General features: G+C 41.5%; 4 protein-coding genes and 2 pseudogenes across 7 annotated transcripts; 3 read left to right on the top strand and 3 right to left on the bottom strand.

Moving 5' to 3' along the window:
• Positions 1-1,259: 1,259 nt before the first annotated feature.
• CRCP (CGRP receptor component) lies at positions 1,260-60,559 on the bottom strand. Of its 2 annotated transcripts, XM_058569498.1 has the most exons (6): positions 60,459-60,559; positions 50,736-50,772; positions 48,746-48,844; positions 44,963-45,057; positions 10,454-10,511; positions 1,260-5,320 (listed from the first exon to the last, which is right to left on the bottom strand). In XM_058569498.1, exons 1-6 carry the CDS (start codon positions 60,464-60,466, stop codon positions 5,171-5,173), a joined length of 447 nt encoding a protein of 148 aa, XP_058425481.1. In that variant the 5' UTR covers positions 60,467-60,559; the 3' UTR covers positions 1,260-5,170. The 2 variants fall into 2 exon arrangements, with proteins under 2 accessions (XP_058425481.1, XP_058425482.1); XM_058569499.1 differs by lacking the exons at positions 50,736-50,772; positions 60,459-60,559 and adding an exon at positions 50,566-50,703.
• Positions 14,170-19,372, bottom strand: LOC131422343 (DAZ-associated protein 2-like; annotated as a pseudogene).
• Positions 60,560-84,605: 24,046 nt separating the features above from the next.
• ASL (argininosuccinate lyase) lies at positions 84,606-94,286 on the top strand. Of its 2 annotated transcripts, XM_058569501.1 has the most exons (17): positions 84,606-84,635; positions 84,836-84,890; positions 87,959-88,153; positions 88,551-88,634; positions 88,880-88,936; positions 89,080-89,177; positions 90,394-90,471; positions 90,554-90,631; positions 91,065-91,117; positions 91,467-91,529; positions 91,717-91,831; positions 92,006-92,090; positions 92,203-92,262; positions 92,519-92,602; positions 93,440-93,520; positions 93,638-93,744; positions 93,848-94,286. In XM_058569501.1, exons 2-17 carry the CDS (start codon positions 84,879-84,881, stop codon positions 93,990-93,992), a joined length of 1,395 nt encoding a protein of 464 aa, XP_058425484.1. In that variant the 5' UTR covers positions 84,606-84,635; positions 84,836-84,878; the 3' UTR covers positions 93,993-94,286. The 2 variants fall into 2 exon arrangements, with proteins under 2 accessions (XP_058425484.1, XP_058425483.1); XM_058569500.1 differs by lacking the exon at positions 84,606-84,635 and having other exon boundaries at positions 84,691-84,890.
• Positions 94,287-105,665: 11,379 nt separating this feature from the next.
• Positions 105,666-106,340, top strand: LOC131422943 (large ribosomal subunit protein uL6-like; annotated as a pseudogene).
• A 13,503-nt stretch (positions 106,341-119,843) lies between these two features.
• GUSB (glucuronidase beta) lies at positions 119,844-133,550 on the top strand. 2 transcript variants are annotated; one of them, XM_058569503.1, is made up of 12 exons: positions 119,844-120,068; positions 121,614-121,799; positions 122,142-122,323; positions 122,462-122,604; positions 123,083-123,270; positions 123,649-123,801; positions 124,320-124,498; positions 124,581-124,727; positions 126,946-127,030; positions 128,749-128,925; positions 131,456-131,591; positions 133,165-133,550. In XM_058569503.1, the coding sequence occupies exons 1-12, from the start codon at positions 119,859-119,861 to the stop codon at positions 133,332-133,334; spliced, it is 1,956 nt and encodes a 651-aa protein (XP_058425486.1). In that variant the 5' UTR covers positions 119,844-119,858; the 3' UTR covers positions 133,335-133,550. The 2 variants fall into 2 exon arrangements, with proteins under 2 accessions (XP_058425486.1, XP_058425487.1); XM_058569504.1 differs by lacking the exons at positions 119,844-120,068; positions 122,142-122,323; positions 122,462-122,604 and having other exon boundaries at positions 121,733-121,799.
• A 4,729-nt stretch (positions 133,551-138,279) lies between these two features.
• VKORC1L1 (vitamin K epoxide reductase complex subunit 1 like 1) lies at positions 138,280-204,175 on the bottom strand. The gene is made up of 3 exons (XM_058569505.1): positions 203,928-204,175; positions 143,402-143,511; positions 138,280-139,015 (listed from the first exon to the last, which is right to left on the bottom strand). The coding sequence occupies exons 1-3, from the start codon at positions 204,119-204,121 to the stop codon at positions 138,789-138,791; spliced, it is 531 nt and encodes a 176-aa protein (XP_058425488.1). The 5' UTR covers positions 204,122-204,175; the 3' UTR covers positions 138,280-138,788.
• Between the last annotated feature and the right edge of the window lie 9,653 nt (positions 204,176-213,828).

Consider the following 213,828-nt stretch of genomic DNA (forward strand, 5'->3'; position numbering starts at 1 on the left):
CATTAAAATTAAAAACTTCTGCACTACAAAAGACACTGCTAAGATAATGAAAAGACAAGCCACAGACTGGGAAGAAATATTTGCAAAACACATACCTGATAAAGGACTGGTATCCAAAATATACTTTAAAAACCTCTTAACTCCCAACAAAAAAGAAAACAAACAACCTAATTAAAAAATGGGCAAGAGATCTGGACACCTCATCAAAAAACATACAGAGATGGAAAATAAGCATATGAAGCAAGATACTGAAAATCGTATAGCCTTAGGGAATTAAAACAACAGTGTAATACCACTACCTACCTATTAGAGTACCAAAACAATGACACCACCAAATTCCGGTGAGGATATAGAATAAAAGGAATTCTCATTGACTGTTGCAAAATGGTACAGCCACTTTGGAAGACAGTTTGGCAGTTTCTTACAAAACTAAACATACTCTTACCATATGATCAAGCTATCACACTCCTTGGTATTTACCCAAATGAGCTGAAAACTTCTGTCCACACAAACCTGCACATAAATGTTTATGGCAACTTTTTTTGATAACTGCCAAAACTTGGAAGTAACTAAAATGTCCTTCAATAAGTGAATGGATAAACAAACTGGTACATCCAGACAATGGAATATTATTCAATACTAAAAAGAAATGAGCTATCATGCCAGGAATGACATGGAGTAACCTTAAACGCATACAGCTAAGTGAAAAATCCAATTTGAAAAGGCTACCTACTGTATGATTCCAACTATACGACATTCTGAAAAAGGCAAAACTATGCAAACAGTAAAAAGATGAGTGGTTGCCAGGAATTTGGAGGAAGGAAGGGAAAGAGGAATAGGTGAAGCACAGGGTATTTTTAGGGCGTTGAAAATATTCTGATGATAACGCAAAGGTGGACACATCCCAGTCTCTGTATGTATCACTGCACTTTCTAATGTACAACACAAAGAATGAACCCTAACATAAACTATGGACTTTAAGTAGTAATAATGTATCAATATTGGCTTATCAATTGTAACCAATGTACCACACCAATGCAAGATGTTAATAATAGGAGAAACTATGTATGTGTGCCGGCAAGGGGGTTGGGGGGAGATGAAAAAGGGCTATATATGTCTGTACTTTCTGCTCAATTCTCTGTAAACTTAAAACTCTGAAAAAATAAAGTCTACTAATTTTTTTTAAATGTGCCAAGGATTTCAATAGAAATTTCTCCAAAGAAGATATACAAATGGCCAATAAACACACGAAAAGATGCTCAACATCAGTAGCTATTAGAGAAATACAAATCAATACCACAATAGCACTTCACAACCACTAGGATGGCTATAATCAACAAGAGGGACAATAACAAGACAGACTGGATTCCATCATGCATTGCTGGTGGAAACACGAAATGGTACAGGTACTATGGAAAACAGTTTGGTAGTTCATCAAAAAGTTAAAACAGAGTTATCATATGATTCAACAATTCTATTTCTGAGTATATGCAAGAGAAAACATATGGTCACAAAAAATTTGTACATGAATGTTCACAAGGAACATACTCATAAGAGCCAAAGAGTAGAAACAATCCAAATGTCCACCAACTGATGAACAAACAAAACGTGGTATATCCATTCAATGAAATATTATTCATCCCTAACAGGGAATGGTACAACATATTTGAACCTTGAAAATATTTATGCTAAGTGAAAGAAGTCAGATACGAAAGGTCACATATTATATGATTCAATTTATATGAAAAGTCCAGAATAGGCAAATACACAGTGAAAGTAGAAAGTAGATTATGGGCAATCTACTTAGATACGATAGCAAGGGCTTTGGTTGGCAAGAGCTATGGGGAAACGGGAATGGAGAAATGACTGCTAATGGGTATGGGGCTTTTTTCTGGGGTGATGAAAATATTCTAGAATTAGCTAATGGTGATGGTTGTACAACTTTGTGACTATAGTCAAAACTACTGAATGGTATATTTTAAAAGGGTAAATTTTACGGTATGTGAATTATATCCTAATTTAAAAAATATATAAAAGGATCTCTAGGCAGTTTTGCTTCCTTTTATCCCCTTTGTTCATTGTGTAATTAAATAAGGTTGATGATTCTTTTCAGGGTATGTGATCTATTTTTTATAATTTTATTTATTTATTTCCCCCAAAGCCCCAGTAGATAGTTGTATGTCATAGCTGCACATCCTTCTAGTTGTTGTATGTGGGACACGGCCTTAGCGTGGCTGGAGAAGCAGTGCGTTGGTGCACATCCGGGATCCGAACCCAGGCCGCCAGCAGCGGAGCGCACGCACCTAACTGCTAAGCCACGCGGCCAGCCCTGTGTGATCTGTTTTAAATTTTACTGAGAAATGATTCATTTGCATGAGTGGTGTTAAGTTGGTTTCAAGAAGAGAAAATGATTTTACAAAGAATATACTGGAGCATTAATTTACGCACCTCTCACTAGGGTACAAAGATCTTTTGAGAGCTGGTGTGGTTACACAATGACTGATTAGGGAAATGGTACCCACTATTTTATGAACAAGCCCTGAATAAAAGGGAAGTCTTCTGAAGGAAGTAGGTCATACTGTAACTTTTAAGCAAAAAGAGGCAAGGAAAATATTTGGGTAAACCTCTAACTGGGAGTCAACTTAATTTTTCAAGAGCTCAATAGTACCTTCCCTACAGATAACTAAAAAGTGTCCCCATGTTAAAAACCAGAGCTTTCCCCTAAAAAAAAGTGAACTGAGAGCCTACAAAAGTCTGGAATAACAAAGGAAGGCTGGAGGACCCAAAAAATAGCTACAGTCACTGGGCCAGATGCTGGAATTAGTTCTCAAAGTTCTGCCTTCCTCATATGCTACAACGCCTGCCCCAGCTCTTCTTAGAGCTGCCTCTCCTGGAGTGACTGGGCTGGACATCAGCCTCCACGTTTGGGACATAATTTAACTGTCAACTACACATTCAGTAACTCTCACAGAGGCCAAAGACAACATGCAAATGGACAGGCTTTTTTTCTTTCTAAAGAATGAAACAGGGGCCGGCCTGGTGGTATAGCAGTTAAGTTCGTGTGCTCCGCTTCGGTAGCCCGAGGTTCACAGGTTTGGATCCCGGGTGCAGACCTATGCACCACTTGTCAAGCCATGCTGTGGCGGTGTCCCACATAAAGTAGAGGAAGATGGGCAGGGATGTTAGCCCAGGGCCAATCTTTGCAGCAAAAAGAGGAGGACTGGCATTGGATGTTAGCTCAGGGCTAATCTTCCTCACCAAAAAAAAAAAAAAAAAAAGAATAAAACAGTCACATGGTCAAAAACTGAAACCATAGAGAAGGATATAAAATGAAAAGCAATTTTCCCAGCCTCTCCAGCTCTCCTTCCTAGATGTGATCCTCGTTAAGTTTCTTAGGTAAATTAGTTTTTATTTCTGAAATGATTATTAATGCGACAGGAATATTACACAGAACATGTTTCTTATAAAGGTTAAGCCTCCCAGAGCCTGCCTGGCTTAATCAGAAACTGAGGCTAAATTCAAGTCCCAAATACAGAAACTTAAAACTTTCTTGAAATCTAACACAGAATTTAGATCTAAATAGATTCAATTTTTTTTTAAATCACATATTTTAGCTTTTAAGTCAGTCACTTTATTTCTTTCTATACGTGGCAAAACAAACTCTTCAAAGATTTATAAAAATATCAAAAGTTGGCAGTCACCTGGAAACAATTTATTATTAACTAGATTAAGCTCTATATCCATCAAGAAAAAGCATCTAACACATTCAAGGTTAAAATGAAACAACAATGACATAAGCACATGTATGCCTTGACAAATAAATCAACAGCTCCTGTAAAATTCCCAGTACTCAAGAGAGACTTAAAAATAAATGCCTTGTTAATTTCAATGTTGCCTATAAGCAGATCTCAGTTGATCCTTAGATAATAAGGTTACGATTGACATAACTGCAACTGGCAGGGGTGGTAGGGAGGCTGAAATAACCTGGGAATTGCAAGGGGGTAGAAAGTAATCCAATTAACAGCAACACGGAAACTATGTAATCTTACAACAAAATGAGTACCAATTTGGAAAATTAACGTCTATGGGCATTTTCTTCCCCAAATAGGGTAGAGAGCAAATGTGGGAAATTAATTTTTAGCAGTATTCCTAGGACCTAAGGCAACCACATGTCTGGAGCTACTAAACTCTCCAAAGCCTGAATATTACAAGTTCTTCACATGGTAATTATCCTAATATTTTAAATTCAGAAACTGATGCAACCCTGCAACAGCCAACAAATTCAAATTCTTATTAACCAACCTCTAGTTCTTCATATGCTGTCCCTGAAAAGAGCTACGTATTTGCGCCTTTTCAAAATGCAAACCATTTGCCCATTGTGCAAACGACCTGGCCTCAATAGAAGGTGCCTACCCAGGGCTCCTGTCTCAGGTCAGGAACTGAAGATGGTCCAAAAGGCAGCCAACACTGTATTTTTGCTGCCACTGTCATTCATTCTGGAGTCTCTTTTCAACTGGAATGAGCTGGTACCCTAACCTTTATGACTAAATAGTGAGCCGGTACACAAAGCCCATGTCAACAGAAGAAAGGGGCCTTCAGACCTGATGGCCGGGCTCTTATCTCTGCTGTTCTCAAGGAAAAGATTCCTGTAAGGTGAGCCAAGTTCGGTGGCTCATTTTAACCTAAAGCAACGATCTGCTGCTCTGGGCGGTTTTAGACGTCTAACCAAATTCTCATAACTCAGCTCTCACCCCAGTAGCACTCTGTGCCCCGGCTTGGGAAGTTCCTAGGGAAGCAGATGAAACTAATTAGGACACAGCCCATCAAAGACAACACAAGTATTCTACTAGCTGTGTACAGGGACCTTCCCACAACTGTGGCAAAGGCCACAGAAGAAACATTTTACCACAGAGGTTCCACAGTCACTGTCCTCTTCGACTCTGTCCTCTTCTCTTTCTGCCCCGACAACCTCAGCCTATCTTCACCCATGTTTCTTGTCCCAGAGACACAAGAATTTCTTTTTAGCTTATATTTGAGATTTACCCAACTAAACCATGAAATCAGGCCTGTTGGGGTAGAGGGTAAAACCAAATAAACAATCCTCTGAACATCCGGGAAATGACTGCTAGGCCTTTCAACTTCATGAGACACTTGGGCTAGCTGTGCTCTTCTATGCTGGGTCCTCTTCATCCATTGTCACGTCATCGTTGGTATTTTTCTTCTGCTCAGCCTCTGGCCCTGCAGGCAGAATGCTTGTGACGGTGTGGAGGAGTGCTTCGATCTGCTCTTCCGTGAGCCGTTCTTCACTCTCTTCCACCATCTGCAGGAGGAAAGAAAACCCTCCAGGGGTTACAAATGAGCCTCACAAGCCAGATCCACCCCTGCCCTCCCCTGCCTATGTTGTTTTCGGTCTCGGCACAGCCTCTTGGCACACATAGCTCAGGGCTTAGCTCCTGAGTCACCTCAGGTCTCTAGATCCTCTCCATCTTGGCTCCACGGGAGGGAGAAGCCAGCTCAAATGCCGGGGTAAGCCAATGCGACTGCTCAAAATGGGTCAGTGAAAAAAGCAAGTTATAGGTTAGCATTTTTCTTTAAAGAAAAAGAACACCTTAACAGTTCTATACCCATCCACATACAAACACAAACATGTTGTATACACAAAGAAAACTAACCTCTGGGGAGTGAAATGGCACCTTATATACTTTCGTATTTCACAAGCACATCTGTAACTTATGAAGCATATCAACAACTCATTGGATGACTGCCCACTATGTGCCAAATAGTTTATATATTTTTTCTAACCCTCACTGCCACCACCACTAACAACAGCCCTTTAGGGAGCTCATGGGCCTGGTGTTGCCCCTTGCACTTCACATCCATTATTTCTGTTGACCCTCACAACAATCCTAATAAAGGGCAGAATTAGAATCCCAAGCCAGGCCTGCCCAACTCTTAACACCTGCAATCTAACACACACCATGTGGCCTTGGTCATCTCCTGGGAATGCAGAACAGGAGTCTGATGAACGGCAGCTGGGAAACAATCCCCCACTGCCCCATCAAAGGTCCACTTAAAGCCCGGTTTCCGACAAGGTCCTACAAATCTGAACACACAGATGATAGCCATAATCATGAGCCAGTTTTCCTAGCCTCACCTCTAGTGCTCAATATATTAGTGAACACAAACATAATGTAGCCACCTTTTAAAAAGCACTACACAGGCAGTCAAGTTACTTAACCACGTTCACTTGGCAGCATTAGCCATCTATTACAAACAGCTTTCTCAGCTAAAGGTGTCCAGGGTCCTGTTCTATGGCATTTCCCACAGCAATCTCTGAAATCTGGCAACTAAGACCAAAAAGAGTTCCAGAAAGAAATCCTTGCAAATTTAAGTAAAGTAAGATGACAGGCCAGGCTTGCGATCCTGAAAAAGACTTCAGTCTGATTGCCTTGCTTTATAGATAACAGTACAGAAGCTAAAGCAGTCAGGTGACATGTCCAAGATCATACTGCAAACTCCTGGCAAAACATCAGTCTCTTCATTCATCTCAGTCCAAAAATGTTCCCACAAATAGAGAATAATCCTGGGTGTTCTAGGGTGGAGAAGATCCTGAGTGAACCAAAGGGGCTACTTCCCATCATGCTGTGAAATAAATCGACCATTTTCTAAAGATTCAAAGGCTCTGTAAAATGTAACTTCTCTACTGAAAAAAGAAACAATCCTCAAAAACCTATTTTTTAAAATCAGACATGCAAAATTAGGGTCTGTAAAAGGAAGTAATCTAACACAGACTGCCTCCAAAGAATGAAGGAAGAGAAAGACGGGATATATCCAATTTGATTATTTAATCTTGAGAAAAGATGGTCTCCACTTGAGAGAAGAATGTCTGCAAGTTATGAATAACTGGCATATGGAGTTGATGATGAACTGCTTCCTGCCTCAGGGGAAGAGGGTGCAGGAGATTGAGGCTGTTGTTAGAGCAATGACCACCGCCCACCAGTATCTGTACAATGCTCCACAGTTCATGAGGGCCTTTCCCGGAATCACTGCCACCAGAGCTTCTCAAGAACGCTGTACTTAAAGTCAGGACAATTTACAGACTAGTAAGTGAAGGCTCAGGGTTATAAGGAAAACTTGATCTGGGTCTCCTAGCAAGTAGTGCAAGGTCTTTTGACTTTGAATCCCAGCTCCTTCTAAAACACCACGCCCTCCAGTAGGAGGTTTCTATCATTTCCTCTCTCAGATATGCTTTATGGCCCAGACTAGAGTTCACTAGTTTGAAAGAGTTTGGTTATATGACCTCTGAGAGGCCTTGCTTTTTAGAAAACCAAACAGAGAGGACTTGAACAGGCTGCCTTCTTGCATCTGAAATTCTGGGTTTGACAGATGCAGCACCGATCAGATGTCAGCTAGGTGTGTTCTTGGCAATAGGCCTAAAGAGCTTTCTAATTTTGCCAAATTCGCCAAAAGCAGAGGCTTTTATCAGCACACAAGCCTCAGGGACAATTATAGTCAGCAACTTTTCTTTTTAACCCAATTTTCAGTCACAGGAAGAAAACTTAAGCTGCATTACGCAAAATGAAATATACACAAAAAGGAAACTTTCAGAAACCAAAAATTTACTAATCCCTCTTGGATCACTAGGGTAAATGATAATAACTATATTATTCCTCACCTTTTCTTCTTAACACAGAATAAACAGAGCCCAAATAAAGAAATACAAAGCACCATCTCAACATTCTCAAACACCAAAGGTTTCAAGTTGTTCAGAATATAAGGGCAAATGAAATGTAAAAATCCAAGTATTTGCAGATGGGTCAAGATAAATGATAAATTTTTATCATATACAAAGATTGTATCAATTCCCAGGGGCTGTCAAACTGGGCTGTTGTACTCCAAAAATGGTTGTTTCTCATTCTAAGTTGCCAAGCCTAACCACCTACTTTCCTCAAAAAAACTCAAAATCTAATAGCAACAGACACTTCTAGGTATTTGACCCAAAACAGTTTACTTAACCTCTGTAAATTTCAATTTTGTCTAATATAAAATGAAAGTAATGCCTATAGTAAGGACCAAATGAGAATATACATTATAGTGTTTTGTAAGTCATAAAACTCTATATAATTTAAGGCTTTTTATAATCACTAAATTATAACAGGCATAGATGGTAGTACTGTTCAGGACAGTGTCCTGTAAGGTCATGGGGTTAACTGTCCTGTCTGCAGGCCAGAGAGCTCACACACTGTCCCAAATGAATACACAACAGGGCATGGCAGAAGTCACAGAAGCTGGGTGGCTTCCTCATTTCCTCACAGACAGCAGGCAGTCAACTGTGTATCTGAGGATCACAGCAAAGCATGGCTGAGATATAACCACAAAAGAGAAGTTTCAGCCTCTGAACTGAACACTAACAAATGTAGGATGCTGGGATTACTTCTGGACCCAGAGAGAATAAATGGCCGTAAGGGTAACACAGGGAAATTCTCAAGTCCTTTGCCCTTTCCACTCTATGTAAAAACTTCATTTCTTACCCCTCTCTGGTGAGAAGAGATACTGCTACAAGCTTTCGTAAATGATTTGATACCCTTTGTAGCCAAATACCAGGCTGGGAGAAGTCTGGCTACAAAATGGTCCAACTGCTGGAAACAACATACAATTTTTAGCAAGGCCCACCTACCTGTGGAAAGGAGAAGAGAATAAACAGTCTGAGGGGATGCCACACACACCTCTCTTTTCACCATGCAAAAGCACATGGCTTGGAGGAACAAGGTAAGGCTTTTGAATCAGACAGACCAAATCAGCCACTCACTAGCCAAGACTATGGTGAGGGCATTAAAGGTGACATATAGAAAGCCCCTAGCTCCAAGACTGGCATGTAGTAGGCACTCTTAGTAGCAGCTAATCTTACCAAGTAATGATAGGGCTTTCTACACGCTCTGGGATGAGGTCATGCTAATCTTCCTCATCTCTTCTCTCCATCTGTTATTAAGCCATGAATAACATATGTTGCTGATTAAAGCTGGAGGAGACAGGACATGTGATCTTTAACCCAGAGGGACAGGGATTAGTTTCTTGCTGTTTTGTTTGTTTTTTCTCTTTTCTAAGTTGAATCTCCAACACAGTCAAAAGGATCAGAATAATGAGGGTACAAAAAAGTATCTCTGTTTAGCCTAAAGGCCAGTTCCCCAGAAAGGCATCCTCTATGGAAGGAATTTTTCTAATTTTGGGTGCATTTTGAAGGGCAAAAACAATGCTGGGAAGATAATAAAAGTTTTAATCAAAAATTAAATACCCCATAACCCTTTTAAAAAAGGTGTTTTTTTTTTAAGAAACTCTAAACATTATAGGTATTTTTGGCCATTTTTCTTCACACTTTTCTGAAGGAAATTTGACAAAGAGCTAAATATTTCTAAAACTGACTTTGGAAACTGCTTTATTCTCATCTCATTTATTCTCCAGCCAAAGTTTTTTTACTGGCAGTTAAACAGCCTACCTAATATCTGTAGCTTAATGATGCTCTCTGCCCTGTACCACAGAAGAAAACTGCCACAACATGCCAGCATAGCAACCACTCCGTATCACTGGACCTCATTTTCACATTCCCCTATACCATCTCCAGCTTCTCTTCCGGCTGCTTTCCACAATTCTAAAGCTGTATGCTATGACTGCTATGTAGACTTTACAAGTGATGAGGCTCCACTGAATGGTTTTATGCAGGGAAACAAGATAGTCAATCTGTGGTTTTAGAAAGGGAACTATGATAGTGGTGTAGAAGATGGACTCAGGAGGCCAGACTGAGGGGGGCCAGGAGAATGGTGAGAGGACAACTGTAAGAGCCAAGCTGAGAAATGATGACAGAAATCAATGCACTGCAGTAGGGAGAGAAGAAAAAATAAGAGGAAATAGAAGCAACAGAACCTGGGGACTAACTGAATATGAGACGAAAGGAAGAGAATCACTTCCAGGTTTCTGCCCTGGGAGACTGGGCCAGGAGGGTGAGGGAGAAAGAGAGCATGTGGGAAAGTGCACATATGCTCCATTAACCTAGAAAACAAACACAGGAAGAGTGGGGTTGAAGGGTGGGAGTGGGGGGAGATAAATTTCACCAGTCATGTTGAATCTTATGTTTTTATGCAACATCTGGTTGGCAATAACCCCTACAGGGAAGCAATGGCCAGAAAGGCTTAGGACATCAGGGGAGACAAAGAGCTGCCAAAACCCTAGGCCCAAACCCTATAGAAGGAATTAAATTTCTTCCAGTCTTCTACTTTCCCTAAGTCCCTATTAACTAGGATAAAATTGGTGAGGTCTCCTTTCACTTATAAAATGGGGTGGTCGTGTAGTCTTTTCAAGAAATGGCAGTTCCTAGCTTGTCTGTTCTCAGCCTTTATCACCCTTTCTGCATCGCAGACCCAGAAATCAACCTCCCCAAGTTCAGGCCTCCTTCACTCACCAGCTGGATCTCAACAGCAGTCATAGGCCTATGATTCAGCAGCTGAAGCTTCTCAGCTCTGTCAGAAGAAAAGTACACAGCATTTAAAACTCTTATACCCCTCAGAATCTTGAGTCTTGACCAAGCTGTTTAGAGAACACATTGCCAGAAACAAATGGGAGAACCACTTGGAATGTGGCCCTCAAGGTTCTTCAACCATAAAATGAGAGACTGAGAACAGGAGAGGCCTATATCAGCGACTCTTACTCAAGGGTACAAATGTGTATTAGAATCTTAAAGGGTATAGAGGCATGGATTGCAAGAAATGTAGCAAATAGTAAAGGTGCAGTTTTAATAAATTTTATTTGGAAAATGTGAAGAAAATAACATTTTCTTAATTCAAAGTATAGAAAGTAAACATTAATAAAATCATCTTGGTTAGTTGGTTATCACTTAGAAATGGCTGAGAATTCCTTTTTGAGACTAATATTAAATGTTACTCAGATTTGACTGGTTATTTTAGTAAACATAAACAAGGACTATAAGGGGCAGGAGTTAATTCACAGTAGTATAAGGTACAGTCCTCTTCCCTCAAGAAGCTTACAATCCAGTTGGGGAAAGAAGATAAATACAAGCAAATTTTAACAAGAGATTTAAGTAACAGCTGAAGATAATTACCATCTGTTACAAGGCAATATATATAGCTCATCGCTGAAGGGGTGGTTGAAATGTGTGGACTCTCAAAGATAACAGGACTTGAAAGGAAAGAGAACGGCTTCAATTACTACCCCTATGCAAGCGACAATTTCTAAATTTCTCTTTCAATCTGATCCTGGAGCTCCAGACTTATCTTTCAACTCAATTCAATAAATATTTATTAGGTTTAAAGACATTCTGGAATAAAAACATGAATAAGCCACAGTACCCATGCATTCGGGGAAGGAGTGCAAGTTACCCAATTTCTCTAAGCCTCAGTTTCATCATCTTTAAAACAGGAATGATAATAGTACTTAATATCTCATGAGGGGGTTCTGAGGAGGAAAATCTTTCCACTTATAGTGGCAGTAGCTACCATTTATTGCTTACTTTCCACATGCCAAGCACATTTAATTCTCAGACTTAATCGATGCTGAGATGGTCAATAACTTGTCCAAGGTTACACAGCTAGTAAACGGCAGAGCCGGGACTCTGCCATCAAAGCTCGTGTTCTTAGCCATCTGCTTCTAGTATTCTGTGTCAAGATGATGACTGTCACACAGTAATTTCTCCATAAATGGTAGTCATTATTAGGCAGTTGTAGTTAAGTTCTACTCCTCATAATCACCAAACATTTACTCTAGACTCAAAGAGGAAGACTTCATGGAGGAGAAGACCCTTGCTGAGCCCTGAAGGATTTTCCAGGCAAAAGAATGGGAGGAATGGGCAGTCAGGGCAGGAACAGCACAAGTAAATGTCCATAAGAACAAAAATTCAGAATTTTAGGAAATGGCTGCTTGAGAGGCTGTGGGACACGAGGCTGAATGAGTTATCTGGGACAAGATCACAAAGGGCCCTGACTGCCAAGAGGGTGGATGTTAGTTTGTAGACACTAGAGAGCAACCAAGGAAAGGAGTGACATACTCCTAGGTGAGAGAAAATGAAGTCGTGAAGTTGGGCAGCAGCAGCAGCAGCAGGGATGACAATGGGACATTTGAAATGCTCCTGGTCACCCTCAGGTACAGTCAACAGGACCTGACAACTGCCCAGTTTGGGTGGGAGGTGGGGTGACGGAAATGGAAGAGTCAAGATTTACAGCCTGTTTGGGAAAAGTATGTTAATCGAAACTTGAATTTGAATTTGAGTTTGTGGTACTTTCAGAACAACAATGATGAGGTCTCCGTTGAGCAGTTTGCCTAGTTTTCGTTCTAGTTTGGTCTAGCACTAAGAAAAAGACCAGAGCTGGATTTATTAGCAAGGAGTTATGTGACACCATGAGAGTAGATATCATAGTCCAGAGATCAACTACAGAGTAAGTGAAGACCCAGGACGGAACACCATAAAGCACCTCCATTTAAGGGGCCAGGAGAGAAGACGCCAAAAGAGAAGAAGGGGCAAAGAGAGAAAAAAGAAAACCTAGGAGAGTGGTGTTAGGGAGACCAAGAGAGCAAAGTTTCAGGACCGAGGGTATTATCAACAATGTCAAATGCTGAAGAGAGGAAAGTAGATTGAGAGTATAGAAGTCACTGGATTTGCCAAAAAAGAGGGCACTGGTGGCCTGTGCAAGTAGTTCAGTTGTGGTGATAACTGGATTGTGGAAATTGAGGAATAATTGTAGAGGAAATAAGCTCTTTTTTTTTTTCTTGTAATGCAATGTCATCACTTTATTCAAATCTTCAAAACAGTCTTTATTCTACATGTTTTGTATAAAAAATCCACAAGTTAAGTGCACCACAGTGTAGAGACATACAATGATGAACTTCTACAACAGTCAATGGTACAGTAAAAGACCAGATGTATAGGACAGCAAACAGAGATGAACTGAAATTATAAGATAAAATAAAATCCAATTTCAGAAAAAAAATCAAAATATTAAGGATTCCAAAATATTCTTAACCCTAATGAGATTTTACTGGACTTAAGTCATTTTGTAGTGAGGCATTCACAATATGACCCCATTAACCCAGCTTAGAAATTCTTGGGAGCCACGAGTGGCTGCATCAAGCACTCTGACATAATAAATGGTAACCGATTCTTGATCTGAAAATTCCCCTTAATTTCGCTCTAAAGTCATCAGGCTTTTGAAAGACATCCTCCTCATTGCCTCTCATATTTTAAACAAACCTGTTTCCAGTACAGCTTGTGTTGATATTCTTTGTTCAAACAAACCTCCGTTTTTCTGGCACCAAAGCAAATTTGGGTTTCATTCATGAATGAAGCGACAACCTATAAAGAGGATCCAAAAGGCACCCTCTACTTTTGCCTGAGAAGATGCAAAAGCAGAAGTAATGGCGTCTGTGCTTGGGGCACAGAGAGGGTTTCAGAGGATCCTCGTGAAAGACTAGTTAAAGATGACAAGTAGGAGGCCTGGCCCCGTTTCCAAGTGGTTAAAGTTCTGCATGCTCTGCTTCGGTGGCCCGGGTTTGTGGGTTCAGATCCCGGGCATGGACCTACTCCACTCACCAGCCATGTTGTGGTGGTGTCCCACGTACAAAATAGAGGAAGACTCGCACAGATGTTAGCTCAAGGCCAATCTTCCTCAAGCAATAAAAGAGGAGTGGCAACCTTAGCTCAGGGTGAATCTTCCTCAGGAAAAAAAAAGATGACAAGTGGGGAGAAGTGCGAGGAGAGAAGGAAATTAGTCTGAAATTAGGTTTTCTGTCCTACACCACTGATTCAATGGAGACTGGTGGGAGGGAATGAAAGATTAGGGTTGAAGGTGGGATGTGGGGCAAAGGATGGAAAGGGAAAAGCAGACAACTAATACACTTCATTTACGACAGGTAATATAAATCAGAGACTTACAGGAGATTAAAGACCAATCACAATAATTTGGCAACTTTACTGTTTAGGAAGATCAAAGTTCCCTCCAAAACTAATTTGATGTTTTATTACTAAAAGCCAATAATGGTATGGTACCGTATTACTCTGGAGGAATCAAAGGAAGAGCCTCAAGTCTACTTTACCCATGTTCATTTTATGAATGGCTATCTCCTCTACCTCAAAATGCTTTGGGGAGGTACTGCTATCATTACATGGTTCCTTATTAAGTTTGAAAAATGCCTGAAAGTTTGGGCAACAGAAAGACATCCCAACAAGTCTAAACTGCAATTTCAGGTTAATACGACTAAAGGAGGTACATTGTGAGAAGTGCTGAAGATATGTGATGTCTTTCCTGGCACACAGGTAGCCTTGGTTCCTCACCAGGTGGTGTAGCGACCATCTGAGCCACCCATGAAGAAGTTTCCCTTCCACTGAGTTACGAAGACACTGTCTCCCTGCATGACTGCAAGCTGAGCAGCATGGGGAGGGCATCCTGGGAGTGAAGGAAAAACATTGCCAGCAGTAGACCCAGCTCCAAATCTAGCACCTGCATCATATACTCCTTCCACCAGCACTACTGAAGCAGATGGATAGATGGGACCAACTGGATAATAAGCCATGGGGATTGTGGAACCTAAAGGACCAATAGCCACTGACTGGGCCAGGGGAAGATACAGCGAGGTGCAAGGAAAAGCGGCTAACATGGTGGAGACTGTGGCAGCCCCTGGGTGCACAAAGCTCAGACGACAGATCTCTGAATTGGCAGATGGAGCATCAGCATAGGGCAGACCCTGAGAAAGGTGCAAGGTCTGAGAGTACACTGGATTCCCAGGAGGCTCACAGGGTAGGTTGGCGGTGTTGGATATTGACCTTTGCTGTTCATGGTGGCTATGGGTCCAGTTCTGCTCAGTGTCACAGACTGAAATAACCTCTTGACAGGATAGAAGTAAAAAGCAATTATAGCCTGAGGAGGGCAAATTCTGGAGGGAGAATGAAGCATGTTTGCTGGCTAAGGAGACACGCATGTGGAGAGATTGAAACTATATGAGAGTAGGGGAAAGACCCTCAGAAAAACAAAAGTCCAAAGTTTCAGTGAAGTGGCTCATGTTCCACCGAGACCACAGCAATGTGGAAAGAAAAAGCAAATTTGAGGGGATCTGAAGGGAAGTGAGTTCATTTTGGATAATTTTCTCAGTGAAGCAGAAGTGAAGTTACCATCTAAGAGGTCTGGATATGAAGAGGGTTAACAGGACTAAAAGCTGCAGAGAATCAGGCAAGGAGGGGACTAGGAATAAGACCAGCAAGCAGTTTAGAAGGCCCAATTGAGTTGGAAAATATGAACCCTCACTCAAAACAAAATTATTTACTTTAACCATTAACACCAAACAGCATGAATAAAGAACAGAGGAAGGGCAGGAATAGAGAAAAGATATAGCTGAATAAATGAGCATCTTAGTTACAAATCAATCAAAGCAATGGAACTCAGTTCATCGAACAGTCATTATTCTGCCAGGCTCTGAACTGCTGGAAATGTTCCTACAGTTATAAAAAGGATCTTGTAAGTCTTCTAGCAACAAACACATTCACACCTCCTCCCTGAAAAACCCACCAACTCAGAGTCAAACCAACCAAGCAACTTCTCTGCTCTTCCACCCAAGGAGCTGCCCACTGCAGGACTAAACCACAGAACTGCATGTGCTGCTGGCTCCAGGTTTGGGGGAGCAGGTGTTACAAACATGGCCCCTGACTTTATAAGCAAGACTACTTTTACTGTCTCTACTTTCTCCCCTTCACTTCTCAACAGTCTGTACTTTAGTTCCTGCCCCAAAAGATCACCAAAACCGTTCTTGCTAAAGGGCCAGTGACCTGCATATTGACAACTCTAGTGGATGCTTCTCTGTCCTGCTCTACCCTGTCTCTGTAACACCTGACATCACTGAACACTCCTTCCTTAAAACTATCTACCTTGTGGCTTCCATAACACCATTCTTCCCCAATTCTCTTATCTTTCTGACTATTCCTTCTTCATCTCTTTCTAGGTTTTCTCTTCTTCTGCTTGCCTCTGTAGCAGTCCCACAGTGCCTTCTTTCACTCTCTGACCCCTTTACTGAGTTCCTCATCCAAATCTTACAATCTCATCTGCTACTATAGGTTTTAACCAAGAAATTCATGTTTTCATGCTATGTGAGCTGAGCTCCACACCTTTGTAACCAACTGCCACCTAGACATTCTCCACCTAAACATCTCAGACACATTTCAAATGCAACACATCCTAAAGTGATCTGACTATCCTTCCCAACAAACCTCTCTCTGTACTTCCCATCTTGGTGAAGAGCCAAACCCCTAGGCCAGAAACCTGCAGGTCATCCTTGACTCCTTCCTCTCTGCCCATATTAAGTCACAAAGAATTACTGATTATATTTCTTTCAAGATATCTGCCCCTGCCTCACCATTTCTATAAGCTACTTCAATTCTTCTTGGTTAGAAGACAATGGCCTCTATCTTCAGAGGTCTGCCACTTTTCAATCTATCTTCACTCTTACAAATAAAGTATCTTAAAAGTTGAAAATCTGGTCATCTCATTATCCTCCTTATAATCCTCCCACTGTTCCCACAGGTTTTGATATGAACTTAAATTTCCTTAGTTCAGCCTCCAGAACCCAGTGAAATCTGGTCTTTGTCAGTCTCTATTAGGTTCATATGGCTTCATCTCCCCTTAGCACTCACATCCCAATTAAATGAAACTGCAAACACTACATAGAAAAGCATCAGGCTACTTCCTGACTCCATGCCTTAGCACGTCATGTTCCCTCTGCTTAGAAAGCACTAACTCACCTGCATCTGGCTGACTCTTCCTTTATATTAAAATCCAGTGTCACTTCCTATAGATAAAATGATATACTCAAATTCTGATACTTCAGTGTCTCTCTACTATGTCGCCACTACCATAGCACTTATATTGTATCCATCTTTGTATCCCCAACAACTGAGACAAAGCTGGCATGAGATAAATGTAATCAGCAGGATAAACTAAAGAAAGAGCTAGGGCAATACTGACTTCCAGAAGTTCAAGGGAGAGACAACTGTTGAACACTGGGGAGACATGGCGCAGGGTTCCATGCTCTGAAAGCAGGGTAACCACACTCCAGACACTAGGGAAACTGACAACTCACCATCTACTCTGAGTTTTGCTGGTCCCAGAAGCCCATGTCCTAAATATGGTGCCAAACCCCAAGTAATCTGTACACAGAAGAGTCCCTTTTAGGGACCCAAGTTATTTACATATCTACCTAAGCTGGATCTTAAAGGCAAATCCTTCCTTTATTCCTGGCAGACATAGCTTTACACCTTAGAAAGGAGATCTCAGAATGAGAGCTGAGACTGCAGGCCAGGCTGCAATTCTTAAGAACTAAATGGCTCAAGACAAAAATTAAAATTATTAAAGAACCAAGTGCTTTGGGGAATTAACATGCTATAGAAAAAATAACATGGGACTTAGTGTCAAAATGTCTTCAAGTTGAGTCTCAACACTACCATTTTTGCTGAATAAGGCTATGAAATCAAATAAAACATGGTTCCTACCATACCCTCAAGGACTCTAGTAGTGGAGGTATTTAAGCAAATTAATGGAACTCCAGTTTGCACTACTAGAACTGACCAGTTAAGGGCTATTATCTTGAATCTCCTCTCCCTGAGAGAACGGTAGAGAAAAACTCTAACAGGTGATATTTAGATATAAGGGTTAAAGACCACTTCAGCACTTTCTACTATAAAGGTGATTCCTGTCTTAAACTGCACTGCCTAGCACAAGATGGTCCAGGTTTTGAAGGTATATAGCAGGTAGCACCCTGGGTCACCAGGCACTGAGGCCAAATGAATTCAATGGGCTACAATGGTCAGCAACCTAGCAGAGGAGAAGCCAGGCCCATCACAGTGAAAGAAGCCTGCCAGCCCCCTCTACTGGTTGTAGAACAACACTGCCTGCAGAGACATGATAACCTTTGTAAAAACCCTGGCATAGTAATCTGCCCCAGGAATCAACCATTTAATGAAAAGTAGACACTAAAAGATCACAAAGGACTTTACAAATCCTCGAATTTAGGATCAAAAATGGAAAAAGCGAACTGAAAATAATCTTTCTCTGAATATTACAGTCTGTTTTAAATTTATATAGATTATGGCTAATCATGAATCAGCTCACAAGGCAATTCCTATTTGTGAGTTTCTTGAATGGAAGCCTAGTACCTATCTGTAGCAGAAAAGATGTAGGGATTGGGAAGCAAATCACCAGACCAGACAAATAACTTAGAAAAGGTCTTAAACATCAACCATTAGGACTTTTGTTGTAGACAAGATGTTACAAGCCCACTAAAGCCTATCTTTCCACTGATTAAAACAAAAAAAACTAAGGACAAAATACAAAAGCAATAACCTGATGACTCTGAAAAGAAAACAAAAGTAGGCGGACTGGAGAGAGAAACAAAACTTGAAGAAAGGACTAGGTAGTGTGGGGATAGATGTGAGGTTTTTTTTCCCCCTTTTCTCTCATAGCCTTGATCCTCAGGCCTGCCCTTAGCAGAGCTATAGCAGTAGCTCCACAGGCAATTAACATTCCAAGAGAAATTCCATCTTTCTGGCCAGAAGAAGGGCAAAAAGGGCCCCTGAGATCCAGAGATTTGGGTGAAGCTCACAACTTGAGGGTAGCTCCCCTGGGAGCCCTGGCAGTAGGTGTCAACAGGAAGGGAGCCCCTGTGGTCCAGAGTGCCAAAGAACATCTTTTTTCTCCCCTTCTCTCTTTTTATTCTCTCCCTGCTTTGGCCCAAGGGTGGTACCAGTAACACGTGCACATGTGGGCAGCTAAAACTTGGAGAGAAACCGAGCACTTGGAGCCAGAAGACCAATAAAGGGGGCCCATGTGGGCCAGAGAATATGGGAGCAATCCCAGAGAGGAGAGCTAGAAATGAGGATTCCCCTAAATTTGAGTATCAGCCTGCACAAATCCTAGGTTCAGCCTGAGCTTCATGTGCAGAACAGCCCCAAAACAGCATGGAGCAAACAGACTCAGCACAGCAAAGACACTGAGAAGTTAACAAGTTACACCACCACTCTAGTCTCATGCAAAAAAGATCCAAAGCTACAAAGGTTTTAAAAACTAAACTGACATTGAAATCCTTGCGCATGGAAGGCAAGACAGACTTCAGGTGTGAACTTAACTAACTTGACTACCCGCTAAAAGAAATTTTAAAAGAATATTAACCAGAGGCTTTTAAGAGGATCCAGAAATCTAAACAATATAATATTCAAAATGTCCAGGATATAATCTAATATTACCTCAATGAGGAAACTATGACTCATTCTCAAGGGAAAAGATAATCAACAGATGCCAAACCTGTGACAACCCAGATGTTGGAATTATCAAAGACTTTAAAGTAGCTATTATAACAACATGAGGTAAAAGTAAACATTCTGGAAATGAATAGAATAATATAAGTTCTCAGCAAAGGGACAGAGATTATAAGTAATAAGCAAATGGAAATTTTAGAACTGAAAAATATAATACACAAACTGAAAAATTCACTGAGTGGGCTTAATTTTAAAAAAATAGAGATGACAGAAGAAAGAGTCTGTGAACTTATAGATAGATCAATAGAAATTATCCTATTTGAACAACAAGGATGGGGGGAAAAGGGGAAAAATGAACAGACAGGACTCAGGGAAGATGGCAGAGCAGGAAGAACCAGGAATCTGACTCTACCACCTAGACAACAACTGTCTAGACAACTAGACCTAAATGTAAAATGCAAAATTATACAACTCCTAGAAGATAACATAGGAGAAAATCTAGATGACCTTGGGCATGGTGATGACTTTTTAGATACAACACCAAAGGCACCATCCATGAAAAAAATAATCGATAAACTGGACTTCATTAAAATTAAAAACATCTGCTCCATGAAACACAACATCAAGAAAAGAAGACGACAAACCACAGACTGGGAGAAAATATTTGCAAAAGATACATCTGATAAAGGACTGTTATCCAAAATACACAAATTCTTAAAACTCAATAATAAGAAAACAACCCAATTAAAAAATGGGCAAAACATCCGAATAGACACCTCACCAAAGATGATATACAGATGGCAAATAAGCATATGAAAAGATGCTCCACATCATATGTCATCAAGGAAATGCAAATGAAAACAACGAGATACCACTACACATCTCTTAGAATGGTCAAAATCCAGAACACTAACACCACCCAATGCTGGCAAGAATGCAGAGCAACAGGAACTTTTATTCATTGATGGTGGGGATGCAAAATGGTACAGCTATTTTGGAAGACAGTCTGGCAGTTTCTTACAAAACTAAACATGCTCTTACCACATGATACAGCAATTACACTCCTTGGAATTTACCTAAAGGAGCTGAAAACTTACGCTGACAAAAAAACCTAGACACAAATGTTTATAGTAGCTTTTTTGATAACTGCCGAAACTTGGAAGCAACCAAGATGTCCTTCAGTAGGTAATGGATAAATAAAATACGGCACATTCAGACAATGGAATATTATTCAGCACTAAGAAGAAATGAGCTATGAAACCATGAAAAGACATAGAGGAACTTTAAATGCATATTACTAAGTGAAAGAAGCCAATCTGAAAAGACTACATATTGTATGATTCCAACTACATGACATTCTGAAAAAGGCAAAACTATGGAGACAGTAAAAAAATCAGTGGTTGCCAGGGATTATGGGTGGAGAGGAAGAAATGAATAGGTGGAGCAAAGAGGATTTCTAGGTCAGTGAACATAGTCTGTATGATACCATAATGGTAGATACACGTCATTACACATTTGTCCAAATCCACAGAATGCACAACACCAAAAGCGAACCCTAATGGAAACCATAGACTTTGGGTGATAATGATGTATCAATGTAGGTTCATTGATTGTAACAAATTTACCACTCTGACGGGAGATGTTGATAATAGGGGAGGTTACACATGTGTGGGGGAGGGAGCATACAGGAAATCTCTGTATCTTTCCCTTAATTTTGCTGTGAACCTAAAACTGATCTAAAAACATAAAGTCTTAATTAAAAAAAAAAAAAGAACAGAGATGATTCTGGGAAGGTGGCAGAATAGGAAGTACCAGAAATCTATCTTCCCATCTAGACAAGAACTGCACTAGGAGAATCTGGAGTCTACTGAAGACGTGGAATTTCCAGGGGAAAGCCTGGAAGGTATATTTCAGTTAATTTTGCTCAGTTTTAGATCTTAGCACAGTGGCACCTACCCATCCTCCAACTCCAGTGGCAGGCAGCTGTGCATCTGTTCCTGAAGTAGCTTGCACACAGCTTGTGGAAGCCAGAGAGGGCAAAAAGGACCCTGTCCTCCAAATATCAGGATCTTTGCTGTAATCACTGATTGCTGTCTCTGATTGCAGGCAAAGGGTCAGTGGCCATTGTTGTTGCACTTCCCTCATCACTGAAAGCCCCTCCACCTCCAGCTGAAGTGACTTCTAGGAGATTTAAAGGGCTCTTTTCTCCACCCTTCATTTTTTCCTTTTCCCTAAAGCTCAGACACTAAAGGCTAGGACATTCAAAAACAACTGCATATACACGGAAAATTAGAAAGTGAGTGCACATGTCTAGGGAAAGGGGTAAGCTCAGGGAAGACTTTGAGTTTATACTATAGGCTGATCCTTGGTACAGAGCCAGCCTACAATAATAAAAAAACAGTATCAAAAACTAGCAGGCCCTGCGGAAGAAAGAGAATCTAATTTCCAGAGTTACCACATTATTAGATGAAATGTCCAGCTTTCAACAAAAAATCACAACACATAGAAAGAAACAGGAAAGTACAGCCCATTCAAAGGAAAAAAATAAAGCAACAGAAGATGTCCCTGAAAAAGACCTGATGGCAGATCTACTAGACAAAGGCTTTAAAACAATGGTCTTTAAGATGCCTAAAGAACTAAAGAAAGATGTGGAGAAAGTCAAGAAAACAATGTATGAACAAAATGGAAATATCAATAAGGGATAGAAATAAAGGGCCGGCCCGGTGACATAGTGGTTAAGTGCACGGACTCTGCTGTGGTGGCCTGGGGTTTGGATCCCGGTCGCACACCAACGCATTGCTTGTCAAGCCATGCTGTGGCGATCTCCCATATAAAGTGGAGGAAGATGGGCAGGGATGTTAGCCCAGGGCCAGTCTTCCTCAGCAAAAAGGGGAGGATTGGCCACAGATGTTAGCTCAGGGCTGGTCTTCCTCACACAAAAAAAAAAAAAAAAAAGAAAAAGAAAGAAATAAAAAAGAAACCAAAAAGAAATTCTGGAGCTGAAAAGTATAATAATTGAAATGAAAAACTCATTAGAGGGATTCGAAGGCAGATCTGAGCAGGCAGAAGAAAGAATCAGCAAACTTAAAGACAGGACAATGGAAATTACTGAATCTGAGGAAGAGAAAGAAAAAAGATTCAAGAAAAGTGAACAGAGCCTAAGGGATCTATGGAACACCATAAAGCAGACCAACATATGCATTTTGGGAGTCCCAGAAAGAAAAGAGAGAGAGAAAGGGGCAGAGAGAATATTTGAAGAAAATAATGGCTGAAAACTTCCCAAACTGATGAAACACATGAATATAAACATTCAAGAAGCTCAATGAACTCCAAGTGAGATGAACTCAAAGAGACTCACACAGAGACACATTATAATCAGACTTTCAAAAGACAAAGAATCTTGAAAGCAAGAGAGAAATGAATTGTCATATATAAGGGATCCTCATTAACATTATCAGGAGATTTCTCATCAGAAACTATGGAGACCAGAAGACACTGGGCCAATAAATTCAAAGTGCTAAAAGAAAAACTTTCAAGCAAGAATCCTATATTCAGCAAAACTGTCCCTCAAAAGTGAGAGAGAAATTAAGGCATTCCCAGATAAACAAAAGCTGAGGGAGTTCATTATCACTAGACCTGCCCTGGAAGAAATGCTCAACAGAGTCCTGCAATATGAAATGAAAGAATACTAGACAGTAACTTGAAGCTGTATGAACAATTAAAGATCTTCATAAAGGTAAACACCTGGGCACTTATAAAAGCTAGTATTATTGTAACAACAGTTTGTAACTCCACTTTTTGTTTTCTACATAATTTAAAATAATTATCAGTTTATGTTTTGGGGCACACAATGTATAAAGATGTAATTCTGTTATATCACCAACTGCAAGGGATGGGGATGGAGCTGTAAAGAAGCAGAGTTTTTGCATGTTATTGACGCTAAGCTAATATAAATTCAAATTAGAGTGTTATAATTTTAGGATGTTAAACCAGGGGCTGGAAGGAGAGGGGAATGGGGAGTTATTGCTTAATGGGTATAGCATTTCAGTTTTGCAAGATGAAAAGAGTTATGAAGATGGATGGTAGTGATGGCTGTCCAATATTATGAATGTATTTAGTATCACTGAACTGTACATTTAAAGATGGTTAAGATGGTGAATTTTATGTTATATATATTTTACCACAATTAAAAAAATTGAAAAGAAAAGTAATCCACTTTCCCCATGCCATTTCCCGACTGTGCCACTGAGTAGATATGGGCAGTATCACAAAAGACAAAGGAAATAGAAAATGATATACCATGCAAATATTAACTCAATAGGACACATTAAAATAAGTTTAACTAATGAAATTAAAATAAAATAGCACATCAAAGTACATTATTGTACCACCTAAAATCATCTCATATACCATGGCATTTCCTGCACCACACTTGGAAAACACTGGGTCTCATGATTTCTAAAGGCTTTTGGCTCCAAATTCTGACTCTCTCACCTCTCAATAAGAATCCAGCCAATGGAGTCATTCAGGTAGAATGGCTGTTCTGATTTGACAGAAATTTCTAAGAATCTAGCTAACCAGATACTCTGTTCTGGGGTTTCAAAGACAAGGCTTGATGATGCAAGAGCTGAAATGCCTTTGGAAGCACTCAGCCACCATAGGGGGTGGGGAGTACACAGGAGGCCATAGAAGAGATATCAAATTTGAGGATGGCCTTTTCACTTTTCCCTCAAGAAAAGATCAGTGATTCAAGCTTTAGAATCATTCAGCAAAGGACATAAAAGGCCACCTGAATTCTGTATATAGCTGTGAAATGAAGTCAATCAAAAGGAGGTACAGTCATGTGCCACATAACAATGTTTTGGTCCGTGACGGACCGCATATACAATGAGAGTCCCATAAGATTAGTACCATATAGCCTAGGTGTGTAGTAGGATATACCATCTAGGTTTATGTAAGCACACTCTACGATGTTTACATGACATTGCCTAATGACACATTTCTCGGAACTTATCCCCAGCAATAAGCAATGCATGACTATATTATAAAATGGCACTGTCCAACATGCCTGCCACCGACTACACGTGGCTATTAACACTTAAACTTAATTAAAATTAAATAAAACTAAAAATGCAGTTCCTCTGTTGCACTAGCCATATTTCAAATGATAAATAGATGCATGTGGCTAGAAGCTACTGTGTAGGACAGAGCAGAGGAATATTTCCATTACTGCAGAAAGTTCTACTAGACAGGACTGCTCTGTAGACTCTATTGATAAATAGTCTACAGAGGAGCCACTGATGGGGACAGTCACGTGGGAAGGTACAGTCTAGCTGAAATTGCAAGCATAAAGACATATAACCTCTATAGTCTGAGATCTCTATCTTTATAAGAATCAAAGTAGATCTAGAAGAAAAGTGATGCATCATTTTCTTCTCTTCCCCAAGTCCTGATCCCCTACTTGTGTTTCTATTATCCAAAGTTTTTTGTGTCAATAGGGTCAGACATGGGGCCAGCCCCGTGGCTTAGTGGTTAAGTGCACACACTCTGCTACTGGAGGCCCAGGTTCGGATCCCGGGTGCACACCGACGTACCGTTTGTCCGGCCATGCTGAGGCGGCATCCCACATACAGCAACTAGAAGGATGTGCAACTGTGATGTACAACTATCTACTGGGGCTTTGGGGAGAAAAAGGGAAAAAAAGGAGGAGGATTGGCAATAGATGTTAGCTCAGGGCCGGTCTTCCTCAGCAAAAAGAGGAGGATTGGCATGGATGTTACCTGAGGGCTGATCTTCTTCACAAAAAAAAAAAAAAAAAATTAGGGTCAGACATGCTCCAATAAAGGAGCTGAGGGAGATGAACATATAGATTGTTTGGAAAATGTTAATAAAAAGTTTCCTTGTCAAAAAAAAAAAAAAGAACAGAGCGCTGAGGACTTGTAGGACAATTATCAAAGTTCTAACTGTTGTGTTTTTGGAGTTCTGGAAAGAAAGGAGGAAGAGATTGTGGTAGAAAAAAATATTTCAAGAAATAATGGTCCAAAACTTCACAAATCTGGTAAGAAACAAAAATGTATGTAATCAAGCAGCTCAGCAAAGACAGACTAAAAAAAAAAGAAAATCAAATTTTCGAAGCCAAAGATAAGAAAAAATATTGAAAGCAGAGGAAAATAACACATTATATATTTGTATGACCACAGATTTCTCATCAGAAACCACAGCAGTCAGAGGAGACTGAAATAACATCTTTAAAGTAATGAAAAGAAAAGACCACTCCACCCAGTGAAACTATCCTTCACTGGGTTGAAAGAAAATAATGAAATGAAAGAAAATAATGAAATTATTGAATGAAAGAAAATAATGACATTCTCAGTTGAAAGAAAACTAAGAAAATTTGTAGCCAGCAGACCGGTTCTAAAAGAAGTGCTAAAGAAGTTCTTCAGGCTGCAGTAAATGATAAGAAGAAAACATGGAACTTAAGGAATGAATGAAGAGCAAAAGAAATAGTAAAATTCTGGGTAAACATAAAAGACTATTTTTGTCCTTTTAAGCTCTTTAAAATATGTAGAGTACAGAAAGTATACGTTAAGACACTGCTAAATACTATTTTCAATGTATGTAGATGTAATAAATATGACAACTATAATATAAAAGGGAGAAGATAAAGGGATCTACATACATTCTACCCAAAGTGGTAAAATATTAACTCTATCTGGACCATAAATGGCTAGATATGCATATTGCTGTCTTTACAGCAACCACTAAAAACTAAAAATATACAAAAAGATACAGCCTAAAAGCAAAAAGATAAATTTTTAAAGACTAAAGAACAAGAACCACATGAACATCTTAATAGACAGAGAAAAAACAATTGACAAAATTCAACATCCAGTCATGATAAAAATCTCAGCAAACTAAACTTCCTACCCTGATAAAGAGCATCCATGAAAAACCTAAGTTAACATTATATTTAATGGTGAACAACTGAAAGCCTTCCCCTAAGAACAGACACAAGGTAAGAATGTCTGCTCTTACCACTACTATTCAACATCATACATCAACATTATGGTCCTAGCCAGTGCATGAGGCAAGGAAAAGAAATAAAAGGCATAAAGATTAGAAAGAAATAAAACTCCCTGTATTCACAAATATCATGATTGTCTACATAGAAAAATCCAAAGGAATATACTAAAAAAGCTCCTAGAACTAGTAAGTGGATTTAGTAAGGTTGTATGGCATGAGATCAACACAGAAAACTCAGTTGCATTTCTCTATATTAGCAATGAACATCTGGAAATCAATAATATTTATGATAGCACCAAAAGTTATGAAATACATAGGTATAAATCTAAAAAAAATTGTGCAGAATCTGTATGCTTAAAACTACAAAACAGTGATGAAAGAAATTCAAGTCTTAAATAAATGGAGAGATACACTGTTTTCATGGATTGTAAGACTCAATATTGATAAGATATCAATTCTCCCCCAAAACTTACCTAAAGATGTAACACAATCCTAACCAGAATCCCAGTCAGATCTGTTCTAGACATCAACAAGTTGATTCAAAAATTTATATATGTGCACTGTTGGTGGGGATGTAAATTGGTGCAGCCACTATGGAAAACAGTATGGAGGTTCCTCAAAAAATTAAAAATAGAACTACCATATGATCTAGCAATTCCACTTCTGGGTATTTATCTGAAGAAAACAAAAATACTAACTCGAAAAAATACACCCCATGTTCACTGTAGCATTATTTACAAAAGTCAAGATAAGGAAACAACCTAAGTGTCCATCGATGGATGAATGGATGAAGAGATTGTGGCATATATACATAATGGAATATCATTCAGCCATAAAAAAGAATGAAATCTTGCCATCTGTGACAACACGGATGGACCTCATGGGCATTACACTTAGTGAAATAAGGCAGACAAAAAAAGACAAATACTGTATTATCTCTCATATATGGAATCTAAAAAATAAAAACAAACCAACAAAAACCAAGCTCACAGATACAGAGAACAGATAAGTGGTTCATCTGCAGAGGCAGGAGGTGAGGGTGAGAGAAACTGGTGAAGGGGGTCAACAACAAAAACAAAAAGCAAAAAAGCAATTAAAAGTTGAATAAAAAAATTTATATAAAAGGCAAAGGGGGCCGACCCCGTGGCTTAGCGGTTAAGTGCATGCACTCCGCTACTGGCGGCCCGGGTTCGGATCCCGGGCACGCACCAATGCACCGCTTTTCTGGCCATGATGAGGCCGTGTCCCACGTACAGCAACTAGAAGGATGTGCAGCTGTGACATACAACTATCTACTGGGGCTTTGGGGGAAAAAATAAATAAAAGGCAAAGGAACTAGAAAAGCCAAAACAATTTTGGAAAAGAAGAACAAAGTTGAAGAACTCATTATTTGATCTCAACACTTATAAAGATGCAATGATCAAGACAGTGTGGTACTGGCAAAAGAACAGATACATAGATCAATGGAACAGAATATAGAATGAAGAGAGACTCCACAGATTTCTCACAAAACTAAAGGCAATTCAATGGAGAAAGGATGGTCTTTTCAACAAGTGGTACTGAAACAGTCTGAAATCTATACACACACAAAAAATGAATCTCTACCCATATCTCACACCATGCCCTCAAAATGGATCATTTCTATAAGAAAATATAAGAGAAAATCTTTGTGACCTTGGGAGTGGCAGAGTTTTTACATACAACATCACAAGTAAGATGAATAAGAGAAAAAAGAAAAGACAAATTTGACTACTTCAAAATTAAAACCTTCTGCTCTGAGAACGTGTTAAGAGAATGAACAAACAAACCATAGATTGGAGAAAACATCTTCAAATTACATACTGAACAAAGGACTTACATCCAGAATATAAAAAGAACTCTCAAAACTAAAAAACAAAACAAAACAAATAAATAACGGGCAAAATATTTGAATAGACACTTCATCAAAGAAGATAAGCGAAATAAGAACAAGAAAGATGCTCAACATTACTCATTATTAAGGAAATGCAAATTAAAACCACAATGAGATACCATTTCAAACCAATATGAACAACTAAAATAAAAAATACTAAAAACACCAAGTACTAGCAAAGATATGGAGTAAGTGGAACTCTCTTACATTGCTAAGGCAAATGCGAAACGGTGCAGTCACTTTAGAAGAGAGTCTGGCAGTTTCTTATACAGTTAAACTTATTCTTACTATATGACCCAACAATTCCTCTCCTAGGTGTTTACCCAGAATGAAAACTTATGTTCATACAGAAACCCATATGAGATATTTATAGTAGCCTTATTCATAATTGCCCAAAACTGGAAATATCTTAAATGTCTTTCAACTGGTGACTGAATAAACAAATTGCAGTACATCCACACAGTAGAACACTACTCAGCAATAAAAAGGGACAAACTACTGATACTTGCAACAACCTGGATAAATCTCAAACGCATTATGCTAAGTGAAGGAAGGCACAATCTGAAGACTACATACTGTATGATTCCATTTATATGACTTTCTGGAAAGGGCAAAACTACAGGAAAAGAAAACAGATCAGTTGCCAGGCACTGGATGTGGGGAAGGAATTAGTTACAAAAGGATAGAATGTGGTAATTTCTGGGAGTGATGGAACTGTTCTGTAATATACATGAATTGCTTGCATATTATTGACATGATAAATCATTTTAAAAGGAATATTTATATAAGTCCAGAGTTAATTCTAAGATTTCAAGGGTGAAAAATTCCCTTGCCTGGCTGTTGGAAAGGAGTAGCTCTATTATTTTTCCCTAGAAGAGAAAGCTCCTTCTCAATGCCCAAGCAAGGACACCCAAAGGGCCCACTGGGTCTACTATACATATATATTTTTTTCTTTGAGGAAGATTAGCCCTGAGCTAACATCCGATGTCAATCCTCCTCTTTTTGCTGAGGAAGATTGGCCCTCGGCTAACATCCGTGCCCATCTTCCTCTACTTTATATGGGACGCCGCCACAGCACGGCTTAACAAGCCATGCGTTGGTGCGCGCCCAGGATCCGAACATGCGAAACCTGGGCCGCCGAAGTGGTGTGGGTGCACTTAACCCACACCGGGGTTGGCCGGTGGCCCCTGGGTCTACTATCTTGATACACACACTTACTAGCTTTCTCAGAAAAACTATGTGAAACTGTAGTTATGCTGGAAGAATTCACCACTGGGTTACTGCTTACTAGGTGCCTGATTTGGGGGCACATATGTAACTAATCTAAGGCTCAGTTCACTCATCTGTAAAACACTGAGTTGGTTGTCAGGATTAAGTGAGGCACTATATATAAAACAGTCAAAACCTTAATTCTCCTAAACTTACATGCTCTCTTCTCACCTTTCCTTTCCTTCATATTCTATAGAAACATTCCCATTGAAAGTTAGCCTATTCTCTGAGCTAACCTCCAATTTCTGAACCATCTGATTATATGCACTTCTTAAAATGGTTTTCAGCTACAAGAAAAGGCCAGGCACACTCAACAACTTCAAACACCACAATTATTAGCTATAAGGGTTGTACCTAAGGCAGGCAACAAAGCCACAACACCAGTGAGGATTCAGTTACTGCTCTCGTCATTGTAAATACAACCTACTTCAAGTCTGTTTTATCAACATTAAAGGTTGCAATGGTCAAAAAACATTCAGACTGAGTGACGTCAGCATCATGGCGGAGTGAACTTCTCCCACTGAACTCTCCCCCTCTAAGACACAACAAAAAGGACACTGACATTCCAACAGAAGCTATTCACACAACACAGGGGACATCTGAGGCACCCAGGCAGCTGTATACCCGAGGACTGAGGTGCTGGAATCCCAAGAGTAAGTGGAAGGAGGTAAGAGGAGCTCCTTTCCTTCCCCAAGGACTGCGACCCAGAGACTGAGACCACGCGGCTCTCAAAGGAGGGGGAGGGGCGGCTCGCCATGTAAAAAACAGCATTCTCCAAGACCCCTCACAGACCCTAGGTGTACCCCTATGGAGGGAGCGGAACTGTTGCTAGCGTAGTTTCAACAAGCTAGCCCCTCAGGAGAGCAGACAGCGACAGCAAGGCGACAAACCTCTGAGATGGGGGAGGCGAAAGTAAGCGCCCCTCTCCCACCTGGCCTGCCCAACTGGCGCTTCAGTACAGCGGCACTTCGGCTCAGCCCCATCCCCAGAGGCAGCGGCACTCAGGCGCCCGGGCCCCACCAGCAGGGGCAGCATGCGTGACCACACCCCACCCCCGCAGGCAGCAGCCCACAGGTGCCCGGGCCCGATCAGCAGCGGGGCAAGCCCGCGCCCCCTGCACCAGAGGCAGGGGCAGCTCAGGCTCCACCACGCCACGGCCCCAGCTTCCCCAGCTCCACCGTGCCACGGCCCCAGCTCCTTCGGCTTGACTGCCCTCCCACCCCCTGGCTCCAGCTACTTCAGCTTGGCCTGTGCTCAGGCTCCAGCTGACTTGGTGCCAGCAACTTCAGCCCACTGCACTCCAGTTCCAGCTTCTTTGGCCCAGCGGCCCTCTAGCTCCTCCTTCTTTGGCCCAGCGCACGCGTTCCAGCTTCTTTGGCCCAGCACACTCTGGTTCCAGCTTCTTTGGCCCTGCAGCGCTCCAGCTCTTCCTTCTTTGACCCACCGCACTGCAGTTCCAGCTTCCTCAGCCCAGCGGCATTCCAGCTCCTCCTTCTTCAGCACAGCGCACTCTAGTTCCAGCTTCCTTGGCCCAGCACACTCCAGTTCCAGCTTCTTTGGCCCAGCGGACACCAGTTCCAGCTTCTTTGGCCCAGCGGCGCTCCAGCTCTTCCTTCTTCAGCCCAGCGCACTCCAGTTCCAGCTTCTTCGGCCCAGTGGCACTCCAACTTCTGCTTCTTTGGCCCAGTGGCACTTCAGCTGCAGCTGCTTCAACCCACCTGCACCAGAACCCCAGCTGCTTCAGCCTACCTGCCCTCCAGTCCCAGCTGTTCCCACGCTCCAGCTCCAGTTGTTCCCATGCTTCCCTCCCAGCAGCCTCCACTCACCCACGCCTCAGATCAGCCAGGGGCCAACGAGAGTGCCCGTGGATTGAGGTGGGCCAGAATACACAGCCCTTGACCCCCACCCAGCGGCAGCAAGAGGAAACTGTGACCATATATTTTCACTATGAGGAAAAGTAAGCCAACACCAACAGGCACCATGCAAAAATATATTAAATCTCCAGACCAAAAGCAAAATGACAAGCACCCAGAAGTCAACCCAGAAAGCACAGAAATGTATAACCTTAACGACAGAGAATTCAAAATAGCCATCATAAAAAAGCTTAATGAAATACAAGAAAACACAGACAGACAATTCAATGAAATCAGGAGTTTCTTCACAAAAGTGATTGAAACTATAAAAAAAACCAATCAGAAATCTTAGAGATGAAAAACACAATAGAGGAGATAAAGACAAATCTGGAAGCCTTAAGCATCAGAGCTGACAATATGGAGGTAAGAATTAGCAATATCGAGGACAGCAATGCAGAAATGCTCCAGATGGAGGAGGAAAGAGAACTAAGACTAAAAAGAAATGAAGAAACTCTCCGAGAAACATCCGACTCAATTAGGAAATCCAACAGGATTATAGGTATTCCAGAGGCAGAAGACAGGGAAAAAGGAGCAGAAAACTTGTTCAAAGAAATAATATCTGAGAACTTCCCAAATCTGGGGAAGGAGCTCGAAATACCATTGAATGAAATAAATAGATCTCCTAAATATATCAACAGGAAAAGACCCTCCCCAAGGCATATAGTAGTAAAGCTGGCAAAAATCAATGATAAAGAAAAAATATCAAGGGCAGCTAGCAAAAAAAATAACATACAAAGGATTTCCTATCAGGCTCTCAACAAATTTCTCGACAGAAACTTTACAGGCTAGGAGAGAGTGGAACGATATATTCAAAATTCTGAAGGACAAAAACTTTCAGCCAAGAATACTGTATCCAGCAAAAATATCCTTCAGATAAGATGGAGAAATAATAACTACGCCAGATAAACAAAAGCTAAGGGAGGTCATTGCCACAAGACCCCCACTACAAGAAGTGCTCAAGAGGGCCCTCATCCCTGAGGAAAAAAAGAGAAAGGGATTCAAAGTTGTGAACAAGGAGGAAAACGGGTCGACAAAACCAGAAAAATTGCAGTCCTCTATTAAAACAGATTAGGTAAACAATATAAAACCAAAGATCAAGGGAAGGTAAGCAACAAGCATAAATATAACCTCATCATGTTAAACATGAACTCACCACACAAGAAGGAATAAGATGTGACAACAATAATGTAGAAGGGGAAAAAGAAAGGGATCGAATCAACTTAGTCTAAGGGAATAAGAGGCCATCAAAAAATGGACTATCACATCCACGAGATTTTTTTATACAAACCTCATAGTAACCACTAACCAAATAATCAGAACAGAATCACACACAATAAAGAAAGAGAAAACTAAGAGAATCTCCATACAGAACTACCAAACTAAAGTGGTAGTCTGAAACACACGGGATGAGAAACAAAAGAACTGCAAAAGAACTTGAAAAAGAACGATAAAATAACAACAACAAGCCCTAAATGTAAATGGACTGAACTCTCCAATCAAAAGACACAGATGGTGGGATGAATTAAAAAACAAGACCCAACAATATGCTGCCTCCAGGAAACATCTTAGCTCTAAAGACAAACACAGGCTCAGAGTGAAAGGATGGAAGACAATACTCCAAGCCAATGGCAAACAAAAGAAAGCAGGTGTTGCCATACTTATATCAGACAAAGTTGACTTCAAGATAAAACAGGCAATGAGAGACAAAGAGGGGCCATATATAATGATAAAAGGGACACTCCACCAAGAAGACATATCACTTTTAAATATATATGCATCCAATACAGGAGAACCAAGGTACATAAAGCAACTATTAACAAACCTAAAAGGAGATCTTAACAACAACACAACAATAGTAGGGGATCTCAACACCCCACTCTCATCAATGGGCAGATCATCCAGACAGAAAATAAATAAGGAAATAATGGATCTAAACGAAAAACTAGATGAGATGGACTTAATAGACATATACAGAGCACTCCATCCAAACAAAGCAGATTACACATTCTTCTTAAGCACACATGGAACACTCTCAAGAATAGACCATGTGGGGCCGGCCCGGTGCCTTAGCAGTTAAGTGCGTGCGCTTGGCTGCTGGCGGCCGGGTTCGGACCCTGGGCGCGCACTGACACACCGCTTCTCCGGCCATGCTGAGGCCGCGTCCCACATACAGCAACTAGAAGGATGTGCAACTATGACATACAACTATCTACTGGGGCTTTGGGGGAAAAATAAATAAACAAATAAAATTATAAAAAAAAAAGAATAGACCATGTGTTGGGAAACACGGCATGCTTATATTAACTTAAGAAGATTGAAATCATAACAAACATCTTTTCAGATCATAATGCCATGAAGCTAGAAATCAACTACAAGGAAAAAACTGGGAAAGTGACAAAGCTGTGGAGACTCAACAACATGCTACTAAACAACCAATGGATCACTGATGAAATTAAAGGAGAAATCAAAGCATATCTGGAGACAAATGAAAATGAAAATACACCATACCAACTCATATGGGATGCAGCTAAAGCAGTCCTGAGAGGGAAACTCATAGCAATACAGGCCCACCTTAACAAACAAGAAAAAGCCCAAATAAGCAACCTCAAACTGCCTAACAGAATCAGAAAAATAAGAACAAACAAAGCCTAAAGTCAGCAGAAGGAGAGAAATAATAAAAATCAGAGCAGAAATAAATGAAATTGAAATTAAAAAAACAGTAGAAAGGATCAATGAAGGAAAAGAGCTGGTTCTTTGAGAAGATAAACAAAATTGACAAACCCTTAGCCAGACTCACCAAGAAAAAAAGAGAGAAGTCTCAAATAAATAAAATTAGAAATGAAAGAGGAGAAATTACAACAGATACCACAGAAATACAAAAGACTATAAGAGAATACTATGAAAAACTATATGCCAACAAATTGGACAATCTAGAAGAAATGGATAAATTCCTAGACTCATACAACCTCCCAAAACTGAATCAAGAATAGAGAACCTGAATAGACCAATCATAAGTAAAGAGATTGAAACAGTAATCAAAAACCTCCCAAAAAATAAAAGTCCAGGACCAGACGGCTTCTCTGGAGAATTTTACCAAACATTCAAAGAAGACTTAATACCTATCCTTCTCAAACTATTCCAAAAAATAGAGGAAGATGGAACACTTCCCAACACATTCTACGAGGCCAGCATCACCCTGATACCAAAGCCAGACAAAGACAGTACTAAGAAGGAAAACTACAGACCAATATCCCTGATAAGCATAGATGCAAAAATCCTCAAGAAAATATTGGCCAACTGAATCCAGTAATACATTAAAAAGATCATACACCATGATCAAGTAGGATTTACACCAGGAACACAGGAATGGTTCAACGTCCGCAAATCAATCAATGTGATACACACATTAACAAAACAAGGAATAAGAACCATATGATCACCTCAGTAGATGCAGAGGCTTCTGACAAGATCCAACATCCATTTATGACAAAAACTTTCAACAAAATGGGTATAGAAAGTCCCTTTAACATAATAAAGGCCATATATGACAAACCCACAGCCAACATCATACTCAATGGGGAAAAACTGAAAGCCATCCCTCTGAAAACAGGGACAAGACAAGGGTGCCCACTCTCACCACTCTTATTCAATACAGTACTGGAGGTTCTGGACAGAGCAATTAGGCAAGAAAAAGGAATGAAAGGAATCCAAATAGGCAACAAAGAAGTGAAACTCTGTTTGCAGATGACATGATCTTATATATAGAAAACTCTAAGGAATCCAACAACTACAGCCAAGTGGCAGGGTACAAAATCAATGTACAGAAATCAGTTGCGTTTCTATACACCAACAACGAACTAACAGAAAGAGAACTCAAGAAGACCATCCCATTTACAATTGCAACAAAAAGAGTTTCTAGGAGTAAATTTAACCAAGGAAGTGAAAGACCTATACAATGAAAACTATAAGACATTATTGAGTGAAATCAATGATGATATAAAGAAATGGAAAAATATTCCATGCATTTGGATTGGAAGATTAAACATAGTTAAAATGTCCATACTACCTAAAGCAATCTACAGATTCAATGCAATCCCCATCAGAACCCCAAGGACCTTCTTCACAGAAATAGAACAAAGAATACTAACGTTCATATGGGGCAACAAAAGACCACGAATAGCTAAAGCAATCCTGAAAAAGAAGAACAAGGCTGGAGGAATCACAATCCCTGACTTCAAAACATACTACAAAGCAACAGTAATTAAAACAGCATGGTACTGGTACAAAAACAGACACATAGATCAATGGAACAGAAATGAAAGTCCAGAAATAAAACTTCATATGTATGGGCAGCTAATCTTTGACAAAGGAGCTAAGGACATGCAGTGGAGAAAGCAAAGTTTCTTCAATAAATGGTGCTGGGAAACTGGATAGCCACTTGCAAAAGAATGAAAATAGACCATCTTCTTTCACCATACACAAAAATTAACTCAAAATGGATCAAAGAACTGAAGGTGAGACCTGAAACTATAAAACTCCTGGAGAAAAATATAGGTAGTACACTACTCGCCATCAGTCATAGAGGGATCTTTGTGAATTCCATGTCTACTCAGACAAGGGAAACAAAAGAAAGAATAAACAAGTGGGACTTCATCAGATTAAAGAGCTTCTACAAGGCAAATGAAACAAGGAGCAAAATGAATAGGGAACCCACCAGCTGGGAAAAAATATCTGCAAACCATATATCTGACAAGGGATTAATCTCCATAATATATAAAGAACTCACACAACTGAATAACAAAAAAACAAACAACCCCATCAAAAAATGGGCAGAGGAAATGAACAGACACTTCTCCAAAGAAGATATACAGATGGCCACTAGGCACATGAAAAGATGCTCAACATCACTAATCATCAGGGAAATGCAAATCAAAACCACACTAAGATATCACCTTACACCTGTTAGAATGGCTATAATCACCAAGACAAAAAGCAACGAATACTGGAGAGGCTGTGGAGAAATGGGAACCCTAATCCACTGTTGGTGGGAATGCAAACTGGTGCAGCCTCTATGGAAAACAGTGTGGAGATTCCTCAAAAAATTAAAAATAGAAATACCTTATGACCCAGCTATCCCACTACTGGGTATCTACCCAACAAATCTGAAATCAACAATCCAAAGAGGCTTATGCACCCCTATGTTCATCGCAGCATTATTCACTATAGCTAAGACATGGAAGCAAGCCAAGTGTCCCTTGACTGATTACTGGATAAAGAAGATGTAGTACATATATACCATGGCATACTACTCAGCCATAAAAGAAGACAAAATCATCCCATTTGCAACAACATGGATGCACCTGGAGGGTATTATGTTAAGTGAAATAAGCGAGAAAGAGAAAGACAAACAGTGCATGATTTCACTCATATGTGGAAGATAAACCAACACAGAGACAGATAGAACTGTTTGGTGGTTACCAGGGGCTAGAGGGGTGGGGGGTGGACACAAGGAGTGGAGGGATGCACTTATATGGTGACTGATAAACAATAATGTACAACAAAAATTTCACAATAAAAAAAATAAAATTCAGACTAAACTAATGATTTGCATTGACTACACCTTTAGGCACTCTCACAAAGTGACCTTTCATGCATCTTGTTCTACCCCATTAAAAGTGTTTGGAGAAAAAATAACTCAAAGAGGTGACAGATTGATTGACTTACGTTAGCTGGAATGAAATGATTTCATCACAACGGGTAGAATAACAGTGCTTTATCATTCAGGAGTCAAAAGCAAAGAGAGCCAAAAAGCGAAAAGTTAAGCTAGAAACCTAAAGTAATGAACTCAAAACAGATATCCTCATTTGCAGTAGAGTCTATATAGCAGCAGCAGTCCACTAGGTTGTTGTGAAAATTAAAATTAAATGAGAATGTTAAATGCATGGAACACTAAATGGGCTCAATAAATGGAAGTTATTGTCATTGTAAGGTGGAGATATGAAACTTCCCTGGTTCAATTTGGTATAATTTTTACTGGCTTCCAATAAGGAAGATTTTCTGTGATCCACCCACCTTTTCAAGTGAATCCTCCTTAAAGCTTTTAACATACCAAAGAACAAGAATGACTTTGGGTAACAAGTCCAAATAATCTTCCCTCAGAAATATGTACATATGATCCTAGAAACACACAACTTACCAAGACTGAATGATGAAGAAATAGAAAATCTGATCAGACCTATAACCAGTAAGGAGACTGAATCAGTAGTCCAAAACCTCAGAGTAAAGAAACGTCCAGGACCAGATGGTTTCACAGGTGAATTCTAGCAAACATTTAAAGAAGAATTAACACCAATCCTTCTCAAACTCATCCAAAATATTGAAGAGGAGGGAATACTTCCTAACTCATTCTATGAGGCCAAGATACAAAAGCCAGACACAGACACTACAAGAAAACTATACACCAACATACCTTATGAATATTGGTGCAAAATCCTCAACAAAATACTAGCATATTAAAGGATTATACATGATAACCAAGTGGGATTTATTCATGGAATGCAAGGATGGTCCAACATACAAAAACTGATCAACATAATACACCACATCAACAAAATGAAGGGAAAAAAATCCCACATAAATCATCTCAATTGCAGAAAAAGCATGTGGCATAATTCAACCCCTTTCATGATAAAAATATGCAACAAACTAGAAATAGAAGCAAACCACCTCAACCATATATGAAAAACCCACAGCTAACATCATACTCAATGGTGAAACGTTGAAAGCTTTTCCTCTAAGGTCAGTAACAAGACAAAGATGCCTGATTTCACGAGTTTTATTCAACATAGTAATGAAAGTCCTAGCCAGAGCAATTAGACAAGAAAAAGAAATAAAAGGCATCCAATTTGGAAAGGAAGCAGTAAAATTACCTCTGTTCAAGACAGCATGATATGTATGTAGAAAAAATCTTAAAATTCCACAGAAAAAACTGTCAGGACGAACAAACAATTTTAGCAAAGTTACAGGACACAAAATTAACACACAAGAGTTGTGTTTCTATACACTAACAATGAATAATCTAAAAAAGAAATTAAGAAAGCAATTCCATTTACAATAGCATTGAAAAGAATAAAATACTTAAGGACTAAACTTAACCAAGGAGGTGAAAGACTCATATATTGAAAACTACAAAACATTGTGAAAGAAATTAAAGACACAAATAAATAGAAATTATCCAGTTTTCATGGATTGGAAGATCTAACATTGTTAAGATGTCAGTACTATCCAAAATAATCTAAAGATTCAATGCAATCCCCATCAAAATCCCAATAGCATTTTTTGCAGAAATTGAAAAATCCATCCTATGGACAGCTAATCTTTGACAAAGGAGCCAAGAACCTACAATGGAGAAAGGAAAGTCTCTTCAACAAATGATGCTGGGAAAACTGGACAGCCACATGCGAAAAAGTGAGAGTAGACCATCACCTTATACCATACACAAAAATTAACTCAAAATGGATTAAAGACTTGAATGTAAGACCTGAAACTGAAACTTCTAGAAGAAAACACAGGCAGTATGCTCTTCCACATCAGTCTTAGCAACATATTTTCAAGCACCATGTCTGACTGGGCAAGAAAAACAATAGAAAAAATAAACAAAGGGGACTACATCAAACTAAAAAGCTTCTGCACAGCAAAGGAAAACCGCCAACGAAATGAAAAGACAAGCTAACAATTGGGAGAAGATATTTGCAAACAATATATCTGATAAGGGTTAATCTCCAAAATATATATATAAAGAACTCATACATCTCAACAACAAAAAAACTAACAACCCAATTAAAAAATGGGCAAAAGACCTGAACAGACATTTCTCCAAAGAAGATATACAGATGGCCAACAGGCACATGAAAAGATGTTCAACTTCATTAACTATCAGGGAAATGCAAATCAAAACTACAATGAGATATACCTCACGGCCGTCAGAATGGCTATAATTAACAAGACAGGAAACAACATGTGTTGGAGAGGATGTGGAGAGAAGGGAACTCGCATACAATGCTGGTGGGAGCGCAAACTGGTGCAGCCACTATGGAAAACAGTATGGAGATTCCTCAAAAACTGAGGATAGAACTACCACACGATCCAGCTATTCCACTGCTGGGTATTTATCCAAACAACGTGAAAACACCAGTACGCAAAGATACATGCACCCCTGTGTTCACTGCAGCGTTATTCACAATGGCCAAGACTTGGAAGCAACTTAAGTGCCCATCAAGGGACGACTGGATAAAGAAGATGTGGTATATATACACGATGGAATACTACTCAGCCATAAGAAACGATGAAATCCAGCCATTTGTGACAACATGGATGGACACTGAGGGTATTATGCAAAGTGAAATAAGTCAGAGGGAGAAGGTCAAATACCATATGATCTCACTCATTAAGTAGCAGATAATAACAACAACAAACAAACACATAGAGACAGAGATTGATTGGTGGTTACCACAGGGGAAGCGGGGAGGGAGGATGGCAAAAGGGATGATTAGGCACATGTGTGTGGTGATGGACTGTAATTAGTATTTGGGTGGTGAACATGAGAACATGATGTAATCCATGCAGAAACAGAAGTACAATGATGTACACCTGAAATTTATACAATGTTATAAACCAATGTTACTGCCATAAACAAACAAAAAATAAAATAAAATAAATAAATGTAAAAAAAGAAAAAGAAAAATCTATCCTAAAATTCATATGGAATCCCAAGAGACCCTAAATGGCCTAAACAACCTTGAAGAACAAAGTTGGAGGTCTCACACTTCCTGATTTCAAAACTTACTACAAAGCTACAGTAATCAAAACAGTGTAATACTGGCATAAACAAAGACACATAGACCCATGGGAATAGAGAACCCAGAAATAAACCCTCGAGTATGTGGTCAAATGATTTTCAACAAGAGGGCCAAGACTGTTCAATGGGTAAGGACAACCTTTTCAACAATTGGTGCCAGGAAAACTGGATATCCACAAAAAAAAAATAAAGGTGGATCCTTACTTTCCACCACACACAAAAATTAATTCAAAATGGATCTAACACCTAAACATAAGAGATAAAAGTATAAAACTCTTAGAAGAAAACATAAGGAAAAAGCTTCGTGACATTGGATTTGACAGCGATTTCTTGGATATGACACCAAAGGCACAGGGAACAAAAGGAAAATAGACAAACTGGACTTCAAAATTAAAAATTTTTGTGCGTCAAAGGACACTATCAAGAGAGTGAAAAGGCAACTTACAGAATGGGAGAAAATATTTGCAAATTATATAGCTGATAATGGGTTAAGATCCAGAACATACAGAAGACTCCTAAAACTCAACATGAAAAAAGAAACAACCCAATTCAAAAATGGGGAAAGAATTTTGAATTGATATTTCTCCAATTAAGATTACAAATGGCCAATAAGCACATGAAAAGATGCTCAACATCACCCATCATTAGGGAAATGCAAAACAAAACCACAATGAGATACCATTTCACATCTATTAAGATGGCTATCATCAAAAAACCAGAAAATAACAAGTGTTGACGAAGATGTGGAGAAACTGGAACCCTCACAAAGTGCTTGTGGGAATGTAAAATGGTGCAGCTATTATGGAAAACAGTATGGCAGTTATTTAAAATATTAAAAATAGAATTATTGTATAATCCAGCAGTTTGACTTCTAGGTATACACTCAAAAAAACTGAACACAAGTCTCATAGAGATATTTGTATACTCATGTTCATAGCAGCATCTATTCACAATAGCCAAAGGGTGCAAGCAATCCAAGTATACATCGACAAATAAATGGATAAACAAAATGTGGTATAAAATAAAATGGAATACTGTGCAGCCTTCAAAAGGAAGGAAAATCTGACACATGCTACAACATGGATCAACCTTGAAGACATTATGCTAAATGAAATAAGACAGTCACAAAAAGACAAATACTATATGATTTCCTCATATGAGGTATTTAGAGTTGTCAAATTCATGAAACAGAAAGCAGACCGGTGGTTGCCAGGGGCTAGAGGGTGAAAAGTATGCAGAGCCATTGTTTAATGGGTACAGAGTTTCAGTTTTGCAAGATGGAAAATATTCTGTGGATGGATAGCAGTGATGGCTGTACTACAACAATGTGAATGTACCTAATGTCACTGAATTGCACACTTAAAATTGGTTAAAATGGTGAAACAAAAAATCATTAAGCAACAATCAGATATTTTAAAAAACACAAATACTCTATGATTCCACTTTTATGAGGTATCTAGAGTAGTCAATTTCATAGAAACAGAAAATAGAATGATAGTTGTCAGGGCTAGAGTGAGGGGGACATGGGGAGTTGTTTAATTGGTACAGAGTTTCAGTTTCACAAGATTAAAAAGTTCTGGATATCGGCTGCACAACAATGTGAATATATTTAACACTAATGAACTGTACACTTAGAAATTTAAGATGGTATATTTTATGTTCTGTGTATTTTACCACAATTAAAAATAAAACAAGGGCAAAGAAGTGAAACTCTCACTATTTGCAGATGACATGATTGTATATATAGAAAACCCTAAAGAATCTGTTGGAAAACTGTTAGAAACAATCAACAACTACAGCAAAGTTGCAGGGTACAAAATCAATCTACAAAAATCAGTTGCATTTCTATATGCTAAAAATGAACTAACAGAAAGAGAGCTCAAAAAGATAATACCATTTACAATTCCATCAAAAAGAATAAAATACCTAGGAATAAATCTTACCAAGGAGGTGAAGGACCTATACAATGAGAACTACAAGACATTATTGAGGGAAATCCACGATGACATAAAGAAATGGAAAGATATCCCATGCATGTGGATTGGAAGAATAAACATAGTTAAAATGTCTATATTACCTAAAGCAATCTACAGATTCAATGCAATCCCAATCAGAATCCCAATGACATTCTTCACAGAAATAGAAAAAAGAATACTAAAATTTATATGGGGCAACAAAAGACCCCGAATAGCTAAAGAAATCCTAAAGAAAAAGAACAAAGCAGGAGGCATCACAGTTCCTGACTTCAAAACATACTACAAAGCAATAGTAATCAAAACAGCATGGTACTGGTACAAAAACAGACACACAGATCAATGGAACAGAATTGAAAGCCCAGAAATAAAACCACACATATATGGACAGCTAATTTTCGACAAAGGTGCTAAGAACATGCAATGGAGAAAGGAAAGTCTCTTCAATAAATGGTGTTGGGAAAACTGGACAGCCACATGCAAAAGAATGAAAGTGGACCATGTGCTATCGCCATTCACAAAAATTAACTCAAAATGGATCAAAGACCTGAAGGTGAGACCTGAAACTATAAAACTCATAGAAGAAAATATAGGCAACACACTATTTGACATTGGTTTTAAAGGAATCTTTTCGGATGACATGCCTACCCAGACTAGGGAAACTAAAGAAAAAATAAACAAGTGGGACTTTATCAGATTAAAGAGCTTTTATAAGACAAATGAAACCAGAATCAAGATGAACAACCAACCAACCAGCTGGGAGAGAATATTTGCAAAACATACATCTGACAAGGGGTTGATCTCCATAATATATAAAGAACTCACACAATTGAACAACAAAAAAACAAACAACCCGATCAAAAAATGGGCAGAGGAAATGAACAGACACTTCTCCAAGGAAGATATACAGATGGCCAATAGGCACATGAAAAGATGCTCAACATCACTAATCATCAGGGAAATGCAAATCAAAACAACACTAAGATACCACCTCACGCCTGTTAGAATGGCTATAATCACCAAGACAAAAAACAACAAATGTTGGAGAGGATGTGGAGAAACAGGAACCCTCATACACAGCTGGTGGGAATGCAAATTGGTGCAGCCTCTATGGAAAATGGTATGGAGATTCCTCAAAGAATTAAAAATAGAGATGCCCTATGATCCAGCCATCCCACTACTGGGAATCTATCCAACGCACCTGAAATCAACAATCCAAAGAGGCTTATGCACCTCTATGTTCATTGCAGCATTATTCACCATAGCCAAGAAGTGGAAGCAACCTAAGTGTCCCTCGACTGACGATTGGATTAAGAAAATGTGGTATATATATACAATGGAATACTACTCAGCCATAAAAAAAGACAAAATCGTCCCATTTGCAACAACATGGATGGGCCTGGAGCGTATTATGTTAAGTGAAATAAGCCAGAAAGAGAAAGACAAACACTGTATGATCTCACTCATATGTGGAATATAAACCAACACATGGACAGAGAAAACTGGACTGTGGTTACCCGGGCAGTGGGGGTGGGGGGTGGGCACAAGGGGTGAAGGGAGTCATATATGGGGTGATGGACAAACAAAAATGTACAACCCAAAATTTCACAATGTTAGAAACCATTAAAACATCAATAAAAAAAAATAAATAAAAAATAAAAAAAATTTAAAAAAAAAATAAATAAATAAAACAAGGGCTGGCTCGGTGGCACAATGGTTAAGTTTGTGCACTCCACTTCGGTGGCCCGGGGTTTGCAGGTTCAGATCCCGGGCGCAATGTATGCACTGCTTCTCAAGCCATGCTATGGCAGGGGTCCCACATATAAAGTAGAGGGAGATGGGCACAGATGTTAGCCCAGGGCCAATCTTTCTCAGCAAAAAGAGGAGGATTGGCAACAGATGTTAGCTTAGGGCTCATCTTCCTCACCAAAGATAAATAAATAAATTTTAAAAATAATACTAAAACAAAATATATACATACACACACACACACACACACACAGATAACACATTTGAAAGATGTTTGTCTTCAGAGTTCATTTGGAGAAGAGAGGCAAGGGGAGAAGTGCACTTAGTTTACTGATAGTGTATCAACTGGGTGCCTGAAATAACACCAAATGGTTCCTCCAAAAGAAAATTATTGATTATCCTGAATGAAATGACAAAAGCTTTTGGGATTTATCAGCTCTGGAATTAATTCTAAAAGACCAGGGCTAGTTTTCTTCTCATGTAAACTCCTGATCTAATTCTTAATGATGTTTTTAATTCTACAAGCTTAACTTATTCAAGAAAGTCATCAGGCACTAGAAGAGCAGATAGAATATTATCAAGCCATTTTCGCCCCAAGCAAACACAAATGTCAAATGACTTAAGTGATCAACTTTATAAAAAGCACTTTAATTTGTGAACCTCATTTTTCAACTAATTTGGTCTGAATGCTGCAAGGGGGTGATGGGACAGGTCATAGAACTGGGACTCAAAAAAATATTTTGAGATTTAAAAAACCCACTAAGTTCTGTTCCTGGCTCTAGAAGGATCCCTATGTCTAAGTCTCAACTGTCTCATCTACAATATCATGATCCTACTTTAAAAGAGCATTGTGTGTTAATTATAATTCAAACTCCAACTAAATATAAATACACAGTTGCTGAGGATGGTTTTTATAAGCTATCATTTTCATTATGTGTCATTCTTTTCCTACTTAAGATAATTTTTACTTACTTGGTCAATTTGTGGCTTTTCATTGCTGTGAGAAATTCTCTAACAATCTCAGGGCTCTGGTGCCTGCATGGTGTTTTTGATATGTATTTTAATGTCTACAAAAAGAAAAAAAAAAAAGAAAAAAGCAAACATAAGATAAAGAACACTGAATGAGAAAAAGAGAAGGCAATGGCTATAATTTAATATTCTAAAAATTTGTTTCAAAAATCTTCTATGAAACAAATGCCTTCAGGAGAATCAATCTTCATATAATACGAGTTCCTCAAAAAGAAAACCAATAGCTAAAACAGGAAAAATAATGAAATTTTAGAAGAAAACTTTTCTGATCTTAAAAAAGCAAGAAAAAATCCAATCTGACAATTGTGTTAACATATTTCAGATAATTTTTTTAAAGACAGGGAACCCCAAGAATAAAATAACTAGCCATGAGTCCATATGGATATAAACGACTGAATAAATAAATAAATGGATGAGAAGGAACAACCCTTTCTTACAGAAGAATTCTAATTATTAAAGTAGAAGGAATGAGGGAAATAAATCACCATTAGGCAATTGCACCATAGTAATAATTACTGCAGGAATGACTTACCAATGAATGCTAAAATGGGCACAGGCTTAAGGAGAAGTACGATATTTGCAGAGCCTCAAAGCATCATCCCCAAAATATTGATTAATTACTATGGTGGTTTTAACATATGTCCTCAAATTCTTTGCTATCCTTCTCTTCAAGAGGTGAACCCTAATCCTCTTCCCCTTGAATGTGGGCAGGACTTGGTGACTCCTTTCTAACTAGTCATGCTCGCTTAACAACGGGGATACATTCTGAGAAACACATCGTTAGGTGATTTTGTCACTGTGCAAACATCATAGAGTGTATTTACACAAACCTAGATGGTTTAGCTTACTACACACCTAGGCTATATGGTACTAATCTTATGGGACCAGTATCATATACGCGGTCCATAGTTGACCAAAACATCATTATGAGGAGCATGATTGTAAGAATATGGAAATGGAAAAGCAGTAGTTACTTTAGAGTGGAGAAACCAGGCAGATACCTTAACCAAGTGATCAAAGTTAATGGCATCAGTAATAAGACACTGATATCATGTACCCTATATCATGCACTGAGAAGGGCACATCATCTCTGTGGTATTCTTCCCCAAAAGCCCCATAACTTCAGTCTAGTCATGAGAAAACATCAGACAAACCAAAATCGAGGGACATTCTACAAACTATCTGACCAGTACTCTTCAGAAGGTTCAAGGTCATGGAAGAGAAGGAAAGATTAAGGACCTATTACAGATTGGAAGACATTAAGGATACATATTAACTAAATACAAAATGGTGTCCTGAACTGGATCCTTGAACAGAAAAAGGGCATTACTGGAAAAACTGGGGAAATTCAAATAAAATCTTCAGTTTAGTTTAATAATATGTACCAATGTTAATTTCTTAGTTTTGATAATTGTACCAGTTAGGTAAGATGTTAACATTAGGGAAAACTAGGAAAAGGGTACACGGGAACTCTTAGCACTATTTTTATAACTCTTTTGTAAGAGTAAAATTATTTCAAAATAAAAGGTTTTTATTTTTTTTAAAAGAGAGAATCCCACCTAGACATAATTTGAGAGGAATTTCAAACCTGAAAAATAAACAGTAGCCTGAAGCATCTAAGTAAAGAGTCTCTCAAAAATTCAAAAATCAGGCTGGCTTCAGACTCCTCCATATCAACAAATACTAATAGACCAAGTAATGCCTATAGAGCCCTGAAGAATAAAAGTTGAACCCAAGAACTCCATATTCAGATGAGTTCTCATTCACATTAAGAACACTAGCGGGACCAGCTGGTGGCACAGTGGTTAAGTCTGGTGTGCTCCACTTCTGTGGCCCAGGTTCACAGGTTCGGATGCTGAGCGCAGACCTACACCACTCATCAAGCCATGCTGTGGTGGCAACCCACATGTAAAGTGTAGGAAGACTGGCACAGATGTTAGCTCAGGGCCAATCTTCCTCAAGCAAAAAAGAAAAAAAAAAAGAGGAAGATTGGCAACAGATGGCAGCTTAGGGCCAATCTTCCTCACCAAAAAAAAAAAAAAAACACTAGAAATATATTATGAGGTATAAAAAGTCTCAAAACAGGGGCCGTCCCGGTGGTGCAAGAGGTTAAGTGCGCACATTCCGCTGCAGCAGCCCGGGGTTTGCAGGTTCGGATCCCAGGTGCGCACCGTCACGCTGCTTAGCAAGCCATGCTGTGGCGGCATCCTATATAAAATAGAGGAAGATATGCACGGATGTTAGCCCAGGGCCAGTCTTCCTCAGCAAAAAATGGAGGATTGGGAGATGTTAGCACATGGCTGATCTCCTCACAAAAAAGTAAAATAAGAGGTCTCAAAACATTTACCACCACAATAACTCTCCTTAAGGCACTATGAATTGAAAGCAAGAGCTTAAGGACTGGCAGTGAGCTTAAACTGATTGTGTAGTTAAAAGCACTTGATAGTTTGAAATTTGGTTATAAAACTAATTACCAACAAATGTTTTTTTCTTCTTTGAAAGAGATGAACTATATAATGTAAAAGAACATGAATGAATAAACGAATGATAGAGTTTTAAACACATGATTACATGAACAGACTTGGATGGGGAGGAATGGTGACAAAAAGCTAAACCTCTCATTTTCCTTAAAAGGGATTATGATAAGTTAATTCAAGTTTAATAGTATCTTCAAAAGATAAACATGATTAAAACCAAATCCTCTTAGAGACAAAACTGGACTTGGAAGAATATAGCAAGAAAATATAAATTAAAATGACAGAGACAAAATCATACATCACATATAATGGCTTAAATTTTCCTCTTTTAGGACAAAGCATAAGGTTGGGAGAGAACGCAGCAAAATGTCAACTAGATACCAACATTATGAACTACTTTCATAAATTTGCATGAATTTGCTTTCTTCTTTATGCTTTTTGGTACTAAGTTTTCTACAATAAAAAGTATCACTTTTTGTATAATGAATAATTTGGCTTTGCCCAAAAAGAAGGTGTGGCCTTTGCCCTCAGTTTCTGGGAGGTAATCTCCAGACTTTTAGAATGTTATATCTAATAGGAGTATCTTTTTCTGGGACCTTAGATCATACTGGATAGTCTTAACAATGTGACTTAGGGTAGGGGCTTTGGGTTATACTGTATCAGCTGACCTGGAGGCTGAGATGAACTACATGGGCGATCAATCGTTCAATCATGCCTATGTAATAGAGCCCCAATAAAAACTCTGGACACCGAAGCTCATCTGAGCTTCCTTGGCTGGCAATATTTTACGCATATTGTCACACAACAATTTTGAGAGAGAACTGTGTCCTGACTCCACATTAAGAGGACAATGGAAGCTCTGCCTCTGGTATTTCTCCTGGAATCTGCTGTATTTGACTCTTCCCTTGGCCAATTTTAATCTGTATTCTTCCCTTGTAATAAACCATAACTGTGAATATAATAGCTTTCAGTGAGTTCTGTGAGTACTTCTAGTGCATTATTGAACCTGAGGGTGGTCTTGGGGATCCCTGACTTGCAAGTGGTGTTAACAACTATTAATTTTGTAGTTGGCTGATCCCCGTGGTTGGCCGAAGGCTTTCCACTTTTATAAACAGAATAAAAACTGGGTTATAGTAAAAATATTCAAATCAGATAATAGGCAATCTTGATTCGATGGCCAGTCATCAGCAGAATAAACCAACCCTCCTCAAGGGTAGTTCAGGTAAACCCTCCAGAAGCCTAGGCTTACTTCATAGGTAATAGTATTCAAGTTCTGTTGCCCAGAACTGTGTTTATTCTTTCCACTTTCTTTACGTTGCTCTTTCAGATCAGTCAGCAACTGGAACACCTAGGAAGAGATATACAAAGCACTTGTATAAATAAATTTGAGAAATATATCTATGCCAAGGTCAATGATTTTGAAGGAAAAATAGTATTTCTATTCTTCCCACAAACCCTCTCCCTAACTCTTGAATTAGAGCAAATATGAGCATGAGATGCATCTGATATTTTTAAAATGCTCTTTTATCTAAGTCAAATAATCCAAATTCATTAGTTTACTTAAAATATTTCATGGGCTGGCCCGGTGGCTTAGTGGTTAAGTGCGCGCGCTCCGCTACTGGCGGCCGGGGTTCGGATCCCGGGCGCGCACCGACGCACCGCTTCTCCGGCCATGCTGAGGCTGCCCCACATACAGCAACTAGAAGGATGTGCAACTATGACATACAACTATCTACTGGGGCTTTGGGTGGGGGGGGAAGGAGGAGGATTGGCAATAGATGTTAGCTCAGAGCCAGTCTTCCTCAGCAAAAAGAGGAGGATTAGCGCGGATGTTAGCTCAGGGCTGATCTCCCTCACAAAAAAAAAAAAAAAAATATTTCAAATGTTTCCTATCAATATACACAATATTGCTGATCTCCTCTGATCTCAAAAGTAATACACTGAGTTTCTGAAAGTAAATTTTCCTAAAATAAATATTTTTTTTTAAAAAAGGATTCTGCTTCTCTAATATGAAAATATAGTATAATTTATTTCTGTAAAAGAGAAATTAAGAGGCAAGTGATAAAATATGGTTCACAAAAAAAAGGGAAAGAATGCTGTAGAACTTTAGAAGTAAATTTTCCCCACAAAGGAGACACTTACGTGTAGTAGTACTAAGGAAGAATGGGGAGGATAGCTCTTTCCTGTTTTAGAGATTATACCAGAGAATTGAGGGAAGTATAGGCTCATAGACCTTACTAGACACAATGCAACCCCTCCTCTGCCTGTCATTCCTTTCAGAAATAGTGGCATGAGACCCAATTAATGCAACGTTTCCACAGTGGACATAACACCCAAACACCTAGCAGATTCCGAACTAGACAAAGAGGTTCCTAAAAGCCAATGGCTTGACCAGCAACCATTTCTTTCCTGTTATGGGCAGCAACCATTTAAGATGAACCTTTAGGAAGAAACAAATATAGCTAACTATGTTAATTCCACTACCTTCTATATACATCACACAGTGGAGACCCAAATCTCCTATAAGTCTTCATGAGTTTAGACTTTGGCATATGAAAAGACAACAGTGAAGGTATGAATGGTTCTCTCTACACCTGGAGTTAACCTATCAGATGGTTTCGCTAGTACCAAACAAGATTCAGGCAATTTAAAAGGTAGGCAAAAATAATGTTATAGCTCCCCTCTCACTAACCTCTTTCCTTCTTTCCTCCCTTTCCCCAGCAACCTAACCCTCAAGCCCCAAAATTCCAAATCTGTTAGTTCCTACTAAATTATTCATAATAGTGAGTCAACTAACCTCTCATTTTCAAAATGAAAGTGTTAATACTTATAAGACTATTGAGAGGATCAAAATAAATATAAAAGCATTTTATAGGTAAAGAATGGTAATTAGAAAAAGGCATAAGTACTTTAATAGAAAACTTCTGCAGAGAGAAACAGTTCCAAAATAGATGCTTCCATCTCATGAAGGCATCCCAAATGAAGATCTAAAATCTTTGGGATTTGGGGAAGGCTGCCTACTGTAAATTAAAGTTTTTCAGCTTCCCTGAATTCTTGTGTATAATTTACCAAGCACAGAATATTCCAAGGTCCACCAGATGGTGCCATTTGTCCTATTTTAAAGTGGAAAATCCAAATGAATTCAGTCACTTGTAACCAAAACTAATTCAATAATCTTCAGAAGCAAAGGGCAAACTATCAGAGAGGAAAAGACAATAGTCCACTTCAAAGCTATTTACCTCGTAGTTACTGAGCAGTGCAGAATTGGCATCCTTCCTGCAAAAGAAAAGCAAATTATCATTAGTGTGAGCCCACATCCCTTTGAGTGAATTAAATATCTGTAAAATAATTCCTCTGTCAAGATTCAGTAATCCAGTTCAGGAATTTAGGGACTACAACCTAAAACTGAGAAATGTCCTAAGTCTTACTGGTTTAGCTGGCAATGGACGATTTCAGAGGAAACTTTCCTTTTTACGGCCATTGCATATCACACATCCATCATCAGATAGGTGATTAAAATACTATACTTACCAGTAATCTATGAAGACAGAAGAGAAGTCAGACATCACTGGGGCAAAACCACAGGGGATGGGGGGTGTCAATAAACAGAGTGAGGGTGCTAGAATTAACTGGAGAAACAGAGTGGTCTCACCCCACAACCATGTCCTCTCCCCAGCACCATCTGCCTCCCACTAGCTACTGACATGGACAGCCAAGTCTGCCTGCTAAATCACCAGAAATGGGATCCTTAACACTAACATCATCACTGGGAATTACAGCAACGTCAGGAATCCTGCCAGATATCCACCAAATGACAAAGGTGTTCATCTTCTATATCAATTCAACAGGGAGAGTTCATGTGTCAAGCAGTGCTCAAAAGCCTGGTACCCTATGTAAAAGCCAATCAAGGCAAAATGTCATCTTTCATCTATGAATGAGTACAGTAATGTGACTTCTGATCCATTCTACAATATCACAGCAGAAAGGATCTATTGCTTTTAGTAGTTTGGAGGCAGTATAGTGTGGTAATTAAGAACACAGTTTTGAAATCAGACAAATCTGGGTTCATATTCCAGCTCTGCCACTTACAAGGTGTGTGAGTTTTAGTGAGTTAATTACCCGCCCTCCCCGCAAGCTTCCCCATCTAAAACAAAAAATGGGGCTAAACTAGTACCTAGAAGTGTAGCCTGGATTCTAAACCCAGCTCCACCGTACATACATTAGCTATGTGAATTTGGGCAAGTTATTTAATGTCTCTATGCTTACATTTCCTTCTCTATAAAATGGCAATTACAGTACCCACCTTGTAAGATTGTTTACAGGATTAAACTAAACATGTCAAGTACCTGGAACACAGTAAGTGCTCAATAAATGCCATCTATTATCACCACCACCTGTGCTACTACCACCACCACAACCTCTTCCTACCTCATACAACTGTTATGAGGATGAAATGAGACAACACATTTTAAAAGTGTAGCACAGTTCTCAGTACTTATTAAGATTTCCCTAAATAGAGGCTATTATTTTTAAAAGATATCGTCTCTCTTAATTCTTATTAAAAACACTGTAATATAGGAGCTATTATGATTCCTTCTTTATAGATGATGAAACTGAAGCTCAGAGATTAAAAAAACTTGCTTTAGATCACACAGTAAGAAGCCTAACTGAAGTGGAAGATAACTATGGAATTGTGAAAAATGAGATTGGATTGGACAAGTGGAAACTGGTAATGCAGAATCCTAAAAATTCAGGCAGAAGTTTGGACTTGACATAATGTACAACAAAGACTACTGTATGTTCTTAGACCAGGAGTAGGGCTATATAATGAAAATGCTAACACAAAATTTCAAAAACGTGGGCCAAATAGATGGATGATTTCCCCAGTCAGTAAATAAAGCAAAACTAGCAGGTGGTTAACACAAGGATCCGACCTAGGTCCTAGGTCATCAGCACAGTGACGTCAGCACTGCAATCAAATCATCATGTGAAGATTGCCAAATGCTACTAGTTATTCAACAAACAGCTAGGATTTCACAAAAGCGCTGCTTTGCCCAAATGACCACAGCTGCACTCAGGTTACAAAGGATATCACATTTAAAAGCAACCTAACACAGGAAGGATAATGCATAATTAGTGTATGTGATATGGTTCATTTAAAATTGAAAATGACAAATCAAACCACACGTCATCTTTGCCTACTTAATCAGGAAGTCAGCCTACAAGGCTTCCTCCTGTCTTTGCTTGACACTGAGTTACAACTCCCTGTGTGCCCTAAAACACAAGGCAACAAAGACATCTCTTCCTGAAACAGACTAGGGAAAAATACCAATGTTATTTTTCCTCAAGACCAATGGAGCCATCCCAGGCGCCATTGCTACAAGTTCATTTCCAAATCATCCTCCCTCCTCTGTCATGCAGAATATTCCATGCCCTGGGAAATCTGTCCTTGGCTCTTCCAAGTTATTGCCCCACTGCCCAAGCCAATATTCTTAATGCAAGAATCCAAAGAACATCATCTGCCTTTTCTAGACTCAATATACAAAAAAGGAGGGAAACTCTCTTTCATGGGTATTTTAATGAACCTGTTTTGTGACCAGGAGAACAATGGATGTTTAAACAGGTACTGCATCTTGCAGACTCTGACTGGCAGAAGCTGATTTATTCACTGATTCTTTTATTAGGAAGATAAATAATTTCTATTACCCAGCCAAATACTAACGGAGTAAATGCCAATATATGCTAGGCCTTCCTTTACCCAGTAAAATGTCAATGAGTATAGTATCCACCTTTTACGAAGTCCTAAATGAACTGCGTATTGGGAAATTTTTTTTTTTTAAAGGCAGTTTTTATCCTGAAGAACTTACTGTAACCACCACTAAGTGGCAGGTCGTTGGGAAGAGGATATGGCGAGATCTGACAGACATCAAACTTAATCAAGTTACCCAATTTAACAGCACCAATAATGACGTGATGCACTGAGAAAGACATATCCCTTACAGCAATCCTGTCAAAAAATGTTTAATTGGAAGCTAGTCATGAGGACATAATCAGACAAATCCAAATTGAGAAACATACTTCATAACAACCAGTCTAGATTCTTCAAATATCAATGTTATTTGTTACAATGCCAACGTCACAAAAAGAGGCTAGGAAACTGTTCCTAGAGTAAAAGAGATTTAAAGAAACATGACAACTAAACACAACGTGTGATTCTTTTTTTGTGTGTGAGGAAAATCAGCCCTGAGCTAACATCCATGCCAATCCTCCTCTTTTTGTTGAGTAAGACTGGCCCTGGGCTAACATCTGTGCCTATCTTCCTCTACTTTATATGGGACGCCACCACAGTATGGCTTGACAAGTGGTGCGTCAGTGCGCGCCCGGGATCCAAACCGGGGCTGGCAACAGTGGAGCGCGCGCACTTAACCGCTATGCCACGGGGCTGGCCCCAATGTGTGATTCTTGACTAGATCCCCAATCAGGAAAAGAAAAATCTAGCTAGAATGACATTATTGGGACAACTGGGGAAATTTGAATGTAAGTTGTATTTTAATAATAGTGATTATATCAGCACTAAATTCCCTGGGTGTGATATAGTTACATAAGAGAATGAGTTTTTGGGATTGGGTAAATGACATGATATCTACAACTCTCAAATGGTTCAGTGAAGAGTGTGTGTGTGTCTGTGTGTGTGTGTGTGTGTGTCTGTGTGTGTGTGTGGAGAGAGAACACGCACACATGTAAAAGAGATAAGGCAAATACATCAAAATGTTAACAAATAGTGACTCTAGGTAAAGGGTATAAAGGTACTTGTGGTGTTCTTTTTGCAACTGTTCCATGGGTTTGAAATTTTTCAAGCTAAAAAGTTGAGAAAAATGGAAATATAAAACTAAAGAATTCCATAAAGTTAAAAAAAAGACATTTAACATTTGAGGACATAAGATGCATTTTCTTCCAATTTTTTTTACGGTTACTAGAATCCGTCAGTTGACACATCTGTCAATTATATATTTACAAGCTGTTGATAGCTACTGAGCAGGAACTGTCTGCTCTACAGCTAACACTTTAGTATTACGTAATATACTCACAAGCATTCAGACTTCTAGAAACTGCCTACCTACACAAAACTGCACATTCTCCTGGAGGACTTCGAATAGTACTGATTTTATTCACAGGTGTTTAAAGCAAGTATTTCAAGTGAATTTTAAAGACTGCCTGAATCTACTTATAGGCAGGTAATCACCTAATTTCCTTAAGCAATGAATTAGTTGACTGAAGTTGACTTGCTATTTGAAATTTAATCTGTAAAATTTGCTTAACTTGCTAAGTCAACTTAATGGATGTAAGCAACTACTTTGGAAAACTGAATTCTGAATAAACAGAACAAAATGATCTATTGACAGACTTTCCTTAGAAGTACACACATACACAAAAAAGCCCATGCAAACAGTGTCTACTAATTGCCACACAGTTAACTCTTACAAATGCACTAACGGACAGGATTGCTCAAATTCTTCTATGTTCAACCTACGTTATTGATTCAAGTCATGTTCTGAAAAACTAAACTCTGGTACAAGAAAACTGAGTAGCTTTCAAAGTCAACAAACAATTTAACCTACAGCCTTCTCTTGGGAGAGAGTAAGCAAGTATTCTCTTTCTAGTCCTGTTACTGAATTGTTGGAAGACCTATTAGCTAACTTCTCTAAATCTCAGTATTTCCAGCTGTAAAATGAAGGAAATTCTGACCCTAGCTCAAAAAGATGATACAGAAGATAAATAGAGTTCATTTTCGCTAACGATGTATATTAAGTTCAAGAATAAAAGAGTGGGGGCCAGCCTGGTGGCATAGTAGTTAAGTTTGCATGCTCTGCTTCAGCAGCCCAGGGTTCGTGGGTTCGGATCCCAGGCACGGACATACACACCGCTCATCAAGTCATGCTGTGGCGGCATCCCACATACAAAATAGAGGAAGAGTGCCACAGATGTCAGCTCAGGGACAATCTTCCTCAAGCAAAAAAGAGGAAGATTGGCAACAGATGTTAGCTCAGGGCCAGTCTTCCTCACACACACACAAAAAAAATAAAAGAGTGAACACAAAGCTTTCTAGAAATATAAATAATCCCAAGGCATTAGACAAAGTTAGCCAAATAGCAAATACCTTATATATAGAAATATTTAATTTTGCTATGAATGTTTTGTATCCTTTTACCTGAGGAAAATAAGTTCCCAAATGATGGTCAAAAAGTTTTTAAGTTCTATCATCCAACCAAATAAAGCATAAATATTCCTCACCTTTAAAAAATCTCTAGTGTATGTCTATATGTATTATTCATTCAGTAGGTATTTACTCAGTGATTGAAGAAAACGTAGTGAAAACTCAGGGGAATTTTCCATCCAATCCTTGTCACTCCAGGTCCTAGGAGTGCCTGATGGAGGTACAATATATTTGCCCTCGCACAGACTCAGGATTCTGATAAAAATCCTAAGCACCACACTGCCAGAGAAGTCACCACTCATGCTGGAGGCCAGGCGGGAACTAGAAGTTAGGCCTGGGCCGGCCCCACAGCATAGCAGTTAAGTGCGCACACTCCACTGCTGGTGGCCCAGGTTCGGATCCTGGACATGCACCAACACACTGCTTGTCAGGCCATGCTGTGGCGGTGTCCCACACAGTGGAGGAAGATGGGCACGGATGTTAGCTCAGGGCCAGTCTTCCTCAGCAAAAAGAGGAGGATGGGCATGGATGCTAGCTCAGGGGATCTTCCTCACACACACAAAAAAAGAAGTTAGGCCTTGGACCTTTCCATTTCAGGGGCCCTTCCACTCCCAAACCACGTGCCTACCTCAGAAAACCTCCTTTTCCCATAAACTGCTGGCTGACAAATTCTTTTTTTAAAATTATTATTTATTTTTCTATGGAGCACTAGTTTTTGGTGGTTTTGTTTTTTTGTTTGTTTGTTTTTTGTGAGAAAGATTAGCCCTGAGCTAACATCTATTGCTAATCTTCCTCTTTTTTTTTCCTCCCCAAAGCCCTAGGGCATGGTTGTGTATCCTAGTTGTAAGTCCTTCTAGTTCTCCTATGTGAGCCACCACTACAGGATGGCAACTGACAGGTGGTGTGGTTCCGAGACCGGGAAATGAACCTGGGCCGCCAAAGCGGTGAGAGCGCTGAACTTTAACCACTAGGCCATCAGGGCTGGCTCTGCAAAATTCTTGATTGGTTTCAATAAGTCATTGACCCCTTGGGAGAAGTGAACAGGCTGCTACAGAGGAAAAAACTCTTGAAAAAACTCTTGATTCAAACTATTTCAAACTATTCAAACTATTAGGAAAATCAGAAAGTCTATATGCCCAGCAATTAGGAAGCTAGTGAATTAATTTATATTCACTAAATTAATGAAGTATTGTTACATTACTTCATTGAGCAAGTATTTGCTGAATGCCTACTATGTGCCAGATGCAGTGCTAAGCACTAGGTGAAGACACTGATCCCTGCCTTCATGTAACTTACACTCCCATGAGGGAGACAAGGCTCTAAAAAAGTACACAAATACCTATTATTACAACTTGTGATTACTCAAGGGAAAAGTAAACCAAGGTGCTATGAGAGACAAAAAGGAGGATTATTTTGGATTGACTGAAAACGAAAAGCAACTTCATGAAAAGGGGCACTCAACCTGAGCTATCAAAAGGATAAGAGAGGTGCACGACAGGGGGAAACGTCTACCAGGCAGAAGGAATAGCAATGCAAAGGTCCTGAGGCAGGAAAGGGCTTGGAAGGTTACAAACACTACCTGACTGCCAGTGGAAAGTGTGTGTGTTTGGGGGATGGGGACAGTGGCAAGAGTTAAGACTGGTGAGTAGGTGAGGTTATACGGAATCTTAAAGGGCCCAGTAAGGAATATGGATTTCCTCTAAGTACAGCAGAAAGCCAATGAAGTGTTTTACACATGGAGTACCTTGATCTAATTAATATTTTAAGCTCACTCTGGCTGCTGTGTGGAGAATAGAAGGGGGGTGGGGAATGGAAGCCAAAGGCTATTGCTTAACTCACACCAGAGAAGATGGACTACAAAGTCAGCAGTGGAGATGGTGAAAAGTAACTACATTCAAAATATATTCTGAAGGTGGAGATGACAGGACTGGCTGATGGACTGGATCTAGGCGTGAGGAAAGAGGGCTAGATTTTTGGTATAAACAACTGGATGGATGATGAGAGAAAAGGGCTAGAAATATACTTTTGAGAATCATCAGCAGATAGATGGGTAAAATGACCAAGGGAGAGAGTGTGGAGAGAAAGGGTCCCAGGACCAAGCCCTAAGATGCCACGAGATTTAGAAGCCAAGCAAGAGAGGAAGGAGGAGCCAGGACAGGAGACTGAAAAGTAGTCTTTGATGTAGGAGGAAATCCAGGAGAGCATGTCACAAAGCCAAGAGTCTCTAGAGCTTCTGTATCAATTGCTGCTAAGAGATCAAGAAAGTTGAGGCCAGCCATAAAAAAAGACAAAATCGTCCCATTTGCAACAACACAGATGGACCTTGAGCGTACTATGTTAACTGAAATAAACCACACAGAGAAAGACAAAAATCACATGATTTCACTCATATGTGGAAGATAAATAAACACATGGATAAAGAGAAGAGATCAGTGGTTACCAAAGGGGAAGGGAGTGAGGGTGGAGGGGTGGGCGAAAGGAGTAAAGGGGCATATATGTATGATGACAGATAAAAACTAGACTATTGGTGGTGAGCACGATGCAGTCTATAAAGAAACTGATATATAATAATGTACACCTGAAATTACACAATGTTATAAACCAATATGACCTGAATAAAATAAAAATTAAATAAAAATTACAAAAAAAAAACATTTTCATAGCAAAAAACCATTTTTACCTATAGTCATTGTTGTAGGTATGGTAGGATACAAGTGGCAAATTTGGAAATTCAAAAAAATCACAAACCATAAGATCTTTAGGCTTGTCTTTTTGAACTTTTATTTTAGTTCCACTGTTGAGACTCTATCACCCCATGCCATAAGAAAGCAGACAATATGCTATGGAATCTTGAGCTTCCAATACCCCATTGCTTGATACAATGACTTTGAGGTCCTTGGATAAAATGTGATATATGCAAATTCAATATGTTGCTGTTACTACTGCAGGAGTATAAGTAATAAAAGACTGTTATTAGTACTTAACGAGTGTTCACCTACGAATGTTCCTGAACTGATGGATTCCAAGAAAGAAACTTAGGTTTTACTGAATTGTTCCTTTGAAGGAAGTCAAAATTTATATTTAATGCACTTTATAATCAATGGTGTCTAAATGCCTCCGTCAGTGCCTAACTGCATACACAAAAATTAAACCTTCTTTCTATAATCTACCATAATAAATACTGATGGTATTTCTGTTATTTAAACACGTCTTTAGTTTTCTTGTTCATTTTCTGCTCTGGTTTCCAGCCAGTGTTCTATGTAAAGACATATTAAGTTACAGGAAAATGTAATCTCAAAATATTGTTTTTTAACCAACTTGCAGTGGTACTAAAAGCATTATATTTAAGTCAGTAAACAATGGAATATAATTTTTGAAATTAGAAGGTATTCTCTTAAAGTTTATTATAATCAATAAAACAACCAATCAATCAACAACAACAAAAGAAAGTTGGTGCCAGAAAATCAACTTTTGGATTTGACAAGATGCAGGATTCAGGCGATCCTCACAAGCCCGATTTCTGCAGACTGGTGAGGATGAAAGCCCAACAGAACGACTGGGAGAATCAGAGGATAAACAACACTTCTAAGAAGTTTTCTTGTGATGGAAAGCAGAAATGGAGCAATAGGCAGGCATGAATGCGGGAACAAGGGATTTTTTAAGATGGATAACTAAAGCAGGTTTGAATGCTGACAGGAAATGCTCTAGTAAAGAGGGAAAAATTGATAATGATGGCTTGGGCTAGAGTAATACAAACAAATGTTTTTCAAGTTGCAGATTAAACCCCATTAGTGGATTGCAAAATCAATTTAGTGGGTCAACATTCACCTTTAATAAAAGAGGAAAGACAATATCAGAGTGTACTGCCTACAGCAAAGGTAAGTGTTTTTTCATGAAGCTTTCATTTCAATTACATATATATACTGTGTTCTTAAAAAGTATGAAAAAACAGTACACATAACCATTAAAACACGAGGCAAAAGAACATAAAGCAAAATGTGAGTATTAAATAATCAGTGCCAAAGAGAACACAAAATAGGTATGCCTACAAGTCCATGTCAACCACGTAAAAACCCACATGCAGAGCAGCTGCAAAAACTTCCACTGGCACGCGGTACAATGAGCAAATATGGAACAGACGATGTGGAGTTAAATTGTTAGAACGGCTTTTACTCCCTCTACACACGCGTACACACCGCGCTGTTTCTGCGGTCCCAGTCCTGGCTCAAGCCTTCTCCCCACAAAACCCGCCCCTCCCCTCGCAGGGCTCGCTGCTGCTCATCAAACTCAGATACCACCCCTTCTGAGTCAGGGCTCCCCGGGAGCCCACTGCCCCGGGTAAAGCTTCTCCGTCTCTCCTCCAGATACTTCCAGGGTGGACTCGGCCTTTATACCTTCTAAGTCCCCCCCTCGGCTACCGGCCTGGGCTCCCCACTGTGACCCCGAAAACGCTAATCAATGAATGAAGGAGGGAGCAAGCACAATGAAAGGCAGCCGGGCCTAGCAGCACTCGGCCCATGTCCCAAGCACAGGGGGTGTAATGGAGCCGAAGGTTCAGAGGGGCAGAGCGAGAGTCCCTTTCTTCCCCGCCGCCCCGACCCACAGATCCTTCCAGACTGGGCCGGCGCCCTCCCCTCACGCCCCTAGGAGGGATCGCCCCAAGCCCACGTCTCTGGCTCCCAGGGGTTCTAGCCGTCCCCAGCTGTAAGCGTCAGACAAAGCTGGGAACGCGCCCCGGTCTGCTTACACTTCCATGTCGAGCCCGTCTCGTCGCCTCCAACCGCCAGCAGGGAACGAGCCCCACACCGCACCGCCACCTCTCAGCGCCGAGCTCCCAGTCGCCGGCTTCGCGCGCCGCGCTGCACGCCGGGAGCCTGGCGCGGGGACCGCCGCGGTGCACGCCGGGATCGCCGCGCGGCACGCCGGGAGCCTGGCGCGGGGGTCCCTCCGCGCTACCCGGCTCTGCTCGTGGGCTGGCGTCTGTGCCCTTCGCCCAGCCGGGCCTCAGACTGTTAGGCGTTTGCAGACAGAATTTATTTCATGTGTCGTTGATTTCGTATATTAGGGTATTAATAAATGAAGCTTCCAAAGACGTAATCTGGTTAGCAGACCTTTGCAGCGTTAAAATCCCGGCCCTGAGAGAGAAGTGACGGAGGAGGTGGGGTGGAGTGGAGGCGGCTCTAGGCTGCTGGAAATGTTCTATTTCATGATCTGGGTGTTGGGTACGCGGGTATGTTCAGTTTCTGAAAATTCAGTGAGCTGTACACTTAATGTGTACCTTTCTGTATGTATGTTATAATTGAATAAAATGTTTTAAAAGGTGAGAAAAAATCTCAGCCTCCCTTCTCTCTGTTCCCACTCTTTCTTGAGAGCTATTTGGCAAAAAAAGGATAAAAAGCCTGAACGACAAGCACACGGTCTCTGACCTTCCGGCCTTTTGGGACTTTACCCAAAGGGAATTGTCACATGGTTGAAGAACGACGCATGTGTAATGACGTTGTTCCTCAGAGAGCGCCTAAATGCAGAAGAATGGGGAATTGATAAATCATGTTTCAGCCGTACCGTATAATATTCAGCCGTGAGAAATCAGGTAGCATATTTGGTATGCTGGGGAAATGCTCAAGATAGGATTTTTAAATGATAGAAAATGATGTGGTGTGACCCTAATAATCTAAGAAAAAATAATGCATAGGAAAAAAAAATACCTAAGGGTATGGAAGATAGAACCACCTAATCTACTACATTTTGTCTTTTCAAAACCATAGGGGTGGGAGGTTGATGCCTATTATCTTCTGGACTTTTTGGTATGTTTGAAATATTTCTTTCTTATTTTTTTTTTTTTGTGAGGAAGATAGGCCCTGAGCTAACATCTGCCAATCCTCCTCTTTTTTTGCTGAGGAAGACTGGCCCTGGGCTAACATCCATGCCCATGTTCCTCTACTTTATATGGGACGCTGCTACAGCATGACTTGACAAGCCGTGTGTCGGTGAATGCCAGGATCCCAACCAACGAACCCGGGCTGCCGTAGCGAAGTGCGCACATTTAACCGCTTGCACCACCTGGCCAGGCCCAGTTTGAAATATTTCTTAAAGCCTGGGGGAAAATATGCCAAAATATTAACAGTGGCAGATGTCTTTAGATGATGAATCAATTGCTAATTTTTTTCTGCTTTTTTATACTTTTGTGTTCTATTGGTTATCATTTACTAAACTCATTCTCTTTGCAAGGTCCTTGCTAAGCACTTTGTTATTCCATGGTATTGACAGTTAATGGTGCAGGCTTTGCAGTCAGACAGCCTGTGATCCTGTTTACCTCAATCACTTTCCTAGAGGCTGTTTGACCTTGGGAGACTACTTAACCTTTCCTAACCTCAATTCCTTAATCTGAAAATTATAAATCTGTTAGATAATCCTTATAAATGCCTGGCACATAGTAAGTGCTCAACAAATATTAATTACTGTGACAGTACATCCGTGTCACTCTATGAGATAGATTCCATTGTTATTCAAATTTTGCTATTGAGGAAACTGAGGCGGACTTGGAGAGATTATGATTTGCCCAAGGTCACTCATCTAGGAACTTGTGCAGTAGGGATTCAAACCCAGGCAATCTGAACAAATACAGGAGGTGTATTAAATTGTTGATAGTGACCGATAATTGGATAAAGAAAATGTGCCATGTTAATACAATGGAATACTATTTAGCAATAAAAAGGAATGGAGTACTGACACATGCTATAACATGGATGACCCTCAAAAACATGCTAAGTGAAAGAAGCCAGACACAAAAGACCATATATTGTATGATTGCATTTATATGAAATGTCCAAGAATACACAAACCTATAGAGACAAGCAGTACATTAGTGGTTGCTTAGGGCTGGGAGAGGAGCATGGGAGGTGATGGGAATTGACAACTAATGGATACCAAGTTTTCTTTTGGGGGAAACAAAAATGCCCTAAAATTAGATTGTGATAATGGTTGCACATCCCTGTGAATATGCTACAAAACATTGAATTGTACACTTTAAATGGGTGAATTGTATGGTATCTGAATTATATATCAATAAAGCTGTTAGAATTTTTTTAACTGGTGTTTGCCTGTGGGGATTGAATTGGAAGAGAAGGGGAATTTTTAACATTTAACTTCACACATTCAGAATTTTAAAAAGATTTTTCAATGCACATGTTGTTATTAAATTACAAAAATATTTTTTTAAAAACAATGAATTTACTTAAAAATCAACAAGTAAATAAAAAGCCACCCCAGACTCAAGGGCTTGATTCATATGGAGAGTCCCCTGTACCTCCCTGGAGGAGAGCGGGCCCCACGAAGCGCTGAAGATGCTCATCGTGTTAGTCACTCAGCAAACATGTAGTGATGGCCCATTCAGTGCCAATGATACAACTGTGAATAATACACGCCTTCTGCCCTGGCCAGCTCACAGCCTAGTTGGGGAACCAGCTCTGGATATCAATAACTACAATACACTGTGTTTAAACTTGATGGAGCAGGTGAGGGAATGACTAATGAGGTGGAGAGGCGTCCCAAAGCCAGGGGAGTTTGAGCTGGGTTGGGGGAGGAGCATGCAAAGTCAAGGCTTCAGGGATGGGCTTCCAAGGAAGAGAGGCTAGTGCGTTTCGGGGCCCCGCAATAAAATGGCTAAGCTGCGGGTTCTCCAAGGGAGGACACCCTAGGACTTTGGGGACCATATGCAGTCACCTAACCTATCCTGTAGGGGCAGCCGGGTAGTCAGGAGTGGGGCCCTCTCCCAAGGGAAGGCTGCCCAGAAGGAGCCTGCACAATGAGATATCCCGGCCAACAAAGCTGGGCCGGTCAATGGCTGAAACTCCTGTTGACCCGTCCCCACTCAGCGCCTGCCTGCAGCTTTCCTAACTTGAAGCTGCCAGTATTAGGGATGCCTGCCTGTTCTGCACTAGACTCTTCCTTAGTTATTTTGATGCACCAAGGTGGAAATTTCAGGGGAGAGAGGCCAGGCAAGGTTTTCACTCTTCTGAGGCAGATAAGTCCTGTACAGCACTCAGCTCTCAGCTGAAAATGGGTGTCATCCATTGTCTGAACAACTCTGGCCCCCCAAGCTGGTAATGAGGATGGACACAGAAGCTTTGCCTATGGTCAAGATTCTGAAGGAAACACTAGCAAAATAGAGTGGGGTTGTGATCCCTTCCTTACTATGCCAGGAGCAGGAATTGTACACTCTTGGTGACATCCAATCATGGGTTGTGTTCCTGGTGACACATAGGAATGAGGCAATCAAGTGTGGTGGTTACAGATGTGGGCTCTGTAGCCAGACAGGCTGAGTTAAATCCAGGCTCTATCACTCACTAGCTGTGTGGCCTTAAACAAGTTTCTTAACCTTTCTGTACGTTGGTTAACTCATCTGTAAAACAATAATACCAGTGTTCTCTACCTTACAGAGTTGTTGTGCTTAGAATACCACCTGGCAAGTGGGAAGCATGGGGGTGGGGGGGAATGTTAACTATTATCCTACATTTCCAAAGCAAGGAAATAAGATTTGAATGAAGAAAGCTTTAAGTATAAGATAATATGTGGATGTCATCTAGTTCTCCTCATTGCAGATATGCTGTCCATCTTCTTGGGAAAACCATGAAGCCCTTCATTACCTATCTTGTCTTGGAACAGTTGACATGTATTGAGTTAGAGGCTTCGAGTAATAGAAATTGTTACATGGCAGTGCAGAGCTGAGGAAGGGACGTGGGGGCGGGAACAAGTGGTCAGCCCTATAGGGGCATTTTCCTGGAGTCTCTGTGTATAGTACACAGAATAATGGCTCCCTAAAGATGTCCACACTCTAATGCCCCAGAACCTGTGGATATGTTACCATACATGGCCAAAGGGACTTTGCAGATGTGATTACGGTTATGGACCTTGAGATGGGGAAATTGTCCTAGATCATTTGGATGGACCCAATCTAATCACATGAGTCCCTGAAAGAGGAGATTCTTTCCCAGCTGATGTCAGAGTCAGAAGAAGATGTGACTATGGAAGAATGGTCAGAAAGATGTAATGTTGCTGGCTCTGAAGATGGAAGAGGGGAGGGCTGGCCCTGTGGCTTAGCGGTTAAGTGCCCGCACTCCACTACTGGCGGCCCGGGTTCGGATCCCCGGCGCGCACAGACGCACCATTTCTCCGGCCATGCTGAGGCCGCGTCCCACATACAGCAGCTAGAAGGATGTGCAACTATGACATATAACTATCTACTGGGGTTTTGGGGAAAAAAAGGAGGAGGATTGGCAATAGATATTAGTTCAGAGCTGGTCTTCCTCAGCAAAAAGAGGAGGATTAACATGGATGTTAGCTCAGGGCTGATCTTCCTCACAAAAAAAAAAAAAAAGATGGAAGAGGGGAGCCATGAGCCAAGGAATGTTGGCAGCCTCTAGAAACTGGAAAAGGCAAGGAAATAGATTCTCCACTGGAGCCTCCAGAAAGGACTACAGCCTTAATTTTAGCCCAGTAAGGCCTTCTAACCTACAGAATTGTGAGATAGTGAATCTGTGGGGTTGTGTGTGGTCATTTGTTACAGCAGCAATAGAAAACTAGTACACTCCCATACAAATCCTTTGTTCCGTGTAGACTGTCCTCCTGCTTATTCACTGTCCACAGTCAAGAAAGGCTGCTCTCCAGCTCTGCCCCCATCTTTTCTGCAGGAGGCTGAGTAGCCATCAAACGGCTCCTAGACAGATTCAAGTGTCTCAAGGCATTGTGTGCACACACATGCCTGAGCACACCCAGAGCTCTGGGCCCCTCTATGGTGGCCGCCTCTGACTTCTTTGCAGTGATGGCTGCTGTCTTGCTGCAGCAGGGTAGGCTGCTGTTGTTCCCAGGCTCTGAGGCTTGCCTCCTGCCTGACACCATTGCTTCAAATACCTCGGGCTTCTTTAGTTTATTTTCATTCTCTGGCTGAGTCTGTGGGGCCAGGTGAGAGTGATACCAAACCTCTTAATCTCAGGTTCCTGTGCCCAATGATCAGTAAGCCAATTACTGAGACATCAGTGCTTAGAGATGAAAAAAGTTTATTCAAATTGGCCAAAACAAAAGGGAGGAGGATAGGTTCTCCCAAATCTCCATAACAAGAGAAGAAAGCAGGGGATTTTATAGAGCTAAGGGGCTTGGCAGGAGGAGTTTCAGAGAAATAAAGGGGTAATCCATGTTTCCTTCACTCCAAATAAGCCCTGGGGCAATCTGACTTCTGGGCGTCAATGGCAGCTAGGGGCTGGTCATCTGGTGATTGTAACTCCCTTGAAGGCATTCTTTTTCTTCTGCAAAACAAGCTCATAAATTCTTGTGACCCTTGAGTTACCCATCAGGTTAAAAAAGAAAATAGCTAATTGACAAGATTAACTTCTTTTCATCTACATCTGTGTTGGGAACAAGGTCGAAAGATAATCATGTTCTAGTACTGGAGGTTCTGGCCAGAGAAATTAGGCAAGAAAGAGAAATAAAAGGAATACAAATAGGGGCCAGCCCCATGGCTTAGCGGTTAAGCGCACGTGCTCCGCTACTGGCGGCCCAGTTGGGATCCTGGGCGCACACTGACACACCGCTTCTCCAGCCATGCTGAGGCCTCATCCCACATACAGCAACTAGAAGGATGTGCAACTATGACATACAACTATCTACTGGGGCTTTGGGGAGAAAAAGGAAAAAAAAAAAAAGGCGGAGGATTGGCAATAGATGTTAGCTCAGAGCTGGTGTTCCTCAACAAAAAGAGGAGGATTAGCATGGATGTTAGCTCAGGGCTGATCTTCCTCACAAAAAAAAAAAAAAGGAATACAAATAGGCAACAAAGAAGTGAAACTCTCACTGTTTGCAGATGACATGATCTTATATATAGAAAACCCTAAAGAATCCATTGGAAAACTATTAGAAATAATCAACAACTACAGAAAAGTTGCAGGGTACAAAATCAACTTACAGAAATCAGTTGCATTTCTACATGCCAACAATGAACTGACAAAAAGAGAACTCAAGAAGACAATCTCATTCACAATTGCAACAAAAAGAATAAAATATCTAGGAATAAATTTAACCAAGGAAGCGAAAGACCTATACAATGAAAACTATAAGACATTGTCAAGGGCCAGCCCAGTGGTAACAATATGTAACAACATTATTGAGGGCCAGCCTGGTGGTAACAATATGGGGCAACAAAAGACCCTAAATAGATAAAGCAATCCTGAGAAAAAAGAACAAAGCTGGAGGCATCACAATCCCTGACTTCAAAACATACTACAAAGCGATAGTAATCAAAACAGCATGGTAATGGTACAAAAACAGACACACAGATCAATGGAATAGAATTGAAAGCCCAGAAATAAAACCTCACATCTATGAGCAGCTGATCTTTGAGAAAGGAGCAGAGAACATACAATGGAGAAAGGAAAGTCTCTTCAACAAATGGTGCTGGGAAAACTGGACAGCCACTTGCAAAAGAATGAAAGTAGACCACCTTCTTTCACCATACACAAAAATCAACTCAAAATGGCTCAAAGACCTGAAGGTGACACCTGAAACTATAAAACTCCTGGAAGAAAATATAGGCAGTACACTATTCGTCATTGGTCATAAAGGGAGCTTCTGGAATTCCATGTCTACTCAATAATGGAAACAAAAGAAAGAGTAAACAAGTGGGACTTCATCAGATTAAAGAGCTTCTACAAGGCAAATGAAACAAGGAGCAAAATGAATAGGCAACCCACCAGTTGGGAAAAATATTTGCAAACCATATATCTGACAAGGGCCTAATCTCCATAATATATAAAGAACTCACACAACTGAACAAGAAAAAAACAAACAATCCAATCAAAAAATGGGCAGAGGAAATGAACAGACACTTCTCCAAAGAAGATATACAGATGGCCAATAGGCACATGAAAAGATGCTCAACATCACTCATTATCAGGGAAATGCAAATCAAAACCACACTAAGATATCATCTTATACCCATTAGAATGGCTATAATCACCAAGACAAAAAACAACAAATGCTGGAGAGGCTGTGGAGAAACGGGAACCCTAATCCACTGCTGGTGGGAATGAAAACTGGTACAGCCTCTATGGAAAACAGTGTGGAGATTCCTCAAAAAATTAAAAATAGAAATACCTTATGATCCAGCTATCCCACTACTGGGTATCTACCCAACGAACCTGAAATCAACAATCCAAAGAGGCTTATGCACCCCTGTGTCCATCGCAGCATTGTTCACTATAGCCAAGACATGGAAGCAACCCAAATGTCCCATGACTGACGACTGGATAAAGAAGATGTGCTATATATACACAATGGAATACTATTCAGCCACTAAAAAAGACAAAATTGTCCCATTTGCAACAACATGGATGGACCTGGAGGGTCTTATGTTAAGCGAAATAAGCCAGAAAGAGAAAGACAAACACCACATGATTTCACTTATAAGTGGAAGATAAACCAACACACAGACAAGAGAGAATTGTTTGGTGGTTACCAGGGGTAAGGGGGGTGGGGAGTGGGCACAAGTGGTGAAGGGAGGCATTTATATGATGACTGACAAACAATAATGTACAACAAAAATTTCACACACAGAAAAAAAGAAAGGTAATCATGTTCTTATTGAATATTTATGGTAACCCTCAGGTATCTGGCTTCAAGAGGACAATTAGAATGACAGGCACAGTCTCCTGCCTTCCAACCAAGCAGGAGTATTTACTCTGCACTCTTGGGAGGGAGCTTTTTTCTGGAGGGTCCTTGGTCCTTGGTGGGCCTGCTCCCCCACTCCAGCCCAGTCAGCCCAGGCCTGAATTCTGGAGCCCCTACCATGTGCTTCTCCCAGGAAACTTACGTAGTTCCCTAAAAAGAGCTTACAACTGGCACACAGTAGGCACTACATAAAAGAGCTCATAAAAAAATGCTACATATTTTATGTCTTTCGTCTAGTATTATTTGTATAGCATAGGGATTAAGAATACAGAAGTTCTAGGGTTGGACTGCTGGCCTTCGTTTGGATCCTGGCTCCACAACCTACTAACTTTATGTCCTTGGGCAAGTCATTTAATCTTCTAAGCATCTCATCTTCTAAATTTCCTCATCTGTAAAATCATGATAATTGCGTCTGCCTCTTAAGAAGATTAAATGTGACAATAAATACGCAGTGGTTTTAAAACCTGTCTGCGGGGACCGGCCCAGTGGCCTAGTGGTTAAGTTCAGCACACTCTGCTTTGGTGGCCCAGGTTTGGTTCCCACCATTCACTCAGGGCAAATCTTCCTCAGCAAAAAATAAATAAATAAATCCTCATCTAGAATTGTTTAAAAAAAAAAACACCTGTCTGCAAATTCTTTAACATTCCTTCCTCACGGGGTGGAGACTAATTCCCCCACACTTTGAATATGAGCTGGCCTTGGTGACTCACTTCTAATGAATAGAAGGTGGCAGAAGTGACACTGCATGGCTACTGAGGCTGGGGCAGGAAAGCTGATACAGCTCCCACCTGGTGCTGTCTCTTAGGACATGGGTCTTTTTTTTTTTTTTTTAATGAGGAAGATCAGCCCTGAACTAACATCCATGCCAATCCTCCTCTTTTTGCTGAGGAAGACTGGCCCTAGGCTAACATCTGTGCCCATCTTCCTCCACTTTACATGGGACACTGCCACAGCATGGCCTGACAAGCGGTGCATTGGTGCGCGCCCGGGATCCAAACCCGGGCCGCCAACAGTGGAGCACGCACAGTTAAGTGCTACGCCATGGGGCCAGCCCAGGACATGGGTCTTTAGAGTCCTGAGTCAACCTGAAAGAAGCCCATCTACCTTCAAACTGCCATTCTGGAAGTACCACATAGAGAGACCACACAGTTATACACACTGTTGTAGCCCCCAGCCACTTGACTCTTCCCACCAAAGCATCAGACGTGCGACTGTGGAAGCCTTTGAAATGACCCTAGCTCCAGCCAGTGTCCGACTGCAACTGCCTGAGAAACCCTAAGCCAGAACCTCCTAGCTGAGCCCATGCAACTTCCAGAATGACCCAAGGTAATAATAATTATGACAGTTGTTGTTTCACAATTTGGGATGCTTTGTTACACAGCAATAGATAATTGATTTACATGTAAAACACCGCACATAAAAGCACTGAATAAATAGCAGTCCAAACCAGCATCATCCTGGCCCATGAGGGCTTCATTCATTAATAATGACAACTACCATTTATTGAGAACTTAGTATAAGTCAGACATAATACATATATAGTTTCTGCCTCACTCAATGCCCAGTGCTTGGGTGTCATTATCTCCTTTTTACTGAACCTCCGAGGGGTTAAGTCGTTTACCAGGCCACACCCAAGGAGTGATGTGGCTTAGATTCAACCCCTGGCTCCTCTGACTCTCAGAGCCTGTCATAGAGCATCCTCCAGTATGGTGACTGCTGCTTGAGCCCTCCAAAATGCCACTGGTAAGCCCTCTGCCCAAGCTGGGTCAGCAACTACTGTCTCCATTACGAGCTAACAGGATTGGGGCTCTTGCCATCCCTTGCAGCGTTCTTTCAGGCTGGCTTCTGCACACTCAGCCCACATATGTCTAGGTAATCTTAATTCAGCAAATGGAGAGTACGGCAATCCATAGGCCTTGAGACTCCTCGTCCAACTTTTGTTTTCACAAGCCCTGGAAAAACAGTTGATTGTCGTGTGAGATTTAGTAAGGATCCTATTAGCCAGTTGTTCTTAACTTGACCCATCAGGTAATTAACTTCTGATAAATCAACCTCTTGGCATGCTCCCCCAATGGATGTTATTGCTGCCCTGCGCAGAAGACAAGCTTTGTGGCCAGACTGCTGGGGTTCAATTCCCAGCTCGGCCACTTCCCAGCTGGGTGGTGTTGGGCAAGTCACTTAATCTCTCCCAGACTCGGTATCCTAATCAGTAGAATGGGAGTAATTATAACGTTGACCACAAGGGGTGGTTGTGAGGAGTTAAGGAAATAATTAATATATAAGATGTTTAGCATAATGCCTTCTAGCACATGGTTAGAGCTCGAGAAATATAAGCTATCACTGTTATTTTGTTTATTGCTGTATCTATATACTGAAAATGTCACTTGCTAGTGCCCCGAGGAACTCAAGGGTGGGTTTGGAAACATTTAACTCTTTTTCCAAGTGGTTTTTTTATGTTAAGGAGTCACAACCAGCAACCACCCTGAAGCTAACCAAGCCTCCCTACGAGAGCTACGCCCATGACCTTGCCTTATTTTTAATGCGAAGATCTCTTCAGGAGAAGATTAAGCCTCATGACCACAATCTGCAGTGTACCCGCCTCTCCGTTTTGAATATTCATTCCCCAACTGAAATAAAAGTTCCTGCTTCCCTTTGTTCGGGACGCCAAGACTTTGGAAATGATTCCTCATAGCCTCCTATTTGCTGCAAATACACTTTACTTTGTGAGACAACTTCCATTGGTGTAGAGTCTCATTTAACTCGCCAGAAGGTGAACCCACTTGATTTCGTATCCAAGACACCTCAGTCTACCTCTAAATTTCCTCCTTAACTTTTCTCCTTTCCTCAGGCAGGAGCCAGAGCTTGAGATTTCCTAGGATGATGCTCAGGAGGTGTGATGAAGTAAGAACCTCTCCCTTTCCTCCTTGTCTCCCCCTTTTCCTGGGAGCACAGTTGTTATTATTGATAATAGCAATGACAACACACTTACTGAGTGCTGATTATGTAGGTGCCAGATATAGTCTTGAGGTTTTAGATATATTATTAACTCAGATTTGCACAACAGATCATACAAGTTAGGTATTTATACTCATTTATTCATTTTTTTCATTTAATAAATACTTATTGTGTTCCTTCAATGTTCTAGGTGCTTAGAATATATTAAAGAACAAAGACAGAATTCCTTGCTCACATTCTAGCATGCAGGGATGATTGCAAATAAGCAAGTAGATGACAAATATAGTGTGTCAGAGAATGGTAAATGCTATGGAGGAATATAAAGGTGAGAAAGCAGATAGAGGAGGAAGAACAAATTGCTCCTTTAAACAAGGTAGTCAAGGAAAGTGCTCACTTTGTGAGAAGGTGACATGTGAGCGGAGGACACAAAGAAGGTGAGGGAGTGAGACCTGGGGCAACGTTCCAGACAAAGGGAACAGCAAAAAGTATGAAGACCTCAAGGCAGGAACACGTCTGGATGTTTGAAGAACACAAGGTGTCAGAGTGGCTGGAGTAGAGGGTGACTGAGTGACAGAAGAGTCACAGGAGAAGAGGACAGAGAGATAAGGAAGGAGGGAGCAGGGCAGGTCACTGAGTTCCAACCAGATGCTGGCTTTCACTCTGAATGAAATGGGGAACCACAAGAGAGTTTTGAGCAGAGATGTGGCATGATCTAACTTAAATTTTAAAAGGATCCCTCTGGCTCCTGTGTTGAGAAGAGACTCTAGAAGGGCAAGGATGGAACACCAATGAAGGCTGTTGTAATTAAATAGCCTGGGCAAAAGATGATGGTGATTCGGTCTGGGATGAAGCAATGGAGGTGGGAGAAAGATTCTGAATAGAATTTCATGTAGATCCAATAGGCCTATACGTCTGATTGGATTTGGGTGTGTGGAAAAACGGGTCAAGGATGACTCCAAGGTCTTTGGCCTAAGCAACTAGATGGATGGAGTTGCCATTTACTGTCATGGGAAGGACAAAATGAGACCATGCTTGGGGAAAAGATCAGGGGTTCAGTTTGGACATGTTGAGTTTTAGATATCTTTTAAACATCCAAGGAAAAAGATCAAATAGGCATTTGGATATAGAAGTTTTCCCCTCATTTTACACTAAGTGACAGAGTTGGGATTTAAACCAAGGTAAGTTCAACTCCACCACTCTTACTTTTTCTTTGTTAAATATCTGCCACCAGACTTTTGCTTCTGGCCAAGACTGAGTAAGCTGGACCTGATTTACCATCCCACATGAAACAACCAAAAATAAAAAAGACAAAATAGGGCCGGCCCCATGGCTTAGCGGTTAAGTGCACACGCTCCGCTGCTGGCGGCCCGGGTTCGGATCCTGGGCGCGCACCGACGCACCGCTTCTCCAGCCATGCTGAGGCCTCGTCCCACATACAGCAACTAGAAGGATGTGCAACTACGACATACAACTATCTACTGGGGCTTTGGGGGGAAAATAAATAAATTTAAAAAATCTAAAAAAAAAAAAAAAAGACAAAATACATGGAACAGGTTTTCAGTGAAGGATAGTGATTACTGAGGAACAGGAAACAAAAGAGGTGAGTCCTATAATAATCCAGTTTACTACTTTGAGAAAGTTCCCAGGACGTGATGAAGGGAAGGAGAATTGACATAAAGTCTGACAGACTCCTTGAATTCCGAAGACAAAATGGAGAGCCTCAAGCAACACAGGCCTCTAGAGTTCATAAAACAGAGTAACAGAGAGAAGAGAACTATACAGAGAGAGGACTCAGACAATCTACAGAGGGTCCCCCTCAAGTATTCAACGAATTACTGATCAATGCATGCATATGAGGAAAGTATCTGAGTATGGGGAAAGAACCATCCAAGAGGATTCAAGGGAATAGTGCCTATTTTTACCAGCCAGACTGGGAAAACTCATAATTCATTGGGTAGAGTATTCAGGAAGATCTTCCTAAATTAATGAGGAATAATTAGCACTAGATTGAGCATTGCTCCTGACCTGCCTAAGAAATAATGAAAGAAAAACCCAAAAGAATCAAACTATTTCCAAGTAATGTAACTGCATCTGAGAGTAAAGCTCAAGAAGATTTATAGGCATACAAAAATATCCAACACGTAACAAGATAAAGATCTAATGTCTAGCATCAAATCAAAGATTACTAGGGATATAAAGAGGCAAGAAAATATGACCTGTAATAAGGAAATTAATAAATCAGAGGACATTAAAATAATTATTATAACTGTGTTCCATATGTTCAAAAAGTTAAGTAAAGGACTTGAATAGACATTTCTCCAAAGATGGTATAGAAATGGCCAACAAGCATATGAAAAGATGTTCAACATTACTAATCATCAGAGCAATGCAAATCAAAACCGCAATGAGATATCACCTCATACCCATTAGTGTAAGTGAACATAAGTGAGGCCATCTTGTAACACTAAATGGCCGCAGCCCCTCTTCTGCGTGATTACTTGCTGTCTTGCACGTACTCCAAAAAATTCACATGCTCTCCTCATTTATGGCCTCCGCTTATATATGTACTCCCCAATAGCTTGATAAATTAAAAACTTTGTTCTATGAGTTTCTCTCCAGGAACAGGCTGACCACAAATGGGAAACACACCTACAAGGTATCCAACACAGCTGATAGAAGAATGGAGCAATGTAATGCCTGGAGCCCTTCATGCCTGGAGACCAACATCCCTGGACCCCCTCCCTACTGCCCACTTTTCCTATGTAACTGCCTCAAGATTCTGTAATCTTTGAAGATGTTTTTTTGAGACATTAGTCTGCTGTCTTCCTGGTTATGCTAGCTAATCGAATTAAAACTTCATGTCTCCATCCCTAACTCGCTGTGATTGATTGGCTCTGACTGCAGCGAGCAAAGTGAGCCCATTGCTCGGCATCAAATTCTGGCAACCCAGATGGGACCCTAGCCTCTGCCCATGGCTAGTGGACTTGGAGGAAGCTGTTTCGGGATTTTCTCTGCAGCTGTCAGGCGGCTTTTTCCACCTGGGGAATTCCCCTTGTGGCTTCCTTGCTTGCAAACTGCTTCTAATGCTCAGTGATCGGGAAACGAAGGACTGGACGGGATGCTGACGAGCTTGCGTCTGCAGCTAGGTGAGTCATCCAGAGTGCACCTCCCAGGTACTATATTCCTTTTTCCTTGTCTGGGGACCTTGGGCAGGCCAAGGTCCATCTGGTTTAGGCACCATTGTTTAGGGATAAAGGAAAGTACAGACTGCCTAGTATGTTATCTGGAAGACTAGTGTCTGCTTTCTCTGTGGTGTACACGCCTGTATGATCTGTTCTGTTGAGCATGTGTATTGTTCCACTAGTCTGTGTGCCAGTTTTTCTCTGTGTCAGAACCCCACAGCATACTTCTAGTGCTCGTTACATCATCTGTGGGGAGGTAAAGTTTGGGACCTTTGCTGTCAAGTGTCAAGCCTTCCTGAATTATACGCCTCAGTGCAGGCACTGCTGTTTGTGTGTTAACCCTTGGGCAGAAGCTGTGAGAGCACAGCCCAACCATCTTTTCCCCGTTTTTGTCTGTCTTGTCTGGCACCTTCTTTGCTGTCATTGTGTGGAAGTTAGGTTTCGGCTTAAAGTAGGCTGGACTTGGACTTCCTGCAAAATAGAAACTTTCTGCCAGGCACATGACCTCCTACATCGGTGTTGGGAAATTAGATCTTACCTCTTGCCTCTTTGGCTTGTTTAGCACTGGTGTGAGAACTGTACACTTCGGCAGAGTGGGATTTGGATAAGTCCGATAGTTATCTGGACGCCTGGAGTCAAGCCCTGCACCCTTTTCCTGGTCCATTAATTGTGAGACACAAACTTTATCACCATGGGCACCACTCCGCCTGTTCCAAAAAAAGGGCCTGCTAGGGTGCATGCTGGCCAATTGGGCTGATTTCAGTTATGAGCTCATGACAAAGAAAAGGGTCTTTTCGAAGCACTTTTACTGTAATGTAGCCTGACCCCCCACCCCCGTCACTGGGCTCATAAGAAAAGTGGCCCCCAAACAGGTCGTTCAATTACGATATGATCTTGCAGCTAGAACTGTTCTACAAGAAGGAAGGAAAGGAAAATAAAATTCCCTATGTTTAAGCATTTATGCTGTTATATGCAGATCCGCGAAAGGGGGACAATGGACCGAGGAGTCCCTCGGCTCCTCCTCCCTCCCCCTCTTTTTCCCAGGCCCACAGCTTGTCCAGGGGAAAATGCCTGAAGGATTGCCAGGGCTAAGAGAGGGACTCTCTCCTTCTCGGAAGTGACGAGGGACACAATTTGGCCGGGGGGCCCTTCCTGGAGTGGGGCAATTTCCACTGTGACAATATCCCATAGGCATAAATGGACAAGGGCAACTGGCTGGCTTTGTTTGGATGCACTCTCCATTCTCTACCTTGGATCTTTTGAATTGGAAAAATTTTATTTTATTTTATTTTATTTTTTATTTATTTATTTATTTATTTTATTTGTTTATTTTTGTGAGGAAGATCAGGCCTGGCTGACACCCAATGCCAATCCTCCTCTTTTTTTTTGCTGAGGAAGATTGGTCCTGAGCTAACATCTGTGCCTATCTTCTTCTACCTTATATGGGATGCCACGACAGCATGGCTTGACAAGCAGTGCGTGGGTGCACGCCTGAGATTCGAACCTAGGAACCCTTGGGGCCGCTGAAGCAGAGCACGCGCACTTAACCGCTTGCACCACTGGGCAGGCCCCTGGAAAAATTTTATGTGCCTGAATGCCCTGTTCTCCTTCTGGGAGGAAACCTTCTGTGTAAACTGAATGTCCAAGTGACTTTTGCTCCAGGCCAGCTCGAGATGCAAGTTCCACCAGAACAATCATCCTTGCAGTTCCAGATGGTCCTGATAGGTGTTCAAACACCACTGCCGGACCTGCTGCCACCGGAGATCCCACAAGGAGGATGTGTGGGCAGATGGGAAGCCTGGGAAAGCAAAGAATGTCCAGCCAATACATATACCCCCTAAAAACCCAAAAGTTGATTGTAAAATTCATATGGGAATAAGACATAAGGAACAAGACAAAGATGTCCACTCTCACCACTTCTATTCAAAATTTTACTGGAGGTTCTAGCCAAAGCAATTAGGCAAGAAAAAGGAATAAAAGGCATTTAGATTGGAAAGGAAGAATTAAAATTATCTATATTTGCAGATGACATGATATTTTATGTAGAAAATCATAAGGGATTGACTAAAAAAACACTAGATAAACAAGTTCAGCAAGATTGCAGGATGTAAGATCAATATATAGAAATAATTGTATTTCTGTACACTAGCAGTGAGTAGTTGGGAAATGAAATCAAGAAAACAATTTCATTTACAATAGTAAAAGTAGTGCAAGTCTTGTGCCCTGAAAACTACAAAACATTATTGAAGAAAATTAAAGAAGATCTAATTAAATTAAAGACATCTCATGTTCATAACTGGAAGACTTAATATTGTTAAAATATCAATATTTTCCAAATTGATCTACAGACGCAACACAATCCCTATCAAAATTCCAGCCGACTGTTTTGCACAAATTGACAAGTTGATTATAAAATTCATAAGGGAATGCAAGGAACTCAGAATGGCCAAAACAGTTTTGAAAAAGAAGAAAAAAGTTGAAGGATCCATACTTTCCAATTTCAAAACTTAACTACAGTGCTACAGTATGCAAGATAGTATGGTACTGGCGTAAGGATAGACATATAGAACAATGGAATAGAATTGAGTATCCAGAAATAAAGCCTTACATTTAGGTCAATTGAGTTTTTGACAAGAGTGCTAAGACAATTCAATGGGAGAAAGAATAGTCTTTTCAACAAATGCTGCTAAGGTAACTGCACATCTACATGGAAAAGAATCAAATTGGATGCCTACTTCACACCATACAGAAAAATTAACTGAAAATTTACATAAGAGTACATCTTCATGACTTTGGGTTAGGTAATATTTTCTTGGATATGACACCAAAAGTACAAGCAACAAAAGAAATAAATAAATAAACTGGACTTCATTAAGACTAAAAACATTTGTGCTGCTAACAATACAATCAAGAAAGTGAAAAGATAATCCATAGAATGGGAAAAAATATTTGCAAATCATGTATCATATGTCTGATAAGGGACTTGTATCCTCGAAATTAAAAACTTTTGCTCTGGGGCAGCCCAGTGGCGTAGCGGTTAAGTTTGTGCATTCCGTTTTGGCTGCCCGGGTTCACCATTTCAGATCCTGGGCACAGACCTACGCACCACTCATCAAGCCAGGCTGAGACGGCGTCCCACATAGAGCAACTAGAAGGATGAACAACTATGACATACAACTATCTACTGGGGCTTTGGGGACAAAAAAGGAAAAAAGGAGGAAGATTGGCAACAGATGTTAGCTCAGGGCCAATCTTCCTCAAAAAAAAAAAAAAAGTTTGTTCTAAGAAAGAGGGTGTTGAGAGGAAAAAAAAGACAATCCACAGACTAGCCAAAAATCCTTGCAAAGCATGTATCTGGATGAAAGATTTGTATCTAGAACATAAAAGAACTCTCAAAACATAACAATAAGCAAACAACTCAGTTTAAAAAGGACAAAAAATGGAACAGACACCTCACCAAAGAAGATTCATGGATGGCAAATAAGCACATGAAAAGATGCTCAGCAGTAGTCATTAGGGAAATGCAAATTAAAGCAATAATGAGATACCACTATGCACCTATAAGAGTGACTAAAAGTAAAAAGATTGACCTTTGTAAGTGTTGCCAAGGATGTGAAGAACTGGAACTCTCATATACTGCTGGTGGGAAAGTAAAACTGTACAACCACTTTGAAATACTATTTGGTAATTTCCTAAAAAGTTAAACATACATCTGCCATATGATCCAGCCATTCCACTCATAGGTATTTACCCAAGGGAAATGAAAGCATATGTCCATAGAAGGGCTTGGACATGCATGCTTTATTTGTAATAACCAAAAATTGGAAGCAACCCAAATGTCCATCAACAGGCAGTTGGATAAACAAATTGTAGTATATTTATACAATGAAATACTATTTATAAATAAAAAGGAATAAACTATTGATACATGTAATAACATGGATAAATCTCAAAATAATTATGCTGAGTAAGAAAAACCAGAGAAAAAAGGTTATACATATATATAATTCCATATATATATAAATATTCACATAATTATATATATATAACATATAATATACATATAATATAGATATAGAAAACTAATTCATGGTTCCAAGAAGCAGATCAGTGTTTTCTTGGGGATGGATGGCGAGAGGGACCAGGATACTTTTGGGTGTGATGGATACATTCACTCTTGATTATGGTGTGGTTTCATGGGTGTATGTATACGTCAAAACATCAAATTGTGCACTTTAAATATTTATATATTATTGTATACCAATTATATCTCAATAAAGTTGATATATACATCATATATACGTACACACACACACGTATATCCAGGTTCATTAGACTTTTAACAGTGGGACCATGAGCATTTTTCAACACTTGGAAATTTTCAAACATACCCACTTCAACTACTATTGACGTTTTGCAAATCTTCTATCTCACCCACCTCATTCCTTTTTGTTGTTGTTGTTGGAGTATTTTTGTGTGTATGTGTGTGAGGAAGATCAGCCCTGAGCTAACACCCATGCCATTCCGCCTCTTTTTGCCGAGGAAGACTGGCCCTGGGCTAACATCCGTGCCCATCTTCCTCCATTTTATGTGGGACGCTGCCACAGCATGGCCTGACAAGCAGTGCGTTGGTGCGCGCCCGGGATCCAAACCCGGGCCACCAGCAGCAGAGCATGCGCACTTAACTGGTATGCCACAGGGCCAGTCCCTGGAGTATTTTTAAATAAACTCCAGATATCATATCATTTCACCTGAAAATTCTTCAATATGTATCTGTAAAAGATAAGAACGTTTAAATAAAACATAACCTCATGCCATTATTTATTGTAGGTATTTTCTGAAGTGAATGTGAATGGCTTTTATAATATGTTTTTTTAATTGAGGTAACTAGTTTATAAGCACTATATAAATTTCAGGTGTACATCATTATATTTCGATTTCTGTGTAGACTACATCATGTTCACCACTCAAAGACTAATTACCATCTGCCACCATACACATGTGCCCTTTTACTCCTTTCACTCTCCCCTCTCCCTGCTTCCCCTCTGGTAACTACCAATCTAATCTCTATATCTATGTGCTTGGTTGTTTTTGTTGTATAGTATATTTTTATTGAAATTTTTCTTGAGGTAATTTTAGATTGACGAGCAGTTGTAAGAAATAATACAGGGATATCCCTTTACACTCTGCCCCATTTCCTCCAATGGTAACATTTTGCAAAACTATAGTATAATATCACAACCAGGATATTGACAGTGATACAATCTACTGATCTTATTCAGATTTTCCCATTTTACTTGTACTTTTTTTATGTGTGTCTGTATGTGTGTTAAGTTCTACACAATTTAAGCAACTGTGTAGGTTTGTGTAACCATCACCACAGTCAAGACACTGAACAGTTCCAACACCGCAATGATCTCTCATGTTGCCCTTTTATAACTGCCTCCTCCATCATCCCTAATCCCTGGCAACCATTACTCTGTCCTCCATTTCTAAAATTTTGTCATTTCAAAAATGTTCTATCAGTAGAATCATATAATATGTAGCCTTTTGGGATTGGCTTTTTTATTCACTAAGCATAATTTCCTGGAGATTCAGCCAAGTCATTGCATGTATCAATAGTGCATTTCTTTTTATTGCTGATTTATATTCCACGGTATATATTTATACTGTAATATATTTTAAGAGTCATTTTTATTTTTTTTAATTTTATTTATTTTATTTATTCATTTAATTATTTATTTATTTATTTTTGTGAGGAAGATCAGCCCTGAGCTAACATCCGATGCCAATCCTCCTCTTTTTGCTGAGGAAGATTGGCCCTGGGCTAACATCCATGCCCATCTTCCTCTACTTTATATGGGATGCCACCACAGCATGGCTTGACAAGCGGTGAGTCGGTGCGCACCAGGGATCCGAACATGTGAACCCTTGGGCCACCAAAGCGGAGCATGCGCACTTAACCGTTATGCCACCCGGCAGGCCCCAAGGGTCATTTTTAAATACACAAATTATTATCATCACTCTACTGCTTTCAAAGGGCACCAATAATTTATTTTGCAATTGTTGGGTGGCATGTTCTATAAATATCAATTAAGTCAAGTTGGTTGATGATTTTGTTTATATTTTCTATATCTTTCTTGATTTTCTTTGTATACTAGTTCTGTCAATTGCAGGGATAGGGAAGTTAAAATCTCCAATTATAATTTTGGGATTATTTATTTATCCCTTTAGTTCTGTTAACCCTTGCTTCATATATTTTAAAGCTATGTTATTAGGAGCATACGCATTCAGGATTGTTAGCTCTTAATGATAAACTGACTATTTTATCATTATATAATGATCCTCTTTTTCTCTGTTAATATTTCTTGCATTAAAGTTTACTTTGTCTGATGTGAATATATCCATTCCAAATTTCTTATGATTAGCGTTTACATGGTACATCTTTTCCATCCCTTAATTTTTAACTTGTCTTTGTCTTTCTATTTTAAGTGGATTTTTTGTAGATAGCATATAGTTGGATCTTAATTTTTAAACACATTTTGACAACCTCTGCCTTTAATTGGAGTATTTAACTCATTTGCATTTAATGTAATTATTGATATAGTTGTTTAAGTCTATCAACGTGCTATTTTTTTTCTATCTGTACTTGTGTCCTTTATTCCTGACTTCTAATTCCATTTTATCTCCTCTATTGGGTTTTTTTTTTTTTTTTGCTGAGGAAGACTGGCCCTGAGCTAACATCCGCCCATCTTCCTCTACTTTATATGGGACGCCGCCACAGCATGGCTTGCCAAGCGGTACGTCAGTGCACGCCTGTAATCCGAACCGGCAAACCCTGGGCCACTGCAGTGGAGCGCGCGCACTTAACCACTTGCACCACCGGGCCGGCCCCTCTATTGGGTTTTTAGATGTACCTTTTTTTGGTGGTTGCTCTAAGGATTACAATATGAATCCTTAACCTATCCCAGTTTGCCCTGAGTTAATATTACACCTCTTCATGTAAAACGTAAGAACCTTACAACAGTATAATTCTTTAGTATCCTCTTCCACTTTGTTATAAAACTAACAATACATTGTTATTATTTTTAGTTTAAATAATCATTTGTCTTTTTTTTTTATAATTTTATTTATTTATTTTTCCCCCCAAAGCCCCAGTAGATAGTTGTATGTCATAGCTGCACATCCTTCTAGTTGCTGTATGTGGGACGCGGCCTCAGCATGGCTGGAGAAGTGGTGCGTCGGTGCGCGCCCAGGACCCGAACCCGGGCCACCAGCAGCAGAGCGCGCCCACCTAACCGCTAAGCCACGGGGCCGGCCCAATAGTCATTTGTCTTTAAAGAAATTAAGATGAGAAAGAAAAAAAGTCATCTATACATAGTTACCTTTTCTGGTGTTTTTTATTCCTTTCTGTAGACCCAAGCTTCCATTTGATGTCATTTCCCTTCAGCTTGAAGAACTTCCTTAGCTTTTCCTGTAGTCTGGGTCTCCTGGCAATGAATTTGGGCACTTGTCATTTTAATAAGGCTTGAGACTTGGATCCAATCCCAGCTACCATTTCTTTTGTGTTATAGGATTCAGACAACCCTAGCAATTCCCTGGGAATGGACTCACCCCAGTCCCCAAACCCCAGAAACCCTATCCTGGTAGTCTGAAGGGGAACTGTGTCTGATGGTGATCAAAAAGATCTCTGAGAATGAGGCACCTGCAACTGCTTCCCACAGTGGCCCAGAGCCCAGTCTTCCTTCCAGTTATGCTCCCACATGGACCGTAGGGTCCACCTGAATCTCCCACTTGGGGCATGAGTGGCTAGACTGTTGTAAGGGCTGAATGTTGCCTCTTTTTTTCCCTCCCCAAAGCCCCAGTACATGGTTATATATCCTAGTTGTAAGTCCTTCTAGTTCTTCTATGTGAGCTGCTGCCACAGCATGGCAACTGACAGATGGGTGGTGTGGTTCTGCAACCAGGAAAGGAATCTGGGCCACCAAAGCGGTGAGAGCGCTGAACTTTAACCACTAGGTCATCAGAGCTGGCTCTGAGTTTTGCCTCCTGAAGGCCTGAGACAGTCACCTTTCAGAGCCCTTTTCTGACCTCTCTATGGATTACAGGCAGCAGAGGGTGGCCTCCTGGTAATTAGAGATGACCTGTCCCTCCTGCCCATCTTCCCTGCGCTGGTAACAGACTGGCCACTGGCAGCCATACTTCTCTGAGCCTCTCTCAGCCTCCCTGAGGTTTTACTCAGGAGCCTCAACTTTTTCAGAGGGGACTTGGCTACTCTGCTCCCATGAGTCTTTAATGCCAAGGATGTTTCCTCATGATCAAAGGTCACGTCCACTTTAGTGTCTACTGTGAGGGCCTTAGCTGCAGACTCCTTTGATTTGTCTGGGGCTTTCTCTTCACAAGCCTTTATGCCACCTCCTTGTCTTCCTCCTTCTCCTGAGTTCCCTTCCCCAACCCTGCAGTGGCCTCCACACAGGCCAAGCTTGCTATTTGCTGCAAGCAAACCTGGGGTGACAGTCTCTCTTCTGTCATGTGGTACAGTGTGGGCAGCTAGACTGTCCCCTTCTAACTGGGTGCCCATAGGCACATTCTCTAACCCCTGACCCCTTGCAGCTTCAGTTTCTTCATCTGTAAACAGAACTGTTGTGAAGATGAAATGAGATTAATCGTGTGAAGGCTTTAGTGCAGAGCCTGGCACCTGGTGAGTTACCAATGCTGGCTATTGTGGTTGTCAAACATCTTCCCCAGCTCCCTTTCCAGCCTCAATTCATTTGCTAAAAGGCTTGACCCTTGTATGTTGCTGGATATTCAGAAATGTGATCTCGTGTTTGCAAAGTACCACTGGCTTTCACGCTTGGCCTCCCAGGAAGTGATGCCAGCCCTCTGACGCTGGCAGGTAGATCCCAGGGACTTGCCACCACACTCTCTCAGTTTTCAGCACCACATGGCTCACAGCTTGTCTCTAGTGGCCTGCTGCAGCCCAGTTCTGGGGCTTCCGTGGGAGAAGACAGGAGAGAGCTAGGGGTCACAGAGATAAAGTGAACGAGGCCTTGCTTCCAAGGAGCTCACATTTGGGTGGGAGAGAAAACCCAGAAGCCACGACTACAATGCCCCCATTTCAGGGCAAGACTGCTAGATGCTCCTACAGGATCCCACAGGAGCCTGGAGCTGGACACCTGGACCAGCTGGGAGTCTCCCCGACACTGACGATGCTTGGCTAGAATACCGATGGACGAATGGGAGTAGCAAGACAGACACTGAGGGAAGAGCATTTAAGAAGGCTTGAAATAGCCTGAAAATTCTAGAAACTCCAAGTAATTCCACTCTTTAGTGAGGGCTGAAAACCTTCAACCCACAAGGCATCCCAGCCATTGGTCTCTTCTTCTCCCCTCCATTCCATTCTCAATACTGTTGCCAGATTTATTTTTCTAAAAAAATTTTGGCTCTGCCAATTTTAAAATCATAGGGAGTCATAGGGGCTCCCTATGACATACAGGACCAAAACCAAACTTTCCCTGGATGTCAAAGCCCTTCACAATCTTGCCCCAACCTACTTCTCACCTTTCCTCCCCATCCTCATCTAGGAGCCCCTAACCCTTTGTTACAGCCACCCTAACGGTTTCTTGTTCTCCAAGCAGGACATTGACATTCTGGCCTCCCGGCTTTTGCCCGGCTGCTCTCATGTTTGTTGAATGAATGAATGATCGGGCATGCCTTTTCACCTTACATATCTTGTGAGCCCGCTAGGCCTGGCCCGATGTCTTCGCCTCTACCTCTAGCCCGGTCTCAGTGCCCGGTGCAGTCTGCTGCCTTCACCGCTGGCGCCCAGGTACCGCCCTCACTGTCCCCTACTCCCGCCCGGGAGCGGCTCGGCCCGAAGCCGGGCCGGAGACGGCCCCGCCCAGAGCCGGGGTTGGACGGCGGAGGCAACGCCCACCTCGCCGGCCGCCTGGGATTGGTGCGGCCGCCGCCAGGAGGCGGGGGCAGGGCCGGGCCGCTGCTGACGCTCTCCGGGCCAGACACGCCCCGCCGGGTGGCTGGCGGGAGACGGGCCGCGCGGCCGGGCGGTGGTAAGCGTGCGACAGCGGGACGGGCGGGACGCGGGGCAGCGGAGGACGCCGAGGACCGAGGCGCGCGCGCTGGGCGCTGCCCACGTCGGCCTCCCCACGGGCTGCGCTCGGCCAAGCGCCGTGCCCCAACCCGGAGCACACCCGCCCGGGGGACCCCGCCCGGGGGCCCAGAAGGTTGTCATTCCCGTCCTGTCTTCCAGACGCGGAGGACCGAGGCTCCCGGAAGACGAGGAACCGACCAACATGGCATCAGAGGCGAGTGGGACCTCGGGGTCTTCCGAGACTCCAGACAAGGGGGAGGGGCGCCCTGGGGCTAGCCAGAGCGGTGACCTGCTCCGGGATCTCCCCGTGCCACACCTGTCGCCGCAGCCCTCCTGGCGATTGTCCTCGCTGGCTCCCGGCCGTGGGTACCCCCTGGCGCACCTGCCAGAGCCCGGAAGAGATCTTTGCCCAGGCTTCCTGTTGTCCCCATCATCGTCTGCTTTCCCCCCTCAACCCCTTCCCAGGTGGCCTGTGTGGCAAACTCACCAACCCACACTGCTGGCGTAGGTGGCCCTGACCTGGCCTGACCTGACAGTGCTCCCGGGGTGGGGTGGGAAGGGTGCTGCCCACGCATTCAGGCCCCTCACCTCTTCCTTCCTTCTTCCCCTGTGTCCTCCCCTCAGTCCCCACCCCCTGGCCCTCTCCTGTTGTAGCAATTGTCTCTGTGCAGCAGAGTCCACACGACTCTGTGTGGAAAGAGCTAGGAGGTAGGGGACAGTGCCACAGTGGCCCCAGTGCCCGGTGGCTTCCTGTCTCACTGGCCTCTCTTCCTTAGAGCCAGAGGAGTCCTGGTTCTCTTTCTGACTACTGAGTGGCAGGAGTCCAAGGCACAGGTTCCTATCCTTGGGCCTCAGTTGATTTATCTGGCAAATGGGGATAATAATAGCTGTCTGCTTCCCTCTGTAAGGTGCTGGATCATGAGGTCATTGCTTTGAACCCCTCAGGTAAAAGGGGCTGTGGGCTTGATGCCAGCGAAGGAACCCTGGGCCTGGGAAGCAGGAGGTCTGGGTTCCAGTCCCTTCTGGCCCTCCTTAGCTCGCAAGTCACTTCCTCTCTCTGGGCCTCAGTTTGTTCATCTGAATAAACAAGATCAGAATGCTTGCTCTGCCAGCTTCTGGGTCCCGGCGGAGGGCTGGGGCAGGGCCTGGACTTTGGATCCAAACAGGCTTGGTTTCTGAAGCAGTCACTCGACCTCCCTAAACATCTTTCCTCATTCGTAAAATAGGGGTGACCGTGCCCACCTCATAGGAGAGTGTAATAGCGTATGTAGAATGCCTCACACAGGGCCAAGCAACAGTAGGTGCTCAAGAAATGGCTAATGATACTAGCAGTATCAACACTGGCATTTCCCTTGTGCATTCTAAATTGGCTGTTGCTCCTTCATCCCAGCCCAAGCCAAGGCCGGTGCCCCCTTGCCCCAAAGGGCTCATTCTGGGCCTCCCCCTCTCCTCAGTGTCCAGGTGGTGGCACCTCACTCTGACATCCTCCTGTGGTCCTTTTAAGCCTGCCAGCGGCGTGGGAGCTAGGCCCCAAGGCAGAGTGATTTGCTTTCAGGAGACCAGGTCGCCAGGTGACCTCTGCTTGCCCCAGGCCATTCTGTGGGTTGGCACTAATTGGTTTGGCTGCAGCCCAGCTTCTTAGGTAGTTGTTGTTATTACTAACAACCCAGACAGGGAGTCCAGGGGCCTGTTGCAGGAGGCGGTGCCAGGCCCCTCCCCATCCTGACTGGCTGGCCCTAGCCCTCTAGCCCCAGTGGTCAGGACCGGGGCCCCACGTGGGATTTTGCTGCAGATCTAGGCTGGGTGGGGCAGCAGAGGGGCAGGTCCAGCTCAAAAGGCTGAGGGGGGTGGAGGCTGCATCTGCAGGGCAGAGTCCTCTGGGAGCCAAGGCTATTGGGCACTGAGGGGTCAGCTCACAGCCTGGGGCCAGAGCATGGTGGCAGCCCCCTGTGGTGCACACAGGAACCAAGCTAAGACACACCCCGGCCCCGGCAGTCCTCTGCCCCTTCCTTAGTAACACCTAGAATTTACTGAGTCCTTGTTGAGTGCCAGGCACTGTGCTGTGTATGTACTTAGCAAATTTTGTCTAATTGAATGCTATTAGATGGGTACTGTTATTATCCCTGTCTTATGGAGGGGCAACCCTGAGGCTTAGAGAGGTTATATAACATGCCTACAGTCAGGTGGCTAACAGTGTGGTCCCGGACATTGCAGGGGGACAGAGGAGAATATATGTCCCCAGTGGCCATTATAAACCCCCTCTCCACAGAAAAGATGCCAGTGAAGTAACATGCCCACCTCTACCCCGGCACACTCTCCTCCCAGTCCTTGGCTCTCTGGGCGCCTGGGCTGCTCCTCAGGGGTTCAGCACCCCCTGCCCCATCTGTCCCACGCCCTGGCTTATGCCCTCTTTCACAACAGAGGTGTCTGCGTCATCCCTCCGCCCTTGGCTCCTGGGGGGCAGAGGGTCACCTAGTGACCTCCTAGAAGGCCAGTAATAAGGGATGTCAGAGGTGCTCTCCCAAGGAGTGGAGGGGTTGGAACTTTAGGCCGCACTCCAAGCTATGGGAGGGACATGCAGGTAACTTGAGCCTGATGGGGCCCTTAGGAGCCTCCTTGCCTGTCCCGACAGCAAAAATTCAGGACAGCAGAGCTGGCAGAGAGGCCCCGGTGGAATGTGGGGTTTAGAGTGTGGGTTCTGACTTCAGACTGCTAGGCTACAGTCCTGGCTTTCCACACCCAGCGAGGGCAAGCTACATAACTGCTCTGTGCCTCTCAGCTTCCCCTCTCTGTAGTGCAATAGGATCGGTCCCTACTTCAGAGGGTTGCTGTCGGTGCATGCCGAGCAGTTAGAACGGTGCCTGGCACACAGTGAGAATGCAATATATGTTAGCCAGGATTATTAGCATTGTCATTGGTACATCAGAGCTGGATTCAAACTCTGGATTCCAGAGTGGCTCCTCACCTTGGTCAGTGGCAAGAAAGGTACCAGAAATTCTGCTTTGGTCTCGGGGTGCCTTGTACCCTGCCACTATCTCCCTGGAGTGCTGTCACATGGTGGGCAAGAATCCTAACTTCAGTGTCCAGCCTTGTTCCCACAGACACTCCCTGAGTGGCTTTGGGCAAGTTCCTGACCCTCTCTGAGCCTCAGTTGCCTTATCTAGCCAGTGAACATAATCCTGCCCACTGCCATCAGACTTGATAACTCTCCTGAGGGCCCTTTGTGAGAGGTACTGTTCTCGAGGTGGGGAGGAGATTAATTGTTCCTGCTTTCCTGGCCAGAGTGGGAAGCTGTGGGGTGGCCGGTTTGTGGGTGCAGTGGACCCCATCATGGAGAAGTTCAACTCGTCCATCACCTATGACCGGCACCTGTGGGAGGCGGACGTGCAGGGCAGCAAGGCCTACAGCCGGGGCCTGGAGAAAGCGGGGCTCCTCACCAAGGCTGAGATGGACCAGATACTCCACGGCCTGGACAAGGTACTCCCACACCCTAAGGCCCACCCTAGGGCCCCGCCCTCTGGCCCTGGCTCCCACCAAATTCCCGAGTGCAAGTTTCAGTGTCATCCCAAGCCTGTCATTTCCCTTCGTGGTGATTATACACCTAGAGAGGTGCCCTTTAACCATGTGCTGTGCTCACCGTCTCTCTCCATCCTTAGTGTCCCCATGGCCCCATGGCTCATGGGCAAAGGTGCACTGGGCTTGAGATGCTCCCTCAGGGGTGGGGGCTACACAGGCCCCCTCTGTGGAGCAGTCCCACGACTCAGCTCCTGTACAGGGACAGTCAGTGATCAGGTGAGGGTGGGACTAGGGCCAGGGCCCTCTTGCTGCCGATGCCTGCCCACCTGACCCCCGGGGTTGATGCCATCTGCTACAGGTGGCTGAGGAGTGGGCCCAGGGCACCTTCAAACTAAACCCCAATGATGAGGACATCCACACGGCCAACGAGCGGCGTCTGAAGGTACGACCTCTGCCTGCGGCCCTGGCCTCTGCTCTCTGCCTCGTGCTGGGCCACTTTGAACATAAGCACCATCCTTCTGTTCCCTTCCTCATTGGCAGAGTGCAGGCGAGACCTCAGAACAGGGGGCCTCAGCAGAGATGGCAGAGACTTGGGCAGGACCAGGGGGCCCTAGGGTAGGGAGGGAGGGCCACAGGGCTGGGGACGAAGCATGCCCTGCCTGGGCTGACCCCACCCTCCACCCCCAGGAGCTCATCGGAGAAACCGCAGGGAAGCTGCATACAGGACGGAGTCGAAACGACCAGGTGCCACCAGCCCCTCTGCCCCCACCCTGTGCCTTCCCAACCTTGGGGATCCCAGGCGGCGGAGTTAGGGCTCAGCAGCAGTCCTGGCTCCCCAGGGAAGCAACACATCTGCATCCCTGAGTGCCACTTCCTCCTCCCCATAGGTGGTCACAGACCTCAGGCTGTGGATGCGGCACAGCTGCTCAACACTCTCTGCCCTCCTCTGGGAGCTCATCAGAACCATGGTGGACCGGGCAGAGGCGTGAGTCCCCTGGGGACACCCCAGTGGCAGAGAGGGGCATGAGGGTAGCCAGGATCTCCTCACCCCTGAGACAGGCAGCCTGAACACAGACCTAGGTGACAGGGGTGATGAGGGTTGAAGAGTCAGGCCCTGGGGTATGGGGGGTGGGGGTGGGGGTCCTGGAACTCCTGCACTGAGTGAAGCAGAGCAGCCAGGAGTGGGGCATTTTTTGCAGCACCCCCCACCCCCCATGCCAGCATGGCTCAGCAGGCAGGGCGAGGTCACTCTGGGGATTCATGGGCAGGAGGCTAAGGCCCTAGGCAGATGCCCTGAAGCCTGAAGAAAGGGGCTGGCTGTGCCTGCGGCACCAGAGTCACTCCTCAGCCTGCCTGTGCCCCACGTCCCCCTTCCCCGCCCAGCATGGCTGGCAAAGGATAGAGCCAAAGGCTGCTCCAGCGGCATCACCCCAAGCCTTGGCTTCCGTGACCTGGCTGCTGAGAAGTCCCTATTTGGTGTCAGAGACAGGGTTGACCCCTCCTCTTCCCCAACGCCCCGTGACCCCTGTTTCAGGGCCCTCACCATCTGGGGGAAAACAAGGGCACAAGCACTGTCACCCGGGGGGGGCTGGGAGGAGTAGGAGTGACGCTAATGAGCACTGAGTTTCTTTTTTTGGGGTGATGAAAATGTTCTCAACTTGATGTGGTGATGGTTGTACACTAAAATGTATACTTTAAATGGGTGAATTGTATGTGAATTGTATTTCAATAAAGCTGTTTATTAAAAACAAACAAACCAGAACCATCACCCACAGCACCTCTGCCCCGCCTACTTTAAAGTGCCCCCAACTATTCTGGGGTCCTCAGGAGCTTCTCGTGTGCTCGCAAATTCGGCCTCCCAGTCCTCCTCCCCTGCTCTGGCCCTGCTCAGATCAGCTGCTGAGGTGCAGAGGCCCAAGCTGAGGGTGTAACCTTGCTGGGTCCTGGCCAAAGCTCGCCCCCTGGAGGCCCCACGGCCCTGGCCCAGTCCTGGGATCGCACTGCCCACTTCTGGTCTCTTTTCCCTAGGATGTGTTTGTCCCCAGGAGATCACATGGCCCCCATGCAGGAAGATCCTTGGTAGAGCCTGCCCTGCTCTTTCCTGGAGGGGTCCAGGCCTGCAGGGTCCCAGGTGTCACAGGCAGGCCTCACCTGAACCTCTTGAGCCCCTCAGGCCCCCTGACCCTACTCTTCCCCCACAGGGAACGTGACATCCTCTTCCCGGGGTACACACACCTGCAGAGGGCTCAGCCCATCCGCTGGAGCCACTGGATCCTGAGGTGAGTGAGGTGAGATGCAGGGGCCGTGATGGAAGGGAAGGGCCCAGGCCGCCCTGATCCTCCTGCCCCTGGCTTCCCACAGCCATGCCGTGGCGCTGACCAGAGACTCGGAGAGGCTGCTGGAGGTGCAGAAGCGGATCAACGTTCTGCCCCTGGGGAGGTGAGTGAGGCCCCAGTGCTCCAAGGGTGGGAGGCGGGGGGTTTCTGCCACATAGTTAGCATGGCCCTTGGGGATCGACAGAAGTGGGGGAGCCAGGAAGGACGGGGACAGAAAACCAGGTAACCGGCCTGCCTGTCCAGAGCCTCCCACACAGGTGGGAGGGGGACCCTGCCTGGACCCCCAGCTCTAAGATGGGGACAACCAAGCTAGTCAGTATGTCAGGGCAGGGCCAGAGCTCTCCAGAGAGGCTCCGGAGAGGCCAGCCAGCTGCCCATAGCCTGCCATATCCCCTGCACGGGGACAAGTGTCTGGCGTCCACGCTGACTGGGCCACAGCCCTGGCAACCAGGGCCCGGCTCTGGGTGTACATGTGTGTATGTGCCAGGCCCGGCCTGCTGGGAGCCCTCGTCACTCAGAATCCCCTGTCCCTGCAGCGGGGCCATTGCAGGCAATCCTCTGGGTGTGGACCGGGAGCTGCTCCGAGCAGGTGAGGCGCCCTGCCCTTCCTCCCCAGGGAGATCACCCTCGGCACTCGCCATGTCCTGCAGATATACACTTAGAGAGGGCAGGGGTCTGGGTGAAACCCTCGTTTATTATGGACACCGAGGCTAGAGGCAAGGGAAGGCCTGTGGATGGGAGCATGGTGCTGGAGAGACTCAGGGCTCCCACTGCCCTCCTGGGACCTGTCCAAGAGACCTCCCCCCACCTCTGCCACTCCCTACTGCTCCTCCCTGAAAAGGGGCTTGGGGGTGGCTGGGCCCCTGGTTTGGGTAGAAGAGGCCCCTGCTTGCCCTCCAGCCCAGCCCTGTTGCCTTCCCCTTTTCTCCCTGGTCCAGAACTGAACTTTGGGGCCATCAGTCTCAACAGCATGGATGCTACCAGTGAGCGAGACTTTGTGGGTGAGTCCTGGGGCCAGCCCGCTCATCCTCCAGGCCCCTGCACTGTCTCTCACCTTTGTCCCCCAGCCCTGGCTCCTCTCCAGCCTCCTCGCACCCCTTTATGGTCCACCTGGAGCTTCTCCAGGCTGAATGAGGAGGAAGAGAGGCCTGGTGACCAGACAGCCTGCTCTCCCTTCCCTCCCACAAGCTGAGTTCCTGTTCTGGGCTTCACTGTGCATGACCCATCTCAGCAGGATGGCTGAGGATCTCATCCTCTACGGCACCAAGGAATTCAGCTTTGTGCAGCTCTCGGACGCCTACAGGTAAGGCTGCGTCCTGCCCTGTCCCAGCTCTGCACCCACCAGCTTGGCTTCCTTCCTCCCCGCCCCACTCCCTGGGCAGACCTGGACTGTGTGCTGCTGGACCTGCCCTGCCCTCGCCTGCAGACCAGCCAAGGGGCAGGGGAGCCCCTTCAGCCCCAGCCTCTCTCCTCCCAGCACCGGAAGCAGCCTGATGCCCCAGAAGAAAAACCCAGACAGCCTGGAGCTGATCCGGAGCAAGGCGGGGCGAGTGTTTGGGCGGGTGAGCAGGGCAGGGAGTGGGGGCAAGGCCTCTGGGCTGACCTGGAGGGTCTTGAGAGAACTTCCAGGACAGGCTCCGAGGTCCAGCCTCCTGAGCTTCACTCTTCCCTCAGTGTGCTGGGCTCCTGATGACACTGAAGGGACTTCCGAGCACCTACAACAAGGACTTACAGGTGTGAGGCTGGGGGTGGTGGACCCACCTGCATATACGCCACATACCGGTTCTCAGGGCCCTGACATGCCCAAGCAGGGGCCCACGGAATTGCCACCTCCCTTCCTGTACACCCTGCCCTTGACAGCCCTGAGAGCTCTCGCCTCTCCCTCGGTGCAGGGTGTGCGAGGTGCTGAGTGGTCCCATTGGAAGGCAGTGGGGATGCCTCAGTGGGGGCGGGGCTGCTGGGCCCTCACCTCTTGCCCTGTGCCTCCCAGGAGGACAAGGAAGCCGTGTTTGAAGTGTCAGACACCATGAGCGCCGTCCTCCAAGTGGCCACTGGCGTCATCTCTACGCTGCAGGCAAGACATTCCTCTTCTCCCCAGGCCCCTAAACTCTGGAGTGGGCGTGCCAGGAGGGTGATCTTGTGAGGAAGCGAGGGTGGGCGATCCAGAAGACCTGGGGCAGGGGGAGGGAGGGATGTGCTTGTTCCTGCCCCTGGGAACAGTGACGGGACAAAATTTAAGCTGCTTCAGTAGAATGGAAGTGGATTAGACTCAAGGAGTCCCATCAGATTTCTTTTTTAAACATTTATTTTGGGAAATTTCAGTATACAACAGTTGCGAGAATGTATAATGAACCCGCATGTTCATAAGTTGAAGCCAGCTTCAGCAATAATTAAGTCATGGCCATTCTTACTTTGGCTATCTTTACCCACTCCCCTCCTCCCTCCCCCTGTTATTTTTGAGCAAATCCCCATCATCATATCATTTCATTCCCATATAGTTTAGGATGTGTCTCTAAAGCAGTGGTTCTCAAAGTGTGGTCCCAAGACCAGCAGCACCAGCATCACCTGAGAACTTGATAGAAATGCAATCTTGGGCCCCACTCCAGGACTACTGAATCAGAGACTCTAGGGGCCCAGTGATTTGTATTTGTAATAAACCCTCCAGGTGGTTCTGATGTGTGCTAAAGATAAGGACTCTGAAAAAGTAAAGGCAACCCCAGTAGCACACCTAAAAATTATCAATATTTGTAAAAAGATGGCTCAAGCAGAGAAAGCAGAACAGGGTGGGTAAGAGCGGATCTGCCCAAGGCAGGGGACATCCTGGCTGAAGGGTAGGCCTTGTGCCTGGGGCTGGCGGCTTCAGGCCCCCGAGTCCCCAGGACCCATTGCGCCCCTGGCCTGCGTCCCCCAGATTAACCGTGAGAACATGGCGCGGGCTCTCAGTCCTGACATGCTGGCCACTGACCTTGCCTACTACCTGGTCCGCAAAGGGGTAAGTGTGGGGCGGCTGGGGCGGAGAAGCCAGGGGAGGAGGATGTCCCCCAGGCCGGGGGTGGGGGTGTCAGGGAGGGCGTGGGCATCAGCGCCGCCTCCGCCCCGGCGCCCGCAGATGCCGTTCCGCCAGGCCCACGAGGCCTCCGGGAAAGCCGTGTTCATGGCCGAGACCAAGGGGGTCGCCCTCAACCAGCTGTCGCTGCAGGAGCTGCAGACCATCAGGTGCGGCCCCTCCCCTCCCTCTGCTGCCTCCCAGGAGGCGAGCCCCGGCTCCTGAGGCCCGGGTGGCCCTGCTGCCCTGGCCCATCTCCTCCTTTCCCCCCAGCCCCCTCTTCTCGGGCGACGTGAGCCGCGTGTGGGACTACGGGCACAGCGTGGAGCAGTACGCGGCCCTGGGTGGCACGGCGCGCTCCAGTGTCGACTGGCAGATCGGCCAGGTGCGAGCACTGCTGCGGGCACAGCAGGCCTAGAGCCTTCCCCACCCCGCGCCCGAATAAAGTGGGTCCAGGAGAGGCTGCTATGTGTTTCCTGCCCAGCCTGTCTCCCTCAGCTGTGGGCTTTCCGGGGTCTGTTGAGCAGGCAGTGGGGGCATGAAGGAAGTGGAGGAACTGGGCAGTGATGGTGAGAGTTGCTGATGGGGAGGGGAGGAGGAGATTGTGTCTCATCAGAGCCTCTGCCCCATGCAGGCCCCACCCCCTTCGAGCCATCACAGTGACCTCCTACCTTGGGTATCTTGGCAGGACTGGCCCCCTTGGAGCCCTGGTGTGACCTGATGGTTGGTGTAACCTGATTGGTTAACCCAATCAGTCCCTGTCCATCCCCCTTCCTTCCAGTGTCCCCTAGGCTCTCTCTGCTTACATTCTCCTCTTGCTTAGCCCTCCCTTCCCTGGACCATCAGGCACCATTACAGTGTGTCCTGTGCCCTCACAAAGGGGATGAGCTATTTGGTGGTAAAGTCAGTCATCCAGCTAGTGTGTGATGCCGGGCACTAGGTGAGCGTCACACACAGGTGAAGAAGACGCCTCCTCCACCCAATGGAGTAATGTACAGTTAAATTCCCAGGTGCTAACCATGAAGTGAGGGCCACAGACAGGTGGTGCCTGGAGGGGGCCTGCCCTGTGCTGCAGTCAAGGGAGAGTTGGTCACATTGAGTATGCAATGGGCCTGAGGCCAGGCCTGATACATGGTAAGTGTTCAATAGCAGTAAGCCAGTGGAGAACTCTTCTACACAAATCTCACCGCAATCCTGATAAGAAATGTCTGAAATTTACATTTTATTAACAACAAAGATAAATAAGCTAAATTCAAGGAAGAATGAATAACCATTCCAAGGGATTCTAGGAGCAATGAAAAGACTTTGTGAACGAAAGAACCAAAACTCCAGCAGTGGTGACACAACCCCAAATTTCAAAAAGGGTCAAAACTATGGGTCACAGACAGAATCTTCTAGAGTAGTGGTTCTCAGAGTGTGGTTCTTGGCCATTATCATCATCATCATCATCTGGGAACTCATAAAAATGCAAACTTTTGGGCCCCAATAGGGCCTACTAAATCAGATTCGGGGGTGAGGGGGGCCAGCGATCTGTTTTAACAAGTCCTTCAGGTGATTCTGATGTGCACTCAAGTTTGAGAATCACTGGTCTCTAGAACCTTCTTACACAAAGTTGCTGCAGAGCAGCAACATCAACCTCACCTAGGTCCCACCCTGACCTACTGATTCAGAATCTGCAGTTTAACAAACTCCTGAGGTGCTTCTTGTGCACATTAGAGTCCGAAGTGCTGATCCAGGGGCCGGCACCACAGCATAGCGGTTAAGTGCGTGCACTCTGCTGCTGGCAGCCCGGGTTCGGATCCCGGGCGCACACTGACGCACTGCTTGTCGGGCCATGCTGTGGTGGCGTCCCACATAAAGTGGAGGAAGATGGGCACAGATGTTAGCTCAGGGCCAGTCTTCCTCAGCAAAAAGAGGAGGATGGGCTTTGGATGTTAGCTCAGGGCTGATCTTCCTCACAAAAATAAATAAATAAATAAAAGCATTGTTTAATAAAAAAAGAAGTGCTGATCCAGAGAATGCCTAAAATCTGGTCTCAGAAATGAGGGAGGGCCTTATGTCCATCAAACAGCAGATAGGATTAAAATAGTGATTGTCATACATATGACACAGGGAGGACTGGAATAAAGGAAAGAAAGAAGGTGCTGTGAGTGCCTCCTCTAGCACTTCCATCAATGGGCACACCCCAATGTTAAGTGAGAACTCTGTTTTCAGACAATCCTGTTAAAGGTTCTTCCTTAACTAAACTAGAATCAGCCTTCCAGTGCTTCCCACCCATGAGCTGGCCATGTATAGTCTGACCTGACCAGAAGGAATGAGCCTCTCCTAGCTCAGAGAGAGCAAGAGTTTTGTATAGCTTTTCTCCAGACTCTGCCCGTACATGACTGAGCTACTCCTCATGTCTGCCTCTTTTGTTCTGCTACCAACTGGCTTAATTTTTTCCTATTGTCTACTTTTGGTTTTTAATCTCAGTGGCTATTTACACCAAAGCTCAGTCTGACCTTGCACTGGTTTCCTATTGCTGCTGTAACAAATTACCCAAACTTAGTGGCTTAAAACAACATAAACATTATCTTATAATTCATGAAGTCAGAAGTCTGAAATGGGTTTTACTGAGATGAAATCAAGTGTCAGCAGGGCCATACTTTTTCCAGACACTCTAGAGGAGAATCTGTTTCCTTGCCTTTTCCAGTTTCTAGAGGCCACCTACATTCCTTGGCTTATGGCCCCTTCCTCCATCTTCAAGACTAGCAGTGTAACATCTTCAGATCTCTCTCTGACTCTGACCCTCTGCTTCTGTTGCCATATCTCCATTTTCTGACTAACCTTTCTCTTATAAGGACCCTTCCCTGTGATTACATTGGATCCACCTGGATAAACCAAGATACTCTCCTCATCTCATAATCGTTAACTTAATCACACCTGCAAAGTCCCTTTTACCGTGTTAGGTAACATATTCACAAGTTCTGGGGATTATGACATGGATGTCTTTGGGGGATCATTATTCAGCCTACTACATTTTGCTCTCTGTCTCTCAAAGATTCATGTCCATCCCACATGCAAAATACATTCACTCCATCCCAAGGTCCCTCAAAGACTCAACCTGCTATAGCATCAAGTTAAAAAATCTCATCAACTCAAAAGCCCATATCTCATCATCTAAATCATCTAAATTAGTTATGAGTGAGACTCTGGATGTGATCCATCCTGGGGCAAAATTCCTCTCTATCCATGAACCTGTGAAACTCATATGATTGGTGAGGATTAAATGAGTTCACACATATAACCTCAAGAAACAAATTATCTACTCCCAAAATACAATTCTGGTTTAGGCAGAGGATAACAGTTATGGACATTTCAATTTAAAGAGGAAAAAATGGAGGAAAAAAGGAGTCACTGGTTCCAAGCAATTTTTAAATTCAACCTAGTAATCTCTATTAGGTTTCAAGGCCTGGGAATAATTCTCCATGGCTTTCAGCTGTCTCCTCTGGGCCTGTACCACCACTCTCAGAGTCATCATTCCTTTTTTTGAAGAGTAGCACATGTTTGTAGCTGAGTAACACATAAGCATATCAACCTGTTTCCTGCCTGCAAAATTTTGAGAGAACCTTAAGAGCCTTCTTTAATTTTTTCCTCTCTCTGTTCCTTTTAGTCCTTGCTGGCCGTGTTTTTGCTGATATAATGTCCTCAAGAACTTTGCGGGTCTCCTGTGTATGTCACAGGTGTTTACTTCATTAGACAAGATATTTCTCCATAGATCTTCCCTGGATAATCCCATCTCTATTTCTGGCCTCTGCTGAGATCTCTGAGGGGATCCATGAGTCACATGCCAGATCTCTTCAAAGAACACTCAATGACAGAACACTCTGGCTTTTTGATCCTTTGCAGGCACTAGCAAAAGGTTGTCCAAACAGACCCCAGGCTTTCTGTCTAAAGCATGTTTTCTGACAGTAAGTCTCCTAACCTTAGCATCTTTTGCAATCTAGACAGGCTGAGAATTTCCCAAATCATCAAGTCCTGGTTTCTTTTTGCTTACCAGTTCTTACCTCAATTTATCTTTCTTCCTGCATTTTATACCCTTAGCTGCAAGGGATACTGAGAAAGCAAGTGCCTGGCAAAAGGGAATGAGGTTGTCTTATTGGTTCTTGTACTGAACTTTAATCATCCCTTGGGGATTGAGGCAGGGCCCGCTTCACTGAGCCTGTTGTCTTCTGAACAGAATTAGGGTCTATAACTAAGGAAGAAGAGAGGGGTCAATGGCTGTTGGTTTAGTAGCCAATGGTGTCCACAAGTGATTACTGTCCTGCTATTGAAGCCCCGAGATCACATTGACATGTTTGGCAGCCACCAAGTTGGAAGACTCCAAGTCAACAAAGCTCCAGAGGTTTGTTCCCCATGAGTACTATGGAACTATCTCATCCTATAATCTGTAGTTATCTGAAAAAGTGCAAACTAAAATTTTCCCTTGTAGAATTCATCCGGTGAAAGTTGACTTGGTTCTCTGACTCCTGCACATTTGATCAGGAGTTCATCTACTTTTCTCATCTGAAATCAATAAAAATGATGAGGGCTGTGGCTGAAGCCCTGTGGCATACAATATGGAACCTCTCCCAGTTTACCTTTAATTGGCATTTTTGGGACATGTTTGCTCAACCAATTATGATCATACTCAGTAATGCTGTCATCCGCTCTATATTTTTCCAAAAATAGGTCATAAAAGAGTTTTTCAAATATCTGGCTGAAATCCAGACAGCTTCTGTTAGAGCATTCCCTCACCCAAGTCTAAAAGGGATCAAGGATGTTTTCAAAAAGGGGAATGATGGGGCCAGCCCCGTGGCGTAGTGCTTAAGGGCACGCGCTCCGCTGCTGGCGGCTTGGGTTCCAATCCTGGGCACGCACTGACACACCTCTTGTCAGGCCATGCTGTAGCGGTGTCCCACATAAAGTGGAGGAAGATGGGCACAGATGTTAGCTCAGGGCTAGTCTTCCTCAGCAAAAAGAGGAGGATTGGCATGGATGTTAGCTCAGGGCTGATCTTCCTCACAAAAAAAAAAAGGGAATGAAGTTATATTTATAGAATTTATATTTAGGTGAAACTATACTGAGTCGTAGTATCTACCAATTCATTTTCTAAGTGCATATTATCCATTCCTTTTATTCATTCATTCTTAATTTTTTATAACAGCTTTATTGAGCTATAATGTATATGCCATAAAACACACTCTTTTAAAGTGTTCAGTTTAATGGTTTTTAGTATGTTCACAGAGTCGTGCAATTATCACTACAATCAATTTTAGAACATTTCATCATCCCAAAAAGAAGCCCATAAGAAACTTTTATGCTTCAAAGGAAGTGAAAAGACTTCCACAGAATGGGAGAAAATATTTGTAAATCATACACCTGATAAGATTCTAGTATCCATAATATAAAAAGAACTCTTACATCTCAACAATAAAAAGACAAATAACCCAATTAAAAATGGGCGAAGTATCTGGATAGACGTTTCTCCAGAGAAGATATACAAATGGCCAATAAGCACATGAAAATATGTTCAATACTATTAATGACTAGGGAAACGCAAGTCAAAATAAAAATGAGATAACACTTCATACCCACTGGGATGTGAGTTAATTTTTGTATATAGTGTGAGCAAAGGGTCCAACTTCATTCCTTTCTGTGTGGGAGCTCGTTTGTCTCATCACCACTTGTTGAAAAGCCTATTCATCCCCAGTTGAATTGTCTCGGCACCCTTGTCAAAAATCAATTGACCAGCATAAATGGGTGAATTGTACAGTATCTGAATTATAACTCAATAAAGCTGATACTTTCCCCAAAAATCAATTGACTATTTTATTTTTAACAAATAAGTATTTTCTACATGTGCTAGATGCTGTGCTGAATGCTCACTAGTCTACCTATAGTTTGTAGAATCCATCTTCTTACTTTTCTTGAAAACCTTCTTGTTCTTCCAGCCTTCCCTGGCTCACCAGCAGCCGCTACGTTGCCCACAGTCATTCTGTAAACTCATCAACTTGCTCTCAGTTACCTCAATCTCTTACCAACTCCTGTGGCCGTCTGAATGGGAGTCCAGATACTAGACTCTTATCAGGTGTATGATGTACAAATATTTTCTCCCATTCTGTGCAAGTTTGGGCCCATAAGCTCAGCCAAACATTCATTTTTTTTCACTTATTCTTGCTCAGCTTTCCCTGCCCTCTTCTGAGCAGCTAACTCAAAGATTTCACACCTTCTTTAAGCTTCCAACCTTATCTGAACATCTCCCCCAAGTCCCTAGAAATCTCTAATCTACTTTCTGTCTCTGTGGACTTGTCTAATTGGCATTTCATGTAAGTGGAATCATGTAATATGTGGCCTTTTGTGTCTGGCTTCTTTCACTTAGCGTGTTTTCAAGGTTCATCCATGTTGTATCAGAATTTCATTCTTCTTTATGGCTGCATAATACTCCATTGTATGGATATAGCACATTTGGTTTAACCATTCATAACTTGATGGGCATTAGGGTTGTTTCCACTTTTTGGCTACTGTAAATAATGCTGCTAAGAACAGTCATGTACAAATTTTTTTTTTTTAAAGATTTTATTTATTTATTTTTTTCCCCCCAAAGCCCCAGTAGATAGTTGTATGTCATAGCTGCACATCCATCTAGTTGCTGTATGTGGGACGCAGCCTCAGCGTGGCTGGAGAAGCAGTACATTGGTGCACGCCCGGGATCCGAACCCGGGCCGCCAGCAGCAGAGCGCACGCACTTAACCGCTAAGCCACGGGGCCGGCCCAGTCATGTACAAATTTGACAAAAACCTCTTAATAACTAAATCCCCTTCAGTTCTTTACCTACTTGACTTCTCTGAAGTTCCTGGCACTGCTGACCATTCCTTCAAGAAATCCTTTCTTTTCTTAAAAAAAAAAAAAAAAGCATAATATGCCATAGTTTAAAAAATAATAACAGCATATTAAAAGGATTGTATATCATGACCAAGTGGGATTTTCCCTTAGAATGCAAGGTTGGTTCAACATGTGAAAATCAATCAATGTAATATACCACATTAACAGGGGGAAGGAAAAAATCATATGAATATCTCAATTGATGCAGGAAAAGCATTTGGCAAAATTCAACACTCTTTTATGATAAAAACACTCAACAAACTAGGAATAGAAGGAAACTAACTCAACATAATAAAAGCCACATATGAAAAACCCACAGTGAACATTATACTCAATGGTGAAAGACAAAGTTTTTCCTCTAAGATCAGGAATAAGATAAGGATGCCTACTCTTGCCACTTCTATTCAACATAGTACTGGATGTCTTAACCAGAGCAATCAGTCAGGAAAAAGAAATAAAAGGCATCCACATTGGCAAAGAAGAAATAAAATTATCTGTTCACAGATGATATGATCATATATGTAGAAAACCCTAAAGTTTCCACAAAAAAATGTTACAACTAATGAACAAATTCAGCAAAGTAGCAAGATATGAAGCAACCCACACAAAAAATCAGTTGCATTTCTATACACTAAAAATGAACAATGCAAAAAACAATTCTATTTACAATAGCATCAAAAATAATAAAATACTTAGGAATTAACTTAACCAAAGAGGTGAAAGATTTGTACAATGAAAACTACAAAACATTGCTGAAAGAAGTTAAAGAAGATATCAATAAATGGAAAGGCATCCTGTGTTCATGGACCCTAAATGATCTACAAGTTTAATGCAATCCCTATCAAAATCCCCATGATGTTTTTAGCAGAAATAGAAAAACTCACTCTGAAATTCATATGGAATCCCAATGGATCCTGAATAGCCAAAACAATTCTGAAAAAGAACAAAATTGGAGGTCTCACACTTCCTAATTTCAAAACTTACTGCAAAGCTACAGTAATCAAAACAGTGTGGTACTGGCATAAAGACAGACATATAGACTAATGGAATAGAAAGCCCAGAAGTAAATGTGTGTGTATATGGTCCAGTGATTTTTGACCAGGGTGCCAAGACCATTCAATGGGAAAAGACAGTCTTTAATAAATGGTGCTGGAAAACTGGATATCCATATGTGAAAGAATGAAGTTGGATCCTTACTTAGCACCTTGTACAAAAATGAACTAAAATGGATCCATGACCTAAATGTAAGACCTAAAACTATAAAACTCTTAGAAGAAAACACAGGGGAAAAGCTGCATGACATGGGATTTGACAGTGATTTCTTGGATATGACACCAAAGGCATAGGCAACAAAGGAAAAAATAGACAAGTCGGACTTGATGAAAATTTAAAAATTTTGTGCATCAAAAGACACTAGCAGGGCTGGCCCAGTGGCGCAAGCGGTTGGGTGTGCGCACTCCGCTGCGGTGGCCCAGGGTTTGCCGGTTCAGATCCCGGGCGTGCGCCGACGCACCGCTTGTCAGGCCATGCTGTGGTGGCGTCCTGTGTAGAGTGGAGGAAGATGGGCATGGGTGTTGGCCCAGGGCCAGTCTTCCTCAGCAAAAAGAGGAGGATTGGCAGATGTTAGCTCAGCGCCAATCTTCTCCCCAAAAACAAAAGACACTAGCAACAGAATAAAAAGGCAACCCACAGAATGGGAGAAAATATTTGCAAATCATATATCTGATAAGGGATTAATATCCAGAATATATAAAGAACTCCTACAACTTAACTACAAAAAACAAACAACCTGATTCAAAAATGGGCAAAGGACTTGAATAGACATTTCTCCAAAGAAGATATACAAATGGGCAATATGCACGTGAAAAGATGCTCGACATCACTAATCAATAGGGAAATGCAAATCAAAACTACAATGAGATACCACTTCATACCTAGTAGGATGACTACTATCAAAGAACAGAAAATAGCTAGTGTTGACAAAAATGTGGAGAAATTGGAGCCCTTATGTACTACTAGTGGGAATATATAAGGACACCTGTCATTGGATTTAAGGCCCATCCTAATCCAGTATGACTTGATCTTAACTAATTACATCTACAAAGATCTTATTTCCAAATAAGGTCACTGTTATGGATTAAATTGTGTCACCCAAGAAAGATATTAGAAGAGAAAAGAAAAAAATCAATGAAACAATGAGTTGGTTCTTTGAAAAGATCAACAATGTTGACAAAGTTTTAGTTAGACTGTCTTAGTCCGTTTGGGTTGCTATCACAAAATACCACAGACTGGGTAGCTTATAAACAACAGAAATCTATTTCTCACAGTTCTAGAGGCTGGAAGTCCAAGATGAGGGTGCCTGCATGGTCAGGTGAGGGCCCTCCTCTGGTTCACAGACTTCTTGTTATATCATCACATCCACAAGGGGCCAGGAATGTCTCTGGAGCCTCTTTTATTGGGGCACAAATTCCATTCATGAGGGCAGAGCTAATCACCTCCCAAAGGCCCCACCTCCTAATACCCTCACATTTGGCATTAGAATATAACAAATGAATTTTTAGGGGACACAGACATTCAGACCATAGCATAGACTTACAAAGATCAAAGAGGGAAGGTGCAAATGACTAAAATCAGAAGTGATAATGGGGACATTATTACCAAGTTTATTGAGATAAAAAGGATTATAAGAGAATACTATGAACAACTGTACATCAACTAATTAGACAACCTAGAAGGAATGGACAAATTCCTTGAAATACACAAATTACCTAAACACAAATTACCTAGACTCAAGAATAAACAGAAAATCTCAACAGACCTATAACAAATAAAAAGATTGAATCAGTAATCAAAAACCTCCCAACAAAGAAAAGTCCTGGCCCAGATAGATTCACACGTGAATTCTACCATGCATTTAAAGAAGAATTAACACCGATCCTTCTCAAACTCTTCCAAAAAGTTGAAAAGGAGGAAGCACTTCCTAACTCATCCTATAAGGCCAGCATTGCCCTGATACCAAAGCCAGATAAAGAAATCACAAGAAAAGAAGATTACAGACCAATATCCCTTATATTAGATGCACAAATCCTAGACACGATATTAGCAAATTGAATTCAGCAACATTTTAAAAGAATTACTCACCATGACCAAGTGAGATTTATTCCAGGAATGCAAGAGTGGTTCAACATAAGAAAATCAATCAATGTAATACATCACATTAATAGAATGAAGGAAATAAAACCACATGATCATCTTAATTGGTGTAGGAAAGGCACTTGACAAAATCCAACTCCCTTTTATAATAAAAATCCTCAGAAAAATAGGAATAAAAGGAAAATTCCTCAACATGGTAAAGGCTATTTATGAAAAACCCACAGCTAACATCATACTGAAAGACTGAAAGCTTTCCCCTTAAGATCAGGAGCAAGACTAGGTTGCCTGCTTTTGCTGTTGCTCTTCAACATTGTACTGAAAGTTCTAGCCGGAGCAATTAGACAAGAAAAAGAAATAAAAGGTATCCAAATCGGAAAGAGGTAAAACTATATTCACAGATTCTACATTTAGAAAATCCCAAAGAATCCACAAGAAAACTACTAGAGTGGTACTTTGTTAGAGCAGCCCTAGAAAACTAATACAGTCACATTCTGAAGTTCTGGGTGGACGTGAATTTTGGGGGGGGACACTATTCAACCTACTAAACTGGGCTTTCAGATTCCTTTACCAACATTTATTCTTCCATTTCTAATCTGAAGTTTATTCTCAAAGACAGATGAGATGGAAATAAAACAAGCTGCAGGCAGCTGGTCTCTGTGTTCTTGTTCCAAACATAACTTCAGAACCTCTGGTTATCATTTTAGCCCCTTTTTGTGTTTTCCCCCTCTTATCCTCTTACTACAAGCCAGGTCTCCATTTGGCGCTGGACCTTTGTTTCTGCCTCCTCTCTACTCCAGTTCAGACAGAACAATTCCTTTTGTCCCCCACCAGCTCACTTGAGATTGTCCAGGTAGAATTTGGATTTTGAGGTTTCCAGAGCCATACTCCTCCTTAGAGTATCTACTTAACTTGACAAGTTGGCACTGCAACATTGCTTACTTCCAGGTCATGTTCTAGAGTTGTATGATTCCGGCCCAATATTTAAGACAAAGGATTGTCATTTTTGCTGGAGAAAGGGACTATTGTGGGAGCAGGGGCCTGGTTGACCTTCCCTAAAGGTGAGGTCAGAAGAAGTAGATCAGTTGGACGAGCTCCCTCCTTAGGGTCAGGACCCAAGAAGAGCTTCCACGTGCCACATTGGCAGATGCCTGTCCTGTGGCTAACCTTAAAGAACACCTCTACCCTCCTGCAGTACCCTATGGCTCCCCTAGGCAGGCTTGAGAGCTATCCTGGCCTGATGGCAACTGCTTCATCTTCAGCCCTTGCTCGGATAAATGCTGCCTCCTCCAGTGGCTGGGACATTCATCTCTTTCTCCACTCTCGCCCTTCTGAGTGTCCACCTCTGGGGTGTCCTCAGGTATCCTTCCTACTGGCAGGGCAGCTCTGCAGTCTGGAAATAGGGGAGGAGAGGCAGCCCTGGTCCATCTCCCAGCCTTTTGCACCTCAAAGGTGGGCTCAGACCCCAGAGCAGGCAGGGCCTGGATATCAGGGGCCTGGATGGTGAGAACTTCAATAAAAGTTCAAAACGTCCTAATTCCCTAGGTGGTTATTTTTCCTCCTGTTCATTTTGTTTTCCCTGGAGCAAATTGTTAAAGGAAAAACAGCCTCTGTGCTTTTCTTCAGGGAAAGGAGATGAAAATTTAACTTCTGGATTTGCTATAACATTCTGTTAATCTCGAAAAACATGTGTAAAACCACAGAGCTAAAAACACTGATTCTGATTAATTCTGGCACAAAGCAGAATTACAGTGTAAACACATTTAATTTTGAAACAATAAGAGGCAAAAGACCATATCTTATATAATTCTGTTTATGTAAAACACCTGCAATAGCCAAATCTATGGAGATAAAAAATAGATTGGTGGTTGCTTAGGGCTGGGTGAGAGGGATAGAAGGATAGATAGCTGAAGGGTATAGAGTTTCTTTTTGAGGTGATGAAAATGTTCTAAAACTGATTGTAATGATGGTCACTTATATCCGTGAATATATAAAAAACCACTGAATTGTACATTTTAAGTGGATGAATTATACGGTATGTGAATTATATCTCAATAAATCTGTTTAAAAAATAAACATTAGGGTGCTCTCTTTGCTGAATCCACTGTGAGAATGAAGAACATTTTCAGCAACCAGACTGTCGACATTCCAGAAAATGTGGACATCACCCTGAAGGGACACACAGTTATTGTGAAGGGCCCCAGAGGAATCTTGTGGAGGGACGTTATCAGTGCAGAACTCAGCCTCCTTGGAAAGAAAAGGAAGAGGCTCCGGGCTGACAGTGAAGAGTAGAAGGGAACTGGCTCCAGTTCATGCAGTCTAGTCAAAGCACATGATCAAGGGTGTTCCGCTGGGTTTCCATTACAAGATGAGGTCTGTGTATGCTCACTTCCCCATCAACGTCTTTATTCAGGAGAGCGGAGCTCTTGTTGAAATCTGACATTTCTTGGATGAAAATCTATCTGCAGGATTCATATGAGACCAGGCATTGCTTGTTTAGTATCTCAAGTCCAGAAAGTTACTGGCATTCAACTTGTATCAAATTCACCTGCTTTGATTCAGCAAGCCACAACAATTAAATACAAGAATATCAGAAAAATTTTGGATGTTATCTATGTCTCTGAAAAAGGAAGTGATCAGCGTGCTGATGAGTAAGACCTAAGAGTTTTCCAGCTATGGAAACAAGGAGATGCCAGATAATTCCCAAGGCGTATTTGTCCTGCCAGATCCTCCCAAGACCTCGGAAAATGCAATTAAATTTATCTATTGGAAAAAAACATAAGGGGAAGTCTCAAACTTGTGTTCTAATCAGTGGAGTGTCCTGTGGCTTGCTTGTTATGCTCACACCCTTGTAGGGACATTTTGTGTTGTTGCAGCCCACCACTTAGGGGAGCATATTCTATTATTTTCTGTCCTGGAGAGCAGAAAGTCCTTTGGATGCAGAGTAATTTGGGGGAAGAAGAGGAGTCAATGTGCCATCAACACTGGTAAGTGTAGTTCTGGATGTGTTACCTTCAGCAAATCATTTCACCTTTCTGAGCCTCAACTTCCTCATCTGTAACAAAGAGAGACTAATTCCATTTTCGATCTTCTGGAACTGTAAACACCCCTTAGCAGACTGCCTGCTCAGGGAGGCTGCTGTTATTATTGTCATCGAGCAGTAGGAATCCAGGGGGCACCCCCACAGGCCCCAGGTCACCTTTAGCCGAGTGATACTCTGTATGCTCTTGCTTGGGGGGTGGGGTCCACGTCATTGTGGTTAGGGAATAAGGAGGAGAATCGGTTGCCAGAGAATCACAGTTTGGCTAAGGCCCAACAGCGGGGACTCCAGTTCAGGCCCCTGACTACAAATGCAGTGACAGCTGCTGTCTCAGGAGAAAGGAGATGTGCCTTCCAACTGAGGAAACAAGAGAGGTGGCATCTGAGTCAAGCTTAGAAAGATGACCAGGAGAATAGGCGAAAGGACACTGCAGCCTCCAAGACAAACCTGGAAAGGTATTCCTGGGCCCAAAGAGCAGGCCTGTGAGAAGAAATACACTGGGGGATGGGGGAGATGTAGAGAAAAGTAGTTTAAGGCAGACTTACTGGGGCTGGCCTGGTGGCATAGTGGTTAAGTTCACACACTCTGCTTTGGTGGCCTGGGTTTCGTGAGTTTGGATCCCGGGCACAGACCTACATACCGCTCATCAAGCCATGCTGTGGTGGCATCCCACATACAAAACAGAGGAAGACTGGCACAGATGTTAGCTCAGGGTGAATCTTGCTCATTAAAAAAAAAAAAAAAAAAGACAGACTTACTTACAGTCAAATAGCAGCATAGTGACCCCATGCCTCAGATACATAATAATGATGAATAAAATACAAAAATAGAAAAGACCCAGAAAGGTCCAGTCAAGATAAAAGTGAGACCTCTTTGTGAGCCAGGAACAAGCAGAAGTGGTGAATGGGGAGACACGCTGGCCTGCGCTGGGTCAAGGGAAGAGCTGGTGGCTGGAACAGGAAAAGGGTAAAATCAATAGTGGTGTATTCACACAATGGAATACTCTCCAGCAATCAGAATGGATGAACTAGAGCTACATGTATCATCAGTGATAGATCCAGCCAAAGCATGTCACATGTCCATGCCTAGCTTCCTAAGGGTGGGAGAGTAGAATCCTCTCCTTAGGAGGGACGCTGGTGTCAGTGAATGGTTATTCAGTCTACCATAGGCATTCAGAACAAGTAAGGAACACGGGCATTTCCGATTGTGGTAAGTGTCAGGGGTAAATCAGCGAGATGTGAGAGGGGGACTGCAGGGGGAGCTAATTTATATCAGGCGCATCAGAGACGAACATTACACGCCCCTTAGTCCTCTCATTTAAAATTCTCTTCTGCTTTTTCCCTTTCCCTGTGGTAGGTTTTGAGTTCCTCAGGCCTGTTCTTTTCTCTAGGTGCTAATGGAAAGCTGACTTTGAGTCACTTTTTTAAAAATTGAGATATAATTGATGTATAACATTGTATTAGTTTTAGGTGTATGAAATTGAGTCTTGAGGATGTTGCAGAAGAGAAGGAATTTCAAGAAGGGTTTGTCTCCTCTTTCCAGCAGCTGCAGAGGGGTAGACACCATTCCACGTCGTAAAATTGGCTCAAAGAATCTCATCTGAATAAAGTGTGGAATTGAGAATATTTGTGAAAGTTCTGTGCAGAATTGGAGCTTGTTCTATTTTCTGTTACTAAAAACTGTCCCTGGGAGTGAGACACCGATGCACACAGCAACATGAAGAATCTCAAAAACATTATGCTGAATGAAAGAAACCAGACACAAAAAAGCATCCTGTATCATTCTATTTATATGGCACTTTAGAAAAGCCAAATCTAATCTAGAGTGACACAAAGCAGATCAGTGGTTGCATGGTGCCAGGGGTGGGAGCAGGATGGCCTGGGAAGGATCAGGAGGGGACTGCCTGGAGCAATGGAAAATTCCGTATTTTGATAGTGGGGGTGAGTACTCGGGTGTATGCATTTGCCAAGCCTTATCAAACTACACTTAGAATGGGTGGGCATTTTATATATGTAAACTATACCTCAATAGAGTTTGTTTTAAACAATTAAAAAAAAAAAAACTATCCTTGGAAGTATTTCTACAAGAAGGGGGAGGATCTTTTAAGACACTCAAACTTTAGAGATTATTTTTCGATTTGGTAAAAATAACTTTTAACTTCTAGAACATCTGTTATTCTAATTGGTTGTTGTACTTGATAATTGTTGCCCTGGTATTGATATTAAAATATCAATTAAAATATCAAGTGACATCACTGTATTCCTAAAAGATAACAATACGTGTGTGTATATATAAATAATCAGTCCTGAGGATGAAAATTGGCAGTTCCCTTTTCTCTGTAGATGTATGAATGTATAATAAAACCCATGACTCTGTCAATTCCTTATTCAAACATGAGTTTGAAAGTCTTTGAGAGACAGTACAGCAGAGTGATTAAGAGCATAAATCTAGAACCAGATTGGTTAGGTTCAAATTCCAGCTCTGCCCCTTACTAGCTCTGTGGTATCAGAAAAATTACTTAACTTTGCTGTGCCTCAGTCACTGCCTTTATAACATGGGAATAATACGAGTACCTTCTTCATAGTGTTGTTGTGAGAAGCGAATGAGTTAATACATGGAAAGCCCCCAGATGAGTTCCTGGCACAGAGTGTATCAGTCAGGATAGGCTAGTTATGCCATAGTAAAAACAACCCCAGAATCTCCGTTGTTTGAAACAGTAAAGGGTTATCTCTCACTCATGCCACACCTCCATCACAGGTTGGGAGGGGGCATTGATAAACCTAAATCACACAAGGACTGAGGCTGATGGAAGCTCCATTTTGACACATGATTCCGTGATCTCCGAGGCAGGAAAAGAGGATATGGCAGATCAGGCACTGGCTCTTAAAATTTCTGCTATTTACATTTCATTTGGCCAAAATAGTCATGTAGTCACACCTAACTTTGGAGGGGCAAGGACCCTGCAGTTCTGCCTTGTGTCTAAAATGTGGGAGAACCAGACATATTTGGTGAACAGCGCTAACGACTACCATAGTTAGCTATTATAGTTGAATTTTAAAGTGGGTAGAGGAGAACTCAATGAGGAGGTGACATCTGAGCTAGGCCTAAATGACAAAGAAGGGGAAACTGCGGGAGCAATGTGTGAAAAGTCCCTAAGGCAGAAATGGGCTTGAAGCATTTGAGGAACAGAAAAATGGCTCCAACGTTTGGAGAATGAATGAATGAGAGCTAGCAGGGTGGGGTCATACAAGGCCTTGTAGGCCATGATAAGGAGTTTGAATTTTATCCCAAGTGTACTGGGAAGCCACTGGAGGCTTTTAACCAGGTAACATGGTATAATTTTTACTAAGGCCATTCACTCTGGTTGCTCCTGTGGGATGGGCAAGTGTGGAAGAAGGGAGATTAGTTAAGAGTCAATAGTCCAGGTAAGAGATAATGGTGGCCTGGACCAAGGTAGTAGAAATAGCGGTGGAAAGCAGTAGACTTAGTCAAGACTAATTCTGGAAGCAGAGCTGATGGATTGGGTGTGGAGGGTGAGGGGAAGGAAGGAATCCATAATGACTTCTAAGTTTCTGTCCTGAGAAGCTGAGTGGTTATTGAGATGGAGATTTCTCCCAGAGTGGAAACTGGGTGGTAGTGAAATTCTCTGAATCAAGAGTTTTGGTTCATCTGTATTAATTTCGAGATGCTTTTGGATATTTCAGGGTTGATATCAGGTAGTACTTCCATATATGAATTTGAAGATCTGTGGAGTGGACAAGGCTGGAGATTAAACTTGGGAGTTGTATTGCTGCATAACAAATTACCCCTGCACCTAGCAGCCTAAAACAACAAACACATTATCTCACAGTTTTCTTAGTCGGGAATTTGAGAGCAGCTTAGCTGGGTAGTTCAGGTTCTGGATCTCTCACAAAATTGCAATCACGATGTCAGCTGGGGCTGCAGTCACCTCAAAGCTTGACTGGGGCTGGAGGATCCACTTCCAAGATGGCTCACCCTCATGACTGTGGCAGGAGGCCTGAGTTCCTTGCTGGCTATTGGCAAGAGGCCTGTTTCTCACCCCATGCCACTCCATAGGCTGCTTGAATGTCCTCAGGACATGGCAGCTAGTTCTCCTAGAGCAAGTGACCCAAGAGAGAGCAGGAGGCAGAAACCACACTATGACTTAGTCTTGGAAGCAACATACCATCACTTCTGCTGTCTTCTCTTGATCACACAGACCAACCCTGATATGATGTGGGAGGGGTTACAGAAAGATGTGAATCTCAGGAGATTCTATCAGCATGTAGATAGTATATAAAGCCATGGGAATGGATGTGATAATTTGGTGGGGGGAGAATATAGATAGAGAACTCTGGGACACTCCAACATTTAAAGATCAGACAGAAGAGAAGGAGTCAGCAGAGGAGGCTGAGAAGAAGTGGCCAGTGAGGTAGGAGGCAAACCAACAGCATGTAACTTCATGGAAGCCTAGGGGAGTGTTGGCTTGAATAACCAAGTTAAAGGTTACCCAGAGTAAGAAGACTGCAGAGTAGTTTGGATCTAACAACGCAGAATTGGTGATCATGCCAAGAGCAGTCTCCATGGAGTGTTAAACCTGACTGGAGTAGGTTGAGAGTAAATAGAATGGAAGAATATGGTGACATTGAGCATAAAAAATTATTCTGATAAATTTTGCTATGGAAGGGAACTTGGGATCAAGGGAGAACATTTTTCATGATGGAAGACCCTAGAACATGTTTGAAGGCTACATAGCAATGATCCAATAGCAGGGCAAATACTGGCAATGCCAGAGAAAGTGGGGTCACTATGAGAGGAAGTCCTTGAGAAGGCATGAGGAGATGGACTTCTGAGCCCATGTGGAGGGCCTGGACTTGGATGGGAACAGAGGCAATTCATCCAGGGTAATAGGAAGGCAGGCAGAGAATGTGGGAGCAGATGCAAGGGGTGGATAGATTTGGTGGTCGAAGGAAGATGAGGATGTTCCCATCTTAGAGGTTCTATTTTCTTTTCTTTTTTTGGCTTAAAACAACAGAAATTTATTCTGTCACAGATCTGGAGGTCAGAAGTCTGAAATCAAGGTTCTGGCAGGGTTGGTTCCTTCTGGAGGCTCTGAATGGAGTATCTGTTCCATGCTTCTCTCTTAGCTTCTGGTAGCTGCCAGCAATCCTTGGCATTCCTTGGCTTGTAGACTCATCACTCCAATCTCTTCTTCTCCCATTTTCTTAATGAAATACAAGGTGAGGCTTCACAGTAACATATAGACCATTAGAGTTTTAGTTTCCATTGTGATATCATAAGAAAGTTTTGACATTTTGAAGCTTGTGCCAATATATTTTTTTTTTCCAGTTTGCAATTTTAGCTTCTCCTAGGACACTTTCTTCCCATCTGTTATGGAATGAATGTGTGCATCCCCTCCAAAATTCATATGTTGAAGCCCTAATCCCCATTGCATCTATATCTGGGGTAGGGAAGTAATTAAGGTTAAATGAGGTCATTAGGGTGACTGTGATCTTGATCTGATATGATTAGTGTCCTTATAAGAAGAGTCACCAGAGCTCTCTGTCCCTCTGTGTGTGCACACACTGAGAAAAGGCCATGTAAGGACACAGCCAGAAGTTCGCTGTCTGCAATCCAGGAAGAGAGCTCTCACCAGAAACCAAATCAGCTCAAGCCTTGATCTTGGACTTCTAGCCTCCAGAACTAGAGAAAATAGAATAAATTTCTGTTATTTAAGCCACCCAGTCTGTGGTATTTTGTTATGGCAGCCTGAGCAGACTAAGATACCATCTTATTTGAAAATTGATATAATTAGTAATACTGAAAAAAAAAAACCCCACAAAATCAATCTGAAATTACGGCATACACAAGAGCAATTCAAATGAATTTAACAATAGTTGCTACATTGGTACTGAGCCACATCATTATGCAATCAAATTAGTCTTTTCAACAGATATTGATTTATTGACAATGTGCGTGGGAGTTTTGTCACTGGAGCATTTGTTTCCTCAGGCCATTTTGCTGCATTGATGGCAGTTTTGCACACTAGTTTGTTTGGAACCATCAGGCTTTCCAGGACAAAACGCATCAGCTATGCTAAGATGTGAGCTGATACACTGGGGTGTGGGTTCACAAAAAGACATAACTACTATTTATGGTACTGGTACAGATTTGTGCCCTACAAACAGAAGAATTGTAATAAATTCTGCTTTATGCAAATCTCATAAAAAAGCAAACAGTGTGTATGGAGGCTATTCTGTAAGGAATGATCTTACATTATGACTAGGTATCGACAAGAATGTAATTGCTTACAGTTGTACTTATCTGATGATTGGAAGAATTTTACACACGTTAACTTCTGGGTCCATACATTTAAAGCCTTGTTTCTCCTCTACTACCAATATACTTCCAGGGGCAACATAACAAACGCTCATCTCCAGCTCTGCACCTGGGTGTCATGGTGTCAGGTAAGCAGGTTAGCACAGTGGGTAGTAAGAGCCATCCTGGAAGCCTCCTGACACTGGGCCCACTAGCAATGACTTTGTACAAGGAAGTGACTCAGTCACATAATTGATCCCAAACTAAAGCTCAACTTCCCCTAAACCAGATCCTGGAGATGCCAGAGTCCATTCCACTGTCATCAGACATGAAGACAGGAGGAAAATCAGAGAGGAAAGAGAGTGGTCTTAACCAAGTGAGGTAAAAATATCTTACTTTTTGAAAAAATTCATGTTTTACAAAAACATGAATTTATCTGTTTTATTTTGGGTTCCCCCAAAGCAGAGGTTGAGACAAGGGCTTGGATGCTGCTAGTTTATTTGGGAGGTGATCCTGGGATGCAGAGTGAGACAGGGAAAGGGAAAAATCAAGATGAGGTGGGTTATTGAAGTCAGTGCTGTGGGAAATGTGGGCTTGATTCCACTGGGGACTCAGAGAAGCAGACAGAACATCTCCTAGAATTGCCAACTATAGGAAAGGAGCTGGGAGCATTTATCCATTGGCTCCCATCTCCTACTGGTGGGAGCTGTCCCTGGGCTATTTCACCCCCCCCCACTTCTAGTCTGTGCTTGCATGGGGGCTAAGTGGCCTCCCAGGGTATTGAGAAGGTCTTTGGGCAGAAAAGGAAAGTGTGCAGTGTGTGAACATTTCAGTTCTGGGACACCGTCAGTTCAAGGGAAGAGGGACAGGAGAATGGAGGGAGCCACCAGGGGTGGGGCAGAAGAAGACCGCAGGGGCAAGCCTGGGCAAGGGTACTCCAGGCATGTGGGGGGGGGCAGCAGAACCTTGTCCAGCCGAGGCCCACACCCAGCCTTGCTTCACACCCCAGCCCAACTACCCATCCCTTAAAGCCAAACTTACCCTGAAGTTGCAGATCTGGCTTGCCGACTTCCCTTACCTAATTGTTCCAACACGCCAGACGCTGTTCACCTTGGAGACCTGTGCAGATATGGGTACAGCCCTGTGTGAGATTTGAATTCTCATGAAACTGTCCCTCACAGCTGAGGCTGAAATCAGAGGAGGGTTAAGGTATGTGAAATGGGTCACCAAAGGTGTCTGCTTTGGTTCACCCCTTTGACTCTCAGATCTGCTTATGGCCCTCATAAACTCCACCCTGGAACTGAACCTTCAATGTGGTAGCCATCTGCAATCTGTAAAAAAGACAGTATGAGAGGTTCAGTGGAACAAAACAATGGTCCCTGTTGCTGTGGCTGGTCCTGAGGCTTGTAACTATGTTCATTATCTCCTTCCTCCACCACCCGTTCTAAATTCCCTTCACCCTTGGCCAGCACTTCCACTCGTCTTGGTTGCTTGCCTGCTCTGAGGCCCTTGGTTGTCTTGCCTTTGAAAGTTCATGGTTGCTACAATTGCCTGCTTATTGTTAACTCTGGCCATAGAAGCACCGAGAAGTGGCCTAGTAAGTCCCCTGAGTTGTAGACATGCTCCCCACTGCCCCTTTTAGGGAACCTCATGATAGTTAGGGTCAATTGCTCTGGCTAGTATAGAAAACTTTTCTTTGCCTGACAGTCCCTTGGCTGAGGAGTCCAAAGCTGTAGTTCACTGAATCTTCATGTGTTCATGTATCCTCTGGTGGAAGCATTCCCCTTCTCCTGATCCTGGGAACCAGGACCTCTAAATCCATCACACCTAATGCTATAAAGATGGGAGACACAAACTCTGAAGATGGGACACTGGAAGAGATGATGAGAGGGGCCGTTTCTATTTCTACTCCCTTTGATTCCTGGACTGTGTAACCCAGCTACCAGTGAACACCAGATATCAGCATATCCCACATCCTGGAGGGTAGCACCCCAGACCTGCTATTGCCTTTGCTGAACCTTTCAAGGCCACTCCATCTTCCTAACAGGCTGCCCACTTCTGGGTGATGCTGTATATGGAGGGACCAATGGATTCTGTGGTCATGTGCCCATTGTCACACCTCTTTCCCTGGAAAATGGGTCCTTTGATCTGGGGGTGCTACAATGCCAGATCTTATTTTGGTAAATCAGACTCAGTAAGCCCTCAGTAAGTGATGCTGGTAGAAGTACGGTGGGCAGGGAAGCACACCCATATCAGAGTAGGTATCAGTAACGGTAATTTCAAACTACTGGTCCCTGCTGGGTGGAAGAAGCAGCAATTACAGATGTGAGATATGCTGATTCCGGGATCTAAAAGGACCCACCAAGTGCTGTGTCTTTTTCTTGGTGATAGGAAGAACAAGGTGTAATAACTTGCCCTTTACCTTAGAGAGAACACACTGGCACGGCCCAGACCATTGCCCCTCTGGTAACTTCATTGATGTGGCAGGCCCCTGAATTTTTGTGGGATTTATTTCTCACCCTGTGGTGTGCATATACCTTACTAGGGCATCCAGATATCCTTTCCAGGACATTAAACCCCAAGTCCCCATCTAGCATTATGTTCCACATCCTGGTCAGACAGACTCGAGTCCATTCGCTCACATGTTCCCCTCTTTCTATAGTATGTATTAGCCAGGTCCTGCAACTCTTTCATTGAGTCAGCTATTTCCTGGAGCATGGCCTGTATTTCCCTGTTCATGTTGTGCTGAGACCTGACCCCAGTTACTGGTCTGGAGGCAAGGAGGGGAGGAGAGTTTGGATCTGGAGGAGGACATCTTGTGAGGCATCCTCCTCACGCAAGATCTTCACCTGTGGTTTCTGTCAAAAGGAGGCTACTTTCAAGGGGGTAGGGTTTCTTTAACTGGTTAGAGGATTCAGGTAAATCTGGGGGTTCAAGATTTTCAGGTACAACCACTCAAATGTCCACATCCTAGATCCTAGGGTCTCACTCCTTCCCTATCAGGGCCCTGACGCTAGCAGCTCTGGCACTTGCTGGTTAAATACTAGGCCCAATTTTCAATACAGTCTTCCTACAACTGCAGGAGATGAAGATCTCTTTAAACAGTGCCAAGGAGGCCTTCTGGCTTTCACACTATGCCCTGTACTGCTAGTTAGCTGAATGGAGACTGTCATTCTTTTTTTTCAAGGTTCCCTGGGCACTTAGCAAAAGCTGCTAACTCCACAATTCTTATAATTACCCTTACTCACATTTCATTTGATATATTGCATGACCTAGTGTTTCCCCTTCCACTGTTCCTTATCTCAATTTACAACAGGTAAGAGTCTTAGTATTATAATACTACAGTCTGTAGTATTATAATCATGTGATACCCAGGAGCTATCACACTCTAGTAGAGCAACAAATGGAATCCTCTTGCTGAATGACTGGAAAGGTTGTCTAGTTCCAGAATCCCATCCTGAGTGTTGGCTTTCTAGAGCAGCTTCCAGTCGGGTTCTCTTGAAAGCAGAGCCTAAGACAAAGACCTAGCAGATGCAGGCATTTATTTGGGAAGTGATCCCAGGAGTAAGGCAGCAGGAAGAGTAAGACAGAAAAGAAGGAAAAGCCAATATCAAAGTGCATTATCAAGGTCACACCTTGACCGTAGGGAATGTCTCCCAGAGTTGCCTTCCTAGAGGAGGAAAGGCTCAAACACTCATCCATTGGTCCCTGTCTCCCTTCGGAGGAGGGTGTCTCCAGGTTATTAACATCCATTTCACTCCCACCTCTCAATCGCCTTGAAGCAGCAGAATTTAGCAATCGAGAGCCTGCTTGGGGTGGGACGCTGCCCCCAGGGGGGAGCCTGGGCTTTCAGGGAATTGCTCATTGGTAACGGAGCTTTCAGGGAATTCAGCTCCGGCAGCAATCAGAGGCGGCTGAGGGGTTGGGACATGGGGCACCAGAGGCATCTGCTCCACCATGTGAACAATTGCTAGCAACCCTCTTAGGGCTTTAGAAGGGGCTCTGACAAGTAAGAGGCCCTAAAGCTTAAACTTTTAGCTTCAGGGTTAATCTGCCTCTGTAAGGGACTCATATTTGTCCTAGAGGAAATGACTGAGGAGGAAGGAATGTTTTACTCAAGTCAGCTCTCTCCACACAAGAGTTTGTCCTCCTTCCCTGGTCCCCTGCTGCTCCTGAGTCTCAGCGTCTTTCTCAGGCACGTCCGGCCCGCTCCTCTGGCCGGACTCCCACGGGTGGGGTGGACGGCAGTCTGGAAGCGCCAGTCTTGTCATGGGCATTATTAGGATGTTGCTGAGTTTTAAGAAGGGCCTCTTCAAGTGTCAGTTGCCTCTTTGAGGTAAATTTAGAATGAAGATGAAAAAGGCTGGATTTACAGACAGGAGGAAGTGCCCTGGGGGGCTTATTCCAGCTCAGGGAGGAATTAGCCCCTCAAGGCCACTTCAGATTTTCAAGTTGTTCACTGGAGGTCGAGGGGACACATCATTTGCTGGCTAATTCAAGCAAGTCCTCTGACAGATATTTGGAGAAAAGGCTCCAAATAAAAGCAGAAGCTAAAGACCAGTGCCCATGAGAGTTGGGACTCAGTAACCCCATGTCTCTTAGGCTGGTTTCCCCTTTCTCCTTCTGCAGTTACTGGCAGATGAATTCTTAGACTAGAAAGAGTTTGTGCACCTATATTTGGGAGCAGCAAAGAGGGAGCTGGTCTCATTCCCAAGTCAGGTGTGGGGGCTGGGGAGGAAAAGATCCTCCGAGGGTGAGGTGGGTGGTGGCAGCAAGTGAGGAAAAGAAAAGGAGAAGCAGGGTAGAGATGCTCCAGAAGAAAAGCTATGGAGTAGTGGGTGACCCAAGGGAGAGGCAGGTGGAAGGGTGGCTTCCAGGCTGAAAAACCAGGAGCGGACAGCTCCATTCAGAAAAATGGGGGGGGGAAGGGTAGAAGAAATGGAGCTTCAGTCTGGTAACGGAGCAAGTTTAGAGTAAACAGGGATGGTGAAAATAAGAGGAGATTGTAGGCTAAGAGGATTCCCAGAAGTAGCAGGGTTTTGGAAAATGAAGGAATCTAGAGTATAGTCCAATAAATGAGCAAGCATCAGTAATGGAAAGGTAACTAAAGTCAAGGAGGTCACAGAACTAAGGCCAAGTGTGGGAAGGCCACTCACAGGAACACAAAATGGGATAGAGAAGGGGCCTGGACCAAGGGGCAAATTCCTCAGTGAATTTGGGGTGTGTATGTGTTGGGGGGGGAGCAACCTGGAGGCCAACGATGTGAAAACAAAGATGTCTGAACTGAGTACTGAAGAATGAGAATGATGAAGAAGTGCTCACTACTCAGGGAGGAAGGGCTTCCAGGCAGAGGGAAGAGCATAAGTCAGGGCACAGAGGCATGCAGGAACATGGTGTGTTCAGGAATGGAGAGCCAGCAAGCGGCCAGATCACGACAGGCCATGCTAAGGAGTTTGGATCTATCCTCAAGGAGGTGGGGACCTGCTCCTTCCTCCTCTTCATCCCCTGTATTCCTGTACATAATGTGGAGGTGTCTCAGGGCTCATCTTTGGATCCCTTCTCTACCTGCACTCATTTCTTTGGGGACCTCATCCATTCTCACTGCTGACAACTCCCAAATTCACATCTCCAGATTCATATATTTGTACAAGACTGCAAAATTAGGGGGGAGAGGAAAATGGTTGGTGGGCTTTACCCACCAGGGTCTGGTTCTCAGGTTCACAAATTCATAAACAAAGTTTTATTCCCTCTCTATCCCCCTCCTCCCCAGTAGATGGTAGAAAATCAACTTGTACTAACTGAATATATAAAGGTTTATTTATTTATTTGCCTGTTTGCTGTTTTTGAAAAACACTTATTGGTTGGATTCTGATTATAAAAATAATGCATGTTCATAATAGAAAATTTCGAAAAATCAGATAAGTATGAAGAACAAAATGGAAATCACCCACAACAGCAATAACACGACGTCTATCTATCTATTATACCTGTGTGGATATTATTTTAACAATATTGGGGTCATACTGTATATACTTTTACATCCTACTTTTTCTTACTTTTATATTGTAAGCATTTGGGAAAAAAACCTTTTGACCTCAGTTTGTAGAATATACTTATTTTTATTATCCTGGGGCCTCCGTTTACAGTATCAAGGCCCATTATCAGAAGCTTGCTTTGGTGAGCATGAAATCAGAGCAAAAAATAGTAATTTAAAAATCGGGCAATTGTACCAACAATTGTATCCAGGCCAGATTACTCGCATCTTTTTGTGCCTGCAATGCCGGAAGGGCGCCCGGGCCCTGGGTGGAGGCCCAGGGTCAAGGCTATGGCCAGTCCCCAGGACAGGCGTTCCTGCGGGGCGCACGCCACTAGCGCGGCGGAGGCTTCGCCTGGGCTCAGCGGGTGTCGGGCAGGCATAAGCGAGTGAAAGCGGCTCAGGCCGGCCTCCTCGAAGAAACGCGGGGAACCCGGCCATCCCCGGGGGCCCATTGCGGCCTGCGGCCTTGGACCGGCCGCCCTGGGGAGGCGGGGAGCGAGCACTGACGGCGCGGTCGGGCGGGGATGGCGCGGCGCCGGCGACCTCCGGCCTCCGGGGCTGGGCGGGGGCTCGGGGCCCCCTCCCCCAGAGGCCTACTGCGGGCTCTCCTCGGGCCGGCCACTGCCGCCGCCGCCGCCCTCGGGCGGGCGGGCAGCCAGACAAGCTGGCGCGCGCTCCGGAGCGGAGGTCCTCGCGGATCCCAGGCCGGGCGCTCGCCCTCAACCAAAATGGCGCGGGAGGCCTCGGCCGGGGCACGTGACCTCGGCACCGCCCCGGGCCCGCCCCCGGCGCAGCTCCCTGCCCGGCGGCTGGCGGCGAGCGGCCGCGCGGGAACCATGGCCCCGGGGCCGGCGGGGGCCTGGGCCGTGCTCGGCCCGCTGCTCTGGGGCTGCGCGCTGGCGCTGCAGGGCGGGATGCTGTACCCCCGGGAGAGCCCGTCGCGGGAGCGCAAGGAGCTCGACGGCCTCTGGAGCTTCCGCGCCGACTTCTCCGACAACCGGCGCCAGGGCTTCGAGCAGCAGTGGTACCGCACGCCGCTGCGGGAGGTGCGGGCTCCGTGGGACGGGGCGTGGGGCCTGGGCAGGGAAGCTCCTAGAAGCTAGGTGGTGGGCGTGGGGAGCTACTCCTGTGCCCTCAGAGCTGCCGGCGAGGAGGAGGTTAACGATGAATGGGCTTGGAGGCTGGGGCCGGCCGACCGAGGAGGAAATGCGCGGAGGGCCAGGGCCTGGCGTCTGTGGGGCCGAGGGGAGGGACCCCCGCTGGACCCCCGCGCAGCGCGAGAGGCCAAGCCAGAGCAGTGCCCGAGCGGCCGGGCAGCAGGAGCCGAGGCTTTGACATTTTGGGGCCGGCTCTGCCCTGGCAGGAAGGACCTGAGGTTGCAAGGCTCAGGTGGAGGATGGGGCTTGGCACCCAGCCAGCCAGGGGCCCCACTCCAGGTCTCCCCTCTGACTTGAGTCAGATCGGCTGAGAAGGCCTGGGGCTGGAGCAGGCCTGTGTGCCCATCCGGTACTCGCCTCTCTTAGATCCTCTTTTTTTGATCTTTGCCGCTCAGCCTTAAGCAAGGGAGGAAAAAAGGGGGGTCTGGGTGCCAGGCGTGTGCCCCACTCACAGTTTCCTCAGCAAAGCAGCATCTGTCCCTGCTAGCCTTCCTCCCTGGGGCTGTCATCTGATCATCTTCCTCTTAGACAGAGTCTGGTCTCTGCAGATCCTTTTGGCCTCAAGCTGGGTTGTGGCCCTGGGCTCATGCCTTTCCATGGAGCCTCTGGTTCCGTCTGCCCTGAGAAAGAACTTCTGGCCCCACCCGCCCTCAGACACAAACACACATCCTAGCAGTTGGTCTCTCATCAGCAAGTTGTCTGTCCATTCAACCAATATTTATCGAGTCCCTACTATGTGGCAAAGCTTGTGCCAGACACTGGGGATACAGCTGTGAAGGACAGAGGCAACCCCTGCCTCCTTGGAGGTAACAGGTCATGCCCACAAGATGTCTTCAGGAAGCTCTTCCCCACACTGCTTCTACACTCACTGAGCTATCTGCCCTGCCCCTGCCTTGCCTTCTCCCTGATGGGTTCAAGGGTCTAGAGGTTCAAGGGATTCCCCGCAGGGCTCAGGGTCACCCAGTTCTGCAAGGATGTCCAGAGGCAATATCCTGTGGGCCCTGGCCCCAAAGGTGTTCCCTGACCCCTAAGATGGTCCCCTGCCACTCTCGACACACCCTGACCGGCATTATTTTCTTCGTAGCACTGATCGCCTGACCGCAGAGGCCTTGTTCACAGTTTTATTCCTAGCACCTAGAACAGTGTTGTAGGTGTTCAGTGTACGCTGTCAATTGAAGGAGTGAGTGACTGGTGTGTTCTGTGTGGAGTTATGAGATTTAAATGAGCTCCATAAAAGACATTGGTCAGTTGCTGGCAAAGAATAACAATGGTGGGTGGCCGGGAATCCCAGAGTCTGGGAGAAGTCGTCTTGTCCAGCCTTCTTCCTGCAGACAGGGTTGCTGGGGGACCTGGCCCTTGGGGCAGGGGGTTGCCTGGGCCCTGGTCTTCGATTCCTAGGTGGTCTGGACCTGATCCCGGCCCTTCTTTCCCCAGTCGGGCCCCATCCTGGACATGCCGGTTCCCTCCAGCTTCAATGACGTCGGCCAGGATGGGCGGCTGCGTAGCTTTGTCGGCTGGGTGTGGTATGAACGGGAGGCGACCCTGCCCCAGCGATGGACCCAGGACCTGGGCACAAGAGTGGTGCTGAGGATTGGCAGTGCCCACTACTACGCCATCGTGGTCAGTGCAGCAAGCAGCAGGCAGGGCGAGTGGGCAGGTGTGGCTGCTGAGCACGCACGCAGCTGCCTGGGGGTGCCTGGCTCCCAGCTGTCACCTGACAGCATGCCTCCTGGGGTGGATGGTAGAGCATGCTCATGCCCTATACTGCGGTCTATGCCCTGGGTGGGGGTGGGTTGCCTAATCTGCTCCTTTGGGGCTCCATTCCTCCATTCCTAGGAAGGTGGCAGCTGGCAGGGCCTCAGCCCCCACATACTGCACCTCTATGTGAGGGAGTGCCTGAGATGGCAGGGCCCCCGCCTCATGCTCTGCCTGCTGCCCCTCCCCTTATCTCCTTGTCTGCAGTGGGTGAATGGGGTCCATGTGGCAGAGCATGAGGGGGGCCATCTCCCCTTCGAGGCTGACATCAGCAAGCTGGTCCAGAGTGGGCCCCTGTCCTCCTGCCGCATTACCATCGCCATCAACAACACGCTCACCCCCCACACCCTGCCACCAGGGACCATCCTCTACCAGACGGACACCTCCAAGTGAGCAGCACCTGCTCCCTCCTCTCCCCCTCCCCACCCTGCCCAGTGGTCTTCCCACTAGGGGCAGGTCGCCTTAACAGAGTTGAGGTTGAAGGCCCCAGAGCAAGGCCCCAGTTTTCCACTGTCCTTCCGCCCTAGGTACCCCAAGGGTTACTTTGTCCAGAACACACACTTTGACTTCTTCAACTACGCGGGACTGCATCGGCCCGTGCTCCTCTACACCACGCCCACCACCTACATTGACGACATCACTGTCACCACCGATGTGGACCAAGACACTGGTGAGGGCTCCTGGCAGGATCCGCCTCGGCCAGGCCCAAAGTGACTCTGTTCCCTGTTTGGAAAGATCCCCCAGGAGAAAGGCTCTCCCAGCATCTCTTAATCCTCACACGTTCCCATCCCACCTACGAAGCTAAAATCCAGCCTGTCCGAGCTGGCAAAGGCTTCAGAAATACCCATGTGGTCTAACCTCATTTTTTGAGGAAATAAGGCCCAGTGAGAAGTGGGGCTTGCTTAAAATCACATGGTTCAGGATGAATAGCTCAGGATTCATGGGAATCCCATGTCCCGTCCCCGTTGTACCACCCTCATTTAATCTCTCCTCCCTGCAGATTGAGCTCAAGAAATAAATGGTTGTTGGTGGAGTCTCAGGGCCTAAGCGGACTCCTCAGAGTGGTGGCTGCAGCGTGCTCTCCTCTGTACAACCCAGGTTGCTTCCCTTCCTCCTCTCTCTTGTCTGATCTCTCTTGTCTCTTGCAGGGCTGGTGAGTTACCAGATTTTCGTCCAGGGCAGTGAACACTTTCAGCTGGAAGTGCGTCTTCTGGATGAGGAAGGCAAAGTCGTGGCTCAGGGGACAGGGGGCCGGGGCCAGCTGCAGGTGCCCGGTGCCCACCTCTGGTGGCCGTACCTGATGCATGAGCACCCTGCCTACCTGTACTCGTTGGAGGTAATGGTGGTGAGGACTGGGGCTATGGGAGGCATTTTGCCCCCATCCAGCAGCCCTGCCTGGCTTCAGCAGGGGTGCAGGACAGGTGGACAGGCAGGCATGGTCCTCTGAGCTTCCTAGTCAATTGGATTGACATGTTCCCAGCCCGATTTTTTCAACCCTTGATAGGGAGGTCCAGTGTTGAAGAGCAGGCCCCAGGGGCGGAGTGGGCAAAGCTTTCTTCTTGCTAATGGTGGAAGCCTGTAATTTCTGCGTCTCTCTGCTTACAGTCCCACAGGCAGGCCGCTGTGGTTTATGAGGGGCCTTCCTGCTGAAGGGCGGGCTGCATGGGGCTCAGGCCATCAAGGAGGCCTCACACCCAGTGCTTGGCTTTCATAGGTGAGTCTGACTGCACAGACAGCAGCTGGGCCTGTGTCTGACTTCTACACTCTCCCCGTGGGGATTCGCACGGTGGCTGTCACAGAGAAGCAGTTCCTCATCAACGGGAAGCCTTTTTATTTCCATGGGGTCAACAAGCATGAGGATGCCGACGTGAGTTGAGACTCCTGGGTCCCTGTGGGGGCCGTTTCTCATCTTTGCCTTCCCCATTCTCCCTGAAGTGGTTGGGGGCAGCTCAAGGCAGTTGAGCAAACTGCTCAAAACCACTGTCTGGGGGCCAGCCTGGTGGCGCAGCGGTTAAGCGTGTATGCTCCGCTTCGGCGGCCCGGGGTTCGCAGGTTTGGATCCCGGGTGCGCACTGAGGAACCTCTTGTCAAGCGGTGCTGTGGCGGCGTCCCATATAAAGTAGAAGAAGAGGGGCATGGATGTTAGCCCAGCGCCAGTCTTCCTCAGCAAAAAACAAAAAAAAAGCGAGGAGGCTTGGCATCGCGTGTTAGCTCACGGCTGATCTTCCTCACACACACACACAAAAAAAGCCACTGCCTCATGGGGCGTGTGCTTGGGCTGGATAGAGGGCGAATGGGGTTATTCCTGAGGGTCCAGCTCTAGAAGGAAGTGCATCTTGGACAGGGACAGAGGACATGGGGTCACTCTCCTCTGCTGTCCCCTAGATCCGAGGGAAGGGCTTTGACTGGGCACTGCTGGTGAAGGACTTCAACCTGCTTCGCTGGCTTGGTGCCAACTCCCTCCGCACCAGCCACTACCCCTACGCGGAGGAGATGATGCAGCTCTGCGACCGCTACGGGATCGTGGTCATTGACGAGAGCCCGGGCGTGGGCATCGTGCTAGTGTGAGTGCCCACCTCCCACGCTGCTGAGCCTGCGCAGCTTGCGCGGCAATGACCCGCCCCCTTTCCCCCACCCGCCCCACAGGCAGAGCTACAGCAACGTGTCTCTGCAGCACCACCTGGTGGTGATGGAGGAGCTGGTGCGCAGGGACAAGAATCACCCAGCGGTTGTGATGTGGTCTGTGGCCAATGAGCCCGCTTCCGTCCTGAAACCTGCCGCTTACTACTTCAAGTGAGTGCCCCCGCCTGCCCCGGCTGGGCCGGGCATGAGACCTCAGCCCTTTGGCCTGGGCAGCCTTGGCTTGGCAGCCCTGGGAGAGCTGAGGTTGGCCCTGGTGTGGGCATGTGCTGTGAGAGAGTCAGCATCCGCCCCCGGCCCAGACTGACCATATACTTGGTCAGTTCAGGGGACCAAACACCTACCCACCCAAATTGTGATTTCAACCCAGTGAGGCCCAGTGTCCCCTTTTCACACCTGAAATGAAATCCGCAGTTAATCTAACCTACTTATACACGTAACTTCAAATTAAAAAAACAAAAATAGTAGCATGGCCTAACTGTGATATAAGGGAGAGTTGTTTATAAAATAATACATGAATCATGGGCCTGACTCCCCAGAAGAGCCAGTGAAGGGGTCAGTTGCTTGCACCTCCATGTGGAATCCCCTGGACGCACAGCTACAGAAGCTGATGGCAGGGCTGCCTTGATGGTGACTCTGACACCATAGGCGGCATTTCCTTCCAGGCTGCACATTTCTAAAATAGTAAAGTTCCAAACAAAACCAAATATAATCTTCCCTCACTTTTTATGGTGTCTCCATTCCTGGGAAATTTAGTGTGTGTTAAAAACTCCAAAAAACTTTGTGATGCTTTGGTTTCGTCTGTAAAGGAGTTAGGCTTTATAAAACCAGCTTCTCTAGGCACATAATTATAAACAGGTTTTTAATGACATGCATATTCCAACTATTCTAAAGTTACATTGTTGACAGGACCAGGCCATCTAAAGTTCATGGTCCCCTTCACTAAATGCGGATAGCTCCTCCCTTCCTGCTCCCCCCCATTGCAATGGACAGAAACACCACTTGGGGGCAGTCTTCCCACAACGGGAGGGTTCACTCTGAGAGAGGCTGGCCACCCGGGTGTTCTGTGTTTCCTCCTCCTACAGTTGTGCAGTTGTGGCTTAGCCTGCAGAGGGGAGTTATTTCACTTGCTGCAGAGGCTGCAGAGGCCGCTGAAACACTCCCGAGGCAGGCACTGCATCCAGTTTCATGGAGTGCTTTGAGCTGAGCCCCGTCTGTAGAGGACGGAAGGCTCTGGGGAGTGGACCCACCTGGGCAAAGGACAGCTCTGAACACATGGCCCGGAGTGTGTGGGGCACAGGGTGTGTTGAGCCGAGGCTAGGACAGAATTTTTGGTGTGAGGGTGAAAGGAGTGTATAGAGGCTCCCAGGACCAAGGTTCCAGATGGGCTTTTTGGGGAGGTGGAGAGAGGGAGATGCATGATTTTTGGAGCAGCAGGGATGGGGGCAGGGTATGGAGAGAACTGCCCAGGCCGAGGAGCTCAGCTTGGCTGTGAGGCTTCCCATTTGACAAACAGGCTGTTGCCGAGTGTGGGTTTGGGACTTGCGGGCAAGGGGCACTGTTTAGGCCTGTAGAAACTGCAGCCTTGAAATGAGAAGAGCAATGATGGGGAGAGGGTGTAAAGAAAAGAAAACTAGCTGTGAGGAAAGAGAAGAGAAAAGTAGGCTTAAACAGTGCATGAGGGTGACCTGCATGGTGGGGGCCTCTGACAGGTCCCTGGGCCGAGCCTGACCGTGGACTCGTCCCTCTTCTTGCTATCCCTCCTTGGTTAAGGCGATTCAGCATAAATGCCATTTCTTCAGAGGGGCTGTCGCTGGCTCTCCAATCTCGATTATGTGCCCTGTTGTTGTCTCATAGAACACTAATTCCTGCTACCACCTGTAATTCAACTTGTAACAGTGAATCTGTTATCTGTGCCAGTGTCTCTACGCTTACTGCTCCATGACGCTCTGAGTGCCCAGCACACAGCTGCCTCCTCGCACACACTCCCTAGTGATTTGTTAAATTAGTATCCATCCTAATCCGCACTCCATCCATGCCTATTTTCAATAGCTTTTTCAAAGATTCAGAACCTAGTTGATGGCAGCGCCCAGCCCAAGGACCTCAGCTCTGCATGCCTGCTTGTCCCCGCAAGGATGGCCTCTACTGTGCGGGGTAGGGTTTAGGGAGGGAGAAAGAATGATGTCAGGGAATGTGATCTAAGACCAGAGGAACATGTTTGCTTACCCAAAATACACTCCAGGGTAGGGAGGAGAGCGGTGGTTTTGTTTTTTTGTTTTGGCTGGGGAAGATGGGAGGGAGAGGATGGGCGATGGGTGTCTGAGAGCCCTTCCTAGACTGACGGAGCCCGTCTTCTGCCCTCTGTGGACAGGACGCTGATTGCCCACACCAAAGACTTGGACCCCTCCCGGCCCGTGACCTTTGTGACCAACTCTAACTATGAAGCAGACCTGGGGGTGAGCCTGGGGGTCTCCACACCTCTCCTCCTCTCCTCTGCCTCTACTCTAGTCCTGCCCTGATGCTTGCTCGAGTGAACTGCAGGGAAGAACCACGAGAGCCAGTCCAGCCATTTTCATAGATGGTCTTTAGATTCAAGATAACTACCTGCTTTTTTTGCCAGGCAGTGTGGCTCCTAAATCCAAGGAGGCTGGGCACAGGGAGATTTAATCCATTCTCAGTTCAGACTCAATGTTTTATGCACCTCAGTTTAATTTTATGTGCCTCAGTTTAATAGGCTCATAAAATGGTAAAGGTTTAAGGGAGCTTAATGTCGTCATTGTCCAGTGTTTCTCACGCCTGGCTGATCATCAGAACCACTAAGGGAAGCTTTTTGAAAGTGCAGATCTCAATTCTGAGACTCTGACTTAGTAAGTCCAGGGTGGGAATCTGACTTTTTAAAGAGCTCCTCAGTGGTTCCAGTTATCAACCAGCTTTGGGAACCACTGAGTAGATCCAGCTCCTTGGATGGAGAATGGAAGGGACAGGCTCACAGAGCCGCTGGACCACACGGCCTCCCTTGCCATCCCTGGGCACAGCAGCCCCTCAGAAACTGTACTCATTTGCACTGAAGCTGTAAAACATGGAAGCGAGAAAATGCTTCCTCACTAGAGAACTGAAGGCCAGTACTTAAGAGGAAAGTGCTACAGAAAGAGAAATCATCTAAAGAAAGAATGAATGAGAAGACACTATATAGAAATCTAAATTGTGAACACTGTCATTTTAACATGAATGGGAAAGGATTGCAGCCTTGGTGTTCCTTCGCCATCTCTCGAGAACACCGCTTCAAAGAAGCGTAAAGACTGTGGTAACACACCAGCGTCCATAGGCACGGGCAGCCCTGGACCTTCTGGAGCTGAGTGGCAGCTCTTCCTGCTCTAGTCTTTAGTGTGGGCGGGAAGCCTGTGCCTGGCCTGCTCAGAAGGTTGCCAGACTCATCTGGTGGGATGTGTGATCTGTGTCCCTGTGTCCACCCAAAGGCCCTCCCGCAATGTTCTCCTCCTCCTGCGTCTCTCCACCACAGTCTGGAAAGGGGCTGCAGTTGCTTGGGAAGACAGACCACCTCAGTCCCAGTGCAGGCTTTGGAGATGTGCATGGGTTCAGGTGACATTAGAGACGGGACAGTTGGGCTCTCTGGGCTTTGCTCCTCAGTCCTGAGCACCTCATTGTTTAGGCACGAGACAGTGACGCCCCATCATTTCGGCCGCCTCCTACGAGGGAATTTCCCAGCCACTTTCCGGCACTAGCTCACAAATGGCATAGTGAATCAAGATTCTTCATGTGGAGAAAAACTGCATCTGTCCCTCAGTTGGGAACATTTCTCCAGGGCCAGATGAGGGAAGACCAGGGACAGGAGTACCACCTAGGGAGGAACAGAATCCAATGGCATGTGCCCTGGGCTTCCACTGAGGCCAGCTTGTCGGGCGCCTGCTCTGCCTCTCATGGCCCTCAACAGAGCCCAGCTCACCAGAGCAGCCAGGTCAGCAGCGTCAGCCCAGAGATACAGACTTGCTCCATTCTGGTCACTGCCTGACTATATTTCCTACATGTGTGAGCATCTAAATTTCTGCATCCCCTTCTTACCTTCTCTGCCAGAAGAGCCCCCCCCGAGTATGAGATCCTAACACTATTATACGGTCTTCCGGTTTGTGAACAAGTTTTAATGCCGTTGTCCTAGGCGCCATATGTGGATGTCATCTGTGTGAATAGTTACTACTCCTGGTATCATGACTACGGGCACATGGAAGTGATTCAGCTGCAGCTGGCGACCCAGTTTGAGATGTGGTATAGGACCTATCAGAAGCCGATTATTCAGAGCGAGTATGGAGCAGAAACGATTGCAGGGTTTCACCAGGTAAGTAGTGTAATTTTAATTAATTAAATTAAATTAAATTCTGTTTAATTTTTCACTCTCTTGGACGGTGATGTCACTCATTGCTCCAAGTTGTAAATGTGCCTCCTCCTCTGTCCCTCACATCTCCCTGCAGTTCTTCAGACTCACCTCGGCCTGCCTCTCTGCACTCACAGCAGCCCGGACTCAGGCCTCTGCCTCACTTGGTCCTCAGAGGCAGCCCCTCATTGGCTTTGTTTCCAGACAGCCTCCTACTGGCGGCCCAAGTCGTCTTTCTAACAAGTCCCGTCATTGGCTTCCCTGGGCCCACAGGACGAAGCTCTGATCCCTGGTCAGGACAGTCATTGTCCTTTGCTCTCTGCCCTCTCCCAGGTCTTCTTCCTCCTGTGCCTCCACTCCTGGACACTGGAATCTCCATGTTAGCACCACAGTTGCCAACTAATGGATTCTTATTCAGTGTTCAAGTCTCAGCTTAGGTGTGCCCTCTTTGGTGAGGTTTACCCCACCTGCTGCAGGCAGAGGAAACTGTTCCCTCTACTCGGTCTCCGTCTCAGCATTTCTCACTGTGTGCTGTCATTACGGCCACGTGTCGCTTAATGATGGGGGTACGTTCTGAGAAATGCGTCATTCAGTGATTTTGTCACCGTGCAAACATCATAGAGTGCACTTACACAAACCTAGGTGGTTAGCCTACTACACATCTAGGCAATATGGTACTCATCTATGGGACCACCATTGTATATGTGGTCCATTATCGACTGAAATGTGGTTATGCAGCACGTGGTTGTATTTCTTTGGCTCTCTCCTTGACCAGGCTGTGGGCTCCAGGGGGGAGATCCTTTATCATTGCTTCCCAAGCACGCAGCAGTGTCTGGCACACAGCAGGTACCAAATAATATCTGTTGAGGGAATGAGTGAAATCTTGGAGCAAGGTTTAACCACCCATTATTTTGTCCATTTCCTCACCAAAGATGTGCTGCTTTGTCTTGTGGGAATTTTTTTTCACACCATCCCCTTAGCGCCACCCCAGCCACCTCACACTTTTCTGTCACAACTATTGGGATTCCTTGTTGACACACATTTCTTAATTTGCTTATCCTTGGTCCATTGAACAGCTGTCCACAATGGATATATTATTCTGTTTACACCCTTAAATTCATATTGCTTACACAGAATGCCACTTCTACAAACTGGTCAAGTAGGTGGAAATATCTTATGAAGACAAAGTATGTGCACATTTGTTCTGCCTCTTTGGAAAGTTGAGCAGTTTTGAATTTTTAACTCTGAAAGAGTCTAGGTCAGGGTTGTCCGATAGAGCCTTTTGCAGTGATGGAAATGTTCTATATCTGCACCGTCCAAAAGGGTGGCCACTACACACCTGGCTATCGAGGACTTGAAATGTGACTAGTGTCACCAAGTTGATTTAGTTTAATTTAGTTTTAGATTTAAATAGCCACATGTGGCTAGTGTTAGACAATGCAGAGTCATTTCCATTAAAACAAAGTGAGAAAATCTACATGTTGCCTTGTCCTCACATTCAATTTGGGATTGTACAGTCATATTTTCAGTGTACCCTGTAGAGCATTATAACCCTTTTTGGAAAGGAAAGCCCAAGCCAACAGGGGTTTGTTCTCTCATAAAATGACTGAAATGCTGCATCCTTGAGCATCTAAGACTTGAGCCCCCACAAAATTCCCATGAGATGAAAACTCAGACTTGATGATCCAGGAACATCTAAAACATCATTCTATCTTAGTACACGACACATGGGAGCTCTTCACCAAATAGCGAGTGAGTCCATAGATGGGGCCTGCTTTTGTCGTGGATGGCCTTCTCCTCACCTGGCAGGTCTCAGCTTACATATTTCCTCAGGGAGCTTTCTGTGACCCTTGTCTCAGTCGGCTCCCCCTGTTCAACATCCCCCCAGCTCCTGCTTTGCATGCTCCCTGTTCACCCTCATCACACCTCTACCTTCTCTTTCTTGCTAGATTGTAAAGCCCGTGAGGGCAGGGACACGTATCTTGCTTGTTTATCACTTTATCTCCAATGCCTGCCATATAAGCAGATTCTAAATAATTATTTGTTGAATGGATGAATGTGCTGAACCACAGCTACTTACCCAGAACAGATGCAGACGAATCTGAGGGGAGTTAATCTGAGTCACGCTAGTTCTCAAATTATGGACCTGCAGCTGCTTAAAACTTGAGTCTTAAATTTACTATTCTAAGACACATTTTTACTTCCGGTGGAGTTCAGCTTTAAGACTGCACTGGTCAACAGAGATGGAAACGTAAGATAAAGCAAATACCAAATTCTGTTTATAAATAAAGCAGTTACTAATTAAGATTTTTGAAAAAATCTTTTTTTACATCATACCCTAGCTGTGTCTCTGCACCAGCACCAGCGAGTCCTGCAGTCACTGCAGCCGACTGTGAGGACAGATATTTTGGTCATCATGTGGATATTTATTTTTATCTAATATTTACAATTCTACCAGTTCTGATTCTTAAATTCTGTTTGCCTTGAATTCTAGGATCCACCTCTGATGTTCAGTGAAGAGTATCAGAAAGGTCTGTTAGAACAGTATCATTTGGTTCTGGATCAAAAACGCAAAGAATATGTGGTTGGAGAGCTCATCTGGAATTTTGCTGATTTTATGACTGACCAGTGTAAGTGACAGTTTGGTTTATGGAACGTATCATTTCAGTTCAGGACATTTTGTTGTAAGAACACTGGACACAAGAGGGAGAAAGCTAAGCTAATCCATGTAGGCTACATAGAGAATTTCCTAGGAAAAGTAAGTTGTGTTTAGCAAACAGCAATCACTTGCCTGCTTCTCAAATCATTTTATGGTAAAAAAGTAAAAGGGAGAGCCTAACTTGCCTTTGTCTGTTCCACAGCAGCATAAGGAAAAAGTGGACCTCATATTGGATTTACTTGTGGGATACACTCTTTATTTCAGAGTAGGGTACAAAGCCCAAGAAACTTAAGATATTTCAGTCTGTTTTATATTATTCACTTGTAAAAGGCAGGTTCATCAAATACAGGTAAGTTTCAAAGCGTTTTGAATGTGGGAGTGTATAAAAGTCTTCAAAGAGAATACGATCTGTACTCTTTCTCCAGGGAGATAGATGAGGGCTACTTCAGTTAAGTTCCAGATGAGTGTTCCCCATTTCTTTCTTCACTTATAGGTTACTGGTCTCTTGATATACCGTGAACTTAGGATAGCAATTTGGGGAGGCGGGGAAGGATTTGGTAGTGGTGGGAATTACATTACTTATGGGAAAAGGCAGGCCTTTGCAAGGTTAAAGTTTAATTAAAAATTTAGAATGGAAAGAGGTAAAGAGAAAAAAGAATAAGAACATGAGCCTCTACTCTGCTTGGCAAATGAGATTAATGGCTTCTGGAAATATCCTGGATGGCAATCTAGTTTTGTGAACACCAGCTTTAGGTACACCAGCTTTGTGTAGTAAATTAGCCGTGTGACCTTGGGCAAGTTACCTAACCTTGTCATAAGCCTGTGAAGTGGGGATAATGCTTACCACCTTGCAGGTTGATGGAGGGATTCCATTTGATGAAGTGCTTGGCACAATGCCTGGCATTTGCTTATCATGGAAGAAATTATTGTTTTGAACTTCTCAGTGGGAAAGACCTACTTTCCATTTAACAAGCTGTGGTTTCACTAGGGGTTGGAGAGTGTTCTGAGAGTGCAGCTCTGATGACTGTTGCCAGTTTTGCTCCCTTCCCAGCTTCAGCTCTGGCAGACCAAACACCAGCGGTGGGGACCCAGCAGAAGTCTGCCCGGGGGGACTTGGAAATCTTCTAGTAGGTCCCACCCAGGCACCTTTGACTTGTCAGCACTCTAGCTGCCACCAGGAGAATTGTCTCTTCAGAAAGGCCCAAGCCTTTCCAAGGGTAACTTTCAGTCCCACTCCAGTTGCAAGGCAGCTGCTACCCATAATGTTTTAAACTTTATTTTGCAGGTAAAAGATAAACAATTTTGATTTTTTTTTTCTCCTAACAAACAGACGAAAAATTAACACACCAGAGAGCTGAGGTGTTTTGGGGGAGCGGTAGTATTTAAACCTTAACCCATTAAGTGGCCACTTCAGATACCATTTCAGACAAAGCAACCCTAAACTATAAGAGGACATTTCTATTTAGTGCTGCCCAGCTTGGCTCCAGGTGGTTCCGACTTGGCCCATCAGAAGTCATCTGAAATACCTTTTGCCTTGTTTCTAGCACCGCAGAGAGCAATGGGGAATAAGAAGGGGATCTTCACTCGTCAGAGACAACCAAAAGGTGCAGCGTTCCTTCTGCGAGAGAGATACTGGAAACTTGCCAATGAAACCATGTACCACCGGTCAGCTGTGAAGTCACAGTGTGTGGCAAATAGCCCGTTTACTGTTTAAACAAGAACTACCTCTCTACTGAAACCAGCTCTGTCAGCCCCCTCCTCCCCAAGTAAGGGGTGACTGCCACAGCAAACAGAGCAGTGCTTCCTGGACTGTGCATGGCAGACTGGAAAGTTTCTGGTCTGGATTTTGTAGTAATCTGCTAAAAGGAAACATAAGAAGTGAAAATAAAGGCTTTTGTAGTATGGGAATAAAGAGTTTGCTTAAAAGTGACCATCCGTAAATCTGTATTGCTGAAAAGCATCTGAAATTATTATGTGTCAGGCTGTTTTCATAGTGGTAACTGTGTATGGCTTCTTGAGAAACCTCTGCTTCAGCACTCACACCACATTCAAAGATGCTGGGTACAGACTGTGTGCTTCCACAGGAACAGCCCCGCAGCCTTAGGGCCACCCGTACTTGTGTACTGAACCAGGCCAGCCTGGACTGAGTGAGTGAGAGTAAGACAACGGCTGTGCAACTCCACAGATGAGCTCAAGTCCCAGCAAATTTACAGGAAGTGATATCATGCTGGAATAAGGAACAAGGTCCATGTACCAGTTCCCACATAGTTCAGCTGACAAATAGGCATAAGAAAGGTAAGAAAGAGTTGAAGAATGTCTGAACCTGAGGGGAGCTCAGAGGTTACCAGTTTTCCCAGGACGTTGTTCCAACCTCAGCATAGTCTAGTCTTGACAGAAATGGACAGATGGGCATAAAAGCCCACTGGCCCCTTCACAACTGACTCCACTGAATGTAACAACACCTCTTTAAACAGGCTGAGCCTGCAGACAAATACTCCGGGCCTTTGTACCTCCGGGTGACCCCACCTGCCCCGCTCCCAGAGGGTGAGTCTTCCCTCCTCTTCTTCCACAGGCTCCATTAAGGCAGGTAAGGTACATTATTCCTAAGATTTCAGTAGTCATCAGTCCTGGTTTAAATCTGAATGCTTTGGAAAAATACTCCTTTTGGTGTCCAATCAAATGGAAGACCATAAACCAATACAGTTAATACAGAACTTGATTCACTTCACTTGTGGTTGATTCCATGTCTCAACACACACCCTTTTTTAGCCTTCTGTTCCAAGCTCCATGAAAGAAACAGTAAAGATAATTTAACCTCATTTTAGTGGCCATCTACACCATTTTTAAGAAATGAGAGTGTAGTCAGTTCAAATAATAAGTTAGGAATTCTAGGAGTGACGTATTTCTTTTGTTACCATTGACCTTTTCTTAAGTTCCTTGACGGAATCAAGTTTCACATTACAGTTTATTGTCAAGGAGTAATATATAAAACTCTTTAGTTGACATTGAAAAAAATTAAGCATAACAGACACACTTAAATGTTTTACAAGTTAGGGGTAAGGTCGATTTCTTAAGTCCTAAGGATCTAGCACAGAACACATTTATTCAATAAAATATGGCTAAACTGTATTTCAAATAGATTCATCTCTTGCAGATGTTACTTTTGGAGAAGACTAAAGAGTGGAGTATTCAAGGTGAGCGAAAGCGGTGGAAAGACAGCTGTTTCATACATTGTGTGCTCACATAACTTAGCAGTAACACCTTTTTCATTAATTTTTGACAACCACATACATCATAGACCCACAGGAATTCCAAGAACTAGAATCTCTAAGAACTCTGCTTGTGTCTTCTATAAGTTACATATAATTTAAGACAAAAAGAATCAACTCAGTACACCTGTAGAAATGAGGTTACAGTATCAACTTCAAGAATAGTTTATAAGACGACTGAATTCATTTCAGCTTGTTTTCTGAAATATAATACTGCAGTATAAGAATGATGGCAGCACAACTTCCACAGGTAACTTCTACATTTATTTTATACCAAAAAAGTTATGTGCAACAAATAAACATTCTTACATATTTACATTTGTTTTTACCAGTTAGCAAAACTGTGTCCTAAATCTCTCATAAAGAATATTTCTATCTATATTAAAGGGGAAATCTGCCCAGTGAACTCCATTTTAAATGAATGTTTACTTTGGAGCTTAAAGCACTAGTAATAAATATTTTTGATGGAACATACTATACAGATCATACACCTAATACTTAGGCCATGCTTAATACAGTTTCATAACAAAACATTTCACTTTTTCTGGGCTAATTTGTCGAAAAAATGTTTAACCAACTAGCCTGGACTCCCACCCTCTCCCCCTTTTGTTTTATTGAAGGGTAGTTCTCACAAATTAGGAATTATAAGTGCTGCCTAAAATCTCTGAATAGAAATGTTTCACCAATGCTTGCGTGTTGGGGGAAAACACATGAGGACAAAGGTTGCATATTAGATATTCCTTTCCATATAGGTTGCCAAAAGTGATAGTGGGTTTCTTGTTGGCATTTATCTAATACTGATTTTCAAGACAAGATCATTATTCACTGGTGTCAAGCAGTGGTACCAATCTAAGTTATGAAGTAACTGCTGAAGATAACTTTGCACTTTTGCTGATAGTCTTAAAAATAAATATAAACGAAATACAAGCAAACTAAAGCCAACAAACAGTTTTAATTTCACTGTAATCTTGATCCTATATCCTACCTAGTAGGTCCAAAGATCTCTTGTACCAAATCACAGATCTTTGTCTCTTTGTATGAAAATAGTCAATGCTTTCAACATCTTGAATGGATTTAAGGAGAGGCTACATATACCAAGTAAAAGTAGTTCCTGGCACACAGCTAGTTAAACCTGAGTTATTTCACCAGAGGTTTACCCTAACTGACAGCAACTAGCTGCAAGGAAAAACCAAATGAAGTCCTCCAACCCATCTAGATTCCCCAGAATTTATCATCAAACCACAACTTCTCTTATTTCTTCAAATGATATGACTATCAAGTAAATAAGAGGCTTTGTCACAAATCATTTCAAAAACCAAGCAGCATGGAATTACTGCCAAAAGCAGAAATTCAATTTTTTCCCTAATCTGTTCTTCAACATTGGTGGCTAATAATGTCACAATGTTTAAATATTCAGTCTAAAATAGTCATAACAATCCTCAAATTTTATAACACGGTGTCCGTCCCCCCGCCTCCCGGGGTAGAATAGAGGATGTAGATGGGAGCCTAAATTCTCCCAGGGCAAAGATACCAAATAACACCCACCGGGGTTCTGTTGCTTACTGAGATACGGTATGACAATGCTGTTATTTCAGGCAGCACATGCTCATCACTCAGTGAGAAAAAGGATATTAATTCTACTGGGGTCATAGGAATGTGGCAAAAATTTTTGTACAACTGGAAACAGTGGTGTTTTCCCCAAGGCTTAGGAAAGCAAAGGAAAAACTTGAAGGGTCTGGCTGAACATTTTTACATTTTCTCATGTACGAGTTGAAGACATTTGCAAGAAAGCAACATCAAGACAAGCTTTAACTATACTCTGCTGATTGATACAAAATATGATGAAAGACCATTTTAAATTGGGACACGAGGAACTCGTTTAGCATAACCAGTGTTATATATACCAAAGAGGTCTTAACTGTTAAGCCATTTCCACTCTAGCTTAGACAAAAGAACCAGTAAACTACTCGGTAGAAGTGAAAGCACTGCGACAAGATGCTCTCACTGCACAGTGCTTCAACACTAGGACCCCATCTCCATAAACACCAGGCGCCCAATCAACGCTTTCTCGAGTTCCTGTAACTTTAGAAACGAGAACAATACATATAATAAAACAGGCATTGAAATATTCACATTCTTGGGAAAACATAAGCTTTGTTGAAATTGAATTAAGCTATCTTTTACAAAACTGGTTAAAACTGGTTAAGAGTTCATTACAATTCAAATTTTATACCTGCCTTGGGCCAGAAGAATACATTGCATCAATTATGACAGTTAGTTGGAAACTGAACAGTTGCTGACTGTACACATTATGGTTTACAGAGCAGAGCCTGGCCCCTCCCTTCAAAAAGAAGGCAAATAAAGCACTCAAAAGTTACCAGTCTGACTATTTTTAATGTAATGATTAATCCAATTGGAAGCAAAAACATTGCTGCTATTTCTCAATCTAAGGAATAAAATGATCATACAGAACCTTTCTAATAGAATGCAAGTTTTCTACTTCATGGTAAGAAAGGAAGGAAGGACACTTCTGCCCAAGTTCAACACACAAAATATTTGGTTTGAGATTTAAGACAGAAGGCACTTTTAACATTCTGATATAAGAGGCTGACCAGAGAAACATATTGTCACAATTTCATTTTGGTTTATTCAAATCACTTTTAAAAATTCTGCATTTGTGCAGCTATTAGAGGAGTGACACCATTACTGTATTTCACTTTCAGATATTTCTACCTGTAGTACTCCTCTTGATGAAGCAAACTGAGCAGTGTGTCAGCCCTCAAGTTTACAAATCCAATATTTGACTCTAAAACAATTAAACTAGACATCCAATTAGTTAGTGGAGAAAGAAACAGGGAAAACACTACGGAGCTACCCAAGAGCAATCCTACTCTGAAGTGACTGAGTGTACACTGGTTATTTCAAAGTCATAATACTGTTTGGTTGACTGGCACCAATGTTAAGGAAAAATATCTGCATGAAAATTCAACTGCTGTACGAGACATTACCTAAAAATACCATATTAATATTTCCAGCTTTTCTCCAAAGAAATCTACCCTTTTCCCCATCTTTAGTGTCCTGAAGTCTTTGGACTTGAAGGTCTGGTCACATGACTCATTCTGTAAGGTTACAATTGATCCAGTTTTATGACTAGACACAAGTTTGACTTGAATGTCCAAACTTAGTTTCTTCCTTTCAGAGGAAGGAGATGAAAGGGAACTACCACCCTGTTACTTTTGCCGTCAATGCTGGACCTACAGCTGTCAGCACTTTTCACAAGATGCTCTGTGTGGACTTACTATAGTCACTATTTCTTTAGTCAATGTTGAGCTGACAATTCTTCATTGCTACACTTCAACTAATCTGTACAGTAAGTTCTGCAGGGATGGATCCAATATTTCTACCTTTATTTACAAATATCACATAAATGGATTCTAGTTGAATCTACATGTTTAAATCCATCAGCTAAAAACATATTACATATTGTAAACATGGCAATATTTAATACAGTATCTATTCTAAAATATTTTCATGTCATGATCACATTTGTTATACCTGAAATTGAATTTATACACATTAGAGAATTACTAGCAATGGTTGCTCACTTTACAGTTGAGGGAAGGGGGCTAGGGCTTCATTTTATTATTTCAGAAATATCTTCAAAGTACAGTTACAGCTTGTCTTTAATTGGCTTGGCATATCCTTTTTTTTGTATCCATATTTAAAATGAAGATTGACACAAGAAATAGCTAGGGCCTCTTCTAATTTACAGGATTTTTAAAAATCAGTTTAAGATTCTTAGGGAAAGTGTCTGTTGTGAAGAATAAAAAAAAACTGCTGCAAAATAAACTTAATGGAAAAAGGGACTTGAAACTGTCAGTTAAGAGTTCGTCAGCTTGTCAGTCCTGCTTGGGCTGCAGTTGCCGTTTCCAGGCCTCATTCAAGTACACTAGTCGTTTGTAGTTGACGATAAGAAGAATGAAGTTCAGCACATATGTGATGACGAAGATGATGCAAAACTCCTTCAGCACAAAGTACAGAATGTAGGCCAGGTACAAAGACCCGACGACAGACACGATGGAGGACGTCATGAGGATTAAAGCTGCGACTGCACTGGCCGTCATGCCTGCAAGAGAAAGAGACGCTTGGCTCAATCGGACCTTGACATGGAGAGAGTTTCTGAGTTAAAAGATAACCTTTTGTGATTTGCTGCAGTGTTGGAATATTGATCTTAATACAAAACACTATGAAATCTGAGAACAAAAACTACTGGTCTGTTTTGTTAAGATTATGCATGTTGACTTTGCACATAGGATACCAGTTTTATAGCTGCAATGTTTTTGACTTGTCAATATTCTAGATGAAATATTACTTATTTCATAAACTAGCCTTAGTTAGGGCCCGCAGGGAAAATATGCAATCTTGCAATCACATTGTGCAAAGAAGGTGATTTGTAAAATTGACAGCCCCACCTCTCCTAATGAATAAAGGAACGTGAGGACCACAACCTTCTCTTCCAAGAAGGACACATTTGGTGAGACCCTCCCCTGGCCTTTTTGCTATAGGCTCCCCATCTGTGGAAAGTCAAATTTGTTTTCCCACGTTTAGATGAAATTTATCAAAAATCCATAATGGGAGATGATGACACCAATATGCTGCTGAAAAAGGAAAAAAAGATCATGATAAACATTTTAGAATGGGCTCACCCTGGAGGATAAGGGAAACCACCTTTGGCCAGTTGGTCACACGTGGGTCAAACCAGATAAGAAAAAAGGCAGTTATGTGTGCTAAACTGGGGCTCTCAAGACAAAAGCTTGCCTGAATTCTTGATGCTATCTGACAACTTCACATGTATTGTTCTGTAATTTCCTGTAGCCAACAGTATTGTTGTGAACATGTGCATTTATTTTCAAGGACAGAGGAGACAGCAGAGCATATTAAATTACCCTCCTATCCAACAACTAATGGATAGGATAACAGAATCAGGAAGAAATAAGTATAGGTGGTAGTAGATTTTTTTTTTTTTCCCCTAAAGCCCCAGGGGATAGTTGTATGTCATAGTTGCACATTCTTCTAGTTGCTGTATGTGGGACGCGGCCTCAGCATGGCCGGAGAAGCAGTGCGTCTGTGTGCGCCCGGGATCCGAACCCGGGCCGCCTGCATCGGAGCGCACGCACTTAACCGCTAAGCCACAGGGCCGGCCCAGGTGGTAGTAGATTTGAAGAGGTTAAGGAGCTGAAATCCTTGCTGCCTGTTGAATGTGAAGTTGCCTGTAGGGGCAGCCTAGCCACATGCCCCCGGGGCCAGTCAGTACTCGAGTATGATGCTTTAACAAGGCTGTTCAAGACTAAGATGCTGTTGGATTACTTATGCCAGGCACTGGCAAATCTGAATGGCCACCTGCTTTTGTAAGTAAAGATTTATTGGAACCCAGCCACGTTCATTCATTTATGTAATGTCCGTGGCTGCTTTCGCACTAGAATTGTAGAGTTGAGTAGTTGCGGTAGCCAGCAAAGCCTAAATTATTTTCTATCTGGTCCTTTCCTAAAAAAGTTTGCTGACCTTACCTATGCTCAACATCTAAAATTAATGCATTCAAAACATTCAAAAATTAATGCTGTCACCTTAATTTTATCTAAGAAAGTTGGTTTCAAAATGATACAGACAAGTTATTTATTTTCTCCATGTGGTTCTTTTCCTTAACTGTAAAATTGGGATAATAATCATTTCTACCTCCTAAGACTGCAGATTAAAAGAGCTAATAGGTATAAAGCACTCAGAATGCTCGATAATCACTGGCTACTGGTTAAATACTATTGTACTAAACCTGTCTTAACGTAATGTAACTGGTAGCTTGAGATAAAATTCCCAATGAAATTTAAAATGTGCAGTAATTCTAAATAAATGATGGTACATTCAAGCAATGGAATATTTTGCAGCTGTAAAAAAGAATGAAGACACTTAAAGGACTGGTATGGAAAGATCACCAAGATACATCAGTCAAGTTAAAAAAAAGAAAAGTAAGTAGTAAAAAAAAAAGTATGTAGTACAGTGTATACAGCATCTGCCTTTTATATTTAAAAAAGGAGGTAAATTAAGATTATATATTTGTATTTTCTTGTATATGCCTAAAGAAACTCTACAACAACAACAACAAGCTACCAGTCGGGGATGAGAAGCAGCAGGAAGTGGACAGAGGGGACAAGGGTAAGACAGACTGCACTGTATAGCATTTTATATATTTTTACTTTTGAACCATGTGAATGTATTACCTATGGAAAAATTAAATTAAAAATGCTGTATTCTCAAACAACTTCGAAGGGAGTGAAGATGATGTGCTCTGGAAAACTGTGTTAGATGAGTTCAAATGTGCCTCCAATGGTAGACACTGACATTAAAAATGCATGTGAGGGCCGGCTCAGTGGCGTAGTGGTTAAGTGCGAGCACTCCACTTTGGTGGCCCAGGGTTCGTGGGTTCGGATCCTGGGCGCGCACCGAGGCACCGCTTGTCAAGCCATGCTGTGGTGGCGTCCCATATAAAGTAGAGGAAGATGGGCACGGATGTTAGCCCAGGGCCAATCTCCCTCAGCAAAAAAGAGGAGGATTGGCATTGGATGTTGGCTCAGGGCTAATCTTTCTCACACACACACACACACAAAAACACATGTGAATGCATAAAATGTGACTAGAAAAAATACATATGATTTAAAATATGTGTAATAATGAAATTAAGAAATTAAACATTATTGGCCGGCTCCGTGGCTTGGCGGTTAAGTGCACGCGCTCTGATGCTGGCGGCCCGGGTTCGGATCCCGGGCACACCCCAGGGCACCACTTCTCCGTCCAACGCGAGGCCGGGTCCCACGTACAGCAACTAGAAGGATGTGAACCTATGACATACAACTATCTACTGGGGCTTTGGGGGAAAAAATGAATAAATAAAATCTTTAAAAAAAAAAAAAAGAAATTAAACATTATTAATAGAAATTTGCTCCACCTCTATCTCCAATAACAGCCAAAAGTGTTTCTTAGGCTATTTTAATTTGGGCTTATACTTTATATTCTTCTTTAGAAATCCAAACAAAACAAATAAATGGAATGAAAAGTGAAAGTCTCACCCCTGGCCCCCAACCACCAGACCCCTTTTTATGCATTATATAGATATATATAAACATTTAGTTATCCTATACCTATTATATCACAATTTGCTTCTTTCACTAAGCTATGTGATCTTTCACTAAGCTTGATCTTTCCAGGATATACGTGTAGACCGACTTTTTCCTTTAATGGCTACATAGTATTTTCTAGGATGGATTTAACCTAATTTATTCAACCATTACATTTTGCTAAGCTACTTCCAATTTTTTGCGATTTTAAACTGTACTGCTATGAATATCCTTATGTGTATTTTTGTATTTCTGCAGAATAGATATGGAATTGGGCAAACTTGATAGGATACTGAGATAAATTTAGATTCACAATTTGCCTCAACAAATCAACTCTAGCTAGACAGAAGAGCTGGCAGATAATAGGATGAAGTATTAAAAACCGAATACAAGGGCAAAAATGGAGGGATTTAACTCTAAAATTATAAAAACTTTTGTACAATCAAAATTCACAAAACTAACATAGAAAGGGATAAAGAATGGGTAAAATGTTTGTAACAAATATGAAAATGGACTATTATCAGGATCCCAATAACCAAAGTGAAAATAAAGAGAAATTATAGTAAAATTAAAATAATGGCTACTAATATATAACTATTAAATCAGAAATTTTACAGAAAACACTTTTTAAAAATGAAGATAGATGAAGCTTCAGGGAAACATGACAGTTGAGGGAAAAGCAGTTTGGTAATACTTATTAAAATCCATAAAACTATGTTTTTTGACTCCGTCATCCCATATTTGCAAATTTACTTTGCGGAAATAATTCAAAGAAGGAAGAGTGTGTGTGAGGGGGACTTTTTAAATAAAGTTGATCACCGCAGTGTTATTTAGAACATAAAAAACTTGAAAACTTGATGTTAACAATAACAAAACACTTAAGAGGATAGACAACAGTTAACATAAAATTAAGTGGAAAAAACAGAAGACAATGGAAATAGTGGATATGTACAGGTAATGGAATTATGAATATCATTTACCATTAATGTTTACTCAATGCATAATATTTTAAAATAGCTATAGAGTATACAAAATAATAGGGAAAAAGTTTTCCAGGCAAGACTGTTTGGAGTAATAATTTCCCTGAACGGGACTGGTTTTTCTGGACATCACAGGATGCTGCTATCTCTGATTAAACACCAACAGATACCAAGCTCAGCATTAGTATCATCAAAATCTTAGTGAACCAAGTTTTCGTAACACAAAAACTGTGCTACAAACTAGTGGTTCTATCATTAACATATGCTTTTATTTACTATAAAGACACCCTTCAGGGCAAAGACCCAAAGTACTAAATGGAATATAACAAAACAAACTTATTTTTATATTGCTGGATAAATACTTACCAAGTAATAACTGTAGTATATAAAATATAAGTCCAAAGACACTGTTTGGCTGGTTTAATACACCATCCTTTCCAAAAATGGAACCCAAAAGACCAAATCCTCGACCCCATCTGTAAAATAAGGAAAACCAGTAACCCTATATTTGAGCTTTCCTATTTTTAAAATGTAAAATTATCTGAGAATGTTACGCCAATATACCCATCCCAATCTCTAAGCTGCCAATTTCCATATAGTCTCTTTTCCCAAAGGCCGGACAAAGTATTCTTTTTCTGATGGCATTAGTATTTGCAGAGGAAGGGCTCTCTCAATTTAAGCCAAGGTCTCTTAGCAGCAGCACCACTGACATTCTGGGCTAAATAATTCTCTGTGGTGGGGGGCTGTTCAGTGTATTACAGGGTGTTTAGCAGTATCTTTGGCTTCTACCTACTAGATGCTAGTAGCACCCCTCTGCCAGTTGTGACTACCAAAAGTGTCTTCAGCCATTGCCAAATGTCCCCAGCGGGCAAAATCACCCCCAGTTGAAAGCCATTGATGTAAGCTGTCTTGTTTCTTCATTCAAAGTATGTAGACTGAAATGTTGCTTCCTGACAAATTTCACCAGGATATGCATTAGGAAACATATCCTGGGAACATCTTTAAATGTAGAACAATATCAGAAACTATAGGTCTTTCCTATAATCATATCTCAAGAGTAAAAAACTGATACATTATTTGCCCTGTCAGTGTTTATCTGCAGTTTAACTTCAAATTTTGTATTGATTTAACATTTTCAGAATCTTTTATTTTTAAAAAAGATTATTAAATGCTGATATAAAAAAATTTGATACAAGTATCAAACTAACATTTCCCTCGGATAAGAACCTTACAAGGTAACTTTAACTCTGAATAAGAGTGCTTTTAAAATACTAAAAGGAAAGCAACCAGTCATGTTTTTAAGTCTGTAATGAGGCATTCAATGAAACCTAAACTTTGGTTCTGAAGACAAACTACCTGAAAACAAGGATAAAAAAGTGATTATTAGTCACACTACTTTAATAGTACTCAGTATCCAAGAAATAGAATGAAACCTCTTCATAATGATGATCTTGGGAGACAAGAATAACCCTAATTTTACAAGCAAGTGAGAGCCATGAAGATTTTTATTGTACAGTTATATATTTCAAGGAACACAGAATAATCTCCATCATATTTGTGTATTCTTTTACACATCAAATACTTATTGAGCATGATCTAGGTGCGGACAATGGGTCAGGCGCTGGGGTCCCGGAGTGAACAAGTCAGACCAGGTGGTGTCCTTGCGGAGCTCGTATTCCATCGAGGGAGAAGAAAACAGGTGAACAAAAGACTAAGTTACCTTCAGAAATGGACGAGCCTATTAATAGATACACAGGAAAATTGAGGGGAAAGCCAGAGCTTCTGAAAATTTAAAAGTGCATACAATCACTTTGTTAAAATGCAGATTTTACTTCAGCAGGTCTGCGGTGGGGCTTAAGACTCTGCATTTCCAAGCAAAACAAAACAAAATGCTCCCGGGTGATGCTCCTGCTTCTGGTCTGAGGATCACACTCAGCACCACTGCTCTAGATGGAGAAGCGGTGGAGGGAGCTACTCTAGCTAGATGGTCAGGGACGGCCCTTTTCAGGAATTAAATCCTGAATGATGAAAAGCAATAAATCTCATGAGGAATAGCAAGTACAAAGCCCTTGAGGCAGGAATGAGCTACGAGTCTGCAAAAGAAGGCCTGATATCAAGGCTGACAGAGCAATGAGGGGAGACTGACGAGAATAAGGCATGAGTCCAATCGTTTACATTACTTAAGGCCTTGTTTGTAGGCCACGATGAAGAGCTTGAATTTTATCCTAATTGCAATGGAAATACATTCAGTGGCTGTATTAAATTAAATAAGAGAGTAATATAAGCTTATTTATGATCACTTGACTATTGTGTAAAGAACACACTTCAGGAGGGTAAGCGTACAGGGAGAAACCGTATGTAATCAAACTTCTTAGCCCTACTCATCTGATGTAAGAATCCAAATGTAAATCGCCACCTTTGGCAATGGAAATAATTGGGCATACTGCCAAAATATTAATGGGTAAACAGAATTTTTATATCTTCCAAACACTGGTCTATGCCTAATTACTCACATAGGATCATGTAGATATTTTCCTTGAAAATAATGCTGTAATCCACAGAATGAAGATATCATTTTATAAAAATAATACATGCATAAGGTTTAAAAATCAAACACAGAAAGCCTTATAAAAGAAAATAGAGATGTTTCATACTTCAGCTCTCTCCACAATCAGTTCTGATCCCCAGAGGCAACCACTATGATGTCTTGTGTTTTTCTCTCCTATTTACTTCCAAATTTCTAAATAATACCCTAACATTGCTATTTCTTGATTTACGAATTCTAAATATTATCTTTCGACATTCTAATACGGTAGACCAGAATGTTGCTTTAAAAAAAAAAAACACATTTTGTTATGGAAAGTTTCAAATGTATATAAACAAAGTGAACAGAACAGTGTTATAATAACCTATCAGCTAGCTTCGAAAACTGTGCCTTTCTTATTTTATCTCTATCTCTACCTACTCAACACTTGATGATTATATTTAGTTTTAAGGTAAAATTTACATACATTAAATGCATAAATTTTAACTGTATAATTTTGACAAATGCATACACCCGAGTAATCCTGGTATACTAATTGTAATCCTGGTATATTAATCCTGGTATAGTAATTCTGAAATACTTACCAATAGTGAGAAATGAGAATTTAAGCACCTTTCATAAACAAACAAACAAAAAAACCCACGCCAACACCATATAGAGTGCTTCCATCTCCCAAGTTAAACTGTTAGTCCCTTCCCATCAATCCACACTCCTCTCCACCCATGAGCAAGAGGTACACAGCTGGCCAGGCTTGTAGTAGGAATCTAGCCTCGGAATCAAAGTTAGCTCTCTGGTCCCCGGGATCACAGTGCTATCTATGTTCTTTCCCTTAGGTCACACTACGTTATAAAATGCAATTACCATTCCAGCATTTTCAACCAAACAGAGCAATCACTTAATTCCTTGATAAATACAATTAATAAAGTTTAATAAACTTTGATAAAGTTATGTAATAACTGTTAGCTGGTCAACTCACAAGCAAAGTAGACTGGCATTACATAAGATTATTTTCCTCGGAAAGGAGAATAAGAGTAGATTTTCATAAAGGACACTACCTTTTAAAATTGCTAGAGGTGGTATAAATAATTTAGAAACCTTTAGTTAATCTTTTTTCAGGTTGGAACATTTGAAAATACTATAGTTTTCCCCCACTTCTAAAAGCTATACAGAACTATATGAAATACATTTTATGTGCTAACTTTATCCCTGGCTTTAGCTTAGTTTCTAACCATTTTCTCCTTGTCCCATCTATATTCAAAATTCTATTATATTTATCTCCAGGGCTGCCCTGAGGAATTTTTGGAACAAGGTGAAACATTAGCCAATTGAGCAAAAAGAAATGTTTCCTAAAGTAATAGACACTTATACAGATGTTCATTTTGCTTCAGTAATATCAGTGATCATACAAAAGATAATTTCTCTTCACTCTTCCTTTCTAAAAGATGTTTATTTTTGACCCATATATCCTTTGAATATTTTGTATTGGGTGCATAAACAATCAACACCACTTCCCTAAGGTATAAATGAGAAATTGTTAAAAGGTTTCTAAACACTCCTAATTTTGCCAGAAACAACAAATCTTAAAACCAATAGCTGTCCAATTCCGGTCTCCTAGGTCCCTGAGGTTAAATCTAAGACATTATTTGCCTCTTTCACTCTCATTCGCTCATAAGTGTACAGGGGAGTTTTCCAAAGGCTACATGCGTGACGTGTGATACTGCAACAGATGGAATGCAGGAGCTGATGTGAGAATTCAACAGTCTTCTATTACAGCACACACTAAAGAGATCTGCAACAAGACAGACAACCCCAGTCTTTTCACCTATTGTGTGTGTGTGTGTTTGGGAAAAGTTACTTTTCATAAAAATATTTTAACATGTAATGGGTTTATTGTTATTTTTAAATGAATGAATATGTATTTAAATAATTTCTCAGTTTTTAATTTCTAATACAATAATTTCCCAAATTTGACTAATTTCCAAAAAAAAAACACATCACAGTTCAGACAAAATTTTTAACACTGGGGTGAGAGTAAGTAGGGAAAACTTCAAAAAATTAATTAATAGAAATAGAAAAACAATCCTAAAATTTGTATGGAACCACAAAAGACCCTGAATAGCCAAAGCAATCTTGAGAAAGAAGAACAAAGCAGGAGGCATCATGTTCCCTGATTTCAAACAATACTACAAAGCCATAGTAATCAAAACAGTATGGTAGTGGCATAAAAACACACACATAGATCAGTGTAACAGAAGAGAGACCACAAACAAAAGCACCCATATATGGTCAACTAATTTACAACAAAGAAGCCAAGAATATACAGTGGGGAAAGGATAGTCTCTTCAATAAATCGTACTGGTACAACTGGACAGCCATGTGCAAAGAACAAAACTAGACCACTATCTTACACCATACACAAAAATTAACTCAAAATGGATTAAAGACTTGAATGTAAAACTTGAAACCATAAAACTAGAAAAAAAGAAGCGGTAAGCTCCTTGACATGAGTCTTGGCGACGATTTTTTGGATTTAACACCAAAAACAAAGGCAAAAAAAGCAAAAATAAACAAGTGAGACTGCATCAAACTAAAAAGCTTCTCCACAGCAAAGGAAGCCATCATCAAAATGAAAGGCAACTTACTGAATGGGAGAAAATATTTTCAAATCATATACCTGGATTAGGGGTTAATATCTAAAATATATAAGGAATACAATAGTGAAAACAACAAACAATCTGATTAAAAAACGGGCAGAGGATCTGAACAGACATTTTTCCAAAGAAGACACAGAAGATGGCCAACAGGTTCATGAAAAGGTGTTCAACATCACTAGCCATCAGGAAATGCACATCAAACCACAATGAGATATCACCTCACATCTGTTAGAATGGCTATTATCAAAAAGACAAGAAATAATAAGTGTTGGCAAGGATGTGGAGAAAATGGAATCCTTGTGCATTTCTGGTGGAAATATAAATTGATGCAGCCACTATGGAAAACAATATGAGGTTCCTCAAAAAATTAAAAGTAGAACTACAATGTGATCCAGCAATTCCACTTGTGGGTATTTATCTGAAGAAAATGAAAACACTAATTTGAGCAGTTATATGCACCACCATGTTCACTGCAGCATTGTTTACAATAGCCAAGACATGGAAACAACCTAAATGTCCACTGATGGTTGAAAGGATAAGGAAAATATAGTGTGTGTGTGTGTGTGTATATATATATATATATATATATATATATATATATATATATACACACACACACAATGGAATATTATTCAGCTATAAAAAAGAATGAGTCTTGCCATTTGTGACAACATGGATGAAGCTCGAGGGCATTATGCTAAGTGAAATAAGACAGAAAAAGATAAATACCACACAATCTCATATATATGTGGGATCTAAAAACAACAACAACAAAAAATTGAGCTCATGGATACAGAGAACAGATTGGTGGTGCCTGAGATGGGGGTGGGCAAAATCAGTGAAGGGGGTCAAATGGTGCAAATTTCTAGTTACAAAGTGAATAAGTCATAGGGATGTAATGTACAGCATGGCGACTATAGTTAATAATACTGCATTGCATATTTGAAAGTAGCTAGGAGAGTGTATCTTGAAAGTTCTCATTACAAGAAAAAAATTTTTCCTAACTATGTGTGGTGACAGATGTTAACTAGACTTAGTGTGGTGATCATTTTGCAATATATACAAATACTGAATCATTACATTGTACACCTAAAACTAATATGTCAATTATACCTCAAATAAATAAATAGTATACCTTAGAATACATTATATTTTTAAAAGATTCCATGGCTATAATATTTTTTAAAAAAGAAAAATAAATATTGGTGAGGATGTGAAGATATTGGAACCCTTGTACACTGCTGGTGGGTAAAATGATGCAACTGCTGTGGAAAACAATTTGGTGGTTCCTCAAAAAGTTAAACATAGAATTCACCTATGACCCCAGCAATTCCACTCATAGGTACATACTTAAAAGATTTGAAAACAGGTATTCAAGCAAGTACAAGTACTTGTTCATAGTAGCACTATTCACAATAGCCGAAAGATGGAAACAACTCAATGCCCATCAACTGATGAATGGATAAACAAAACATGGTATATCCATACAATGGAATATTATTCAGCCATAAAAACATATATCTGATACACGCTACATCATGGATGAACCCTGAAAACATTATGCTAAGTGAAAGAAACCAGACACTAAAGGACACACATTGTATGATTTTGTTTATACGACAGTTCCAGAACAGGCAAATCCATAGAGACAGAAAGTAGATTAGTGGTTGCCAGGGGCTGGGAGAGGAGGCCATGAGGAGTGACTGCTTAATGGGTAGGGTATCTCTTTGAGGGTAATGACAATGTTTTGGAACTGGATAGAGATGATGGTTGCACAACACCACAAGTGTACTAAATGCCATTGAATGTACCCTTTAAAATGGTTAATTCTGCACCAATGTTTCTCAAACTCTTTCAAAAAATCAAAGAGGAGCAAACTCTCCTAAACTCATTTTATGAAGGCAGCATTACTCTGATACCAAACCCAGAAAAGGACACTACCAGAAAAGACAACTACAGTTTAATATCCCTGATGAATACAGATGCAAAAATTGTCAATAAAACACTAGCAAACTGAATTCAACAGCACATTAAAAGGATCATTCACTATGATCAAGTGGAATTTATACCTGGGATGCAAGGATGGTTCAACATGTGCAAATCAACCAATGTGATACATCACATTAATAGAATGAAAGAAAAAAATCATATCATCATCTCAACAGATGCAGAAAAAGCAGCTGATAAAATTCAACATCCATTCATGATAAAAACTTAATTAGGTATAGAAGAAATGTACCTCAAATAATAAAGGTTATGTATGATAAGCCCACAGCTACTACCATACTCAATGGTAAAGGTTGAAAGCTTTTCCTCTAAGATCAGCAATAAGACAAAGGTGCCTGCTCTAACTACTCCTATTCAACACAGTACTGGAAATTCTTGCAAGAACAATCAGGCAAGAAAAAGAAATAGAAGATATCGGATTTGGACAGGAAGAAGTAAAACTCTCTATTTGCACATGACATGATTTTATACATAGAAAATCCTAAAGACTCCACCAAAAAACTGTTAGATCTAATCAGTGATTTCAGTAAAGTTGCAGAATACAAAATTAAAATACAAAAATCAGTAGTCTTTTTATACACTAACAACCAATTATCTAAAAAAGAAATAAAGAAAATGATCCCACTTATAATAGCATCAAAAACAATAAAAATCCTTAGGAACAAACATAACCAAGGAGGTAAAAGATCTCTACTCTGAAAACTACATGACACTGATGAAAGAAACTGAAGACGACACAAATAAATGGAAAAGTATCCCGTGTTCATGGACTGGAAGAATTAACATTGTTAAAATGTCAATACTTACCAAAGTGATCTAGAGATTCAATGCAATCCATATCAAGATTTCAATGGTATTTTTTAGAGAAGTAGAAAAAACAATCCTAAAATTTATATTGAACCACAAATGACCCCGAATCGCTGAGAAAGCAGAACAAAGCAGGAGACATTATACTTCCTGATTTCAAGCTATACTATTAAGCTATAGTAATCAAAACAGTATGGTATTGCATAAAAAACAAACAGAGCAATGGAACAGAATTGAGAGCCCAGAAATAAACCCAAGGGTAAACAGTCAACTAATATTTGACACAGGAGCCAAGAATACTCAATGGAGAAAAGACAGACTCTTCAATAAACTGTGCTAGGAAAACTGGATATATACATGTGAAAGAATGAAAATAGACCACTATCTTACACCACTCACAAAAATTAACTCTAAATGGATTAAAGACTTACATAAATGTAAGACCTGAAACCATGAAACTCCTAGAAGAAAACATAGGAAGAAATTTCCTTGACATGGGTCTTGACGATGAGTTTTTTGGATACGACACCTAAAGCACAAGCAACAAAATAAAAAATAAACAAGTGGGACTACATCAAATTAAAAAGCTTCTGCACAGCAAAGGATACAATCAACAAAGTGAAAAGACAACCTGTAGAATGGGAAAAAATATTTGCAAACTGTATGTCTGATAAGGGGTTCATATCCAAAATACATAAAGAACTCAAACTCAATGGGAAAAAACCCCTCCAAATAATCCGATTTAAAAATGGGCAAAACGGGGCCAGCCCTGTGGCGCCAGTGGTTGGGTGCGGGCGCTCCACTGCGGTGGCCCGGGATTCGCCAGTTCAGATCCCGGGCGTACACTGATGCACCGCTTGTTAGGCCATGCTGTAGTGGTGTCCCATATAAAGTAGACGAAGATGGGCACGGATGTTAGCCCAGGGCCAGTCTTCCTCAGCAAAAGAGAGGAGGATTGGCATCGGATGTTAGCTCAGGGCTGGTCTTCCTCACAAAAAAAAAAAAAAAAAAAAAAAAAGGGCAAAATGGGGCTGGCCTCATGGCATAGTGGTTAAGGTTCAGCATGCTCCACTTTGGTGGCCCACGTTCGTGGGTTCGGATCCCTGAGCGGACCTACACCACTCGACGGCCATGCTACGGTGGCGACCCACATACCAAGTGGAAGATTGGCACGGATGTTAGCTCAGGGCCAGTCTTCCTCAGCAGAAAAAAAAAAGGGGGGGGGCAAAGACCTGAATAGACATTTTTCCAAAGAAGATATACAAATAGCCAACAGGTATATGAAAAGATGCTTCACATCACTAGTCTTAGGGAAATGCAAATCAAAACCACAATGAGGGGGCCGGCCCGGTGGCGCAGCAGGTAAGTGCACATGCTCCGCTTCAGCCTGGGCTTCGCAGGTTCGGATCCCAGGCACACACCGATGCACCACTTGTCAAGCCATGCTGTGGCGGAGCCCCATATAAAGTAGAGGAAGATGGGCGGGGACGCTAGCTCAGGGCCAGTCTTCCTCAGCAAAAAACAGGAGGAGGATTGGCAACGGATGTTAGCTCAGGGCTGATCTTCCTCACAAAAAAAAAGTTACAAAAAAAAAGATAAGAGATAACAAATGCTGGTAAGGATGTGGAGAAAAGGGAACCCTCATGCACTGTTCGTGGGATTGTCAACTGGTACAGCCACTACGGAAAACAGTAGGGAGGTTCCTCAAAAAATCAAAAATGGAACTACCCTATGATCCAGCAATTCTACTTCTGCGAATATATCCAAAGGAAATGAAAACACTAACTCAAAAAGATATCTGCACGCCCATGTTCATAGCAGCATTATTTACAATAGTCAGGACACAGATGTACTTACATTTCTGTTACCAACCTAAGTGTCCATCAATGGATGAATGGATAAAGAAGTTGTGGCATGTATGCATACAATGGAATATTATTCAGCCATAAAAAAACAAGGAAATCCTACCATTTGCGACAACATGGATGGACTTTGAGGGCATTATGCTAAGTGAAATAAGGCAGACAGAGAAAGACAAATACTGTATGATCTCACATATGTGGAATCTAAAACAAAAACAAAAACAAACCAAACTCATAGAAAAAGAGATCAGATTTGTGGTTACCAGAGGTGGAGGTGGGGGGAGGGAGAATTGGAGGAAGGTAGTCAAAAGGTACAAACTTCTAGTCATAAATAAGTACTAGGTATGTAATGTACAACTTGATGACTACAGTTAACATTGCTGTATGATATATATGAAAGTTTTTAACAGTAAATCCTAAGAGTTTTCATCACAAGGAAAAAAATTTTTTTTCTTTTTATTTTATCTATATGAGATGATGGATGCTAACTAAACTTATTGCAGTAATCATTTCACAATATATGTAAGTCAAACCATTATGGTGTACACCTTAAACTTACACAGTGATGTATGTCAGTTATATTTCAATAAAACTGGAAAAAATTTAAAAAAATTTTAAAGTTAATTTTGTAACAAATTTCACCTCAATAAAAAAAAAAGACGTGTGTAGTGGGATGATAGGTAATTTTTATTTTCATTATTAGATTTTTGTGTATTTTCCTAATTTTCTACAAAGAACATGTATAACTAAGTAATCAAAAAAAGGATAAACTATTTTTAAAAAGAAAATAAATACCATAAATTTTAAAATATCAATTGTTTCTGAATGTTGGGGAAGAATTTAATAAGGGTACTTTTCCCCCAAGATTCTACTTTGTTATATTTTGTAAATTTAATGACCAAATTTTACTTTTATAATGACAGCAGCAAAAAAAGAATGCCATATCAAGTTCATCAGTCACATTTAAATTAATTAATAATGAACCTTTATGTCCTTCCAACTCAACTCTTTCCCTCTCAACCAAATTTAAATTTTCCTGCAAACAATTCTTTCCTCATGAAAAATCTACTGAGGTCCTAATATCCTAACTAAAACATTCAGGAATACAAAATTAGTAAAGAGAGGAAGCGAATAACAACATAAAAGTTTCCCTGATATTTTCCTTACTCTGAAGAAGAATTTGTTGAGATGCTTGCTTACACATACCATTTACAGATATTCTTTCTCTTACAAATATATGTAAGACCACTGGATTCTTGCTTCTCTTTTTTTCCCCTCTTAAATTCAAGCTTGGTCAAGGAAATATATTTTGCCTATAATTTTCTAATTTTAGATTATATGAGCATTTCATAATGGCCTACTTGTATAATAAATCTATTCAAACGTTTTAAATTGCACTGTGTTTGATGGTTATAAAACTCTGGGAAGTATATTTTACTTAAAAAACAAACAAACAAACAAACCTATATAAACTGCAACCCACAGAAATAAAACTCCAGCTGGCTTCCAAAGTTGGGTGAGAGCAGTATGAAGGGACCTATAGATATAGCAAAAAGTTTGGCATCTTCAAGAAAAATAAGATTATCTTATAGCAGCTTAAAAATAACTCTAAGAATGTAATTTACACAAAGGAAAAATCTACCCACAGTGGACTAGCTTCCTGACAGATACACAGAGACTGCAGTGCTAGGAGCCTGGGCTATGGAGTCAGACAAAGCTGGTTCTGCTATTAACAGGCTGTGTGACTTTGGGTAAGTCACTTAACCTTGGACTCTCAATTCCCTCATTTGTAAAATGGAGATGATTATGGTAGCCAATTCATAGGACTGTTGTGAGAAATAATTGTGTTAAGAATAACTATGTAGTAGTTTAATACTAAAGTAGAAGCACACACAAGACATTCTGCTGTCTGAAATTCTCTCTTCAAGGCCCAACGGTTTTGAAATAGCATGCATTTATATAAAACTATTTTTCTTCCACAAACATCAGTACACTTTATTAAAACATTTTAAATTTGATCTTAAACATTATATAACATTTTATATTTTATAGACATACTATAATTAACTGAACACATCCTTGTTGGTGAATATTAGCCTGTTTCTACTTTTCATGATTATAAAGCATTAAATGAACATATTATACAAAACATCAGTCTGCATATTACACTATTTGCATAGGATAAACTACAAAGAGACAAATGACTTGATCTAGTAGCGTAAGCATCTTAAAAACTATTGTGTTATTGAACAAAACATTGTGCAAAAAAGTTACACCAATTTATACTTCCACCATCAGTGGAAGTATATCACCACCTTTTTTTTTTTTTTTTTTCTTCTTCCCCCAAAGCCCCAGTAGATAGTTGTATGTCATAGCTGCACATCCTTCTAGTTGCTGTATGTGGGACACGGCCTCAGCATGGCCGGAGAAGCGGTGCGTCGGTGTGCGCCCGGGATCCGAACCCGGGCCACCAGCAGCGGAGCGTGCGCACTTAACCGCTAAGCCATGGGGCCGGCCCACCACCACCTTCTTTAACAGCTAGAACTGAACAATGTAAACATGACTTCACACTTAAATAGAAAACTATGTTCACAAGTTTAAACTTCTGATTCCCTTTACTTAGTTGCTTTATTTATATTTTGGAAATCATTTGCTTTTTTCTTTGGTATTACCACGTGGAGAGACCTCCACTTGAGCAATACCCTTTATCTCTTATCCCATCCTTTTACTTATTCCTTGCTAGGCCAGTAGCAAAAACTTACTTGATTGATTTACAAAAAGGAACTGAACATTTGTGGATCGACCCTTCTGGATTCCTTCTTTGAGATCTGTCTACCTGAACAAAGCTGCATCCTGGATTAAACTTTCTTTTTTTTAAATTGTGGTAAAAAACACACAACAAAATTTACCATCTTAACCATTTTTAAGTGTACAGTTCGGGAGAGTACAAATATATTCGCATTGTTGTGAAACAGATCTCCAGAACTTTTCATCTTGCAAAACTGAAACTCTATACCCATTAAACAACAACTCCCCTTTTCTCCCTCCCCTCAGCCCCTGGCAATCACCTTTTCATTTTCTACTTCTATGATTTTGACTACTTCAGATATGTCATATAAGCGGAATCACACAATACTTGTCTTTTTGTGACTGGCTTATTTCACTTAGCATAATGCCTTCAAGGTTCATACGCGTAGCATTTGACAGGATTTCCTTCCTTTTTAATAGAAGGCTGAATAATATTCCATTTTATGTATATACCATGTTTTGTTTATCCATTCATCCACTCATGGACACTGGGTTGCTTCCGCCTCTTAGTATATAAAGCTTGTTTGATATACATGTATCTATTTTTTTACTGTTGCTCCAACCAGTTGCAACTGCTCTTCTAATTTTTCACCTATTTCTCTGACAGGAACAAATCCCCTTGATAATAAGGTTTCAGTTAAAACCCAATGTCAAGGCAAATCAAAGGAGATAAGGTCCTTGAACAAGAGCTAGAACACCCTCTCCTACCATTTTGTTGTGAAACAGCATGGTTCACGGAAGGGAGGTGGCCCTGGGTGAAGAAGAAAAAATAATCCATATTTCTTTCATTCATCAATTTAGTAACAACTTTTCAGAGACAACAAATTACTATATAAATATGTACACTGATCCAGATGGTAAAGTTAAATAACAATGGACATAAAAATCACAGAAACATAGAAGTTAATGTTTGGGTTTATAAAATCTTTGTCAGTTTCTTCTGTGGAAATGATCAGCTTGTACCAGGAAATGGCCTCATTCCCAGGTCACTGTGGATGCTATGTGTGGAATAAAATTTAAAAACTTTTCAAGCCAAAAGGTCTGTTTTTTCAAGTTATCTCAAGAACCCAAAAGAGTCATAATCACTAAAAAGGAAGACTGGATCCTGAAAAGTGTACGCAAGTGGGACAACACATGTATTGGGCTTAGCATGGTATCTGGTAATATGTTTAATAAATACTTGTGATTACTATTATAAAAATTTCTGATGAACTTGGTGGAAGACTTGTATACTCGTTTGGTAAGATTTTTTGTTTTCATGATATTAAATTTTATTGAACTCATACATACACAGTTTTAAAAATCAGATAGTAGGGCCAGCCCAGTGGCGTAGTGGTTAAGTTTGTGCGCTCCGCTTTGGTGGCCTGGGGATCGTGGGTTTGGATCCTGGGCGTGGACCTACACACTGCTCATCAAGCCATGCTGTGGCAGCATCCCACATACAAAACAAAGGAAGACTGCCACAGATATTAGCTCAGCAACAATCTTCCTCAAGCAAAAAGAGGAAGATTGGAAACGAATGTTAGCTCAGGGCCAATCTTCCTCACCAAAAAAAAAAAAAAAAAAAACAATCAGATAGTACTATAAGACTTAAAAAATAGCAGTCCTCTGATCTCTGAGTCACCCTCTTCACAGGCAAGCACTTTCAACTCATTTTAGCAGTTTATTTTGGTATTTACCTACAAATTTCTTTTCACAAAAATACTTTATCATTTTCTGACAATCTATTCATTATTTGGTAAATAGACTATGATTTAGTACTCTTTCACTTTCCTTTCTCCCCACTTCCTGAACTCCCAATTATATCACACTTTTTAGTTATCTCACAATTTTTGGTTAAATCAATATACCCTGTTTACACTGTATTGTTTGACACTGAGCTAGAATGGTCTGTTCTGTTAAAACAAGTTTCTGTACAGCAAATCAAGTCATAGGTGATTAGTAAATAGGTGAATGACATCAACACAACACAAAGTTACATGGTTTACACACAATTTTCCCTAGCATGTTACAGTTTTCCACCACTGAATAAAAGTAACTGAATGCAAAGTCCATGAATAAGTCTGGATGCAACAGGCCACAGAGAAAGACAGTCCATGCCATGATCTGGCGTCCTGCTTTCTTGAAATTGCTTAGTGGGTGGTTCTTCCCAATCAGTGTTTGTTTTACCGCTGTCTCCATAATTCAGCTGTCTCAGTTCTTCCTTATACACTTGTTCCCTCCACCCCCAAGGTGAAGTACTACACTGACTATATTATTTATTTAAAATTTAATGTATCTTTTAAGTCTGCCAATATTTTTATCAGGCTTACTGGTGCTTTCTCTTCACCATCTGGTTACAAAGTCACATAGGTTTTGAATGGTCTGTCCTATCCCTTGTTTTCCCATAAGCCCTGGTATTTTTTAAAATACTTTTCATTGAAACATCATTTACATATAGAAAAGTACACATAAGTGTATAAAACTCCATGAATTTCCATGAGCTGAATATACTTGTGCACCTAGATCAAGACATAGAGCAATACTAGTGCTCCCTGATGCTCCTCTTACAGTTACTCCTCCTTCCCTGGGATAACCACTATCCTGATATCTTTTTTAAAAATAGAATTATTATACCATATTAAATTAATTTATAATATAATTTTAATTATTTAATAATATATTAAAGATAAATATAAAGTAAAAATAAAATATTTAATAATGTATTATAAAAAACAAATTATTATAAGTTGAACACCCTCATTACCACCACCTAGGTCAAGAAATGGAACTTTATGACCCCCTCCATGTGCCCCGACCTAATCAAACAGCCCTTCTCTCTAAAAGCACTAACTATCCTGACTTTTATCCTTGAGTTTCTATATGGATTCATCACAAGTGACCATTCCTAGATACTATAGTTTAATCTTGTCCCCACTCCAGTTTTCTTTTATTTGATATGTTGTTTAAGTCACTTTTAAGCTATAAGTTCCTAGTCCTGGTATTTTAAGGCTCAATTCCATAGAAAATGAGTTTTTCCAGGAACATGTTATATCAGAAATGCCTGTAATTATGATTATATTTCCTTTTGTATACAAATCCCTTTTCTTGGAGTTAAAAACTCATATTTTGTTTCACTTTTTTTATTGTATAAGTTTCAGGTGTACAGTTTTATAATTCGACATCTGTATACACTACAAAGTGATCATCACAAGTCTAGTTACCATCCATCACCATACAATTGACCCCTCTCACCCATTTCGCCCACCCCTCAACCCCCTTCCCCTCAGGTAACCACCAACTGTTCTCTACATCTATGAGCCTGTTTTTGTTTTATTTTGTTCATTTGTTTTGTTGTTTTTCAGATTCCACATGAGTGAAATCATGTTTGTTTTGTTTTCTATGCCACCATCCTTAATTTTCCAAAATCCTTCTAAGCAATATTTTCAAGAGGATTACCCATATTAAGAAATCTATAAGTTGCATTTTTTTTTCCCCCTGGAACCTTCAAGCTTCCTGATGGCTCTACTCCGAATGACTTGATTCAGGCTGTCTGCTCTCTAGGTTTGCTGCACAGCTGTCATCCTAAGACTTCCAATCCCTTCCCTACACTAAATCTTCCATTTCTTATATTTGGTATCTTCCTTTTCCCCTTGGTTTAATCACTTGTTTTAGTGAAACAATCTTCTAATAGCTTCTTTCAGAAAATACATACTACAAGTAAAATTTCTGAAATATTGAAAGTCTAAAAATATCTTTCTTCTATCATCACACTGGATTGAAAGTTTGAGTATGTAAATTATAAATTAAAACTAATTTTCCCTTGGAATTTTTAAAGACATTGTTTCATGTCCTGCTTCCAGAGTTGGTCCTTGAAAAATCTGATGCCACGCTGACCTTTGAATATGTCCTGTTTTTGTGCCTTCATGAAGCCTTAAGAAACTTCTTTTTGGGCCGGCCCCATGGCTTAGTGCTTAAGTGCGTGCGCTCCGCTACTGGCGGCCCTGGTTCGGATCCCGGGCGTGCACCGATGCACCACTTCTCCAGCCATGCTGAGGCTGCGTCCCACATACAGCAACTAGAAGGATGTGCAACTATGACATACAACTATCTCCTGGGGCTTTGGGGAAAAAAAAAGGAGGAGGATTGGCAATAGATGTTAGCTCAGAGCCGGTCTTCCTCAGCAAAAAAAGAGGAGGATTAGCACGGATGTTAGCTCAGGGCTGATCTTCCTCACAAAAAAAAAAAAAAAAGGAAAAGAAACTTCTTTTTAATCCTAGTGATCTGAAATTTCAAAAAGGATGTACCTTGGTGCGGGTCTTCAGTTATTCATTATGAAGGGCTCTTGGTAGGCCCTCTCAATCTAGAAAGTCATGTTCTTCAATACCAGAAAATTGTCACCTATTATGACTTAGCCAAATGTTGGACCTCTTAAACTGAATCTCTAATTTTCTTTACCTTTTCTTCTATTTTCCATCTCTTTTTCCTTTTGCTCTATTTTCTAGGAGATTAACATGATGTTCTTTTCCAAGCCTTCTATTAAATTCATTTATTAAACTTACTTTGCTACCATATATTTAATTTCTAAGTGTTCTTTCTGATTGTCTGATTGTTCCTTTTAAATAAATAGCATCTTGCTTTATTTAAGGATAACCACTCTTTTCTTAGATCTAAGGAGATAAAACCATTTATGTTTAAGTTTACTTCTGGCAGCTTCATTTTCTGTTTCCTCTGAGTTCTTTGATGTGTGTCTGTGTGTCTATCTCTCATATTGGAGACTTTTCTCAAATGTCTGAGGATCCTTAACTGTCAATTCATTTGTAAGACCTAGGCACTGAAAATATGAATGCCAATTCCAGTGTTGGACAAAATGGGATATGCCCACTCCTCTCTCTCTCACTGATTACAGTTAAAAATTGGACAGAATACAAAAAGCAACTACCTGAGGACTCTAAAAAGTAAAACAGCAGGAGAGATGGGGGAGAGACGTTGAAACCTGAATAACAACCAGTACTAGTGGAGTTTCCTGGGGATTTTTTCCTCCTTTAAACCCAGGGTAGCCCAAGTTGCAGAACTGCCTAGAGGGAGTAGACAGCAAAAAAGCTCCTCTTTCTGGCCAGAGGATGAAGAAAAGGGACCCATGTGAGCTGAAGAGTGTGGGGGTAACCACAGCTTGTTTTCATATTTATTTTTTCTCTCCTGGCCTTGCCTAAAGGTGAGCAAGAGTTCTGGAACTACATCTCAGGGATGGCAGTCCAGACACCTCAAACCCTGAGAGAAAACCTGTCTCTTTGCCTAGAAGAAATGAGAAGGGGGGCCCCCTGTGGTCTTAAGCATGTGGGGGAAATCCTGTTATTTTTTTTCTCCTTTCTCTCACTGCTTTACCCTGGGGGTGAAGTCTGTCTCATGGAACTGTGCGACAGTGAGGAAAGCTAAAATACTCTGTGAGAAACCTGTTTTTCTAGCAAGAGGAACTGAAAAAAGGGCCCCTGGGAGCCAGAGATTGGGAACAAATCCCAGGAAGGAGCGAGCTGAAGAAGGGATCCCCTAATTCTGTGTAGGAACTAACACAAGTCCCAGACTCACCCCTGAGCTGTACATGCATGGAACAGACCCAAAGAAGTACAACAAAGTCTTTGAGAATGAAACTACAATATAAAATATAAACCACCACTCAAGTTGCAGACTAACTACTGAGTGAGGCATGTGAGGGCAAACTCAAACAGGATGGCAAAGGCTTTGAAAATGGAAGTGACAGTGAAACCATCACTCACAGAGGGAGAGACAAAACTTGTAGTCTTAATCTCTACAAATCTCTTAATCTCTACAACTGGGTCGACTGTCTGTTACAACAAAACAAAAATCAACATTCTCCAGAAGTTTTGACAGGAGAAACTAACATAATAACAGAGTCTAACAGCATAACATTCAAAATTCATTGAGGATACACTCCAAAATTACATAACATACAAAGAACCAAAAATATGTGACCAATTCTCAAGGGAAAAAAACAATTAATAGACGTCAATCCTAAAATTACATATTGTTGCAATTACCAGGATAAGACTTAAAACCATTATATCTATCTTCCACAAGGTGAAGGTAACAAGCAATGACTGGAAAGATGGAAGTTCTCAGCCAAGAAAGAGTAACTGGAAAAGAGAAACCAAATGGAAATTATAAAACTAAACAATATCTGAAATTAAAAACAGCAGAACAGAGATGGCAAAGGGAAGATTTAGTGAGCCGAAAGATTGATTAATAGAAATTATCCAATCTGAAGAACAGAAAAAAAAGATTAAAAAAATGAACAGAGACTTAGGAACTTGTAGGATAATATCAAAAGGTCTAACATTCATATCAATGGAGTCCTAGAAGAGGACAGAAAAATAGATTAAGCACAAAAAAAATGTGAAGAAATAATGGCTAAAAACCGGAATTCAGTCAATACAAACATTTACAGATTCAAAAAACTCAGTGAACGTGAAACTCATGAACATGAACAGCTGATAAACTCAAACAGCACCATACCCAGACACATCATAAACTGCTAAAAACCAAAGACAGAGGGAAAAAAACCTCCTGAAAGCATCCAGAGAAAAATGACATTATCTATTAGGGAACAATAATTCATATGACTATTAATTTCTCATCAGAAACCATGGAGGCCAGAAGACACTGAAACAACATCTTTAAAATGCTGAAACAAAAAGAACTGTCAATCAAGAATTCTATATCCAGCAAGAATATCTTCCAGGAATCAAGGATAATGAAAGACATTTTCAGAAGCAGGAAAACTAAAAGAACTTATTACCAGCAGACCTGCACTAAGAGAAATGCTGAAGGAAAAATGATACCAGAGGGAAATATGAAACTTCAGAGATGAAAGAAGAATAACAGAAATGGTAAATATCTGGGTAAATATAATAGACTATTTTTCTCTTTTTGAGTTCTTTAAAATATGCAAGACTGTTGAAAGCAATGTTATAACATTGTTGAGCAAGGTTTTAAATGTATGCAGATATAAAATACATGACAACTATAACTTAACGGAGAAGGATAAAGGGACCTTTAAGAGTTCCAAGATTCTGGGGCCGGCCCCGTGGCTTAGCGGTTAAGTGCACGTGCTCCGCTACTGGCAGACCAGGGTTCGGATCCTGGGCGCGCACTAACGCACCGCTTGTCCGGCCATGCTGAGGCAGCGGCCCACCTACAGCAACTAGAAGGATGTGCAACTATGACATACAACTATCTATTGGGGCTTTGGGGAGAAAAAGGGAAAAAAGAAAAAAAGGAGGAGGATTGGCAATAGATGTTAGCTCAGGGCCGGTCTTCCTCAGCAAAAAGAGGAGGCTTGGCATGGATGTTAGCTCAGGGCTGATCTTCCTCACAAAAAAAAAAAAAAAAAAAAGAGTTCTAAGATTTCTACATTCCCTTGAAGTTGTTAAATATTAAATCTAAATAGAACACAAAAGGTTATGTATGTATATTGTAATCTCTAGAACAATCACTAAAAAAAAATTCAAAGAAATAGAAACAAATAGTCTACAGATAAATTAAAATGAAATACAAAAAATTCAAATATCCAAAAGAAGGTATGAAAGGGGAAATGGATGAGCAAAAAGGGAGGGGGTACAAAGAGAAAACAAAAAATGAAAAGGTAGCCTTAAATCTAAGCATATCAATAATTACATTAAAAGTAAAAAGTCTGAACACGTCAATTAAAAGACAGATCTTTACATTGTATGCCTGAAACTAATGTTTTATATCAATTATATCTCAAGTAAAAACAAATCACCCCCCCAAAAAATTAAAAAACAGACATTGTCAAAGTGAACTTGAAAAGAAAAAAGGAGTAAGTATACGAGGCCTAAAAGAAAGCCATTTTAAATATAATAACAGGTTAAAACTAAAAAGATGAAAAAAGATACACCATACAAACACTAATCAAAAGAAAGCTAGAAAATGGTCAAAACGGTAAATTTTACCATAAGAAAACAAAAATAAAAAACGAGTGGCTGTATTAGCAAAAGAAAAAGTATTCTTCAGAACAAGGGAATTTACCAGGGAATAAAAGGAGACAGAGTCAAGTAGCCAAGAAGACAAAACAATCCTTACAAGAGAACTCCAACATAAATGAAGCAAACACTGATAGAACTGAAAGGAGAAATAAATGAATCCCTAATTATACTTAGAGACTTCAACAAATCTCTCATTAATTGATAGAACAAATAGACAGAAAATCAGAAAAGGATATGAAAATCTGAACAATATGATCTGCTATTTATAGAAAACTCCACCCAACAGTAGCAGAATACATGTTCTTTTCAAATACACATGGAATATTCACCAAGACAGACCATACTGTACACAAAACATAAACAAACATATTGTAAACAAACCTTAACAAATTTAAAATAACTGAAATCACACAAAGTATATTCTCTGACCATAATGGGAATTAACCTGGAAATCAGTAACAGAACGATATCTGAAAAATGCTCCCAACTATTTGGAATTAAACAACATACTTCTAAAAAAAATCCATAGATCAAAGATGAAATCTCAAGGAAATTAGAAAATATTTTGAATATTATATATTTCAATATATAATTTATTTATATATTTATAAATTATATATTTATCCATTATAATATATTTATATATAACTATAAAATATTAATATAAATATATATAATACATATTATATATATATATATTTATACATTATACAAATATAATGTATCTGGGGCCAGCCCGGTGGCGCAGGCAACGGTTAAGTGCGCATGCTCCGCTGCGCTGGCCCAGGGTTCGCTGGTTTGGATCCCGGGCGCGCACCGACGCACCGCTTGTCAAGCCATGCTGTGGTGGCGTCCCATATAAAGTGGAGGAAGATGGGCATGGATGTTAGCCCAAGGCCAGTCTTCCTCAGCAAAAAGAGGAGGCTTGCCAGATGTTAGCTCAGGGCTGATGTTCCTCACAAAAAAAACAAAATAAAATAATGTATCAAAAGTAGTGGCAAGCAGCTAAAGTAGTGCTTAGAGGGAAATTTATAGGATTAAAAGAAGGAGAAAAAACTAAGATTAGAGAAAAATCAATGAAATTGAAAAGAGGAAAACAATAGAGAAAATAAATGAAATCAAAAGCTGGTTCTTTGAAATAATACAAAAATTGACAAACCTCAAGCTACACTTGACAAAGGGAAAACAAAAGAGAGAGAGAAGACACAAAGTATCAATGTTTAGAAATGAAAGAGAGGGTATCATTACAGACAGGTAGAGACATTAAAAGGATAATAAGGAAATACTACAAACAACTCTATACCCATAAATTTGAGAAGTGAGATGAAATAGACCAATACTTTGAAATTCACAAATACCAAAACTCACTCAAGAAGCAACAGAGAATCTGAATAATCCTATTAGTAGTTTAAATCTTCCAAGAAAACAAAAACTCTAGGTCTACATGGTTTCATTGGCAAATTCTACCAACTATATGGAAAGAAATAACACCAATTCTACACAATCTCTTCCAGAAAACAGAAGAGGATGGAACACTTCTAAACTCATTAATTTGTGAGACCAGTGTTACCCTGACATCAAAACTAGACAAAAACACTACAAGAAAAAACAAAAGAAACAAAACAACACTACAGACCAATATCACTCACGAAAATAGACACAAAAATCCTCAACAAAATATTGTAAATCAAATCCAGCAACGTACATAAAGGATAATACATTTTGACCAAGTGGGATTAATTCTGAGAATGCAAGACTGGCTCAACATTCAAAAATCTATAAAGTGTGATTCATCACATTGACAGACTACAGAAAAACCACATGATGATCTCAGTAGACGCAGATAATGCATTTGACAAAATACAACATTCATTCAGGATTTTTAAAATGCTCAGCAAACTAGGAAGAGAAGGGATGTTCTTTGATCTGATAAAGGTCATCTATAAAAATCCCACAACTAACATCACATTCAACGGTGAAAGACTAAATTCTTTCTTCCTAAAATCAGGAACAAAAGCAAAGATGTCTGCTTTCACCACTCCTATTCAATATTGTACTGGAAGTCCTAGCCAGCACAACAAGGACAAAAAATAAATCAAAGACATACAGATTAGAAAGGAAGAAATAAAATTCTGTTTTCAGACTACATGACTGTCTACATAGAATATCCCAAGTGACAGACCGAATATACCAACAGACAACAGCCAGACCATATATAAAAACAGAACTCTGACCCACAACCTCTGCAACAACTACTGCAAAAAACCAAACTACAACTTCCATAGTAATTGACTGCAAACAGCCAGGACTTATCAATAACTGCCAGCTTCCCTAATTTTTACCCCCCTTCCAATTTAGGACCAACCAGAGAAAGCCAAATATGCTCCCTTAACCAATCACATAGGATGCCCCACTTCTAGTTAGGTGTGTTTCTAGCTTTCCCATGCCAACGACTTCCAATTAGGACAACTTAAAGCTTTCCCTTTTTTCCATTATAGAGCTTCTATACTCTCCTTTTAGATTCCCTTTTGAGTCTGTGCCAAATGCAAGTTAATAGTGGCTGACCCTCTACTTGTTCTCAATTGGGTGGTTTCATTTATTTCCATACAAGGAATCTACAAAAAAGCTCCTAGAATTAATAGGTGGGTGAGTATACAAGATTGTACAACACAAGGTCAATATACAAAAATCAATTGTATTTCTATATATTAGCAATGAATTATTGGAAATAAAAATTTTAAAGTATCATTTATAATAGCATATACACACACAAATAAAGAAAATACATAGGTATTGGGACCACTCAGTGGCGCAGCGGTTAAGTGCGCGTGCTCCACTGAGGCAGCCCAGGGTTTGCCGGTTCAGATCCCAGACGCGCATCGACGCACCGCTTATCAAGCCATGCTGTGGCGGCGTCCCATATAAAGTAGAGGAAGATGGGCACGTATGTTAGCCCAGGGCCAGTCTTCCTCAAGAAAAAGCGGGAGGATTGGCATCGGATGTTAGCTCAGGGCTAGTCCTCCTCACAAAAAAATAAAAAATAAAAAAAATAAAAATAAAAGTTATTCCACAGCATTTAAGTAAAAAAAAAAGGGCCGGCCCCATGACTTAGTGGTTAAGTGCGCGAGCTCCGCTGCTGGCGGCCTGGGGTTCGGCTCCAGGATCTATAGATTCAATGCAACTCTAATCAAAATACTAGTGGGATTTTTTGTAGATAGTAACAAAAACTTACATAGAAAAGTAAAGGAACTAAAAAAGCCAAAACATTTCTGAAAAAGAATATAGTTGGAGAACACACAATTTCAAGATATTCTAAAGTCACAGTAAAGAAGACAGTGTGGTAATGGCCAAAGGACAGACACAGAGATCAGCAGAGCAGAATACAAAGCTCAGAAATAGACACAACTGATGTTTTTAACAAAAGTGCAAAGATAACTTAATGGAGAGAAAGCAGTCTTCGACAAATGGTGCTGCAATAATTAGACATGCATATGCAAAAAAACCCCAAAAAACAAAACCTCAACTCATATCTCATACCTTAAACACAATTCACAATAGAGAAAATCAGCAAAGTGGACTTCATCAAAACTTGAAATATTTGCTTTGTGAAAGACACTGTTAAGAAAATGAAAAGAGAAGCCAGAGACTGGGAAAAAATACTTGGAAATTACCTATTAGACAAAGGACTTTTATCCAGAATATATAAAGATCCCTAAAAACTCACTAAGAAAACAACTCAATTAAAAAAAAGAAGCATTAGGGCCGGCCCCATGGCTTAGCGGTTAAGTGCGCGCACTCCGTTGCTGGCGGCCCGGGGTTCGGATCCCAGGTGCGCACTGAGGCACCGCTTCTCCGGCCATGCTGAGGCTGCGTCCCACATACAGCAACTAGAAGGATGTGCAGCTATGACATACAACTATCTACTGGGGCTTTGGGGGAAAAAATAAATAAAATAAAATTATAAAAAAAAAAAAAGAAGCATTAGATTTAAATTCACACATCACCAAATATATAGAGATGGCACAGGGAAAGATGCTCAACATCTTCAGCCATTAGAAAAATGCAAATTAAAACTCCAACGACATACCACTACACACCTACCAGAATGGTAAATAAACAAAACAAAACATAGACACCTAAGTGCTGGTGAGGATGTGAAGCAACTGGAACTCTCACACATCATTGGCAGTCATGCAAAATGTTATAGCCATTTTAGAAAACAAATTGGCAGTTTCTTATGAAGTTAAACATACATTTATATGACCCAGCAATTCCACCCCAGTTTACCTGAAAGAAATGAAAATTTATGCTTACACAGAAATGTTTGCAAATGTTTATATTAACTTTATTTATAACTGCCAAAAATTGGAAACAGCCCAATTATCCTTCAACAGGTAAATGGATGAACAAACTGGTACATACCATGAAATATCACTCAGTAATAAAATGAAAGGACTACTGATACATGCAACAACATGGATGAATTGCAAATACATTATGGTGAGTTAACAAAGCCAGACTCAAAGACTAGATACTGTAAAATTCCATTTAAATGATGTTCTGGAAAAGGCAAAATTATGAAGACAGAGAACAGATAAATGTTTGCCAGGGGTTAGGGATGGAGGAGGGCTGACTACAAAAGGGAACTGTTCTGATATTGATAGTACTCATGGCTATTTGGCTGTATGCATATTCTAAACTCAACAAATTGTAAACCAAATAATAAATTTCACTGTATGTAAATTAAAATTAATTTTTAAAATAAATTAAGTTTAAAAAGCAGAACTGGGGGGCGGACCTGTGGCGTAGTGGTTAAGTTCACACGCTCCACTTCTGGAGGCCCAGAGTTCGCAGGTTTGGATCCCAGGCAGACACCAACGCAACGCTTATCAAGCCATGCTGTGGTAGATGTCCCACATAAAGCAGAGGAAGATGGGCACGGATGTTAGCCCGGGGTCAATCTTCCTCGGCAAAAAAGAGGAGGATTGGCAACAGGTGTTAGCTAAGGGCTAATCTTTCTCACCAAAAAAAAAAAAAAAAAAAAAAACCAGAACGAAATTTCTATTATTGGGTATGGTTTTGTCAACATATGTTACCATAGGTAGGTAATTAGGCAGAGAGCTAATCACATCATTAAGAGCTCCTGAATGTTGGGCTGGCCGGTGGCATAGCAGTTAAGCGCGCAGGCTCCGCTGCAGCGGCCCAGGGTTCACAGGTTCAGATCCCGGGTGCATACCGACGCACCGCTTGTCAAGCCATGCTGTGGTGGCATCCCATATAAAGTAGAGGAGGATGGGCACAGATGTTAGCCCAGGGCCAATCTCCCTCAGCAAAAAAAGGAGGATTGGCGACGGATGTTAGCTCGGGGCTGATCTTCTTCACATACAGACAAAAAAAGAGTCCCTGAATGTCAGTATCTATACATATTTTTTCTAGAAAAAAATGTTTCTTTAGGAAAAAACAATTCGACCAGTCTTCTATAGCTAGGGGTAGAGATATGGATAAAGATGCTTGGCTGCTAGTGTTTCTTAGAGCTATATCTACTTTCCCACTCTTTTTGTTCTTGTGGTTTTATACAATTTATTCCTTTACTCTCATTTCCTTGGGGTTTCCTGAGGGTGTAGAGATAAATACATGCATAAAATCCATTATGTTTCTCTGGAAATCTAAAATTCACTTACTCAAATTTTATCAAATACATATATGCCAAGTGGTAGGTGTCTGAAGCAGTAGGGGTTGTCAAGTTGGACATATCAATGCATGAATCACAATCTCTACCCTCAAGAAGCTTAAAGAACAGAGAGAAAAATAATATTCAGAAACAAAATGCAAAGTAATAAATACTGTAAAGTACCTATGTACCTAAGTGAAGTGGGCTTAACTCTGCCTGAGAGAGTTAATAAGTAATTGCGGCATTGGTATACAGGATAGATTGATGAGAGGGGTGAGAACTGGAGAGAGTGAGAACAATTAGGAGACTACTTTAATAGTTTAGGTGAAACATGAAGGTTTGAACTAGGACTAAGAGCACTAAAGATGGACTCAAAAGATATTTAGGAAGTAAAACTGACAGGATTTGATAACTGACTGAATTGTGGAAGAAGGATGACTGACTCCCAGGGCTCCAGGATGACTGCGTAGATGGTGAGAGATGAGACAAAGAACACAGAAGAACAACAGATGACTGAATTTACTTTTGACACATTGAGTTTTCACAGATCTCTGGACCACATAGATAATTACGTTCAATAAGCAGCCAAGGGTAAAAATCTGAAGGTCTATAAATTGGTCTAAAACGTGGATTTAGAAGTGTGGTCTAAGAATCACAGCCATGAATAAGAGCTTAGGGAGAGTATTCAGAAAAAAGATTAGAGAGAAGGAGTGACAAGGGAAAATGGGCTAGAGCAGTAGAAGAACCAGAAGAGAGTACAATAATAGGAAGGCATGTGAGAGAATTAAGGAAGAATACAACATTCAATATCAAATTCTGAGGAAAAGATTAGTAAAATACAGAGTAAAAAGTACTTCCTAGATTTGGAGATTAAGTTAGTGATCAACCATGACTTAAAAGAATGGGTAGGCATAGCTGTCAATCACCACCCACCAAATTCATATAAATAAAACTAAGCATTTGAACATTTGTTTGTTACCACATTTGCAAAATTGCTAGATAGATTTTCACAAAATTTGAAGACCACGTGGCATGCAAAAAGTTTACCATGAAGTACACTGTCAAAGTCTGCCAATGGTCCCAGAGAAAAATATCCTGGAGGTTTTATTTGCCCAGAGGTTGCCAAGTTCCAACCCATGGGCCAAATTCAGCCCACTGTCTGTTTTTATAAATAAAGTTTAATTGGAACACAGCCAGTCTCATTCATATTGTTTCTGGCTGTTTTCACACAATAATAGTATAGTCAAGTTAGTTGGGACAGAAATCATATGGCCTGCAAAACCTAAACTATTTGTTATCTGGCTCTTTAAAGAAACAGTCAGCCAACCCCTGTATCTGACCAGAATGATGTCACTATCGATAAAGAGTATGCAGTTACAGTATGTAAAGACAGAGTGTCCAGATTAACAGAGGGTAAAGACTAGCCCCCAAAATTACCAATTGTGAGGCCACCGGACGCCTCACAAATTGGTATTTAACTTGGTGCATTCGCCATGGTCCAGGATCGACAGCTTTGGGTTTTAAAATCTCAAAACCTTGAATAGCCTTGAGAAGCTGCTATGGTCAGCCTTAGTGAGCCATGTATGAAGAATTAGAGCATACTGAGTCCCTACTGGGAAGTCTGCTAGGCTAGGTCACCCTATCCAATAGGCTCATAAGAACCAATACCTTAAAGCTTTAGGAAGGTACCATCTCATGCGCTCCTGTACCTGAAGAAGCCTTTGTAACCAGGGTAGAAAATCTGATTGCCCATCTTTATCTTAGAAACTATCATTATGTCTCTTGTCTCAAACTAACTCATTATGTCTCATATCATCCCTTTCACCTGTTACTGCTAGAAGATCAAACTCCCTAAGTCATCCATTATCACATGAATCTCACACTGCTCTGTACTTTCCATTAAAATCTAATTTCTCATTCCTCCCCCCACCTCCCAAACCTCTCTATTATGTCCTCTGAAATTCCTAAGAATTGATCAATAAGCTCTTAACTTTTAAAAAACCCTTTTCTGCCTTCTTTAGCTCTTCCCTGACACAAATTCCCCTGCAGCCCTTTCAAATGGGGACACTTTTTTGTCTCACACTCCTCATTTGTCAGAGCCGGGAAGGAAAATGCCCTCCTTCTTTCTCATTTTTGCTTTCAGAGCTTTGCTCCTCTTTCCCTCCTGCAAAACTCCCTGCTCCTTGCAGGTGTGTTTCAAAATAAGTATACATGTCCTAGTCACCACTCTTGCTGTTGCCACCTACAAACCTATAATCACACGTATAGTCATATTCTCACACTCTTTCATTCAAGGAAGATTTTAGCTCCTGGTTCACTGTCTTTCTCTCCTCCCCAAACCTATCATCTTTTTGAGAGACTTCAACATCACAAAGATGAACCGTCCAACAACATCAATTATCCCATTAATAACTCTAACTCAGTTATCCATTCCCATGATCAAACCCTCCACTTTGTTGCCACCAGAAACAGAGGAACGAATGGGACAGAAGCAATATTTGAAAAGATACATAATGGTTAAGAATTTTCCAAAACTGAAGACAGACACGAAGGCATAGATTCAAGAAATGCTGAACCCCAACAAGCAGGACATATAAAGGAAAACACATCCGGAACATCCTGGTAAAACTCCAGAAAACAAAAGAAAATTAGACATCTTAAAAAGCAGCCAGAGAGGGGGATAAAAGACACATTACTCTTAAATAAGCCATAATAAAATTGATAGCTAATGCCAACAGGAAGGGAAGCCAAAAGACAACAAACTGCCAGCCAATAATTCTATACTCAAGTCTAAATACCATTTGAAAATGAAGGTAAAATACGTTCCCGATGAATAAAAACTGAACTTGTTCACTAGTAGACCTACACTAAAAGGAGTTCTTTGGGCAAAAGAAATATGATCCCAGACAGAAGCACTGCAAGCTGGAAGGAAAGGAGAAATATGAGGGAGAGCTAAATGAATATTGACTATACAAAACAGTGTCAATGACTTGTGCGGTAACAAATATGAAGAATTAAAATAAATGACAATAATGACACAAAAGGTAGGGCACTGGTAGATGAATCATGAATATTCCAAGGTCCATGCACTGACAGAGAAGTGATAAAATATTAATTTATACTAGACTTCAATAATCCAAGGACGCATGGTATAATATGTAGAGTAGTGATTAAAAGAATATTACTGAATGTATATAAGTAAGTAAATGAATGAGATAATACAGTGGGGAGAAATGAAATAATAAAAAATGTTTGACTGATCCAAGAGAAGAAAGAAAAATGAACACAGAACTGGTGGGAGCAATGGAAATTGTTAGATGTTATGTTTAAATCCAAATATATCAGTAATTAAACTAACTATGTAAAAGGCCTATAAAAATACCTACTAAAAATACTGCTATCAACACTTGTGGGATGTAGCTAACACTGTGTTTAGAGGGAATCTATAACCTATAAAAGCATACATTAGTGATCTAAGTATCAATTTCAAAAAGTCAGAAAAATAACAGCAAGTTAAACCTCCCCAAAGCAGAAGAAACTAATAAATGTAAGATAAATAGTTAATGAAATAGGAAACAAAAGTATAAAAGCAGAAACCAAAGATTAATTAAAGGGATCCATGCCTAGAAAGACCCATCTTTAATTAAAAAAAGAGAAAAACTGTATCAGGAATGAGAAAGGGCACGGCACTTACAGAGCTACTTATATTAACTTTCCTCTTTCAGATCTCAGCTTTTGACACTTAGCCAGGGAAGAGACTCCCCACCCCTCCTGTCAGCTTCCTAGGTTTTATACTCTCATACAACCAAGCTCCTCTCCTTGGGAGCTTTTATCTCATATTCTGTCCATATGTTTACATTAGTTAATTACTTGTCTCCAGTACTAGTCTATGCTCCATGAGAAGAGGGCTCACTCACTATCGATTACCCAAGGTCTAGCACAATGCATAGCATGCAGCAGGGTAGGGACTCAATATATTCAATACTGAGTGCCCACCATATGCTAGTACTGTTTTGGGTGCTCAGATACAATAGACAAAATAGACAAAATTCTATGCCCTCACGGAGTTTCCATTCTCATGGAAAGAGGGACAAGCAAACAAGTGAAATATATACTATGTCAGATGGGGATAAACAGAAACAAAGCAAGGAAAAGTCAGTACAGGGCTGAAAGAACTGCAATTTAAAATTTAAAGTCAGGTGGTCAGAGAAGGCATCAGAGGTGAGAAAGCAAACCATGCCCACTTGGCAGGTTTAAAGAACAATCAGGAAGTATGGATGGAACAGAGTAAGCAAATGAAAGAAGGGGAGAATAATAGGAGACAAAGTCAAAAAACCTCAGGGCTAGGGTAGCAGCACATCATGTACGGTGTTTAGCCCATTATTATGACTTTGACTTTGATTCTCAAAGAAATAGGGAACTAATTTGTGGTTTTGGCCACTGATTATATTTTAAAAGGATCACTCTGGCTGCAGTGTTGAAAACAGTCTATGAGGGAGACGGGTGGAAATAAGGAGTCCAGTTATGAGGCTACTGCAATAATCCCAGAAAGAGATTATGATGGCTTGGATCAGATGACAGCAGTGGAAGTGGTGAGAAACAGTTAGACTCAGGATAAATTTTGAAGATAGAGCCACCAGGACTTGCTTACAGATTGGATGTGCAGTGTGAGACAAAGAAAATGGTCTAAGCTGTTATCAAGGTTTTGACTTGAACAGCTGGAAAGAAAAGTTGCTATTTTCTGAGCTGGAAAAGACAAGGCTTTGGGGAGATGATCAGAGAGAGAATTCAGTTTTGGACACATCAAGTTTGAATGGCCTTTTAAATATCCAAGTGGAGATGTTAGGTAAGGCAACTGGATGTATGACTTTGCAGTTTAAGCTAGAGATATAACTTGGGGAGCTGTTGGGGCTGGCCTGGTAGCTAGTGGTTAAGTTCACACACTCTACTTCGGTGGCCCAGGGTTTACAGGTGTGGATCCTGGGTGTGGACCTATGCACCGCTCATCAAGCCATGCTGTGGCAGGCGTCCCACATATAAAGTAGAGGAAGATGGGCACAGATGTTAGCCCAGGGCCAATTTTCCTCAGCAAAAAGAGGACTGGCAACAGATGTTAAGGCTAATCTCCCTCACCACAAAAACAAAAACAAAAACAGGGAGTTCTCAGCATATAGGTGGTATTTAAAGTCATGAGATTGAATGACATTACCAAGTAACCTTTAATAAATGAATTGATTCATCAATCAATGATTAATAAACATATGACCATTAGCCATCAGAGCGCTCAAGGATAAAAAGGTGGTATAGAACTTTGGGGACTTCAGCTTCTGTTGGAGTGAAACCACAACTATGCTGTTTATTTATTTTTTTTTTGTGAGGAAGACTAGCCCTGAGATAACATCCGATGCCAACCCTCCTCTTTTTTGCTGAGGAAGATTGGCCCTGGGCTAACATCCGTGCCCATCTTCCTCTACCCTACGTGGGACGCCGCCACAGAATGTCTCGACAAGCGGTGCGTCAGTGCGCGCCCAGGATCCAAACCTGCGAACCCCGGGCCGCCGAAGTGGAGCGCTCGCACTTAACTGCTGTGCCACCAGCTGGCCTGTTTATTTCGTTTTTTAAAGAATCTTCCTTTGCCTTCAGAAATTCTCAAATACCACCTTCAAGAAAAAAATTCCACAGCCAATATTAAGGCAAGGCAAGTTTCCTCTTATTTGTTCTCCAAAGTTGGTAGATTTCCCCTTAACTGGCACACCATGTTACCTGCACTCTATACATACTTTGAAATGGATGCTGTACCTGTTTTATCAAGTCCTGGCTAAACAAAGTACCCTTTGTGGACAGTGTTTGGAGATCATCCCCACCATTCATTACTAGGGGTTTTACTGTAATTTGAAGTCAACCTGGACCATCAGAAATCTATGCCTTTGGACAATATTGTCTCTCCTATGTAAAACTGCTTGCACTGAGTTTCATGTTGGCATTATGTCTTGGTAATTTCTAAAGGAAACAGTCATATGAACTCCTTTACTTTGTTTGCTATAAGAATATTGCTGAAAACATTGTGTCCCTTATGTGAAACCCCACAAGAGATTTCTTTTATAATTAGGTGAAAAATTTTGCTTTCCCTGAAGAGTTATAGGCAATGTTGCCTTTTTAGGCAAGACTGCCACAAAGTATATAATGTTTGATCCCATTTATATGATATTCTAGAACAAGCAAAACTATAGTAAAAAAAAAAAAAAAATCACACCAATGGTTACTTCTGGGAGGTTATGGGGTGAGGGATAGGGGATTGACTGGCGAGGGACACGATGAAACTTTCTAGGGTTATGGTAATGCTCTATATCAAGATTTCTCACAAGTGGCATGGTTCACAAAGAATCGTGACTGAACTCTACCTACCAGATCTCAGAACTACCCCACCCTTACCCCATCCAGTTGCAACAACCAAAAACCAAATATCTCCAGGCATTGTCAAATGTCCCCTGGGAGGCAAAACTGCCCCTAATTAAGTACCACTGCCCTACATCTTGACAGAGTTTTGGCTTACACAGGTGTATGCATTTGTCAAAACTCCGAGAACACACACTTAAAATATATGTACTGCATTGTATGTTTTTAGCTCAAAAGAAAACAAACTGTAAACAAATAATGAACTCCAGTTAAAGATATACATGCTAAAATATTTAGGAGAAAGTTTTTAGCGATGGTTGGATAGAGGGGTGGATATTTGTATAGGCACATAATAATGCAAGCACAGTAAAATAATGCAAGAATCTAAGTAGTGGGTATACAGGCACTCTATAAAATTGTTTATACTTTTCAGTATGTTTGAAAATTTTCATAATAAAACGTTGGGTTATTCTCATTGATCCATTACATAAATCAGAAGACACCCAATGAAGCCAGTTCAGAAACATGGGCATACATGTGCACTGAAGAGTATCAGCTGTCAGCACTATAATCTTGGAAAGAGCCACAAGTTACACCACACAATATGTAGTTCTTGATGGCTTCTTGGAGAAGAAACAATACTCTACCATCCATCACTAATAAGTTAAATTTGTAAACTCATACCTCATAAACATTTAAGAACAGTTCACATCTACTTTAAATGTTCCGAAATAAATACAGTAGATGCCTGCAGTTTGTTTCACAAATGCACTGTCAAATACCTGAAAATTAAAGGGCAATAACGACTAAACATAAGTTATGGTATTTCTTATTGTTTCTAATAAGTCATTCTTTTACCTTAATATTATCTTATTATGGAATTAAGTCTCAATAGTGTGTAATGTGGTCTGCTGTGTCATATAATAGTTATCAAATAAATCCTTTTAAAAGATGCAGAGACAGGGGCCGGCCCAGCAGCATAGTAATTAACTTCACACGCTCCACTTTGGTGGCCCAGGGTTCGCGGGTTCGGATCCCAAGGATGGACATACACATTGCTCGTCAAGCCACGCTGTGGCGGCATCCCACATACAAAATAGGAAAAGATTGGCACAGATGTTAGCTCAGGGACAATCTTCCTCAAGCAAAAAGAGAAAGATTGGCAACAGATGATAGCTCAGGGCCAATCTTCAAAAAAAAAAAAGATGCAAAAACAGCCCTGATGGCCTAGTAGTTAAAGTTTGGCACGCTCCACTTCGGCAGCCTGGGTTCAGTTCCCAGGTGTGGAATGATACCACTCGTCTGTCAGTAGCCATGCTGCAGTGGCAGCTCATGTAGAACTAGAAGGACTTACAACTAGAATGTACAACTATGTGCTGGGGCTTTGGGGAGGAAAAAAAAAAAAGAGGAAGATTAGCAACAGATGTTAGCTCAGGATGAATCTTTCCCAGCAAAAAAAAGAAAGAAAGAAAGAAAGAAGCTGCTCTGCTGTCTTCTTAAAAATAAGTAAATAAAAAACAAAAGATGCAGTAAAATTGGTTATATTCTATGACTTAAGTATTAGTGTATGTAAAGCCTACGTCTTTACTGGCGGTGATACAATCATCTAGTCCACTGCCATTCAAAAGCATGGATCACAAACCAGTGGTGGTCTATGAACTATCTGTTATGGATCCATGATGAGATCAGTTCAGAAACTGAAAGCAAGCACTCAGAAACTTTTATAAAAGTTTGACATTGCCATGACATCAAAGTGCATAATTAGTGGATTTTCCTTGTTGAACAGATTATAGGCAGATCCAAGTGTTGTCAAACTCATGTGGTGAGTTGCATATGGCTAGTCAGGCATAGCAGAATCAAGTTTCATGTGATATTTTAAGGTTATTTTGTCAACTACCTAAAGGTGTATAAAAGTCTGAGAAAATGCACAGGTTTATTCTTTTTTTTTTTTGCTGAGGAAGAGTCGCCCTGAGCTAACATCTGTTGCCAATCTTCCTCTTTTCGCTTGAGGAAGATTCACCCTGAGCTAACATCTGTGCCAGTCTTCCTCTATTTTGTATGTGGGTCACCACCACAGCATGGCCACTGACAAGTAGTATAGGTCCATGCCTGGGAACGGAACCTGGGCAAGTGAAGCAAAGCATGCTGAATTCAACCACTAGGCCACAGGGCCGGCCCCGGTTTATTCATTTTTACAACTAGTTAATTTTACAAATATTTTAATCTTAATCAAACCTGTTTTTTAATTTATAATTTAACATTAGCTAAATTAGAGAAGTGAAATTTATATTATTTTTAATCTAATTTACATGTGGACAAACAAATTTCAGTGGATTTTTCAGCACCTTTTTAGTGGAAAAGGTGAATGCACCAGTAGCAGTAAACCAAATTTCTGGGTGAAGGAAGTGATTCCTGAACAGGCAAAGACCAAAAGAGGCCTACTTTCATTCAGGAGTATGATTTTTCATATACTGCGTCCAGTTTGGTAGCCATATTGGTGGTGAAGCGCTAACATCACGGTGTATTAACTGCAGAGATACACTGGTTAATGGAGCAATAAAACCATCAAAATTTAAGGAGTATTTACATACAAAATGTATACACAAATAAGCTCAAAACCGAAAGAATTCTTTGAAAGAAAGAGCACTGAATTTAAAAAGCTAAAAGGAGGAGATATTTAGTATCTCATCCATAAATGTTTGTTTTACAGGCTTCCTATCCTAGCACTTTGGATTGCTAAGGCTAAAACGCTAAATACGATTGTTAAGAAACAAGTGAACAATTACATCAAAAATATTTGCTCGGAAATATTGGCTAAATCTGCCCTTTCCAATGACAGCACAGCTCACCACTGTAAGCTAGAAACTAATGATATGAAAGAACAATTCATAAAACAATACCAGCAAATCATTTTTCATTGCACCTGACAAATGCACAGATATTGCTAATGTGCTATTTGAACATGATGGTGATATGAAGGAAGAATTCTTGTTCTTAGTTTTACAGCCAACAAACACAACTAGCTTTGAACTGGGTAAAACTATGAAGAATTACACTGTCAACAAAAGTGGTCTGGAGTTTTGTAGAGAATATTCTGATGGCACAGCTGCACAGATGAGAACCTTCTGGAGTAATTTCCCAGATTAAGGAGCACCAGAAAGTAAATCAACACATTGCTTCTTTTGTTGACAAAATCTTGATACAAAAAAAGTCAGCTGAACTAAACGGCATGTTTATTTATTTATTTATTTAAATTTTATTTATTTATTTTTTCCCCCAAAGCCCCAGTAGATAGTTGTATGGCATAGCTGCACATCCTTCTAGTTGCTGTATGTGGGACGCGGCCTCAGCCTGGCCGGAGAAGCGGTGCGTCGGTGCGCGCCCTGGATCCGAACCCGGGCCGCCAGCAGCAGAGCGCACACACTTAACCACTAAGCCACAGGGCCGGCCCTAAACAGCATGTTTAGTGTCATAAAAAAAATCATGTAAATGCTAAATATTAATGTAATTAAAAATGTAATATTACATAAAAATATTATGTAATAATAGAAAAGTATATTATAAATGACTGCTAATGAATTAACATTAAAACAATGTCAATGTTAAAGCATTAATTGCTATTTCATTACAACTGCAAAATAACAAAGAAATTCGCAGCAGTAACTGACTATACGTGCAGTTTTTATAATTCCTCATATTCTACTATTATCTTACAGACATTATTAAAATGTAATTTTGTCAGTTGAATAAACTATTTGAGCTTGTATTTAGCATGTCTATTGCTTTCATTTTTTAATAATTCATTTTCCAAACATATGAGTCCACAACGAATGGGAAATTTTAAAAACTCTTCCTTTACCATGTTTTGAGAACCACTGGACTTGCCTTAAGTAGCTACTTGTATCTTGAATTTGTGTCAACATAGTAAATCCATGTAAATCCTGAATAAATCTCTATTAATAGAGATTTTTCGAACACTCAAAGTTTACTTAAATTTTTAAGTATTTGGAAATCTGAAGGGTATAGAAAAATGTCTTAATAGGTTGTTGGTATTCATATGCAGAATAGTTGTGGCCTCAATGTATCAGAGGATTTAACAGATCTGACACACTGCTTGCTTGTTTTTCACAGTAAATAATGAAATCCCGGACTAGAGCACATTTTCATATTTAATCTAGTGGTCTATCCAATGAAACTGTTGTCTCTGATAAAAGAAAAAAAAAACTATGAAGGAAGAGCTTCTTAACAACAAAACCTATCTAGCTTAGATTAACAAGCTGAACAAAATTGCCTTTGGAAACATCAAAATGTTCTGATTGTAATCTCATACTCCCTGAAGTTCAAGTAAACTTGAACTTAAAAAATAATTAAACACTTGGCCCAGAGATCTGTAGGTCATCAGCCTCACTAATATCAATGAAAATATTAGACCTTTCCTCCATGATTAAAAAAATAAACAAACAAAACCAGAATTCACAGTGGCATATATTGCCAGTAATCAAAACTGAACACTGGGAGGTCTACTGTGGGTCATTCTGGAATGTGAAAGCAAATCTAAACCACTCTTTCAAGACAGTAATCAGTGTTGGGAAAGAGGATGCCTGTGGCCATCAGAAATATTGCTACCATGAACAGTTTTCAGGTATGAGGAAAAAATTTTAAACCTCAATTTTAACTTAAGGTTTTCATGATTTAAATTTCACATTAAATGTGAAAAGTAACAAGGATTCTAGCAAGTATATACACAAAACTGAGGTTGATTGTCAAGCACTTCGTTGCTCAGTCCCATTTTCCTTCAAATCACCTATCTTGAGTCAATACATTAATTTTCTACCCCTATATAAGGACTCTCACAATTAGGAAAAAACCCTTAATTAAGCCTTTTTTGTAATTTTTTTACTCATCCCAGGTTAAAGTCTGTCACTCCAAAATGCAATCTCAAATCTCCTTCATTTCTGCATAAACCTCTGTTGGCCTCTGTCAGTAGAAAACATAGACCAGGAATTATGGATCTCCTTCACCTTTTGGTACACCACCACCACCACGAATATTTTGTTGTACTTATTTTGCTTATATTGTCTGTGTTTGGCATTAGACTGGACTCCTTGATAACAGGAGCTCTCATTCATCTTTGGATCCCCAGAGCCAAATTCCAAAGTGTGAATAATTAAGGAAAGGAATAATTCTAATTCTTTGAAGTTCTGAATCTGTGGTCCTCTCAAAAATAGGTAGCTTGTATTCAAACTTTCTTTGATTACTTGCTTTTTTCTTTGATCCAGTTCTCCACTTTTGGGGGTCTCAAAAAGTAGCTCAAGTAGTAAATATTGTCTAGAGTACACCCACATGGCAATCTTTGCAAATAAAAACTCTTGAGCCCTTTCTACTACAAAAAATTGTGATACCACATTTTTATTGTGGGTCGAGGTGGCTGAAGTATAATAGGAACAAATGACAAAACTAATAAACAAATGGACACTCCAGTTTCTTTTATTATTTCGCAGCCCTAAGGTGTTTTAAAATGTACTAAATATTGAAGTTTAAATACCCTAGAGCTGAAAAATAGATATAAAAATCTGAGAGTCTCAAATACCTGGTATAAATTGAGGTGAAAATAATAAAATGCATAGTACTTAATGTTTAAAAAGAATCTGAGAGAATTCTGCATACATAAACTGTCACGAAGTGGGAATAATCTAAGATGAGCAAAGATTTCACAGAGATGAAAAGATTTTCAGAGGGAAAAACATGATTTGCCAAATTTAAAACAGCAACAGAAGCAGTGAATGGCAGACGAAATATTACCAAACAAAAACTAGTGACATAAAAAAATAAATGGATAAATTATCCCACAACTCTAATCCAAGGGACAAAACAGATTAATACAATGAAAGAAAAAAATGTTAGAAATATTATACAGATCAACCTTACCAATAATAGGAGTTGTAGAAAGAAAAAAAGTTGTTTATTCTTTTGACAAATTTATTGAGCATCTAGTATACTATAGCCAGGCAAGGAGGAGACAATAAGGAACAAGATAGACATGGAAAAGTTTATATTCTAGAACAAATGCAGCTGAAGTAATAACCAAAGAAATGAAGGAAGAAAACTACACTCCTGAAGAAGGAGAGAAGGAAGGAGGGAACGAGGGAGAAGGAAATAAATGAAAACATTTTGTGTTCTAGCCAAATTTAATATAAAGAGATTCTGATAGAATTTTCAAACTTCAAAGATAAATAAAGTATCCTACAAGCATTCGGGGGGAAATCAAGTTACCTACAATTTTTTAAAATCTGGTTTGCAATGTTTAACTAATACCACATGTAGACAAGGATGAGGTTAAATTGGCATTCCTATACACTGTAGAGGGGGCATAAATTGGTATAATTTTCTAGAGATAAATTTAGCAATTCCACTTTTACAAATACAGCCTAAGAAAACAATCACTGATATAAAGATTTACATAACAGTGTACAAGGACGCTCATCACAGCATTATTTAAAATGGCAAATTAAAAAATAACCTACATTGCAAACTATCTAGGATGAAACAAATTATAGTTTGGCCATTCAGTGGAATATTATACAGACATTAAAATCTGTTTTCAAATATTTTATTACTGTCAAATGCTTATGATTCAAAGTTAAATGAAAACAAAGAGCATGGTCTCAATTTTGTTTCTTAAAAAAACAGCATATATTTATGTGTATACATATACATCTGTATGAATATACATATATACATGTATAATATATACACATACACACGTATAGGCAAAAATCAACTGGAAGGAAGTGCACTAAAATGTTAATAGTGGTGAGACTGGAGGTAATTTTTATCTTCTCCTTTACTTTGCAAAAGTCTTTTTAACCAGAATGAATTTTTCAAGACCATTTATATTTAATGTAATGATAGATGTGTTTAAATCTACCACTTGCTGTTTTCTATTTGTCCCATCTGTGCTATGTTCCTTTTTTCCTCATTTTTTGCCATCTTTTGGATTAATGTGAGTATTTCCTTAGGATTCCATTATATCTCTACAATTAGCTTATTAGCTATACTTATTTAATTTTTCTAGTAGTTGCTCTAGGCTTTACATTATAAATCTTTAACTTATCATTCTGCTTTCCTATAGTACAGCCCTTCACGTATAGTGTAAGAACTTTACCGTCATATACTTCCATTTCCCTCCCTCCCATCCTTCGTGCTGTCACCATACATTTTACTTCTACATGTGGTAAACCCCACAATATATTACTATTTTTGTTTTAAACAACCAAGTATCTTTTTTAAGCTACTATTTAATACACGATGTTGTGCAACCATCACCACTATCTAATTCCAGCACATTTCCATCACCCCAAAAAGAAACCCCATACCTGTTAGCAGTCACTCTCAATTCAATCATTTTTTTAAAGAGATTAAAAAATAAGAATAAATGCTTTATATTTACCCCTACATTTACCATTTCTAGTACTTTTCAATACTGTGTAAAGATCCAAATTTCCATCTTAAATAATTTTCCTTCTACCTGAATAACTTCCTTTAACATTTCTTGTTGTGCAGGTCTGCTGGCAACAAATGCTCTCAGCATTAGTTTGTTCAAAAAGTCTTTATTTCACTCCAATTCCTGAAAGGTATTTTCCTAGGCAAAAATACAGTTGTTTTTTTAAAAAAAGCACCTTAAAGATGTCTCTCCACTGCCTTTTGATTTGTTAAATTTCTGATGAGAAATCTGCTCATGTTCTTATATAATGTGTCCTTTTCTCTGCCTGCTTTCCAATTTTCTCTTTATCACTGGTTATCAGCAACTGGATTATGATGTGCCTTGGTGTGGTTTTCTTTATATTTATTCTCCTTGGGCTTTCTTGAGCTTCTTGGATCTGTGGATTTGTACTTTTCATCAAATTTGGAAATTTTCCTGTCATTGTTTTTAAAAATCTTTTTTGTCCTCCCTTTTCCCTCTTTTCTGGGGCTCCAATATATGTATGTTACACTGTTTTTGTCCCTGACTACTGTCCCTGTTACAGTCACAGATGATCTATTAATCTTCCTGATGTTTTCTCTCTGGCTCATTTTGGACAGTTTCTAATATGAGTCTTCAAGTTCACCGATCTGCTATGCCTTATCTGCTGTTAATCCCGACGGTGTGTTTTTCATTGCATTTCCATCTCTAGAAGCTCTATCTAGGTCTTTTTCATATCTTCCATTTCTCTCCCCATTACGTCAACCATTTCTTCTACCTGCCTGAACATATAGAGCATATTTATAATAGCTGCGCTAACGTCATTGTTTGTTAATTCTATCATCACTGTCACTTCCGGGTCTATTTGAATTGACTGATTTTTTTGACTATAGGTCATATTTTCCTGGTGCTTTGCATGCCTGGTAATTTTTGATTGGATGCCAGACATCGTAAATTTTATGTTTTGGTGCTGGATTTTGCTGTATTCCTTTAAGTAGTGCTTGATTTTGTTCTGGCATACAATTAAGTTTACTGGAATCAGCGGGATCCTCCAAGGCTTGCTTTTATGCTTTGTTAGGGCAGGTTCACAGCAGCTTTTAATTCAGGGCTAATTTAGCCCTATTACCAAGGCAACACCTTTTTGATACCCTGTATACACGGTGGCTAGTGAGAACACAGGCTATTCCCACCTTTGTGTGAGTCCAGCCTACTGTTTTCCAGTGGGGTTCTTTCTCTGGCCTCAGGTGGTTTCTTCTCATGCACGTGCAGATCAGCACACAGCCAGACTCAAGGGGACACCTCTGCATATCTCTGGATTTCTCTGTGCAACTTCCTCCTCTCTGGTACTCTGCCCCACAAAATACAGCTGCCTTGGTCCCCTCAAACTCCTGTCTTCTCAACTCAATGAGATCACTAGCTCTATATGCATTTCCGATCTCTGCTCTGCAGCCTGAAAACTACCTCCAGACAATAAATTGGGGCAACCAGAGAGCACAGTAGGTTTGTTTCTCTTCTTTCAGTGATCACAGTCCCAGGTTGCCTGTTACCCAACGTCTGCAAACTGTTATTTCATATATCGTCTAGTTTCCTAGTTGTTTAAGATAGAAAGGTAAATTCAGTCCTTATTATTCCATCATCTCTGTACAGAATAAATTTTGTAAATCAACCAGTGATTTCACAATTTCCTATCTAAAGCCTTTGTCTTAGACTTCATCAAGCTCTATCCTTTTAAAATATCTAACAATGCTAACTACTCCTTTTTTCTTGGAATTTGGTCCACTCTTAGTTTGACACTAAACTCTTAATTCTCCTACTTCTCTGATTATGATTTCTTATTCTTGAATCCTCAAATACAGGCAAGTTTCCAAAGTTCTGTCGTTGCCATATTTTCTCATCCATCTGTGCAGGATCTCACCGTGTGTGATTTCAACAAACCCCACAATTTCATTTATGACCCCTTTTGCTGCTGACTCTTAACACAACAGAAGCACCATACATAACTGGCCTTGGACGTCTTCGTTCATGAATAGAACACAAAGAAAAAAAGCAGAATACAAAAGGAAAAACTTCAACTACATTTTAAAGTGTGAGTTTATAGGGGTCGGCCCTGTGGTGTAGCGGTTAAGTGTGCGCGCTCCGCTGCTGGCGACCTGGGTTCAGATCCCGACACGCACCGATGCACCACTTGTCAAGCCATGCTGTGGCGGCGTCCCATATAAAGTAGAGGAAGATGGACACAGATGTTAGCCCAGGGCCAATGCTCCTCAGCAAAAAGAGGAGGACTGGCATGGATGTTAGCTCAGGGCTGATCTTCCTCACAAAAAAAAAAAAAAAAAATGTGAGTTTATGTATGTACTTTTATATGTATGTAACCAGAAAAAAGAAAACCAGAAGTTAATTCAATTAAAATGTTAAGAATGATTATCTCTGTTTTATCATTTTTTCTTTATATTTTTCTGTCTTTTCTACATACGCACACATAGACACACACTAAATTTATAACAAAAAGTTATTTTCTAAATTCCTATTTCTAGCTCACAGCTCCAGCTGTTTCGTAGGCCAGCATCTCGAGCCAATATTTTCAAAAACCAAATATCTTCTACCTGGAGCCTGCCAGTCCCCCTTTGTTCTAGTTAACCACACAAAGCCCACCCACAAACTTCAGAGTCATTTCAACTTGTTCCTCTGTCTTCACACTCAGTCAACAATCCTAATGGAAACAATGAGTTTCAATTTACGGAAAACAATATTACTGCAGAAGGCTCTAGAATAATGATCTCAAGCAGCACTGAATAGTTAGCAGAATGAAAACCCCTTTTTTTTTCGAGGTCAGAGATACAAGAGAAATCAGCAAAAAGGAAGCAATGTCCTTGGCATAGAGCCAGATTGTGGCAGCGGGGTAAAGACGTAGATTTTGAGGAGGGGGCCAAAGTTGGACAATTAGCCCAAGGCAAAAACTACTGAGCAGACTGAAAGTCAAGAGGCTGGGGACTTGATAAGCCTGTATTTTGGTTGGCACCTATAGATGAAAAAAGGAGAAATACATAGTGAAATAAGCAAATTGCATTTTGGCATAAAGTTGTTTTGCTACCAAAACTGGCAATAAATGTTGGTTGAGATGAATAATTCACACTAGCAATTTTTTACCATAAAATTAACCAGCTCTGAATGATAAGGTCATACCTTTTTATTCTAATGCTCTTTTAAAAATAGGTAATAAATGAACAAGTTACAGAATTCAAAGATCAGGAAATAGTATGGATGAACCTTGAGGACATTATGCTAACGGAAATAAGCCAGTCATAAAAAGACACATACTGTATGATTCCACTTTTATGAGGTATCTAGAGCAGCTGAATTCACAAAAACAGAAAGCAGAATGGTGGTTGCCAGGGGTCAGGAGGAGAAGGAAATGAGAAATTATTTAATGAGTATGAAAAAGTTCTGGAGATTGGTTGCACAACAATGTGAATACACTTAACAGTGCTGAATTGTATACTTAAAATGGTTAAGACAGAAATTTTTATGTTATGTATATTTTGCCACAATTAAAAATTTTAAAGTCACAAAATAGTATACAGAGGAAATGTCTCCCATTTTGGCTCCCAGCCACCCACTTCTCAGAAAGATCCAGTGTTAATATATTTTTCTATCCTTCCAGCGATATTCTGTTTACATATGCTTGTATGTACATGCCTTAAAAAAAAACCCACAGAAAGAGTAGTATACCACATATATTGTTCATGCACCTTGGTCTTTCATTTATCTTAGAGATGTTTTTAAATTAGTTCACCTAGAACTGCCTTACTCCTTTTAAGAGCTGCTATTGGGCCGGCCCCGTGGCTTAGCGGTTAAGTGCGCACGCTCCGCTACTGGCAGCCCGGGTTCGGATCCCGGTCGCGCACCGACGCACCGCTTGTCCGGCCATGCTGAGGCCGCGTCCCACATACAGCAACTAGAAGGATGTGCAACTATGACATACAGCTATCTACTGGGGCTTTGGGGGAAAAAAAGGAGGAGGATTGGCAATAGATGTTAGCTCAGAGCCGGTCTTCCTCAGCAAAAAGAGGAGGACTAGCATGGATGTTAGCTCAGGGTTGATCTTTCTCACAAAAAAAAAAAAAAAAAGAGCTGCTACTAATTCACTGTATGACTATACCATTAGTTATTTTACCAGTTCCCCACTGATGGATAATTAAGTTTTGTCCAAAATTTTACTATTACAAACACAGCAATGAATGTCTTCATACTATTTAAACCCCATATATACAACTGTGTACATATAGGTATGTGTGTGTTTACAAGCATAGAAGGGAATTGCTAAAATAAAGAGTATGTGCATTCTTTATAACTGTGTATACACACTATTTTTATTTATTTAAAATTGTTATTGAAGTATAGCACATACTCAGAAAAGTACACAAAATCTAAGTTTATAGCTTGATGAGTTTTCCCAACGTAAACACAACGATGTAGCCAGTACCCACATCAAGATATAGAACATTACAAGTCCCCAAAGCCCCTCTTGTGTTCCTTTTCAGTGAGCTCTCCCAATAGTAACACTACCCTGACTTCTAATACCACAGATTAATTTTGTCTATTTTTGAACTCATATTTTTGTCTTTCACTCAACATTATGTTTATTAGAATCATCTATACTGTGTCTGAATTGTAATTAATTTATCCTTGTTCTCTATAATATTCCACTGTGTAAATAAATCATTATTTATCCACACTACGCTTGGGGTATGTGCAGTCTTAATTTTTTTTTTTTGTGAGGAAGATCAGCCCTGAGCTAACATCCATGCTAATCCTCCTTTTTTTTTTTTGCTGAGGAAGACTCGCTCTGAGCTAACATCTATTGCCAATCCTCCTCCTTTTTTTCCCCAAAGCCCCAGTGGATAGTTGTATGTCATAGTTGTACATCCTTCTGGTTGCTGTATGTGGGACATGGCCTCAGCATGGCCAGAGAAGCGGTGCGTCGGTGCGCGCCCGGGATCCGAACCCAGGCCGCCAGTAGCGGAGCGCGCACACTTAACCGCTAAGCCACGGGGCCGGCCCCGCATTCTTAATTTTAATGGATATTATCAACCTGCTCTCCATAGTTAAGAATAATCCTACCATTACTATATGGAAGTAGCTATTTCTCTACATTTCAGCCAAGTTAATCAAACTTTTTGATCTTTGCCAATCTGATATATTAAAAATGCTTTTAATAGAGTTTCAATTCGCTTTTCTCTTATTATGACTGAAATTGAGGATCATTTCCTATTGAAGGACTATTTGTCTTTACTTTCAACTGTCTTTCAGTGTCCTATGCCCACTTGTCTGTTGAGTTGTTGGTCTTTTCTGTACTTATTTAAAAGGACTCCTGGGTTTTTTTTTAAAGGAAATTAGTTCCTTGAACACGATGCAGGGCATTTTTTTCCCCCCAGTTCATCTTTGGAGTTCCAACTTTGTTTATGCTAATTTTTGCCATGCATAGGTTTTGTCTGTCTTTATGAAAATTCATCAACTTTTTTTCTTTATGGTTTCTGGGGTTTGTAAAACTTAGAGCAACTAGAACTTTCATTAGTTGCTAGTGGGAACATAAGCTGGTACAGTCACTCTGGAAAACTGTTTGGCAATATATACTAAAATTAAACATACATATATATCCTAGGACCCAGCAGTTCCACTCAATTCTGACAGAATATGAGTACTTATGCCCATGAAACATGTACAAGAATGTTCTTTGTAGTTTTATTCATTTTAGCCAAAAAATGTCAACAACCCAAAAATATATCAACAGTAGAATAAAGTGTGGCATACTAACACAACATAATACTATACAACAATAAAAAAGAACTGCTATATGCAACATAATAAATCTCAGAGACATAATTTTAAGGAAAAGAAACTAGACAAAAAGGAAGATTTACTATATGATTCGACTTATTTGAAGATCAAAAACAGGCAAACCGAATCTATGGATAGAGGTCAGAAAAGTGGTTACCCTTGGGGGAGGTGGTATTGACTGGGAGAAGCATAAGGGAGAACTTTGGGATGCTGGAGATAGTCTGTATGTTGATCTAGGTGGTGGATACTTTGTATACACATACATAAAAATTTACTGAGTTGATCCCTTAAAATGAGTGTACTTTTCCTATCTGCGAATTATATCTTTTTTTAGGTTAGATAGCAAGCTAGCTTTCTTTTTTCCCAAACAGCTCAGTTGACCCAATATTATTTATTGAAGAATTCATTGTTTTCATCTTTATCACATATAACATGTCTATACATGAGGCTACTTCAGTACTCTCAACTCTGTTCCAGTGATAACCTGTCTACTCTGGTGCTCTTAATTACTTTAGCTTTAACACAGACTTAAATAGCACTAATCCTCTTCACGAATATTGATTTTCATAACTTTTATGAAAAATTCCACTTTTATTCCTTCATATAAACTTTAGAATCCAGTTTTGAAAAGCCTGTTGAGATATTAATTGGGATTACATTGAATTTACAGACTATATTTTATCAACTCTCAGATACTTTCAATGTAAGATGTACAATTATTTTATGTAGCACTAAAAAAGATATTGCCACACTATAACATATGCTGCCTTATGACTGAGGACTTTAATTTTATGCCTATTTAAAGGGCTCTTTTAGACTTAAATACTGTTTTGTCTTTATATCACATATGAGTTGTGCTTATGAAAGAAAAATAAGTAAAATAAATTGGTTAAGATGTTCCTAAAACTTCTTCACCACTACTACATGGCCAAAAGTGAATGAAAGATGTCATCAATTTTAAGGCATATCTCAATTTTAGAAATGAGAAAATGCAAAAGTGTATCTAACAATATGAAATATTGCAATTTAGAGAGGATACTGACCTCTTTCCAATGTGAAAGTTATCCTATCCAAGAACAAGTTATGCTTCAGCATTGATTCAATTCTTTTATGTCCCTTAGTAAAGTTTTACAATATTTTTCAGAGATCTCTCTCATTTTCTCGTTAAATTTATTTCTATGTAGATCTTTTTTTCTTCAAAAGTTTCATTAGGAAGATGTGCAAAACCTTTATTTAGAAATCTATAAAACATTATTGAGAAAACAATTAAAGACGACCAAAACACAGGAAAAGATAATGTTCATGAATTGGAAGATTTCAATTATCCCTAAACTTATTCAATGCAATTTCAATCAAAATCCTAACAGGTATTCTTGTGGAACCTCACAAGCTGATTTTAAAATGTATATGCAAATGCAAGGGGCCACAAATAATCAAGACTTATTATCTACTGGATTTCAAGATTTATAAAACTAGAGTAGCAATTCCCAAACTTTTTAGTCTTACACTCCTACAAATTATTGAGACTCTAAAGAGCTTTAGTTTATGTGAGTTTACCTAGCATATTTATCACATTTGAAATTAAAACAAAAAATTTTGAATATTTATTCATTTAAAAATAATAAAAAACTCATTCATTACATGCTAACAGAAATAATATTTTTAAAGAAAAATAACTTTTTTCCAAAACAAAAAAATTTAGCAAGAAGAGTGGCATTGTTTTACATTTTTGTAAGTCTCTTCAATATCTGTCTTAATAGGAGGCAGCTGGATTCTCATAGCTGCTTCTGTATTCAATCTGTTTCAATATTACATGTCATGCAGCCTCTGGAAAACCCACTGTACAGTCGTGAGAGAATGAGATAGAATAAGGCAAATACCTTTTTATTACTATGAAAATAGTTTTGACGTCAAGGACCCTCTGAAAGAGTCCCAGGGACACCACATGGTCCCCCGATAACTACTGAAATAGAGTACTTAGGACAGTGGCACACTGGCACAAGGACAGACAAACAGAAGAATGGGATAGGAGAACCCAAACAAATCCTTATATGTACAATCAGCTGATTTATGACAAAAGAGACTACAGAGCAGGAGAGAATGGTCTTTTCAAGAAGTGGTGGCGCCACAATAATTGAATAGTCATATAGGAAAAAAATTAAATTGACCCCTATATCTCACACCATTAAAAAAATTCCACAGATTGTTGATCTAAATGTGAAAGGTAAAATATAACAGAAAATAATACGGAATATCTTCATCACCAGGATACAAAAAGCTCTAACTATAAAGGAAAAGATTGATATATTTAACTACACTAAAATTAAGAATTTCTGTTAACCAAACATATCTGTAAGAAAATGAAAAGGGAAGGCAAGCCACAGAATGGAAGAGGAAGAGGAGATTTGCAATACTGATATCTCAATAAATATATATAGGATATATATATCCTTCAAATGAATAAGACAAAGACAGAACACCAGTTAAAAAAATGGGCAAAAGACTTTAATGAGCCTTTAATGAGCTTTTCAAAGAGAAGATATCCAATGAGGAATAAACATATGAAAGGCTGCTCAACTCCATCAGCAATCAGGGAAATGCAAATTAAAACCAAAACAGACTGTTAAATAGTACAACCACTTTGGGAAACTGTTCTGTAGTTTCTAATAAAGTTAAACACCTACCCTATGATCCAAAAATCCACTCCTCAATATACACCCAAGAGAAATGAGTTTATATACGTAGAAAGATTTGCATGAGAATGTTCATAGCAGCTTTATTCACAATAGCCAAAACCCAGAAACAATAACCAATAAGAAAATGATAATCATACAATGGAATTCTGCAATAAAAAAAGAATAATAGAACGAACAACTTGGATGAAATGCAAAAAACATTATTGTGCTGGGCAAAAGAAGCCAGACACAAAAGAGTACATACTGTTATGAGCCCATTTACGTGAAGTTCAATAGGCAAAACGAATTTATAGTGGTAGAAGTCAAAACAGCATTGTCAGAATAACAGCTTCTGACTGGAAAGGAACATGAGAGGACTTTCTGGGGTGATAGAAATGTTCTGTATCTTCATCCAGGTAGTGGTACATACCTATGTAAAAAATTCTTCAAGCTGTACATTTAAGATTTTTGCATTTTATTCTATATGAAACATACCTCAATTACACACAAAAATCCATTATATTAGTTAAAAAACTTTAACAGATTGATAATTCCAAGCCTTGGCAAAGAGGTGGAATAACAGGGCATTACCAACTAAAATTGAAGATACATAAAAATTTTTATAGCAGCATTATTCATAATCGCTGCAAATTGAAAACAATTTAAATGTCCCTCCAGAGGCCGGCCTGGTGGCATAGTGGTTAAGTTCGCACGCACCACTTCGGCAGACTGGGGTTTGCAGGCCCGGATCCCAGGCGCCGACCTACATACCACTCATCAAGCCATGCTGTGGCGTCATTCCATATACAAAATAGAGGAAGATGGGCACAGATGTTAGCTCAGGGCCAATCTCCCTCACCAAAAAATAAATAAATAAATAAAAATAATAATAAATGTCCCTCCAAAAAGAGTAAATAAATCGTGATATATTCATGTAATAGAATATTCAGTGATGACAAATAAACTACAACTCCATAAAACATGGATGAATACCACAAAATAATGTTGAGTGAAAGCAGCCAAAGTAAAGAATACAAATTAAATGGTTCCACTTATATAAAGTGGAAAAAGCAGGCAAAACTAAACCAGCCAAGTTCAGATACAACCTCAGGTAGAAAAGCAAGAAAGTGGTTATCATAAAAGTCAGGACAGAGGTTACTCTTGAGGGAGAGGAAGAGTATACTTGATAAGGAGGGAGTTCAGGGAGGGCTTTTTGGAGCTCTGACAATCATCTATTTAATGACCTGAATGTTAGTTACAAAGGTTATCCTTTGTAATTATTACATCACAAAAAGAGACACAGCTCAATGACTTTTTTGTATGTAACAAATCAAAACAAAAAAGGTTAAAAAAATCAATTGGACCTGACGACTGATTGGATTTGGTGATGGAGGGGAGGGTGGAGAAACAACCAAGAACAACTCCCAGGTTCTTCTGACTTGCACAACTGCTTGGGTGGTGACACCTTTCAGTGAGACAGCAAACAGCATTCTCAAGGAAAGGATATGAATTAAATCTTGGACATGATGAATTTATAGTACTTTTGAGACAACCAAATAGGGATGTCCAGGAGGCAATTACATATGCAGATCTAGAGCTCAAAAGAGAGGTCCAGGCTAGAGACATAAATTTTAGATTCATCCATAAGTGAAGCCATGGACGTGGATGTGATTGTTTAGGGAAAGAAGACTGACAAGAGTGTGTGGGGCTGATCCTTGCCCTACATTTAATGGGCAGGTACAGGATAAGCCAGCAAAACAAACTGAGAAGAAACCAAGCAGTAGGAGTAAAATCAAGAACATGCCATGAATCATTAAGCAAGGGAAGAGTTGATGCATAGTTGAGAAAGGATATGGATTATGTGCAATACTCAGCAAGCCAGTATTTTTTACTCCACCTCTTTCTGGTTGATTTGAGACAAGCAACAACCCAAGAGAAAATCAATGCTTCTGAGAATGGCTGAAAGTTTTTGTGTCATCTTGAGAAGTGAGGAATCAAGGCCCCTCTCATTCTTCTTTCTGCCTGACTCTCAGGAAGGAAGAAGACAGATCTGAGAGCACTGACTGGGTCTGTGCACTACTGGGTAGACTCATCATTAAAAGGTCAGTACACAAGTGCGGGCTCGCTTTTCTGCTTTTTCCATGTGACTGAAGTGGTATGAGAAGCCTTCAAGAGACGGCTTTCTCTTCTCCAAGTGGGAGCCAGGGCCAAACCTACTACTTGGGCAGAAAAGGCCAGAGGCAGGTGGCCAAGGCCAGATCAGCAGTCAGCCAGGGCAAATGGGCTCTCTCTGGTTACATGGCCCTGAGCATTGATAGGAATGAGTTAGAGCAGCCTTTGCTCACATCACAAGGGAAACAGCTAGCTATGTTTGAGAATTGGGGAGATGGGGGTGGGGCGGGGGGGGAAGGTGTCCATCTCATGGCCTGTTTCACTTTGAAACAAATTAAGCTTATCTAGATTGAAAAAACAGCATCCCCACATGAACCAGCTGGGCTCATTCCAGTCTTTTGTCTTGGAGTTTGGTGCCCAAGTCCTAGTTAAGAATAAAATGCAAAGCATTTTGGTTTTTCATTTGCCAGTACAAATATATAATACAAATCTCTCCCTCAGGGACTCTATAGACTTGAAAATAGTGACTGTAGACTGGAGAGAATTCTAATATTCCTGGGATCTCTGACCAGAATATCATCACAAAATTTCTCAATTTCTAGCACCACATAAATCACATATAAAACAAAACCAAAACAAACCACAATGGGCATCTAGGTTAAAATGGTATCAGATTAGCAACTCCAGAATAAATAGAAAGATACATATGTTTGTTCCTTGATAGGAAGAGTTGAGTGAAGACTGACTGCTTCCCAAATTCATCTATAAATTCATATGATTCTAATCAAAATCTCAAGGGGGTTTTTTTTTTTTTTAGAGCTGAACAAAATCAATTCTAAAATTCACCCAAAACAGTAAATGAGAATAACTAAGAAAATTTTGAAAACAAGCATATTTGCCCTACCAGATATCAAATTTACTATATGAAGTCACAGGGGAGGGGAGAAGGGGACATGTGGTAATGGAACTATGTGGAAACACAGACAAACATGACTGGAACAGAAATGAGGATCCAGAAAAAGGCCCTGTGTGTATAAGGAAATTTTTGTGGCATTTCAAATATGGACAAATCAGTAAACGGTGTTAAGCTAAAGCCTATCTATTGAGAAAAAGGTTAGATCCCTACCTCACACCAAACACAAAAATTCCACACAAACTAAAAGAGCTAAATATGAAAAAAATATTTCAAACAAAATATATGAGTTAAAAAAAAAAACTTGAGATGGTAGAGATTTAGCTAAACAAGATTAAAGAAAAAAAACTCAAAAGCTACAAAGAAGTCAAAGATGGGACCACATAAGTTTAAACTTCTACATGAATAAAGATACCATAAATGAAATTAAAGGACAAGTGAGAAACTAGGAGAAAATATGTGTAATACTTATAACAAAAACTTAACTACTGTGATATCTAAAGAACTCCTGCTAACCAATAAGAAAAAAAAGGCAGGAACAACCCAGAAGGGAAAAAATGGGCAAAGACATGAAAAGGCAATAGCCAGAAGAAACATAAATGCCTATTAAACATATGTCTGTAAAAAATTAGGTTACAGACTCATCTAACACCTGATAACCTACATTCTAAATGATGAAGGAATTAATTTTTTTCAAAACTAAAAGAAATTATAATTACACATTCATCTGATATCAGAATGAGAAATGCCCTTCTAAACTTAAATCCTATGGAAAAAAATTATAAAGAAAAATCGTTAAATTTTTCACATACTTAAAAAAAACCCTATGTACTATAGAAATTAATGAAACAGAACTAAAATGGCAAAAATATTAACAAATATAATAAAATATTCATATCCTTTAAATATATAAAGCATTTGTCTAAATCAATATAAAAAATTCTAAGATCTATACAGGCAAGACTCAAGAGAAGCAACGTAAACACTTAATAAAAATGTGAACACCATTAAACTTTTCTTATGTTTGGCAGAAAAATGCAAATCAAAACAACGAGATGAGGGGCTGGCCTGGTGGCATAGTGGTTAAGTCCACGCACCTTGCTGCGGTGGCCTGGGGTTCAGATCCCAGGTGCGCACCAATGCACCGCTTGTCAAGCCATGCTGTGGCGGCGTCCCATATAGTGGAGGAAGATGGGCACGGATGTTAGCCCAGGGCCAGCCTTCCTCAGCAAAAAGAGGAGGATTGGCGACAGATGTTAGCTCAGGGCTGATCTTCCTCACAAAAAAAAAACACACACACAAAAAAACAATGAGATGACATTCTTGATATATCAAATTGATAAACGTCTAAAAAATGAGAACGCCCAGTACTGGCAAGGGTACACAGGTACAGGGCATCAGACATTCTCTTACATTACTGGTGCAATTTTTAACGACATGAGAAAATAATTGTGACATGTTAAATGAGGAAAAAAGATATAAAATACATGCAGTATGATCTCAACCATGTTTCAAAATAATAGTGAAGTTTTACGAGAAGTTTCTTTTGTGCCAGGCACTGTGCTAAGACAGTTTCAGGTATTGGTGCATTGGTGCACTTCATATTCACAATAATCCTAAATTAGACACTATTATTATCCTCATTATATGGGGGAGGAAACTGAGATGAGAGAGAGATCAAGTTATGGAGCCAAGATTTCAACCCAGGTACTCTTGGGCTCTAGAGTCTGTGATCTTAACTATTAGCACAATGCACAGGAGGAAATAAATCAAACTCTCAAAACACAGTGGAGTTGAGTATACTCCACTTTAATTCCTATTTTGTCATGGATCTTCCACTATTTTACTTCTCAAATACACAATGATCGTTTCTAAAAATCACACAACTGTGACAACACTGTCCTTAAAATTCCCCTAGGTTATAGATGCTAACAACAAAAGAAACTATATAGATCATAATCCAATGGCTTTAAAATTTTTTTTAGCTAAAGAACTTTTTTCTAAATGAAGTTTTATGTGGATCTGCAATATGAGAAACAAGTTAAAGCAGTACTTTATTCTATCAGTGTATTTTAAAAGCTCAAATTTATGACATTTACAACAAAGCTCTTCTGATGAACACAAACTTTAAATTATGGATGATTGGGGCAAATTTGTTTTGTTTTGATCGCACAGTATCAAAAAAAACCTGATTCACAGAGATTAGCAATTGCAAATGATAAAGAGTTTTTTGCTTTTTTTAAAAAAACAGTACATTAATGCTATGTAAGGATTTTATTACACCTGTCCAGAAGTCTAAGAAGTAGAACATTTCTAAATTAAATCTCTAATATTAAGGAATGAGAAAACTTGGTAATCACAAATATTTTGGTAAAAAATAATCTTAAAATATATACTAATCGTGACATCAGGATATTATGCATGAGGCAGTCACATGTTATTGCATAATGCAATGAGAGTTTTGTAGTAGTGAATACGCTTATTTAATTTTACACGAGCAAACAAGCACTGCCCTGAATTTTTAAAATACCAATATAAAGCTACAATCTTTCATATCAACAGAACTTTTAAAAATTCAAGTATATGAACAAAGAAAGCAAGAAACTATTACAAAGATTGTTATCCTAGGTGTTGGCATTATGGATAATTTTAATTTTTTTCCTTTTGCTGCTTTTCCCTCAAATATTCTAAATACATTGCTTTTTTGTTTTGTTAACTTATTTTAAAATAATTACAAATCATAGGAATTTGCAAAAAATGCACAAGAAGGTCTCAAGCACCCCTCACCTAACCTCCCCCAATGGTACAATCCAGTTTATTCAGATTTCACCTGTCATGCACTTGTGTGTGCGCACACGCGCGTAGTTCTTGAGATACAGACGTGTTTATTCAGATTTCACCCATTTTACATGCACTCGCTTGTGTGTGTGTGTGTGTGTGTGTGTGTAGTTCTTGAGATACAGATGTGTTTCCTCCCCACAAGGCTCTCTCATGCTACCTCCTTAACCACACCACTCCTTCCCACATTCCTAACTCCTGGCAACCACGAATCTGTTTTCTGTGTCTATAATTTTATTTCAATAATGTTATATAAATGCAATCATATGGTATGTAATCTTTTAAGACTGGCTCTTTTTTTTTCACCTAGCATAACCCCTTTGAGATAACCTGGCAGTACAAATCAGGGGTCTTTACTGTGTTAAAATCTAGCCTGATATACATTTGAATGCATGTAAATGTTTGCAGTGTTTTAAAGTTTAAAATGTGAATCAAATGCTTATGAAATCCCTGTTGTACTGCCACATTACTAGAATTCTGGGGAACAAATTTTGAACACTGATAATCTAGTAAAAGTCTAGTGAAATCTAGTACAAATACCGCATAGAAGAGAAACCCCTATGTTTACAAGAACACGTGGTTAACAAGAATGCCTGGTTTTGCATTCTTCTGGACAATCTCGATTCCAGTCCTTTCCCAACTCAGGTGAGGCCATGTTACATTCAAATATGACCACTCACTATTCCCCTCAAATGGCCACCATTTTCTGCCTTTCCTCACGCTGTTCCCCAGAGTTCTTCTGAATCATCAAGGAAATGAACTCTTTATTTTTTCCCCCCAAAGCCCCCAGTAGATAATTGTATGTCATAGCTGCACATCTATGTGCAGCTTAGTTGCTGTATGTGGGACACGGCCTCAGCATGGCCAGAGAAGCGGTGTGTCGGTGCGCACCCGGGATCCGAACCCGGGCCGCCAGCAGCTGAGCGCGCGCGCACTTAACTGCTAAGCCACGGGCTGGCCCTAGGAAATTCTAGTTCTGAGTGGTGATTTAGCCAGCACCACACCCTAGGCTCAATTCTCCTGTCTCTATGCACAGGAGGTCCATTTTACTCAACACCTCTCTCAGAAAGGTCTACCCCACCCCAGTACAAATTCAAACTAACTCTTTGTCTGCTCCCCACTTTACCTCCAGGTGCCTAGATCCACTTAATCTTTCTTCCCTTGGCTATTCTGTTAAGTCTTCCTGATAGCTCACCCCACTACATATCTGTTCACTAACTAGGTGTGACAAATGCCTTATCTTCACAAGTTTAGGCTTAGAAGGCAAACACTCTAGGAACTTACTTCTTCCTGAATACATGCCTTCATAGTAATGTCCCTGCTTTTCCAAAAAGATTGCTCTAAACAAGCAAAAGCTATAATGTAAACTCTAGGCATTTCTGGCATACAGATGTAAAAAAAATAATGGCACCAACGATTGCATATTTTAAAAAATTTGGCCAATAGGGTTATCACTATATCAATATTAGACCTAAATGGAATTTAAAGCAGTGGTAAAGAGCTTGGACTCTGTAGCCACTGCCTGGGTTAGAATCGGGCCTCTGCCACTATATTATCTAAATCAAGTTTCACTTACATTCTGTGTGCCTCAGTTTTCTCATCTGGAAAAAGGTGATAAAAGTCCCTCATAGGACTGTTATGAGAATGAAATAATATATGTAAAGCATTTAGAACACTGCCTAGCACATGGTAAGCATTATTTAAGTATTAACGGTTATCTCCATCGCACGGCAAGCCAGATTCACCTCTTTGTGATATCTCTCTATTCCTCTCATACTCTTTGAGCTCATACTTCTGAAATTTCCATACCACGAAACAATATCATAAGAATCTATACTTTATTTATTAAACTCATCTTAGTTAAAACTACTAGAACAAATTTTTTTTACTAGCACTTATTTTTTCTTTTACTAGTAGTTATTAACATTCCACCAAATATGAATGTAAGCACTTAAAAGTATGGTGGTGACAGAAAGAATGCTAGCAAAAAGTAACATAGAGATCAGAATATATAATATGGTAACTTTATATTTAAAAAATGGGGAGAATAATATGGTCATATTTGTGCTTGTATACGCATAAAACAGCTCTGGAAAGTTTCATGGCTGCTTACGGGGAAGGAGAACTGCATGTCTAGCGGAACAGGTACGAAGGAGACTTCACTGTGTATGCTTTAGTATCTTTTGAATTTGAACCATTTTCAAAAAATGCTTGAAAAATGGAGGCAGTGGGGGGGACACTAAGCAAGTACTCTGGAAGCCAGGCTTCTAGTCCCAGTCTGCCACTGCATTACCCTGGGCAAGTCATTTAACCTCCGAGTCTAACTGGACAAAAGTGAGAGGTGGCAAAGACTTCTAGGTTCTATCCTAACTATAAAAATGTATGATCTCAAAGAGGGAGGTAGCAAAAAAAAAAAAAAAAAAAATAGATGGTGCTATTTTTTTTTAAGACAGGAGAGAGATACTAGCCCAAGATTTTGCAAAATAAGGCAGCTTTTTGAGGACTTGGTTTTCAAATACTATTTTTACAGTTTTAAGAACTGTAGATTTGTCAAGTCTATTAATCTTTCAAGATCATCTGTACTATTTTTACACAAAAAACCCTTCGTAGAAGGCACCTAATGTAACTTACAGGAAATACTTATAAAAAGTATTCTGCATGTTGTTTCTCTTGCCACACTTCTGAAATTGTTTGAAATGGACTTTAAGTGTGCCATGGAGTGAGCAATGAAGTACACTAGAACGATTTACATTGAAAATACATAAATGACTACACCTAAAACAAGAAACTTATACTACTTAAAGGTGTTTATTATCAGACACTGCCAAAAAAGTTAACACCTTCAAGCAATGACAACAGCTATAATTGAGGACATATTTTTTTCCAGGTATCATCCATGTATTTATTCGATGTATCATCTTTAATCCTACCATTCATCTGGTAAAGTAGGTTTTAATATCCCCATTTAACATACAAAGCAACTGAGGCCCCATGAAGATAAGTGACTAGTTTGAGGTCACAATCCCACAAGTGGCAGAGCTAGGAGCCCACCCAGAATCTTTGGATCTGAGCTCAGTGCACCAGACAGGGGTTACTTAATGTTGGCTGGCAGGCTGGTGCAGGTCTGCAGCAGCTGTTACTAATTTATATAAAAATAAGGAGAAGAAAGTAAACTTTTTAATAAAGCTAAATGATTCAACTTAAAGGTCTTTTATTCTGAGATTCTGTTCTTTCAAATTATTTGAGTTAAAATGTCCTTTTTTTTAAATGAAATGATGGTGACAGTCGATAGTGGTGTGAGTTATTGTTGCTGTTTTTATTGACTATACCTGGCAAAACAGAAAAATGGGCAACTCTTGCAGCCTCCCAATTTCGGGGGAAATATTTCTTTTGAAATCCAAAAGTCTGGGAACTACTTCCTTCGACAACGATGCCTCCCAAAACACACACACTCACTCCTCAAGATTCTCTCATTAATCTCCATTCTATTAGGACACCTGAAGACTGAGAAATAAGAATAAAGTGAATTTCAGGAGTTCAAAGTCACATGAGTCAACACTGGATTCTGGCAGAGGACTTTCCTCAGGATTCTTTTCACTGGTTAACTTTTCTCACCCTTTATCTTCAGTTGTACTCACTCGAATCTGGATTCAAACTTTCTTCTCCTAAAATAGTTCCATTTTTTAATCCTACTAAACGGCAATCAATACTTATACCAAATAAAAAGAACTAGAGGTCTCCAATAATCTGTTTCTATTTAAAGCCTTTTTCACTTTGACAAAATAAAAACTTTTAATCATGTTTATTTTACCTACTTCCAAAAGAAAAGTGGTCGACAAATCAGACTCAGGCCACTTTAATTTCCAAATTTCTGTATCTCCATTAAATACACACACACACACACACACACACACACACACGTGTGTGTATATATATATATTACATATATTATATATATGGTTTTGAAATTAGTTCATAAACAGGCTGATCAAACTGGATAAATTCCTTGAAAATAATTTTATTGTGTACATGGCAAATAAGCTATTTACTTCTATCAGCATGTCTTATTTCTTACCTATCCTCCTTTAGGGGGCATCAAATTTAAAATATTTTAAGTACACAGCTACACAATTAAACATTAGCTTCAGTCACAACATATTAAATTCACATTTAGAACTATAAAGATCTAGTTATTTTTAGTCTTACATATACTTTTGATATACTACTTGATGTTATTTATGGTGCTTTATTTATTTATTTATTTTTGGTGAAGAAGATTGGCCCTGGGCTAACATCTGTTGCCAATCTTCTTTTTGCTTGAGGAAGATTGTCCCTGAGCTAACATCTGTTATGGTGCTTTATTTAAAAAAAAAAAAAAAAGAACACAAAAACCTGGATCTTGCAGGATATATAACTGCAAATATTTATAGTCTATACTTATTACATGGTTCAAAAACACTCTTTTCCAAAGGAAAGTTAATTTTAAGAACTTAAACATACAGTTTGGATAACATAAAGCACTCTTTCATGCCCAAATGTTAAAAGGTTCAGTTCAATTTATTATAGACTACGATGTTTCCAAAATCCAAAACTGGTAATAATTCTGCCTAAATTCCCTATTAATCTATTATGAAAAGTTATTTTTATTTCTTTTTTTAAATACTTGAAATATACTGCATAGTCTTTTCACTATGCATTTATTCAACTAACTTTGAGTACAAGGTACTTTTAAGTATAAAAGTCCTGTCCAATGGATAGTGAAAATAACATTAAGATGTCTGCATAAAATACTCAGTGGTTCTCAAAAGGTATCTGAGAGTCTATTAAGTCTGTTAACTTGGTTCAAAATACCCAACAACAAATGCGAGTTTTTTTGACATATTTTAACTGTTAACCGATACCTACATTTTAAACGCATTATGTTTAATGTAGCAATAATGACTATTTTCCCACTACAAAGCTACAAGATTTTGGTTTAAGGGCAAGTGAGTTAGGGTACCTGGTCCATGCAAAAGGCTAAGTGGAAAAGACATGCAGCCTCAAGTTTGTAAATAGTAACAAGACAAACTCCAGTGCTGGCTTGTTCATGTAATCACTAACATGTAGGTCAAAATAAACTAGTGAGCTATACATTACTGTCTACCTAGCAATTCACAGATCAACAGAAGAAACTGCTCAAATCTGACTGTTAACAAATTCAAAATATTACGCATAGTACGTCTCTATTGAAGTTGTAACCTACCAATTTTGAAATCATTTCTTTCACTTATGCTACTTTAATGAACTCTCCTCAAAAAAAAGCAGCCACTTTTACGATGTAAATTCCTCTTTTTTTCAAAGTAACTTGCCTAAGAAAATCTAATGCAGAAAATAAACTGTAACAGATAAATGGCCTACATTTTTAAAAACCTAAAATTATCAGTAAAACAAACCAATCTCTCCAGTTTAGCAATGCGTGTATTTTTAATCTTCAGTGGGTATCCCACTATACTAATCAACAACGTTTAAAAGCTACCTAATGCCCAAGATATCATCACTACACATGACATACTCATATTTTACTCAAATTAAGCTTAAATTAGACCCAAGCTCAGGCCATTTCCCCCTCCTAGGCACACTGACATATACGTGAGGGAATCCAGAAAATCAGATATGTTAAGTGCTGGTATCTTCTTCCAGAGTAGGGTCAAATTCGTGTTTGTCCGCAAATGTCACCGTTCCAAGAAGTCTGCAAATTCTCATTAGCGCTGTAGAGTACAAAAAGGCCTGACCACGGAAACACCTGTCCTAGCACCGGGAAGACAGTGGGAAATGCAACCCCGGAGCCCACGCCGGCCGCACAGCCTCGGGCTGCAGCGATTCGGGACAAGGGGTGGACACTGACCTCGCTACTCCCTCTGGCAGGGTCCCACAACCCCGACCCGCCTCCCCAGGCGAGAACTAGGAAATCCGTCAAGCTGGCCGGGACCCACCCTCCGCGAACCCCTCTCGCTCCTTCCCAGCCCGGTCCCAGCCTGCTCAACTGCTCCCGGTCCGCTCCGGCCTCCCGGCTGCACTCTGCCACCTCATCCCTCTTCGCCGGTCTCGCGGCCCCGCCACCCCCGCCCCGGCGGCCTGTACTCGGGCCGCCCCCCGGCCCCGGCCCCGGCCCCGGCCCCTGGCCAGGCTCGCCGCGCCGTCGGTCCCTCCGCGGCCCGGTCCCCGCCGCCCCCCAGGCCCGAGCGCCCGCCGCGCGCTCCCCACCCCCAGCCTCCGCCCTCGCCCCGCTTGGCCGCTCCCGGCCCGCTCCCCCCAGCCGGGCTACCTGGAGGAAAGGGCGGCGGAGCACTTCACCCAGGTCCCCAGGTCGCAGAGGGCCCGGTACTCGGGGTCCCGCTCCTTCTCCCGCTCCACGTGGTAGGCGTAGATGGAGAGCAGGATCCCGGCGGCGCACACTGCATACCGGGCCACCCGCTCCCACCGCGGCACCGACACTCTCAGCAGGACGGGCGCCGCCATCTTCCCCCCTCCGCCGCCGCTGCCGCCTCCTTCGCCGCCGCCGCCTCCCGCCGCCTCCACCTCAGCCGCCGCCGCCCGTCGGGGCCCGACCCAGCCGCCGCCGCCACCGCCGCCGCCTCCGCCGCCGCCACCGCCACCACCGCCGCGCCCCATTGGCTCGACCGCCTCCTCCGGGCCCCGCCCCCACAGGCGCGGGCCCAACCGCCCCGAAAGGAGAGAGCCCGGCAGGGCGGAGAAGGCGCGCGCGGGCGCGGAGGGAGAGGGCGGAGCGCGCAACCGCCAGAGAGGCCGGGCCCGCAGGCGGAGACAGAGGCGGCGCGGTGCGCGCGGAGGGCGGGGCCGCGGGGAGGGGAGGGGCCATAGACGGGGAGGGGCGGGGCTTCGGGAGGGGGCGGGGCGGGGCGGGGCGGGGCGGGGTGGCGCGGGAGGGCCCCAGGGGAGCAATGAATAAATTTCAAAGATACCACAGTGTGTGGTTGGGTAAGCCCTTGGCCCCTCCCCCTGGGGGGTGGTGATCAATTGCCATCCTTTTTTCCTTTTTTGTCATTATCACTTGATATTTTGTGACCCAATCCAAATTAACCCTGGCCAATGCCCAGAGCTCCAGAGCCACGCTTCCATGACCTGGTCTTCCTCACCACCACCTCCAGGCACCTCGCATTCAACAGGTGCAAACGTAACTATGTTTTAAAAATTATTTATGACATGGACAAAGAGAACAGATTAGTGGTTACCAGAGGGGTAGGGGGTTGGGAGTGGGCATAAGGCGTAAAGGGGCACATATATATGGTGACTGACAAATAATAATGTACAACTGAAATTTCACCATGTTATAAACTATTATGACACCAATTTTAAAAAATTATTTATCAATGCCTTGCTTCTCTGGAGGCTGAATTTGAGATGGCTTAAAATAATTCATGTAATATAGGAAAATATAAAAGTGAACTAAAAACTCAGGTCAAAGAAAAAGACAAGTCAGACTAAAAGGGAAGAACAGGTGTAAGAACACAGATAAGCAGGCCATAGGGTCTTGTATAATTACTAAAACTGAGCCATAAATTTGGCTCTGAGCTTCCTGGTGGCCAAAACTTAAAGGAAAACACCTATGTGTGATTCTCACTATCTCTAACAAGAAAGAAACACACCATTCTTAGAGAGTGCTAGCTTTTTCCTGGTTGCAGCTCTCAAAGAGATTTCAGAAGCTTTATATAGTGATTTTGAGTAATCAATGTCCTTGTATTAATCTATTTTGGGGCAACAAATTACCCCAAACTAAGCAGCTTAAAAAAAAAAAAAAAACACCTTATTTTCTCACAGTTTCCATGGGTCAGGAATCTGAGTGCCATTTAGTTGGGTCCTCTGGCTCAGAGTCTCTTACAAGGCTGCGGTCAAGGTGTTGGCAAGGCCGCAAGCATCTCAAGGCTGGAAAATCCGTCTTCAAGTTCATTCACCTGGCGGTTGACAGGCAGGCCTCAGGTCCTCTCTGGCTGTTGTCTGGATCTGTCAGTTCCTGGCCACCTGTGCCTCTCCATAAGAAGCTGCTATCTCCCCCGAGAGCAAAGGATAAGAGAGAGAGGGAGATGAAAGTAACAGTCTTTTTTCTTTATTTATTTATTTTTTGTGAGGAAGATCAGCCCTGAGCTAACATCCATGCTAATCCTCCTCTTTTTGCTGAGGAGGACCAGCTCTGAGCTAACATCCACCGCCAATCCTCCTCCTTTTTTTCCCCCAAAGCCCCAGTAGATAGCTGTGTGTCATAGTTGCACATCCTTCTAGTTGCTGTCTGTGGGACACGGCCTCAGCATGGCTGGAGAAGCGGTGCGTCGGTGTGCGCCCAGGATCCGAACCCGGGGCCACCAGTAGTGGAGCGCGCGCACCTAATCGCTAAGCCACGGGGCTGGCCCAAAAGTCAGTCTTTTTTGTACCTAATCTTGGAAGAGACAGTGCATCACGTTTACATATTCTATTACTTAGAATCTAGTCCACAACCTAAGTGTCTGTTGAAGGATGAATGGATAAAGAAACTGTGGTATGTACACACAATGGAATGTTATTCAGCCATAAAAGAGAAGGAAATCCTACCTTTTGAAACAACATGGATGAGCCTCGAGGGCATTATGCTAAGTGAAATAAGTCACACGGAAAAAGACAAACACTGTATGATCTCACTCATATGTGAAATCTAAAAAAGCTGAATTCATAGAAACAGAGAGTAGATTGGTGCTTGGCAGGGAGTGGGGGGTGGGGGAAATGGGAAGATGTTCATCAAAGGGTACAAACTTCCAATTATAAGATGAATAAGTTCTGGGGATCTAATGTGCAGCATAGTGACTATAGGTAATAATACTGTATCATATACTTGAAAGTTACTAAGAGAGTAAATCTTAAATGTTCTCACACACAAAAAAAATTATGTGAGGTGATGGATATGTTAACTAACCTTATTGTGGTAATCATTTCAAAATATATATGTATAGCTCATCATCACGTTGTGCATCTTAAACTTCCACAATGTTCTATGCCAATTATATCGCAATAAAGCTGGAAGAAAAAAAAAAAAAACCTAGAAGCCTAGGTCCAGTCCATGCTGAAAGGGAGGCAATTACACAAACATATGAATACCAGGAGAGAGGATCACTGGGAGCCATTTTAAGTGTGCCTACCACAGTCCTCAGAAAGATCACCACTCTAACTCTCTAATGGTTTTCATAAATCTAAGTGGACTCATTGTCCTACAACCCCCCTCCTTCTGGAATCTTTACTCTCTTAATGAGATCTCTTGATCATCTGGCTTCTTTTACTCATCATTATGTCTGTGAGGTTTATCCATGTTATTGTACATAGCTATTATTATCTTCATTGCTTTGTAATAGTCCATTATATGAATAAATGCAATGTTATTTATCCATTCTGTCCACTGTTGATGGACATTTGGCCTGTTTTTAGGAGACGGAACATCTTTTGGTGGACATAGCCTTCATTTCTTTTGGGAATATATCCAGGAGTAGAATCAGAGTCAGACAGTATTAATAAATACTGCCTCTGTCAATTCAGGTCCTTCAAAAAGCAGATGCCAAGGTGGAATTAGATGTGCAAGAGATTTACAGGGGGCAATGCCTGTGAAGGATAAAGGAGAGAGGGAGCAGAGCAGGCATGGAGAGCCTCCGGCCCACAATGCAGGTCTGACCACTGTGAGAGCTCTGCAGTCTCAGCCAGGCTGACAAGGAGTCCAGAGTAAAGACTGTTCATTATAGGAGCCGTTTGCAAGGCAGGAATGGCCCAGATCTAGTGCCCCTGCCATGCACAGTCATTGGCTGGGAATAGCCTGGGGAGAGCATGGCCTCAGCATGAACACCAAAGGTGCAACTAGCTGGAGGCTACTGGCCAGCTAGCCTCCTTGCAACAGGGTCTCTTGAAGGGAGATCTGAGTGGTGTACCACCGGGGCCATCACACTACCAAACAGTCTTCCAAAGTGGTTGTACCAATTTAAACTCCCACTAGCAAAGTATGAGAGTTACCGGTACTCCACATCCTCGCCAACCCTTGGCAATGTCAGTGCTTTTAGTTTTAGACATTTTGGTGGCTCTCTAGAAGGATCTCATTGTGGTTATAAAATCACCTTTCCCTGAAGACTAATGAATTTAAGCACCTTTCATATGCTTATTGACTACTTCCATGGTCTCTTGTGAAGTGGCTATTCAAGTCTTTTGCCCACGTTTAAAATTAGATTGTCTGTCTTTTTCTTATTGGCTTATAGAAGTTCTTTATATATTCTGGATATAAGTCCTTTGTCAGATATGTATATTGCAGATATCTTCTCCCACACTGTGGCTTGCCTTTTCCCTCTCTTAAGGTGTTTTTTTGCTGAACAGTAGAACAGAGTTCTTTGAATTCCTCATATACATTCCACTGCCTCTCACCTTGGAGCTTTCAAACTCCTACTTATCCACAGCTTAGCTCTCTCTCTCCTGGAAGGCTTTCCCACCTCTGTTGTAATAGTTAGGACTCTGGTGACACAAACCCAGCTCACCAGGCTGGGGACTCAAACCTCGTCAGGACTCTCTCTGTCCATTTCCCACCTCTATGTCTTGATTTTGTTCTCTCAGGCCAGATTTTTGCATATAGAAGGAAAAGGACAGTTCCTCTGACTTGCATTTTTGTTTTCTCCTACCAGAGACTGCCTCTCATCCCTTAAATTCAAATTTAAAAATCCTGATGGAGTATTCCAATAGACTGACTAACCTTAGGTCACTCATGGGCCCGGTAGCTAGAAACAAAGAGTGCTGGGGGTGGCAGCCTCCCCAGACCCACAGGAGATTCCATGAAGGAGTAGTTGCCCCAAAGAACAAGCAAGTGCTGTTCCCAGAAGCAGGCAGGAGTAACTGGGCAAACAAAGCAGGAAGCTAATCCATTCATTTATTCCACAAAGATTTATGAGCACCCACTATGTGTCAGGCACAGTTGCAGGGGTTGGGGCCATAGTGGAGAAGATGATCGATAGTGCTTGCCTCACAGAGCTCGTGTTGTGGGGGGAAGCTGGGTGAGGCTGTCCCTGTTGGGGGCTCACAGAGAAGAGCCCTTGTTGCTGTACAGAAGAAGCTCCTGTGCTCCCAGGTAGGCAAAGCTGTTCATCACCCCTCTGTAGAGCCAAGGGGCAGCTAAGGCCTTCTTTGGCTGGTGCGCACAGCTCTTGGAGGTCACTTTGTGCCAATCCAAGAACGTAAATGTAAACTTCAAAATTTGTACATAGATGGAACCTTCATACATTGCTGGTGGGAATATAAAATGATGCAGCCCCTCAGAAAACAGTGTGGCACTTCCTCAAAATGTTAAACGTAGAGTTACCATACGTAGAGTAACAATTCTACTCCTAGGTTTATACCCAAGAGAATTTAAAACGTGTCCACACAAAAATGTGTACATGAGTGTTCACAGCAGCGTTATTCCTAATAGCCAAAAATGTCCATCAACTGATAAATGGATAAACAAAATATGGTATAGGCATACAATGGAATATTATTCCACAAAAAGGAATGAAATACTGATACATGCCACAACATGGATGAACCTTGAAAACATTATGTGAAGAGAAATGACAGACACAGACACAAAAGGCTACGTATTGTATGATTCCTTTTAAATGAAATGTCCAGAATAGGCAAATCCCTAGAGACAGCAAGTAGATGAGTGATAACAAGAGGCTGGGGTGGTGGAAAATGTGGAGTGACTGCTAATGAGTACGGGGTCTCTTTTTGGGGTAATCTAATACTCTGGAATTAGATAGTGGTGGTGGAAGCACAACTCTATGAATATACTAAAACCACTTTAAAAGGGTGAATTTTTTGGTATGTGAATTATATTTCAATAAAGCTGTTATTTAAAAAATGTGTACACAGAGGAGCTTTCACATTGTAATTGCTCACTTAATGCCTGTCTCCACCAACTGCAAATTCCATGAAGGTGGTGGCCGGGTCTTTCGTATTCCCAGCAGTAGGTGCAGGGTCTGGCACAATGGCAGGTGCTCAAAAATTACCTGGTGAATGGGTGAATGAACGAATGGATGAATGAGACCAGCTTAAATGCCATCTCATTCAGGAAACCTTCCCCTCTGTGTTCCTAAAGACCTTCTCCCTCCTTTCCCTTTCATGGAGAGCCAGACTGAGGCTGGTGGGGGTCTCCATTCCAGCACATCACCCCAGATTCTGGGGCCGGTGTCCATGGCCACATCCCCCTGGGTCTCTGCAGCTTCAGCACTCCATTCCCTGTTCTGGTTTTAAGGTCTCTTTTTCATCGACACCTTTCTTCCTGCCAAGCTCAGCTATGTGTTTAAGCTCTTTTTGTTAGAATATTTTATCTGGTATTTCTGTACTTTCTCTGTTGGCTTAATCCACCATGCCAGAACTAGAAATCCAAAAAGGTTTCTGAGAGCTCGTTCATGACCCCAAACTTGCTTTGCTGAGTTAGAATGCCGTAGTCTACATTTTCTGCCAAAGTTTTGGGAAAAGTCACAGCAAGGATACAGCAGGACCCTCAAAGTGTGGCAATAGCTGGTCAGAAATCTTTCTCTAGCAGAGTCTGTGACAGCCCAGGCTTCCCAGGTTCCTTCAGGAAAACACCACTCAAAGTGAATATCCTATTGATAGATGTATCATTTTCACATTCAAGGGATAATGAATTCTGATATCATTCCATTATTTTCAGTACAGAAGAAATGCTCATTTTTAAATAGTGGATGAGGACCGGACCAGTAAACATCCTATGTACACAGATGGCCTGCCAACCTACCAGGTGAAGAGGCCGTCCACTGAGCACACATCTACCTGCTAGGCACTGTGCCAGCATAAGGCTCTCTCGATATGTTGTATTTAAACTTCATAAGCTCTGCACAAGGTAGGTGTCACTATCCCTAGTTTCCGTGGGAGAAAAGTAAGTCTCAGAGGGGTAAGTAACTTACCCAGTTACTGTAAGAGGGAGAGCTTCAGCTAGTATCCAGACCTGTCTGATTCTCATGCTCTCCTTCCCACCAGCCCGTGTGGCTTCCCTCTGAGAAACCACCACTCAATTTTATATGGATGCTCTGTTTGTTACCAGAATGTAATGAATGGATTATTCACTAACCCTCCCCCTCCGTTCCACTCTATCAGTGTAACCAAGTTTCAGGGTCTTTCCTTGTTTCTGCCTCAAGGTGAAAACACATATTTCCCTGTGGTCTCAGTAGGCTGGACCCAGGGTTAAATCCTGAAGCCTGCTGAGATTCCGTCTGCATGCTGCCATCCCAGACACTACCTCAGGGCTGCCTGAGGCCCCCATGATGTGTCTCCACTGGGGTCCTTTCCTCCCAAGATCCATGAACCCCAGCACGGGCCCCATGACCACCAGCCTAAGCTTGGTCCCAGAGCTCCAGTAGGAACCGTGAAGCCCATGACTTCTCCCACCAGGCCCCATGCCCCTGTCCTCCTGTTCTGAGTTCTTTACCTGTATTAACTCATGTAATCCTAATAACAACTTTTGGTGTAGGAACTATTGCTTTTTATGTTTTACGGATAAGGAAACTGAGACTCAGAGAGGCTAAGTAACCTGCCGAAAACCACATAGCTAATAAGTTGCAGAACTGGGATTCAAGCTTCAGACGTCTGGCTCCCAGATTCATGCTCTTAACTCCTGTTCTATGAGCTAACATGCACAGAGAAATTGGATTTCTTTTTCCTTAGCATTTACCACCGTATAACTTAATATGTATTATACTTTTAAAAAAAATCTCTTTTATGTCTGTCTCTCCCATTAGAATATAAATCCCACAAGGGCAGAGATCTTTGTCTGCTTTGTTAACTACTATATCAGCACTAAAACAGGACCTGACTATAGAGTAGTAAGTACATTTTGAATGAATGAATGAATGAATGAGCACTGAAAAAATGTTAGTTACCAGTATCTTTGCAAAAACCATAGGCCCACAGCAAATATCTTTTCCCAAGTAAAAGAGAAGTCCTCCCCACAGAGATTACTTTTTTTTACTGCAGAACAAAAGGCAAAAACTGAGAAAGCTTTTCTAATAGCGTTTGCCCTCTCTGCCTTCACCACACCTCTCTCAAGTCCTTTGCTTTCCTGAGGATGTCAGTGTCCATGTGGAAGGCCATGCTGTTCCCATGACTCATTGTCCCATATCTTTCTCAACTTTGATGACCTTTGCTTTCGTTCCACTTAAGCTGCTCAGAGGAGTGGCCCTTGTGATCCTTTAGAATGGCCAGATTTCTGAAATCTTAAACTCCAATATTCTGCTTTTGTACTTACCCTCTATGGTAGATTGAATTTCCCAAGATGGCTGCAACAAGATGTTCCATCCCACATGCTCTTCTTCATTGTGACATTGACCCTGCTCTCATCGAGAGGTTGGGTCTATGTTCCTTCCCCTTGAATCCAAAAGGGTCTGTGACTGTGGCAAAAGTGATGCTCTGTACCTTCCAAGGCTAGATAATAAAAGGTGGTACCGCTTCTCTGTGGTCTTCTTGGGATGCTTGCTCCTTGAACCCAGCCACCACGCTGTGAGGAAGTCCATGCCACATGAGGAGGCTGCATTTAGATCTTCCAGCCAACAGCCCCAGGTCTCAGCTGACAGCCAATATCAGTCACCAGACATGGGACCGAAGAAGCATTTGAGATACCAACCCCAGCCATGGCAACAGCACCAGGGACACACCTGAGTGAAAACCACCTAGCTAAATCCGGCTGACTTCCAGAACTATGAAAAACAAATTGTTATTTTAAGCCTCTAAAGTTTTGGGATTATACATTATGCAGCAAGAGTAACTGAAACACCCTCCTTTCCTTCTAGCTCTCTGATTCTCTTACTCACCAAACCTAGTCTCTCCCGGGAAACCTGCTGTGCCCTAATCAATGTTTTTCCTATAGTCCTAGCAGGAGACAAGTTGGGGCATCTCCCTGCTCTTCAAGGCTATTTCCAGAACATTTTTCATCCTACTTCGCTAACCTAAGTGTCTCTGTGTTCTCTCGCATACTATCACCTTGAATACTCAATCTGTGAGACTTTAGCAAGCCCTGAGTTTATGGGGTTCTCTCCCTGAGGATTTCTTTCTTTTTTTTTGAGGAAGATCAGCCCTGAGCTAACATCCGATGCCAATGCACCTCTTTTTGCTGAGGAAGAGTGGCCCTGAGCTAACATCCATGCCCATCTTCCTCTACTTTATATGGGACACCGCCACAGCATGGCTTGACAAGCGGTGCATCAGTGCATGCTGGGGATCCGAACGTGTGAACCCCAGGCTGCCGCAGCGGAGCGCGCACACTTGACTGCTGCCCCACCGGGCCGGCCCACCCTAAGGATTTCTGAGATTCTCCAAGGAGACTCATATGCCACCCATAAAGAGATGAGTTAATTTGCCCATGGTCCACACTCCAGCCATCAGTGAAACCAAATATCAGCTGTACCTGCCTCTCCCTGCACACCACACTTTCTTTTCTTGCATACATTTTCTTAACTGTATGAGAACAAGAACACTTTTGAGCTAATCAGAGTGCATGCTTTCTGTTTAAAGTAAAACACAATAAATAAACCCTTGCCAAGAGGCTGAATTCCTAGTGAGTCTGTGTGTTAAACAGTTGTCTTCAAATATAACTCCTATAAATGTTTATCATTTTGTTTATTTTAAAACTTCCTAATGAGACTTCCCAGGATACTTTACGCAACTTTTCAACAATTCACAGGAAGCCCAAGAATAAATTATTCACAAAAGGCTTTACCTTCTTTCATAATTTGGTTGGTGATCTTTTCTCACTGGTATAGAAAACATTTTTTAGAAGAGGCCTCTTTGTGTTAGGAACAAGACCTCTTCTAGCAACCTTTTGGCCACGAGTCACATACAGCACAAGCTAAACCTTCTCTTTTATATAAGAAATACATTTTATGAAAGCATGTTGTATGAAGGCACATTTTGAGCATCGGAGGAATTGGTCTGGAATAAGGGCCAAGAGGCAATACTGCGTTGGTTAAGAGCATGGGTTGGAATCACAGCCCTGCCTCTTGACTAGCTGTATGTGTCTAGAAAGGTGCTTAGGGCCGGCCCTGTGGCTTGGCGGTTAAGTGCGCGCGCTCCGCTGCTGGCGGCCCGGGTTCGGATCCCTGGCGAGCACCGATGCGCCACTTCTCCGGCCATGCTGAGGCCGTGTCCCACATACAGCAACTAGA

The sequence above is a fragment of the Diceros bicornis genome, chromosome 26 (genome assembly GCF_020826845.1).
Source record: "Diceros bicornis minor isolate mBicDic1 chromosome 26, mDicBic1.mat.cur, whole genome shotgun sequence".
NCBI lineage: Eukaryota > Metazoa > Chordata > Mammalia > Perissodactyla > Rhinocerotidae > Diceros > Diceros bicornis.

What these genes read in the sequence shown, in the direction of transcription:
- CRCP (XM_058569498.1), bottom strand. An exon ending in TGAATACTATTACCTATGAA is followed by an intron (nt 45,058 to 48,745) that starts GTAAGCCTAGGC and finishes TTCTTTTTGTAG; the next exon opens with ACATTAAAATACATATCAAA. An exon ending in CTGCTGTTGAGATCCAGCTG is followed by an intron (nt 5,321 to 10,453) that starts GTGAGTGAAGGA and finishes TTCCTCCTGCAG; the next exon opens with ATGGTGGAAGAGAGTGAAGA.
- ASL (XM_058569501.1), top strand. An exon ending in GACGGAGTCGAAACGACCAG is followed by an intron (nt 88,937 to 89,079) that starts GTGCCACCAGCC and finishes TCCTCCCCATAG; the next exon opens with GTGGTCACAGACCTCAGGCT. An exon ending in TGGAGCCACTGGATCCTGAG is followed by an intron (nt 90,472 to 90,553) that starts GTGAGTGAGGTG and finishes GGCTTCCCACAG; the next exon opens with CCATGCCGTGGCGCTGACCA.
- VKORC1L1 (XM_058569505.1), bottom strand. Translation starts at nt 204,121, where the DNA reads ATGGCGGCGCCCGTCCTGCTGAGAGTGTCGGTGCCGCGGTGGGAGCGG. An exon ending in TCCGCCGCCCTTTCCTCCAG is followed by an intron (nt 143,512 to 203,927) that starts GTAGCCCGGCTG and finishes CTTATTTTACAG; the next exon opens with ATGGGGTCGAGGATTTGGTC. An exon ending in TATACTACAGTTATTACTTG is followed by an intron (nt 139,016 to 143,401) that starts GTAAGTATTTAT and finishes TTTCTCTTGCAG; the next exon opens with GCATGACGGCCAGTGCAGTC.
- GUSB (XM_058569503.1), top strand. Translation starts at nt 119,859, where the DNA reads ATGGCCCCGGGGCCGGCGGGGGCCTGGGCCGTGCTCGGCCCGCTGCTC. An exon ending in CCTACCTGTACTCGTTGGAG is followed by an intron (nt 123,271 to 123,648) that starts GTAATGGTGGTG and finishes TGGCTTTCATAG; the next exon opens with GTGAGTCTGACTGCACAGAC. An exon ending in CGATTGCAGGGTTTCACCAG is followed by an intron (nt 128,926 to 131,455) that starts GTAAGTAGTGTA and finishes CTTGAATTCTAG; the next exon opens with GATCCACCTCTGATGTTCAG.